The sequence below is a fragment of the Nomascus leucogenys genome, chromosome X (genome assembly GCF_006542625.1).
Source record: "Nomascus leucogenys isolate Asia chromosome X, Asia_NLE_v1, whole genome shotgun sequence".
In the NCBI taxonomy this organism is placed as follows: domain Eukaryota; kingdom Metazoa; phylum Chordata; class Mammalia; order Primates; family Hylobatidae; genus Nomascus; species Nomascus leucogenys.
Genome location: NC_044406.1, coordinates 139,315,584 through 139,587,879, shown reverse-complemented (window position 1 = coordinate 139,587,879; position 272,296 = coordinate 139,315,584). Strand labels below are relative to the sequence as shown.

Below are 272,296 nucleotides of genomic sequence, written 5' to 3'. Positions count from 1 at the left end.
TAGCACGCCACCGATCCAGAGAAGGAAGCGGCTCACACCCTCCGGGGCAGGCATGCGGAGGTGGCATTCGCCTGGCTTCCTGCTGGGACTTCCTCACAGCGTGCCCACGTCTCTTGGAAAAACTCCGCTGCTCTGAGACAGAACTGGCTTTGGCACGGACTGGATGTGCCAACCCCCCTCGCCTTCCTCAGTTGTGCAGTGATTTGTTCAGCCTTTCCGCAGCTGGTGGACATTTACATTCTAAAAACTATGTATGTGGTGGTGTCATTAAGATGCTGGTGGATTCTATCTCACTTGCAAATCCAGGAGTTTCTCAGATGGATTCCTCAAGGTGGGTGGAAGGGTATGCACATCTTTCCCTTAATAGAAAATGCCAAATACATGTCCAGATAGATGTTACTGCCACTCCTACTGACAGCGTATGAGTCCTCGTTTCCAACTACGGCCTTGCCAAGCATTGGAGATTATTGACTAATACTATTAATCTTACATTAAAATCTGCTATGTTCCCACTGAGCAAATTCTAAAACAAAACTCAAAGGGATCAAGTTGTCTCCAGGCAACTTAAGAGCATCCCAGAACACAGCTCAAGCATATGTCTGTTTTGCTTTGTCAAACAGCCCCTTTCCAACCTACCTCTGCCCAAGATGGTGCCAGCGTGACCTCCCCACAGACAAGGCACCTCAGCAAGTCACGTAGACCCCGCAGCTGCCTGCTCCCTCCCCTGCCTACTATTTATGCCAAGTCCCCTTTAAAAGGCCCTGCTTTCTGCCCCCAGTGGGAAGCAGTGCCCTTAAAGGCAGGAGCCTGTACGTCTTCCCCTAAACCAAGCATGGCAGAAAGTCCGTTTCTTTACAGCAAACCTTGCTCTTGTTCATTGGACTCTGCGAGCAGTAAGACAATCTGTGTTTTGTTAACATTACGTGTTTACAAACATTTTACGTCATTCACATTGTTACTATTATTATTACTTTAGAGTCAGGGTCTCGCTCTGTCGCCAAGGCTGGAGCTCAGGGATGCATTCATAGCTCACTGCAGCCTCGAGATCCTGGACTCAAGCCACCCTCCCATGTCAGCCTCCTGAGTAACTGGGACTACAGGTGCCTGCCCCCACTCCCTCCACCCCTAATTTTTAAATGATTCTTACAGAATCTTCCTACATTGCCCAGGGTGGCCTCCAACTGCAGGTCTCAAGCCATCCTCCCAGCTGAGCCTCCCAGAACGCTGGGAATACAGGTGCGCGCCACCATGCCCGGCCCGTATCACATGTTTAATGGTGAAATAATGCTGGTTTTATGCATCTATTCAAGTACATGTTTTTGAAGCATTTTTAGAAAGCACAAAAGCTTGTATGTTCAACGAAAACAATTTGGGAAAAAATTTAATGCTGACCTGGAAAAACATTATATATGCTACTGTCATGTATTTAACATATAAATGCAAGTGTATTGAGGAAAATATTCTAAAATGTCCACGGTAGTTAATGCTGAACGGCGGGACCCAGTGGCTTTTCATTTTCCCCCATTTCCCAAATTGTCTCCCGTTACCTTGTGCTACTTCAATCTGTGAAGCTCAGAGCCTCCCCTGCAACCCGAGGACAAGGGCATGCAAGTCCCAAGGTGCCTGCGCTCGCTGAAAAGAGACTCAGACACGGAATCGTAGCTCGGTTTTATTTTCTACAGAAACAAACATGTAAGCCGCCCTCCTCCAGCGACAAACAATCAGGCCCCCACAATGAAGTGGCCACTCGTGCAGGGACCATCCCCTAGGGGAGGAGGCATGACCTAGGAAGGGGCACCAGGCTGGGCTTAGCGCCTCTGTCCTGAGTGAAGCAGAGCCAAAAACATGGGCAGAAAGCACTGCATGACCCACATCAACAGGGAAAGCTGCTGGAGACAGGAGCCGATGGAGAGCTGGAGTTGGCGGTGGTCTGCAGCAGTCAGTCGGCTAAACGCGAGGGGCGAAGAACATCACGTTAAAGGCGACACCTCTGCACCCATCTCCCCAGGCTCCCTCGGGTGGCGGTGGGCCTGGTGCACCAGGTCTCTGTTCTGACACCTTGTGTTTGGGTGTTCCCAGGTCTCTAGCTTTCTGCCTCTCTGGGGAGGCGGATCCCAGCCCTCAACCCACCACCCTCATCCGCCCAGTGCCTTCCCTGTCCTGGTCCCGAACTGACATAAACAGTAGGTTGCCGGACACGGTGAAGTCCTTCAGAACCGCCTCTGGTCGGGGAAGCGGTGCGGCATCCAGGGACAGGATCCTGCGGACCAGCTCCGCTTCCATGGGCGACGAGAAAGGCATCGTGATGTGGCTGGTGGGGACCCGGTTAAGGAGCCATATCCTAGGATTTGGTCGGTGCCCACCTCATCCCCCCGACCCAGGCTGTCTCCCCACGCACTGGCCCAGGTCCTGCAGCAACCCCACCCAGCTGTCTTGATTCCCCACTTTCCTCTGTTGCACCTCAAGCTGACTCCTGCGTGCCCTTCCAAGGCCCTCCCCACCATGCCCCCTGCCACATCAGCTGGGACCTCTCCCCATCGCTTGACACCCCCCCATCCAGCCCACACCCAGCCACCGGCTCCCACCTTGCACGCTTCCCCCCAACTCCTGATCCCTTCAGACACCCAAGAACCCCTGTCTCCTGTCCCCTTGCCCCTCACCCCATCGCCCAGCAACCAACTGCACACATGGTCCACCTCCCATCCCCTACCTACTCCCTTCCTCTGAGCCACCCCTCGACCTCCAACTCCCAGCCCCCACCCCAACCCCACCCGGCCCCTTACCCCCATCTCCCAAACCCCACCTCCCGCACCTGGCCCTGCCCTCACCCACCTCCTGGCCCTGCCCCCCACCTCTTGACCCTGTTGTCCCCATCTCACGGCCCCCACCCCGCCACCAGAACGTCCTAGAACAGAACAGAACAGAACAGAACAGAACAGAACAGAACAGAACAGAACAGAACAGGATACAACTGAAGCACGCGGGTATCTGGCCTCCTGGCCCTGCAGGGGCAGCTTCCATCCTGCGCAGAAGTGGCAGCGCCATTCGGACTCCGCGGGGCGCCTCCTCCCGGCCCCGAGGCCCTTGCTGCTCCTGCGCCCTGGGGATCTCCGCTGTCCGCAGCACCCGCCTCTCCTGGGCCGCCAGCATCGCCCCCTGGGCCACCAGGAACGCCAGGGCCTCCTGGGCCATCAGCATCACCTGCCGCGCCCCCTGTGCCCTGGCCTGCGGCCTGCATGGCTCCTGGGCCTCTGTGCAGCGCTCAGAAAGTCAGGGACCACGAGGACGCGGAGGCAGGGAGGCTGCAGGAAGAAGTTCCACCCCCTGGAGTGAGATGGGCAGCCCGGGATCTTCAGGGCGCCTGCGCACAGGGGCCCTACTTCCGGCCCTGGGAGACCCCGGGTGAGCCCCGGAGCACGTGACTGGTTCTCACCAACCCCCCCCCCAAGAGAGCCCGGGCCGGAAGGTGGCCGCGATGCCAGTTTGGACCCCTCACCCCTGAGCAGCAGGCTGTCCGCCGGACCCCTGTCCTGGGAGCCCTGCAGGGAGTCAGGCACTGCGGGGCCCAGCCTGTCCCATCCCCCGGGTCTCCCTCACATCCAGGAGCAAGATGGGCCTGGGAACACGGGGCCGGGGGCTGTGCGGCCATCGTCCCGGACCCTGCCTGCCCTGTCTGTCCTTGGGGGAGCGCCCAGGACAGACCCCGGGGGCAGGCCTGTAACTGGGCTCAGCAGCCTCCGTCCCTGTCCTGGTCGCCCAGCTGGTGGGGTAGCTGGAATTGCATGTCGGGTGGGAGTGGCCTCCCGCCAGCCAAGGTCTCTCGGGTGCCAGGTCCAGCCAAGGTGGACGGGAGGGCCCAGCGGGACCCGGGGCCGGATCTCAGTCCTGGGTTCGACGGGTTCTGTCCCTGTCCTAGTCGCCCTGCCTGGTGAGGGAGCTGGAGTTGCGTGTGGGGTGGGTTGCGGGTGGCCTCCCACCAGCCAGGGGCTCCCGGGCTCTAGGCCTGGCCCAGGGGGACAGGAGGGACCTGCTGGACCTGAGGCTGGGTCGGGCCTGGCTCTTGGGTTCGACAGTATCAGTCCCTGCCCTGGTCGCTCTTGCCTGGTGGGGAGCTGGGAGGTGACCCTGTGTCTGCCGGGTGCTGGCCTACTTCTGTGTCTGGAAGGGGGTCAGATCCACAGGAAAGGTGCTGCGAGAGGCGGGCAGGGGTGGGGGTGGCATGGCCCTAGGAGCAGGGTGTCTGTCCCCACAGCCTGTTCACAAGTCTGTGGGGCGAGAGGCTGCAATACTCCATCCTGGGTGTCTGGGCTGCTCACCAGGCCGGCTCGGGCTTCCCACATCCTGCACCCTGGGCTGGGCATGAAACCGATCCAATCGTCCCATAGGCTGTTCTTTTTGATACACATAGAAACTGACCCTTCTGGTCTTCAAGCTTGAACCTTACAGTTGTTTTATCTGAATTCCTTCCTCAGGAAATGACCTTTGGGCCTCTTTCAAAGTATCAAAGAACTGAAACTCACCAGATCACCACATCCAGGCAATTAGATGCTGGACCCCCCTCATTCATCAGGATTGCTTTCTGGGCCCTCCCGAGTTCCTGTTTTCCTACACATTGGTGCATTTCTTCCTTGCTATATCTAAACCCCTAGTTTTAGTCAGGGGGATGGATTTGAGACTTAACTCCTATCTCGCCGGCTGCAGCACCCAATTAAAGCCGTCTTCCCTGGTAATTCTCTTTGTCTCAGTCATTGGCTTTCTGTGCGGCCAGCAGCAGGACCTAGACCAAACCCTTGGTATTTTGGTAACAGGCACACCCCCAGGAAAGGACCCCGTACACGGCTCCCACCTCTAGGCTTAAAGCGAATGCACTTCCCGCACCTCCAGTCTTCCATGTAGCAGCTTTAACCTACGTATGTCTGTGCCACATCCAGTCCTGAGACGGCTGAGTGACCCTGAGAAAGGCTTCCCCAACACCGGGACAGAGGCTGGAGGGCTGGGGCTGGCAGAGGGCGGCAGGACTGCGGGAACATTCCTACGGTGCTAAAAAGCCAATGCAGACGTAGCAATAAAAGCCATTTTCCAAAGCAGGCTCCTGCTTCTGCCTCTGCTGCTCTAAGAAGGGGTGGGGGTGCAGGAGGTTGGGGGATCTTCCTCCAGCTGGAGCTGATGCAGTGAGCAAGGCTGTGCTCTGGAGGCCTCTGTGGAGGGCACCCTCCTGGGGACTGGGAAGGGGGCAGGGAAGGCAGCAGCCCAGGGAAAGCCTCGTCCCCCTGGAGCCGAGGCAGTTGGGGAGAGCAGGACGAGAGTGAGCTGGGGAGCAGCCACACCGGCGGGGAAGGGTGGGTGAAGGGATTCCACAGGTGTCTAGAAAACTGGAAAGAGCTCCTTAGCAGGTCCAAGCCCCAGGTGTAGGGGAGGACCAGATGTGGAGGATGAAGACGGTTGTCCAGGGGATCTCCAGGTGTTGGCATTATTGGGTCCTACTGAGATGCCGTCAAGGAGAAAACACAGGCTGTGTGTGGCAGGGTGACAAATGAGTGCTGCTGCCAAGCTCTGTCCTGTTTTCTATGCACGTCTCAGAGCCCCTCCAGTGACCGTCGTCTCCGGCCTCCTCCTGCGCCCCTGTGTTCGTAGACATCTTCTCACATCTCAGATCCTGCTGCACCTCTGGGCCCCCTGCACGTGCCTTCTGACTCTCGGCTGCTGGGGTGGGCACCTCTGTGCCTTGTGCCAGCGCCTCTCCTGCAGCTCACGACACATCTGCTTTTTCTCCTGTGCCCTGCACAGGGTGGGCCTGGAAGCTCTGGGGAAGTTGTACCCTTGGACACTGCCCCCCAACGATGGGTCCAAGAGTCACTGGATAAAAGTGTTAGTCTCTCACCCTTCGAAGGACAACTCTGAGGTGCGGCTGACTGTGGAGCAAATGAAATGAAACGGATGCACGGGGATGGGTGTGGACAAAGGAACGCCGACTTCTCAGGCTGCTGATACATATCTCAGTAGAAGCACGGAGGGGGATGCTATATAGAGAAATATTTCTATAGCATCTGAAGTGTTTAGAATGTATTGACCTAATATATACACAGTAAAAGTAAAAACATTGAAAGAAAATTTAGATGAACTTTATTTGATTGTTGGAATGGAAAAGACTTTTCTCTCTTTATTTCTTTTTCTTTCCTTTTTTTTCATTATTATACCTTAAGTGCTGGGGTACATGTGCACAACGTGCAGGTTTGTTACATAGGTATACATGAGCCATGCTGGTTTGCTGCACCCATCAACTCGTTGACCCAGCCATCCCGTTACTGGGTATATACCCAAAGGATTATAAATCATTCTGCTATCAAGACACATGCACACGTATGTTTACGGCAGCACTGTTCACAATAGCAAAGACTTGGAACCAACCCAAACGCCCATCAATGTTAGACTGGATTAAGAAAATGTGGCACAAATACACCATGGAATATATGCAGCCATGAAAGAGAATGGGTGCATGTCGTTTGCAGAGACATGGATGAAGCTGGAAACCATCATTTTCAGCAAACTAACACAGGAGCAGAAAACCAAACAGCGCATGTTCTCACTCATAAGTGGGAGTTGAACAATGTGGACACAAGGAGGGGAACATCACACACCGGAGCGTGTCGGGGGTGGGGGGCTGGGGGAGGGATCGCATTGGAAAAGACTTTTCTAAGCCTACTAGCAATGAGAAGAATAATAACTAATAATATTTGTTGGGTGGTCACCACGTCCCAAGCCACTGTTGTAAGCACTAGACAAGAATTGGCTCATTTATCCAGAAAGACACCCCATTTTCATTGTCGTTATCCTTGGCGGTGAGATAATGGTTGGTTTTTTATTTTCTCTTCCAAACTTGCCCATATTTCCTCTCCTTTTCCAGTGAACATGTATTACATTTATAAGCAGAAAGCGATTAAGAAAGTTATTCATTACTTGCTGTTGAGGAAAATTTCTAATTAGCTCCGGAGTGAGCCAGTTTGCCAAAGTTTAAATTAGCCTGTTCAATTCATTGGAGGCCGTATTTTTCCTCTGAAACTTGTTCCAATTGGCACCTTTTGTTGATGCAATGAGGCGGACGGTGCCGTGATGAAGTCCCTGAAGTCACCGAGCCTCAGGGGCCCACGCTAGACAGCATGCGGCGGATGTCGCCCGGCTCTCCTGGTCGTCTCTGTGGCTTTTGGCGGCTTCCAAAAAACAATTGCTTCCAAATTCCACACACACAGTTCATCCTGCCTTGAAAGTTATTCCTCCAGAGGGCTGTTGATAGTTTGCTTCATCAGCATTTTGTCACTATTACACAGTGAGATATTTTTTTTCTTCTGCACCTTAGTGGTATTCCTCTCCAGAGGGCCGGTCCTGGTCCACACACTCTGGCAGTGACAGCCTTTATGTTTCTGAATCAAAGAAGACTTGCTTGGAATGGATGAAATGTATTTGAAATCACATTAGGCATCAGCTGGAACGGTGAAGCTTCAGAAGTGATATGGCCAGGATGTCTATATTCAAAGAGGGCCATCGAATGGCCATTTATCCATGTATGCACGTCCATTTGTGCATTTGCCGTCTCCTTAAATACCGCTTGACCAACGTTGTGCTCATTATTTGGTCCTGCTCCTTTTGGAGCCAATGCCATTTTCGACTTTGCCGTCTCCACGGGTGTCTGGCACATATGAGGGGCTCCCCGAATGTTGCATCCCTTCTCCGTCTTACTCTCCCTACGTCATCAGTCAACCAGCTCTGTTAATATGTTCATTTAATTGAATAGGCATTTACACACATATACTGTGGAGCGGGTGCTGGGAAGACTCTTCTTCTCTATTCGTAAGTTTTGGGGCACTCATTACCTCACTCCAAGTCTCACTATGAGCAACCTCCTGCAGAGAGTCCCTGCCCTCAGGGAGTTCACAGTCTGATGGGAGGGACAGAGAAGAACAGACAATTAATTCTTATGTGATATGTCATATGTCGGGGTAGGCTCAAGTTCCTACAGAGAGCACCCAAGAAGGGTGCCTAACCAGTTCTGATCAGGGACGAGGTGACATCTTTGCTGACACACAAAGAATGAGTAGGAACTAGCCAGTCAAGGAGTGGAGGGGAGGAGTGAGGAGACACAAAGGTGAATGCCTCAGTTTCTGCTCACCGTCTGTGGGGTAAGAATCTGACCATTCCAATATAGGATGAGAAGGGCGAGACAGAGGGAGGCACCAGACAGCAAAGGACTCACTCGGCTCATGAGTGGCTCATCAGTTACCACAGACAGATGCGTGTGATTAGACCAGGGGCTCTCCAAGTGGGCCTGTGGACCAGCGGCCTCAGCTTTCTCTGGGACTTGTTAAAGATATGTGATATGGTTTGGCTCTGTGTCCCCACCCAAATCTCACCTTGGATTGTAATCCCCATAATCCCCACGTGTCAAGGGCAGGACCAGGTGGAGGTAATTGAATCATGGGGGCAGTTTCCCCCATGCTGTTCTCGTGATAATGAGTGAGTCTCACCAGATCTGATGGTTTTCATAAGCGTCTGGCATTTCCCCTGCTTGCGCTCATTCTGTCTCCTGCTGGCCCTTTGAAGAGGTGACTTCCGCCATGATTGTCAGTTTGCTGAGGCCTCCCCAGCTGTGCAGAACTGTGAGTCAAATAAAGATCTTTTCTTTATAAATTACCCAACCTCAGGTATTTCTTCACAGCAGAGTGAGAACGGACAAATACAATATGGATGCTCAGGTCCCATCCCAGACCTACTGAGTCAGAGACTCTGAGAGTGCAGCTGATGCGGATGCCTCTAACATTTGAGAACCACTGGATGGAATAGAACTTAATTATTCCCTGGTGGTTTTCAATTTGCATCTGAAAGCAGGAAGGAGAAACACACACACACACACACACACACACCCCACATTTTAAACCTAGCTTCTGGAATTTTTCATAAGTTTCATCAGTTGCAAAGATATGATCTCTGGCTTACTACAAATATTCATCGTTGAAAACTATCCGTGCCTGGGTATTCTTTGGAGAGACCTTGTTTGCCCTCAGCAGTGTGCATACCTGGCTTTGAAGAGCAGGCACTGAGACCACACAACCTCACCAAGGCCGTTGACGGGGCTTGCCCCGGCGAGCTCCCGCTGAAAGGCTCCCGCCATGTTCTAGAACACGGGATGGGCTAGTCTTTCTGGAAAGTGGTCTCTTCCTATTGGCATCAGGGCCGACTCTGACCTCAGGCAGATGTGCCTGAGTGAGTGGACTGGGGACATCATGTGGATGATGCAGGCAGTGCAGTAGAAAGTGAGCATGTGGACAGAGCTGAGTATTTCTTCTTTCCCAGGGGTGTGAACTAAATGTCACTCTTTTTCCATAACTATCAAAATTTCCTAACTAACTAGTTGGCGCCCAGATTCTGAGGTCCAGCTGGGACAGGCACAAGGGACAGCTCTCTAGGCACAAGATTGCCAAAGATGCCAGAGGTCAGGGCTGTGCCAAGGAAGTCACCTGAATCCAAGTGACCCTGCAGCCCTCCACTGTCAACCCATGGCTGATGATCCGGGGCTGCAGCGAAGCCAGGATAGGTAACGTGAAAGTCTGGTCCTCTTGCTAGGGACAGACAGAGGCCAAGCCTCAGCTGGCAAATGTTCAGCTAGACTCACACTCTAGGAAGAGAGACCCACTTTCCAGAGTCACGTGGCTCACAGAGTGGCTCAGTAAAGCAATCCAGACTTTTCAGCCTGAAGTTGGGCTGAATTGGGGGTTAACTCTGCTGACCTGATTAAGCCGAGAGTCTTAGTAAATACAAAAGGGCCTTGGCTAGACAGCCTTGAGGGAATCACTTAGAGGTGTCTGCCAACCCTATTGCTGAAGTTGTGAGTGCCCTCCGCGGGCAGCCACGATTGTTAAGTGTGATCCCTGGTGGAGTAAACAGACTGACTCTTTGAGCCAACGAATGACGGCAAATGACAAGTCCATGCTGCAACCTCACAGCCCAATGCATGGGATTTCTGCACTCCTTGTCCAACACTGAAGACGACCGTAGGAGTTCATGGTTCCTTTTGGGAACCAGTGACTCTCATGTCAAAACATAAGAATTATGGGATGGACTGCCATCATTTTCCCAGGGTCGCTTCTGTGCCAGGTCTGTGCTGCTTCTATGCCAGGTCTGTGCTGGCTGCCGTGAGGAAGGCTAACACTTGGAGTGGACGTTAAGAATTCAGCATCAAAATTAAGTCAGCTTAGGATGCTTACATTTAGAATCAGTCTGCTTAGAAGGAAAACTGAGGGCAAGACTTGACTGAGAGATGGACTTAAGCTGGAGCCAGACAGATGGCCAGAGGTCAAGCTCAACTCCACCCCTTCCTGGATGTGTGATTTAGGGTGAGCTAGGATACTCAGCCTCTCTCTCTCAGCTTTAGATGTTTCCTCTTTCACGTGGAGCGAATAATAGCAGCTAGCTCACTTCATTGTTTGGAGGAATAACAGAGAGAACATGTGGATACCTAGTTCATAAGTGCAGGCATCCATTCAGAAAAGCACAACACTCCCCAACTCCCACTAGTGAGGCCTCGCCCTGTGGCTCTCGGAGCATATACACAGGAAAACAACTGTCCTGTATCAACACATACCGGGGTAGTCTGTGGTTAGCAACAACACACAGAGCATTAGCAGCCTAGGCCTGTCCGGCTACTTTGTCTCCCCTTCAGTGCAGAAGTGGACATGGGACTGAGACAGCCCTAGCACGTCTCCCAGGGACGTTGAATGTACTCAGGTGGAATAACTCCTGGGGAACAGGAATTACACAGCTAGGTGCACGGAACAAGAACAGTTTGGTGTTGAAGAAAAAACAGGAAGGCTGGTCAGTGAAACAGATTTAAGAGTCCAGACATAGATGGGTTTAATCCATGTGGGAATTTAGTAATATAATAAAGGATAAATTTAAATTTCAGAAATGATACAGGCAGCATTGAATAAATGGCGTTTCGGACAACTGGCTCTCCATTTTGAAAACACAGACACACACACACACACACACACAAAGGCGGATCCCTACCTGTAACTTGTTATGAATATTTTCTCATTTGTCTTTTGCTACCTATAGACTTTAATTTTATGCAGCCGCTTTATCGTTTTTATGGCTTTTCTTCTCTGTGGTTTCTTAGCTCAGAAGTGTTTTCAGGACTCTCAAATGAGAAAATATTCACAGCAATCTGATGAAGCTAATTTTGTTAACAGAGAATTTTAGGACAACGCAAACAACCCGATTTTAGAAATGGGCTAAAATATGAATAAGGAACTCACAAGAAAAGAAATACAAAAGCAAATAAGCACATGAAAAGATGCTCAGCTTCACTAATTTTTAAATAATTTTCATTTCCTTCTTTAGCTTTTTTTCTTCTTCTTCTTGAGACAGAGTCTCGCTCTGTCACCCAGGCCAGAGTGCACTGGTGCAACCTCGGCTCACTGCAACCTCTGCCTCCTAGGTTCAAGCGATTCTCCCATCTCAGCCTCTCGAGTAGCTGGGATTACAGGCATGCGCCACCACTCCCGGCTAAGTTTTGTATTTTTAGTGGAGACGGGGTTTCATCATGTTGGCCAGGCTGGTCTCAAACTCTTGACGTCAAATGATCCACCCGCCTTGGTCGCCCAAAATGCTGGGATTACAGTCGTGAGCCACCCTGCCCGGCCTCCTTCTTTAGTTTTTAAAGAAAAATTAAAACAATGATTTTTTTCCCATCTGATTGGCAAAAATTTAAATAATTCCCATCAGTTCGGCAAGGATGTGAGGCTACCGACACTGTCATAGGCTGTTGATGACGGTGTATATTGGAGGGCAAGTTGGCAGCAATGTAAGACAAGGGTAGGGAAGGGAGGGTCCAGATGGCCAGGGAATCTCCTCTGGCCAGAGCAGAAAGTACTGGAGGAAGAGAAAGGACAGGCAGGCATGCTGAGCACCTTGTCCTGTGTTTTAATTGTGGGGTTTCCTGGGGTCTCACCCTGTGCACTGCAGAGAGCAAGTCAGGACTGTGGAACAGCTGAGCTGCAGGGAACCTGAAGGAAGCTTTGGCAAAACTTGATGATATGGTTTGGCTGTGTCCCCACCCACATCTGATCCTTAAGTGTAGCTCCCACAATTCCCACTTGCCATGGGAGGTACCCAGTGGGAGGTAACTGAATCATGGGGGCAGATGTTTCCCGTGCTGTTCTCGTGATAGTGAATAAGTCTCACGAGATCTGACGGTTTCATGAAAGGGAGTTCCCCTGCACACGCTCTCTTGACTGCCGCCATGTAAGATGTGCCTTTGCTCATCCTTTGCCTTCCACCATGATTGCAAGACCTCCCAGCCATGTGGCACTGTGAGTCCATTAAACCTCCTTCCTTTGTAAATTACCCAGTCTTGGGTATGTCTTCATTAGCAGCATGAGAACAGACTAATACACTTGGCCTTTCTCCCAAACCCATGCTCAGTGTCTGTCCTGTTTGGAAAGCCTTTCCTGGAGATACACGCTCAGATCTGAAAGACACCGTCCTTCCACCCCACAGCCATATTAGCACATTGGCTTTCATATGTGTTCATTCAACCACCATTTATTCAGCATCTATGAAGCAGCAGACACTGGGGCCAGGCCATATCACATGGCTGTATAGTATTTGCAGCACACAGATGCCTCAGACGTGAATAACTGCAAGGGCATGGATATCGGTAAAATAATTAGAAAATAATCAGTTCTTGTATAAATCATCTTAGTTATTTTTTATTGTTTCTTAAAATAATCTTTTAGTTGAATTTTTGTGGGTACTTTAGTAGCTGTACATGTTTCTGGGGTACATGAGATGTTTTGATATAGGCATGCAATGGGTAACAATCACATTGAGGAAAACAGGGTATCCATCCCCTCAGACATTTATCCTTGGTGTTACAACGATGCAGTTACACACTTTCAGTTATAGATATATCACCTTAGAGATTCATACAATTTATTGAATTTTAAGTTTATGCAGCAAACAATGTGGAAACGGTACCAGTTGACAACTGGCTCCCACATTTCTGACAGCGCAACAGCCAGCTCTCAGGAGCCCATATGGGGCAACTCCAGCACTTCCACCGAGGAGAGGAGCACACCTCTTCCCTACTCACACCTCTCTAGACAGTCCTTTTATTAAATGCTCTTCAGTTAAATATGTTAGAGCGTGCCACCTGGTTCCTGCCGTGCCCCGACTAACACTCCAACGGTAGATGCAGGCATCTTATTATAGAACTACGGGGGCACATCTTCGTGTATCAGTTGGGGTGTGAGTGCAGATAACGGAAACTTCTCTGGCTAGTTTGGCACTGGGACCTTAACACACAGAGTCGGTTTCTTACAAAATCCTTCAAAGGCCTGTCAGAACGGGCTCCCAGAGCACCACAGAACTGACCTGCCCAGGAGCCAGTGCCTGTGCCACACATGGAAGGTAGAGAGTCAGGAGGCTGTTGGCTCCACCTTTGCTCCTGGGAACACAGCACCCTTGCTGTGGGTCAAGGATCAGGAAGTTTCCTCTCTAATATAGGTTCCAGACCCACTCTGCAGCCACTAGGTCTGAACAGGCCATGAAAAAGGATGCCTTGGACCCAGTGGTGTGCCAGTCCAGGTTGAACAGTGGGCTCTTGACAGGCAGGGAGGAGCTCTGACTGGTGGCATTTGCTGACTGCCATGGTGTATGTACTCCCACCGAGGCCGATTGTGGAGTCTCCGAAGTGGAGTTGTGAAGAGATGTTCCCCATGGGCTGTTACCACCAGCAAGTACAGGCTGGCTCCGGCACACCTCTGCATGCCTGCCTCGCACCACACGCAGAATCTCCGCTAACACTGACACGAAAACCAGAGTCTCTGTGACCTGCAGAGAGGACAGAGGCCGCTGATTCCACCTCAATTTGCCCTCCAAGTCACCTGCTAGTGCAACCAATTGTCCAGGTCTAGACTGCATACATACTGTGAGGCCGCACAGAATGCCACTTCAAAAGGGGCCAGGGACACGACGTTGTTATTTCTTTAACATCTGCTGTATGAGAAGGCTGAGGAGCCGAGCCACTGAATGCACCCTGGCTCTCCCTTGGGTTACTCCACATCTATAAGTATACTTGTATTTTATATATATATATATATATATATATATATATAATATATATATTATATATATATAAATGTATATGTATACTTGTTTCACTAAGTGTTTAGACAAAGCCTTGCTCTTTTAACCAACTACAAATTAAAGAATCTCTGAGTCCAACTGTGACCTGTAAGCCCTGCTTCAAGATATCCCAATGTTTTGGCTCAACCAATGTATAAACTCTATGTATTGATTTATGACTTTGCCTGTAACTTCTGCTTCCTTTGAAATGTATAAAACAGAGCTGCAGTCTGACTACCTCGGCCTTGCCAAGCATTGGAGATTGTTGGGTAATACTATTAGTCTTACATTAAAATATGCTCTGGTCCCACTGAATAAATCCTGAAACCAAGACTCAAAGGGATCTTGTTGTTTCCAAGCAACTTAAGAGCATCCCAGAACGCGGCTCAGGAATATGTCTCTTTTGCTTTGACAAACAACAGCCACTTTCCAAACTAGCTCTGCCCAAGATGGTGCCAGCATGACCACCCGGTAGACAAGGCACCTCAGCAAGTCACGTAGACCCCGCAGCTGCCTGCTCCCTCCCCTGCCTACTATTTATGCCAAGTCCCCCTTTAAAAGGCCCTGCTTTCTGCCCCCAATGGGAAGCAGTGCCCTTAAAGGCAGGAGCCTGTACGTCTTCCCCTAAACCAAGCATGGCAGAAAGCCCGTTTCTTTACAGCAAACCTTGCTCTTGTTCATTGGACTCTGCGAGCAGTAAGACAATCTGTGTTTTGTTAACATTACGTGTTTACAAACATTTTACGTCGTTCACATTGCTACTATTATTATTACTTTAGAGTCAGGGTCTCGCTCTGTCGCCAACGCTGGAGCTCAGGGATGCATTCATAGCTCACTGCAGCCTCGAGATCCTGGACTCAAGCCACCCTCCCATGTCAGCCTCCTGAGTAACTGGGACTACAGGTGCCTGCCCCCACTCCCTCCACCCCTAATTTTTAAATGATTCTTACAGAATCTTCCTACATTGCCCAGGGTGGCCTCCAACTGCAGGTCTCAAGCCATCCTCCCAGCTGAGCCTCCCAGAACGCTGGGAATACAGGTGTGCGCCACCATGCCCGGCCCGTATCACATGTTTAATGGTGAAATAATGCTGGTTTTATGCATCTATTCAAGTACATGTTTTTGAAGCATTTTTAGAAAGCACAAAAGCTCGTGTGTTCAATGAAAACAATTTGGGAAAAAATTTAATGCTGACCTGGAAAAACATTATATATGCTACTGTCATGTATTTAACATATAAATGCAAGTGTATTGAGGAAAATATTCTAAAATGTCCACGGTAGTTAATGCTGAACGGCGGGACCCAGTGGCTTTTCATTTTCCCCCATTTCCCAAATTGTCTCCCGTTACCTTGCGCTACTTCAATCTGTGAAGCTCAGAGCCTCCCCTGCAACCCGAGGACAAGCGCATGCAAGTCCCAAGGTGCCTGCGCTCGCTGAAAAGAGACTCAGACACGGAATCCTAGCTCGGTTTTATTTTCTACAGAAACAAACATGTAAGCCGCCCTCCTCCAGCGACAAACAATCAGGCCCCCACAATGAAGTGGCCACTCGTGCAGGGACCATCCCCTAGGGGAGGAGGCATGACCTAGGAAGGGGCACCAGGCTGGGCTTAGCGCCTCTGTCCTGAGGGAGGCTGAGCCAACAACATGGGCAGAAAGCACTGCATGACCCACATCAACAGGGAAAGCTGCTGAGACAGGAGCTGATGGAGAGCTGGAGTTGGCGGTGGTCTGCAGCAATCAGTCAGCTAAATGTGAGGGGCAAAGAACATTACATTAAAGGCAACACCTCTGCACCCATCTCTCCGGGCTCCCTCGGGTGGCGGCGGGCCTGGTGCACCAGGTCTCTGTTCTGAGACCCTGTGAAAGGGTGTTCCCAGGTTTCTAGCAGCCTGACCATGGGGTGTAGGCGGATCCCAGCCCCCACCCTGCCACACTGCGACCGCCACCCACCTAGGCCCCATCCCTGTTCAGGACCAGTATGTTGCCGGACACGGTGAACTCCTTCAGAAGCACCCCTGGCACGGGAAGCGGTGGGGCATCCCAGGCCAGGCTCCTGTGGGCCAGCTCTGCTTCCATGGGTGTCGCGAAAGGCATGGTGAGGTAGCTGGTGGGGGCCCAGTTAAGGCATCATCTCCTAGGACTTGGCCTGTGGCTCCGGCCTGCTGCTTACCCCAGGCCAGCTTCTCCCTCCCCCACTCCCCCACCCCTCCCCCCCCCCCCGATTGCCCAGCTCATCCCCCACAGGCTGTCTCCCCAGGCAATGGCCCAGTAGCACACCCCACCCAGCTGTCTTGGTTCCCCACTTTCCTTTGCTGCACCCCAAGCTGACTCCTCCATGCCCTTACAAGACCCCTCCCCACCCTGCCCCCTGTGGCATCACCCGGCCCCCTCCTCACCACCCGACCCTCCATCCCAACCACCTCCCGCCACCCGCTCCCATCTTGCCTCCTTCCCCCCACCTCCCGATCCCCTCCTACACCCGGGTCCCCCCATCTCCTGGCCCCTGACCCCTCCCCGCATGACCCGGTGCCCCTCACCCAATCACCCAGCCCCTGTCCCCCACCCCCACCCCCGCTACCTCCCAGCCCTTACCTGCTCCCCTCCTCGCAGCTGGCCTCCCATATCTCCACCTCCCAACCCCCACCCCCACCCAACCCCTTACTCACATCTCCCCCGCCTCCTCCCCAACCTGGCCCTGCCCTCCCCATCTCCCCGTCCCCACCTCGCCACCAGAACTGTCCAGAACAGAACACAACAGAACAGAACAGAACAGAACAGAACAGAACAGAACAGAAGAACAGAACAGAACAGAACAGAACAGAACAGAACAGAACAGAAGAACAGAACAGAACAGAATACAACTCAAGCAGGCTGCTCTCCGGCCCCCTGGCCCCGCATCTGGGGCATCCATTCAGCCCTGAAGCCGTGCCGCCATGCGGACCCCGTGGGGCGCCTCCTCCCGGCCCCGAGGCCCTTGCTGCTCCTGCGCCCTGGGGACCTCTGCCGCCCGTGGCACCCGCCTCTCCTGGGCCGCCAGCATCGCCCCCTGGGCCACCAGGAACGCCAGGGCCTCCTGGGCCATCAGCATCACCCGCCGCACCCCCTGTGCCCTGGCCTGCGGCCTGCATGGCTCCGGAGCCTCTGTGCAGCGCTCAGAAAGTCAGGGACCACGAGGACACAGAGGCAGTGAGGCTTCAGGAAGTCCCCCCTGCCCCGCCCGGTGTGAGATGGGCAGCCCGGGATCTTCAGGGCGCCTGCGCACAGGGGCCCTACTTCCGGCCCTGGGAGACCCCGGGTGAGCCCCGGAGCACGGGACTGGTTCTCACCAACCCCCCCCCCCCCAAGAGAGCCCGGGCCGGAAGGTGGCCGCGATGCCAGCTTGGACCCCTCACCCCTGAGCAGCAGGCTGTCCGCCGGACCCCTGTCCTGGGAGCCCTGCAGGGAGTCAGGCACTGCGGGGCCCAGCCTGTCCCATCCCCCGGGTCTCCCTCACATCCAGGAGCAAGATGGGCCTGGGAACACGGGGCCGGGGGCTGTGCGGCCATCGTCCCGGACCCTGCCTGCCCTGTCTGTCCTTGGGGGAGCGCCCAGGACAGACCCCGGGGGCAGGCCTGTAACTGGGCTCAGCAGCCTCCGTCCCTGTCCTGGTCGCCCAGCTGGTGGGGTAGCTGGAATTGCATGTCGGGTGGGAGTGGCCTCCCGCCAGCCAAGGTCTCTCGGGTGCCAGGTCCAGCCAAGGTGGACGGGAGGGCCCAGCGGGACCCGGGGCCGGATCTCAGTCCTGGGTTCGACGGGTTCTGTCCCTGTCCTAGTCGCCCCGCCTGGTGAGGGAGCTGCAGCTGCGTGTGGGGTGGGTTGCGGGTGGCCTCCCACCAGCCAGGGGCTACCGGGCTCTAGGCCTGGCCCAGGGGGACAGGCGGGACCTGCTGGACCTGAGGCTGGGTCGGGCCTGGCTCCTGGGTTCCGCAGTATCAGTCCCTGCCCTGGTCGCTCTTGCCTGATGGGGAGCTGGGAGGTGACCCTGTGTCTGCTCAGTGGTGATCTACTTGTGTGTCTGGAAGGGGGTCAAATCCACGGGACAGGTACCTCTAGAGTCATGCAGGGGTGAGGGCAGCACAGCCCTGGGAGCTGGATGTCTGTGCCAGGCACACCTGTGGCAACAGGAGGTGACCAGACAGGACCTAGCCCTGAGGAAGGGGGAGGTACTGAAATCCAAACCACTCTCCCCTACCTTCCAAATCCAGGAATCAGCAGCCTCTGCACCTGGGAAAAGCATATTGGCACTCATGTGGAAACTAAAAAAGTTGATCTTTTGGAGGTAGAGCAGAATGATGGTTACCAGACGCTGGGAAAGGTGGGGAGGGTGGGGAGGTTAATGGGGACAAACATATAGTTGCATAGAAGGATTAAGTTCTAGTGTTTGATAGCACCGTAGAGGGACTATAGGTAATTATTTGTTGTATATTTCAAAATAGCTAAAAGATAGGAAATGTTCCCCCAAAAAAGAAATGATAAATGCTTGAGATGGTGGATATCCTAAATACCCCGACTTGATCATTACATCGTGTGTGCATGTGCATGTATCAAAATATCACATGTATCCCATAAATATGTAGAGTTATCATACATCAGTTAAAAATGTTTTTACTTACAGAAAAGAAAAATTCACCCAAGCTCTTGCGTGTACCTCCAGTTCATTATTTTCACTGCTGTATTTCATTACATATATTTCATTAAATGATGAATTTTAAAAACCAGAGAACACAACTTGTTAACACAATTACACCTGGAATAGCTGAAAATCAGACATAACCCAGTTAGCGATTGCCATCCTTCCTGTCGTCCTCTGCTCAGTCTCCCCATTCTCAGACAGGCTAAATTTCTTACCTTCAACAGGTCAGGGAAGGGAGAGTAAAGTGCACGTGACCCTGTCTTAGGAAGCAGGAAGACAGAGGGAGGGTCTCCGGGTCCCCATTATTTTCCCGGCCTATTATCCCCAGATCAAGTCAAGAAAGGAAGTCCTAACTGATTGAGAGATTCCTGGAGATACTGCCACTGTCCTGAAGTCTCAGCCAGCCACTGGACTGGAAATCTCCGTCAATATTTCAGCCAGAGCAACATCTGCCACTACATGGCATCAAACTCCAGCCGGGAGCAGGACAGATTTGGATGGTCCAGCGGGCTTGCCTCGTTCATTTCATTAACCCCACAGTAACACAATTTCACATTGTATGTGATTGGATTTCTTGGAAACTACCTATTACATTAAGGCAGAGTTTTATAGTCCTCTAATTTATCCATTCTGCTGATGATGGGCAGGCATTTGGATAGTTTCCAGCCCTTGGCTATGAACATACTTGTACAGGTCTCTTGAAGCACATGTCAAAGTTTTTTTTGGAATTGCTATATCACAGTCAATACATACCTCAAAATTTACTAGATAATGCCATGTTTTCCCAAGTGGTTTGAGCCAATTTTCGCTTCCACCATAATGTGTGAGCGTACATACACATGGCTCAACATTCTCATCAATATTGATGGTACTAGTCCATTCTCACATTGCTATAAAGAACTACCTGAGACTGAGTAATTTATAAAGAAAAGAGGTTTAATTGACTCACAGTTCTGCAGGCTCTACAGGAAGCGTGGCTGGGGAGGCCTCAGGAAAGTTACAATCATAGCAGAAGGCAAAGAGGAAGGAGTCACATCTTATATGGCCAGAGAAGGAGAAAGAGAAAGTGAAGGGGGAGGTGCTACACACTTTTAAATAACCAGATCTTGTGAGAGCTCACTATCATGAGAATAGCAAGGGGGAAATCGACCCCCATGATCCAATCACCTCCCACCAGGCCCCTCCTCCAACACTAGGGATTACAATTCAATATGAGATTTGGGTGGGGACACAAATCCAAATCATATCATTCCACCCCTGCCCCCTCCCAAATCTCACGTACTTCTCACATCATTGCAAAATACAATCATCTCCCCTCAACATTCCACCAAGTCTTAACCCATTTCAGCATTAACTCAAAAATCCACAGTCCAAAGTCTCATCTGAGACAAGGCAAGTCCCTTCTGCCTATGAGCCTGTAAAATCAAAAACAAGTTAGTTACTTCCAAGATAAAATTGAGGTACAGGCATTGGGTAAATACTCCCTTTCCAAAAGGGGGACATCGGCCAAAACAAAGGGGCTACAGGCCCCATGCAAGTCCAAAACCCAACAGGACAGTCATTAATTCTTTTTTTTTTTCACTACAAAATAATCCATTCGAACACACAGCTACAGCGCGAGACTCCTATGTACGAGCACATTGACGGTCCTGACTACCCTCAACTAGAGGACCCTTTTCTTCCCCCTTGCCTTGCAGACCTCTTCTATCGAATCTTTCATGTACTGGATCTCCTCGGCCAGGGAATCCGCCCTCTCTTTCAGAGCCTCGTTCTTCTTTTCCAGCGCTTCAGACTCACCAGTGAGGACCTCCTGCTCCACCCTCTTCTTCTGGCGATACCTAGTTCCTGCTGTTTTGTTTTGCTCCATTTTTTTCAGCTTCTTATCCAGTTTCTCACCCTTTACTTGTGCTGCTACCATCTTCTCTCCAGGAGGGTCATCAGGTTTGGCAGGCAGAGCCACAGAGGACACCTGGAGACGGCGGGCTCCTACTCGGAGAGCCCCTGGAGGTAGAGGGAGAGCCCAGATAGGACTGTGGGCTCATACAGATGCCACTGTCATTATCTGAGGGGGCGTCTTCCTCCTTTATGCACTGAGGGATCATGGAAATGTAAGCAGTGGAGTCTGGCTTCCTAGCTCCTTCAGAGATGTCCACTTCACTGCCCAGCTCTAGACTAAAGGAATAATCTGGAGTGGAGGACCGGACCCCTGGGGAAAGGGGAAGAGGTTGCAAGAAGGTGAAGGGGGCAACTTGGTCGGGTTAAACTTTCTGGGAGATGGCAAATCGGGTTCACCATCTGGGGGGCTCCTTATTAGTCTCCTGGACTAGGGGAGCAAAGAGATCACACGAGTCATCCAACGTGGCCAGAAGCTCATCTGGCATGGTTTCCAGGTCATCTATACCCAACAGGGCATCAAAGTCAAACTCCTTCAGATCCGTTTTCTCCAACATCCAATCTGTCCCAAAGAAAGCATCCTCCTTGCCATCGTTGGAGGCACTGACCAACCCATCCACAGCCAGCCATTTGGAGGAGTCTGCCTTAGCCTTGTCGCTGGAGAACCCATGAGGTTTGAAGTGCTTGGCCACCTCCAGGTAGTCATCTAAGAGACCTAGGCTTTCTTCAGTCCCCAAATCTGACTGGTCAAAGGGGGACATCAAGCCCCCACCAACACCTCACTGCTCAGGAAGCTCATCTCTCTCATGGTGCAGTGCTTTGCTGGAATCAAGGAATGTGCTTAATTTTAGGTGTTTTTGTCGGTTACAGCAATGCTGCTGCTGAATGCTGTGAGAAGTGCCATGGCTTAAGCCGCCGGTGGGTGCCACTGCAGAGCTTGGTGCTGCTGCCACTGCTGCAAAGGCCAAGGCTGCCACAGGCACTGCTGCCCCTAAAACACCATGGTGGCCATGGACCCTGCAGGCGGGGAGGAGGGAAGGCGCGCACATGCGGAGGAAGCTACATCTGTGGGCGGGCAGAGCAGAAAATCGTCATTAATTCTTAAAGCTCCAAAATAATCTCCTTTGACTCCATGTCTTACATCCAGGCCACACTGATGCAAGGGGTGGGCACTTAAGGCCTTGGGCAGCTCTGCTCCTGTGGCTCTGCAGGGTACAGCCTCCTGGGCTGGTATTGAATGTCTGCAGCTTTTCCAGGAGTATAATGCAAGTTGTCAGTGGATCTACGATTCGGGGGTCTGGAGGATGGTGGCCCCCTTCTCACAGCTCCACTAGGCAGTGCCCCAGTGGGGACTCTGTGTGGGGACTCCAACCCCAGATTTCCCTTCTGCACTACCCTAGTAGTGGGTCCCCAGGAGGGCTCTGCCCCTGCAGCAGACTCTGCCTGGACATTCAGGCGTTTCCATACATCCTCTGAATCTAGGCAGAGGTTCCCAAGCCTCAACTTTTGCCCTCTGCATACCCGCAGGCTTAACACCACATGGAAGCCACCAAGGCTTACAGCTTGCACCCTCCAGAGCAGCAGCCGGAGGCATATCTGGGGCCCTTGTAGCCATGGCTGGAGCTGGAGCAGCTGGGGCGGAGACAGCAGTGTCCCGAGGGTGCGCAGGCCAGCAGGGCTCTGGGCTGGGTCCAAAAAACCATTCTTCCCTCTTCAGCCTCCAGGCCTGTGAATGTCCCTCAAAAAATTAAAATTAGAACTACCATATGATCCAGCTCTCCCACTTCTGGGTATAGCTCTGAAGGAAATGAAATCTATTTCTTCCTGAGTCAGTTTTCATAGTTTGTACATTTCTAGGAATTTGTCCACTTCATCTAGGTTATCTAATTTGTTGGCAAACAATTGTTCACAATCTTCTCATGTAATCCTTTTTGGGGGTAGAAGAATTCAGTAACAATCAACAAAATGAAAAGGCAACCTGCCGAATATTGAGGAATAATATATTGTTCACATCTTATCAATATAATAAAATACGTGCATTTTGTGGGGGCAATAACAAATACTCTCAGTTTTTTCCTCATCAGCTATAACAAGGTTGGAGTCTACAGTGATATCTTCTCAAGTCTCAGCATCTGTGTCACACTCAGGTAGCACCACACAGTCCCAAGTGAGCCCCTAACAGATACTCATCTCCCCTGGGACAGAAGCAGCACATAGACTTCCATCTCTGGTCATTAGGTCCCATGGCCTAGGGACCATGTCTCAAAATTAGCTTCGATGCCATAACATATTTGATCAGAATATAGGTAATGTGATAAGCTGAAATACAAGCATTCCAACTGAACTTCAGGCATAGTGACGGCAAATTGGAAAGAGATGCAAAGAGATTTCAAGGACCTTGGAAATTCACAATGTCATTTAAGAAGAAAACAGACGTCACTCCATTCCAGTAAAGAATCACAGACTCAGCCATGCATGTTGGCTCATGCCTGTAGTCCCAATATTTTGGGAGATCGAGGTGGGAGGATCGCTTGAGCCCAGGAGTTCAAGAATCACAGACTCTTCCAGCTCCCAGTCCAGTGCTCTTAACCACTACATGCTGCCAGTCATCAATATTCTCCCATATTTCCTTTAATGAAATAGGATCATTAAAGCTTAGGAGGAAACATTTGATAGGAAAAGATTTCACGTATTTTTCTAGGTTTTCATTTCCTCTTTTTGTTGTTGTTTTTTTGGAGACAAGGTCTCACTCTGTCACCCAGGTCAGAGTGCAGCGGTGCAATCACGGCTCACTGCAGCTTCAACTTCCCAAGCTCAATCCATCTTCCCACCTCAGCCTCCCAAGTAGCTGGGACTACAGGTGCACACCTCCACACCCAACTCATTTTTTAAAATTGTTTGTAGAGATGCCGTCTGACTATGTTGCCCAGGCTGGTCTCAAACTCCTGGACACAAGCAGTCCTCCCACCTCAGCTTCCCAAAGTGTAGGGATTACAGGCGTGAGCCACACTGCACCAGGCCGCCTTCATTTCCTCTTTTACATAGACTCCAGTTGAATTTTTAAAAAGTAGTTGGTCGCCCAGAGGCAGAGACTGTCTTACAGTTTTTCTGTTTCCCAGAGTGCCTTGCTAAATATCCAATTGTTGACGCAATCTTTAAACTCAGATGTACAAATTTACTGCACTGTAAAGACATAGACTCAACAGGTACAAAATCTTTGGTCTTTCAATCAACATAGGTCATGGAAACATCACTTCATTCCTAAATGCCAACGTAATGAATACAAGAGAATTGGTTTGAAACAAACATTTTGATCAGTGTTCACTTAAATTCCCAGGGGATTCCCACCTTACTCCACTCCCTCAGCTCAGCACACGTAGTATAAGCCACACTAGTCCACATCTGATGTTACAACTTTCTGTCCAATTTCAGAACACCCTCCTTTCACCAATTCATGACCTGCAACCCTTCCACCGCCATTTCCACAAGCAAACTTCAGGTCTTTTTTCAAGGTGAAGTGCCATAGTTACTGCAGCACTTAAGTATTTTTTAACCATTTAACATGCATAGAATTGTGCTACCATTTTCATTAAGTTCCTATCTTTGTTTTTTTATGTGTCACTGACAAAGATTTTGAGTATTGTGTCCCTAACCCCATTTTTCCTATAAGTTTTGCGATTTGTACTACACAATGATTTTGAGGTACACGTATGTCATGCTATAATCATAACTCATTGTATCACAGTTTGGGGAAAAAATTAACCAATAACCAATTTATTTTTTCAAAGATAACAGGTGTGCAAGCTTCCAGCAAATCTGCTTAAGCATAAGATCAAATCAGAGAACAGTTGTTTTTCCTCCAACGTCTATCCAGTGGCTAGCTAGCCCTCAAATCAGACACTAGATTTGGAACTGGAAGGACATCATTCACCTTGAAGTAGTGAACAAAAACATGGTTTTCTCAAGAAATAAAAGGGATAAAAGTCATTATAAAAACTGTCTTTTCCACCAGGCATGGTGGCTCATGCCTGTGGTCCCAGCTACTCGGGAGGCTGAGGTGGGAGGATCACTTGAGCCCAGGAGGTCGAGGCTGCAGCGAGCCGTGATCGCACTGCTGCACGCCTACCAGCCTGGGCGACAGAGCAAGACCCTGACTCTAAAAAAGGGAAATTATCTTTTCCATCCTCAGAGCAAGCATGCAGAATATTATTGTCATCCTATTCATAGATGTGGAAACTAAACCTAAGAGAGGCTGAGTGACTGGCCCAAAGTACCATGGCTGATAGGGGTTGTAATGAACTCAAGTGGTCTTTGTCTAGGATCAGAAATACCACCACTATATGTAATGGTGCTTGTAACTGTGACGTGTTATTTCCAATTGTCTGCAAAACACAAACATGAATAAATGAGATGAGTTGTTGGGGAAAAGTAAGAAAAAGGTGACACTGTTAGGGTTACCTATCTCTCCACGTACCTCCTAACATCAGACCCTGATTGGGGCAGAAAACCCTGGCCTGTACCACGATAAATGCCTCCTGTCCAATAATAGGATATTCAACAGCTCTTTGGTACCAACAATGAACAAATTTTTTGCAAAAGAATATTATTGCTGCAATTGGCCGGGCATGGTGGCTTACGCCTGTAATCCCAACACTCTGGGAGGCCGAGCTGGGCAGATCGCTTGAGCCCAAGAGTTTGAGAGCAGCCTGGGCAACATGGCTGTACCCACTCTCTACAAAAAATTGTAAAATTTGCCAGGCGTGGTGGCGCACGCCTGTGGTCCCAGCTACTCTGGAGGCTGAGGTGGGAAGATGGCATTGAGCCCAGGAAGTCAAGACTGCAATAAGCCATGTTCATGCCACTGCACTCCAGCTTGGGTGACAAAGTGAGACCTGGTCTCTCTCTATATATCTGTCTATCTCTATCTCCATATCTATATCTATATCTATATCTATCGTCTATATCTATATCTATAGCTTAGCTATATCTGCAACAGTGAATAGAAACCCCTTTAGCAAAGTGTTCCCAAACTCTTGCTTCTAATTCTTGACCAACTCAGAAGTAAAGGAGGAGAATGAAGTAAAGGAAGTCATACGTTTCCGTGCTCTCATGCATATTTTTATTTCTGTAAGGTCAGTAGTAATGTGCCTACTTTCATTTCTGATTTTAGTCCTCTCTCTCTCTCTGTTTTAGTCCAGCTAAATGTGTCTCCGTTGTTCTTTAAGCACTTCCTTATTTTTCTGGGACAACAAGATGATCCATTTAATCTTGGACTTTCTCTGCCCTAGCCCTGGAATCAGTCATTTCTCTAGTGAGCTCTGTTCTTTTTAATCAAGACTGTTGTTTAGAAATCGCGACCCAGGCGCTAAGTCAACTGATTGCTATTGAGATGTTCCCAGGCCTTCTAAGTGATGGAGCTGAGACATACTCATACGCACAGCCCTATTTTACGGCTATGTTTATTTCTATAACTATCTGTATATTGAAAGCCATCAGTGTATCAGGCCACTCTTGCACCGCTATAAAGAAATACCTGAGACTGGGTAATTTATACAGAAAAGAGGTTTAATGGGCTCTTGGTTCTGCAGGCTCTGCAGGACGCACAGTGCTGGCATCTGCCCAGCTTCTAGAGAGGCCTCGGGAAGCTTCTACTTGTGGTGGGAGGCAAAGCAAGAGCTTGTGTATCTCCTGGTGAAAGCAGGAGCAAGCGAGAGAGAGAGTGTGTGTGTGGAGGGGGGATGCCACCCACTTTAAAATGACAAGATCTCTCAAGAACTCACTATCACAAAGACAGCACCAAGCCATTCATGAGGGATCCACCCCCATGACCCCAACACCCTCTACCAGGCCCCATCTCCAGCCCTGGGGATTACAAGTTAATGTGAGATGTGGGTGGGGACAAACATCCAAACTAGATCAATGAGTTCACACCAACAACTCCAAATCGAATCCACATTCAAGCCTTCTCCCTTTTCATATCTGCAACTCCTTTCCCAAAGGGTGAGAAAGCCAGGTCCCTACATCATTCATATATTTACTGCAAAGCCAATCAATCATCTGAGCCCATCAGGTCACCACCCAACTTGGTACACGTTCCTCTCTTGGACCCCTGACCCCTCCCTAGGACACGGTCACCCTCGCCGACTCCCTTCCTTACTCCACAAAACTTCCTTGTGCAGGCCACTGCTGCGCTCAGCGGAGGATCATGTTTCATTCACACTGGTCCCCAGCTGCCCTCCACACTTTCCTTGAGTGGGCTCCCAATCCCAGGGGCTTTTGGAGGAAGAGAGGCAGGAAGGAAGACCAGCAGAGCAGCCGGCAGGAAGGGCCATTATTCCTTCTGATGCTCCATTCGTAGCCAATGGCAACTCAAACTGGTTGGCCGCGTGTCCTCCTGACAAACGCTGTGGTCATGTCTCAGATTTACCTCCAGAGGGAGCACTTCAGTCCACAGTCTTGGTGCCAGCTGCAATGGCATTAGCATCGCTTTGAAGGCTTTTCAGGGGACAGAGAAAGCAAATAGGTATTTTTTAGAAAGAGAAAAATAAATTGAGTTCATCACGCCTGTAATTCCAGCACTTTGGCAGGCCAAGGTGGGAGGATGGCTTGAGCCCAGGAGTTTGAGAGCAGCCTGGACAACACAGCGAAACCCCATCTCCACGAAAAAATAAAAAATTAGCTGGGCGTGATGGCACGCGCCTGTAGTCCTGGCTATTTGGCAGGCTGAGGCGGGAGGATCGCTTGAGCCCGGGAGGTTGAGGCTGCAATGAGCTGTGATCGTGCCACTACAATCCAGCCTGGGTGACAGAGTGAGACCCTGTCTCAAATAAACAAACAAACAAATAAATAAAAAGTTAGGCAGCTTTTACTTTTTGGATATATATATATATTCCCTATTCCCTGCGGATATTCTCAAGCCTTTTTTTTTTAAGTTTTTAAAGTTCAGTTGTTCTGTCATCTATGTGGTGCTCCAGCATCTGTTTTGAGTCTGGCTCTGTTGCCCAGGCTGGAGTGCAATGGCACCATCTCGGCTCACTGCAACCTCCACCTCCCGGGTTCAAGTGATTCTCCTGCCTCAGCCTCCCAAGTAGCTGGGAGTACAGGTGCCTGCCACCACGCCCGGCTCATTTTTGTATTTTTAGTAGAGACGGGGTTTCACCATATTGGCCAGGCTGGTCTAGAACTCCTGACCTTGTGATCTGCCCACCTCGGCCTCCCAAAGTGCTGGGATTACAGGTGTGAGCCACCGCACCCAGCCTCTAGCATCTGAACTCTTAGTCTCATGGTCTCTTTCCTGCCCCGGGTGTGCTTAGTTTTTATGCACTGCTCAGTGTCATTAAGAACTTTTTTTTTCCACAGTGCTCCTAAAGTTCTTATATTAATACATCGCTCTTTTTATTTTAAGAGCTCAGGTGCATATGTGCAGGTTTGTTATATGGGTAAGCGTGTGTCATGGGGGTTTGTTGTACAGATTATTTCATCACCCAGGTATGAAGCCTAGTACCCATGAGCTATTTTTCCTCATACTCTCCTTCCTCCAAACCTCCGCCCTGCAAAACGCCCCAGTGTATTTCATTCCCCTCTATGTATCCGTGTGTTCTCATCATTTAGCTCCCACTTATAAGTGAGAACATGTGGTATTTGGTTGTCTGTTCCTGTGTTAGTTTGCTAAGGATAATGGCCTCCAGCTCCATCCATCTCCTGCAAAGGACATGCTCTCGCTCAGGAACTTTTGTGGAGACTGCATTTCAACCCCAGGCTCCCACGAATCCACACATCCATTGGGGTAACCGTTGTGGGTTGAATTGTGTCCCCCAAAAAGGTATGTTCAAGTCCTAACACCTGGGTGCCCGGGAATGTGACCTGATTTGGAAATAGGGTCTTTGCCGATGTAATCAAGTTAAGGTCATACTAGATTGGGGTGGGCGCTAAGCAAATGTGACTAGTGTCCTCATAAGAGAGAGAGGCAGACACACTGGGAAGATGACCCCACGAAGAAGGAGGCAGAGATTGAAGCGGTGTCTCTACAAGACAGAGAGTGCCAAGGATTGCCAGAAACCACCTGGAGCTACGAGCGAGGCGTGGAACAGATATTCCCACAGACCTCCAGCAGGAACCAATCCTGCTGACAGCTGGATTCCAGACTTGTAGCTTCCAGAACCACGGGTGAATCCATTTCTGTTGTTTTCGGCCACCCAGTTTTTGGCCATTTCTTATGGCAGCCCTAGAAAACTAACATGGGTACTGTCGGCCCAGGACCACCTCGGACCAAATTTAGGACTCGAGGGCCACTGAACGGCCCCACCAGGAAAACCTAGACTGCACGTCTGCACAGAACCTGGCCCTTGGCCACAACTTTGCCCATGAGTGTTTTCCTTTTCCTTTCATCTCCTGCTTCCCCGCAGTTGCAGAGCTGGGGTGGGGTTTCCTTAATGTAGCGAGGGCTGCTATGCAGCTCCCCACACTTCACAAAGGCCTCCAGAACCAAAACCCAAGTTTGCCCAGGTCGGCCAGCATCCTCGGGGAATAAGCAGCTTCAGTGGCGTACTTCTTCTTGGATTCCCACTTCCTCTCAGGTTTTGCTCTCTTGTTGGTTCTCAGCTGTTTTGAACAGTCTCAAACTGTTTCATCTATCATTTGCAGTTATTTTCAGCAGAAATATCTGTCTCAATAATACCACCCAGCATCACCAGAAACAGATGGCAGGTCTTGCAGTGCTTTCGGGGATGGACAGACAGACCACCCTGACCACTGCCCGCTAGGTGCGGGAGAAGACTTATTTGTCGACTTTGGCTCTCCTAGACTGAGAAAGCAAATCCCACCGCTTCCCCTCAGGCCTGCGACACTCGGAAGCAATGCGACCGATGGAATCCCTGGATCTCCCCGCTTCCTGTGCCCGCTGAGTTCTGTCCCTCCAAGGGTACAATGATATCCATCAGCTGCCTGCCCCCTGCTGACACACTTTCTGTTTGAGGGTTTGCCTCTCAATGACTACAGAGAAGGCAACCTGGGCCGAGTAGAAGAGCAGCTGCTAGTCTCCTGATTGGTACCAACCCTGGGTCTCCGAGGAAAGGACAGAGTAGGGTCACCGTGCTTCACAACACAAAGTCAGTCGCCCATTCTCCCTGCCAGTTCTCAAGCCTATAATCCCAGCATTTGGGGAGGTCAAGGTGGGAGGATCACTTGATTTCCAGGAGTTCGAGTCCAGCCTGGGCAACACAGTGAGACCCTGTCTCTACTGTTAAAAAACGTAAGGAAGGAAGGAAGGAGGGAGAGAGGGAGGGAGGGAGGGATAAGGAAGAAGGAAGGAAGGGAGGGAGGGAGGGAAGGAGGGAGGAAAGGAAGGAATAAGGAAAAAGGAAGGAGGGAAGGAAGGAAGGGAGGAAGGAACGAAGAAAGGAATAAGGAAGAGGGAAAGAAGGAAGGAAGGAATAAGGAAGAGGGAGTGAAGTAAGGAAGGAAGGAATAAGGAAGAGGAAGGAAGGGAGGAAGAAAGGAAGGAAGGAAGGAAAAAAAGGTCACCTGTCAAACACAGCTTTAGGAGAGGATATAAATGTTCAATGTTGATCTTCTTCTGTGTCTTCATTTGCATTTTCATGGGAGCTTACAGGAGGCGCACAGGTGTCTTAGACAACATTTTAAAAATAACAACTTGAGGTTTAATTCACTAATGTGCTACACAATTCATATAAACTTGAGGTTTAATTCACCAGTGTGCTACACATGTGAAATGTGCTACACAATTCACATGTCTAAAGTGTACAATTCGATGGTTTTTAGTATATTCATAGATACGTGCAACCATCAGCATGACCAGCTTCAGGACATTCTCATCACCCCAAAAGGAAACCCTGTCTCCATCAGCAGTCACTACCCGTTTCCCCCAACTCCTCCAGCCCTGGGCAACAACTAATCGACTTTCCTTAGACAACATTTTCAGCCCTTATTGGGAGGAATTATAGTCGAATGGAAAATCCAGTTTGGGGCGTGGTGTAAACTGGAATTGCTTTCATGGTTTTTCCTTGTGCCTTCCTTGGGTCAGGCACTGCCGTAAGAGCATTGCATCCATCCTTTCATCAGTACTCTGCTGCACACGGATGGTATTTCTGCCCTTTTTACAGATGAGGAAACTAAGGCTCAGAGACATTAAGCAAGGGGCAGAGTGGGGCTTGTCCATGAGACCCCAGAGTCTGTGCTCTTGCACATACATTATCAGGCCAACATGATCTATCCATCTGAATTCCAAATAAATAAATAAAAATGCTTATAAGAAGTCCCCCCATGCTGGCGGGAGGTAGTGGCTCATGCCTGTAATCCCAACACTTAGGGAGGCACAGGCGGGAGGATTGCTTGAACCCAGGAGTTTGAGACCAGCCCAGGCAACATGACAATACCTGCATCTCTGCAAAAACGAAAAAAAAAAAAAAAAAAAAAAGACAAAAATTAGTCCCTCCAAGTTAGTCGCCATGATCTCTACCATGGCTTTTCAGTCATTTCTACCAAGCAGCATTTACGGTGACAGGGTATGGTCTCCAAAAATATTGACAGAGAAATCCTGATGGCGCTTCATCAGTTGCTCCCCATTGCTCTCGTGACCGCCTGAGCTCTGCCTCCTGTCAGATCAGCGGCGGCCTTAGATTCTCACAGGAGCGCAAACCCTATTGTGAACTGTGTGTGCGAGGGATCTAGGTTGTGTGCTCCTTATGAGCATCTAACTAATGCCTGATGATGTGAAGTGGAACAGTTTCATCCCCGAACCGTCATCCCACGCCCCATCCCCGTCTGTGGAAAACTTGTCTTCCACAAAACCAGTCCCTGGTGCCAAAAAGGTTGGGGACCGCTGTTCCGGGGGATGGTGCCTGACTGAGCTGGAGGAGGCCTCTGCTCTCCCTCTGGTGGAAGGAGAGAGAAAACAAAGCAGAATAAATGAGGCCGTTTGGACTGCCAAGCAAGGGAGTTAAAACAGTGCAGTGTGATTTAGGATGAGGACTTTAAGATGAAGAAGGTGATATACTTAGAACTGTTGAAAGTTTAAACTTAGGGCTGAATGACAAAAAGAAATCGGCCATGCAAAGATGAGGGGACAACAAGGACAAGCACCGTGTGTTCGAGGAAGGGCCAAAAGGCCAGCGTGTGTGTGGTGCGGCCGGCATGTGGTGTGGCTGGCATGTGGTGTGGCTGGGTGCAGCGCACCAGCAGGAGAGGGACATAACGTGATGTCCCAGTGGCATGAGGGCTCTGCAAGCCAGGCTGAGGATGAGTTCAGGTTCCCAGGGTAACTGAAGGGCATGGGAGGGTTTCAGCAAAGGTTTACCAGATGACACTGGCTGCCGTGTGGAGAGTAGATCACAGGGAGTCCTCACTCTCCAGTGTGAAAGCAGCAAGGAGGTCACTGTGACAGTCTAGGCAAAAGGTGAAGGGACTCAGGAGTTTGGATCATGAGAGGAAGAGGAATCCGTTTTGGCTTAAGCAACTGGGGATGAGGGAAAGGGCAGAGTTGGCAGGGGGTGGGGACTAAAAGTCCAGTTCTGGCTTGGACAGGCTACTGGGCCCATTTTCATGAAGGAACAGATCAGGACTGGAAGACAGAAATCTGTCATCAGCATCAAGACCTTGAAGATGGACAAGGTCACAAAGGGGGAGTGTCTCAGCAAGGAGAGGAAGAGAATTCGGGAGTCAGCTCGGAGACACAGGAACCAGCAAGGAGCCTGCAAGGCAGCTGCCGGGGCGTGGGAGGAGAACCAAGGGGTCTGAGGAGGAGAAAATGATGGTGCTAGGAATTGCAGAACCTCTTGGCAGGCACACTGCACTCAAACCCCTGCGCGAAGACACCCGGCCACCACCTCACGGGGGCCTCTGGGAGCCTAAGGCCACGCCCCTGGGGCGCCCCAGCCCCCTGTTGAGTGAGTTCCCGTCTGGAAACGCTCAGGGCTGTCCAAAGCATTTACTGTCTGTTCCGGCCAACACCTGACCTCCCTTTCTTACAGCATTTACTAGAGAGGGCTTACCCTGTCCCTTTGAGACATCTGTGTGGCACCCACAACCCAGGGTCTTTCCCGAGGGCCCCGCAGCCACTCCTTGGAAACGGAAACCTCAGGAGGCACGGGGCCCGGTCTCCCAGTCTCCAAGGGAGGGAAGAATCCCAACCTTGGTAAGCACCGGCAGCTCCCACACACGGCTGGGGTCGTGGCAAGGACGCTGGCTGCCCCGTCATCTTTCACTTGAGCCTGCACTCGCCCCCTCCCGACTCCCTCATTCTCCCTTCGCAAGGCCAGGCCGCCTCTGCTGGGGCGGGAACAGAGCCCAGCTCTCTCCCCCGCAAGCAGGGGTTTCTGAAGAAAATCTCTTTTCCCAGCTTGAACAAAGGCCCGCTTTTGTGTACCTTTGTGCATCTCCGGTGTTCTTGTCAAAAGAGGAGGACAGGCACAGAGGCCTGTGGGGACAAGGCCACAGGATGACGGAGATGGAGGCTGGAGAGGTGCAGCCGGCGGCCCCCAGCGCCGTGGAGAGGCCCGGAAGGCCGATCCCTCATGGCCCTGGCGGGGAGCCCGCCCTGCCAACACCACCGCTAGCTCAGCCTCCAGGCCTCCAGAACCAGGAGGCCACGCGTTTCTGTGGCTTCGGCCCCGCAGTCGGTGGTGCTTGGTCACAGCAGCCCCAGGAGACACAGTAAGCCCCTGCCCCGTGCCTTGCTGAGCGGCCGTGTCAACAGCGGGCTCTTCCCTGCCACTGGCACAGAAGAAAACCAAGCTGCGTTAACACCCGAGCGACTGTGTGGGAAGATGTATTCTCTGTGTATCAGAGGAATGTGTGCAAATTATAGGCATTTAGGAAATGTATTAACACGTAAGGAAAACTTCTCATTACTGGCCACCCAGCTACTCACGTCCGTCCAAGTGTTAGCAGGGTATGCACTCAGAGCTTTTACTTCTCTATTGGGGTCACGCTTTATCCATAAGTTTGTCACCTGGCCTGTTCACACCAACATGCTACAAGGCATGTTGCGTGTGAGATGTTCAAAATGCCAGCTGGGCCGGGCCATATCGTTACATACGCAGCCTCTTATCTCACCCCGACCTTTGGCAGCTACACATGATGAAGTGAAGCACCTTCCCAATGCCAGAGTCATCGTGAGTGCCCGACTCTCTCTTAGGGTTACACACCAGGGCTGAGGACGCTGCCTATGGGCTTGCTCCATCCCAGCAAATGGCCCCCTCGGAAGGGGCAGCATTGCAAGGGCCGCTGTCCTGCACCTTGCCAGCAGAGCACCCACCTAGGGCTTCATCGGTTGCCATTTTCAGATCACTTTTTGCTTGCTGTCGGACTTGGTGTTGTTTTAGTTACTGATGAGGGTGAAATGTTTTCTCACTGTGCTTACTGTTCGCCCGCACTGTTCTTGTGCATTGGTTGGCAGGAGGGGGAGCGCGCATGAACACCAGAGAACGCCAGAAGCTCCGGGAGGGATGGGCTTCTGGCTTGTGGATCAAGGGGCTGCAGCCAATAGGGCAGGCAGGCTGGTTCCCTCCCAAGAGTAATCCGACCAGTTGTTCTGGAAGCTCAACCTAAGTAAGGCCAAAAACGAAAACCCTGGAATGCCGTACTTCTGGGCAAATGGTATGGTTTTAAATCCTTGGTGTCTGGTGTACGGTCAACCCTACACTGTGCTACCGGGGGAGGAAGGAGGCAGCCCCACCTCCGGGCAGGGTGGTGGGTCTAGACCAAGATTCTGACTCAATTGGTCCAGGGGGCCCAAGCAGGGGTGTTTTTCCGGCTCCTAGGCACTGCTGCTGCGTTTCCCCTCATCTGTGTGCACTAAAGATGTCCCCATACTGGGTTGTGTGGTGGCCCTGAAGAGATACGTGCATATCTTATGGGTGTGACCTTCTTTGGGAAAAGGGTCTTTGCAGATGTAATGAATGCCAAGATGAGGAGATCATTCTGGATTATCCAGGTGGGCCCTACATCCAATGACTGGCGGCTTTTATGAGACAAAAGGGAAGACACAGACGAAGAGGAAGACACTGTGTGATGGCAGAGGCAGAGACTGGGGTTGATGGCTCTATAAGCAACCAGCAGAGGCTAAGACAGAGGCCTTTAAGTGATTCTCTTGGCGCCTGCAGAGGAAACCAGCCTTGCCGGACATAGTGGTGGGCACTTGGAATCCCAGCTACTCAGGAGGCTGAGGCACAAGAATTGCTTGAACCCTGGAGGTGGAAGTTGCAGTGAACTGAGATGGTGCCACTGCACTCCAGCCTGGGTGTCCGAGCAAGACTCTATCCAACAAGAAAGAAAGAGAGAAAGAAAAAGAGAGAGAGGGAAGGAAGGAAGGAAGGAAGGAAGGAAGGAAGGAAGGAAGGAAGGAAGGAAGGAAGGAAGAGAAAGAAAGAAGAAAGAAAGAAAGAAAGAAAGAAAGAAAGAAAGAAAGAAAGAAAGAAAGAAAGAAGAGAAAGAAAGAAGGAAGGAAGGAAGGAAGGAAGGAAGGAAGGAAGGAAAAGAAAGAAAGAAAGAAAGAAAGAAAGAAAGAAAGAAAGAAAGAAAGAAAGAAAGAAGAGAAAGAAGAAGGAAGGAAGGAAGGAAGGAAGGAAGGAAGGAAGGAAGGAAGGAAGGAAGGAAAAGAAACAAACCAGCCTTGCTGACAACTTGATTGCAGACTGTGGCTTCCAACACTGTGAAGGAGTTTCTGTTGTTTTAAGTCCCAAGTGTGCAGTACTTTGTTACAGCAGCCACAGTCTACTTATACACCCTCCCTCCAAAAAAAATGTAAAGTGCTCTTGTAGAAAAATTGCAAGATTAGGATTTAAGTGCAGCACCCGTGAGCAGAGAAAACTGTGCCTTTCACGTTTTCCCAAGTAGAATCTGAGGGGCACCTGGCTTGAAGGAGGAGAAAGGTCACTCACCCCCCATACCCCGCCCACAGATGCTGAGAAAGCCCTCAGGCCAGGTTAATTTTTAGGCCTCATATCCCAATTCTAGCCAGCCTCACACTGTCAAATAGCAGAAAGCCCTGTGAGGAAGCCTCAGGGTGGATTCACAATATCCCGTTCCCAACCAGGGCAGCTTGGAGGAGGGCAGGGAAGGAAGGCCCGGGTGCTGGGGAGTCAACTTCCAACTTTGTTTCCTTTGCTACAATTGCAGGGTTAATGCCCAGAGCTCTGACACCCCAGGAAATTTCCAGAATCTTGTAAAACAAGTAGTCGTCTGTTGTTCATAATTGGGGACAGTGTAGGAAATGGCATCACAAACTTCTGGAATATGATGAAACAGCCACCACCGGTCACACTAGGCAACAACACTCTTGAAGACAAGAGCATGCTTCGGTGTTAGAAAAAGAAAAGTGCTCATGTGTGAAGCATCCTTCCGACAGACCACAAGGTGGTCATGACGACTCCAAACTCAAGGCAGTAAAGGGGGGAAAAAATGGATAAATGTGACTACATAAAGAAAAAAAAAAACTTCGAGGCTGAGAAGCACCAGTAGTTTAGCAGGGTGTGGTGGCACACACCTGTGATCCCAGCTACTCGCAAGGCCAAGGCAGGAGGACTGCTGGAGCTCAGGAGGTCAAGGCTGCAGTGAGCTCTGATTGTGCCACTACACTCCCGCCCAGGTGACAGACAGAGACCTTGTCTCAAAACAAAAAACAAAGAAACACTAGTAGCAAGGTCAAAGCAGGAAAAGATATCTGCAATTTCTTTCACAGGCACAAACCTAATCCTGCTCATGGACAAAGAGTTTCTAAAAGCTGAGCAACAAAAGATAACAACCCAGTAGAAAAATGGATAAAAGATACAAGCAGCCCAGTGGGGTGCAGTGGCTCACGCCTGTAATCCTAGCACTTTGCGAGGCTGAGGCAGGCAGATCACTTGAGGTCAGGAGTTTGATACCAGCCTGGCCAACGTGGTGAAACCCCCATCTTCTACTAAAAATACAAAAATTGGCCGGGCACAGTGGCTCACCCCTGTAATCTCAGCACTTTGGGAGGCCAAGGCAGGTGGATCACGTGAGGTCAGGAGTTCGAGACCACCCTGACCAACATGGTGAAACCCCGTCTCTACTAAAAATACAAAAATTAGCCGAGCGTGGTGGCAGGTGCCTGTAGTCCCAGCTACTAGGGAGGCTGAGGCAGGAGAATCGCTTGAACCCAGGAGGCAGAGGTTGCAGTGAGCTGAGATCACACCACTGTACTCTAGTCTGGGCGAGAAGAGCAGAACTGTCTCCAAAAAAAAAAAAAAATATATATATATATATATACACACACACACACACACACACACATACATACATATACATATATACACCTATACATATACATATATATATGATATGAGCAGCCCATTCAGAAGCAGAACTAAAAAGGGTCCTTAAGCCTCAGGAAAGATGCTTAAGCTCACTCTTAACAGAGAATTGCATGGCCTAGCGAATGACAAAAACCCAAACGGGCTTTCCCACCTCCTCCTTGGCAAGGCTAGGGAAATAGGGGGTGGGGAGAGACGGGAAACCAAGCTCCAAGGAGGAAGGGGCTCAGGTACCATCTACCCCATCGCCCACGCTCAGTGGTGCCACTTCTCAGAATCTATGCCAAAGATACGCACTACTAATGCACAAGGATTTTTACTATGCCATTATTTATGGTAACAAAAAGATTGGAAACAACCCAAATGTCCATCAACAGTGACTGGTTAAATACACATCGGTCTGGCTGCAAAATGGAATAGCATGCAGCCCAAAAGGAGAGCACCCATGTGCATGGTAAGAAGGCAGCACTCCCAGGGCACAGCGGCAGGTGGGTTGGTGTCCGGTGGGAGGAAGAGCTGCCACCCAGCTGGGAAGCAGTTCTCCCTGAGAGCCCCAGGCCCCCATTCTTGACTTCCCCAGTGCGGGGTGGAGGAAAAGGGAGGGATTAGCCCAAGGCAAGTGGTTCGAGCAGACAGAAGGGAACAAAAAGAGCAGCGAGTCAGGCCTGATCGGGTCCGCATCTACCCTAAAAGAGGGGACCAGCAGATCAAGAGCTGAAGCATAAGGTGCCGCGGCCAGCTCCTGGGTGGGGCTCCAGGTGGCATCCCAGTTGTGGCCATCCAGCCCTTCATCCTGGGCTAGGCAGGCGGGAGAGGAAAGCGCAGACTGCACAGTCCCAGGCATGTCCTCGGCAGGCAGTGGCCTTGCACTGGCCGGCCCTACTCAATGCACTCCATGACATGTATCTGCAGGGTGTCCATATCAGGGGCCTGATACTGGCACTTGGGACAGCAGAAGTCAGGTGGCTCCTCGGGGGGGCTCCTCCTCTGGCTGGGCAGGGCCAGGGGAGAGGAGAGGTAGGCTGGGAAAAGAGAAGAGTCAGAGGGAAGGGGAGCATGGAGGGGGACTGAGGCTTGGCAGGACTGTCAATGGCAGACCTGGTCTCACAGGCCACTCATGTACGACCAGGAGCCGCCGCTACTACGGCATGCCTCCCTTAGCCTCGGGGAAGGGGCTGGGCTACCGATGGGGTGGCCTACACGAGCTCCCACCGTCAAGTCTCCAGAGAGCGACAGGAAGGTCGAACTGTGACCTCCCTCGGCGCAGCACCTGCCCTCCCCACCCACCTCCTCCCGCAGGCCCAGTGCTCGCTCACTCACCGGGGGCGGGGGGCAAGGGGGCCTGGGAGACCTCGACGTGCCGCTTCCTCATGTCCTCGATCCTTTGAAAACAGAAACCGTCCAGTCAAGGCACGCGTTTCTATAAAGCTCCTTGGCTGGACTAGTGTCAAAGAAGCTCTTGGAAGCTCAGGTGAGAGGAGAGGGACCACAGTGAGCCCTAACCCAGAACACCAGGAGCCATCCGTCTCCTGTGGTCACCACTGGCAACCCCCCAGTGTCGCACCCACTGCTCACATGGGCACGCTCTCAGAGGCCCACCTGGCTGACTCCTGACAGCTGGCCTTCAGTTTGCTGTACTCCCTCTGCAGCTGCTCCAGCTGCTCCTGCAGGAGCTCCTTCTTCTCGGCCAGCTTCTCCCGGGCCTGCCTCTCAGCCTGGAAGTCCGCCTTGTAGATATCCGCCTGGCAAATCCAACAGAAAGGGATGTGCCCGCCACAAGCCAGCCACCCACCAGGCACTGTGCTGGGCACCACAGGAACAAAGCAGAACCCACTGCTGTCCTCCCAGAGCCCCCAGCAGTGCAGAGGAAACAGATACGTCAGCGAGTAATGCCAAGCTCACCGAGAGGTCTAAGGAGCAGCACAAGTGGCTCAGAAGCTTATGAAAGGCCAATACAAAATGATGCCAAAGAGGCCGGGCGCGGTGGCTCACGCCTGTAATCCCAGAACTTTGAGAGACTGAGGTGGGCAGATTACCTGAGGCCAGAAGTTCGAGACCAGCCGGGCCAACATGGTGAAACCCTGTCTCTACTAAAAATACAAAAATTAGACGGGCGTGGTGGCAGGCGCCTGTAATCCCAGCTACTCTGGAGGCTGAGGCAAGAGAATAATTTGAACCCGGGAGGCAGAGGCTGCAGTGAGCCAAGATCGTGCCACTAGTGTGCCACTCCAGCCTGGGCAACAAGAGCAAAACTCAATCTCAAAAAGCAAAAGCAAAACAAAAAAAAAAAAAAAGAGACACCAAAGAGACACTCCAGGTCCCAGTGCCAGGGTGAGTCAGAGAGGAGGGCCCTCACCTGGGCCTTCAGCACCGGAACGGTCTCCATCACAATCTTGTGCTGCTCAGCCTCCTCCTTCAGCTTATCGATCACCTCCTGTTTGGCCACCAGGGCCTCCTCGGCCTGCTGGAGCTGCTGTTTGAGATCTTCCAGCTGCATTCCCTAAAGATGGGCAAGGGGAGCTGACGGAGCCTCGTCGGCCCAGGGCGAGGCTGGCTGAGAAGAACTGAGAAGGACAAAAGAGTGGCCCTGGCTGACCAGGCTGGGTGATGCCAGCCCCTGATTTGAGGGCCCATTGCAGGATCTCAGCGTGCACAGGGAGATGGCTGCGTCCTGTCACGGCCCAAAACAACAGAGGAGATGCTGAGGTTTTTTTCAGGACTGAAGAGGCCGCTGAGGTCATCTGGCACGACCTCCCAGCTGGGCCGACATTCCCTTCCCAGAATCCCCAGTTCCACAGCCCTCCTCCCACCCTTCATAGGGCACAGGCCACACCCACTCACAGCGAGCCGGTCCTGTGCCCGCCACGTACACAGCTCAGCTGACAGCCCTCAGTCCTTCCACTCTGCCACCTGGTCAGAGGTGCACTCCTCCCACGCAGGCATCTCCAGCCCCGTGAGACACAGACAGACACACCCCACCAACGCTCCCCTCCAAAGATTAAGTGGCCAGTTTTGTAGCTAACTCTTCCCCATGTGACCTGGCTTCAGGCTTTGTCCTTATAAATCTCCTCTGGGTACACTTACGATTGACGGTGTCTTGCTAAAATGTGATCACTAGCAAACTGCACCCAGCTTAGGTCTGATGAGGACAAACGAGGAAAAGGCTCCCAGCCAACACTGGGGTGGAAATGCTGTCGGGCTTACCTTGGCTTGGGGGAAGCTGAGCCAGGTGCCCAGATGGCGATGGCTGGCAAGAGGGAATGTCCATGGAGACAAGATGTCCCCAGCCCCACAGAGGGAGCATCCCAAGGCTCTGGCCCAGCCCCCCATTAAGATGGCCTGCTGACACTCCTGAGAGCAACATCCTGGGGTTGCCATCTCCCCACAGCTTCCCTGAGCTGTCGCAGCTGCAGCCTGATACAGGTCTAAGGCAAGTCTAAGGCAGGTCTACCCATTCTCAAGGTTCAGGGCCACGGGGAGAGGAAGAGGCAAGGCCAGCCCTAGAGCCCCGGTAGCCGCACTCACTCGCTTCCGCTCGCTGCCCACCACGCTGCTCTTGATGTGGTTGTCATATTCTTGGAAGAGCTGGTGATAGGCCACCTGCAACTGGGCCAGCTTCCTCCTGAGGAAAGGGAGCTTTTGCTGGAGAAACCACCTCATCCCAGTCCAGCCACGGTTCTGCCTGCTTCCAACTCTACCCCCTTCCTTCCCTCCCTCGCATCACAGGCCTGGAATGGGGTCTTCCAAGGCTGTGTGAGGACTCCTGAGGCCGTCAACTGTAAAGCAGGTTTTGGTGGACTGGTCACCAGGCAGTTAATATCGTTTTCCTAAAAGCTAATATTTTTAATGTTTATAATAAAATCGCGGCCAGACGCGGTGGCTCACACCCATAATCCCAACACTTTGAGAAGCCAAGGCAGGAGGATGGCTTGAGCTCAGGAGTTCAAGACCAGCCTGGGCAACATGGGAAAACGCCACCTCTACCAAAAATACAAAAATTAGCCAGGAGTGCTGGCCTGCGCCTATAGTTCCAGCTACCTGGGAGGATCGCTTGAGCCCAAGAGGCGGAAGGTACAGTAAGCCGAGACACTGCCACTGCACTCCAGCCTGGACGATAGAGCAAGACCCTGTCTTGAAAATAATAATAATAATACAATGGAACTACCCTGCACTTTTCAAAACTGTGAACTTCACAAACAGCTCAGAAAGGCAGGGGAACTGTTCTAGATTAAAGGAGACTCAAAAGGCACGCCAAGGACAGGAACCTGAGGTCCCAGATTGGATGCTGGTAGAAGGGAGGGTTTGGGGGTATTTTTGTTGTCTTTCTGTTGCCCAGGCTGGTCTTGAACTCCCGGGCTTAAGCCATCCACCCACCTTGGCCTCCCAAAGTGTTGGGATTACAGGCGTGAGCCACAGCACCCGGCCTAGAAGGGGTTTCAAAGGACAAGTCCCCTGATGACCTAGTGGCTAGGAAAAAAAACTACAAAAAAGGCCACGTGTGGACACGCAGTGAAACATGGTCTGGAGAGCAGATGGCATGACTATATCAAAGACAAACTGGGTGTCATCATGGTCACCTCTACCATTAGCAAGGCTAAGGGACAGAATGGGCCCACAGCCACAGGCAGAATCTGAAGGAGTCCTCAGAAGGCAGAAAGAACCATGGACCCAACACTTCTCAGCCTTTTGGCTAAGATCAAGTGTAGAACCACAGACCCTGTGGTGCGGCCCCGCCCCCGGTGACTCACTTCTCCTCCGAGGCGGCCTGGCGCTCCATGCGGAGTGCGGCCTCCACGCTCTGGCCCTGCATGCGCAGCTGGTCCACCTGCACGCTGTGCTGCTGCTGCAGCGCCTCACGCTCACTCTCCAGCTGCCGCGCCTGCTCGCTGGCCGCCCGGGCCCTGGCACAGAGAAAGAGCAGACTCAGGGAGGACGAACGGGGGGACAGGAGGGGCTATGCGCAGGGTGTGGGCGGGGGATGGGGGTCGGCTCTGAACACCCCGTGACTGCGAGCCGATGCCAAGTGGCAGGGTGGAGGCACCATCCACAGACACGAGGACAACTGCAGGGGGCCAGGTGGGAGCAGCAGGTGAGGAGCTTTGCTTGAGATGTGTTTGCTTCAATGCAGGAGCCCAGCAGGTGACCAAGTACAGATGGCAAGGAGACCTGGAAGCCAGCGGAAGGGGGTGGTCCGAGAAAAGGATGGGGTCGTCTGCATCCCGCAGTGCTGGGGCCAGGTGAGAGGAGCCCTCGGAACTGCCCGTGGAGTTCCAATGGGGGCTGCTGGGGGCCCCAGCAAAAGCAGTCTCAGTGGAGGGGGTCAGGAGAGACTGCTGTTCCAAAAGTGAGAGACTGCCCACCTGGGCGTGCAAGCACTGAGCTCAATGCAGACCGGGCCTCGGCCCCATCCCTGCTGCCACCCAGAGCTCTGCTGGAGTCCCAGACGACCTGCTCGGATGCTCAGTTCCCACACCTGCCCCCCTACAGCTCCCTTAACCTCCAGTTTCCAGGGTCTGGCCTCATCCCACCACACCAAGCCCTTCCACAGCCTCACTGCGGGGACGATGGTGGGTGCGTCTGTGCAGGTCCTGGGTGGCCTCTGGCCACAGGCAGACACAGCCCTTCTCCAGTCACCCCAACTCTGCCTGGCAGGCCTGCCTGCATACTGCCCCCACACCCTGCACGGGCTCCCTCTGCCCATCAGAGCCTGGGTCAAGCTCCTCTCCCGTCTGCCCTGCCAGCTGCCCCAAGTGCACCCTGACCGCCTACTGTGCTGGGATGGCTGGGGCCCCCCTGGCAGCTGATCCATCTGTCTGGAGGGCAGAAGCAGGGCCAAATGAGAACCACAGAAACCTCCCTGCCCTTTGACCCAATGGTCCCACTCACAAGAACCAAGACCCCTTTGCAAAAGAGAGTAACCAGCAGGCCTGAGGCCACCGGCTGGCAAGGTTGGCCCTTGGCTGGTGAAGTTCCCTTGCCACAGTGACACTTTCCCTAGTGGTCAGGGCGGTCCCATTTGTAGGAACAATGTGGTTGACGCGAGCACCCGCTCTGCTGCTGGGAGTCGGGGATTTAGGTACCTGCCTAGCAGAGGACGCTGACAGGACCTGCCCCCAGTAAACACCCAGGGCGCTGAGTCTCTAGCGGGCATCCCTGGGCAGCAACATGGCCCGTGTGGGAGGCGCTTCTCACTGTGCCACTCGCAGGGCGGCGGGAGGCTGGGACAGGGCTTCTCCAACTCCCCCCGCGGCTCCTGCCCTGTGCCTTTTTCCCTGTCATCAACCTCAGCCACGAGGGCGACCGTGCACCAGTCCCAGAAGTCCTTCCAGAGAACTAGACACCGTGGGTGTGGGCTCGGGGCCCCCAAAACGCCTCCTAAGGAAATAATCCAAACTCCATCTAAGGGTCACAGAGTGCGGAGAGCCGGCTGGAACCCAGGTCCCGGATGCCTGGCCCAGACCTCTCCCGACGCCTGCCCCGACGTGTTTACGCAGCCTGCCCCAGTCTATTGTCATCAAGGAGCACCCTGGCGGCCCCTAAACCCACCTCATGCTTTTGGAAACCCTGGAAGGGGTCTCCGGAGCCGGCTCCCCCGACTCACCGACCCTCCAGAGCCTGGCATTCCTTAGTGGCAGCCTCCAAGCGACTCTGACTCTCCTGCAGCTCCCCGAGCAAGGACGTCACCTGGGCTTTCACAGAGGCCTTGTCCTCAGCCATCTGCTGCAGGAGAAAAAGCCACTTCCTGTCAGCACTGCTTTCTCCCCAGCGGCCCACTCCTGCCATCCGCAAGCCCGGGGCAATCCGCAAGCAGCTGAGGCCTGCGCACCATGAGGCCTTTTTTCCTGCCCTCGGCACCCCCAAACCTGGGTGCCCTGGGGCCTCATGAGCCCAAGGGCCACCCAACCCTCCCCAGCTGCCCACCTTAACCCTCTGCCACAGGGTAACACACAGATGGGGCAAAAAGAGATCCCCAAAGAGACGAAGGAGCACAAAGCTGCCTTGGGGTTGTCAACAGCTTAGTCACTGCCCCGGCAAGCAGGCCTTGAGGGCTGAACCCGGTGGCCTTGCAGCTGCAGCCCCAGCAGGGGATCTCTCTCCGCCTCTGAGACTTGGGACAAAAGGAGGCCAGGCACGAATAGGGCAAAGTAAACACAGGCCCCAGTCCACACCCGGGGCTGCCAGGATGGGAGAGTTTGAGCAAATCAAGAGTGGACACTGAATTTTGTTGAACACTGGGAACTGCAGAACCTCTCGGCAGGCACACTGCACTCAAACCCCTGCGCGAAGACACCCGGCCACCACCTCACGGGGCCTCTGGGAGCCTAAGGCCACGCCCCTGGGGCGCCCCAGCCCCCTGTTGAGTGAGTTCCCGTCTGGAAATGCTCAGGGCTGTCCAAAGCATTTACTGTCTGTTCCGGCCAACACCTGACCTCCCTTTCTTACAGCATTTACTAGAAAGGGCTTACCCTGTCCCTTTGAGACATCTGTGTGGCACCCACAACCCAGGGTCTTTCCCGAGGGCCCCGCAGCCACTCCTTGGAAACGGAAACCTCAGGAGGCACGGGGCCCGGTCTCCCAGTCTCCAAGGGAGGGAAGAATCCCAACCTTGGTAAGCACCGGCAGCTCCCACACACGGCTGGGGTCGTGGCAAGGACGCTGGCTGTCCCGTCATCTTTCACTTGAGCCTGCACTCGCCCCCTCCCGACTCCCTCATTCTCCCTTCGCAAGGCCAGGCCGCCTCTGCTGGGGCGGGAACGGAGCCCAGCTCTCTCCCCCGCAAGCAGGGGTTTCTGAAGAAAATCTCTTTTCCCAGCTTGAACAAAGGCCCGCTTTTGTGTACCTTTGTGCATCTCCAGTGTTCTTGTCAAAAGAGGAGGACAGGCACAGAGGCCTGTGGGGACAAGGCCACAGGATGACGGAGATGGAGGCTGGAGAGGTGCAGCCGGCGGCCCCCAGCGCCGTGGAGAGGCCCGGAAGGCCGATCCCTCATGGCCCTGGCGGGGAGCCCGCCCTGCCGACACCACCGTTAGCTCAGCCTCCAGGCCTCCAGAACCAGGAGGCCACGCGTTTCTGTGGCTTCGGCCCCACGGTCTGTGGTGCTTGCTCACGGCAGCTGTAGAAAACTCATCCACTTCCCATACAGGAAATCAACGCCTTAAGCCAGGCGCTCCAAGCCCTGAGTGCAGCAGCGTGCACAGCCCACCATCCACGCCTTTCCCCAGGGGAGCGGAGCCCGGCTGTGGCAAGTGCCAGGTACCCGCCAGCAAGTTTCCTCTCCACCACTTCTCCCCCTCTTGCCCCCTCAAAGGCAGCACAGCCCCTTCCTGACTACCATTGCCAGGATCCTGCGATCAGCCAGGCCCACACACAAAGACCCTGAAACCAGGCGGGGTCTGTGCTAATGACACGATTTATGGGGGGAGCCTTGGGCCACACAGCTGGATCTCTGGTGGCTATAGCCCGAGTGACCAGGGTTGGCCACGCAGGCGCTCCATGCCTACGCGGCCCACCCCCCGCGGAAACCCTGGCCGCCACTGCTGGGGTGAGCTTCCCGGTTGTGACTCCGCGCACGCTGTCCCACACTGTTGCCGAAAGAAACAGGTGCTGTCTGCACAGCTCCCCCGGGCGAGGAGCCGCTGAAGCTCACGCCTGGTCTCTCCTGGAGCCCGCCCTGTGCGCCCTGAGCCTTCGCTCACCATAACCTGTGTCCTTTCCTTGTAATAAACCGGAACTGGGAGTGTGACAGCTTTTCTGAGTTCGGAGCCCTCCCAGCACAGCACTGAGCCCCAGGGCGCTTTGGGGGACCCCGACCACGGGTTCCCTTGTGGAACACTGGCGTCACTGTGGGTTTTCAGAACCTGGCCCTGCCCCGACTACCTGCTGGCATCTCTTCAGGTGCTCCACCTCCCGCAGAGCCTGCTCCTTCTGCCTCTTCAGGTCGAGCTTCTCCAGGCCGAGTCTCTCCACCAGTTTCCTGGCCTCCTGGAATTTGCACATGAGGAACTCCTTCTCCTCCCTCTGGCTGGCTTGGAAATGCAGAAGCTCCTCGCAGCGCTCCCGCAGCATCTGGTTGCTCTGCCGGATGGCATCTGGTGGCAGAGGGGACAGTGGAGGGGAGCTGTGCAGCCTGGCCCGCCGGGCCCTGCCTGGGCCCACATGGGCCTGAGGCTCAGGAAGTCAAAGGCCAGAAGTGGGGCCACCCATCCTGGTGCCCCCCCCATAATACCATGCAGCTTCTCTCAGGGGTGGATGGCATCTCAACACTCCCTTTTGTTTCTTTAAACACTTCCAAAATCCATTACACTAATGCCCCTCACTTTCTACAAGAAAATAATACCAAACACATCAGCTTCACTTAATAGTATGTGTCAGCCAGGCACAGTGGCTCATGCCTGTAATCCCAGCACTTTGGGAGGCCGAGGTGGGTGGATCACCTGAGGTCAGGAGCTCCAGACCAGCTTGGCCAACATGGTGAAACCCCATCTCTAATAAAAATACAAAAATTAATCTGGCGTGGTGGCACACGCCTGTAATCCCAGCTACTTGGGAGGCTAAGGCAGGAGAAGCACTTGAACCTGGGAGGTGGAAGTTGCAGTGAGCCAAGATCACGCCATTGCACTCCAGCCTGGGGGACAGAGCAAAACTCTGTCTCAAAAAAAAAAAAAAAAAAAAAAAAAAGTATGTGTCAAATGCCACTTTTTTGAATTTTTACTTTTGTAGAGACAGGGTCTTGCTATGTTGCCCAGGCTGGTCTCAAATTGTTGGCCTTAAGCAATCCTCCCACCTCGGCCTCCCAGCGTGCTGGGATTATAGGCATGAGCCACTGTGCCTGGCCTTATGCCACTTTGTTTGTAAGTGACTCGAATTCATTTGTATTCTGGTCAGTCTGAGGTGTGCCTGTCCTCAAATGGTCGGTATTGGTCCTCCCTGGCCTACATCTCTGTTATCTTTTAGATCGGGGGTCCTAACACGCCTGCAGACTCCTAGGGTCAGCCTCCCAGGCAAACTTCACTGCAGCAAAAGGCTTGGACCAGGCAAGTTAGTGGCATCTCTGAGCCTCAAAGTCCTCATCTGCATAGTGAACAGAGACAAGAACATTCATCTTACAAGACGAGGAGGGTTAAACGAGGAAGCAGAAAACAAACGGGAAAAACCGCTGGTCCTCCCCTCACCAGAGCATGTGCCAGTGCCAGGCAGTCAGCAGAGGCCACAGGAAGGAGAGCCCCACGCCCAGGAGACACCCCAAGTAGTGAAGGAGCCATCTGAGGTGACAAAACTGACAAGTGATGTGCCAAGGTTCTAGCAACTTTATAGCAGCTACAGAGCTGGATAAAATGGGGCAGGCAGTAGCTACCCTGTGATCAAAACCCTCAACCAACTAACTATTGCCTGCTGACGAGCACAACATCCACCCCCCATCAGAATCCCGCTGGCTCTGCCCAAGGCTCAGCTCATCTGCAACTTGTCTTTTTTTTTTGAGACAGACTCTCGCTCTTGTTTCCCAGGCTGGAGTGCAATGGCGCGATCTCGGCTCACTGCAACCTCCACCTCCCGGGTTCAAGCAATTCTCCCTGCCTCAGCCTCCCGAGTAGCTGGGATTACAGGTGCCCGCCATCACGTCTGGCTAATTTTTGTAGTAGAGATGGGGTTTCACCATGTTGGCCAAGCTGGCCTCAAACTCCTGACCTCAGGTGATCCCCCCACCTCGGCCTCTGAAAGTGCTGGGATTACAGGCATGAGCCACTGCACCTGGCTGGCAACTTGTCTTGTTAAAAATGTTCTGAACTGAGGTAAAATTCACATGACATCAAATTCACTGTTTTAACTAATTCAGCACTTTTCGGTGTATCCATCAGGTTGTGCAACCATCCGCACTATCTAATACCAGAACAGTTCCGGGACCCCATAAGCAGTCACTCCCCCAGCACCCTCCTCATCTGCATCTGCCTCTGCAGATTGGCCTCTTCTGGACATGTCTCACACTAGTGGAGTCACACACTAGAGACATGCAACTTCTTCTGTGAATCTCTCCCTAAACATTCTAAGTACAGCCTCCTCCATGGACATAAGCATGTACATCTTGAGGGACAGACATCTTCTGGGCCCTTAGGGGCTTGGCCCAGGGCCTGACACATGGAGCTACCAAGTTTCACTTGCCATCCACAAAGCTCAGGTCAGGCGGAGCAGGGGGAGTCAACACAGCCTTGAGGCCTCCTTGTGTCCCTGGAGCCTGAGGGAAGCTGCTGCACTGAACACACAGCCTGGAAGGGAAGCAAGGGCGCCATACACTGTGCCAGGGTCCCTGCACGGCTGGCCTGCAACACTCACCCTCAAGTCCCCCTCAATAGAGCACTCTCCCGGGGATGAGCAGAGGCCCCCAGTCTAGCTGTCACCTCTCTGTGCACCAGTGCCCTGAAGATCCCAATACAGTGGGTCTCACCAGGGACAACTGTATCCCCCAGGGGTCATTTGGCAATAAATATCTGGGGATATTGTTAGTTGTCACAACAGGACGGGTGCTACTGGCATCTAGCAGGTACAGGCCAAGGACCCTGCTCCACACCCTACAACGCACAAGAGAATTCTCCAGCCCCAGGTGCCGATGGCACTGAGGTGGGGGACCCTGTCCTGGAACAGGCAGGTCATGTTGGGTCTCCATGCTCCAGCAGGGCCTCTCCAATTCAGCCTCGCCGTCGAGGAGACCAAGCAGCCCCTTGACAGCAAGCTGACTGCACTGACCCCTTCCTCCATAGAAGGAAAGGTGATTTGCCTTGACAGTAAGAGGAAACACATCGCAGGCATGGGTCTTGTCCCTGCCCACGGGGTGTCAGCCAGAGCCACTCTCTGAAGCCTACAGAGTATGTGACTTGTCAGCACAGAGCCCCACATAACATCTTGGACCACAGTCCAGCAAAGAAGGCAGGGGAGTGGGCCCATGACAGCGGTCTCTAGTAGTCACAGCACATGCCACCTCGCCCAGGAGCTGCCAGCCAGCCAGGACCCAACTGAGGTGCCAGCTCAGGGATGACTCCTGCAAGGAAGGGGTGTTGTCCTCCACGATGGGGTGGACACTTAGGCCTGAGTCCCCAGCAGGAACCAAAGGATGAAACAAAAGGGGCTACAAGCCCCACCACACCCAGTGAGCCACGTGGGGAGTCTGTGCCGCCCCTCCCTGCAGCTCTGGGACCCGCGGTTTAGAAGGCCCCTGCAGCAGAAAGGCAAGAGTATACAGCGGGTGCCACCTGGCCCCACCAGGCTAACCCAGGGCAATGCAGAGCAGTGGCAGGGAGAGGGGGTGAGGGGGAAGAATGGCAGGGGCTGGGGGTGCCATCACGCCCAGGGCGCGGGCAGGAGCGTGCAGCTGAGCCCTGAACCCACGACGACCTGAAGCTGAGCAGCACGAGGGTGAGGGGCGCCCGGACTGCAGTCTAGGAAAGAACTCCCCAGTCCCAGCCGCTGGGTGTGGGAAGTCAGCCTTCACCTCCGCTGAGGTGTGTGCCGCTGAGGTGTGCGCCAGGACTGCCCCAGAGGAATGTTGCCTGGGGGGCCACGCACCTTCCTTCCCAAGACAGACCACGCCCCTCTACCAGGACAGGCCCCACCCCCTCTCTGGGCAGGCCACGCCTCTTCCCAGGGCTGACTCTGCCCTGTCCCGGGATGGACAGCACTTCATGAGTGCTCAATGCAGGGACACAGAGGCCTGGACATGTTGGTCCAACCTGGAAGGTTCATTCCAGCTCCAGAGCTCCCTGTAAGGTCCAGCAAGGCTGTCCTGGAGCCTACCCGGCAGCGCGCTTCTCCCTCTGCCTACCCGGGCTTCTTCCGCTGTCCCTCCTTTCCCTTCCCAGTACTGGTCCTGAGAGCACGCTAAACTTCCTCCCCGCCAATCTGCACCTCAGAGTCTACTTCCTGAAACCAAGAGGGAGGGCAGCACATCCCCACCCCAGGCCCAGGAAATGCAGAGGTGCAGGTGGGGAGAAGACGCCTTCCCCTCAGCAGGGCCAGATCCCCTGACTCTCCTCACCTCGGAGCTCTTGATTCTCCTCCAGGCAGCGCTGGAGGGTCTCAGGAGCACCGTGTTCTGAAGGCAGGTGCAGCATGGCTGGCTTCCCCAGAGGAGACTCTTCGCCCAGCACGTCCTGATCTGCTGCCGGGCCACCACTGGGCTGCACCATCTCACACAGTTGGCTCTTCCAGAGGTGCCTGCTCATCCAACAGGGCAAGGGCTGAAAGAGAAAGGCAGCAGGGGAGTCACAGGAGACCCACATCCTTACCCAGCAGAAAAAGCCTATGAGTTCTGGGGCTACATTTTAAACAGAATGCTGATAATTCGCCTAGTGTATCAGGATGCTAAAGTGGGTTTTCAGTCTAAAGGGTAGCAGATATTCCCATTCCAAAGGGAGGTGCTGGACCACCCATGTGGGACTTGGAAAGGCCTATCTCCAGGCTGGAAATGGAAGAATTTCACCAGAGGTAGGAGAGTCGGGACAGGACTGTTTGTGGAGGGAGATGTCACTATGCTGGGAATCCTGATCCCCTACACACCTCCAAGCAGGAGAAGTGGAGGGTACTGGCCCCTCATCGAGTGTAGTGGGCTGAATGGTAGCCCCCCGAAAAGATATGCCCATGTTCTAACCCCTGAAACATATGTGATTTGGGAAAAGGGTCTTTGCAGATGTAGGATCTCAAGATGAGATCATTCGGGGTGACGTGAGTGGACCCTAAATCCAACAACGTGTCTTTATGAGAGACAGAAGAGAGAAGCCAGAGGGAGATGCAAGGGGAGGAGGCCATGTCGGGACTGCCTCGGAGACTGGAGTGAGGCAGCCACAAGCCCAGGAATAAATGGGGCAGAAGCTTGGGAGAGGCAAGGGAGGATCGCCCTCTTAGAGCCTTTGAGGGTGTGGGCTTGCTACCCCTTTGGTTTTGGACTTCTAGTCTCCAGAACTGTGAGATTAAAATGTCTGGCAGGGCGCGGTGGCTCATGCCTGTAATCCCAGCACTTTGGGAGGCCGAGGCGGGTGGATCACGAGGTCAGGAGATCGAGACTATCCTGGCTAACACGGTGAAACCCTGTCTCTACTAAAAATACAAAAAATTAGCCAGGCATGGTAGCAGGCGCCTGTAGCCCCAGCTACCCAGGAGGCTGAGGCAGAAGAATGGCGTGAACCCGGGAGGCAGAGAATGGCGTGAACCCGGGATCGCGCCACTGCACTCCAGCCTGGGCAACAGAGCGAGACTCCGTCTCAAAAAAAAAAAATACAAAAAATTAGCAGAGTGTGGTGACACGCGCCTGTAGTCCCAGCTACTCGGGAGGCCGAAGCAGGAGAATTGCTTGAACCCAGGAGGCAGACGTTGCAGTGAGCTGAGATTGCACCACTGCACTCCACCCTTGGCTTTCCGAACAGCCCCTTCTCCTGGTTTCCTCCCTATCTTGCTGGCTACTCCTGCCCAGGCACTCTTACTGGGTTCCGACCTTTCATGTTGGGGTGCCCCAGGGCTCTGTCCTAGGACATCTTCTTCTCTGTAACTTCATTCACTCCCACAGGAATCCTATCCAGTCTCATGCCTTGAACTCCAATCTTGATGCTTAATTAGACCTCTTTTCTAAACTCTACATTCATTCATCAAACTCAACATTTCTACTTGGTTATCTAGTAGCCCTCTCAAAACGAACCTCTCTAAGACCTCCCACAGTCCCCAAAACCCAGATCTACCCAAGGCCTTCTTTGTTATCAGCTGCTGGCAAATCCATCCTCCAGCTGTCAAAAGTCTTTTTTGATTCTCTCTCTCTCTCTCTCTCACACACACACACACATACACAAGAGCACATCTAATCCATCAAGAAATCCTGTTAAAATGTATCCCCCAACCGATCTGATCACACTGAGCAATTAACATTAACTATTTTAGGTGTCATAATATTGTTGTTTTTCAGAGTCCTGTCTTAGAGAGAGGCACACTTAAATGTTTAAAGATGATGTCTGAATTTACCTCCAAATGGGAAAACTCCTAGGTATATACCCGAGAGAAATGAAAACACATGTCTCCACATGAATGCTTGTAGCAGCATTACTTACAGCAGCCAGAGTGGAAACGACCCAAATGTCCATCAACTATGAATAAACAAAATCTAGTACATCCACATGCTATAACATGAACAAATTTTCCAAATATGCTAAGAGAAATAAACAAGTCACAAAAGATTAAACATTGTATGATTCTATTTATATGAGATGTCTACAACGGGCAAATCCACAGAGACATAAAGTGGATTAATGGTTGTTGGGGAGAGCCACTTAGGGCTGGGGGGAAGATAAGCTGAGCTAAAGGGTATGGGGTTTCTTTGAGGGGTGATGAAAATGTTCTGTGAATATACATATAACAAACCATTGAATTGTACACTTTAAATGGATGAACTGCTAAAGATATCTCAAGCTGTTATTGAAAATAATAATGGGGGCCAGACATGGTGGTTCACACCTGTAATCCCAGCACTTTGGGAGGTCATGGCGGTTGCATCACTTGAGGTCAGGAGTTCGAGACCAGCCTGGCCAACATGGCAAAACCCTGTATTTACTAAAAATACAAAAAAAAAAAAAATAGCTGGGAGTGATGGTGCATGCCTGTAATCCCAGCTACTTGGGAAGCTGAGGCAGGAGAATCGCTTGAACCTGGGAGACGGAGGTTGCAGTGAGCCAAGATCGTGCCACTGCACTCCAGCCTGGGCGACAGAGTGAGACTGGGTCTCAAAAAAAAAAAAGAGGCCAGGCACGGTGGCTCATGCCTGTAATCCTAGCACTTTGGGAGGCCAAGGCAGGTAGATGACAAGGTCAAGAGATCAAGACCATCCTGGCCAACATGATGAAACCCCATCTCTACTAAAAATACAAAAATTAGCTGGGTGTGGTGGTGCACACCTGTAGTCCCAGCTACGCGGGAGGCTGAGGCAGGAGAATCGCTTGAACCCAAGAGTCGGAAGTTGCAGTGGGTGGAGATCACACCACTGCACTCCGGCCTGGTGACAGAGGGAGATTCTGTCTCAAAAAAAAAAAAAAAAAAAAAGAAAAAGAAAGAAAGAAAAAGGAAGAAAATAATAATGGGAGAGGATTGCGAGGATTATAAACAAAATTAGTCACAAGTTGATATCTTCAATTGTTGAAGTTGGTAGCTGTGAATGTAAGATTTACTATACTGGCCGAGCGCAGTGGCTCACACCTGTAATCCCAGCACTTTGGGAGGCTGAGGCAGGCAGATCACCTGAGGTCAGGAGTTCAAGACCAGACTGGCCAACATATAGTGAAACCCCGTCTCTACCAAAAATACAAAAATTAGCTGGGCGTAGTGGCGCATGCCTGCAGTCCCAGCTACTTGGGAAGCTGAGGCAGGAGAATCACTTGAACCCAGGAGGAGGAGGTTAGAGTGAGCTGAGATCGTGCCACTGCACTCCAGCCTGGGCGACAGAGCGAGACTCCATCTCTCAAAAACAAACTAAAAAGATTTACTATACTAATTTTTCTACTTTTGTACATTTTTGAAATTTCCAATAATAAAATGCTCAAAGCACTGTCTCTGAGCTGTATTACTGCAATTACCTCTTAACAGGTCGCTCTTCTTCTACCCTTACCCACTATGGTCTGTTCTCCCCACCACTGCTAGAACGATCAGTGTAAGACGTAATTCCGATCACATTCCTCCTCTATTGAGAACCCTACCATGGCTCCCCGTTGCCTTCTGCGTAAAAGCCAATCTCCCTACAACGGCCTACAAGGCCCTGTACCATCGGGTTCCCCATCCCTTCATCTCCAACTGTACTCCCCTCCCTCACTCTGCTATAGCTATAGTGACCTCCGTGCTATTCCTCTAATGTGCCAGGACAGCCCATTCATTCTCAGATCACAGAAACTGTATGAGGATAGGCAGATGTTGTCTTGCAAAACAAGCAAACAGGCATATGAGATCAGAAACCTAGCTGCCAAACTGTATGTGAGGCATTTTCGAAGAATTTAACGACCTCGATAGAGCGCAGTCAAGTTTGGTGAACAGAAAATGTCTCTGAACTAGAGGAGTCCTCGCACAAGGAGTAGGGTCAGACCCCGCACTGGAGGAGGAAGGAGGAGTAGAAACAGTCCAGCTCGCCGCCCAAGTAACCTGGGTCCTGAATCAGCCCGCCTTGGCCAGTGCTCCAGAAGCGCGCAGCAGGAACGGGCTGGGGCCCAAAAAAGAGGGGGGAGCCTGAACGTCCGGGGGAGTCTCGGAGGCGGCGGAACGCCCACCGATGGAACCCTGTCTTTGGGGAAAAGGACCACACCTGTCAGCAGAGTCTGTCAGACGTGAGAAGGGTGGGAGCGGCGGACTGTGAACGCTGGTAGGGCCCCGGCGCTCCGACAAAGTCCCAGTTTCGCGGTCGCCCTTCCCTACTCCGCTGTCGAAATCCCCGCTTCCGGCTTCCGGTGTCATAGCTGTGGGATCCGGAAGTAAAAACACACAAGCCCCGCCCCGGGAACACAGGAAGCCGGCGAGAAGTGCGAGGCCGCGGTAGGGCCGCATGCCGCTCCGGAGAGAAGTCTGAGCCCGCCAGGCTCTGCAGGCCCGTGGAAGCTCGGTAATGATAAGCACGCCGGCCATTTTGCAGGGCGTCACGGCCTACACGCCCCCTCGTCTCTCGGACGGCAGCGTCTAGCCTCCGGGCGCTCGGCCGCCCCGCCCTCTCCGGGGGAGGAGTCAAGAAGAGACTGCCCAATAGGGCCGGCTTGACCCGCGAACGGGCGAGGGTTCCCGGCGGAGCGGCGCGGCAGAAGGCCCCGCCCAGGAGCCGAGGGACAGCCCAGAGGAGGCGTGGCCACGCTGCCGGCGGAAGTGGAGCCCTCCGCGAGGCCGCCGGGGCAGGCGGGGAAACCAGACAGTAGGGGCGGGGCCGGGCTGGCGATGGGGATGCGGGAGCACTACGCGGAGCTGTACCCGTGCCCGCCGGAATTGGGGATGCGGAGCAGCGGCGGCGGGTATGGCAGGCAGCCGGCGGGCCGGCCTCCAGCGCAGGTGCCCGAGAGGCGGGGGCTGGCCTGGGATGCGCGCGCACCTGCACTCGCCACGCCACGCCCGCACGAGGGGTGGGGGCCGAGGCCCCGCCCCGCACGCCTCGCTTGAGGCGGGTCAGCTCAGCCCAGGCGCCCGCCCCCGCCCCGGCCGATTAAATGGGCCGGCGGGGCTCAGCCCCCGGAAACGGCCGTACACTTCGGGGCTGCGAGCGCGGAGGGCGACGACGACGAAGCGCAGGTAACCGGGCAGGCGGGCGCCGCGCAGGCAGAGGAGCGTACTGCCCCCCCCCCCCGCGCCGCGCGGCGGTAAAATACACGCTGTTTTGTTGTGCTTGAGAACCGAGCAGAATCGAGAGGGTGTTAACCAATCCCTTTATACCCCGCACCTCCTCTCTTGAGCCCCTGAGACCCCGAGAGCGAAGGGGACTTGCCGACCGGGGTCACCCAGCCTGGCAAGGGGAGGGCTGGAGCTGAACTCCAGCATCTGCACCATCTCCCATGCTCCAGGTCATTGTGGAGTTCCCACTACAGTCGGGAATAAGATGGTCCTGGGCACGCAGTTCCATGCCCCACAAGGATTTTACTCGGTTGTCCAGAATTGATGCTCTAGCCGGAATCCACCAATGCTTTGGGTAATTTTGTAATGTACACCCTGAATGAAGGCTGCCTAGGAGAGAGTGGCTGGAGCCCAGAGCCAGCAGTTTCTAACCCATCAACCACTCCCCAACGCCCAGCCGTTCACAAGGAGTGATTTGGGTAATCAGGTGTCATCCCCGTGTGAGACCCCAGAGGAACTCTCAAGAAAGGGGCTAACTTCTCAATGCTCTCCTGTTCTTCTGCCTTGTTAACGAGCCTTTCTTCCACCAGACAGCGTCATGGCAGAGCAGGTGGCCCTGAGCCGGACCCAGGTGTGCGGGATCCTGCGGGAAGAGCTGTTCCAGGGCGATGCTTTCCATCAGTCGGATACACACATATTCATCATCATGGGTGCATCGGTGAGTCTCTCCCAGGCCCCAATCTTAAAAGCCAGGAAGTGCCTGCTCCATGCCTCAGCTTTTCCAACTAATTGTTGCAGGGCCACACAGGCTCTGCTAAGTTGAGCTCCTCCTCCCACTCCTGCTAGTGTGCCAGGATCATCCCGGCTCTACCTGATGTGTATATGCACATTTCTTTTTTTTTTTTTTTGGAGACGGAGTTTTGCTCTGGTCGCCCAGGATGGGGTGCAGTGGCGCGATCTTGGCTCACTGCAACCTCGGCCTCCTGGGTTCAAGCGATTCTCCTGCCTCAGCCCCCCAAGTAGCTGAGATTACAGGCATGCACCACCACACCCGGCTAATTTTTGTATTGTTAGTAGAGACGGGGTTTCACCATGTTGGCCAGGCTGGTCTCAAACTCCTGATCTCAAGTGATCTGCCTGCCTCGGCCTCCCAAAGTGCTGGGTTGACAGGCATGAGCCACCATGCCCAGCCGCAGGACATTCCTGAACCCTGTGCCTAGCCGCTGAATGTAGCCCTTAGTCCTGGAGTTGCAGGCTCTTTAGGGACTGTCTAGATGGGGAAATTTTCTAGATGGACTTCTTGGGGAAAACAGGGAATGCTATTCGTTCTGTGGTTTTTTCAAACCTGTTCATGCCTTAACAAATGAGTTCCAAAGGCAGGATCTGAGGCCTGATCTCTGCCTCTTCACTAACACTTCAAGTTCCGTCGATACAAACGCTTAGCTTTTCTTTGAACACTGTCTCTTTGCCTCAATTTCAAAAGCCTACCAAGGAGCTCTGCCTCACCCAATTGTCCAGCTTGTAGAACCGCCATTTTGCACTCATAGGAAAGACCAAAGAATAGTATAGCATGAGGATTTCCATGGGAGGAGAGGGAGGGGTGGTCCTAGGACAGCCATCGCCCCAGACTAGAGCACCCTCCCCTGTGTCCCATGGGGCAGTGAGACTGCGCAGGGGCTGGTGGAACAAGGGCTTCATCTCAAATTACATGTGGTCTCAGTTTTCACTTTTAACCCTGGATGCACTCAAGAATCTCTCTGCTCACTACTATATGACCATCTTTGCCATTAACTTACCTTGTAACCTTGAGCAGGAGCTCTATCAAAATTAGTTAGCTCTGCCACATCACATAGAACAACATGCTGTCACTTTGCCAAACCTACTCCTTGACACCTTTGTACTTCTGATCAGAACTTAGAAAAGGAGAGCCAAAAAGGAATGAGGAGGCAGCCGAGGGAGAAGGGCTCTGCCAGTGGCAGAGTAAGGAGGGGCCGTTGTCCTCTGACTCCCCATAAGCCTGAGACCCAGGAGAGGTACCAGGTGGAGCCCACAGTAGATTGGGCTTGGCCTCAGCCCCAGCCTGGTCCCCTCAGAAGAGCCATACCTGGCCGGGCGCGGTAGCTCACGCCTGTAATCCCAGCACTTCGGGAGGCCGAGGCAGGTGGATCACCTGAGGTCAGGAGTTTGAGACCAGCCTGGCCAACATGGCGAAACCCAGTCTCTACTTAAAATACAAAAATTGGCTGGGCGCGGTGGCTCACGTCTGTAATCCCAGCACTTTGGGGGGCCAAGGCGGGTGGATCACAAGGTCAAGAGATCCAGACCATCCTGGCCAACATGGTGAAACCCCGTCTCTACTAAAAATACAAAAATTAGCTGGGCGTGGTGGTGCGTGCCTGTAGTCCCAGCTACTCAGTAGGCTGAGGCAGTAGAATCGCTTGAATCAGGGAGTCAGAGGTTGTAATGAGCTGAGATCACGCCACTGCACTCCAGCCTGGCGACAGCGAGACTCTGTCTCAAAACAAAAAGGCCGGGCGCAGTGGCTCACGCCTGTAATCCCAGCACTTTGGGAGGCTGAAGCGGGTGGATCACGAGGTCAGGAGATTGAGACCAGCCTGGCCAACATGGTGAAACCCCGTCTCTACTAAATATACAAAAAATTAACCAGGCCTGGTGGTGGGCGCCTGTAGTCCAGCTACTCAGGTGGCTGAGGCAGGAGAAAGGCGTGAACTCAGGAGGTGGAGCTTGCAGTGAGCAGAGATCGCAACACTGCATTCCAGACTGGGTGACAGAGTGAGACTCCATCTCAAAAAAAAAAGAAAAAAAGAAAAATAACAAAAATTAGCTAGGTGTGGTGGCACCCATCTGTAATCCCAGCTACTTGGGAGGCTGAGGCAGGAAAGTCGCTTGAACCCAGGAGGTGGAGGTTGCAGTGAGCCGAGATGGCACCACTGCACTCCATCCTGGGCGACAGAGTGAGTGAGACTTCATCTCAAAAAAGTAAAAAGAGCCGTACCTGCATCGGCCACAAACCTTAACAGCTAGGACTCTGACCGTTAAGCCCTTAGTCCAAGAAGCAGACTGGAGGAGAAGGTAACTGAGGTTGCTTTCTCCATCGCCACCGCATGCTGTCACAAGGACACTGCAACAGAGCAACCCAGGCCACAATGATGGCTTATGACTCCTGGCCTTCAGCTCTTATTAGACACCTCATTGAGAGCATCCAAGCTCGTTGTGTGACTTGGAGCAAGTGTTTTCCTTTTCTTGAACCTCAGCATTTCGTGTAGCAAATGACAGCTTTTGAAACGAGGGCCCAGGGTCCTTAGGCTTTTCCAAGCTGATTGTGTCATTTCATTGCCTTCGCCTGTGGCCAGCTTGGGGTTGGGCAACTTTGTTTTGTTGAAATCAGTAGGGTTCCCCTTTGCTCTCCTCTGTTCTGAGAGTGACAACGTGAGACTTTCAAAGCAGAAATAGGAAGTGCCAGCTCCAGCACTGTGGGTAGGGGACGAGGGGTCCTCTCTCTGAAGAGCCTTGTGGTTTGTTTCTTCCTCTTCCTGCTGGAGGGGGAGGTGGGAGGTGGCGTGCTCAGGCAGCACCTGGAACAGCTCCGGCTGCCAGGCTCCTTCCGCGCCTGATGCCTCACTCGGTGCGGGAGGTAGGCAGGGTGGCACTTGAGGGCACACGATCCTAGAATCTGCTGTTCCAGGAAAGCCGCCCATTCTCCATTCATTGAGCAGACAGCGATTGGGTACTTCTGGGCCACAGCAGCCAGTCCTTGCCCTCCTCATGGGACCTATGTGCTATTGTTGCCAGGGAACCACGGCAAGTAAGCAGACCAGCAAGAGCTCAGGCTGACATGTGTTTCAGAAGATACACATGGGCCCTGTGTCCCCAGCCCCCCAGAGCACATAGATCCCACAAGGAGGGCCTGGAGAGCACCAACACAGAAGGAAGAGCAAATGCCCAGAGCCCCGAGTTGGGAACAAGCTCAGCATGACCTAGAAACTGAAAGCAGGCAAGTGGCTGGCAGACCCACAGCCTGGGCAAGTGGGATACCCTGGGGCAGGCTGGACCCACGTGGCCTTCCTCTGTCCCTTCCTCCTCCCTGGCCAGCTTACCTCACACTTGCCCACACACCCAGCTTCCTTCCTGGGGACCCTGATGGCACCTCAGAGTTACCAAGTGGGCCACTTCCCGCCTTCTCAGGACTCCCACCCCTACCAGAAAGGGAGCCAAGGTACTTACTGCCCCCTTCCAGAAAGCTCTGGCCTTCTTTTCCCCACCTGGATCACAAGAGCCATGGGCTTGATGGGCATTCAGGATGCATCCCAATGATGGGCCTGTGCGAGGGATGACCCAGTGGCCCCCGTCCCCCCTTTCCTCGGAACATTTCTGGCCTGACTTCCCCATTGGTCTGATAAGATTCTTGCTGTGTCATGATGATGTTGGCACTCCCCCAAAGCCCCGGTGACTCATGAGCCCCCGGGTATAGCAGGGAGGCCCTTTTGTTGGTTTTTCAGCTGAACTAACTCAGCAGCCCCCAGGTTCTCTGGCCGCAGTGTCCAGGAACCAGCTGGGCCCCTGCCAAGGCCCAGGGCTCCACCCAGGGAGTCTGGGCAGGTCCTTGACCCCAGTGACCCCTGCTGTGGACCTCAGGAAAGAGGAGGGCGTGGGGAAGATGAGAAGCTCCCAACTGCTTTTCACTAAGGACCCCTTGAATTGCCCCCACCCACATGGCGCGAGTAGACTCTTGACCAAGCTGTCAGGTTTCCCGATGTCTTCCCATGTTTGTTCCTCCAGAAAGTCCCACTAGAGGGTCGCAGCCAGCTGGGAGGGCAGGGCTACCCCTGAGTCCTGAGGAGAGCAGCTCAGTCCGGCTCGGCTCAGCTCAGCTTAGCGTAGCTCCCTGTCACCATGGGAGAGAGCGGCCTGCCTTACCCCACCCCCACTGTCCTCCGTCTTACCTCACCTCGCCTCTCAGGTGACTTGGAGCCCAGGTTACAGGGGCTGAGCTGAAACAAGGTGAGCCGGTTCAATCTCTAGTTAATCCCAAAGGGAGCAGCAGGAACAAACGGCCTGGAGTGTGGGGCTGCTGTGACTCAGCAGACCAGTCCCCTGCTACCAGTACCTTTCTGGAGTCTGTCCCGATGCCTCCCAGTTTTCCGGAATTTGGTCATGAGCAAACATGACCTGCTTTGAGTGAGGCTTAGAGGTATTTGCAGGCTGTGGTTCTTCCGTTTATTTCAGGGTCCAGTTAGTTCCCAGCAAGCTGGCCCTTTCTGTGTGTGGGGCCAGCCGTGAGTTGATGTGACATGGGCAATGTTCCCCTCCCCAGCCCCACTGATGGCAGGGTGCTGTGAGGAGCTGAGTGGAGGAGCTCCTACCCCAGGGTGAGGGGTTGTCTGAAGAACTTTGAAGGATGCAGCAGTGAGAGGTCCGTGTGGCTGCAGTCCTGGCACTGAGCTCACCTGAGGAACGTCAGAAGTGGAGCAGGGCCCCTGAAGAGCGCAAGCACACAAGGCACCCACACCATAGCGATTTCCCTCCTGGAAGCCCTCTGGTGGCTTCCTAACTGCCTAGCTCTGGGTGGGGGCATTTGTCCTGGTGGCATGGCCCCCATTCTGTAATGGTTTGTAGAAATGGACCCATCCATGGTTGCAGTGCCTGATCACTTCGAAGAGCATGTGTTTTTGTTTTTGTTGTTTTTTTTTTCATGAGATGGAGTCTTGCTGTCACCCAGGCTGGAATTTGGTGGCACGATCTTGGCTCACTGCAACCTCCGTCTCCCGGATTCAAGCGATTCTCCTGCCTCAGCCTCCTGAGTAGCTGGGATTCCAGGTGCCTGCCACCACACCCGGCTAATTTTTGTTTTTTGGTTTTTTTTTTGAGATGGAGTCTTACTCTTTCACCAGGCTAGAGTGCAGTGGTGCGATCTTGGCTCACCGCAATCTCCACCTGCAGGGGTCAAGCAATTCCCCTGCCTCAGCCTCCCGAGTAGCTGGGACTACAGGCACCCGCCACCACATCTGGCTAATTTTTTGTATTTTAGTAGAAACGGGGTCTCACCATGTTGGCCAGGATGGTCTCAATCTCCTGACCTCGTGATACACCTGCCTCAGCCTCCCAAAGTGCTGGGATTACAGGCATGAGCCACTGTGCCTGGCCTGTATTTTTAGTACAGACGGGGTTCCACCATGTTTGCTAGGCTGGTCTCAAACTCCTGACCTCAGGTGATCCGCCCCCCTCAGCCTCCCAAAGTGCTGGGATTACAGGCGTGAGCCACCACGCCCAGACTATTAGTTTTTACCATGTTTTATTGAAATATATGTCATGGGCCAGGCACGGTGGCTCACGCCTGTAATCCCAACACTTTGGGAGGCCACGGCAGGTGGATCACAAGGTCAGGAGTTTGAGGCCAGCCTGGCCAACATGGCGAAACCCCATCTCTAGGAAAAATACAAAAATTAGCAGGGCGTGGTGGCAGGTGCTTGGAGTCCCAGCTACTCAGGAGGCCGAGGCAGGAGAATGGCTTGAACCCGGGAGGTGGAGATTTCAGTGAGCCAAGATCACGCCACTGCACTCCAGCCTGGCGGACAGAGTGAGACCCTGTCTTAAAAAAATAAAAAGAAAAAAAAGAAAAGAAAAGAAGTATATGTCATGAAGAACACTGATGGTGCAGGTCTAGCTTGTTGATGACTTTTCACAAACTGAGCACAGCCACAGAAACTGCTCCTAGATCAAGAAACAGAATATGCTCTGCACCCAGGAAGCCCCCTCACCTGGGGCCCTCACAGTCACTGGCCCCCAAAGGGTCATTTCTGACCCACTCCCCACCCTCCGCTCCATTGTTGGTTTACTCGCTGCCTTTTGTTGATTCGCAAATCTTAACTGTACAATTGGCTCTACACCCTCATCACAATAAAGGCCATTGTCATCTCCCCAGAAAGTTCCTGGGTACCCATTCCCAGCCAGTCTGCCCCTGCTCCAGGCAACCGCTGATCTGATTTCTGTCACAATGGGTTGCATCTCTGATGCTGAGATTTCCCAGTGTTGCTGAGTAGTATCCGTTGTATGAATGCACAGTTTGCCGGGTCACATGTTAATTCAAGTGTTTGACTTGTTTCCAGTTTGGGGCCGCTATGAACTAAGGCTGCTGTGACCATTCGTGTGCAGGTCTTTGTGTGGACTTGCGCTTTCATTTCTCTTGTGTCACGTGATAGGTGTGTGTTTCACTTGATCAGAGGCTTGCAGACTGTCGGGGAGCACCTGCAGCACCTCACAGCTCAACTTTAGCCGTTTTCATTTTCTTGCCTTACTGCACTTTTCTTGTTCCTGATTGCTTAAAGGAATTATTAATATTTCAACATTTCCTGTAAGTGTGATATTTGCAGTATTTGTAAGGATGATGGTTTGGGGGTTTTTTTGGTTTTTGGTTTTTGTTTTTTTTTTGAGACGAAGTCTAGCTTTGTTGCTCAGGCTACAGTGATACAATCTCGGCTCACTCCAGTCTCTGCCTCCTGGTTCAAGCGATTCTCCTGCCTCAGCCTCCTGAATAGCTGGGATTACAGGCGTACACCACCACACCCAGATAAGTTTTGTATTTTTAGTAGAAATGGGGTTTCACCATGTTGGTCAGGCTGGTCTCAAACTCCTGACCTCAAGCGATCCCCCGCCTCGGCCTCCCAAAGTGCTGGGATTACAGGCTTGAGCCACCATGCCCAGCCAGAATGGTGTTTTATAGATGCCCTTAATCAAGTTAATGAAGTTCCCTTCTATTCCTCCTCTGATAAGAGTTTTATCATGAATAGGTAATTTCTGAAACACCTTATCTACATCTGTTGGGTTGAGCAAGATTGCTAGATTTAAAAAATCAAAACATAGCAGTAGGCAGAGAGTTCTTAGAGTTTTTTTCTTTTTTTTTTTTTTTTTTTTTTTTTTTTTTTTTTTTTGAGACGGAGTCTTGCTCTGTCCCCCAGGCTGGAATGCAGTGGCGCGATCTCCGCTCACTGCAAGCTCCGCCTCCCGGGGTTCACGCCATTCTCCTGCCTCAGCCTCCCGAGTAGCTGGGACTACAGACGCCCGCCAACACGCCCGGCTAATTTTTTGTATTTTTAGTAGAGACGGGGTTTCACCGTGTTAGCCAGGATGGTCTCGATCTCCTGACCTCGTGATCCGCCCGTCTCGGCCTCCCAAAGTGCTGGGATTACAGGCTTGAGCCACCGCGCCCGGCGAGTTTTTTTCTTTAATCTCTTAATATGGTGAATTTCAATGATTGATTTTTTTTCTGTGTTAATATCAAACCAACTTTTTATTTACAGAATAAACCCAACTTGGTTCTGATGTGTTACTGTTTTTAACATTGCAGGATTTGGTTTGCTGATGTTTTCTTTCTTTTTTTAAAGAGACATGGTCAGTGGGTCACCGTGGCTCACGCCTGTAATCCCAACACTTTGGGAGGCTGAGGCGGGCAGATCACTTGAGCCCAAGAGTTCAAGACCAGCCTGGGCAACGTGGGGAAACCCTGTCTCTACAAAAAATACAAAAAAATTAGCTGGGTGTGTTGGCATGTACCTGTAGTCCCAGCTACTCCAGAGGCTGAGGTGGGAGGATTGCTTGAGCCCAGGAGGCAGAGGTTGCAGTGAACTGAGATCGTGCCACTGCACTCCAGCCTAGGTGACAGAGTGAGACCATGTCTTTAAAAAAAAAAAAAAAAAAAAAAAAAAAAACCTCCTGGTTTCAAGCAATCTTCCTCCCACCTTGGTCTCCCAAAGTGCTGGGGTGTGTGAGCTGTGCCCGGCCTGCTGATATTTCGTGTGGGATTTTTGCATCTGCGTGTGTGTGAATGAGGTGTATGGGTTTTCCCATGTGCCTTTCTCATCAGGTTTCCGTACCAAGGCTCTGTAGGCCCCATAAGGTGGCTTGGGAAGTGTTCCCCTTTCTTCCTTCTGCAGGAAGAGTTTGCTTCAGGCTGGAATTCTCTTGTGCTTGCATTTTGGTAGAACCCACTGGCAACACTCTCTATGCCAGGGGTTTGTTTCTGTAGGAAGATTTGTGGCCATTGTCCCCTCTCAGGTCCATTGCTCTGTTTTTTGTTTGTTTGAGATGGAGTTTCGTTCTTGTAGCCCAGGCTGGAGTGCAATGGCTTGATCTTGGCTCGCTGCAACCTCCGCCTCCCAGGTTCAAGCGATTCTCCTGCCTCAGCCTCCTGAGTAGCTGGGATTACAGGCATGGGCCACCATGCCCAGCCAATTTTGTATTTTTAGTAGAAACGGGGTTTCTCCATGTTGGTCAGGCTGGTCTTGAACTCCCAAACTCAGGTAATCCGTCCACTTCAGCCTTCCAAAGTGCGGGGATTATAGGCTTGAGCCACCGCGTCCAGCTGTTTAGTTGTTTTTCTGATTTTTGTTTTTTGAGACGGAGTTTCACTCTTGTCGCCCAGGCTGGGGTGCAATGGTGCAATCTTGGCTCACTGCAACCTCCACCTCCCGGGTTCAAGTGATTCTCCTACCTCAGCCTCCCGAGTAGCTGGGATTACAGGCAGGTGCCGGCATGCCCAGCTAACTTCTGTATTTTTACTAGAGATGCGGTTTCACCATGTTCGCCAGGATGGTCTCGATCTCTTGACCTCATGATCCGCCCGCTTCAGCCTCCTAAAGTGCTGGGATTACAGGTGTGAGCCACCGCGCCCAGCCTGTTTGTTTTTTTATGGAGTCTCGCTCTGTTGCCTAGGCTGGAGTGCGGTGGTGTGATCTCGGCTCACTGCAACCTCCACCTCTGGGTTTCAAGCAATTCTCCTGCCTCAGCCTCCCAAGTAGCTGGGATTACAGGCTTTATTTATTACAGGGATTATTAGCCACCACACTTGGCTAAGTTTTGTATTTTAGTAGAGACAGGGTTTTGTCAGTTGGCCAGGCTGGTCTCGAACTCCTGACCTCAGGTGATCTGCCTTGGCCTCCCAAAGTGCTGGTATTACAGGCGTGAGCCACCACGCCCAGCTCCATTGCTCTGTTTTAGTAGGTTGGATTTTTCTAGAAATTTGTCCATCTCATCTAGGTTGTCAGACATGGAATAAAGTTCAGAAAACCCCCTCTTGTTTCCTGTCTGGGGTTTTGTCCGATTGTTCCAGTTATTTATGCCCTTTTATTTATTTATTTTTCTTTTTTCTTTTTTTTTTTTTTTTTTTCTGGAGATGGAGTCTTGCTCTGTCACCCAGGCTGGAGCAGTGGTGCCGTCTCTGCTCACTGCAAGCTCCACCTCCCGGGTTCACGCCATTCTCCTGCCTCAGCCTCCCGAGTAGCTGGGACTACAGGCTCCCGCCATCACGCCTGGCTAATTTTTTGTATTTTTGGTAGAGACGGGGTTTCACCATGTCAGCCAGGATGGTCTCGATCTCCTTACCTCTTGATCCGCCTGCCTCGGCCTCCCAAAGTGCTGGGATTACAGGAGTGAGCCACCACGCCCAGCCTATGCCCTTTTAAAAAAGCAGCCATGCCAGAGGGTTGTTTGTTTCTATTCGTCTTTTTCAAACACCAACTTCTGGCTTTGTTCATCTTTTCTTTGGGTTAGCTTTTCATTTTATTAATTTTACTTGTCATTATTTCCTATTTCCTTCCTGGTAATTTGGCTTGCAATTCTATCCTTTTTCTCATTTTTTTTTTTTTTGGAGATGGAGTCTCACTCTTGTCACCCAGGCTAGAGTGCAGTGGCATGATCTCGGCTCACTGCAACCTTTGCCTCCCGGATTCAAGTGATTCTCCTGCCTCAGCCTCCGGAGTAACTGGAATTACAGGTGCCCGCCACCACACCTGGCTAATTTTTGTATTTTTAATAGAGATGGGGTTTTCCCACATTGGCTGGTCTTGAACTCCTGACTTCAGGTGATCTGCCCCCCCTCAGCCTCCCAAAGTGCTGGGATTATAGGTGGGAGCCACCGCACGTGGCCCTTTTTCTCACTTCTTAAGCGAAATGCTTAGCTCCTTATTTTTGAGCCACTCTTTTTTGCTGATGTAAGCACTTGAGGTCACATCTCACACATTTGGCTACATGGTCCTTCTATTGTCCCTTGGTTCTACTGAATTGAATTTTCAGGTTTTCTTCTGGAGCGCAGCGTTTATGTCTTCTGGGTCAGGGATGGAGGGCTGGCACAGGCTTGAATCTCGGGGCTCTTCTGTCTGTACATCAGGCAAGACAGACATGCTTGTGGCCCAGTAGTGATCCTGAGTAGTGCCCGGATCACCAAGGGTGGAGGATGATGTATATAGGTCGTGTCCCCAGCCACTTCTAACCACACACCTGTTCCCTCTGCTACAGGGTGACCTGGCCAAGAAAAAGATCTACCCCACCATCTGGTAAGTGTGTCCCCCCCCACTGCCCCTGTGACCTCCCGCCAGGGACAGGCCTGGTCCTGCCCTGCCCGCACTGGTTACGGCTGTGCCCTGCCCTCAGGTGGCTGTTCCGGGATGGCCTTTTGCCCGAAAACACCTTCATCGTGGGCTACGCCCGCTCCCGCCTCACAGTGGCTGACATCCGCAAACAGAGTGAGCCCTTCTTCAAGGTGGGTGGCGTCAGGGCCTCCCCCGGCCTGGTTCTGCCCTCTCTACCAGCCCCCAGCGTGGCCAGCTTCAGGGACCTCCCCCCATCCCATCCCATCCCAGGATGCTCTCCTCCCCTCCTGCCCCGCCCCTCGTGCTCTTGTACTTCCTTGAGGACCCCCATTACCAGCCCCCTGTGACCAGGACTCACGGGTCCCATCCTGCTGTGCCCTGTTGCGTTTTCTCTGCCAATCATAGTTGAGTGTCATGATTTTGGAGAGAGCTTTCTCCAGTGTGTTTCTCCCAGGTCAAAATATCCTGAAATCTGGCCTCTGTCCTAAGGCACAAGGGTCCCCACCTGGGGCAGTGTCTGTGCTGCCTTCTTTGACCTCCCTTCCTCTGGATGTGCAGAGCTGCTGAGATGGGGCTGAACCCAGTGTGGGACTGACTTCTGAGGGCATCCTCCCTGGGCCTCCAGGGAAGACCCTCCACTCCTCTGGGACAGAACACACACGGACTCCAAGAGAGGGGCCAACGTCTGTCTGTGTGTCTGTCCGTCCGTGTCTCCCAGGCCACCCCAGAGGAGAAGCTCAAGCTGGAGGAGTTCTTTGCCCGCAACTCCTATGTGGCTGGCCAGTACGATGATGCAGCCTCCTACCAGCGCCTCAACAGCCACATGAATGCCCTCCACCTGGGGTCACAGGCCAACCACCTCTTCTACCTGGCCTTGCCCCCCACCGTCTACGAGGCCGTCACCAAGAACATTCATGAGTCCTGCATGAGCCAGATGTAAGGCTTGCCGTTGCCCTCCCTTCCCGCCTGCCAGGCTGGCCCAGGCAGTGCTCCCACCGCTCTGATGAGCGTGTCCGGGGCCGGGGATCTGGGCAGCATCCATGGCGCCGGGGCCATCCCCAGCGGGACCACAAGGTGGCAGCATCGCTCCACGAAACACTCACCGCCTTTCTGCTCTGCTTCCCCAAAGGCCCGGCCAGGCCGCAGGGTGGCAGCCTTGCTCTGCGAATGCAGCATGGCCCGCGCTGGGTGGTTTCCCAACCCAGGCAGAGGCTCTTGTCCTCTGGCTGGTTTTCAATGCAGGGGTAGTAAAGCAAGGGTCCTCTTCTCATTTTCAAAACCAGTGAGGAAGCCATGCCTTGGACACCTCCTCCCTCTGCTCCCCTACAGGCCTTCAGGCCACTCCGACCCACTGGGGACCCAGCATGAGCCAGGAGGGGAACGGGCCCCCGGCAGCATGCCAGCAACGCCACCCTGGCACCCAGGGTGGGAAGGCTTCCCGGAAGGTGTTGAGCCAGAGGGTCACCTGGGAACGCAAGGCAGGGGAGGTGGCCATGGGGGCGAGGAGGTTCTGGCCCCTACTCCCCTCGGAGGGCGTCTGAATGATGCAGCTCTGACCCTCACTCCCCGAAGAGGGGTTCAAGGGGGTAACGCAGCTCCGGGCTCCCAGCAGAGGCTGGAACCGCATCATCGTGGAGAAGCCCTTCGGGAGGGACCTGCAGAGCTCCGACCGGCTGTCGAACCACATCTCCTCCCTGTTCCGCGAGGACCAGATCTACCGCATCGACCACTACCTGGGCAAGGAGATGGTGCAGAACCTCATGGTGCTGAGGTGGGGCCAAGCCCGGGCGGGGGGACTGGGGTGGGGTGGTGTTCAGGAGCCTCACCTGGCCCACTGCCTCCCCGAGGACGAGTTCCTCCACCTTGCCCCTCCCCGCAGATTTGCCAACAGGATCTTCGGCCCCATCTGGAACCGGGACAACATCGCCTGCGTGATCCTCACCTTCAAGGAGCCCTTTGGCACTGAGGGTCGCGGGGGCTATTTCGATGAATTTGGGATCATCCGGTGAGAGCTCTTCCTCTCTCCTGGGAGACTGGCACAGGGTGGCAGAGCCAGTCACCCTGCAGGGCTGCCCTTCCCTGTCTTGGGGGAGCTCCTCCTCACCCTGCAGTTCAAAACCTAAGTGTCTGAGACCCCTACACAGTCAAGCACCCCACAGTTTCGTGATTCAGTGATAGCATCACCATGCCCTTCCTTGATTTAAGGGGACCTGGAAGACAAGGGGACCAGGAAGTGAGTCTTGCAGCTTGTCACTAGGAAGCCTTGTTTGGGGCCCCCACGCCCTTGAACCAGGTGAACGGTGGGGAGCTAAGGCGAGCTCCGGCCTTTTCTGTCCCCAGGGACGTGATGCAGAACCACCTACTGCAGATGCTGTGTCTGGTGGCCATGGAGAAGCCCGCCTCCACCAACTCGGATGACGTCCGTGATGAGAAGGTGGGGGGTGCACCCCAGTCCCCAGGACCATGCCCCGTCGTGGGCCCATCTGTGATGAGGCACTGAGCTGGGGTGTGCATGCAGAGCAGGTGTCCTCAACCCTGGAGAAGTCACCAGCTCTGAGCACAGCGTGGCCTCCTGGAGGTGACCTGGACTGGCAGTCATGAAGCCCAAGTTGTCATGTCCCAGGCCTCTCTGGGCCTCAGCTTGTTGATCAGAATAGACTCAAGATGGACCAGGGTGGTCCTGGAGGGTCCTCAGGGAGGGGCCCTGAGCTGGGCCTCTGGCAGGGTGAGCAGATCCAAGCAGGGGCCTCCTCCTGCCCTGAGGGCTGTGCATCTGTGGCCACAGTCATCCCTGCACCCCAACTCAACACCCAAGGGGCCCATTCTCTCCCCTGGCTTTCTCTCAGGTCAAGGTGTTGAAATGTATCTCAGAGGTGCAGGCCAACAATGTGGTCCTGGGCCAGTACGTGGGGAACCCTGATGGAGAGGGCGAGGCCACCAAAGGGTACCTGGACGACCCCACGGTGCCCCACGGGTCCACCACCGCCACTTTTGCAGCCGTCGTCCTCTATGTGGAGAATGAGAGGTGGGATGGTAGGTGGCGCCTTCAAGGCCTAACAAGGCAGAACTGGGCATGCCCTGTGTGCGGGCACTGGAGCTCCCACTGAGACACCCACGCACTGGTCCACACCCCGAGAGAGCTGGTGCTGAGGCTGCCCTTCCCGCCACACAGGGGTGCCCTTCATCCTGCGCTGCGGCAAGGCCCTGAACGAGCGCAAGGCCGAGGTGAGGCTGCAGTTCCATGATGTGGCTGGCGACATCTTCCACCAGCAGTGCAAGCGCAATGAGCTGGTGATCCGCGTGCAGCCCAACGAGGCCGTATACACCAAGATGATGACCAAGAAGCCGGGCATGTTCTTCAACCCTGAGGAGTCGGAGCTGGACCTGACCTACGGCAACAGATACAAGGTGCCCCACAGAGAAGGAGCAGTGTGGAGGGTTAGGAGCCAGGGTTAGGAGCAGGCAGTGGCATCAGCAAGACACCCTCTCCCTCACAGAATGTGAAGCTCCCTGACGCCTATGAGCGCCTCATCCTGGACGTCTTCTGCGGGAGCCAGATGCACTTCGTGCGCAGGTGAGGCCCAGCTGCCGGCCCCTGCATACCTGTGGGCTATGGGGTGGCCTTTGCCCTCCCTCCCTGTGTGCCACCAGCCTCCCAAGCCACACCATGTCCCCTCAGCGATGAGCTCCGGGAGGCCTGGCGTATTTTCACCCCACTGCTGCACCAGATCGAGCTGGAGAAGCCCAAGCCCATCCCCTATATTTATGGCAGGTGAGGAAAGGGTGGGGGCTGGGGGCAGAGCCCAGCGGGCGGGGCCGGGTGAGGGCAGAGCTACCTCATGCCTCTCCTCCACCCGTCACTCTCCAGCCGAGGCCCCACGGAGGCAGACGAGCTGATGAAGAGAGTGGGTTTCCAGTATGAGGGCACCTACAAGTGGGTGAACCCCCACAAGCTCTGAGCCCTGGGCACCCACCTCCACCCCCGCCATGGCCACCCTCCTTCCCACCGCCCAACCCCGAGTCGGGAGGACTCTGGGACCATTGACCTCAGCTGCACATTCCTGGCCCTGGGCTCGGGCCACCCTGGCCTGCCCCTCGCTGCTGCTACTACCCGAGCCCAGCTACATTCCTCAGCTGCCAAGCACTCGAGACCATCCTGGCCCCTCCAGACCCTGCCTGAGCCCAGGAGCTGAGCCACCTCCTCCACTCACTCCAGCCCAACAGAAGGAAGGAGGAGGGCGTCCATTCGTCTGTCCCAGAGCTTCTTGGCCACTGGGTCTCCTGAGTGGGGCCTAGGGTGGGAGGGAGGGACGAGGGGGAGGAAAGGGGCGAGCACCAACGTGAGAGAATCTGCCTGTGGCCTTGCCCGGCAGCCTCAGTGCCACTTGACATTCCTCGTCACCAGCAACATCTCGAGCCCCCTGGATGTCCCCCGTCCCACCAACTCTGCACTCCATGGCCACCCTGTGCCACCTATAGGCAGCCTCCCTGCTATAAGAAAAGCAGAAGCAGCAGCTGGGACCCCTCCCAACCTCAATCCCCTGCCATTAAATCCGCAAACAGCCCCTCCTGTCCCCTTGTCATTTGCTTCCCTGAGGACCCATTTCCCCGTCCCACTCCCCCAAGTCACCCGGGTGCTTCCTCTGTGGCCTCCCCACCTTGGGCTCCTCACCTCTGGTTCTGACCCCATGTCCAGCCATAACCATGTTTGGTGTTAAGAGACACCTCCTGAGTCCCCCTCTGCTCCACGCATATTGTCATTGTGAGACCAGCTTGAGGTGCAAGGATGTGGGGTCACCTTCTGCTGTTACTGTCCTTGTCCCTGCCCCACCCAAGATGACTTCCAGCGATACTGCCAGTCCACAGATCCCAGAAGTATTTAGAAAGGAGAGGGGATGGGTTTTGTGACTGATGTCAGAGGCCAAGGGAGAGGGGACAGTCCACAGTGATGCACAGCCAGGCCCAGCCACCCCTTCCAGGCAGAAGGGCCAGAGTTTGGGGGCTGCCATAACCAAGTGCCACACACCAGGCAGCTCTCAACAGTTCTGGAGGCCAGAGTCCAAGATCCAGCACTCCCGCCAGAGGCCCAAGAGGAGGGTCCTTCCTGCCCTCTCCAGCTCCTGGGGAACCAGGCATCTTGGGCTGGTGGTCACCTCACTCCACTCACTCTGCCTGTCTTCTCATGGTCTCCCCATGGTGTGGCTTCTCTTCTATGTCCTTCTAACTCAGCGACATCTGCAGACCTCCTATTTCCAAATAAAGTCACATCAGGAACTCCCAGGAGACATGCATTTGGGGGCCACTGTTCAGCCCCTACACTGCTCCCCACACAGCCCCTGGGTGTCTCAGTGCAACGTGTGTCCTGCCAGGGAGATGGCAAGACCAGACACTATGGTCCCTGCACTCATGGCCTGGGTTCTAGGAGGTGAGGCCGGCAGGGAACAAAATGACCAGGTGGTGCTGGGCTTTGTCCTTTGCGGAGAGCAAACCAGTAGCCTAGAAAGTGGCCAGGGAGGAGTGTTCCACCCGTAGCACAGGTGAGGACGCGCACCCTGGGCGCTGCAGGTAGCAGGGCCCGATGTCCTAGAACGAAGGAGGCATCTGGTGAGACCTGTGGCAACAGGGACACACACTGCATCCTGGTGTTCAATTCCTGCTCTTCCTGTCCCCTGCATGGGAAGTGGCACCTTTTGGGTTTTCAGACGGAGGAAGTATACCAAGTTCACCTGTACCCTAGACAGGGAGAGGAGCTTGATGGGGGCCAGGGACAGGTCACAGGCTCTTACGGGCTCTGTGTGCACAGGATTGGGGGCCAGGCTTTGGCCACCGGGGCAGTGGTTTTAGTCCTCTTGTCTTGGTTCCTGTGGCCTCCAGAAGGGGCTGTGGCAAGGCTGAGAGCCGGGTTGGGCTGGGGGCTGATGGGGTGTGGCAAGGCTAAGCAGGGTAGGTTCCAGGGCAGGGCACAACACCCAAGTAAGGCCAGGCACAGTGGCTCAAGCGTGTAATCTCAGCACTTTAGGAAGCCAAGGTGGGCAGATCACTTGAGGCCAGAAGTTCAAGACCAGCCTGACCAACATGACAAAAATATGTCCCTACCAAAAAAAATACAAAAATTTGCCGGGCATGGTGGCGGGCACCTGTGGTCCCAGCTACTCAGGAGGCTGAGGCAGGACAATCGCTTGAACCCGGGCAGTGGAGGACCATCCACTGGCACCTGAACCCATCAGGCAAGTGTCCCTTCAGCTCTGGGCGCCTACTCGGGTGGAGGCAGGAGGTCCCAGGTGAGGACAGTGCTGGGTCCACAATGGGAGAGAATGAGAGATCAGGTCAGGGCATTCCGCTGTCACCTCAGTTGCGGGTGCCTACACTGAGACATGGACATAAGCCCGAGGAAACACATAACACGAACTGTACCCTGAACAAGAAGACCAGTTCAAGGCTGGAGCCCTGTTTTCACCGCTTCTCTGCCTGCAATGCCAAATAATTCAGTTACAATTTGCTTTTTTTTTTGTCTTTTTTTTTTCTTTTTTTTTTTTTTTTTTGAGACTGGATCTCACCCTATTGCCCAGGTTGGAGTGCAGTGACGCAATCCCAACTCACTGCAGCCTCCACCTGCCAGGCTCAAGCATCCTCCTACCTCAGCCTCCTGAGTAGCTGGGTCTACAGGCGTGAGCCATCACGCCTGGCCTGCAATGTACTCTTTTTTTTTTTTTTTTTTTTTTTTTTTGAGATGGAGTCTTGCTCTGTCGCCCAGTCTGGACTACACTGGCGTGATCTGGGCTCACTGCAACCTCCACCTCCTGAGTTCAAGTGATTCTCCTGCCTCAGCCTCTCAAGTAGCTGAGGCTACAGGTGTACGCCACCACACCCAGCTAATTTTTGTATTTTTAGTGGAGACGAGGTTTCATCATGTTGAGCAGGCTGGTCTCGAACTCCTGACCTTAGGTGATCCACCAGCCTTGGCCGCCCAAAGTGCTGGGATTACAGGCGTGAGCCACTGCACTCGGCTCTGCAATTTATCGGGTTTGTTCGTTTTTGTTTTTGTTTTTTGTGACGGAGTGTGGCTCTGGCACCCAGGCTGGAGTGCAGTGGCACGATCTCTGCTCACTGCAACCTCTACCTCCCAGGTTCAAGCAATTCTGTCGCAGCATCCTGAGTAGCTGGGATTACAGGCGCCCGCTACCATGCCCAGCTAATTTTTATTTTTAGTAGAGATGGGGTTTCCCCATGCTGGCCAGGCTGATTTCAAACTCCCGTGATCCGCCCGCCTCAGCTTCCCAAAGTGCTGGGATTACAGGCATGCGCCACCGCACCTGGCCACAATTTACTCTTTTTTTTTTTTTTTTTTTTTTTTTTTTTTTTTTTTTTTGAGACAGACTCTTGCGCTTTCGCCAGGCTGGAGTGCAGGAGTGCAGTGGCGCCATCTCGGCTCACTGCAACCTCCACCACCTGGGGTCAAGTGATTCTCCTGCCTCAGCCTCCCAAGTAGCTGGGACTACAGGCACCCGCCACCACACACAGCTAATTTTTGTATTTTTAGTAGAGACGGGGTTTCACCATGTTGGCCAGGATGGTCTTGATCTCTTGACCCCGTGATCTACCCGCCTAGGCTTCCCAAAGTGCTGGGATTACAGGCATGAGCCACTGCACCCAGCCTGCAATTTACTCTACCTCGTGGGTCTTCAGAGGCCCTGGATTGGTTTCAAGGTTTCACCCCACGCGGGAGTGGGCAGGAGCTAGAAAGAGCCCCCCTGCCGGACCCCTGACACTCGCAGTGTACTCAGAGCTTCACCTCCCAGCCCAGACCTGCAAATTATTAAGCCAGAAGAGAATTTCAAACCTAGCCTGACCCCTTCACACTGAGTCCCAGGTGCCACAGCAGCACAGACCCAAATGCCTTTGCTCCAGCAACCACTGAAGCCAGCAATGTGAGAAGCCCAGAGAGTACTTAAAACTCTCTCCAGCTCCTCTCCCTCCCTCCAGCCGAGCCTGGCCCACTGCGGGGTGGCTGAGCCAGAAAGGGATGGGAGTGGAGAAGGGGTCTTCAGGCTGAGCCGGGCGGGGGCGACTGTTGCATTGTCTGCTCTGAGGAGCAGAAAAGGAGAGGAGGGAGAGGCACAAATGGGGCGGGGCTGGCCTCAGGACTTTATTTTCTAGGCTCACCACTGCTCTCTCCCTGTGAGAAGCAGTCGGAAGGGATTGTCCTTCCTGTACTGCAGGAGGAGAAGCTGAGAAACTCAGCTGTGAGATGTGATCAGACTAGTCCAGGACCACACCCAGACATACAGGCCAAAGCTGGGGTCCCTGAGAAGGCCTCTTGCCTCCTAGAGCTTCACTGCTTGCCTCTGCTAGAACACTTTGAGGAAGCTTTGAGGGAACAAGAAGCAGACTGAATTCTGGCTTTCTGTAAGGACAATGAGACTCTATAGCTGGACACAGTGTGTCACTCCTGTAATCCCAGCACTTTGGGCATGTTGCTTGAGCCCAAGAGTTCGAGACCAGCAGAGCAACATGGTGAAACCCTGTCTCTACAATAATACAGAAATTAGCCGGGCATGTTGGCACACACCCGTAGTCCTAGCTATTCAGGAGACTGAGGTGGGAGGATCACTTGAGCCATGATCACACCGTTGCACTCCAGCCTGGGCCACACAGCAAGACCCTGTCTCAAATCACACACACACACATACACACACATATTTGCAAGGCCAAATTTTCAGAGAAAACTAGGACCCTATGATATAAATTAACCCCCAGGTTGCCTTTGCCCACCCAGGAACTTTTCCTTGACAGCCTTATAAAGCGAAGGGGACAGAAATCAAATCTTGAGGCCACCAACTTGCTGCCCCATCATACTGAGAGTAAACCCAGAATTGCAATTGAGCCAGGGTTCAAATTCCCCGGGGTTGACCATGGAACCTTAAGCCTTTCACTTGGCTTAAGGGGTCCTGGATGGGCAGTTCCCCAACGCAGATGGTTCTGCCTGTCTGGCAGAACCCAGAGCAAACCCTCTCAGGAGAGACTCCTTCCTCCTACAGGTACTTTTTAAAGCATGAGGGCAAGCACATTATCAGAGATAACCAGGCGCACCAGGAAACAACACTGCAAGAGAAACAATGAGCAATAGCGACAGATCGTGCAGTCTTCAGGCGCTGGAATTGTTAGCCAGACATCATAAAATAACCATACTTACCAGATGTAATGAAATAATAAGTCATGGTGGGACAGCTGCAAAGAACAGGAAACTGTATCAAGTGATGTTGCCAAGTTACTCTATCTGCTAAACCCAGTGGAGTATCTGAAAATTAAAAATACAAAAGCATCTAGGCTGCATGCAGTGGCTCATGCCTGTAATCCCAGCACTTTGGGAGGGATCAAGCAGACAGATTGCTTGAGCCCAGGGGTTCTAGGCCAGCCTGGGCAACATGGTGAGACCCCATGTCTACAAAAAATACAAAAACTAGCCAGGTATGGTGGCGAGTGCCTGTAGTCCTATCTACTCAGGAAGCTGAGATGGGAGGGTCACTTGAGGCCAGAAGGTGGAGGTTGCAGTGAGCCAAGATCAAGCCACTGCACTCCAGCCTGGGCGACATAGTGAGACCCTGTCTCAAAAAAGGTAAAATATGAGCTTATAAGTTTAAAAGTAGATGGACTGGTTTAGTGGCAAATTACGCAACATCAAAGAGAGAATGAGGGAACCAAAAACTCGCTCAGAAGAATGTATTCAGAACACAACCTAGAAAGACAAGTTCAGGGAAGACACCGAAGACAGAGGAGAAGCCGCAAGGAGAATGAGAAGGTGTTGCGTACATTTAACTGATTTCACAGAAACCAAAGAGAGCAAGTGGGGCAGAAGCAAAACTTGAAGATATAATGATGGCTGGCTGGGTGTGATGGTTGCTGGCCAGGTGTGCTGGCTCACACCTGTGATCCCAGCACTTTGGGAGGCTGAGGTGGCCAGATCACCAGAGGTCAGGAGTTCCAGACCAGCCTAGACAACATGGTGAAACCCCGTGTCTAGTAAAAATACAAATATTAGCCAGGCATGGTGGCACTTGCCTGTAATCCCAGCTGCGTGGGAGGCTGAGGAAGAATCACTTGAACCCGGGAGGCAGAGGTTGTAGTGAGGCTAGATTGTGCCACTGCACTCCCGCCTGGGCAAAAGAGCGAGACTCCATCTTAAAAAAAAAAAATCTTTCAAATATGATGGTGAAGTGCAAACAAAAGCAGAGAATTTGCCACCAACATTTTCTCACCAAACAGTGTGCCTCAAGCAGAAGAAACCCAGTACTAGATGGAACAATCTGAGATGCAAGAAGGAATAACGAGCTAAAGAGGTCAATGTGCAGCTCACCTAAGTAGACATTGGCTGTTTGTAAATACAGTTTTATGGGAACCCAGCCACACCCATTTCCTTACATACTGTCTGTAGTGGCAGAGTTGAGTGGAGTCTTCCCTTGGTATCCACAGGGATTGGTTCCAGGACCCCCAGGGGTACCAAAATCCAGAGATGCTCAAGTCCCTGATATGAAATGGCACAGCATATAACCTACGCACATCCTCCTGTATACCTTTTTTTTTTTTTTTGAGACGGAGTCTTTTCTGTCACCCAGGCTGGAGTGCAGTGGCACAATCTTGGCTCACTGCAACCTTCGTCTCCCAGATTCAAGTGATTCTCCTCCCTCAGCCTCCCAAGTCACTGGGATTACAGGTGTATGCCACCATGCCCAGCTAATTTTTTTATTTTTAGTAGAGATGGGTTTTCACTATATTGGCCAGTCTGGTCTCGAACTCCTGACCTCGTGATCCGCCCACCTCAGCCTCCCAAAGTGCTTATAGGTGTGAGCCACCATGCCCGGCCCCTCCCGTATACTTTTTAAATTTGTTTTTTTTTTTTTTAATAGAGATGGGATCTTGCCATGTTGCCAAGGCTGGTCTTGAACTCCTGGGCTGAAGCAATCTTCCTCCCTCAGCCTCCCAAAGTGCAGAATTCCCCAGCCCTCCCATATACTTGAAATCATCAAATCACCTCTAGATAACTTATAGTACCTAATACAATATAAGTACTACATAAATAGTTGTTTCACTGTCTTCTTGCTGCCTTTTTTTTTTTTTTTTTTTTTTTTTTGAGAGACAGTCCAACTCTGTAGCCCAGGCTGGGGTGCAGTTGCCAAAATCTCGGCTCACTGCAACCTTCACCTCACTGGTTCAAGCAATTCTTGTGACTCAGCCACCTGAATAGCTGGAATTACAGGCACGTACTACCACCTGGCTAATTTTTGTATTTTTAGTAGGGACAGAATTTTGCCATGTTGACCAAGCTGGTCTTGAACTCCTGACCTCAGGTGATCTGCCCTCATTGGTCTTTCAAAGTGCTGGGATTACAAGCATGAGCCCCCACACCCACCCAGTGTTGTTATTTTTTTTTTTTACAAATATTTTCTATCTGAGGTTGATTGAATCTGAGGATGTGAAACCTGCAAATACAAAGGGCTGACTGTGGTCATGACAGAGACTTGTGCAGCCTACAGAGCTGAGGGTATTTACTACCTGGCCTTTATGGGAAATATCTGCTTAAACAATATGATCCTGAATGACCAGTCAGTCAGTGAAGAAATTAAGAAGGAAATTGAAAATTTTCTTCAAATAATTCTGAGTAGCGCTGTACACAGCAAATATCTGGGGTCTTCTTTCTGATTTGGGTTCTTTTTTCAGATGTTCAGCCTCAGGGAGCTTTCTGGCAGGAGAATGAGACAAGATCTACCTTTTGGCCAGGCGCAGTGGCTCACACCTGTAATCCCAGGACTTTGGGAGGATGAGGCAGGCAGATCACTTGAGGTCAGGAATTCAAGACCAGCCTGGCCAACATGGTGAAACCCCGTCTCTACTAAAAATACAAAAATTAGCCAGGTGTGGTGGCGGGTGCCTGTAATCCCAGCTACTCAGGAGGCTGAGGCAGGAGAAGCACTTCAACCCAGGAGGCTAAAATTGCAGTGAGCCAAGATCGTGCCGCTGCACTCCAGCCTGGGTGACAGAGGAGGCTCTGTCTCAAAAAAAAAAACAAAAACAAAAACAAAAAACCGGCTGGGCACGGTGGCTCACGCCTATAATCCTGACACTTTGGGAGGCTAAGATCACCTGAGGTCAGGCTTTGAGACCAGCCTGACCAACATGGAGAAACCCCATCTGTACTAAAAATACAAAAGTTGCCAGGCATGGTGGCACATGCCTATAATCCCAGCTATTCGGGAGGCTGAGGCAGGAGAATCGCTTGGACCCGGGAGGCGGAGGTTGCAGTGAGCCGAGGTCACACCATTGCACTCCAGCCTGGGCAACAGAGTGAAACTCCCATCTCAAAAAAAAAAAAAAAAAAAAAAAAAAATCCATCTTTCTCCAAAGCCGGCAATACAGCGATATTCCACGATATTCCAGCATCTCATGACGCAATGACCCATCACATAGGGTTTGACTGCCTCCCAGGGTGAATGCAGGCAGTCCTGAGGCTGACAGTACATTTATCCAGCTGACCAAGCAGCTCATTCCCGTATACCATTGAAAAGCCGGCCGGGTGCCGTGGCTCACCCCTATATATCTCAGCACTTTGGGAGGCTGAAGCAGGCAGATCACCTGAGGTCAGGAGTTCAAGACCAGCCTGGCCAACATAGTGAAACCTCGTCTCTACTAAAAATACAAAAATTAGCCAGGTGTGGTGGCGGGCGCCTGTAATTTCAGCTACTGGGGAGGCTGAGGCAGGAGAATTGCTTGAACCCGGGAGGCAGACGTTGCCAGTGCTCATTTATTTTTACATAAACACACTCTTTGAGGCTGAAGCAAATCTGACTGATTTTCAGTGTAAAAATAATATATAAGGCCGGGCGCAGTGGCTCACGCCTGTAATCCCAGCACTTTGGGAGGCCGAGGCGGGCGGATCACGAGGTCAGGAGATCAAGACCATCCTGGCTAACACAGTGAAAGCCCGTCTCTACTAAAAAAAAAAAAAACAAAAAATTAGCCGGGCAAGGTGGCGGGTGCCTGTAGTCCCAGCTACTCGGAGGCCGAGGCAGGAGAATGGCATTAACCCTGGGGGGGTGGAGCCTGCAGTGAGCCGAGATCGCGCCACTGCACTCCAGCCTGGGTGACAGCGAGACTCTGTCTAAAAAAAAAAAATAAAAATATATATATATATATATATATATATATATATATATATACTGTACTTGGAGTTATTTCTAAACAGAACTAACATCAGAATCATCTATTTTGGAAAAATCTGATTCATCAGATGAATCTTCGGCTAACAACTGTTGGAGAACAGTGTTAACATCATGCGTAGGAATGCTACATTTTCTACGATTTGACATTTTCAGCAATTGAGAATTACTATTTTTTTTGTCAATGGAAATACCACTACTAAAAACGGAATGCTCTAAATAGAGTGATGTCTTTTGTTTCCAAAGTCGATATACTAGAGCGATGCAAAAATAATAAAAGGGAGATATTTCATGGCAAAGTTATCTCGGGGTAAACGCTGCAGCCAGAAGCACCACCAGCATATTCTTAGGGCAAAGGTACCAGTAACCTGCTTGTTGGTTCAAAGGTCCAGCACCTTCTCTCTGAAGCCCAAGAAAGACTTGAGGGCAAGGAAGCCATGTTTCTGCTCAACTCCAGCCTGAAGTTACAGGTCTGAGGGAAGAACAAGGTGCATATAAATGGAACCCATATCTTGGAGGACATCAGAAAGGGAACTTTCAAGTCCTTTCTTGAACAACCTAGCTGTTCAAGTTAGCACACCATCATTTTGGAATTTTAGTCTTCCTAGTAGAGCTGTTTTTTTTTCTTTTGGTGAGATGAAGTCTCGCCCTTATTGCCCAGGCTACTGGAGTACAATGGCATGATCTCTGCTCGCCACAACCTCCACCTCCTGGGTTCAAGCAATTCTCCTGCCTCAGCCTCCCCAGTAGCTGAAATTACAGGCGCCCGCCACCATGCCTGGCTAATTTTTGTATTTTTAGTAGAGACGGGGTTTCGCCATGTTGGCCAGGCTGGTCTTGAACTCCTGACCTCAGGTGATCCACCCGCCTTGGCCTCCCAACGTGCTGGGATTACAGGCGTGAGCCACCATGCCCGGTTGGAGCTGCTTTTTTTTAACCTTTACTATGATTCCTGCCTTTGGGTGGGTCTAGCTGGGCACAAGGAAATAAGCCCTGAGAATTTGCTGTTATAACTAGGTTTTGCCCAACTTGGTATGGCAGTTTGCCTAGTGCTGGATTTCCTAGCCCAAGGAAGCATCGTTCAAAGAGTCAAATTTATCAGCATACTTGATACTTGAGGGAATTTTCTTGCCAGACACACCCCACTGAGGGAACCTTGAATGAATAGCTTGCTGGGGTTGGATTTTATTTATTTATTTATTTATTTATTTATTTATTTATTTATTTAATTTGAGTTGGAGTCTCGCTCTGTCGCCCAGGCTGGAGTGCAATGGCGTGATCTTCAGCTCACTGCAACCTCCACCTCTTAGGTTCAAGCAATTCTCCTGCCTCAGCCTCCTGAGTAGCTGTGATTACAGGTGCCCGTCACTGTGCCCAGCTAATTTTTGTATTTTTATTAGAGATAGGGGTTTCACCATATTGGCCAGGCTAGTCTCTTGGCCAGGCTGGTCTCGAACTCCTGACCTCATGATCTGCCTGCCTTGGTCCCTTGGCCCCTTGGCCTCCCAAAGTGCTGGGATTACAGGCGTGAGCCACTGCACCCAGCATTATTTATTTATTTATTTATTTTATTTATTTAGAGACGGAGTCTCAATCTGTCACCCAGGCTGCAGTGCAATGGCGTAATCTCGGCTCACGGCAACCTCCACCTTCCAGGTTAAAGCGATTCTCCTGCCTCAGCCTCCCGAGTATCTGGTATTACAGGCGCATACCACCATGCCCAGCTAATTTTTGTATTTTTAGTAGAGACGAGGTTTCACCATGTCGGCCAGGCTGGTCCTGAACTCCTGCCCTCAGGTGATTCACCTGCCTCAGCCTCCCAAAGTGCTGAGATTACAGGCGTGAGCCACCGCGCCCGGCCCCTATTTTATTTTTTTGAGACAGGGCCTTGCTCTGCTGCCCAGGCTGGAGTGCAGTGGTGTAATCATAGCTCACTGCAGCCTTGACCTCCTGGGCTCAAGTGATCCTCCCACCTCAGCCTCCCAAGTATCTGGGACCACAGGTGTGCATCACTACATGCTGCTAATTTTTGTATTTTTGGTAGAGATAAGGTCTTCCTGTGTTGTCCAGGCTGGTCTTGAACTCCTGGGCTCAAGTGATACTCCCGCCTGGGCCTTCCAAAGTACTGGGATTACAGGTGTGAGCCACCGAGCCCAGCCTGGGTGATCTTTTAGCTGTACCTTAAACAACTTTAGCAGATGTGGATTAAGACACTAGGAGTCAATGAGACTTGGCAATTAATGGCTGGGCGTAGTGACTCATGCGTGTAATCCCAGCACTTTAGGAGGCCGAGGCAGGTGGATCATTTGAGGCCAGGAGTTCAAGACCAGCCTGGCCAACATGGTGAAACCCCGTCTCTACTAAAAATACAGAAATTAGCCGGCCAGTAGTGACACATGCCTGTAATCCCAGCTGCTGAGGAGGCTGAGGCAGGAGAATTGCTTGAGCCTGGGAGGCAGAGGTTGCAGTGAGCTGTGACTACGCCACTGCACTCCAGCCTGGGCAACACAATGAGACCCTCTCTCCAAAAAGAAAGAAAAAAATCGTGAAAAATGAGGCAATGCAGTTATGTGTTGGCTGTGTCAGGTCAGGTTTCTGCATTTGATCACCCCCTTCCTGCACAGGAATCTTCAACATGGTTTCTGTGGAGTCTAGCTGCCCTTTATTTATTTGTGTGTGTGTATGTATGTGTATATATATATAGGCAGGGTCTCACTTTGCTTCAAGCAATCCTCCTGCGTCAGCCTCCCAAAGTTCTAGGATTACAGGCGTGATTCACTGTGCCCACCTTAGCTGCCCTTTCTCGGACAGTCAGGCCCAGAGCTGAACCTCAGAGGCACTGCGCATCAGTCCGCAGTTGAGTAGCCTGTAGCTGCCTCGCTTTTTGCCAGTTGTTGAGCATGAACTCCCTGCCACTGCTGATAAGTCCCCTTCATCTGCGTTCCTCTCTATACACAGCCACCTTTTGTTCCCATAACAAGCCTTCAGGTCTCCACATTTGCACATCTCAAATTGTTCCACGTAGGTGGATCATTCAGGGCCCTTCTCAAGCCACTGCCTAAAAGTGTCAACCAGTCACTGTTAACTGATGCTTCTGTATTGGTGGAAATGAAATATCCATTGATTTCCGGGCATGGTGGCACATGCATGTAATCCTAGCACTTTGGGAGGCCAAGGCAGGCGGATCACCTGAGGTCAGGAGTTCGAGACCAGCCTAGCCAACATAGTGAAACCCCATCTCTACTAAAAATACAAAAAAAATTAGCCGGGTATGGTGACAGGCGCCTGTAGTTCTAGCTACTCGGGAGGCTGAGGCAGGAGAATCACTTGAACCCGGGAGGCAGGAGTTGCAGTGAGCCGAGATCACACCACTGCACTCCAGCCTGGGTGACAGAGCGAGATTCTGACTCTAAAAGAAAAGAAAAGAAAAGAAAAGAAAGGAAAAGAAAAGAAAGAAGAAAGGAAGGAAAGAAAGAACGAGAAAAGAAAAGAAAATTAAAGAAAAGAAAAAGAAATATCTATTGATAGAATTTTTAAAACATATATATGAGCCCATAAAAGTAATACATGGCCGGGTGCGGTGGCTCACACCTGTAATCCCAGCACTTTGGGAGGCCAAGGCGGGCAGCTCACGAGCTCAGGAGTTTGAAACGAGCCTGGCTAGCATGTTGAAACCCCGTCTCTACTAAAAATATAAAAATTAGCTGGGTATGATGGCAGGCGCCTGTAATCCCAGCTACTTGGGAGGCTGAGGCAGGAGAATTGCTTGAACCTGGGAGGCAGAGGTTGCAGTGAGCCAAGATTGAGCCACTGCACTCCAGCCTGGAGACAGAGCAAGACTCTGTCTTGGAAAAAAAAAAAAAAGTAATATACACACACACAAAAAGATCGTAGTGATGGTTGTACAACATTGTGAATGTAACTGATGCCACAGGATCGTATACTTAAAATGATTTGGATGGCAAATGTTATGTTATATATGTCTTACCCCAATACAAAAGTACATCTATAAATATACAGTATTATTTTGGGTGTGCTCCTTTCTGTATAGAGGTTATCCCATGGTGTGTGTCTGTAACTTGATTTTTTCCAATTCTGCCCTCAGTTTCCTGCTCTTCCCGGACCTCAGGAGGCTTGACATCCCTTTGACCACAGCACTGAAATGTGTTCTGTTTGCTGAGAACTCAGTCTCTTCTCTCTGGCGGAGGCTTGGGCCCTCTGTTTTTGTTTCTCCCCAGCAGGTGCCCCTCCCAGCTTTAAGTGTATGTATACTCTGGATTTTTCCACTATATGCACTGTCTTCAGAACAGTGCTCAAAAATACCTGGGGTGTCCTTCTAACAGAAAGTGCAGAGATGTCTGCTGCAGGATTGCCCACCCCCATTTTGTAACATCTGCTACTTGAGAACTGCTGAAGCTGCCCTGATCTATGAGGGCTGACCTGGAAGAACAGATGACGGTGAGTGTGCCCCAGGACGTTGGTCTGGATGATGACAGACCATGTGCTGTAGTCACCGTGCTGGCCAGACCCCCACAGGAATCCAAACCATCCCAGAGAAAATAAGGGACTTTTGCAAGGCTGCCCCAGGAAGCACGGAAGACCCGGAACTGAATCCCAGGCCTCTGGCCCATCACCCACGTGGTGTCCCCAAGGAAGGCAGAGTTGTCTCGGAACGCTCGGGAGGACTCATTAAAGCAACCTTTCATAAATGCCTGCTCTGAGCAACATGTAAATATTGTCCTTGAAGAAACACCGGCTGGCAGCTCAAGGGTGTGAGTAACCTGGAGCTTCTTCGACTGGGCCCCCCTGAGGAGGGCATGGAGCCCAAGATTCGTTACCATAATTACTTGAGAGGCTGTCAGCCCTGGCTCCAGCAGCAGGCAGCTGAAAGGGACCTTGACCCTGTTGCGTACTCCAGTATAGAAACTGCTGGATTCTAACCAGGGCTCTCCATGCCCGGCTCTATAAACTTTCTCTGTATTTTGCATTGTTTCCCTAAGGTTAGGAGATTCCCGTAAGTTGGGTCAAAGGGCAGGGAGGTTTCCGTGGTTCTCATTCGGCCCTGCTGCTGCCCTCCAGACAGATGATGGATCAGCTATCAGGGTGGCCCCGGCCATGCCAGCGCAGTAGGTGGTCAGGGCGCACTTGGGGCAGCCGGCAGGGCAGAAGGGACGGGAGTTTGACCCGTGTTCTCATGGGAAGAGGGAGCCCGGGCAGGGGTGGGGGCAGCGTGCGGGCAGGCGCGGAGGGGAGAGAGCCAGGCAGGGAGAATTGGGATGACTGGAGAAAGACCGAAGGGCCGCGTCTGCCTGCGGCCGGAGACCACCCCAGGTCCACACAGCCAGCTGGGTGCCGGGCACCGCTTGGAGCAGCTGGGAAAGCCAAGCACCGCTCTTTCTAGAGCCTTCTTTTCTCCTATTGTTAGGGAATTCACGACGTCACAGTTGTTTTCAAGTGAAAATAAGAGTTGTGTAGGACGCGAAAGTCACGTGACTTGAAAGCTGAACCTAAGAGGCCTCAAAATAAATTCTGGTTTGCTGTGAAACCCTCGGGTTATAGCGCTAAACTCCCCCCTCCACTGCCCCCGAAAGTTTTATTCTCCTCTGCTTTTAGGGTGGGGTGTGGCGTAAACAACACAGCTTGAGCAGCTCTGAGGAGGAGGGTGTTAGAGATCAGGCAGGCGGAGCAGGCAAGAGTTTTCAAGGATGTCGAAATAGTTTGAGACGCCCCGTCCCATTATAAAAGTGATAACGAGAGACAGCAGGAACGCGCTTCTGGACAGAAAACAGACCCTAAGGAAAGGCAGCCAGAGGCTCACGCTGGATCCTGCGGTCTTCCCTATCTGCGCCTCTGTACCTCCCTTGCCTTTACAAAGCGCATGGATCAACTTTGGAACAGGTTCTAATTCTGCCCCAGATCCATCTGCGTCTTCCCACGACTCAGAAATCTAACCTCAGGGCGCAAGCGCAGCCCCAGCCCTCCAAGCCTAGGTAGGCAGGGCTCTCCCACTCGAGAAAGGGCCGAGGAGAGACTTCCGGGGCGGGACCGACGTGGGCCCCTCTCACCCGGCGGCCGGCGGGTTCAGCCTGAACGCACTGCGGGGGCGGGGCCGACGAGGGATCCAGGGGCGGGACAGATTCAGGCCCCGCCCACCCGGCGGCCAGCGCGAGCGGTAGAGGCGGGTCTGGAGGCGGGGCCTGCGTGGAGCCAGATGGCGCAGCTGCTGCCGGGGGCGGGGCCGACGGGCTGTGGCCCCGCCCTTAGCCGCCATTGCCGGGCCTGCCTGGCCACCCTGCGCAGCGACCTTGCATCCTGTCCCCGGGCGGAGCGGGTCGGCGGGCCTGACAGGGAACCTCCCTGACCGAGCCCACGTCTCCCCACGGCCAGAGAAGTCTGCGGCCCGGCCCGCGTCGCCAGCCCCCAGGCCCGGAGGAACGGCCCGAGCCCAAGAGAACCACATCTTCTTGCCAGCCCCGGAGGCTCCTGTGGGCAAGATCGTGAGCCAACGGGTTCCTGAGGCCTCTCCTGGCCAGGCAGGGTTTCCCCGCGCGTTTCCGAGGAGCCCTGCCTGGCCGGGCGGCTGGACAAACAGGTCGTAGCACCGATTGCGCCCGCCCCCAGCAGGGGTCCCGCACAGGCTTGCCCCTGACCCCCACCCAAACCTGTCCTTCCGCTTTCCCCCCAAACAGTGCATTTGCCGGCGATCCCAACCCAGCAGGAGAAGTGGACATGAGGTTGGCAGGTGGGTGGCTTCCACAGCGAACGGGAGGGAGTTGAAAAGGGCACCTGGCTGGAGGCCCAGCGTCGCGACATCTGTGTCTGGAGAGGCCCGGGTGAACCACTGGGTTTGGTTTTGGAAATGGAAGACTCTGCACACTCATTCCTTGACCTTAACCAAATCCTTTCACCTCTGAGGACGTCAGCTCCCCGAGCTATGACATGAGGATCGGTATAGTCAGTATCTCCCAACGCAGGTAGCGCACCCGCTGCTTTCTGGAAAATGAGTGGCGAGAGAGAGGAGGTGGGCAGTCCAGGTGGAGAGGCGTGGTCTTAGAGGGGAAATGACAGAAGTGGCTGTGGGCTTCGACATGAACCCGATGGCAGCCCTACTGTCACCTGGACAACTAAGATGAAGATCCTTGGGGAGGGATAGGTTGGGGCGGGGTGGAGAGTAGAAAGAACTCAGGAATTGGACTTCAGACTTGCTAAGGTGGTAACTTTGTGGACATATCCAAGTGGAGCTGGCCAGTGAGGAAGCAGCTGGCAGGGAGTGGTTTCAAGAGAGGCCACGGCTGGAACTAGAAAATAGGAAGTCATTGACACATGGTGGTTAATTAAAGAGCTGGGAGTAGATGACATCATCTAAAAAGACACTACAGGCCGGGTGCAGTGGCTCACGCCTGTAATCCTAGCACTTTGGGAGGCCGAGGTGGGAGGATCACTTGAAGTCAGGAGTTTGAGACCAGCCTGGCCAACATGGTGAATCCCCATCTCTACTTAAAAAATACAAAAAAATTAGCCGGGCACGGTGGCAGGTGCCTGTAATCCCAGCTACCCGGGAGGCTGAGGTTGCAGTGAGCCGAGATCGTGCCACAGCGTAACTCCAGCCTGGGCGACAGAGCAGACTCCGTCTCAAAAAAATAAAGACAGCTGGGCGCAGTGACTCACACCTGTAATCTCAACACTTTGGGAGGCCAAGGCGGGTGGATCATCTGAGGTAAAGAGTTCGAGACCAGTCTGGCCAAGATGGTGAAACCCCGTCTCTACTAAAAATACAAAAATTAGCCAGGCATGGCCGGGTGCGTGGCTCACACCTGTAATCCCAGCACTTTGGGAGGCTGAGGCGGGCGGATCACGAGGTCAGGAGATTAAGACCATCCTGGCTAACATGGTGAAACCCCGTCTCTACTAAAAATACAAAAAAATTAGCCGGGCGTGGTGGCGGGCGCCTGTAGTCCCAGGTACTAGGGAGGCTGAGGCAGGAGAATGGCGTGTACCCGGGAGGCAGAGCTTGCAGTGAGCTGAGATCGCGCCACTGCACTCCAGCCTGGGCAACAGAGCAAGACTCCGTCTCAAAAAAATAAAATTGGCCAGGCACAGTGGTGCGCGCCCGTAATCCCAGCTACTCGGGAGGCTGAGGCAGGAGAATCGCTTGAACCCAGGAGGTGGAGGTTGCAATGAGCCGAGATCGCGCCATTGCACTCCAGCCTGGGGGACAAGAGCAAGACTCCGTCTCAAAAATAAAAAAATAAAAAGACACTACAGGTAGGGACCAGAAGGCAGCCTGAGATGGAAGCCTGGGAAAGTCCAGCTTTTAAGGGGAGGGTAGAGGAGACGATCTAACTAAGGAGAATGAGGAGTGTCCAGAGAGATTGGGTCAGGAGAGTGTGCTGTCCGGAAAGCCAGCAGAGAAGTGAGTGCTTCTGTCAGGAGGACATGGGCAGCCCACTGAGAGGTCAAGGAAGATCAGGGCTGACAGGTGACCAGGGATGGTGACACCACAAAGGTCATCAGCGGCCTTGGCAACAAGCTGATGTGGTGAGGTGGTGGAAGCCAGGCCAGACTGGAGTAGGGTGAGAGGGAGTAGGAGGTGAGATGATGGAATGAGTATAGATGACTTTTGAGGGGGTTGACAGGGAAAAGAAAGGTTAGGGGAAAGAGGATGGGGATGTGGTTTTGGAGAAGAGTGTTTTCTTTGCTTCCTTAACATTGAAGATGTTGAAAATACAGGAGAAAGAGCGAGCTAGCGAGAGTGATCACTATTACAAGAAATCAGAGAAGGCTGGGGAGCTTGCAGTCCAGGTCCCAGCAGATGATGAGACTGTTGTTATTTTTGTTTTGTTTTGTTTTTGTTTTTGTTTTGAGACAGAGTCTCACTCTGTCGCTAGGCTGGAGTGCAGTGGCATGGTCTTGGCTAACTGCAACCTCTGCCACCCAGGTTCAAGTGATTTTCCTGCCTCAGCCTCCTGAGTAGCTGGGATTACAGGCGCACGCCACCATGCCCGGCTAATTTTTGTATTTTCTGTAGAGGCCGGGTTTCACCATCTTTGTCAGGCTGGTCTCGAACACCTGACCTCATGATCTACCCGCCTCCGCCTCCTAAAGTGCTGGGATTACAGGCGTGAGCCACTGCACCCGGCCGGGACTGGTCTTAAAAGGGAGTAGGGACCCTTCTCCCTCAGAACAGGAGGAAAGGAGGGGCAGGTGGATGCCCAAATATATTGGGCAGGAAGTTGAGGGGGTTCTTGGGAAGAGGGCTGGAGCCCTTCTCGAGCAGAGAGTTCTGGAAGGCCCCCTCCCAGACCCGCCAGGGAGAACCAAACCCAGAAGCCTTGGGATTTGAACTCAATTTCCTCCTTCCACCTGCCAGGGAGCTCAAGTCTCCCTCTCAGGCCTGGTGGAAGGCAACAGGTCTCCACCTCCTTGTCCTCTAGCCACTTCTTCCCAAGTGGCAGGGGAGATTCAGTCATGCAAGGCTATGGGGTCATTCTGGGGTTCGCTGGTATCTGAGGTGACCCCACCCTGTGTCTGTGCTGCCTCCAGGCCCTCTCCGCATTGTGGCCCTCATCGTCAGTGTGGGTGTCACATGGATCGTGGTCAGCATCCTCCTGGGTGGGCCTGGCAGTGGCTTTCCTCGCATCCAGCAACTCTTCACCAGTGAGTGTGGGACCCCGCCTTATCCTTCTCTGGAGGCCACCAAGGTGGCCACCTGGGCCTGTGGTTGAGGCTCTGGGTTGGGGGTTGACTTGGGTTTTCTATCTCCTCCCTGGCAGGCTACCTTTGGCTGTCCCCAGTCTGTCTCCTGGCATCACGCACAGCCTCCCCCAACACCCGGTTGCTTCATCTAGGAAAGCCAATACCTGATCACTAGAATTCTATGCCCAACTGGAGTCAGTAGGGCCAGAGTAAGGGGCAGGGAGCTTCCACTGAACACGGGGAGCGATGCCCCGGTTGCTCCCTGCAGGCTCTGAGATGGAGAGGGGACTCTACACCTTGTTGACTGGTAATAGGTCACCTAAGTACTTTTTTGTTTGTTTGTTTGTTTGAGACAGTGTCTCACTTTGTCTCCCAGGCTGGAGTGCAGTGGTGCGATCTCGGTTCACTGTAACCTCTACCTCCTGGGTTCAAGCGATTCTAGTGCCTCAGCCTCCCGAGTAGCTGAGACTACAGGTGCGCACCACCAAACCCGGCTAATTATTATTATTATTATTATTGTTATTATTATTATTATTATTTTTGTATTTTTAGTAGAGATGGGGTTTCACCATGTTGCCCAGGCTGGTCTCAAACTCCTGGGCTCAAGCAATCTACCCGCCTCAGCCTCCCAAAGTGCTACAGGCATGAGCCGCTATGCCCGGCCAGGTCATCTAAGTAGTTTTTCTAATTCTATTTCCCCTTGTTCCTGGAGTAGGGAGTTTTTCATCTGAACATGACTTACACTTGAGCAGGAAGCATGCCAAGGTGGGCCTGGCTTAGCCCCCGGCCCCTGAGCCTGACTGCCTGTGTCTACACTTCGCGGTGTAAGGAGGGCCAGGCTGCCCTGCCACAGGCCCTGGGAGGCTCCACACTAACAGAAACCACTCTGTATCCACAGGTCCAGAGAGCTCAGTGACTGCAGGTAAGGCCCCTGTCACCTTCCTGCTCCTCCCTTTTGTGACATCCTTGCCTGCCCCCATTCCTGTAGGGCTTCGGTTTTCCATTTATTCCTCCCCAAACCAGCTGTCGTGGTCCACGGGGGCTGCTCGCCACTGTAAACCTAGAAAACAAGTTACTTCCTGCCAGAATATGATGGTGGGGCAGGCCTAGGATAGATACTCCCACTGCAAAAGGGAAACTTGGAAGGAAGAAAGACGGCACCAGTCCCAAGCAAGTCCAAAGCCCAGCAGGGCAAAATTCATTTGGTTTCAAGGCCTGAGGGGAATCCTCTGTGGCCTGAGATTCTTTCTTCTGGGCCTGCTGGAATGACCCCATGCTCTGAAACAGGAGACAGCCCCACCCTCGGGGCCACCCTTCCTTCCCTTCATCTCATCTCTGCCCCCTTCACTCCAGGTCGGCAGTGTTTCTGCTGGTGTAAGATTCTCAAGAGCCTTGTTGGTCTCTTGTGCAAGTTATAGAGGCCCAAGCTATAAAATCAGAGAGCTTTCCCACAGACGCTTCCCAGATAACCCCATCTTCACTGTAGATTTCTGCTGAAAGGGTTGAGTGGACGCGCAAGTCACATACCTCAGCTCTGGGGCAAACACTTGAACAGCCTTGCTGTTCTCTCCAGGGGACACTTCTGCAGTTTTCGTAATATGATTAGGATTTTCCACATCTTCGCTTTCTGGCTCCTTTGTGCTCAGCAGTTTCTTCCTTATGTCTCTCGCATTTTACTATAAGCAGCAAGGAGAAGTCAGGCTACGCTCTCAACACTGCTTAGAAATCTCCTCAGCTGAATATCCAAGTTCAGCACTCAGCACTTACACATTCTCCTTTCGACAAAACACTAGAACACAATTCAACCAAGTTTTTTTTTTTTTTTTTTTTTTTTTTTTTGAGACGGAGTCTTGCTCTGTCACCCAGGCTGGAGTGCAGTGGAACGATCTTGGCTCACTGCAACCTCCGCCTCCCGGGTTCAAGCGATTCTCCCACCTCAGCCTCCTGATTAGCTGTGATTACAGGTACCCGCCACCACACCCAACTAATTTTCATATTTAGTAGAGATGGGGTTTCACCATGTTGGTCAGGCTGGTCTCGAATTCCTGACCTCAAGTGATCCTCCCGCCTTGGCCTCCCAAAGTGCTGGGATTATAGGCGTGAGCCACCACACCTGGGCCAAGTTCCTTTATAACAAGGATCAGCTTTCCTCCAGCACCCAATAACTCAATAACATGTCCCATGTCCCTCATTTTCCTCTGAGGCTTAACCAAAAGCACTTTTTTTTTTTTTTTTTTTTTTTTTTTTGGTAGAGACAGAGGTCTCACTCTGTTGCTCAGGCTGGAGTTCAGTGGTATCATCCCAGTGCACTGTAACCTCAAACTCCTGGGCTCAAGCGATCCTCTCACCTCAGTCTCCCAAGTAGCTGCGAATACAGGCATGTGCCACCACACCCAGCTAATGTTTTATTTTTTATTATTTATGTTTTGAATGTATTGAGACAGGGTCTTGCTCTCTCACCCAGGCTGGAGGGCAGTGGCGCAATCATAGCTCAAGTGATTCTCCTGCCTCAGCCTCCTGAGTAGCTGGGATTACAGGCATGCACCACCACACCCAGCTTATTTTGTATTTTTTGTAGAGACAAGGTCTCACTACGTTGCCCAGGCTGGTCTTGATCACCTGGCCTCAAGTGATGCTCCTGCCTTGGCCTCCCAAGGTGCTGGGATCACATGCGTGAATCACCACACCCAACCCAAAAGCACCTTTAACATTCATGTTTCTAGCAACGTTCTGTTCATGATGATATTTGTATTCTCTAAGACCACAAAGGCTGTCTCTATTGTTCTCCCCTCCTCTCACCAGAATTACCTTTAACATCCATACTCCTGCCAACAGTCTCTTAAAGGCAATCCAGACCTTTTCTAACATGTACCTCAAACTTCTATAGCCTTGATATGGTTTAAACATCGTCTCCAAAACTCATGTTGAAATTTGTCAATGTATTGGTATTGAGAGGAGGGCCTTTTTGAGGTAGTTAGTCATGAGGGCTCTGCCCTCGTGAATGGATGAATGCCATTATTATGGGTGAGTTAGTTACCTTGAAGTTCAGCCCCCTATTTTCCTGTGTCTCATACACTTGCTTCCACCTTCCACCTTTCTGCCACGGGATGACCCTCACCAGATGCCGGCGCCATGCTTTTGGACTTCCCAGCCTCCAGAACCATGAGCCAAATGAATCTGCTGTCTTTATAAATTAGCCAGTCTGTGGTATTCTGTTATGGCAGCAGCAAATGGACTAAGACAAGCCTCTACTGACTACCCAGTTCCAAAGCCATTTCCACATTTTTAGGTATTTGTTACCTAAGCACCACACTTCCTGGTGCCAAAACCTGTATCCATTTCCTGGAACTGCCATTTCAACTGGGTGGCTTAAACAACAGAAATGGATTCTCTCCCCATTCTGAAAGCCAGAAGTCTGAAATCAAGGTGTCAGCAGGGCAGCACTCACCCTGAAAGTTCTACAGGAGGGTCCTTCCTGACCTCCCCAGGTTCCAGTGGCCCCAGGCATACCTTGGCCTCTGGCTGTGTCACTCCTGTCTCTTCCTCCACTGTACCATGGCTGTCTTCCCTCTGTGTGTCTTTGTCACTTCTGTTCTTATAAGGACATCAGTCATGTTGCATTAAGGACCCAACCTACTCCAGTATGACCCCATCTGAACTGCAAAGGCCCTATTTGCAAACGTCACATTCTGAAGTACCGGAGATTAGAACTTCAACATACCTTGAGGGGACAGAATTCAACCCATAATAGAAGCCATCCTGCTCCAGTCCTCCCAACCAACCCCCATCAAAATCAGGAGACAGGCTGCACCCCCTGCGACACTACCCCCGCCACACTGCCTTTGCTCTGGTTGGCCTCATCCATGCAGCGAGGCCCCCGGCCTGACTGACTTCACCCCTGCTTTGTTCCTGGCTGTGCAGTGGCCCAGGCCAGCCCTCAGCATCCTTTCTTTTCTCCCACCAGTAACAGAAAATCCTTCTGTCTTGGGTCCCTGTGGCCTCACCAGTAGGACACAGAGTATGGAAGTGTCCCCAGCCTTGGCCTGAGCCACATCCCCCTACTTGTGTCCTGCTCTGCGGTCACTTGTTCTACCATGTGTGCTGGTCCTGACCTCCCCTTCAGATCTCAGGTGACCTCAGGGCCAGGCCCATGGATAACACCTGCTATCCCTGCCCAGTGCCACGGGCCAGGAAGTACAAGTGTGGCCTGCCCCAGCCGTGTCCTGAGGAGCACCTGGCCTTCCGCATGGTCAGCGGTGCCGCCAACGTCATTGGGCCCAAGATCTGCCTTGAGGACAAGATGTGAGCTCCTTGGGGTGAATGGGGATCAGGGAGGGAGTGGGGGATCCAGGGCCAGGTCTGCAAGGGAGAGTGGAGCAGATGTGCCCATGTGGGATCTCCCCATCCCCCCTACCCCACCCAACTAGGCTGATGAGCAGCGTCAAGGACAACGTGGGCCGCGGGCTGAACATCGCCCTGGTGAACGGTGAGGCCCCTGGCTGAGCGTAGCCTGCCGCCCTCCTTCCCTGCTCCCTCCCCAGGAGGCCTCTGGGTGTTTGCCCTCCCTTCCCCTCCCGTTCAGGATCTCCCAGGGAGGCCTGGGAAGGAGTCTGTGCAAGCCCAAGGCTCCACAGAGGAGTGACCCAATGAACAAAAAAGCATGATGGCAATAAAGAACTAGGGAAGGTTCTGGGAGGTTGAGGGTGCTTCATGGAGAGCCCCTGGAGGGCCTCAAATGCCAGACAGAGGCACCACGGCTTGGGGTGGGATGCAGCTGCCTGAACAAATGGATGAGTATTGGGGGACTGTTTGAAAGCTTCCAGAAGGGCTGCCCCCCGGTGCTACCCGCCTGCCGTGCCCTGAGGCTGGCCTGGCTCACCCAGCAGGGCCCCTCCCTCCTGACACAGGGGTCAGCGGCGAGCTCATCGAGGCCCGGGCCTTTGACATGTGGGCCGGAGGTGAGTTGCAGCGCAGCATCTTGCATTTTGACTGCAGCAAAATGACCTGAGCAGCTTCCCGAGACACTGCTCTGTCTGTCTGTACTTGGGGCTTCTCAGTCACCTCCTTGGGTTCAGAAAGGACAGGGGCGTCACCAGCTTGGTCTAGAGGCTGTGGGAGGTCACGGGGATGCCTCAGCTTCCTACACCAGTCTGTCCCTTGGCAGGGCATGTCCCAGGCCCAATCCCTACTTCTGTTTCCTTGTTTGGAGAACGGGCTGGTGGGAGGGTGCTCAGTGGTGCCTGATGACCCCTGTTCTGTGGCACCTGCCCCCCCAGATGTCAACGACCTGTTGAAGTTTATTCGGCCACTGCACGAAGGCACCCTGGTGTTCGTGGCATCCTACGACGACCCAGCCACCAAGTAGGTGCTTGGGGAGGCCAGCCTCAGCCTTGCCCTTCTGCAGCGACAGCTGACACCTCTTCCTCCCATGCTGCAGGATGAATGAAGAGACCAGAAAGCTCTTCAGTGAGCTGGGCAGCAGGAACGCCAAGGAGCTGGCCTTCCGGGACAGCTGGGTGTTTGTCGGGGCCAAGGGTGTGCAGAACAAGAGCCCCTTTGAGCAGGTATGGTGGGTGCCTGGCATCACCCCCACCAGGGCAGCCCGTCGCCCCTTCTGCCTGCATGCCACAAGGCTCCCCAGCTGCTCACGCCCCAGCAGGGGACCGTCCCCAGTCCAGCTATGAGGGGTGGGGGCCAGCGCCGCTGATGCCATGTTTCCCTGGGATGGGTGGAGGGGCCATGTGCCCTGAGAGTGCACCGTTGGCCAACACAGCACAGTTGACTGACAGCCTAGGTCCTGGTCCACTCCTGTCCCCTGTCCCTGAGGGCCAACGTCATGACTTTCTGCTCCCCTCCCCGCAGCACGTGAAGAACAGTAAGCACACCAACAAGTACGAAGGCTGGCCCGAGGCGCTGGAGATGGAAGGCTGCATCCCGCGGAGAAGCACGGCCAGCTAGCACGGCCAGCGCCAGGACCAGGCCGAGGGAGGCCAGGCCAAGGGAGGCACGCGCGCTGCCGGGCGGACAGAGGCCAAGGCCCACACCCCACACCCGGGCAGGAGCGCTCCCTGGCCCCAACACATCGGGGCTCCAAGGCAGTGACCAGAACATGGTCTCAAGGTGGTGGGGGCTATGGGGGCTGCAGGGGCTAGCCCTGCCGCACCTTGTCACGGGAGCCCAGGGTACCCGCCTCCTTTTCGTAACACTGTTCCCCCCGGTCAGCCCATCTAGCCCTGTCCTCCTCCATTCCTCATGCCACCTCCGTCCCCATCCTGAGTCCTGGAGCGGCCCTGGGTGCCTGCCCCTCACTGTGCAACTCTGGGAGCAGCCCGGCAGGTTGGGGCGTCTTCCAGAACCTCTCCCTTCTGGAGCGACTCTGCACTGCGGGCTAAACATGTTTCCAATGTGATTCCTTCCAGTGAGCCAAACCCGGTGGCTGCTTCATGAGCCTGACTGCGTCTCGCCTGCTCTCAGCAGGAAGGGACCCCTGGAGCAGGCTGGCCCGGGGTGGTGAAGTAGCTGGAGCCCAATCACAGTCCCGCGGTTTGTCAGGGGGCCCACCTTTTAGATGACCCCTTAATAAAGTGATGGCCCCACGGAAGAAATGCCTTCAGACGCTGTTGTCAGTGCGGACTCAGGGGTGGCGGTGTCCTCTGGGGTGCGGGAGGACAGATTCCAGAGTCTTAACCAAGCTGCTCCCACAGCCCTAGCAGACGGCCTTTTGTCTCCAGGGCTCCTGCCACCAACAGGCCCCGCTGCGACTGAGATGTGACTCAAGCAGTGAACAGAGCGGCCCCAGGTGGTGCCACCATGGCTTTGTCTGGCAGAGAAGATTCCACATTCAGGGGCTGCAGGAAACTCAACAACTCCCTCTGACCCAGTGCAGGCCTGTACGGACAGGGACAGGGATTAACACCAGCCCAGCCCCCCCCCCCCCACCACACCCCATCATCATCCAAGAGCGCGTGTCGCCCACAGACTTCGGCTGCCTTTGAAGTCAGGGTTGTGAGGGGTTGAGTCACTTGGACTTTTTGCGTCTCTCCCAGGTTACGGTTAATACCTCCCTTTGCTAAGCGAGAGCCAGCAAATTAGAAGCAATTTTGCTGGAATATCAAATCCAGAGGCCCAGAAGCAGTCTGAGTTCAGCGAAAGGAGAGAAGGCAGTTCCTAGATGGGAGGCACTGTGGTGTCCTTCACGGGGCCACGTTAGGGGCGATGGACTTAAGAGCCAATCCCAGGAAGAGTGCAGAGCGCAGACAGAGCTTCAGAAGACAAAAGTGCTTCTGGAGCAGGCACATGTGGGGTTGGAGGCACAGGGGTGCCCTGGAGGAGCGGCTCACTAGGAAGGAAACGATGGTGATGCCAGGACTGAAAAGGTCACACAGCAAATACCCAGTCCTACCTCTGCACCAGGAACTTTCTACGTGTATTCCTTTTTTTTTTTTTTTTTTTTTTTTTTTTTGTAAACTAACTTTCTTAGAGCCATTTTAGGTCCACAGCAAAACTTGAGTGAAAAGGTCAGAGTTCCTTTGTGCCCCCTGCCAGCCCCCAGCTTCCCATCTGTTGCTGTCAATGAACCAGCATCGGTGCTCACATGAGGCTTCACTTTGCTGTTGGACGTTCGATGGTTTTGGACAAAAATGTGTAATGATGGATCCACTGCAGGATCATACACACTTCACTCTTTAGACTTGCTATGGAAAATTGCAAACATCTCCAGGAGACAGACTAGCATACAATCGGCCCTTCATATCCATGGGGGCTCCATGTCCACATATTCAACCAAACACAGATTGGAAATATTTGGAAAAAATAAAAATCCAAGAATAAAATGTCCACAGATTAAACCAACCACAGATTGGAAATATTTGGAAAAAATAAAAATACAAGAATAAAAAATAGTACAAGTAAAAAACAATACAGTGGCCGGGCATGGTGGCTCACACCTGTAATCCCAGCACTTTGGGAGGCCGAGGCGGGTGGATCACGAGGTCACGAGTTCGAGACCAGCCTGGCCAACATGGTGAAACCCCATCTCTACTAAGAAATACAAAAAAAGGTGGGCATGGTGGCGGGCGCCTGTAGTCCCAGCTACTCGGGAGGCTGAGGCAGGAGAATGGCGTGAACCCGGGAGGCAGAGCTTGCAGTGAGCTGAGATCTCACCACTGCACTCCAGCCTAGGTGACAGAGCGCGACTCCCGTCTCAAAAAAAAAAAAAAAAAAAAAAAAAAATTAGCCGGGCGTGGTGGCAGGCGCCTATAATCCCAGCTACTTGGGAGGCTGAGGCAGGAGAATCACTTGAACTCGGGAGGCAGAAGTTGCAGTGAGCCAAGATTGTGCCATTGCACTCCAGCCTGGGCAACAAAAGCAAAACTTCGTCTCAAAAAAAAAAAAAAAAAAATACAGTGTAAGTTGACACAGGGGCTCATGCCCTATAACCCAGCACTTTGGGAGGCCAAAGTGGGCAGATCACTTGAGCCCAAGCATTCAAGACCAGCCTAGGCAAAATAGCGAGACCCTATCTCTACAAAAAAATAAAATAAGCCAGTCATGGTGACATGCATCTGTAGTCCCAGCTGCTTGAGAGGCTGAGACGAGGATTACTTGAGCCCAGGAGATCAAGGATGTAGTGAGCCAAGATCACACCACTGCACTTCAGCCTGGGCAACAGAGTGAGATCCTATCAAAAAAAAAAACCACACACACAATACAGTGTAATAGTTATTTGCATAGCATTTACATTGTATTAAGCATGATAAATAATCTAGAGATGGTTTAGATTCTATGGGACCAGGCTTGGTGGCTCATGTCTGTAATCCCAGCACTTACGGAGGTTGAAGCAGGCAGATTGCTGCAGTCCAGGAGGTTGAGGCTGCAGTGAGCCGTGATTGTGCCACTGCACTCCAGCCAGGGTGACAGAGTGAGACTTTGTCTCAAAAAAAAAAAAAAAAAATCAGGCCGTGCACGGTGGCTCACACCTGTAATCCCAGCACTTTGGGAGACTGAGGTGGGCAGATAATCTGAAGTCGGGAGTTTCAGACCAGCCTGGCCAACGTGGTAAAACCCTGTCTCTACTAAAAACATAAAAATTAGCCGGGCGTGGTGGCGCATGCCTGTGATCCCAGCTACTTGGGAGGCTGAGGCAGAATCGCTTGAACCTGGGAGGTGGAGGTTGCAGTGAGCCGAGATCACGCCACTGCACTCCAGCCTGGACGACAGAGTGACACACCGTCTCAAAAAAAACAAAAAAGGGCGGGGCGCACGGTGGCTCACGCCTGTAATCCCAGCACTTTGAGAGGCCAAGGCGGGTGGATCACAAGGTCAGGAGATCAAGAGGTCAGGAGATCAAGACCATCCTGGCTAACATGGTGAAACCCCGTCTCTACTAAAAATACAAAAAATTAGCTGAGCGTGGTGGCACACGCCTGTAGTCCCAGTTACTCGGGAGGCTGAAGCAGGAGAATCGCTTGAACCCGGGAGGCGGAGCTTACAGTGAGCTGAGATTGCACCACTGTACTCCAGCCTGGATGACAGAGCGAGACTCCATCTCAAAAGAAAAAAAAATCTACGAGAATAAAAATGTATAACTATAATGTATCCATTTTATATCAGGGACTTGAGCATCCCTGGACTTTGGCAGCTACAGGGTGCCCTGGAACAAATACCTATCAGATACCAACAGATGACCATCATCAACTCCAGTGATCGACATGTGACCAGTGCTGTCTCATCTGTACCCACATGGTCCCATATGTTGACACAAATCTCAACTTCCTTTTTGCATCAATACCTCAGTTATACCATAGGTAACACCTCACCACAACCCTAGCCAGTAAGTGTGGCCATCGTCCCCACTGTACAAAAAAGTAAAGGTCCCTAGTGGGGAGAGGAGAGTTGCGGTGCAGCAAGACTACAAGCCAGATAAGTACAATTCCACAAGGTTACCAGCTTGCCCCTAAATGAAACAGAAGCTCATGGAGTGTCTATACTGCCAGGCTGGGAGGGGCTTGGGCTCCCTGACACTTCTCCAACAACTGCTGTGATTGCCCAGCCTTCCTCCATTTGTTCCTTCAGCTCATTTGTTCACTAAACATTTACCAAGTGCCTGAACTGGTCCAGGAACACCATAGTGAGCCACAGTGACAGCCTCTACCTCTTCATGGGGCTGCACCCTCACTGGGGTCACCAGTGTCACAGCCCAACACAGGCTAGGAAGCTGATGGCATGGATCACAGCCTGCCTGACTTCCCAAAGAGGAGGTAAGTTTGATATATCCCACCGTCCTGTTTTGCCAGGGTATCGCCCCCTGGGCCTGCCCTTTAGGAGTTAGGACGTCCTCACTTACAATGCCAGAATTCAAACTCAAACTGGCATAAGCAAAAAAAAAAAAAAAAAAAAAAAAAAGGGAGGATGGCAGAATGCATTGTTCCTGTAATGGACCCCAAAGCCCAAGGGACTTGGGCTCTCTCCACCTCTTGGCTTTGTTTTTCTCTCTGTATTGGCTTCATTTTCCAACATGCTGTCTTCCTGGGTAGGGAGGCAATAACAGAAGTCCCAGTTTGGCAACCCCAGCAGAAAAGTGTTCCCACATTCCTTGCCATGACAGTTGTCAGAATCAAAATGGAGTCACTTGTGTTAAAAAAAAACAAAACAGAGCTGGGGAAGGCTGTAAAGGGAGGGTTCTTGTGCACAAATGCTTGGTAACAAAAACTGCAGAAACCACAGCCTTACACAGAAAAAAAATACTGCGAGGACATCTGCCCAGCAACTTTTTGAGATGGAGTTTCACTCTTGTTACCCAGGCTGAAGTACAGTGGGGCGATCTCGGCTCACTGCAACCTCCACCTCCTGGGTTCAAGCAATTCTGCCTCAGCCTCCCAAGTAGCTGGGATTGCAGGTGTGCACCACCACACCCAGCTAATTTTTGTATTTTCAGTAGAGACACGGTTTCACCATGTTGGCCAGGCTGGTCTTGAACTCCTGACCTCAAGTGATCCACCTGCCTCAGCCTCCCAAAGTGCTGGGATTAAAGGCGTGAGCTACCGTGCCCCGCTGACTTTATTTTTTTTTTTTTTCTGAGACGGAGTCTTGATCTGTCACCCAGGCTGGAGTATAGTGGCACGATTTTGGCTCACCACAACCTCCGCCTCCTAGGTTCAAGCGATTCTCCTGCCTCAGCCTCCTGAGTAGCTGGGATCACAGGCATGCGCCACCACGCCTGGCTAACTTTTGTGTTTTTAGTAGAGACAGGGTTTTACCTTGTTGGCCAGGCTGCTCTTGAACTCCTGACCCCAGGTGATCCACCCGCCTCAGCCTCCCAAAGTGCTGGGATTACAGGCGTGAGCCACCGCACCCGGCTGAGCAACTTAACCCTAACCCTGTCCAACCTCAGACTGAGGTCACCCTTGTTATCGATCCTTGTAGCCAAGGAGAATTATCTCAAAACAATTAGGTGATGATCCTCTTCACTTTTCCTTGAAAAACCTTTGCCTTCTTTTGCCTCCCTGTATACGCACACAGTTTACCATACGGTTTACCATGGCACACGCATTCCCACGGCAACGCATTCCAGAATAAATATCATTTTCTCTTAGAGATCCTCTCTGTTATTTAGGATGACATCACTAGAGTCAGAAGTGGGACCTACAGCTGGGCACGGTGGCTCACACCTGTCATCCCAGCACTTGAGAGTCCAAGGCAGGAGGATCACTTGAGCCCAGGAATTTGACACCATCCTGGGCAACACAGCAAGACCCTGTCTCTACAAAAAAAAAAAAAATTAATTAGCCAGGTGTGGTGGTGCACACCTGTAGTCCCAGCTACTAGGGAGGCTGAGGTGGGAGGATGGCTGGAGCCCAGGAGGTCAAGGCTGTCTCAGAAAAAAAAAAAAAGAAAGAAAGAAAAAAGAAAAGAAAAAAAGAAGTGAGACCTGAAACAAAATCACCTTTAAAAGGAATTGGGGCTGGGCACAGTGGCTCATGCCTGTTATCCCAGCACTTTTGGAGGCCAAGACAGGAGGATTATTTGAGCCCAGGAATTCAAGGCCAGCCTGGGAAACAGAGTGAGACCCTGTTTCAAAAAAATAAAATAAAAATAAAAAATAAAATTAAATAAATAAAACTAAAACACTGGTATGTAGAGGCGCCTAACTTCTCTATCTGCTTTGCTTTTCTTCCTCCTCTCTGCTGACTCTGAATCTGTTGGCTTTTTCTTCTTCTTCTTTTTTTTTTTTTTTTTTGAGATGGAGTCTTGCTCTGTCACCAGGCTGGCGCGATCTCGGCAACCTCTGCCTCCCAGGTTCAAGCAATTCCACTGCCTTAGCATCCCGAGTAGCTGGGACTACAGGCATGCACCACCACGCCTGGCTAATTTTTTGTATTTTATCATGTTGGCCAGGATGGTCTCGATCTCCTGACCTCGTGATCTGCCTGCCTCGGCCTCCCAAAGTGCTAGGATTACAGGTGTGAGCCACCGCACCTGGCCTTTTTCTTCTTCTTTTTTTTCTTTTTTTTTTTTTTTTTTTGAGACAGGGTCTCACTCTGCCACCCAGGCTGGAGTGCAGTGGTGCAGTCTCAGCTCACTGCAGCCTCAACCTCCTGGACTCAAGCGATCCTCCCACCTCAGCCTCTCAAGGAGTTGGGAACACAGGCACCTGCCACCACACCTGGCTAATTTTTGTAGAGATGGGGTTTCATCATGTTGTTCAGGCTGGTCTCTATCTCCTGAGCTCACATGATGCACTCATCTTGGCCTCTCGAAGTGCTAGAATTACAGGCATGGCCACCAAGCCCAGCCAGCTTCTTCACTTGTATTAAGATAATTTCACCCTGGGCGACCTGATAAGACCCCAACCCTACATTAAAAATACAAAATGGTGGCTAGCGTGGAGGCACACGCCTGTGGTCCCAGCTATTTAGGAGGCTGAGGTGGGAGGATCACACCACCGCACTCTAGCCTGGGTGATGGAGTGAGATCTTGTCTCAAAAAAATAAAAATAAAAAAAGATAATCTACTACTGGTAATTTCAAAAGCTGTTTATAACTTTTCCTTAGGGCATTTCAGCCAAGAAAAAGAAAAACAAAAAGGGGGTGCTTTCAAATTACAACAGCTCCATGGCAACCAACAACCTAGCCTTGTACACTTAGGAGTCATTCCTTTCAGAAACGTGTATGGAGGTTTGCCTGGCTGACAATTGCTTAGGGTGACGGAACAGTTAATCAAAAGATTGATAGTCTAAAAAGGAAAAAACTAGATCAACGTTTGTGAAAGTTAGGTTCTCAGATCAAACAGGTCAAACTCTTGAGCACACAGCAATCACATAAGGTATCTCTGTCCAGCATAAAAATTTTGCTTTGTCTGTCATGTACAATCCAGAAAACGCTGAGGAAAAAAACAACTGTAAATATCTTTTTGAAAAGTGCTTCTCCACCTGTGCTGACTAATCAAGCAAACCAGGTTGGCAAATTAAAAGATGAATTGGTTGCTGAAATTCAAGGCCACTGGAAATTCTGTTTTTCTCATACGATTCAGCCAGTCCTAACTGAAATGTGAACATTTGAATATTTAACCTCTAAACTCATTTGATACAGAAAAAAAAGGATTTTAAAAAGATATTTTTAAAGCAAACTGCTGTAGACGCTGCTTTACCCAAACTTTTGATCTTCAGCCTTCATAAGATTACCTACCGGGTCAAATAATGCTCAGCCACACGAACAGGTCTCATTTTGTCAGAAATTGGATGCAACAGTCCTTTTATAAACTGGCAAGTGTATATTACTATATTGTACTGTCTCATGACAAAAATTTCAAAATGAAAGCCAGGGAATCTGTTTCTATGTAATCATGTTGTCCGTATGTTTTCACATTCTGTGTAATATTTTCTACCAAAATATATGAAAAATATCCAATTAATTAAAGGGAAAAATTCAGGGCATTAATTACTTTATCAAAAATATAGTAATTAGGTGGGCATGGTGACTCATGCCTGTAATCTCAGCACTTTAGAAGGCTGAGACAGGTGATGACTTAAGCCCAGGAGTTCTAAAACTAGCCTGGGCAAGCCGGGTGCGGTGCTTCACGCCTGTAATCCCAGCACTTTGGGAGGCCGAGGCGGGCGGATCACGAGGTCAGGAGTTTGAGACCAGCCTGCCCAACATGATGAAACCCCATCTCTACTAAAAATACAAAAATTAGTCTCTACTAAAAATACAAAAGGTACAAAAGTTAGAAAAAAAAAAAAAACTAGCCTGGGCAACATAAGGAGACCCCCATCTCTACAAAAAAAAAAAAAAATAGCCAGTGTGGTAGTGCGCACCTGCAGGCCCAGCTACTCAGCGAGCTCAGGTAAGAGAAGAGGATTGCTTGAGCCCAGGAGGTTGAGACTGTAGTGAGCCATGATGGCACCACTGCACTCCAGCCTGGGCAACAGAGTGAGGCTCTGTCTCAAAAAAAATCTGTAGCTGGGACTACAGGTGCGCACCACCATGCCTGGCTATTTTGTTTGTTTGTTTGTTTGTTTTTTTAGTAGAGACGGGGTTTCACCGTGTTAGCCGGGATGGTCTCGATCTCCTGACCTTGTGATCGGCCCGTCTTGGCCTCCCAGAAAAAGTTGTTTCTAAAGGAAAAACACTAAAATATGCCTGTTATTAGGTTGCGGCCCTTTGCATTGTTTCTTATCTACCTGAAGACGGGACTAGACCCCAAATCCTCCTAATTTCCTCTAATATTTGGCTAAAACTCTCCAACTAAGAAAAAAAACTGTTATGTTGCTAAAGGCCTTGAAGCTGAAGCTAGAAAACTTAGTATAAATATCAAGGGACAAGTCTCATGCTTGATGTATGGGTCACACAGGAAGTTCTCCAAACCACCTGATGCCATAACCAGAGACATTCAAACTGCAAACCAGAACAAGAAGTTGAGAGCTTCGGCTGGGCACGGTGGCTTCACGCCTGTAATCCCAGCACTTTGGGAGGCCAAGGTGGGCGGATCACTTGGGGTCAGGAGTTCAAGACCAGTCTGGCCAACATGGTGAAACCCCATCTCTACCAAAAATATTTTTTAAAAATTAGCCGGGTGTGGTGGCACGCACCTGTAATCCCAGCTACTCGGGAGGCTGAGGCAGGAGAATTGCTTGAACCTGGGAGGCGGAGGCTGCAGTAAGCCAAGATCATGCTGCTGCACTCCAGCCTGGGCGACAGAGTGAGACTCCATCTCAAAACAAAAAGAAGTTGAGAGCTTCACCCATCAAAATGAAAATCTTGTCACTCTTAATTTTTCCTTTCTTATGTCTGTCTTTTCGTTGACAGGATAATGGTGTAATTGAAATTGCACAATCAATAGCTTCTGTCAGTAACCTCACAGAACCTGACCTAAGAGATCCTTCAGTATCTGTTGGTTAAATCAGGAAATATCTGTTCTATTGCTAATAGCACATGCTGAACCTGGATAAATTCCCCTGGGGAACTTGAGGCCCCCATATACACGAAATTACAAAACATAGGTTATAACAGGTCACATAGGTTATAATGGGTCTCACCTAATTCCCCATGGTCATTTGATTTATTCACTTGATTGCCTTTAAGCCTAGGTTCATAGCTCAAAACCATTATGAAAACTGGGGGTATCATATTACTACTAATATTAATTTGTATTTTCCTTTTGACAATTTGTACTTGTTACTTGTGAAACTTCTGCGGAAGTACAGCTGTTAACAGAATATGCTGGCACGGGGCTTCCAGATGATGGCCAAAAGACCACGGAACAGAAAAAATTGAACTTGATGGACTTCAGGTACACTTAGTCTGAGTGCAACTCTCTCCAAATTTCCATTGTTGCTCAGATGTGCCTAAAGGGGTTTTGACACTGACTCTTAGTTGTCAATCACTCCCTCTTATCTGGTCCATCCCAGCACTAAGGGACAATCCAAACCTACTGCTTTTGAAGAAAGATCCCGATCAAAAAGGGGAAATGTGAAAGTTGCCAGAAGCAAAATGGAGTCACTTGTATTAAAAACAAAACAGGTGCGGTGGCTCGCGCCTGTAATCCCAGCACTTTGGGAGGCTGAGGTGGGTGGATCACTTGAGGTCAGGAGTTTGAGACCATCCTGGCCAACATGGTAAAACCCTGTCTCTAGTAAAAGTACAAAAATTAGCCAGGCATGGTGACACAGGCCTGTAGTCCCAGCTACTCAGGAGGTTGAGGTGGGAGAATTGCTGGAACCTGGGAGACGGAGGTTGCAGTGAGCCAAGATCGCACCACTGCACTCCAGCCTGGGTGACAAAGTGAGAGTCTGTCTCATAAAAAAAAAAAAAAAAAAAAAAAACCCTGCCAGGTGTGGTGGCACATGCCTGTAGTCCTAGCTACTTAGGAGGCTGCAGCAGGAGAATTGCTTGAGCCCGGGAGTTCTGGGCTGTAGTATGCCATGCCGATCAGGTGTCCACAAAAAGCTCAGCATCAGTATCCTGGGAATGGAGGACCACTAGGTTGTCTAGGGAGGAATGAACCAGCCCAGGCTGGAAAAGGAGCAGGTTAAAACTTCCATGCTAGGCCAGGTGCGGTGGCTCACCCCCGTAATCTAGCACTTTGGGAGGCTGTCGTGGGAGGATCCCTTGAGCCTAGGAGTTCGAGGTAAGCCTGAGCAACATAGGGAGACCCTGTCTCTACGAAAAATTTTTAAAAATTAGCCAGGCATGGTAGTACACACCTGTATTCCTAGCTACTGGGGAGGCTGAGGCAGGAGGATCACTTGAGTCCAGGATTTCCGGGCTGTGGTATGCTATTCTGATCGGGTGTCTTCACTAAACTCAGCATCAATATGGTAACCTCCTGGGAGCAGGAGACCACCAGGTTTCCTAAGGAAGGGTGAACCGGCCCAGCTCAGAAACAGAGCAAGTAAAAACTCCCACGCTGATCAGTAGTGGGACCGCTCCACGAAAAGCCACTGCACTTCCAGCCAGGGTCACATAGCAAGACCCCACCTTAAAAAAAAAAAAAAAAAACTGAAAACCACAGCTGGGGAAGGCCATGAAGGGAAGGTTCTCATGTGTGATGCCTGAAAGCAAAACCCATCATGAGACTCTGCAAAACACTTCTGTGAAGACATCTACCCAGCAACTGCCTGTCCAAACTTGGACTGATGCCACCTTTGTTATTAATCCTTGTAGCCAAGGATAATTACCTGAAAATAATTATGTAATTCTCATTTTTTCTTTAAAAACTTTTCTCGGCCGGGCACAGTGGCTCACACCTGTAATCCCAGCACTTTGGGAGGCTGAGGAGGGCGGATCACCTGAGGTCGGGAGTTCAAGACCAGTCTGACCAACATAGTGAAACCCCGTCTCTACTAAAAATACAAAATCAGCCAGGCATGGTGGCGGATGCCTGTAATCCCAGCTACTCGGGAGGCTGAGGCAGGAGAATCGCTTGAACCCAGGAGGCGGAGGTTGCAGTGAGCTGAGATCACGCCATTGCACTCCAGCCTGGGCAACAAGAGCCAAACTCCATCTCAAAAACAAACAAACAAACAACAAACAAAAAAACCCCTTTGTGAGCCTGCTGCAATGGCTCATGTTTGTAATCCCAGCCCTTTGGAAGGCCGAGATAGGAGAATTGCTTAAGCCCAGGAGTTCAGGACCAGCGTAAGGCAACATGGTTAAACCCCATCTCTACAAAAAATACAAAAAGATTAGCCAGGCATGGTGGCACATGCCTGTAGTCCCAGCTACTCGAGGGGGCTGAAATGGAAGGGTCACCTGAGTCCAGGAGGTGAAGGCTGCAGTTAGCCAGTATCACACCACTGCACTCCACCCTGGGCAACAGAGTGAGACCCTGCCTTAAAACAAACAAACAAACAAAAACAACAACAAAACCCTTTTTCTCCCTTCACCTCCCTGAATATACACAGTTTACTATGGCACACACATTCCCATTGCAGTACCCATTCCAAATAAATACGATTTTCTTTTAGTCTCCCTCTCTGTGACTTGGGATGGCATTCCCAATACTTCAGTACAAGTCCCTGGGGACTAACACTCATTGGTCCAGATTGGATTATGGCATTATGTTTTCATCACTCTGAGTGGCTGGCTGGTTACACCTGGTTATGTGCCCACTCCAGGGCCCAGCGTTGGGGATCATCCAAATGCAAACCATGTGTACTGAGAGTGGAGGAGGGATGGTTCCCCCAAAGAAAACTAAGGTGCTGCAACCTGATGCTGGGCAGGCAAAAGTGACAGGCGTCATTACACTTCCCTGTGGATACTCAATGTACCTCATACTTACACTAGCATATGCCTTCCATGCCTTTTTAATTTTTTTTTAAATCTGTTTATGTAGAAATAGGGTCTTCCCATGATGCCCGGGCTGGTCTCAAACTCCTGGGCTCAAGCAATCTTTCCTCCTCAGCCTCCCAAAATGCTGGGATTACAGGTATGAGCCACCTCACCTGGCCTCCTTATTTATCACATACTCTTTCTGGGCCAGGCATGGTGGCTCATGCCTGTAATCCCAGCACTTTGGGAGGCCGAGGTGGGTGGATCACCTGAGGTCAGGAGTTTGAGACCAGCCTGGCCAACATGGTGAAACCCCATCTCTACTAAAAATACAAAAATTAGCTGGGTGTGGTGGTACATACCTGTAATCCCAGCTACTTGGGAGGCTGAGGTAGGAGAATCACTTGAACCCGGGAGGCAGAGGTTGCAGTGAGCCAAGATCGTGCCACTGCACTCCAGCCCAGGCGATAGAGTGAGACTCTGTCTCAAAAAAAAAAAAAAAAAAAATACTGTTTCTGGAGGTCCCTGCCTCAAGAGCAGAGGTAGGCACACCTCTCAGGGTCACCACTGTGACCTTATTACACAGTACCTAGCAGGCCTCCCATCTGAAATGTGTTGATGTTGTTTCAGCTGTTGCTATCATTTGTTCCATCTGTTTTTTCGGTCCAGATGACTTCTCTTTGGGCACTAGATCCTCACCTCTTCCTCCTTCTCTTCTAAGGTAAATTATTATTATTATTATTATTATTATTATTACTATTTTGAGACAAGGTCTCACTTGGTTGCCCAGGCTGGAGTGCAGTGGTGCGATCTCAGCTCACTGCAGCCTCCATCTCCCCGGGTTCAAGCGACCCTCCCACATCAGCCTCCCGAGTAGCTGGGATTACAGGCGCATGCCACCACACCAGGCTAATTTTTGTATTTTTTGTAGAGACAGGGTTTTGCCATGTTGCCCAGGCTGGTCTTGAACTCCTGAGCTCAAGTGATCCACCCACCTCGGTCTCCCAAAGTGCTGAGATAACAGGCGTGAGCCACCCGCACCATGGGGTAAATTACTAATTCCCTAAACCAACTAGGAACATTCTCTTGCCTTTAATTTAGCTATTCCCTTTTCCTGCAGACAAAGCCACCAAATTCTTCATGTCAGATATCCCACCTGCCCACTTGGGCTTTTCAGGGAAGGCTGAAGTGATTGACTGCATTTGCTCTCCTTGACACCTAGCAAAAACAAGAATTGGTGGCTGCCAAGTGGCTAGTTCCAGGTGAGTTTCACTGACAGTGTCAGGCAGGCCCAAGAGCACAGGCAAGTGGGATACAAAAATTCACTTTTCCTTCAAGAAGGACACAACTTTTTGGTTTTCCTTCTTTGGCTTTTCCAGCTGACTCCTTTCTCCCTCTGGCCAATTTTACCCCATCCTCAGACAATCCCTACCCTTACTGCCATTTTCCAAATTGCAATCTTCAGCCCCAGCATGTGCCTAGTCCAGCCCTCTCACCTGTCCTAGTCTAAATACTGTCTACTTCCATCAGGACCCTTCAACCCCATTTGAAAGGGACAGAACAACCTTTCCAGAACACCAAGTACAAACACACAAATCGCTTCTGCCTTACTGATCCCTGGAGGCTAAAGAATGGCTGAGAACTATGGCTGCAAATGTTTTTGATCATCCACACATCAAACCCTTATAACAACCCTCAGCATATGTCTATTTGCTCATATTATGCGCACATACTAACTTTAACTCTGTAAAACACACACAGAAATCAACATTTTTTTTTTTTGAGATGGAGTCTCGCTCTGTCGCCCAGGCTGGAGAAGAGTGGCGCAATCTCGGCTCACTGCAACCTCCCCCCACCCGGGGTTCAAGAGATTGTCCTGCCTCAGCCTCCCAAGTAGCTGGGACTACAGGCACCCACCACCACGCCCGGCTAATTTGTTTGTATTTTTAGTAGAGACGCGGTCTCACCGTGTTAGCCAGGATGGTCTCAATCTCCTGACCTCGCGATCTGCCCGCCTCGGCCTCCCAAAGTGCTGGGATTACAGGCGTGAGCCACCGCACCCGGCCAAAAATAAACTTTTTAAGCTGGGCATGGTGGCATGCTCCTGTAGTCCCAGCTACTTGGGATACTGAGGCGGGAAGATCGCTTGAGCCCAGGGGTTCGAGGCTGCAGTGATTATGATGGCACTACTGCATTCCAGCCTGGGTAACAGAGTGAGACCCTGTCTCTAAATAAATAAATAAAGTTTTAAAATAAATTTAAATGTCAATAAATTTATTAAAAGTATATTATTTGGCTGGGTGTGGTGGCTCACACCTGTAATCCCAGCACTTAGGGAGGCTGAGGCAGGTGGATCGTTTGAGGTCAGGAATTTGAGACCAGCCTGGCCAACATGGCAAACCCCGTCTCTACTAAAAAATATAAAAATCAGCCCGGTGGTAGTGGCGCACGCCTGTAATCCCAGCTACTCAGGAGGCTGAGGCAGGAGAATCGCTTGAATCCGGGAGGCAGAGGTTGCAGTGAGCCGAGCTTGTGCCACTGCACTCCAGCCTAGGCGACAGAGCGAGACCCTGTCTCAAAAATAAATAAATAAATAAATAATAAAAACAAATGTATATTATTCATTTGAAACATTAGAGACACGGGTGGTTTTGTTCTGTTTTGTTTTCACATCTGCAACCATGTGTCTTGTGCACCTACCCGGGGCAAATACCTCCGACTCCATCACAGTCTTGACAAGAGGTTGAAGCGTGCAGATTGATTCCAGTGGCACCAATAAGCTTTGGGAACACATGATCCCCCTCCACTCTGCACTTCTGTACTGTCTTCCGACCTTCTTTCTACACATTCCCATCATATTTTTCCCCAACTTTCTGCCTTCTTTCTCTTCGTTTACCACGAAGCCTCTGCACCTTGCTAGTGGCGCCAAAGTCTGGAAAAGCAGACGAGTCCACTTAATGTTCCACGGTATAGAAATTGGCCTACGCTGGGCGCAGTGGCTCACGCCTGTAATCACAGAACTTTGCGAGGCCGAGGCGGGCGGCAGACGAGGTCAGGAGTTCGAGACCAACCTGGCCAACATGGTGAAACCCCGTCTCTACTAAAAATACAAAAATTAGCCAGGCGCGGGGGCGGGCGCCTGTAATCTTAGCTACGCGGGAGGCTTAGAGAGGAGAATGGATTGAACCTGGGAGGCGGAGGTTGCAGTGAGCCGAGATCGTGCCACTGCACTCCAGGCTGGGTGACAGAGCAAGACTCAGTCTCAGAAAATAAATACATAAAATAGAAATAGGCGCTCGGTCAATACTTGAACGAAAGGAGGAACTCCGCACAGAGCCTGGCGTCCAGGTCGGTCAAACTCAGCCCTGGGGCCCCAGGGCTGGGCACCCTGAGCGGCAACGTGGCCAAAACCCTAACCCCGGGCTCCCAGCCCTAGCAGCAGCCCAAGGGCGTCCCAGCCCTGCTAACGTCTAACCCTCTGTCCCACTGCCTTTAGAGGTCGCAGCGTCATCGGGAATGCCTGGGGCTCCCTCCCAGGGCGGGTCGCCCCAGCGATCACAGCAGGTTCAGATGCGCTGCCAAGCGATTGGTCCAGGCAGCGCCGAGCGCCGACCAGCTCACCCGCACCGCGCCCGCGCCGCCGCGTCACTCCCAGAGACGTCACAACCGGTCGGAACCCAGTGAGCAGCCGGAGTTGAGCGGGACGCTGAAAGAGGGGCGGGGCCCTGACGCGCGGGGCGGGGAAGGGCGGGGCTTCGGTGGGGCGGGGCCCTGACAGGCCGAGCTCGCGGGCGTCTGCCGGCCAGGCAGACGCTGCAGCTGAGCTGCGCGGTGGCTGTGGCAGGTGAGAGCCTCCGGAAGGGAGGCGGCCTCTGGCCCCGACCCCGCTCCTCGATCGCCCACTCGGGCGCCCGGCCGGGCCTGGCAGGGAAGGGCCGCCGCCGCCACCGCGCGTTTGCGAGGCCTGGCGGGGCCGCGGGGCCCAGGAATGGCGTAAGGAGCCCCCCCAGACCCTGCGACGGCCCGAGCGGGTCGCCGGCTGTGGGACGGCGGCGTGCCCTTCCTTTCCTCCCTCCCAGGTTCGCGCCCGAGCTCTGCTAGCGACCCGTCCGACAACTTCCGGACTCTCAGGTAGGGAGGAGCCCCTGTTAGCACTGCCAGTTACCCCGAACACCTGGCCGTTTTGGAAGGGCCGGGACTCCCTCCCCTGCCTTGTGGGTGCATCTGCTCAAACTCTGTCGGGCCCTCAAGCAGAAATGGTGTGGGATCTGGGCCAAACCCCTCTTGGAGTGACTCAGAGCCGCCAGCCCTACTGGAGGGATGGGGCATGGGGTGGATGGCCCCTAACCTCTCCCTTCTGAACTGGTTCGTATCACCCTGGTGGCTTCAGTCCTGGTGCCTTCATCTTAGCTCCTCTACTTTGCTTCTCTCACCCCACTGGTTTTCCTGCCTCCCTCTTCAGAGGTAAGACACATGGCTGGACCAAGGCCTCCAGGGTAAGTGACCCGAACTTCAAGCCAGCAGAGGCCATGTCATCCTAAGCTAGGGATAGGGGAGGCTCGCCGGGATGAACCTTTGGCTTAACCTAACCTCTGCTCCCTACTTCTGCCTCACCTCAGTCTCAGATGATGGGAGGCCAGGGCCAAAGATGGATAGGATCTACAGAGGCAGTCCTCTTCTAGGACTGGGACACAACAGTGCATGAGGCAACTGACAGGGGTGACGTAAAGCTGTTGTGTCTCCATCCTGGTTGCCCCAGTTCTAGCAGGTGATGTGACACTACGGTGGTCGCTGCCCAAATTGAGAAGTGGAAGGGGGTGTTGCTGGCCGCTAGAAACACTCATAATTCCACTGGGAGTTTGAGGCTCTGATAGGGGCGCATGTGGGCATGCGGAGGGGCCCTGCACTCTGAGCACAGCCTCTCAGATGTAACGCAGTGGCTCTGGGAGCTCAAAGTCTCGGACCAGTGGGAGCTCTGACAAAAGGAGGAGAAACCCCCCCAGTAGACATGTGGCTCTGTCTGATCCACTCCTGCTGCCCCTTCTGGCAACTTCCCTGTGGAGGGAGGACCTGTTTCGCAGCAGGACCCTCATTGAGTCACTGTAGGGGCAGGTAGAGTGCGCCAGGGAGCCACAGCTGAATGGCACTCAAGGGCCAGCACTAGGCATTGCCTCTCCATTCCTGAGTGTGGGGCAAGGGTCCCTGCTGAGTTTTACTCTTAGCAGTGGGCTTCCAGATCCCCATGCTCCTGGGTTCTTGACTGCGCGCCCTCACCAGCTGCCTCTCTGTGTCCCTTACCTCCTCAGGGAGAGCCCTGCCATCAAGGAAGACAGCGCAGGACTGGGACCCACCCATGAACCCTTCTCAGGACAACCCAACAGCACCAGTGGGGATGTTCTCCTAAGCCGCAGAGGGCCTGGGCACGCCATCCGTCCTCCAGGAAGAGCCATGGTGTTAATGCAGGGCAAGGGCAGCTCTCAGCAGTGGCCTGGTCTGGGAGGCGAGGGTGGTGGCACAGGTCCGTTAGGCATGCTCAGAGCTGCCCTGCTGCTCATCAGCCTGCCGTGGGGGGCCCGAGGGACAGCCAGCACCAGCCTCAGCACTGCTGGGGGTCACACTGTGCCACCGACTGGGGGCCGCTACTTGAGCATTGGAGATGGCTCTGTGATGGAGTTTGAGTTTCCTGAGGAGAGTGAAGGCATCATTGTGATCTCCAGCCAGTACCCAGGCCAGGCCAACAGGACGGTGCCCGGCCCCATGCTCAGGGTCACATCCCTGGACACAGAGGTGCTGACCATCAAGAACGTGAGTGCCATAACCTGGGGAGGCGGGGGTGGCTTTGTGGTGAGCATCCGCTCAGGCCTGGCTGGGCTGGCCCCACTCCACATCCAGCTCGTGGACGCCCATGAGACCCCGCCCACACTGATTGAGGAGCGGAGAGACTTCTGCATCAAGGTCTCACCTGCTGAAGACACCCCTGCCACCCTCGGCGCCGACCTGGCCCACTTCTCGGAAAACCCAATACTCTACCTGCTCTTGCCTCTTATCTTTGTCAACAAGTGTTCGTTTGGGTGCAAAGTGGAACTCGAGGTTCTGAAGGGGCTCATGCAGAGCCCCCAGCCCATGCTGCTGGGCCTCCTGGGCCAGTTTCTGGTCATGCCCTTGTACGCTTTCCTCATGGCCAAGGTCTTCATGCTGCCCAAGGCCCTGGCTCTGGGCCTTATCATCACCTGCTCGTCGCCTGGCGGCGGTGGGAGCTACCTCTTCAGCCTCCTTCTTGGAGGGGACGTCACCCTGGCCATCTCCATGACTTTCATCTCTACGGTGGCTGCCACTGGTTTCTTGCCTCTGTCTTCGGCCATCTACAGCCGCCTGCTCAGCATCCATGAAACACTCCACGTGCCCATCTCCAAGATCCTGGGGACCCTGCTGTTCATCGCCATCCCCATAGCAGTGGGCGTGCTGATCAAGTCCAAGCTCCCCAAGTTCTCCCAGCTGCTGCTGCAGGTCATCAAGCCCTTCAGCTTTGTGCTCCTCCTGGGCGGCCTCTTCCTGGCCTATCGCATGGGGGTCTTCATCCTGGCAGGCGTCCGGCTACCCATCGTACTGGTGGGTATCACGGTGCCCCTGGTTGGCCTGTTGGTGGGCTACTGCCTAGCCACGTGTCTGAAGCTGCCAGTGGCCCAGCGGCGGACGGTCAGCATTGAGGTAGGGGTGCAGAACAGCCTGCTGGCCTTGGCCATGCTGCAGCTATCCCTCCGCCGCCTTCAAGCTGACTATGCCTCCCAGGCCCCCTTCATTGTGGCGTTGAGCGGCACCTCCGAGATGCTGGCCTTGGTCATCGGTCACTTCATCTACAGCAGCCTGTTCCCAGTTCCCTGAGGGCTCTGGGTCAAGCTTTCATCAGCCCCAGCCCCCACACTCCACCAAAGTTCTCATGCACTATGCACTCAGAAAAATCCAGGCTTATTTTTTTTACTGATTTTTTATTCTCCAGCTTTCAGTGCCAAAGAGGCCAATGCTGAGTTAGGGAGGTGGGCACTGCCCAGAAAATATATTTCAATAAAAGAGAGAAGCAAGCTTGGGTCCCTTCTACTCTTTGCCCTTTGGGGCCTGGGCGTGGGGGTAGAAAGAGTGTGCTTGCTGGGTAAGTGTGGACCAGGGTGGAGGGCCAGCTTGGGTGACACGGTGACCCCTGCATAGGCTTTCTCTATCAGCCCTCCCCGGGCGTGTCCCCACTCTGGGAGAGGTGGGAGGATGAGGGCAGAGGCGTGGCCCCCCTGCCCCCTCTCAAGCCCAGTGGGGTGTTTCGCAGCCAGACCAGAAAGGAGGAGGCAGAAAAAGCCACCAGACAGGGAGCGGGGGCGGGCCGTCTGTGGGTATGCAGGGCCAGGCGCCGCCAGCAGTCCTGGCGCGTGGGGTGGTCCAGGCAGTCCGCGGGGGCGAGCGTACCTTCTGGCCCTTCCTTCTCCATGCCCCAGCTCCCAGATGACGCCAACCTGGCCCCACTGGTTCCTGCTCCCAACTCCCCCGCGCTGTTGCTTTGGGAGGGGTCCGCCGGCCTGGGCGGTCGCTGCGCGTGTGCTAGGCGGGACCCCGGGGGGACTCCTCCCGGGGCGCAGTTGGGCCGGGGGGCGGGGCCGGGGCGTGGACGGGGCAGAAGGGCGGGGCCGGGAAGTACGGGCGGCGGGCGCGCCCCTCTCGCTGCTTCCGGCGGTGGCGGGCGGTTCCAGCGCGCGCCCGGGGCGGCGGCGCGCGGCGGGGGGTGGTTGGGGTGCGCGCCGGCCCGAGTGGACGCTGTCGCGACCGCCATGCAGCTGACGGTGAAGGCGCTGCAGGGCCGCGAGTGCAGCCTGCAGGTAGGGTCCCCGGGCCGGGCCGCCGGGTCCGGCGCGCTCTCTCGCCCGCTCCTGGCAGGGGGACCGGCAGGGCCGAGGGCGGGCACGGGGCGGCCGGGCCGAGGGCTGGGAGCCGGGAGAGCTGCCCTCGGGAGCGGATGCGTGGGCTTCGCCGCCTGGGGGCCGCGGGCTCAACCCTTGCCTCCCACCCTCCGCGCGGCCAGGTGCCAGAGGACGAGCTGGTGTCCACGCTGAAGCAGCTGGTCTCCGAGAAGCTGAACGTCCCCGTGCGCCAGCAGCGGCTGCTGTTCAAGGGCAAGGCCCTGGCAGGTACCCAGGGAGAGGAGACGCCCAGGGAGCCCCGCAGGAAGCGGGACCGGGGTGCGCGGGCCGAGGCCGGCAGCCGTGTGTCGGGTCGGGGTGCCGGCGCCAAGCGCCACATGACCCCAAGGGAGGCGGCCGCATGCCTCACAGCCGGATGCCGCAGCGCTCCGCTCCCGCCGCCGAGGCGGCCTCGCGTCCCGGGCCACCCCCACGGCGGCGGAGGATGAGGAACCCATCGATCTGTCTTTGGCAGATGGGAAACGACTCTCGGATTATAGCATCGGGCCCAACTCCAAGCTCAACCTAGTGGTCAAACCCCTGGAGAAGGTGCTACTAGAAGAAGGCGAGGCCCAGAGGCTGGCCGACTCCCCACCCCCGCAGGTCTGGCAGCTGATCTCCAAAGTCTTGGCCCGCCACTTCAGTGCGGCAGATGCCAACAGGGTCCTGGAACAGCTACAGAGGGTGAGAAGGGTAACCCTGGGCATCCTCTCCAGGCCCAGTTGCTCCCAGCGCCTACCTCTGTTGCAGTGTCTGGCCCCCACTGGCAGCCCCTGAATCTTCCTGCCCTTCTCTCCCCAGGATTACGAGAGGTCCCTGGGCCGCCTGACGCTGGACGACATCGAACGGTTGGCCAGCCGCTTCCTGCACCCTGAAGTGACTGAGACAACGGAGAAAGGCTTCTCCAAATAGAATTCTCAGAGCATGGGGAGGTGCCCAACGCCAGGCTGCAGGGGCATGTCGCACTAAGTGTGTTCTCCTGTTGCAGTTGGGCTCATCATAATAATAGCTGGCATGTACCTGGCTCTGGCCAGGTGCTAGGCACTCCTCACAGCTTGACCTGGGTTTGCTTCCACACCCTCAGAAGAGGTGAGCCAGCACAGCAGAGGCACCGGCGATGAAGTGGCAGAGCCCCAGTCGGAATCCAGCGGCTTCTGAAAGTGCCTTGGTGTGAGAAGGAGGAAGGGGCCGCTTGGAGAGCTGGGCTCTCGCATGTCATGTTTAGCCCACTGAGAATATACCCTCAGGTGACTCCCTCCCGATCCTGAAAGGGAAAGCAGCTGTCACCTGACTTCTGGCGGGTCCAACATAGCCCTCAGCTTACCTCTGCAGGAGGCCAAGTGACAGCCAGCCCTGGAACCCCCCCACCCCCGCAGCTGCTGCAGCCAGTGTGCCAGTGTGCGTTCGACAAATGGAAAAGCAGGTTGGGGCCAGGGAGTCAGCAAGGCACCCCAGCTCTGTGATGTGACTTTGGGCGAGTCTCAGTGCCACTTGGTCCCCAGCCACGGACTCTATACAGTGAGGGCCACTCCCCGACCTGAGTCAGTGTCCTCTGTCTCACAGGGCCCCTCTCCCTTCTGTTCGGTAAACAAACTGAAGCCAAAAGTGAAGCCGTGGCCAAGTGTGACCCAGAGATGGGGTGTCCTGGCCCTTAGTGACACAGCTCCTCTCTGGGGCACCCTATCTGCTTGTCTCCTCCAGGAAGCGTTAGGGCTGATGGGTGACTCAGCAAGGCAGTGTCAGAGCTGGGACTGGGCGTAGGCCTTTGTCCTCGTCCCCAGCACTCGCCTCCCTGTGGAAGATGAACACATCCCAGCCACCTGTGTACAGGGGCTCACTTCGTGTGCTCCTTCTTGCCTGAGAGGAAACCTTGGGGTGCCAGGGTGGGAGCAGAAGCATGGGCTGGCTTCTGGTTCCTCCTCCTCCACCCTGCCCTGTGTGCGGGCACAAGAGGACATCTAACCACCTGCTCCTTGGAGGAGGCCCCCAGGGGTGGTAGAGGCTGGAAGGAAGCCACAGCAGGAGGACGCCACTCTGGCCCTTCACCCTTGCCAAGTGAGCTGCTCAGAGTGTGGTCGGGGCTGCGCGTGCTGGAGGCCCTCCTGCCTGGGCCTTGTGGGGCAAATATTGGATCCCCAGGCTGGAAAGATGGACAGAGGCCCAATGGGTGAAGGCTTTGAAGAGCACACAGAAGCCCCTGGCCCCCCACGAGAGCTAGAGAGCCATGTATATGACTTCAAAGCCACCTATGGCAGGGACACACTTGTGAGCATGTGTGGCCTGCAGCTCAGGTGATACATTTACCAGTGTTCTTGTTTGTGTGGTGCCAGGAAATTGATTTTGGAAAGTGAAATAACATTAACGGTGAATGTGAGACTTCTACTTTTATCCAAAAGGAGCTATATTAGCTAGGCTGTTTCTGATATCCAATCATTGGTTTAACAATAAAGGCAATTTGTTTAATCAGTTAACGGAAATTTCTTGGTTTATGAAAGTGAAAAGTCCAGTGGTATTGGCATTGGCAGCAGGTGAGCAATTTCATCCAGTGTCTTCCTGCCTGCCTCTGCGTTTGTATCTGCTACATCCCAGGCCACCACCTCCGAGGATGAAAAGATGGCTGCCTGCAGCTTCCACGGACTCCCTCCCTCACTGCCAGAGCAGCATCTTCTCTGTGTAGCACCTCTGCTGTCTCAGATGCCCCCAGCAAATAAACACTCTTCTCGTTGGTCAGAACTGGATTGTGCGTCCAATCATTTTGGCTGGGGTAGGGGGTAATTCTCCGTCAGGGCTGGCTCCCTGGCGCTAGGCATGGGGCCACTTCCCTGGACACACATGGGCTGTGCAAGGGACAGAAGGCTCTGGGAGAGGGCTGGATGAATGGATATCCTCAATGGTAGCCGCAAATGGCAGCTGTCCACTACGGGGGCCATGCATGTGTCAGATCAGGGCCACCTTGCAGGTAGTGGAGGAGAGGGCTGGAGGCATCAAGACCACACAGGGAAAGCGTTTTCTGAGGCTTGGGTTAGGGAAAGCACCAGAGAGAGGAAACACTGCCAGGATGGGAGACAGGAAGTGGGGGATCATTAGAGGACACTGGGGATTCTGCAAGAAGATGGAGCAGCCACAGGCTGCAGCCCCCCCGCAATGCTGAGATCCTTTTACGGGGGTCAGAATGTTTACTGCAGGTGCTGCACCCCTCTGAGCCAATTGTCCACCCTGAGAGTTAGCGCCGAGTCATCCACTGCCACCTGCCCGGTGAAGGGCCCTGAGACCCACCACCTGCCCCTCAGGGAGGGGCCTCGGGACGGTATCTGAGTCCTGCGGCCATGGTGTGACTACAATGACATCAGGAGATGGCAGCATGAGTGAAGGGCCCAGCTGGGATGAGATGCTTTTGGTGTTGTTTCCCAAGGGCCCACGGGAGGAAGAGCGGCCTCAGAGGACAGCAGCACTTGCCTTGAGGGGGGAGGTTCCCTGGCAATGGATTAGCTGTGCCCACACTTCGCTGGCACTTTGCAGGTGTCCCATGTGAGCCTCACCAGCTCCAATAGATCTGCCCGGGCCTGGTCCTCCCAGGAGTAGATGCAGCAGAGGTGGCCAGCCTTGAGCCTCCCAGCCCTGAAAAGCCTTCAGGAGAGATGAGAGACACACAGCAACTGCCCTGTCCTCCTCCAGCCTGCATACACCTTCGGGGCCCCACTGAATGGCTGGCAGTCCTCGTTCCTCACCCTCTTCTGCCCTCGCTCTCCTGCTGTTTCCACCTCTTGCTCCTTAGGCTCTCTTGCTGGTTCTTCACACACACCCCACCCCTCAATGTTGGCGCCCCAGGGCTCTGTCCCTGAGCCCCTTCTCTTCTCTCTGTATCACTCCTTGGGGAGCTCATCCAGCTCGCTTGCTATTTCTGTGCCTCACTGCCATGTCTATGTCTCATCCTGGGATGTCTTCCAGACAGCGCCTGACTTTGCTGCAGACACCCTGCTCATCACTGAGTGCCCCCCTGTGTCCCAAGTGCTGGCAACCCTGAGACTGGAAGACACAGTCCCTTCCCTCTTGGCATGCACATCCAGCACTGGCCAGCTCCTCAGGACACACATTTTCTCCATGGCCCAACGGGATGAACGGCAGTGCCACTCAGCCAGGCTTCTGAGGGAGCAGGAGGCCATCTTTGCCTCTCCCAACTAGCCATTCTCCACAGACAATCAGGTAAGAATATTTTTGGAAGCACCCAGGGCAGGGCAGCTGATACTGTATCCTTTCCTCCTCTGACCACACTCACCCCCAGCCCCCTCATCAGGCAGCTGGCAGGGTCAGGCTGCCCCACTGTTGAAGAGGCTTAGTTTGATCACGTGGTCCAGGTGGCTGCTGCCAGATCTCTCCCCTGTAAAGATGCAGTTTCCCTTCCTGATTCACAAGTAATTTGGGGTAATATTTGGGGGCTTTGTGAATATCCTGTCCCCAACAACCTTTCAGCTAACGCTTTTGCCATCCGGTGACAATCCTTGCCTGAATCATTTTTTTTTTTTTTTCGTGAGATGGAGCCTCACTCTGTCACCCAGGCTGGAGTGCAATGGCGTGGTCTCGGCTCACTGCAATCTCTGCCTCCTGGGTTCAAGAGATTCTCCTGTCTCAGCCTCCTGAGTAGCTGAGACTACAGGTGCGTGCCACCACACCCGACTAATTTTTTTTGTACTTTTAGTAGAGATGGGATTTCACTGTGTTGGCCAGGCTGGTCTCGAACTCCTGACCTCGCAATCCACTCGCCTCAGCCTCCCAAAGTGCTGGAATTACAGGCGTGAGCCACTGCACCTGGCCATCCTGAATCAATTATTAAGTTAATAACAATTAATTATTACATTAGTGGTTGCAAAAATGGTAATTTTCTGATAGTTTTTTCTACAGCTATTACTTGCCATTTCTCTATAAAAACCTTTCCTTTATCTCTGCTTTCTTTCCTGCATATCATGGACTTTTTTCTTTGTTTGTTTGATTGAGACAGAGTCTCACTCTGTTACTTGTGCAGAGTGCAGTGGCTAGATCATAGCCCACTGTAGCCTTGACTTCCTGGGCTCAAGCAATCCTGCCTCAGCCTCTCTAGTAGCTGGGACCGCAGGCACACACTGTCACAGCCGGCTAAATTTTTTTTTTTTTTTTTTTTTTGAGACAGAGTTTTGCTCTTGTTGCCCAGGCTGGAGTGCAATGGCGCGATCTGGGCTCACCGCAACCTCCGCCTCCCGGGTTCAAGCCATTCTCCTGTCTCAGCCTCCCGAATAGCTGGGACTACAAGCTCCTGCCACCACAAACGACTAATTTTTGTATTTTTAGTAAAGATGGGGTTTCACCATGTTGGCCAGGCTGGTCTCAAACTCTTGACCTCAGGTGATCCATCCATCTCGGCCTCCCAAAGTGCTGGGATTATAGGAGTGAGCCACCATGCCAGGCCTGGCTAAAATATAATAATTTTTTTTTTTTTTTTTTTTGTAGAGACAGTGTCTCACCATGTTGCTCAGGCTAATCTCGAACTCCTGGCCTCAAGTGATCCTCCTACCTCAGCATCCAAAAGTTCTGGGATGACAGGCTTGAGTCAAGACACCTGGCCAAGCCAACTCATTTTTTTGGGGAGGTGGGGGTAGAAATACTATATGGCCGGGCACAGTAGCTCACGCCTTAATCTCAGCGCTTTGGGAGGCTGAGGCGGTGAATCACTTGAGCCCAGGAGGTGGAGAACAGCACAGGCAACATAGTGAAACCCCACCTCTACCAAAAAATACAAAAATTAGGGGTGGGGGGACAAAAAAAATTACAAAAATTAGCCGAGCGTGGTGGCACACAGCTGTACCACACCTGTAGTCCCAGCTACTCAGGAGGCTGAGGTGGGAGAATCGCTTGAGTTCAGGAGGTGGAGGTTGCAGTGAGCTGAGGTTGTGCCACTGCACTCCAGCCTGGGCAACAGAGCAAGTCTCTGTCTCAAAGAAAAGAGAAAGAAAAAGAAAGAGAGAGAGAGAGAGAGAGAAGGAGAAAAGAAAAGTAAGAAAGAGAGAAAGAAAAAGGAAAGAAAGAAAGAGAGAGAAAGAGAGAAAGAAAAAGGAAAGAAAGAAAGAGAGAGAAAGAGAGAAAGAAAAAGGAAAGAAAGAGAGAGAAAGAGAGAAAGAAAAAGGAAAGAAAGAAAGAGAGAGAAAGAGAGAAAGAAAAGAAAGAGAGCGAGCTGGGCACGGTGGCTCACGCCTGTAATCTCAGCACTTTGGGAGGCCGAGGTGGGCAGATCACCCAAGGCCACGAGTTCGAGACCATCCTGGCTAACATGGTGAAACCCCGTTTCTACTAAAAATACAAAAAATTAGTTGGGCATAGTGGCACACACCTGTAATTCCAGCTACACGGGAGGCTGAGGCAGGAGAATCGCTTGAACCCAGGAGGTGGAGGTTGTAGTGAGCTGAGATCATGCCATTGCACTCCAGCTTGGGAAACAAGAGCTAAACTCTGTCTCAGAAAAAGGAAGAAAGGAAGGAAAGGAGAGAGGGAGGGAGGGAGGGAAGAGAGGGAGGGAAGGGAGGGAGGAGGGAAAGAAAGAAAAAAGAGAAAGAAAGAATGAAAGAGAAAAGAAGAAAGAAAGAAAGAAAGAAAGAAAGAAAGAAAGAAAGAAAGAAAGACAGAAAGACTATACAGTAAATTGAAATGGGCAAATGTAATGAAGAATGTCTGCGGATACTGAGTTACACTGGTGATCCTGAAGGCCTCTTGGAGGTGACATTGGAGCCAAGGTCCTAATGACGAGGAGGAGCTAGCCATGAGAAAGTTTGGGGACCATCTTACAAATAGAAGAATAAGTGCAAAGGGCTGGGGTCAGGCTGCCCTTGGTCGGAAGCAGAGAGAAGGTCCCAGAGGCCACAAAGAATGAGGGAGCAGGCAGGCAGGGTAAGAAGCAAGAGAAGGAGCTGGGAGTTAGGTCACATTGGACTTTTATAAGATAGAGCAAGGAGTTTGGACTTTAGTCCAAGTGCAAAGGGAAATCATTTTAGGGTTTTAAGCAGGGATGTGATCCCATGCAATTTTTTTTTTTTTTCGAGACAGAGTCTCACTGTGTCGCCTAGGCTGGAGTGCAGTGACACAATCTCAGCTCACTGCAACCTCCCCCTCCTGGGTTCAAGCGATTCTCCTGCCTCAGCCTCCTGAGTAGCTGGGATTACAGGCGTGCACCACCACACTCAGCTAATTTTTGTATTTTTAGTAGAGATGGGGTTTCACCATGTTGGTCAGGCTGGTCTGGAACTCCTGACCCCAAGTGATCTCCTGCCTTGGCCTCCCTAAGTGCTGGGATTACAGGCATGAGCCACTGCGCCCAGCCCCATGCAATTTAAATTAGAAATTAGAAAGTCATTCTGCGGTGTGGTGAATAGGTCATAGAGGGGAAAGTGTAAAAGAGAATCAGCCAGGAAGCTGTTGAGGGAGGTCAAGGAAAGATGCTGGCTTCCACGGCAGACTAGCAGTGGAGAGTGAGAAGTGGGCTGATGTGGAACCTATTTCAGAGGGAAACCCAACAGGATTTGCTGATATAGTTCAGTGTTTAATCCTTCCTTATGACTGCAAAGGAGGAAAATAGGTTGTCCAAACATGACAAACACTGTTGGAAATTTTATGTCACTTTATTATTCATTTTTTTATTTTTATTATTTTTCTTTTTGAGACAGAATCTCTGTCACCCAGGCTGGAGTGCAGTGGCATGATGTCGGCTCACCACAACCTCCACCTCCCGGGTTCAAGTGATTCTCCTGTCCCAGCCTCCCAAATAGCTGGGACTACAGGCGCACACCACGACACGCAGCTAATTTTTGTATTTTTAGTAGAGACGGGGGTTTCACCATGTTGGCCAGGATGGTCTTGAACTCCTGACTTCAAGTGATCCACCCGCCTCAGCCTCCCAAAGTGCTGGGATTACAGGCGTGAGCCACCGCGCCTGGACTGATGTCACTTTAAATACTTTTTTTTAATTGTAAATGTCATAAAAGACCACTTCGGAAAAAATTGGAGGGAAAACACAAAAAGGAAATTAAAATCACCCACCATACTATTAGCAGAGATCACGAGGATTTACCTGTTGCTGTATTGTTCTAGGATTTCTCTACATATGTACAGTAAGAGACTAAGTTGGCCTTTTGTTTTTTGAGGCAGGGTCTGGCTCTATCAACCAGGCTGGAGTGCAGTGGGGCGATCACGGCTAACTGCAGCCTCCGCCTCCTGGGCTCAAGCTGTCCTCCCATCTCAGCCTCCCTAGTAGCTGGGACCACAGGTGTGCACCATCACACCCAGCTAATTTTTGTATTTTTTGTAGAGGCAGGGTTTCACTATGTTGCCCAGGCTGGTGTCGAACTCCTGGGCTCAAGCAATCAACCCTCCTCAGCCTCCAAGAAGCTAGGACTACAGGCACGCTTCACCACACCCAGCTAATTTTTAAAATTTATTTTTGTATTTTTTGTAGAGACGGTGTCTCGCTATGTAGCCCATGTTGGTCTTGAACTCCTGGGCCCAAGTGATCCTCCTCCCTTGGCTTCCAAAGGAGGAGGATCACTTCGCCTGGCCTAAACTGGCATTTTCATACTCATAGTTGTGCAATCTGATTTTTCACGTTATATTAGACCTAGACCCACCGCCAGTACTTTTCGTTCAAGGCCCTGTCATTTTTTGCCTCCGTGCAGGCCTTCTGCTGACAGGCTCCCGCTCTGCACAGCCCACCCACTCTAAAATGCTTCCTCTAAAATGCAAATCCGATGCTTCACAGTCCATGGTGAAGCCCCCTTGGTTGGGCATTAGGGTCGAGGGCGAGAGCAGTATCCTTGGGGGTTACCCGACCCTGCCACCCTCCCTCTGCGAATCGCAGCATGGACGTTGTGCCACATCTCCTGGGGATCTTGGGTCCAAGTAAGAAACAGGGCGGGAAGCCGTCCAGGCACCCCAGGGCCTCACTGGGGTCTCCAGGGACGAGGCGGCAGGTCCCGCCAGCGCAGGCGCGCTAAGGTAACAAGGCGCGCTTAGGGGCGGAGCCTCGCGGGGTGCGCCTCTGGGATAGGCGACCACCGTGTCTTCAAAAGCCCCGTCAGGGCTGGCTTCCTGGGGCCGGACCAACTGTGGGTCAGTTTGCACCAGCGCCCTGGAATCGAGTTACGCGCGAAGGGGCAGAGTTTCTGGAGGAAACCGCAGCCTCTCAACCGCTGACCGGGTCTCAGAAGGCCCCCGGCAGGGCCGCTTGGCGGGAACTGACCACGCGCCAGGCAGACTCTCCAGCGACCTGCGCAGGCGCGTGTGGGCGGAGTCGTGCGCAGGGGGCGGGGCTTCGGGAAGGCGCCACAGAGGGGGCGGGGCGTAGGACCTGCGCTTCGGGGGTGGAGTCGGAGCGGCGCGGCGGCGGTCATGCGGGACGCGGATGCAGACGCAGGCGGAGGCGCCGACGGCGGGGATGGCCAGGGTGGCCACAGCTGCCCCGGGGGCGCGGACACAGCCGCAGCTCCGGCCGGTGGAGCTCCCCCAGCGCACGCGCCAGGTCCCGGCAGAGACGCCGCGTCTGCGGCCAGGGGGTCAGGAGTGCGGCCGCACATATTGTATCCTTTCCGAGCTGGGGGCTGCTTGCGGCGGGGCGAGAGCTGGACTCAGGGAGAAAGAAAGGAGGGCGGGCGGGGGCCGACGGAAAGGGGCGCAGGGGGGACCGGGGCTGGGGTATACGGTCAGAGGTGGTCGGAGGAGGGGAAGAAATTGAAATGGAGGGAGAAGCTCTGCTAACAGTGGCCTGGGCGAGGTAGGGAGTGAAGGGGGTGACGCTAGGCAGGGTGACCTGAGAGGGGGCTTCAGAGGAGCAAGAAGGCCTGAGACATAGGCAAAATCGTATCAGATGGCACCTTAACCGGATGACCCCCAGCACCCTCAGCGTGCCTTTCCCGACCCTCTTGGAGGCGGAAATCGCCCATGGGTCCCTGGCACCAGATGCCGAGCCCCACCAAAGGGTGGTTGGGAAGGATCTCACAGTGAGTGGCAGGATCCTGGTCGTGTAAGTTCTGAAAGGGACCGGGGTTGGGGGAGGCGGCCGATGGAGACATGGGGGACACCCAAGGATGAGCCCTAAGGAGCGCCAGGTGCGCTGGGCCGGTCTCTGCCTGAGAGGCTGTGTAATGGCAGGGCTCCCAAGGGTTTGCTGTATTGGGTGCCTGAGGAGCAGAGCGAGGGACCAGGAGTTGCCACCTCCAATTTGATTTTCTTTTCCCCTCACTTTTAGCCGCTGGAAAGCTGAAGACTGTCGCCTGCTCCGAATTTCTGTCATCAACTTTCTTGACCAGCTTTCCCTGGTGCTGCGGACCATGCAGCGCTTTGGGCCCCCCGTTTCCCGCTAAGCCTGGCCTGGGAAAATGGAGCGAGGTCCCACTTTGCGTCTCCTCCTAGGCAGTGCGTCCATCCTTCCCTAGGGCAGGAATTCCCACAGTTGCTACTTTCCTGGGAGGGCCTCATGTTTTATCTGGTTCTTAAATGTTTGTTACTACGGAAAATAAAACTGAGCTACTATTCCAAGTCTGAGTTTATTTTCAGCTGCAGCACCCTCCCAATACTCTTGTTGTGCTTGGGTTGCTGGGGAGGTTCTAGAATTCAGATATTGAAGGAGTACAAGGAAATTGAAGACAATTTAGGAAATGGAAGAAAATGAAAATCAATTGGGATCTGTCATTCAGGATTAACTACTGTCAACATTTTGGAATACTTCCTCAGTTTTACAGTTGCATTTACATAGTAAATGTGTAACTGTAACATACACCACATAATATTTGCAAGTTTAGTGTTAAATTTTTTTCCTGATTTTTAAGTCTAACGTGAGCTTTTTTCCTCTAACGATCGGTGAAGAAAGTGCTGGGGCAATTGACTAGTGTCTGGGGCAACGAGTCGGCTCCCTGGAAAATACAGTGTCTCCAGCCTTAGGGCGCTTTTGTAGAGTCTGTCAGATTTTCTGAGAGTGGAAAGGAAGAGGTACCACTGCTTTTATTCTCAGAAAACAAGGAAATGGTTTGATCCTTTTGAGTCTTGCTTTGAAGATGTGCTGTGTGGGAGCAGAGCAGCTCTTAACTGTAGGCTTGTTTCCCTCTATGGAAGCAACTAACACCATTCTGGGCACCCTGGCCAGTGCTGCCTAGGCGAACATGAGCTTCTCTATCCTGGTGGGTGGGGACAGCTGCTAGTCCCTGTCCTGCTTGCACACTGGAGTTCCTGTTCATCCTCTCCTGCTGGGGTGATGGCCCTCCCTGGTCTTGGGTAGCTTCCTCACACGCCTGTGCTCACCAGTAGTCATAGTCCGCTGAACACTGGAGCAGGAGCCTCTGTGGATATCCAGGGTTCTTTCCCTGTGCAGCTCTCTTCTCTCTGGTTCTCCGCCCTGCAAACTCCAGCTGCTGGGCCGCTCTGAATCAGAGTTTCAACTCCTAAAGTCCGGCTGTCTGCCAGGCTCCACCAGGAAACTCCACACAGGACACCGGGCCAGTCGCATGGCTTACCTTGTTTCCCAGCTCCCACACGTCACTGTCCCTCACTAGCCCACAGCCAGTTTTTTTATACTCTGCATTCCATATATTTTGTCTGGTTTGGGGTGTTCTTTCATGTGGCGCGACATATCCAGTCCCTATTACTCCATGTGGAGGAACAGTTTCCCTTTGTAGAATCTGGGGAGCTCTGCCAGTGGTGACGGTGGCACTCGCCTTCAGCTTATGAAGATGACACTTTCCTCTCTCCCTCTCTTTTGCTCTCATTCCTTTCTTAATATTTTTTAGACATTAATTATTGATGAGTAGTTGACAATTTAGATCTTTCACTTTTTTTTTTTTTTTTTTTTTTTTGAGACGGAGTTTCGCTCTTGTTGCCCAGGCTGGAGTGCAATGGTGCAATCTCGGCTCACCGCAACCTCCGCTTCCCGGGTTCAAGCAATTCTCCTGCCTCAGCCTCCCAAGTAGCTAGAATTACAGGCATGCACCACCATGCCCAGCTAATTTTGTATTTTTAGTAGAGACGGGGTTTCTCCATGTTGGTCAGGCTGGTCTCCAACTCCCGACCTCAGGTGGTCCACCCGCCTTGGCCTCCCAAAGTGCTGGGATTACAGGCATGAGCCACCGCGCCCAGCCGATCTTTTATTTTTTAATTATTATTATTTTTTTTTGATACAGGGTCTGGCTCTGTCACCTAGGCTGGCACAATCACAGCTCACTGCAGCCTTGGTCCCCAGGCTCAAGCAATCCTCCCACCTCAGCCTCCTGAGTAACTGGGACCACAGGCATGCACCACCATGCCTGGCTAATGTTTTATTTTTTGTAGAGAGGGGATCTTGCTTTGTTGCCCAGGCTAGTCCTGAACTCCTGGGCTCAAGTGATCTTCCCGCCTGGGCCTCCAAAAGTGCTGGGATGACAAGTGCGAGCCACCACACCTGGCCCCAGTTTAGCTCTGTTTCCCTTCCTCTTCCTCTCATGATGCTTCTGTTAGATTCCATCCATTTCTGAGAGATTTCCCCTGAGGTTAAAAACTGCCTTGTTTTCCTGTGGCTTAGTTGTCATTATCATATGATGGTAATATTTTCAGCCATCTCCCTTATCCTCTGTCCTCTGTCCACATGGTTCTGTCTGGGCCGATGGCACAGCTGTCATCCCGCAACTTCTCTTTATCCTGGGCTACAATCCAGTCCTGCCTCACACGTCCTTCTCTTTATTATTTTATTCCTTATTTGTGCAGTTGGTTGTTACGTGGACATGTCTAGTTTTGGTAAACACCTACGGTCCTACAACCACCACCACTGTCTGGCACCGTGGCCCCACAGCTGGACGGCTGGAGCTGGCAGCTTTTAAACCCAACTCAGGTGGCTGTCCAAGCCACCCTATTTAAAATTGCATCTCAAAAAAAAACAAAAACAAAAAAAGAAGAAAGGCCAGGCACGGTGGCTCATGCCTGTAATCCCAGCACTTTGGGAGGCTGAGGCAGGCGGATCACCTGAGGTCAGGAGTTCGAGACCAGCCTGACCAACATGGAGAAACCCTGTCTCTACTAAAAATACAAAATTAGCCGGGCGTGGTGACACATGCCTGTAATGCCAGCTACTCGGGAGGCTGAGGCAGGAGAATCACTTGAACCCGGGAGGCGGAGGTTGCAGTGAGCCAAGATTGCACCATTGCACTCCAGCCTGGGCAACAAGAGTGAAACTCTGTCTCAAAAAAAAAAAAAAGAAAGAAAAAGAAAAATTGCATCTCACTTGGCTGGGCACAGAGGCTTACAGCTGTAATCCCAGCATTTTGGGAGGCCAAAGCAGGAGGATCACTTGAGCGCAGGAGGTTCAAAACCAGCAAGACTCCATCTCTACTAAAGAAAAAAAATAATAAAAGCTGGGTATGGTGGCAAGCACTTGTAATCCTAGCTACTCAGAAGGCTGAGGCAGGAGGATCACTTGAGCCCAGGACATCAAGGCTGCAGTGAGTTGATTTTGCCACTGCACTCCAGCATGGGCAACAGGGCAAGATCCTGTCTCAAAAAAAAAAAAAAAGGCCAGGCATGGTGGCTCACGCCTGTAATCCCAGCACTTTGGGAGGCTGAGGCGGGTGGATCACGAGGTCAGGAGATCGAGACCATCCTGGCTAACATGGTAAAACCCCGTCTCTACTGAAAATACAAAAAATTAGCCGGGCGTGGTGGTGGGCGCCTGTAGTTCCAGCTACTCGGGAGGCTGAGGCAGGAGAATGGTGTGAACCCGGGAGGCGGAGCTTGCAGTAAGCCGAGATCATGCCACTGCACTCCAGCCTGGGTGACAGAGCAACACTCCGTCAAAGAAAAAAAAAAAAAACATAAAAAGTAAAAATAAGATTCCATCTCACCTGGCCGGGCACAGTGGCTCACGCCTGTAATCCCAATACTTTGGGAGGCTGAGGGGTGAGGATCACTGAGGCCAGGAATTCAAGACCAGCCTGAACAACATAGTGGCAATGTATCTCTACACACACACACACACAAAAAAAAGCCTGGCATAATAGAGTGCACTTACACACCCAGCTATTCAGGAGGCTGAGGTTGGGAGGATCACTTGAGCCCAGGAGTTTGAGACTGCACTGAGCTGTGATCTTGCCACTGCACTCCAGCCTGGGCAACACAGCTACACTGTCTCCAAAAACAAAATAATAAATTGCATGTCACCTTCTCCCCACCTGCATTACTTAACAGGCCTGGGAGTAAGACTTTGGTAGGCGCACCATGATGGGTGCCACGACCTCGACAGTACACAACTGTCAGGTTTTGAAGGAGTTGGCTGCAGCTGAAACCACCGGAGGGTTCTAAACAGTGAGGCAACATGATCCACCTTATATCATAACAGGATCTCTCTGCCTCCCACGCTGAGAATAGGCTGAAGAGAGCGAGGGCAGAAGCAGGGAGACTGGCATCCAGGCAGAGATAGACGATGGCACGGGAGAGCTGGGTGGGGGTGGTGGAAGGGAGGAGAATCTATCTATCTATCTTGAATCTGTCTTGAAGGTAGAGCCACCGGGGTTTGCTGATGGGTCGGGCATGGCCCTGGACCTCCCCAAACCCTCTGGGACCCTGCAAGGAGTGGTCCTTTCTCCCATAATGGGCTCCAGCTCATGCAGCGTCCACAGGTCTACTGACCTGCCCCAAGGACAGAGCCCCACGTGGACGGCATTTCCCCAACATTTAATCAGGAAAAAACATTCCATGAACAAAGAAAAACTCATGCAACTAAAGAGGAGAGAACGGGGGGTCTGGGACTGTGAGACAGGGCCAGATTCCTCAGAGGAGGCAGAAGACACAGAGTAGTAAGGCACGGCTGCCTTGGCCCCACAGGGCGGGCGCTGGACGGAGCGGGCGCTGAATGGGGTGGCTGAAGGAGTCGGAGCAGGTGCAGACAACACTGAGGACGTCTGGCAGTAGGCTCAGGAGGAGGAGCGTTCTAGGGCCCCCAGGCCCAAGTCAGGCCCTGGCACAAGCCTGAGTCCAGCCCTCTAGGTACTCAGAGAGAATAGGGCCCCGAGATGCTTGAGGGGGACCCTGTGGCCCAGCGTGGCATAGCCAGAATTCTGAGGAAGCTTTGGAGGCCTCACCCCAAGTGCTGCTGGTACCGTGACCCTGCCTTGGCATGGGTGGGGTCAGCCATGGCAAGGGTGAGGTGCCAGAGGCCAGACCGAGGCTGATAATGCTACAGAAAGGAGCCCAGACGGGTGGCAGGGCCCAGGACAGCTCAAGGAAAGGCAGGTGAGTGAGGCTGGCGACATCCCGTGGGGGACACATATTTACAGATGGAGACGGAGGCGAAGTTCGATTCAATAAATAGGCAGAGGGATATAAATAGCAGGGAGGGTGGGGCTGTCCCAACACCTGGGCACAGGGCAGGAGGGTGGGGGTATTGCTGCTGCTGGCGTGGGGGCTCGCCCTGTCACCCCTCCCCCTACAGGGCCCAAAGCAAGGCACTAATGAAGGGGGCCGGGGTGTGCTGGGGGCATCATGGCCAGGGTGACCTGCCGCACGATACCCAATCCAGGGCTCAGCCCCGGGACCCAGGCTTGAGCCAGCCACTCCCCTGGATGGGAGGACGGCACAGGACTGAGAAGCCCCCTCCTCACCGATTCCACCACCTTAGCTGTCACTGGACACGAGGCTGATGATCTGTTCCAGTTTCTGCCGCAACTTATGCTTCCGACAAGAGGCATCTCGGTCCAGAGCCGTGAGAATCTGGGGGAGAGGGGTCCCCTGGAGCTAGGCTCTGTAGGGGGCGCAGCTCCTGCCATGCAAAGTCCCCACTTCCCAGCTGGGCTCCTCCCTCCCACACGTTTCACCCCTCCGTCCTCCCCCGCAGCCCCTGTACAAACCCACCAGCTCTCCCCAGCCCCAAATGCCCCTCGACGACAGCACCTTCTCCTCCTCCTCTCCACGGCTAGGGTGCAGCCTCTCCCTAGAGTGACCTGGACTCTGGACTCGCCGTGCTGGATTCCCCCTCCCATTACCTCCTAGCCCAAGCCTCCCTCGCCAGGACCCCGTGACCCTCGCCAGACCCAGTGAGTGTTCTGCAGGTCACCATCCTTCACCAGCAGCAGCACTGGAAGACGGAACTGTGAGGGGTCCTCACTGGCTCAGGTTGCCAGACCCCACCAGGCGCTCTCGGGCATCCTCCCTGCTAGCTGCTGCGCCTCCCCTCCCCTCCCCTCCCCTCTTCGTGTCCGGGGGCCCTGGGCTCAGTGCTTGGACCGCTTCTCCCTCCACACCCACTCGAGGCTTCCCTGTGAGCTCATCCAGGCTCAGGGCTTTAAATGCCATCCACAGGCTCGCAAATGTGTCCAGCCCAGACTCCATCCTGAAGTCCACACCTCTGTGTCCTCCTGCCTCCGGCCATTTCTCATCACAAATCCTGACCCATCCCTTCCAGTGCTCAGGCCCTTTAACTTTTGCCCAGTGGCCACTTTGTACCCAGCCAGTGGCTTATCTCCTGGGTCCCTCAAATTCCAGCATCTACCTGTGATCCCAGAGAGCATCACCTGTGCCGGCCCCGGGCCCTGGTCAGGGGAGAGACCGTGAACAATCTAAGAAATAGGCTCTGTGTCCCTTCTGTCCCCAACCCCCACCAACCCTCCTGCCTTTGTCACTGGCTGAACCTTCAGGACCAAGTAACTGGGAGTCTGTGGGGATAAAACACACCTCCTGGCGGTACTTGGTGACATAGAAATAGAGCTCGCTGAGTGCGCTCAGGACATTGAAGTCGCTGGCGTGGAGGCGGGACTGCTCCACCAGGTAGGCATCCATGTCCTGGTCGCTGATGGATGCCATCTTTGCAATGTCTCGATAATACCTGTTGGGACCCTGAGTATGTCACTTGGGCAATGTCACAAAAACTAGAACCCCTGCCCTCACTGCCCGGCCAGCCCCCGGGCTTCCTGCCTGTAGCTGGCTGGCCTCACACAGGCAGCCCAGGGAGGGGCAGGTCCTGCCCTCTGCCACCCACAGCAGGGCGGAGCCCACCTCTCCACCCAGCTCTTGTAGTTGGGGATGTCCTTGGCATAGAGCAGTTTGTTGGAGGGGGAGTCCTTCCCCAGGCGGTGCTCGGATGTAGAGCAGGAGTCCATGAAGGTCTGGGCTACCACCGACAGGCAGGCGTCCGTGATGCTGTTCTTGTGGATGTCGAACACGAACTGTGGGTTCTTGATCACATTCACCCAGAAGCGCAGCGGCAGGCTGTGGACAAGAGGGACATGCGCCTGAGGCTCCCTAGTTAGCCCCAAGGGGCCCCTCCCATGTGCACGTCTCTTTCCTGTCGGGCCGGCTCACATCTTGTCCGGGGTGGTGAGAGCAACACATTTAGGGTGAACGGCCTTTCCTCTAAGTCTCTGCTGACCTTCTGTTCTCAATAGGCCTCAACCCCCTCCGCAGCTTCTCCTGTCACCGCTCTCACCACCTGCGACCGACCGCCAGCATCTCTATCTGGTGCAAGACCCCAGAGGGCAAAGGCCTTACCACCACCATCCCACCCACCCAGGCAGTCCAGCTCCAGAACCGGACGCAACAGGCCCCTTGGCTTGATGGCACTGTCAGTGTCAACCCCAAGCCAGGCCTCGTTCGCTCCTGCCTGGATGCTACTCCAGGCCCTGGGTCCCAGCAGAGCCACCAGCATCTTCCGCCCACCAATCTCCAGACAGGCTGCTGGCAGCCCAGCACGGGGCGATACCAGTTGCTCTTCCAGGTGTGGCGCACGTCGGGGTCGCTGATCTGGCGCTGGTCCGCCTGCTCATCCAGGAAGTCAAACATGTACTTGATGGCCAGGGGCAGGGCCGAGCCCCGGTGGGCTGTGCTGAACACCGTCTCAAAGAGGTCATCCACGAACTTCTGCAGTGTGCCCTGTGTGGGGCAGAGAGGTCACAGGCTATGAGGGAGCCAGGTCGGGATGTCCCCAGAGCAGGACAGATGGAGGCAGAAAGGCTTGGCTTCCCTACAGGGCCAGTGGCCTCTCAGATAGACACAGCCTTTATCTAAGGCTCAGAGTTCCCAAAGCAAAGACCCTAAGAAAGGCCCACTGGAAGCAAATGATCCATGGCCCCCTCCCCTGTAAGGCCGGGACAACCTCTGGGCTGAGGCCAAGGCGGCGAGAGGCAGGCCCACACCTTGGTGGCCAGCAGCCGTGTCAGGTAGATCTCGGAGACCATCTTGCTGCCACGGTCCCCCTCGCGATGGTCGGCATGGTCGTGGTTTTTCACCAGGTGCCACAGTTTGGTGCCCGTCTCCTGGTCAGGCGTGATCATGGGTGCCCGTGAGCGGAGGCTGTCGGGGCTGCTGGCTGTGCGGAGCAAGCTCTCTGGAGCAGAGAACGCATGTGACCCTTAGGCCACCACCTGGCCCCTGCCCCACTCTCCCGGGAGCTCAGCAGCGTGTGGGGACCCATCTGCCCTCACTGGCCGACCCTCTGTCTACACTCCACAGAATCGACGGCACTTGGAAGTGGGGGTTCCCCGGGACGGCTTAAGCAGCCTCGAAGGGCACACGGCCACCACACTGAGGACACCTACCGTAGCGGCTGAGGGAGCGGGTGAAGGTGAAGGAGTCGGCCATGTTATAGGCAGACACTTGTTTGGGCACCAGTGCCACCAAGGAACCATCTGTCACCTGGAGGCCCCAGAGACAGAGGGGGACAGTGCAGGAAGCTGAGAAACCAAGGAGCCCCCACCCACCCCCACCCAGGAGGGGAGCCCACGAGTCCAGGGAGAAGGGCGAGGGGAGCCAGGGCCACTGCTCCTGTGTCCTGCTGCAGCTCAAGGCAGGGTCCTGGCTCCCAGGTGGCCCTAGCGGGGAATGGGCCCCAACCCCTCACCTGGTAGTGGGCCAGTGAGTTGAGCCTCTTCCAGTCACACTCCATCTTGGTGGTGACATCCTCATCCTGGAGGATGATGCGAGTCATGCGGCCCTGGCGCCACTCTGTGGGCCACAGACAGCCCTTAAGATTACGCTGGCAGCCCCCAAGTCCCTGGCCCACTCCTCTTAGGGAACAGGGTTCAGGTGGGAGCGGGAGAGCCCAAGGAGGTCACACGGCACAGGAGGGTATGAGTGGGAGCCAGGAGGAGAGGGCGGGGACCTCACCCAGGTCCATGTCCTCAGCTTTGGGGCGCTGGGAGTACGGAATGCCCTTGTACACAGTGTCCAGCAGCTTATCTTTGGCCTGGGTGATGCTGTCACAGTTGAGAACCTTCACTGGGACCTGGGCACTGCCCTCGTTCTCCGGACACATGCAGTGAAGGGTCTGAGGGGAAAGTGGACTCCAGTGTCAGTCTGGGGCGAGGCCTCTCTCTGTGCCCACACCTCTGGCCCTCCCGGCCCTGCGCTCACCAGGGTCTTGTAGTCGATCTGCTGCCGGATGAGCTTGTCCTCGCTCAGGGAGTATCGTGCCTCGCCCGTGATGGCATCAATGGGGCCCTTCTCCATCTGCTGCTTGATGGCACAGTAAAGCAGGAAGAGAGGCTCCCCAGCACACTCCTGCAGCCAGGGACAGGTGCACAGCTGGCTGCCTGCCTGATCACTGGCCGGTCCTCTGCCACCACCTCCCTGCCACCCGCCCACCTGGCGCACCTTCAGAAACTTATGCAGCAGGAACGTGAACCAGTTGGTAAGCATCTTCTCAGCCACTGACTCTGTCCTAGGGCAAGAGAAGGGGGCTCGGGCCTGGCAGGGGTGGGGCTTGGGCAGGGGGGAGGGCCAGGCAGGACAAAGGCGTGGCCTGGATAGAGCGAGGCAGGTACCTGCGTAGCAGCAGCTTGGGGTGGTTCTTGCTCTGGAGGTTTTTCTCAATGAGGTCGGCCAGCAGTTGCTTGAGCAGCCCCGTGGCATAGTCGAGCCGGCTCTGCAGGGCCACCATGGTGAGCGAGGCCACGGTGCCGCGGTCGCGCATGGAGAAGCTGCTCTGGGCCTCCAGCGTGTGGATGAAGGTAAGCACGAAGGCGCGGCTGTGCAGCAGCTGCCCAAAGAGGCGCAGGGCCTTCTCCACGTTGGGTGGCGTCTGTGGGGAGCAGGAGGTCTCAGAGGGTGGGGGCAGCCCTGAAGGGAATGGGGGGGCAGGCCGGGCAGAGGCTCACATCCAGCTCCTTGAGCACCGGGTGGGCCTCGATGCCCGGGAACAGCACGCGCACAGCATAAGTCCGGTAGTCCAGGAAGGGGATCTGCACCTCGTCCATGTGGTTAGTCAGCTCATTGATGTCTGTCTGCAGCTCTGCAAAAGCTGGGGGGTGGAGAGAGAGAATGAGTGGGCAGGAGGGAGGTCCCTAGCTTCCACACCACATCCCGCCCCGCCTCAGGCACCTTCCTTGCACTCCAGGGCCACGCGGGACTCCAGGTTGTCCATCTGCAGCTGCAGACGCTTGAGGGTACGGTCCGCATCCTGAGTCTTGCGCTTGTAGGCCACCAGCACAGCCGTGATGGCCAGCAGCAGGAGCCCGCCCCCCACCGCCAGCCCCATCATGGCCGGTAGGGTCAGCGCCCGCTCTGCCGAGATGTGCAGGGTGCCCAGCCAGAACTCCAGGCCACCCACCAGCACCTGTGGGGACAGACCTGAGGTGAGCTGACCACCACGCCCACCCTGGGCTGCCCAGGGGGTCTCCTCATCCCCACCTACCATGACAGGCTGCCGGCCAGTCTGGCTGGGTGAGTCGCACAGGAGTTGTGTGTCCGAGACAGTGAGCGAACACGGCTGGCCTCCTATCAGCACAGTGTAGTTGAGGCGGGAGCTGCCGGCTGCCGCGGGAATCAGGTTCTTGCCCTGGGGGTGGAGGACAACGTCAGCCCAGGACGCTCCACTTTCCCGCCCCTCCCCGCCCTCCCCCCACCCCCCCCCCCCGCACCTTCAGCACCACATGGGAGCCCGGTTTGATGTCCAGCACGCCAGAGGGCCCCAGCGGCTCAAAGCTGGGGTCAGGGTAGTAGGTAAAGGAGGAGCGGTTGAGGGAGCGGGCCGTTTGCACGTGGTCCAGCAGGAAGCCAAACTCATCAGGGTGCTCGCCTTGCGCCCGAGGCTGGGGCCGCCCAAGAAAGATGCCAGGGGCCTTACACAGCATGGCAGTGTCGTTGATCACCTGGCATGTCTGTGGGGACAAAGGTGGACAGCCAGGCACGTGAAGCCACAGGCTGCAGGGTCGGGGTGGGGCAGGGCAGCTGGTACTCACATTGGTGGTCTCGATGCCGCGGTACTTGGCACGGACCCGGGGCTCCTGGACCGTCAGCAGGTGGGTCCCACTCACAGTGATGGCAGTGCTTCCACTAGGGACACGGCAGGGGCCTCAGGCTCCCTCCTCCAGTGCACCCACCCAGCCCTGGAGAGTGATCGAGGCTGCCATGGCAGCCCAGGCCTTCCCTGACCCTGGATCACCTAGTGGGTGCCGGGTACTGTGTAGCCAGGACAGCTCTACCCCCTCTACCAATGAGGGCCTAGGCTCCGGGAGGAGCCCCACCGGAGCTCAGAGACCACCCAGTCCCTGAGCCCTCTGGACACTACCAGGCTCCCCAGTCCTCCAGGGTCTTACTTGATGATGCTCCAGGTGGGCTCAAGGCGGGTGACGGTGGGGTCCTGAGTGTAGGTGTAGATGACCCCGGAGCTGGAGATGTTAGCCCGGTCAATGGCGAGTGTGATGGGGGCCTGGCTGGGGCCCAGGGTGGAGACAGGTGAGATGCACACGATCGCCTTGGCATCTCTCCTACATTGGCAAGCAGGGTGCTTGGAGCGGGTGGCCCAGGGCCCTCACCCACCCGTCCCCATGGCCCCCCACACAATGCCCAACCCAAAGCTGGCAGGGCCCCGGCCCACCTTACAAACTGGCACTCGCTGTCCCTCACAGTCACTGTGACCCTGCTGCCAGCATCCAGAGAGCTGCCTGAGATGGTGAGCCGTGTGCCCCCTGACGCCGGGCCACGGCTGGGACTCACTTGGTCAAACGTTGGGGTCTGCGGGAGAAGCTGCCCTGAGGGGAGGAGCCGGGCCGGGCTGCTCCACACTCCCCTTGCGGGAGAGAGAAGGGACAGGAAGGGGGAGGGCCAGCAGCCACGCACCACAAAGCTGTAGAGCTGCTCCGACTGCGTGCGGAAGTCAGCTGAACAGTCACCCACACACAGCTCCACGGGCCCCGGCAGCGGGCTGGGCACCAGCGACTCCTCCATCTCACACACGATCCTAGGGCTCAGAGAGCGTCAGGGCCAGCCAGGCCACATACGGCCCGGGCACCCACACAGCCGCACTCACCTCTCAGCACTGATGTACTCGGCCGGGATAGAGTTGCAACGCACGCCAGCCACCCGCAGGCCCACCTCTCGGGACAAGAGGCCCAGGTTCTCACCCACGATGGTGACCCGGGTGCCTCCTTCCTTGGGCCCCACGAGAGGGTGGATCTGTGGAGCAGGATGGGCAGTGAGAGAGCTGGCTCAGACTCCCAGGTGCCCTGGGAGTTGGCAGTGGGCAGGGGCGGTGAGGAAGGCTGACCTGCGTGATGCGGGGGTGGCTGCACCGGGTGCCCTTCTGGCTCAGGTGCATCCAGTTGGTCTTCGGGGCCGGGCAGTGGGTCCGCAGCTGGCACCTGTGCTCTGAGATGCACCAGCCACAGTTGAAGCGGGGATCAGCCTTGAGGCAGAGGCCACAGCTGGGCCGCTGCGCCCAGCACTTGTACAGGAGGGCTGCAGGCACAGAAGGCACTGCTGACGGAGCAGGCAGTGGCAGAAAAGTGGAAAGTGGGGAGCACTAGGGCCCCCAGACCCGACCCCAGCAGTGCCGACTGCCTTAGGAGAGAAGCTCCCTGGCCCGTGCCTTCACCTCGGAAGCTGGGAGGCTTGTCTATGGGGAAGTCTCCATCCCAGACCACGGAGAAGTCCAGCTCGGTGTCACCATGCTCATCACCTTCATAGGAGTACTAGAAGAAAGGAACCCACGGGACCCCAGATAAGATGTACAGAACCCCTACCCAAGATTTTTGCCAGCTGCCCCCCCTCCTCCAGGTACAGGAATCCCTAGCAGGAGACTCAAGAGAGTTCCCTGCCAGGGAGCTGGGCATAGACAAGAACGATCCACACCACGCCACAGCCCAGACCCCGAAGGGAGGCAGCGGGCGGGACCTCACCGAGGCGTTCTGGCACTGCACACTGCTGCTGTTGAAGCGCACGGCAGGCACCCGCTGCTGCCGCCCCTGTACCCGCACCACGCACTCATAGTTCTTCTGGCCCGACTGCGGCTGAGGTAGGTTCTTAGCCCGCAAGGTAAGAGGCTGCATGACCCCAACGGGGATCAGGAGGTCCCCACTGGGCAGGATCTCAGGGCAGCCCTGGGGGGAAAGCGCCTGTCAGCTGCACACAGGGCCACCCTTGTCCAGGCCCAGCCCGGAGAAGGCTCAAAGAAACCGAGAACACATAGAAGCAGGTGGCCCTGCCCGCACCGCAGAGCCCAGCCCCTCGCACGCGGCGCCCGCCTCACCTCAGGGCTGTGGACCCTGCCCTCCTGGAAGGAGCACTCGTGGGGGCGGCTGGTACACACGTGGCGGTACTTACACCAGTGGCAGGGGTAAGGGCTGCCAACACAGGACATGCACCTGGGGGGGAAGTGGCTTCAGAAATAACAGAGGAGGCTGCACTGCCCCTCACTGCTCCCCAATAGGACACATCGGGAACTGAAGGAAGAAGGCAGCCATATCAGGGGACAGAGAGATGTGGGGATGTCAGGGGCTATCAGGACCTGACAGTTAGCCCCTGATGCCCCAGAAACAGCTGCCCTGAAGGCGTCGCCTGTCCCGGAGGTCCCCTCTATCCCCAGGGGTAGGGACGGGTGCTGTGCCAGGTACTCACGACTGCAGGACGCTGCAGTTGTAGAAGACAAAGTCAGCACTGGCAAACCTCACACCTGTCTCCCTGGAAAGAAGCTGCAGCCGCACGGTGCGGGTGGCCCCTGCAGCAGTCCCGGGGTGGCCGTGAACTCTCTGGGGGTAGGGAGAGGCCGCACCATGCCCCACCCTGGGCAGCCCCAACCCACTGACCGTGCCCCCTGGTAAGAGCTCGGAGCTCCTGGAGGGAGGGTGAGGGGCAGAGCAGTTCACCGGAGGGCAGCAGGACCGCCTCGCTCTCCGCCGCCTCCTCGAAGGCGCAGCTCACGCCCGCGCTGAGGTCTGGCGCGTTGTGCAGGGTGACGGTCAGCTGGGGGAAGCAGAGGGCTCAGGGCAGGGCGGACTCCCAGCACTCATGTGCACACCCAGCTGAGCACCCCCAAGCTGCTCACCTGTACCCCAGGCGATGTCACTGATACATTGTTGGGCCGGACCCGCACCTGGACACACTTGCTCAGCTCCTCAGCAAAGCCATGTGGGGCAGAGGCGCCCAGACAGGCCCCTTCGCGGCAGCACCTGCACGGGGTCGGGCCAGAGCCAGTCCTGCCACTGCCCCGGGAGGGCCCAGGCCTGTCCAGCTCACAGTGCCAGGCAACAGCGAGCCTTGGCCTCGTCCCCTGGGGCCCAAGGGACGTCACTCGGGGTGGAGGTTCCACTCATTAGCTGGAGAAAGTGGAGGAGGGCGGGGGAGGCCGCAAGGGCACGGCTGGGTGTGGCTGGCTCCCCCTGGCCAGTGGGGCCCTCCAACTCCCCGAGCAGGGGCCCCTGCCCTCACCTGTGCTGCAGCACACACCAACCACAGTGTGGGTCCCCGGAGCCCAGGCAGGCTGCGCAGCTCTGGTACTGCTCACAGGTCTCCACCGGGAGCTGGCTCACCTGGGGACAGCCACGTCAGCACCCAGCCCGCCCCCACCCCACCACCCGCCGCCACCCACCACAGGCCCACCTGCTTCTCACTCAGGAGATAGATGTGCCGGTGGTCCGGGCTGAAGAGCAGGTCTCGGAGGATGGGGCTGCCATCCACCACGGGGACTGTCTCATACAGGTGGGCATCCTGGGAGCCATCGACCCGCACCTGAGCCACAAGACCAGCCTGATGCCACCACAGCCTCCTGCACCTGGGACATTGTCTTCTCCAGCCAGAGACTTTGGAGGTTGTGGCTCCGCTGAAGTCAGGGCCTGGTGGGGTTCAGCACTCACACCCACAGCCCTGAGGCCAGAAAAAGGAGGGTGCTGACGCCACAACATGCCCTCAGCAAACAGAAGGACAGAGTGATTCGTGTTGCCCAGGGTCAGGATGCAGGGGAGGGGAAGAGCTAGAAGATGGCATTGATTAGGGGAATGAGGTAGTGGCGATGGTTGTGCCACTCTGCAGATCCACAGAAACCCACTGAACTGTGCACTTTAAAATGGGTGAATTGGATGGTACGTGTTCAACAAAGCTGCTACAAAGGAAAAGAGGGTCCCAGGAACAGAGCAAGTGGGCCAGGAGAGTTCATCATCCTTCTCCACAAACCCTTCCCTGCACCCCCAGACCAACTCCTTGCCCTCCTGGGGGATGGCACTGCATCTATGAGGCAAGCAGGATGACAGCACTGCAGTCCCCCGACTCCTACCTATTCAGAACGTACCTGAGTGCCCAGGAGTTCATCTCCCCCTTCATGCCAAGCTACCCCCAGATCCCCAGTGGAAGCAGCTGCAGCCCCAGGGCCCATGCGGGAGCATGGATCTGGAAAGCCCTCTCTGGGAAAGTGACATTTTGGGTAGGAGGGGAAAGATGGGAAGTACTGAGCCAAGGAGAGGGCAGGGGCGAGTGGGTCCATCCCAGGGATAGGGAGGCTCGAGGGGCAAGGCATTTGCTCCCTTATTCATTCAACAGAGGACCCAGCAATGCCGGCTCAGCCCCAGCCCTGCTCTCGTGGCAGGGAGACCCCACAATAGGTCTGTTCTCTGTCCCCAGAGCCATACGAAGCTGGCAATTCAGTCCACAGTGGGAACTGGCAATGGTGAGGGTGGGCGGCCGAGGGGCTACCTGAGGAGCAGGGCCAAGCGCCTGGGACCCAGGCACGGAAATCTCCCTCCCTGCACCAGCCGTGTCCTCTCCTGTCCTGTCCTGTTGTCAGGGCTCTCCCGTGTGTTCCTACCACCAGCCTTGTCCCATATCTGAGACTGTCCCCACCCCCACATGCCCAGGGCTCTGGCCACCTTCTTCAGGCTGCCGCTGCGCGTGCCAACGAAGACCACAGAGTGCTGGCGGTAGGTGTAGGCGGCCACGCTGGCCATGCCATCGGTGCTGTCGGCCAGCAGGGGCAGCCCCTCAATCACATGCAGGCCTCCCAGAGGCTGGTTCAACACCAGCCCGCAGAAGTTGCCGTTGATCTGCATGGGCTGGTGAAACAGACGAGGAACCCGTGAGAGTCAAAACTCCCAGGCGCAAGCACACAGCAGCCAGATGGAGGCCGGCAGTTCCTGTGTCCCAGAAGAGAGCGGGATCTAGAACCCGGACCCCTCCAGCGAGGCCTGACTGCTCGCCCTAGGGTGCTCCAGGAAATTGGTGGCTGCGGAGGGAGACAGAGGAGGGACAGCAGGGAGGGAGGAGGGACAGCAGGGAGGGAGGAGTGAAGCCTGGGCCCACAAGACTCTTGTTGACTCAAGACAAGGGGCAACCAGGAGACAGAGCAAGGAGGAACGAGCTGGGAATGGAAGCAGAAGTGGGGCACTGGGCAGGCCAGAGAGAGGGAAGGAGAGGGCAGAGATCCCTGGAAGGGAGAAACAGGTGGGAGGGCAATGGTGCCACTCCCAGCGCCATGGCAAAGCCTGGGACAGGATGACTGGCCATGAGCCCACGCCGGGCATGGCAGACCTGGGACAGGGCAGAGGACCAGTGTGGGGTGATGAGGGGCTCACGGTGTTGATGCAGGGCAGCTCCTTGTTCAGCAGCCAGGGCAGGGCCAGAGTGCCCTCCCCACGATAGCAGGACTGGATGCGGCGCCGGATGTGGGCATTGATGTTGCTGAGGGTGAAGAGGCAGAGGATGGTCTGCCGGGGTGGGCTGGCCCGGTTCTTCTGGCCCTGAGAGAAGATGGTGAAGAGGACGTCCTCGTCAGCTGGCACACCCAGGGCCTGGGCCAGCAGCAGGCCAGGTTTGGCCAGGTGGGCGCTCTGCACCAAGCGGTACTCCACGCCGCGCCAGGAGCAGCCGATGGGGAATTCCACGTATGAGTAGAACTCTGAGTCCCCCGCGCACATGCGCACGATCTTGGATGTGAAGAATTTCTCGCCCGCTGTGTCCAGCAGCGTCTGCTGGGTGTCCAGCTGCAGCGTCAGGAAGTACACGAAGGAGGCGCTGACGAAGCCGTAGATGTAGTAGATGTCAAAGGCAGGGTATAAGGACAGCGTGTCTGAGGGGATCTTGATCTGGGAGGAGACAAACTCATCCTGGTACACCTGGGGAGCAGGAGGAGGAAACAGCATCAGGTGAGGCCCTGTGCCAACATCGCGGGCCACCGCCAGCTTCCCTCTGCATCCCCCTCCCGCCCGGATGACCACAGAGGCCCAGGCCAGAAAGGCTGCAGAGGGCAGGGTGACCAGCCTCCCTGCACACAGGGGACCCCCGCAACCTGGGTTCAGGCTGTCATCCCACCCTCCGCAACCTGTCTGCACCCCAGACACTGAGGAGCCGAAAAGTCCCCTCTCAGAGCAGGGCTCTTCTGGGACGCAGAGCCAGGACTGGGTGGAGGAAGGAGGGAAGGAAGGGCTCACGCACGAGACTGAACATGTCCGCGCTGTCTTCATCACTGATGAGCTTGCGGGAGCTCAAGGTGGGGAAGTACTCCGACTTGCCGTCGACAGCAGTGCCCACGAACAGCTTGCTGGGCCCCTGGCCCTGCTCCACAATGACACCAGCCATGGAGTCGGGCTCCTGGGCCCCCGACAGGTAGTGCTCCTTGCGGTGGTGCGGCTCACCCAGCTTGAAGAGGTCGTCCAGGCGCAGGAACTGGCAGATGCCCTGCCAGATGCTGCCGCAGGCCACCAGGCGGCGGGCCGCATAGTCTATGAGCAGCAGCTTGTTGATGTTGTCCACGGGGGCCAGGCGGTGGGCACACACACGCATGCTAGGGGGCGGGTAGCAGCGAGCGTTGTCCTCGACGGGCCCCGTGACATGGGCCCGCAGCTCAGTCAGGTTGGGGGCCAGCTTAAAGACTCGGTTCACTGCGCCCACGAACACCTCCCCAGTCACCCGGTGCACAGCCAGGTGGGTAAGCGTGGTGTCTGTCACCACGAAGGCACGGAAGGGCCTGTTGCCCAGGGCCCCCCCCACGGCAAGGAAGAGCAGCAGGAGGAGGCAGACAGAGGGCATGGCCGGCAGCCGCGCCTGGGGACAGGCCTAGGGAGAGACGGTGTGTGGGAGTCAGAGGCCTCGAGCCACAGAGGGCTGGGCCATTCACCCACCACCCCACCAAAGCCCCAGATGGCCACCGCGACAGGGAGAGAGGAGGGGCCTCTGCCAGGGCGCATGAGTGAGCAGCCAGCGAGGGCAGGCTTGGGGGCCATCAATCGTCCCTCAGCCCCTGTGCTGGAAAGGAGCCAGGAGGCCTCGCCTCAGCTGGGCCACACCCAAAGGGGTAGCAGAGCAGATGCTGGGAAAGGCCAGGCAGGAGGCCCTCCGGAACTGAGACCCCAGATGCCACATCTCAGAGCCCGGGGCAACCAACAGCAAAGAACAGCAAGCCCCAGGCCTCTGGGCTGCCCCCAACGCCTGAGCTGAGGCGAGAGGGAGGCAGGGGCAGAACAATCGCAAGCTGGGGGAGAGGGGCAGGGCAAGGAACACCACCTGGAGTGGCACTGCCACCAGGGGCCCTGGGACAGAGGTCTGGGGAATGGAGGCCTGATGCAGGATCCAGCACCACCACGTCCCCTGCAGGGGCCCCAGCTGCCTCCCCGACAAGGGCCTCACAAAGCCAAGTCGCGCCTGCCCCTCAGCCACGCACCCAGACACACATCAGTCAAGCTCTGCTCAGCCACAGCCTGCACGGCTCCCCCTCCAGACCCAGAGGTTCACTGGGGAAGGGAATGTACAGGGGGCCCAGGAGCCTTACAAAAGGAGGAGCAATGTCCCCAAATACAGTCAAGGCCTTGGAGAGACAGGGCAGGAGCCACAGGGACAGTGCCGGGACTGGCACTTAGTCCCCAGGCCACACCCAGTCAGCCCCAGGCTGCTAAGACAGCAGAGCAGTGTCGTGGCAGCCAACAGGGCAGGGCTCAGCGCTACCCTCTCAGTGCCAGCTTGAGGACGGGAGGCCGGGAGGCTGGGGGGGGGGGGGGGCGGGGGCGGTGCAGGGAACCAAACCAAGGAGGCACAGGAGAGAGAAAGGAAAAATAATGCATTTGCCAGGAACAAGGAGCAGGCCCAGCTTGAAACTGCAAAGTTTCAGCTCAGATTGATCACCTCTCCAGGGCTCTTTTGTCAGCTGGACCCCTCATGCAACAGCCGGAGAAGAAAGGAAGGCCAAAGAAAAGAGAGGCCACATCCTGTCTTCACCTCCTCTACATCCCGGGAGCACAAGCCTAGGGACAGGCTGAGGACAGGTCGGGAGTGAGACCTGGGGAGGCAGAATTTCAGGCCCAGCCCCCACCTGTAAGTGGCAACCTCGGGCATCACAGGTACAGCTGGGCCAGCAGAGAGCCTGAGGAAGGGGCAGCCCCACGCAGAGACTGGGGTCCAGCGGCCGCCCCCCACACCCCCCACACCCCCCACCGTGCTGCTGGTCCAGTATGCCCGGGCCCCATCAGGGCACCCGTCGGCGGACTCGCGGAGCCCTTAGCGGGAGGGAAGTACAGCGTTGATCCTCCGAGGGGCCGCTCTCCTGCGACAAAGGGTCCTCTTTGGGCAGGGGGCTGGTCTTGGGTTGGCGTCCCCACCACGCGGGGCACAAGGGGCCGGGCAGGCCGGCGCCAACGGGCAGGGATAGGGCCTGACCCCCACAGGCCGAGCCGGACCCCCGGGCTGCCGGACCCCCGGGCTGCTGGAGCCCCGGGCCCCGAGCTGGCTGGCCCCGCACGGACGGCGAAGATGACGGCCACCTACCTGTCCCTCCGCTGGCTCCGGGAGGCCGCCCTCTGGCCACGTGGACGCGCCTCCGAGCCCCACCGCGGCCCCGCTCGCGCGCCCCCACGGCCTCGCCCCGCGCCCCGGGCCCCACGCGCGCAGCCGCCGCCGCCGCCCACACACTGGGCTGGCCCGGGGGCCGCCGGAGCCTTTTAAACCCGGACCGTACCACCGCGCGGGGCGGGGGCGCCTGGGGACGCCCGGCCGAGCGGGACGCAGCGGCAGGGGACGCAGGCGGGGCCGCTGCTCCCCGGGGCCAGGGACCTCGCGCGCAGTCCCGGCCCCGCGACCTGAAGGGGGACCCGCCCTGCCAGCGGACCCCCTTCGCTCGATGGCCGCGTCCGCGGCGCGCGCCTCCCCCGCGCCCCGGCTCGCCGCCCGCCGCCTCCGGCGACCCCGGAACCCGCGCGCGCCCGCGCCACACCCCCTCGGGCCTGGGGCGCGCGCCCGCCTCGCCCCACCCTGGCTCTCGGAGACGCGCCCGGGGGGTCACCTGCCACCGAGGCGCGGCCTCGCTGGTCCCGGCCTCCCAGGTGCACTCCCGCCGAGGAGCCGCGCCCCCAGCTCAAGACACGCCCCCGACGGTCTCTAACCCGGAGGGCGGGCGGCGACAGCCGTCCAAACCAGCCCCTTCCCCGGCGACCCTGAACCGAGGGCTTTCTTCCTTCCTTTGCTTTCTTTTTCCTTTTCTTTTTTTGTTTTGTTTTGATACAGGGTCTCGCTCTGTCACCTGGGCTGGAGTGCAGTGGTGAGATCATAGCTCACTGCAGCCTCGACCGCCCCAGGCTCAAACGATGCTCCCGCCTCAGCCTCCCAAAGTGCTGGGACTACAGGTGTGAGCCACCGCGCCGCGCTAAGGTTTTCCTTTTCATTTCTCTGGTGAGTAATGATGTTTAGCATCTTTTCATGTGCTTGTTGGCCTTTTGTATATGATCTCTGAAGAAATGTCTATTCAAGTCATTTGCCCATTTTTATTAAACATATATATGGATAAATAGACAGATTTTTTCCCCCCAAGTTGAGGTCTCGCTCTATCACCCAGGCTGCAGTGTAGCGGCATTGGATCAGGGCTCACTGCAGCCTCGACTTCCTGGGCTCAAGGGATCCTCCTCCCTCAGCCTCCCAGGTAGCTGGAACCACAGGCAAGCACCACCACGCCTGGCTAACTTTTCCTATTTTTGTAGAGAGAGACAGGGTCTTGCTACATTGCCCAGGCTAGTCTTGAACTCCTGGGCTTAAGCAATCCTCCTGCCTCAGCCTTCCAAAGTACTGGGATATGCTGGGTGCAGTGACTCAAGCCTGTAATCCCAGCATTTTGGAAGGCTGAAGTGAGCAGATCACCTGAGGTCAGGAGTTCAAGACCAGCCTGGCCAACATGGCGAAACCCCATCTCTACAAAAAATACAAAAATTAGCCGGACATGGTGTCATGTGCCTGTAGTCCCAGCTACTCAGGAGGCTGAGGCAGGAGAATCTCTTGAACCTGGGAGGGGGAGGTTGCAGTGAGCCAAGATCATGCCATTGCACTCCAGCCTGGGAGATAGAGCAAGACTCTGTCTAAAAAAAAAAAAAGTACTGAGATTATAGGCATGAGCCACCATGCCCGGCCCTCAACTGAATTTAAGTAAAAGAGATCACCCTTGATAATGTGTGTGGGCCTCATCCATTTAGTTGGATGGCTTTAAGAGCAAAACCCGAGGTTTCCTGGAGAAGCAGAAATTCTGCCTCAAGACTGTAACACAGGCCAGGCGCGGTGGCTCATGTCTGTCATCCCAGCACTTTGGGAGGCCAAGGCAGGCAGATTACCTGAGGTCAGGAGTTTGAGACCGGCCTGGCCAACATGATGAAACCCCATCTCTACTAAAAATACAAAAATTAGCTGGGCATGGTGGCGGGCATCTGTAATCCCAGCTACTCAGGAGGCTGAGGCAGGAGAATCGCTTGAACCCAGGAGGCAGAGGTTGCAGTGAGCTGAGATCGTGCCATTGCACTCCAGCCTGGGCAACAAGAGTGAGACTCCATTTCAACAACAACAACAACAACAAAAAGACTGGAACACAGAAATTCTCCGAGTTTCCAGCCTGTCAGCCTGTCCTACAAATTTCACACCAACTTGTCAACCCCGACAATTGTGTGAACCAAATCCTTAAAATAAAGTGTGTGTGTGTGTCCTGTTGGTTCTGTTTCTCTGGAGAACCATGACTAATACAGATGTCTTTCCATTTATTTAGGTCTTGAATTTCTTTCAATGATGTTTTGTAGTTTTCAGTTTACAAATCTCATGCTTCTTTAAAAAAAATCTATTAATAAGTATTTTATTCTTTTTTGACACTGTTATAAATGGAATTTTTTTTTTTTTTTTTTTGAGACAGAGTCTTGCGCTGTCGCCCAGGCTGCGGTGCAGTGGCACAATCTTGGCTCACTGCAAGCTCTGCCTCCCAGGTTCACGCGATTCTCTTACCTCAGCCTCCCGAGTAGCTGGGACTACAGGCGCCCGCCACCACGCCTGGCTAATTTTTTGTATTTTTAGTAGAGACAGGGTTTCACCATGTTAGCCAGGATGGTCTCGATCTCCTGACCTTGTGATCCACCCGCCTCGGCCTCCCAAAGTGCTGGGATTACAGGCGTGAGCCACCGCGCCCGGCCTGGAATTATTTTCTTAATTTCATTTTGGATTGTGTATAGAAATACAATTGATTGGCCAGGTGTGGAGGCTCATGCCTGCAATCCAAGCACTTCGGGAGGCAGAGGTGGGTGGATCACTTGAGATCAGAAATTTGAGACTAGCCTGGCCAAGATGACGAAACCCCATCTCTACTAAAAATACAAAAATTAGCCAGGCATGGTGGTGGGCACCTGTAATCCCAGTTACTCGGGAGGCTGGGGAGGGGGGCAATCACTTGAACCCAAGAGGCAGAGGTTGCAGTGAGCCGAGATCATGCCATTGCACTCCAGCCTAGGCAAGTGAGAGCAAGACTCTATCTCAAAAAAATTTTAAAAATTGATTTTCGTATAATGATCTTTTTGGAGACAATGTCTCACTTTGTCACCCAGGCTGGAGTGCAGTGGCGTGAACACCACTCACTGCAGCCTCGCCTTCCCAGGCTCAAGCAATCTTCCCACCTCAGCCTCCCAAGTAGCTGGGACTACAGGTGTGTGCCACCACACCCAGCTAATCTTTGTATTTCCTATACACACAGAGTCTCACTGTGTTGCCCAGCTGGTCTCGAACTCCTGGGCTCAAACGATCCACCTGCCTAGGCCTCCCAAAGTGCTGGGATTACAGGCGTGAGCCACTGCGCCTGGCTTTAGTCCCATCTTTGTCATCTCATCCATTGGCTTGACCAGATGAGCAGGTGTTACCCTTTGATTCCCTTGGCGATCTTTCTAGTTTCAGAGCATCAGCCATGTCTGTCTTGACAGCTCTGCAATTTCTCACTCCATCCTCTCAAGCTGTCCTGTGAACTCCAGGCTCCAGGTTCATAGATCCAAAGCTCTGCTTGGATCTAATAGGCATCTCAACATACCATTTTCCACAAGCGAAGCCTTCATTGTTCACCCTAGACTTGCTTCTCTTCGCACGCCCTGCATCTTAGTAAAGGTTCTTCCTCTTGTTCAGGCCAAAGTGTTGGAGTTCTTGACTCCTCTCTTTCTCTCAAACTCCATGTCCTATTCATCAGCAAATCTTGTTGGCTTTCCCCCCAAAATCTATCCAGAAGCTGATCTTCTGTCCCCACCCTGGTCCAAGCCACCAGCCTCTCATCAGGATTGCTGTGGTGGCCTCCTCACTGGCCTCCCATGCTTGCCCTCCCCCAGTCCCTTTGCCACACTGCTACAAGAGTGACTGGAAAACTTAAGTCAAGATTATGTCTTGCTCCTGGTAAAAGCCTCCAATCACTTCCTTTATAACACTGACTTCCAGAAGACCTTCTAACTATGACCTCAAACCCAGAAGGCATAGAAGACAAGAGTCCAACTAGCTAAAAATAAACTTCTCGTGTCTAAAAAACACCATCAAATCAATGAAAAACGAGGAAAAGTATTTGCACTATATAACACAAAGGGGTACTCTCTCTCATACATGGAAGGTACCTAGGATTCTACATATTATTTATTTATTTATTTATTTGAGACAGAGTTTCGCTCTGTCACCCAGGCTGGAGTGCAGTGGTGCGATCTCGGCTCACTGCAACCTCCGCCTCCTGGGTTCAAGCAATTCTCCTGCCTCAGCTTCCTGAGCAGCTGAGATTACAGGTGCCCGCCACCACGCCCGGCTAATTTTTGTATTTTTAGTAGAGACGGTGTTTCACCATGTTGGCCAGGCTGGTCTCGAACTCCTGACCTCAGGTGATCTGCCCACCTCGGCCTCCCAAAGTGCTGGGATTACAGGCGTGAGCCACTGCACCCGACTGATTTCTAGATAAAAAAGACCAACAAGAGGCCAAGGCAGGAGGATCGCTTGAGCCCAAGATTTCAAGACCAGCCTGGGCAACATAGTGAGATCCTGTCTCTATTTAAAAAAAAAAAAAAAAAACCAAGAAGACCAACAATACAATTAATGGGCAAATGTCAGGAATAGACAGTTTGCAGGAGAAATAAAATGCACATAGTTTTTAAACATGTGAAAAGAGAAACACAAATTAAAAACCACACTAAGGTCAAACAAAAACTTGTACGCGAATGTTCATAGCAGCATTATTTACAATAGCCAAAAGGTAGGAACACCTGAAATGCCCATCCATGGAAGAATGGATAAACAAGATGTGGTGTACACAGATAATGGACTACGACTCAGTTAGTTATAAAAAGTAAGCCATGAACCTCAAAAACATGATGCTAAGAAAAACAAGCCAGATACAAAAGGTCATGTATTGCATGATTCCATTGATGTGAAGCTTCCAGAACAGTCCAATCCATTGAGACGGTAGATTAGCAGCTGCCAGGGCCTGGGGAGTGGGGGAGAGGGGGAATGGGGAGAGACTGCTGAATAACCACCGGATCTCCTTTTGGGGATGAAAATGTTCCAGTAGAGAGAGGCAATGGCCACACAACAATGCGAACGCACCAAATGCCACCAAATTGTAAATTTTAAAGTGGTTAATGGCTACTTTTCTGTTCTGTGAATTTTTCCTCAGTTGAAAAAATTAAAAACACAAAGAAGAAACAAAACCCCATGCTGAGAAACCATGTCTCCATCTCAGCTTGGCATGCATCTCCTGGCGGCGAGTGAGAGCACTGTGTGGGCAAGGCTGGGGGAGCCGGCCCTCATCCTGCCCGTGGGGCTGCCAAGTGGGCAGGCCCTAAGGGGTGGAGTTGGCCAATATCTGCCATCCCGGCTCTGCAGCTGAAGAGAGAATGAGGGTCTCTATGCACCCATGTGGAAAGATGCCGAGTATTGGGATATATCGCTAATGGACACTGTATCACATGGTGTCGAACAGTATATGCAAGTGCAGTACCTTTCGTGCGAGAAAGGTGAGGGCCAGGAGGGGCAGCCATAGGCGCTTGTCTTTGTCTAGAGAGAGAGGACAGGTAAGCAGGCAGTGAAGAAAAGCACATCTCTGCTGGGGACATTGCAGGAACTGGCTTCCATGCTGACATGGGAACCGCCTGAATACACGGCTTCTGCTGGACAGCGAACGTGAGGGAAAAAGGTAGCTTCCCCTTGTTCCAGCCCAGCTCATTTTTTTTTTTTTTTTTTTTTTTTTTGAGATGGAGTTTCACTCTTGTCATCCAGGCTGGAATGCCGTGGTTTGATTTCGGCTCACTGCAACATCCGCCTCCCAGGTTCAAGCGATTCTCCTGCTTCAGCCTCCTGAGTAGCTGAGATAACAGGCACCTGCCACCACGTCCAGCTAATTTTTGTATTCTTAGTAGAGACGGGGTTACACCATGTTGGTCAGGCTGGTCTCGAACTCCCGACCTCAAGTGATCCACCTGCCTCAGCCTCCCAAAGTGCTGGGATTACAGGCGTGAGCCACCTCACCCGGCCTCCAGCTCACCTTTGACCCAGACTGAGTGTTCCCTCTGCCTGGAACCCAGGTAAGGTCACCAAGGCTGTGTGTGTAGAAAACAGAGAGGAAAACAAACAAAACAAAATGTTTTCTACACACACAACCCCCAGGAACGAGGCCTGGGTGAGCAAAGTAGGTGACCACCCCTGGCACAAACTGATCCTTGGTGACCTTATCTGGTTCCAGAGCATCAAAGAGCCTACTCAGCAAAACACAGTGGCTCACACCTGCAATCCCAGCAATTTAGGAGGCTGAGGTGGCAGGATCACTTGAGCCCAGCAGTTCGAGACCAGCCTGGGCAACAGAGCAAGACCCTATCTCTACAAAAAAAAATTTTTTTTTAATTCTGTTCCAATTTTCATGTACATAAAAATAAAATAAAAATAGCTGGGCGTTGTGGTGCACACCTGTAGTCCCAGCTACTCAGGAAGCTAAGGCAGGAGGATCACTTGAGCCCAGGAGGTGGGGGCTGCAGCGAGCTGAGATTGCACCACTGCACTCCAGCCTGGGAGACAGAGTGAGACCCAGTCTCAAAAAAAAGAAAAAAGGAAAGGAAGGAAAGGAGGGAGGGAGGGAGGGAGGGAAGGAAGGGAGGGAGGGAGGGAGGGAGGGAAGGGAGGGAAGGGAGGGAGGGACGGAGGGAAGGGAGGGAGGGAAGGGAGGGAGGGAGGGAGGGAGGGAAGGAAGGGAGGGAGGGAGGGAGGGAGGGAGGGAGGGAAGGAAAAGAAAAGAAAGGAAACACTCTCATCTCTATTCCTAGTGATGTCAGGTGGCTACTTCCCGGCCAGGCTGAATGAGACACTGGGCCTCTGCATTGTCGGGCACCATCAGATCTCCACATTTGCCAGGAAGGGGAGGCTAGACCCAGGGCTGGGGTGCTCCTGGCCAGTGAGGGGCTATCCCGTCCTTTCTTCTTGGCTTCAGGCCAGGGGAGGAAACAGGGAGCTGTCAGCTGGCCTTCCTCAGCCTCCTGGAGCCAGGCCTGCCTGCCTCAGCTTAGCCAAGTGGAACTTGGGGAACCAGCTGCTGAGGTGGCAGAGTAGGGGTCCTGGACCTACCCCCGATCTGGATCCTGCCCCGAGGGCTGTCTGAGCAGGGCTAGCTAGGGCAGGGCAGGCAAGTGTTGAGCGCAGGGTACCACAGCAGACCGACTGTGCTGGGACGGCCCAGAGCAAGGAAGGCAGGGTGGGTTTTCGTGGCCACAGGACGGCCACGTCCCCTACGGGAAACTCAACAGGAGCCCAAGGGCCTGGGAGAGAGGCCTGGGGAGGAACCCCCTTCCCACCCACCAGAGCCACCACCGCCCAAGGACAGGTGCCCACAGTCAAGAAGCACAGTGCCACAAAGACACCTCAGGGATGGTGGGGCTGCCACGGTGACAGACTCCCCAGGCACGTATGACACGTCCAGAACAGGCCAATCCATGGAGACAGAAAGCACATGAGAGCCTGGTGGGCGGAGGTGAGGGGAGGGATGAGAATGTCCTGGAAGCAGACCAACATGGCAAATGTGCTAAATGCCACCAAATCGTACAGTTTTGAATGGTCAAAATGACAAATGAATTTGGTCCGAACACAAATGGTTTCTCACACTGCAGGCGCTCCAGCTCTGACATGCGCACTTCTTTATTGGAAAAGAATAAAGCAGTCACTGACGGGCCAGGGGCAGGACACGAGCAGCTGCCATCCTCCTCCCAGTGTGCCTGGCATGGTCGCAGGGGAGCGGGTGCCTGGAGTCCCGGGAGCTAAGGAGCTGGGGCCGCGTAGCCTCCTGGACGCTCAGCGGATCTGGCGTGAGGACGAGGCGGGCAGAGGAGGAGACAAGGAAGGTGAGGGGTGAGCAGGGGCTGGCTGCCATCCCCAACTTGGAGGGGTCCCTGCCAGCCCCTCCTCACCGTGTACTTGTCCCACTTCTTTTCAGGGTCGTAGGGTTCCCAGCGGCTGGCGGGGAAAATGTGCTTGTTCTTCTCGTACCAGCTCCTCAGCACCACCTTGCCTGCGTGTGACTAAGGGAGGAAGAGGGCACAGGGCCGCCTGCCGACCTCCCCTTCCCTTGGCTTCTCCTCCACAGCCCAGGGACACCCGTTCCCCCTCACACGGCCCCCTACGCTGTACCTCATCCTTCTCCACGGTGGCGTCACTGAGCAACCGCACATCGTCATGAACATCAAAGTTGAAGAGCGGCCCTGCAGGGGAGAAGCAGACAGCCCAATGTCCCGCTGCTGCCCCAGTGACAATATCGGGGGCAAGGTGCTACGGGGGCGGCTGGGCCGGGGGCACTCACCACTCTTCCCCCGTGCCTTGGTGACGATGAAGTCGTAGAAGCTGTGATGCTGGGAGCCAAGGGCAGGAAAGTGGCGCCTTGATGGCCCATCTCGGCCCCTCCCCACACCCCCCGCCTGCGCACACTGCCCCCACCAGCCTGAGCCAAAGCCCAGGGCACAGCACCCACTGCGGGTCCTGGGGCTGAAGGGACTCACGTGCGGGATGATCAAGTCCTCCTTGATGTACATGAGCTGCTCCACCCCCGCGGACCTGAGGGAGGAAGGCAGGAGGGCGTGGGCAAGACGACAGCACCCCTGCCAAGGGAGGGAGGAGGCAGCCAGCCCAGGAGAGCCCGTGCTGGGGCTGGGAGGCAGCAGCCAGTTGGCTCTGAGGGAAGCTCCATGGTTTAGTGAGCCCAGGACTGGCGCCCAGCACCCTCCACCTTTGGGCTAAGGAACCAAGGCAGGGCGCTCTCAGCAAAGCTCTCTCTGGTGGGAGGGAAGGGAAGAGGAGCCTGACCCCCTCTTTTGGGAGTAGAGTGTCCAGCACACTGCTTGCTTGCCCAGGCAACGCCCACATCACACTGGGTGTCTGGCACCTGGGCTGGAGCCACAGGTGCCACACACACCACCATGCACACACGCACACCTCACACCTCAGCTCACTGAAGTCTTTCCGAAGGATCTCGAGCGCCTTCTGCAGGAACTGCTGCATGGTGTTGCCCTTTCTCATCTGCATCCGGGAATCCAGGAGTTGGGGAAGGGAAGGCGGAAGCCTGCAGAAGGGCTCTCAACAAGGCAGAGGCCCAGAGGGCCCTGCCAGAGACTGCAGAGCCTCGGCCAGGCCTGGCCTCACTCCCCAGACAGGGGGCCAGGCCCTGGAGCCTGTTATCCTCAGGGTCCCTGGGGCTTCCCAAGTCAGGAAGGTCAGTTCCTTCCCACGGAACCTAAGGGAGGCTGGGCCCATGGTGAGCAGGAAGCAGGCTGCACACTGCCTACCTTGACTGTCCGCCGGTGCCCAGAGCCATCCCAGTAGCTGAAGGTGATCTCGATCTCCTCGCCTACAAGGCAGAGCTGCCTCTTGGTCTCCAGACCCGGGCACCCCCGCCCCACCGAGAGCAGCCTTGGGGCTCAGCGCACCACCCAGGAGACTGTGGACAGGGAAGCTGGCTTGGGCCCAGGCCCCTCGTGTCTGACTACGCAAGCACTCACTCTTGATCTTCTCCTGCTTGGCTTCCCACTCCTGCCGCAGCTCTTCCCGAAGCCGATTCTCCTCCTCCTGGGAGAGGGAGCAGGCAGACGGGTGAGGCCCAGGGCTGCTCAGGGTGCACGCAGAGCCTGGCTCCCTGAGCAAGGGTCTCCACCAGGGCTGGAGTCGAGGCCGGGGTCAGGGCCAGACAGCCTTTACCTCACGGTCTCGATCAGGCAAGAAGCTTGTGTCAACGTCTGGGTTCTTCCCCAGTTTTCTCTTCTTCGTGGTGATCTCTGGAACAAAAGGAAGCCGAGTATCATAGCATTATTATAAAAGCGATTTTGATATGGCCAACGCCCAGGGTCCCCCAAGCATACCTTGAGAACAGCTGATCTAGAAGACAAGCCTAGGGTGGGCACAGAGCCTCATGCTTGTCAACCCAACACTTGGGGAGGATGAGGCAGAAGGATCGCTTGAGCCCAGGAGGTGGAGACCAGCATGGGCAACATAGCAAGACCTCGTCTCTACTAAAACTCAAAAAAATCATCCGGGTGTGGTGGCGCACCTGTAGTCTCAGCTACTTGGGAGGCTGAGGTGGGAGGATTGCTTGAGCCTGGGAGATCGGGGCTGCAGTGAGCCGTGATCAAACCACTGCACTCTAGCCTGGGCAACAGAGTGAGACCTCATCTCAAAAAAAAAAAAAAAAAAAAAAAAAAAAGAACAGAACAAATCTAAACTCTTTAGCCTGATGCTCAAGGGCAGGGATTCTAAAGCCTGGTTGCAGATTAGAATCACGTGGAGAGCTTTAAAAAAAACGGACGTCAGGGTCTTGTGGCTAGGCCCCCTAAACGGAACCTGTGGAGGGAGGGAAGAGCCCACCAAGCAGTGTTTTGTAAAAGCCCAGTGACACACAGTGAGGGTGACAACCTTTCCCCCAGGCCTGCACTGTCCACACCAGTAGCTCCCAAGTTCGAGACGAGCTTGGGCAACATGGCGAGATTCCGTCTTTACAAAAAATGCAAAGCGCCTGTAGTCCCAGCTACTCAAGTGGCTGAGGTGGGAGGGTCCCTTGAGTTCAGGAGGTCAAGGCTGAAGTGAGCTGTGATCGCGCCTCTGCACTCCAGCCTGGGCCACGGGGAGACAGTCTCAAAAACAACAACAACAACAACCAAAACAAAAACACAAACAAACCAGTAGCTCCCGCTGCACCCAGCACCCCAGCATCGCAGCTAGTGCGCCTGCCGCGACGGTGATATTTCGGATACGCTGGGTTAAATACAATGTCATACTAAAATCCTGCTTGTTTCTTTTTCTATGTTTTACTGTGGCTGCTGGAACACGGAACCCAAATGGCAGGTGGCTGGCAGGTTCTTCCTCCCCACAATCCCGCACTCCCCTCAAAGCCATGGCACCCAGCCTGTTACCACAGCCACACAGCACCATCCCCTGCCTCGCTTCTCTCCCTCCGCCATTCCCTGGGCGACACAATTTCTAGAACTGCCACCACACCCTCCAGGGGCCCGTGACACAACTTGCTCCCAATCTTCAAACGTTTTGAAAAGCTCTTTCCTGCTGGGTTTCTGGCATGTACTTTCTCGTCGCCCCTCCTGCCTCTCTGGCGAATGCAACTGCCCTCATCCTTGGGCCTTAACTCAACCCTCCCCTCCTTCCTTGACCCCTGGGTTAGCCCGGTGGGCCCCGAGCAGAGCAGCAACCCTGAGTAGTGTCTTCAGTGCATGGTGACCCGTGACTTCCACCAGGACAGGGACAGCACCCTATGTGCCCTGGCCAGGCACAGCACAGGTGTGTGGCACACGTGGAGGCCAGGCTGGCTTTACCCTCACTCCCCAGCCATCCTGAGCTTTCCCTGACAGCCCCTTGTTCTCACAGCTGAGATCTGCAGTGTCTGACTAGTAGCCACGGAATTTCTGTGGCTGTATACATTTACGCTGAAACAAATCAAACAATTAACCATTTAGTGCCCAAGTCATATGAGCCACCTGCGGCAAGTGGCCACCATATTGGGTGGCACAGACTCTAACATTTCCACCATCACAGAAAATGTGCCCAGCCAGCCTGGTCTAGACCAGCTTCTCCCCTCCCCGGTCTACTGTGCGTGGTGCCTCCGGAGGGCAGCTTTTGGAGCCATCCTGATAGGGCATCAGCTTTGCTGACAGCCTCTCACATTGGGGACCCCTCACCTTCCCTTTCCATCTCCTCCTCATACATGGCCGCCTCCTCTTCCTCCTCGCCGCCCTCTTCTTCCTCCTCCAGGGTGAAGGACAGGCTGGAGATCTTCCGCTTGGCTTCCTTCTTACGCTCCTTCTCTCGAAGCTTCTCCAGCTTCCTAGCGAGGTGCAGGTGGCACCATCACACACCATGTCCTTCCTGACCCTGACCCAGCCCCTTCCTTGACCCAGAGCCACCTGTGTGCCCTATGTGGGGCCTGCCCAGCCCAGGCTGGGTCCCCATTGCCCCAGATGGGTCATGCTGTCCTGGATCACTTTGAGCTCATAGGGCCACAGGGGCTGCAGGACAGAGAGGAATGGGGAGAATGCAGGCTGTTCAGGCACTGGATGCTGGGAAAGGGCCCACTGCATTTAGAGAGTCAGAAAGACAAGCCGCCACGGTGAGAAGACGTGAGTGTGGACCCGAGGAGGCGGGAGAGAGAAATGCAAATCGCAAGCTAGATGCTACCCCTGTCCCGAAGCAGGAGACAGGGTCCCCCCCCCAGGGTGCAAAAAGAGCCCGACCGGCCACGGGACCCGGTAAGCACTAGCTCCATGTTGAGGGCTGCGGCGAGAGGACCCACATCTGCAGCTCCTTGGACTGCTCCTTCTTGGCCAGCTGCTTCTCCCGCTCCTTCACCAGAGCCTCCTGCTTGGCCTTCATGTCATTCAGGGTCACGAGACCTTTGAAGCAAGGAGGCACAAGGGGCAAGGTAGTCACAGGGCCAGCGGAAGAGTGGCCCGGGGTGCGGGTGAGGGGCACTCACCCACGGTGCTGGACTTGAGCTCTGCCTCCACCGCATCATAGTGCGCAGAGAACTTCTTGTCAATGTTGGATTTCATAATGTTCTCCTGCAGGGAGTGACAGCCACCATGAGAGCCACCCCTCGCTGTGGAAATGGCAGGCTGGCCATCAGGGACCTGGGTTATAGTCCAAATCTGCCCCTGTGCCCTTGTCGATGGAAGGTTCCATGAGGCTGGGTGGGGCTCTTCAAATGCTAAGAGTGCCAAATGGGGCCGTTTCCATCCCTGAGCTGCTCTGGCTCTTCAGGTCTCCTGCTGGGGATCACAGGTCTCTCAGTAGCCTGAAGCCACCAACCCTACTGACCTTTGGCCTTTTCATCTCCAGCCTTTAAGCTGAAGCTTCGGAGACCCAAGCCAAGGGGTATGAGGAGAGGGCAAACAAGAACAGAGTGGCTGAGGGGCCTGGCCCCTCCCTGAGTGATTTTCCTCCCTCCAGGCCCCAGAATGTCATCAACAGCTTCCCAGGAGGCCTCTCTTTGGCCCCAGCTCCAACCCACTTGGTACCATGCCAAGCCCTCGCTGACCAGTGGCCTCCCAAGAAGGTGGCTGGCAGAGAAATACACCTTCTGCTTGCTGGGCACCCAGGCTCAGACAGTGGGGCCAGGGCATGAGGATTTGGTGTTTCAAGGCTCCTCTGGCCAGGCTTCCCCAGTTCCCCAGGCAGGAGCCTGCTCTCTCCCCTGGAGCCCCGAGTCCTGATGAGTGAGTCTCCCCAAAAGGATCAAGCTCCTCCACGCTCCTTCCCTGACCACCACCATCACGGGCCACTCACGGAAGCAGCGAGTGAACCGCTGGCGCCCGGGAGGTTCGTGCCTGCCTCACAGGTGCAAGGGGTTCTGGAAGGAGCCTCCTGGCCAGTGGACTGGCCAGGTCTGGCTCACGCCTCCCCGCGCCTCTCCAGGGGAAGGGGAACCGCCCTGCCCAGTGTCCATAGGACCAGGGCAGTGGCCTGGCTCTGAGGGCCGAGGGGCCAGAGCCAGGACGCTGGGTGCCCAGGCGAGGCGACGAGAGGCTCGTCCCCGCCGTGCCTCCCAACAGAAACACTGGCTCGGCTCCCTCCTGCCGGAGGCCGGTCACCAGCTAGTGGCCTCAGCCTCGGAGAACGCCCGGCTCTGGGCCCATTTTACAGATGAGACTGTCGCCGGCTTGCTTCTGTGCCCTGCTGGAAGTCAGCGAGCCAGGGGCCCGCCCCGGCACGCCGCCCGCGCTCCGTGGCCACCGCCCCAGGGCTTCCAGGGCCGGATCCGGCGTGGCGCGGGGCCGCCAGGGGACCTGGACAGCGCGCATGCTCCGAGGCTCCCCGGCTCGCACCTCCGCGATGCGCTGTTTCATCTGCTCCATCTGCTCGCGCTGCTTCTCCCGCTTCTTCATCAGGTGCATGGCGCGGCCGGCCTCGCTTGCGGCGCCCTTGTATTGAGCCATGGCAGCGGCGGCGGCGGCGGCGACAGCGGCGACAGCGACAGCGGCCCAGCCGGGTCTCGGCGTCAGCGGCAGCGGCGGCGGCGGCGGCGGCGGCGGCAGCGGCAGCGGCAGCGGCAGTGGCGGCCGAACAGTCAGCTGACGCCCGCGCCGTGACGTCAGCCACCAGGAGACGCACGGATGCCCCGCCCCGCCGCGCGCCAGCTGGCCCGGAGCGTGACCGCCGCCCGCCCCGCCGGAGACCGCCCCTGGTCCTGCGTGGACTCCCGCCCCAGCCCCCACCGCCGGCTCCTGTGGACCCCGGAGGCTGAATTCCCCAGCCCCTCGCGCTGCCTCGACGTTTAACCCGAGCCAAGGCTGGGCCCCTGGTCCCTCTAATTCCTCCTGCTGGCCCCAACGCTGGTCCCCTTGCTGCCCTAGTTCCCCCGCATTAAGCCGAAAATTGGCACCCGTCTCCCTGCTTCACTTAGAATCCCATCCAAGGGTGGCCCCTGGTCCCCTCTGCCCTCTCCTTTCAAGCCAGAGGCCAGGACCCCAGCTCCCTCTGCTTCCTCCACGTTGACACCCGCCCCTCACCACACTCCCCCTGCATTGAGCACTGAGGGCTGCAGTCTTGGTGCCAGCATTAACTCACTGGGTAGCCTTAAGCTTTAAGTCAATTTGGCCCCAGTGTGCTCTGGGTGAGGAATTCCCTGGTGAAGAATGCCACCTTTTACAGTCCAGTGAAGCTAAGCCAGAGCCCCAACCCAGGCAGCCAAAGCCCTGCCAGGTACCCAGCTTTTGGGAGATAACGGTCAAGATCCAGAGATTCAGGTTTCAACCGTTTTATTGGGAGGTTTTGTTTTCTGTGAAATACACTAGAGGGTGGGGAAGGGGACACATTCACTTTGCAAGATAAGGGTTTCCCACCACTAAAGGAAAGGCATGGGGCACGGCACACTGGGGTTTGGGTCCATTTTCCCACCTCCTTCTGCTTTGCTCACATTTCTTTACTCTCAGCAAGTACCACATAACATAAACACAAAGACAAGAAACAAAACAGCAACGCAAATCAACCTCCAACGGGGCCACGCCCAAGCCTTCCCCACTCCCCCAGGCTGGGCAAGGGCTGGGAGGGGCTGGGGCAGCTCACTCTACAGCCCTCAGGCCACACGGGAAGGCTGCAGGCTCAGAAAGGGTGGGTCAAAGTTAATAAATTAGAATAAATTAGGGGGGAGGAATGCAACTTTGTGCTGGGAGGGCCCCTCCTCTCCAACACGCAAGAGTTGGTGGGGGAAGGTGGGGGCATCTCCAAAGGCCACTACAGTCGGGGTAAGAGCGGTGGGGGCAGAAGTCACCTTTTCCTCCACGTCTTCCCAAACAGAGCAGAAGAATTAGGGGTGGGGGGAAGAGACACACACAAGGATTGAGGAACCCTCTTTTCCTAGGATAAGGAAGGGCCAAGAAAGAGGATGCTATCCAACCCCCCATCTCCCAAACCATCGCTAGGGTTAAGGATTTGGTCAGTGGATCAATGAGGTGGGTGATGGGAACGTGGTGGGGGAAGCAGAGGATGCTGGAGCCCTCGAGGAGAACAGACATAGGCTGGGGCAGCAGGGGCTGGGGGCGGCCACAATCACTGCTCAGCTTCTCCAAAGACGTCGTTCTGTTTGCGCTTCATGTTCTCAAAGTCAAAGGCCGTGCCAGCCATGCGTTTGTAGATGTCTTTGATGTCGTTGCAGGTTGTCTCAAAGTGTGTGGTGGCATCGTAGGAGCAGGAACAGAACACCTGGAAACAGCCAGAGCCCAGCGCCCAGGGTGAGTCAGGCAGGTGCCCTGGGCAGGCAGCCAGGAGCCAGGGCTGGGACAAGCTGCTTACCTGGCTCTCACAACCATCATCGATGGGCTCATACAAGTCACTGATAGCCACAAACCTGAGGGGCAGACAGAGGGGAGGGGACAGGCCTCAAAACGGGCCATGCCTTTCCTGGTCCCCAAGCCCAGCTGCTGGGCTCCCTCCCTCTCCCGCTTGGGCTCAGCCCAGTCCCTCACTTCTGGTCAATGGGCTCCAACAGCTCCAGAGCTGGCTCCACCTCCTTTTCGGGGTCCGTGGTCTCCACAGTAGTGCTGGCAATAGCTATGTACTTGCCCTGGGCCGCCACGTTGTGTGCATACGAGATCATGCACACGTAGATGTCTGGCCACAGGAAGAGCTCTGTCAACTCAGGCCAGAGGCGCTGGCCACGCGCAGAGAGGGGTTCCAGTGGCTGGACACAAGTCTGGCCCAAATGCCCCTTCCCAGCCCCGCAGAGCAAGTAGCATCCAAGCCGCCACCCTCCCAGAGGGGAAGAGTCCAGGCCACCCAAACCCTAGGGGTCCAAGTTGTGGTGGCTACAATGTGGGTCAAATTTTTTCCACAGAGAGGTAAGGCAGGGAGCTCCGACACTGATGGGGAGAAGAAGAGTAACCCCAAAGAGAACACCCTGAAGGAAGCTGTGCCGGCGCCCGGCCCACCTGACTTCCTGTTGACCTGGTTCTGGGGGATGATGATCTGGCAGGAGTTGGCGTCGTTGGTGCTCTTGATGGGGTGGCTGAGGATGCAGATGATGCGGATAACCTGGCCAGCCTTCCGCACACGGTCCGGGATGTAGCTGGGGTCACAGATCAGCTGCTTGCAGCGGGCCACCTGAGAAGGCACCAGAAGTCCTCGCCCCTGTCACATCCCTCCCTTAGGTAGACGTGGGGCTGCGCTCACAGCAAGGGCAGGCAGCTCTGGCAGACAACGCACTCCTCGGAGCCATCACTACTGCCCCTTCTGAATGCATGGCCCTACCCTGCAGCTCAGAGAGGTGGGCCTTGACGCACGGGCTGGGTGCCCGCCCCCGCCCCACCCCCCAGAGGCACTGTGAACAAGAACACTTTCTGCACCACAGACATGGCATGTGGCCTCTGAAAGAGACCTCTCACCCACAGTCATGACTCTGAAGACTTCTGGACCCCCAGTTCCCAGCTCCAAGACCCTCGAGGCTATGCAGCAGGAGACTCGGCAGCACAGAGGAGGTGACCAAGCCCCGCCTCAACCATGGGACTGCACTGCATGCGAAAGGCTCACCTCTCCCTCAGACTTCACGCCCACCACCTTGCCGTTCTCCATGATGATGTCATCCACAGGTTTGTTCAGCATATATGTCCCCCCATAGATGGCACTCAATCTGTGGTGAGAGCAGCTCCAGTGAAGGCCCCTCCCAGGAGAAACGGGGACCAATTCCACTGCACCGTTCCTCCACCAAGGTGCAAAGAAGGCTGCCCCAGGCAGGCAGCAGGCAGGAGACGCCGGGATTCATCCCAGCTCTGTCACTGCCGTGAACTCTGGCCCCATCTCAGCGGGCTCTTTCCTCTCTGGAGCTTCTACCCAGAATACACTGCCAAGGACCAGTGGGAGGGGGCATGAGGGAGCAGTGCTCCGCACCAAGACAGCCTAGGGGACCAGAATGGACTCTCTGGAGATAGGTCAGCTCCCAGCTAAGCCCTGACTCAAGGTTCCGGGACCCTGGGCCCAGTCCTGGTGCTGCTGGGAACTGAGCAAGTCGCATTTGTGGAGACTTGGTTTTTCAAGTGTGGAGACTTCTGTACTTCAGTGCACTGGGGTTGTGCCCCCATCACCCAAGCATGGAGTGAAGTAAATGAAGACCACGAATTGGAAAGGAGGAAATACTACCAGGGAAATGCTCAAGGGGCCCTAGTCCTACTCTAGTCCTGGCCCTAGTCCTACTCAGCTATGCCAACTGAAAAAACCCACGTCCTCACCTTGCAAAACCCTGGGGCAGCTCGCCCAAGCCGTAGAGTGGGTATAAATATGGGCTCTTGCCATACCGGGCCAGGGACTCACTGTACAACTTGATGCGGTTGATGGTCTCAAGACAGGGCTGGTCCAGGTAGCTGGGGGACAGGGGTTGGGGAAGATGCTCCAATAGCAGCACCCCTGACTTATTACCCCCACCCAGGTACCAGGCCAGTCTTCCCACCACCCCGAATGGCCTGGGGAAGATGAGGATCAAATGCAAGGGGGAAATGGAAAGGGTGATAGGTGAGCCTGTGGCTGAATACAAGAGACATGCAGGGCAGGGGGACAGCAGGCAGGTGTGGGAAAGGCGGGGGCGGGCCGGGCGAGGGGGCTGCCACCACCCAGCTTCCCCTCACTCATCAGTGCGGTAGAGCGCCAGGGCATGGCCAGTGAAATCGATGACATCCTGGCCCAGATCAAACTTCCGGTAGACGTCACGCATGCTGGTAGTCTGAGGGTCAACGCCCTCAAAGGTCTTGGGGTCATTCTCATCGAAGTTTGCCACAAACACCAGGAACTTGCGGAAGCGCCGTTTCTCAAACATGCCCATCAGATCTAAGGAAGGCGGCAGGAGGAGGTTCTGCACCAACACAGCACAAAACTCTCCATCCCAGCAGGGCAGGCACCCCCACTCCCAGCCCAGCTGTCCTGTGACCTTAGGTTAACCTCTCTACCCTTTTTAGCCTCAGTTTCCCCACCTGGATGAAGAGGGGATTGGCCTGGATGGGCTCTAAGGGCCTTCCTGGCTCAGACACTTGGCGATGTCTCGAGGATTCAGTGGAGGCCCTGCCAAAGGCTCAAGTTTTGTTTTTTTTTTTTTGAGATGGAGTCTCGCTCTATCGCCTAGGCTGGAGTGCAGTGGTGTGATCTCGGCTCACCACAACCTCCGCCTCCCGGGTTCAAACCATTCTCTTGCCTCAGCCTCCCGAGTAGCTGAGATTACAGGTGCGTGCCACCACACCCAGCTAATTTTTCGTATTTTGAGATGAGACAGGGTTTCACCATGTTGGCCAGGCTGGTCTTGAACTCCTGACCTCAAGTGATCCACCCGCCTCAGCCTCCCAAAGTGCTGGGATTACAGGCGTGAGCCACCGCGCCTGGCCAGGCTCAAGTCTTTCAAAAGGAGCCCCGTTCCCCTCCAAGTCACATCCCTGCTGTGTGAGGACCTCCCTCCTGGCAGCCAGCCATGCGGCATGACACGGGGCAGAGGGAATACAGAGTGAAGGGCCTCTCTGGTCCTTCATGGGGAATGTGACTTTGAACAAGGGGGTGCCTCATTCTGGACAACCACCCATCCCAAAGACAGCTGGCTTCCCTGCCACCCCATGATTTCTCTGGCTCAGGGGGCCCACACTCACTGGAAGCCAAGGCCTCAGTCTCAGTGGATGGCACTTTGTAGATCTTGCCCCCCTTGTAGACAAAGCTGCCCTCCACCACCTTGAAGTCCAGGTAGCGAGTCACCTCTGTATACAGTAGCATCTTTACCAGCTGCCCTGTGGGGGTGCACAGGGACAACATCAGCACGGCTCTCTCCAGAGGCTCTAGCTGGTCTGGCTGTGCCTCCTCTGGAGCCTGACCGTCCTCGGGTCTTCCCTATCACCCCCGACCTACAATACCTCCTTCCTGTCCCTCACCGTTAGCCATGAGGAATTTGGGAATCAGGTCAACGTTCCAGTCTCGGCCTCGGCCCATCGACTCAGGGGGCCCCTCCAGCAACTGAAAACGCTTATACAGCTGTAAGCAGAAGGGAGAGAGAGAGAGACACCTCAGGGACCACCTCCTCCTGCTCCAGGCACCTGGGGAGCTACTTCCACCCTGTGCCGCTATGTGAAAGGTTAACAGGGATGGGCTTGGGCCTGGGCAGCCTCACCTCCTCCAGGGGTGTGATAGAGGAGCTCTCGCCCCCGTAGTAGGGGTTCCGGTCCATGTGCAGCACCTTCTTCCCGTTCACAGACATGATGCCCGACAGGATGCATTCCTGGGGGAGGGTGACACCATCCACTGCACTCCCACCTGCCTCCGCTCCTACCAGCAGACCTGATTTGTTCCCCACCCAAACCTGCCTCAGTGGACAGCTCCTTCCACCCACCATCTCCACTGGCTAGTTGCCTCGCCTAAAATTGGGGTGATGGCTTCATCCGACCACACTCTCCATTGCAACCTTGCTGGGCAAAGGAGTCCTGTCCCCCTCACAAGGCGGACAGTGAAATAACGGAGGCTTTGAGGGAGGCAGGGCATCCAGCAGACACAGGATGGCCTTCCAGTACCAACACGCCAAGAGGCATCTACCTACGCAGAGCCGCACAAAAAGGCCGATAAAACACAATGAGGCACAGAGGGGACCCAGCTGGACTGCGAAGGACACTCGAAAGGGAGGCAAAGAAAGGCTTAGCACAGTCCTTGAAATTGTAGGCCCCACCCTGGACTACTCTTTCTTCAAATAGCAGGAGACCCTACCGCTGAGGAGGGGCATCTGGGCCTGGACCGAGAGAGAAGAGTCTCTGAGGGGAGTGGGCCAACGGGGTTTTCGGGGAAAGGGGGAAGATAAACACCGTCACCAGTCACTGTCACTAGCCCAAGGACAAAGGCTGCAGATGCTACTCAGCCTGAGGTCTCCATGGGCAACCGAGGTGGGGTTGCGGGAATGTGCTTACTGCCCCCACTGCTGTTCCTTCTGGAACATTCCCTGGATCCCCTGGCCCCAGAAGACGATGAGGAGGCGGGCTGAGGGCCAACTCTGGCGAGGCCTCCTGACCCCAGGTCCTTGTACTTCATCCCCACCGGGATTAGCGCAAGATGGGAAGGGACGCTTAGAGGCAACGCTAGGCGGGCGATGGGTGCGGGCGACGGGTGGATGCCGTGATGGGTGGGGGCGATGGGTGGGCGGGGTCGGGGGCATCGGGCCGAGTGGGGGTGCGTTTTCCGGTCCAGCGGGCAGGGGTAGGGAAGATGGGAGGGCGCCGGGGGTTGGACCCGGGTAGCCCAGGAGGCGGCCAGGAAGGGGGCCTCTTCGGGGAGATGGGGTCATGGCAACGAGCAGAGGCGACGTCGCGGGGGGAGCAGCAGGGTGGGCACAGCGCCGGCTTTTCGGGGAGCGGAGCGCAGAAGATGGCAGTGACCGGAGGATGGGCCGGCGGCCGCATCATCGCGGGGGATGGCGAGGGCACGACGCAGGGCCAAGGGCGCCCGGGGCCGCACTTACGGTGAGGCCGGTCCCCAGCACGATCACATCGTATTCCTCGTCCATGGTCAGGCCTCGGTGCCAGCGCCCGCTCGGCTCCTCCTCCTCCTTCACCGCAGCAGTCGCCGCCGCCACCGCCGCCGCCACCGCACTGGACCAAAGATGGCGGCGCGTCGGCCGCCGCCCGACCCCTCCGCCGCGTCAAAGAGTCCCGCCTCTTCCCGCGCACCGCCGCACCCGGCAGGGGCCACCGCCTCCCCGGCTCGCCTCCCGGGAGGGCTGCCAGGGCCGGGGCCACAGCACCAGCGCGGCTCCGCGGGCGACGCTGCTCGCCGAGAGTCTAGAGAGGCGCGGGGCGGGGCGGGCGGGCGGGGAGGGCCGGCGGCCGGTGATGCGGCCCGGGAAGGATCCGTGCGCGGGAGCCGCGCGCGCCCCGCCCCACCCGCCGCGCCCCGCCCCTCCCCGCCCCGCGCGCGCCCGCCCGCCTCCCCTCCCCCCCCCGCCCCCCGGGAGTCTCGGCGCGGCCCCGCGGCCGGACGCGCGCCGCTGCGGCAGCCGGGGGCGGCCCCCTCACGACGCGAAGGCTGCCATTGTCACGACGGCCGCCTGAGACGCCGAAGCGCACCGGGACTCGGCCCGACCGCCCCTCCCTACCCTAAGCGGTCAGGGTCCAGCTTGCTAAAGCCCCTCCCGGTCTCCGCGGGCTCCATCCTCCCGCATCCCTCCGGCGAGCACGCGCCTAAAGCCCAGCGCAGAAATGAGCGACAAGAGGCCCAACGCATGGCGATCCGCGTTTATTTTATTAGGAAGGAAGCAACCGAGCACCCCATGCTCCTGCCAGGCACTCCCAGTGGGAACATGCCAGACAGCCGGCGATCGCACCCAGCCCACCTGTCGTGGAGGTCCCTTCCTTCTCAGGCCACAAAAGTAAACCCCCGTGTACTGCTTATTGTTAGCACAACATCACCAGAAAACGATAACGACAGCCAAGCAGGACAGACAGTTAAGTAGTACTTCCACACCCCCAAACTCAGGGAGCTTTATAACCTTGAGGGAGCATTTGCTACACAAAAGCACTATCCACAGCCAGGGATGATGTAGACACAAGAATAAATAAGGAGAAAGGAGACCCTAGAATTCATGTCCCTTATGCCTCACAGCGACGAAGCCTGGGAAGCTGATTGGTCTAGCATCTACGCAGAATATGTACACCTTGTTGGGAGAGATGGGGGCAGCCCAAGAAAGCTCCTCAGCGGGCTGAAGAGGGAGCAAGATGGGCTGAGGGGAGCTTGGGGTTCATGCTGCGGTAGGAAGAGGGAAGCTCTTCAGTCCGGTGTGCTGCAGGGTGGGAAAGCAACAACACGGACACCGTCCCACCCTCAACCCCCGACTGGCACAGGGTCACACAATCTGGGTCAAAGAAATAGTGGGGCCCTTGTGGTCATCAAAGCGATCCATGGTCTTGAGGCTGAGGATCATGTGCAGGCCGTAGGTGAAGATGAAGAGCATGAACAGGGAGGTGAGCAGCCCCATCCAGATGCCGGGGGAGAAGAAGCTGGCACAGTCGCTGGCGTAGGAGAACCGCTCCCCCATTACGTTGAAAGCCTGGATCTGGCAGACACACAGACACGGGTCAGAAAGGACCATTGGGAGGCCCAGCAAGAACTGGGACAGGGGCAGCGCAGGGACAGGACTCTTAACTACATGCCCAAGCCCAAGCCTCTCTTCGTCTCTCAACCACTAGCCTGGGCTCCCCCACCTGAAGCTGGGCCACCCCCACTCCATACCTGGAAGTCCTGAAGCATCATCTGCCAGGGGGAGGGCTGCGTGCGGGCCACGAGGAGACTGCCCTTCTTGCTCAGGCTGCTGACATACTCGCAGTGGAAGGAGTAGATGCTGGGCCCTGTGACCTGGGAAGCATTAAAGTAGGCAACGGAGCCATTGCTGTGGAGTTCGAGGCGCTCCATGGTAAACCAGTGCCGGGCAGACACTGGGTAGAGGCGGTTGGCCAGAATGAACCTGGGGAAGGTGGCAGGGATGTCAGGTGAGCTGGGGAGGCTGGGGCCACACCAGCCCACCCATACCTCGACCACCCCCAGGACTCACTTGAATGTCACTGTGGTGCCAAAGAGTCGTTCATAGGTCAGTGAGAGCCTGTGGGGCCAGAGAAAGAGGCGCACTGTGAGGCTCTAGGAGGGCCTTTGGCATCTTGGAGGAACAAGTTCCCCAGCTCTGCTCCTACCTAAGCTGCCTTGGGTCCTTGCAGCCACCTGAAGAAGCAGTGCCCCCACTTGACAGATAGGAAAACTGAGGATCCAGTCACATTGCAAGCCCAGAACAGAGCTGGAAGCCAGGACCCTGGTCCCCCGTGCCACCAGCATGGGGGTCCTTCCTCTGGTTCCCCTGAGCTCACTGCCCCTCCTTTTACTCCCTCTTAGGGTCACTAAGGTGCCTGGGCTGGGCTTTGGGGGCGAGAACAAACAGAAGGGCATGGTTGCCCCATAAATGGCTCAGGTATTTGCCCACACAAAGTCCCAGAGGTTTTGCTCAAGGGGGAGGTGACAGGTTCCCAGGTAACCTTGAGGTGTTAACAACCAAGGTCCCAACCAAAGACTTGCAAGCATGGGGAGGCAGAAGTCTGAGCAACTCCCCCTCCAACAGCACCCCACGCCATGACACCTCCTACATCCTCACGCTGCCCAGACCCCAACCAGACCATGGCCATCCCCACCCCTGACCTGACCCTGGCTCCCGGCCCCACCTGTGACCCACAGTGATGGGAAGGTCACCTGTGGTGGCACAGTCCTTCCCAGCCTAGTGCCCTTGCCTGGCAAAGGAGTCATTCCAGAAGGAGCCAGTCAGGTTGAGCTCCTGCACCCCAAAGGTGAGGGGAGTCAGGTCCTCCCACTGGTCCTTGTAGGCCACAGAGAAGTTCTGGGCCCAGAACAGGATCCGGGGAGCGGTGTCATTGTAACTCACAGGAGGATGGATCACAGGTGATACTGGCTGTTTTTGTAGCAGCTGGCGACCTAGCCCTCCAGCCACCACGGCTACATCACGGGCCACCTGCAGAAACACCCAACCAGCCTTCTTTCAGCAGCCCTGGGAGAGTGTCACGCTCCAACCCAACTGTCGTGCCCTCCTTCCTCTCCCAACAGGACACACTGTCCACTATCTCAAAGTCCCACCAGCCAGAGGAGGCCTTTCCTCCAGGAAGCCTTCCGTGATGCCCCCTAAACCCTGATGACATTCCTAGTCCCTCAAACTTAGGGTCATTTAGACTTAGTGTCCAAGTCTGCCACCCACAAGCCTCATAGGACGAGATGGAAAGCTGCCCCTGGAATGGGGAAGCAGGACTTGAGTGCTCATCCTAGCCCTCCCCCCAGAGTCAGCCCAGGGACAAGCCACTCCAAATAGTCACACCACAGGGGTTCTGTGCCTGATGCTTCCCCTATGCTGGACCTCCTGGGCAGCCTGCCTGTGGCATACACTCCCCACCTCCAAGCAGACTCACCACACTGCCTCTCCCTGCACGCCCCAGAGCCCCTGCTGGAAGGGCACATACCCTGGAAGGGCGGACCGCTGTGAGGGCCGCTGTGTATGGGACATCTTCGGACTTGAGTGTGCTCAGGACCTGCCCGATGACCTCATCTGAGGGTCAACAAGGAGAGCAGAGACTCAGGTCACCAGGCATCCTGCATAAAGAAACACTCCCCACCGTCTGCTTTAGAAACCTTCTAGACCAGCTGAAAGCGGTGTTTTGACTTTCCACTGAGGATCCTTAGGAGCAGCTATTTCTCTTCCCACCCCTGTTCCCAGCCTCCCCCGGAGACAACTGTGGCTTCAGTCATCGATTCCGTAATGCCAAGCCCTACCTGTGTGACACAAGAAAATACATATCAATACAGAAAACTCCACATCCACCCACGAGAGGTTCGCGACTGCCTTTCCATGGGGAGTCACTGTCCTTTGTTGCAAATCGATAAGTCCCCAGAATTGTTTTTCCAAATGTCTGCAGTCTTATTAAACCCATAACTCTAGGATTCACGCGGCCTGCACAGAAACTGGTTCCACAGCCTCCAGCACAGAGGGCCCCCCCTCTGCCACGTGGGGTCTGGCTGGACAGGGTCTTCTGCCAGGTGATCCCTGGCTGGTCCTGGGAGCCAGCATTTCCCTGCTCCACTGCCAGCTGCCCCGAGAAGCAGACGGGCCACCCTGGGAGTGAGGAGGCCGAGGAACTGCAGGCCAGCTCTCTCTGTGGTCCCCACCCAAGGGCTAGATGAGGACGTGCATCCTCCCTGATTCTACTCACCGTTGCCTGTGAGGACTTCCCTGGGTGCCATTAGACCAGAGCTATGGAAGACAAACAGAGCACCAGAGTCCTCAGGCGGCCTGGACCTGCACTGCCCACTACCCTTTCCCCACCCCAGCTGCTCCTCCCTACTAGCCCCACGCACCAAGCCTGCACACTCTTACCTCAGTGCCCCCTCCTGGAAGCCCATCCCACCCCGAGGCTTCTCAGTCACACTCAAGTCCAAGCCACCTGCTCTGTGACAAGGGCCTGGCTAGGTGAGAAAGCTCCCCACCCGCAGGGCTCACATCTGCCTCATCTCTGGAGACCCAGCTCAGTGCTAGGCACCAACTCTTCTGGCCAAACAGGGCACCTTCTGGAAGGGCTGTGAGGGGGTGGGGAGTACTGGCATCTTTAGCCAAACGGTGCCACCACATGCCATAGCCCAGGGCCTTGCTGCTTTCTGGGCCCCGAGGCTGGTGGCTGGGCCATGTGGGCAGTACCTGGCTGTGTAGGGCAGGCGAATGAGCAGCAGAGCGGGGAGGCTGGCGTTGAGCTTCAGCTCCCGCAGGGTGGCCAGGTCCACATGCAAGGGGCTGGCCCCGAGCTTCTCCTGCAGGTAGGTGGTCAGAGTGCTGACTGCATACCAGTCGACGGCAGGAAGCACCAGTGAGGAGGGGGCCAGGTCCAGGGCATTCTGGGGACAGGGGAGAGGCAAAAGGTGAGTTAGCCAGGGGCCAGTGGGCCTGGGCCAGCCCCCCACGCCTCTCTGGCAGCTCTCCTCTGGCAAGCCATACCCACAAAGGCTCACCAAGAAAGTGGCCCACACCCCAGCCCCTGACATTCAGGCCCCAGGCCTTTCTACCCCAAAGCCAGCGTCTCTGCTCCCTAAGAGTATGAGGTGGCCTTTGTTGTTGTTGTTGTTGTTTTTTGGGGGGGTGGTTGACTCAGAAGAGACTCAGACCCAAGTAACCCTGATATGAGGTAAGAGTACAGTTCTTATGCTGGGAGAAGGAGCACAGAATGTCCCCCATGGCCCCTGGCTGGGAGAGGACTCTTACCTCTAGGTTAGAAAAGGCGCTGTCCTGCTTGTTTCCAAACACACCGCCATATGCTGTGAAATCCTCAATGCTCAGCTAATAGGGAAATAGGGGGGACATCTGAGGAGGTTTGGCAAGGAATGGGGGCCAAGGCAGGGGACAGCCACCTTCCCTGTGCATTCTCAGGGCCAGCAAAGTCTCACTGAGAGTCAGGTTCAGTATGGCGGAGCGCAACTGTGTGTTGGTGGGGGTGGAGTGGGAGACTCACCTCTTCCCTCCAGCACTCTCAGGGCAGGGTGAGAAGACATGGAAGGCAGTCATGGGGTGGGGAGATCTGCAGGCAGCTGACTTGTGGTAACTCAGGAGTAGAAGTCAGCTGCCTTGCCCGCCCTACAGACAAGAGGAACTGGGGAGGGAACAGGGAAGCTGTGGGGAGGGGGTGGGGCAGCCAAGAGCATTTGCGGCAGGCCTCCTAGCCAGAGAAAAGGAGAGTCGGCTATGTCCAGTCTGGACAGGACCCTCACCCCACCTGCTTTTGGTGGAAGGGGAGAGAGGTGAGGATCTCAGAACACGCTGGAGGAAGCATTGAAGTCTTTTGAGCTCTTAGGACCACAGTGGCCCCGACCCCATCCCTTTTCCTCTACAACCTACAGATGTCCTTTGTTCTTTCGCTCCTACCCTCTACTCCAATCCCCAGCTTCCTCTGGCCCTTCCCAGGTAGGCCCTGAGGAGATTTTAATCAGCTTCCCTAACCTGTTTGGTATACACACTCGCCCAGCCTCCCCTCCCTTGTGGGCAGGACCTTGATGCTGTTTGGCTGCCTGGCCTCTCAGTCGGAAAGCCCAGGAACTGCTGGTGGGTCCTGTGGGCTTTCTTTAATTGAGAAATCACACCACTCCCTGCTCCACCTTACCCAAAGCTGTCTTACACACTTAGACCTTCCCTCATGGCCTACGAGGTCCTACTTCATCGCCTGAAAACCATCTCCTACATCTCTACCCCTTTCTCTCACTCACTGTGCTCCAGCCACACCAGCTCTTCCTTGAGCTGGCCAAGAGCACACCTCGCCCAGGACCCTCGCATTTGCTGTTCCAGGAATGTCCTTCCCCAAACGGCTCCCTCCCTCCATTAAGATCTCTGCTCAGATATCACCTCCTTAGTGAGGCCTGGCCTGATCACCCTGATCTAAAACAGCATCCCAGTCACTCTGTCCCCTTAGTCTGCTTCCTTCCCTAAAGACTGTAACACTGACATCGTATCCTCTACCAACTTAGTATTTACTGGCCACCCTCACAAGAGTGTCAGCTTCCTGAGGGTGGGGGCTTGGGTTCTTCTGCTCACCGCCATATCCGCAACACTTCACAACACCTGGCACATAGTAGGCTTTCCATATTGGGCCAATGAATGAATGGGTGAATGCCCTAAGACTGGGGGACCCTGGCTAGATGTTTTATGTGGATTATAAGAATTCCCCCTTGCAGGCTGGGTGCGGTGGCTCATGTCTGTAATCCCAGCAGTTTGGGAGGCTGAGGCAGGTGGATCACGAGGTCAGGAGTTCAAGACCAGCCTGGCCAACATGGTGAAACCCCATCTCTACTAAAAATACAAAAAAATACAAAAATTAGCTGGGTGTAGTGGCGGGCGCCCTGTAATCCTAGCTACTCGGGAGGCTGAGGCAGAGAACTGCTTGAACCTGGGAGGCGGAGGGTGCAGTGAGCTGAGCTGACATTGCGCCACTGCATTCCAGCCTGGGCAACAGAGCGAGACTCCATCTCAAAAAAAAAAAGAATTCCCCCTCACAGCCCTCTGATGTAGGTGGTGTCTTCATTTTACAGATGTAGAAATTGTCATTCACGAAGATTATTTCATGCCTCCAATGGCTGGTTACATGGTAGAACTAGGACTCAGTTCCTATCTGACTATATTATTTACCACCTCCTGAAAAGACTTCAGGCCACCACCATCTGCCCACACAGCAACCAAGGGAGACTACAAGGGCAATGAGCCATACAGACCACCAACAAGGGAGGGCCTAGCAGAGACATGGTCTCCACGCCTGTTTTGGGGGCAAAGATCCTGGATGGGAAGGAAAACAGCATGCAGGTTATGAGCTCCAATTGGGAAGGAGGATTGGCAGACTCAGGCTGGAACCAAAGCGGCGTCTATCAACTGTAGTGAAACATTGTATCTCGACAAACCTTACTTTCCTTGGCAGTGAAGCCAAGATAATGACATCAGTGTAGCAAGTGCCTACAAAGCACTAAACAGGTGATCATTTTCCAATTATCATTATGATCATCACAGCTAGAATTACAACTCTGCCACCCATTAGCTGTATGAGCTTGGGCAAGTCACTTAACCTCCAGCCTCAGTCTTCTCATCTATAAACAAACAGGGACGATAATCCCCACCCACCATATTGGACTAAGTCAGATATCCAAAGTGCTTGGTACTCAGTAGGTACCTGGCCTCTGACCCGTCGCTTCCTCCAATCAAGTCGGTGCCATTTCCGAGGCTGTCGCCATGCCCACTGAAGCGTTTACTACAGCCCTTCCCATGAGAGGACCCACACCTCCCTACGGTTGGGACAAGGTCACTGAAGCTTCCCTTGGGGAATGGGCGTCAGTGTCATGGGGGGAGGGGCCTGGCTGCCTCCGGATGACCTGGGAGAGTGGGCTGGGGCGGGCGCACCTTGTCCTGCAGGAACAGCAGCACATTCCGGGGACCCAGCTCCAGGGCGGGATCTAAGTAGGTAGAGAGCTGCAAGTCGCTGGTGATGTGGCCTTCATGAGTGTCGGCCGCAGGAGCCCACAAGTCTCTGGCAGGGGACAGAAGAGGTGCTGTCAGACGGGGGCGCATGTGTACTGGAGCTCTGTCGCCCGCAGATTCGCTGCGAGCCCCCGAGCAAGGAACAGTCCACCTCCGGGCCTCACCACCCCTCGCCTAGGACAGCGCCGGAGTCGGGCGAGGGCGCCTCAGCCGCCACAGCGCATCCCACCCCGGCCCGCTCACCGGTCACTCGACCACAGCACCAGCGGGACCTGCTGCTCCGCCGCTGCCGCCGCCGCCGCCAACGACAAAAACACTGGCAGCCACGGCATCCGCCAGAGCTCCTGGGCGCACCGCGGCCCCATCCGCACTCGAGCCGTTGCCGTGGCCGCCATCATAGCCTCAGCCTCCACTGCCTCAGCGGCCTCGACAGCCGCGGATCAGGTGACCGTTGCCCCCGCCCGAGCCCCGCCTCGCACCTCCATTGGCCCAAGCGCGGGCCAGCCGGCAGGGCCGCAGGTAATTGGACCAAGTGCATGCCACTCGCGGCCACTCCTTCTCACTGGTTGGCTGTACGTGTCTCCAGGCACTCACGCTCCGAATGGGAGAGGGGATGGGGCCCAGCTAGACCGACTAGGACGGGACAAGAGGGACAGGGAGGCTTCGCGGAACCCTACGCCCACCCGACGCGTTCGCCCGTCCGTTTTTATTTCTATTTTTGTTGTTGTTGTTGTTGTTGTTGTTCTCTTCTTTTGTCTTTTTTTTTTTCTTTAGAGACGGAGTCTCGCTATGTTGCCCAGGCTGGTCTCGAGCCCCCGGGCTCAAGCGATCCTCCCGCCTCAGCCTCCGGAAAAGTGGGACTACAGGCGCACATCGCCGCACCCGGCCAATCCCTGTTTTAATCCTTTTCCTTAAAATTGCAAAAGTGGTGTCTTTTTCCTGCAGATGGACCCTCCCTGATACCGGTGAGAGGAGACTAATCCCTTAGAATGAGGAGTAAAGCGGGCTCAGGATAGCATCTAGGGGAACACCCAGCACTTACATTGGGCAGGAGGAGAAGGGTCCAGAAAAGAGATCAGACAAGGAGCAATCAAAGAGGAAGGAGAAAACTCAGAGTGAAACGTGGCTTCAAAGACACCCTAACGGGCCGGGCGCTGTGGCTCACGCCTGTAATCCCAGCACTTTGGGAGCCCAAGGCGGGCGAATCATGAGGTCAAGAGATCGAGACCATCCTGGACAACATGGTGAAACCCCGTCAATACTAAAAATACAAAAATTAGCTGGGCATGGTGGCACACGCCTGTAGTCCCAGTTACACGGGAGGCTGAGGCAGGAGAATCACTTGAACCCGGGAGGCGGAGGTTGCAGTGAGCCGAGATCGCGCCACTGCACTCCATCCTGGGCGACAGAGTGAGAGTCCATCTCAAAAAAAAAAAAAAAATTGTAGTCACGATTGTCACATGTGATTCAGACTAGGACTAGGATAGTGGCAGTTGAGCTGGAGAGAGGAAGTGGGTCTGAGGATACAGTCAAAGAAGATTGTAGCTCTTGGGTCTCTCTGAATTGGGGACTGGGAGATGAGGTCACTTGAGGGCTCATTGACTTTCGGGTGCTTAGGGAAACCCCCAAGTGGCCATTTCCAGGCCTTAACTAGCTGAGGAGAGAGGTTTCCACTGGAGCTTCACTGTATCCCAGGAGAATCCAGCAAACTTAAAAAGGAAAGCATGTCTATTATGTTTCTGTTACTTTTGTTACATAGTTTCAAGGCAAAGACTTCCTCTGGAATGCGGAAGGCAATCTTGCCTCCGCCAGGACCCTGTTGCTGAGCTGCTTCCATCCTTAGGGAAGAAACTCACCTGTGGCTGCTTTTATTCTTCCCTGCATTGCCAGGGGTCCCTGGAGTGATGGCCCTTGAGGCTTCCTGAAGCACCTGCTATGGGCCAGGCACCTGGACTCTGCCCCGGAAGTTGACAGTCTAGTCTAGAGGACATTCAGGACAGCAGGTCATGATACAGGGTCATGAATGTTCCAAAGGTTGAGACATAGGACTGGGAGGGATGTAAGGAGAGGGGCACCGATGAAGCTGCTCCCACCGGGAGGTGATATCTAAACTCAACCAATCACCAAATGTTGACAGCACCAATGAGCACCTTCTGTCTGGGGACTTCATCCTTAGGGTAAAAGCATTTTCTTCATTGAAATCCTGGCCGGGCATGGTGGCTCATGCCTGTAATCCCAACACTGGCAGGCCGAGGCGGGCAGATAACCTGAGGTCAAGAGTTCAAGACCAGCCTGGCAAACATGGCAAAACCCCATCTGTACTAAAAATACAAAAATTATCTGGGCGTGGTGGCAGGCGCCTGTAGTCCCAGCTACTCAGGAGGCTGAGACAGGACACTTGCTTGAACCTGGGAAGCGGAGGTTGCAGTGAGCTGAGATCGTGCCATTGCACTCCAGCCTGAGCAACAAGAGCGAAACTCCATCTCAAAAAAAAAAAAGGCCGGGCGCTTTGGCTCACGCCTGTAATCCCAGCACTTTGGGAGGCTGAGGCAGGCGGATCACAAGGTCAGGAGATCGAGACCATCCTGGCTAACACGGTGAAACCTTGTCTCTACTAAAAATACAAAAAATTAGCCGGGTGTGGTGGCGGGCGCCTGTAGTCCCAGCTACTTTGGAGGCTGAGGCAGGAGAATGGCATGAACCTGGGAGGCGGAGCTTGCAGTGAGCAAAGATCGCGCCACTGCACTCCAGCCTGGGCGACAGAGCGAGACTCCGTCTCAAAACAAAAAAAAAAAGAAAGAAAAAAAGAATCCCTTCAGGCCCTCATCTCCCTGTGGCTTTTAAAATTGTTTTAATGTACTATTGGACACATACCAAAATATGTGGAACATACATGTTACATATACATGTGTAAGGTATATTACATATATGTTACCTCTACATGCAGTATAAAAATAAAAGGAACGGCTGGGCTTGGAGGCTTATGCCTGTAATCCCAGCACTTTGGGAGGCTGAGGTGGGCAGATCACCTGAGGTCGGGAGTTCCACACCAGCCTGACCAACATGGAGAAACCCCGTGTCTCCTAAAGATACAAAAATTAGCCAGGCATGGTGGTGCATGCCTGTAATCCCAGCCACTCAGGAGGCTGAGGCAGGAGAATCGCTTGAACTCGGGAGGCAGGGGTTGCAGTGAGCCGAGATCGTGCCATTGCACGCCAGCCTGGGCAACGAGAGCGAAACTCCGTCTCAGCTGGGCACGGCGGCTCAAGCCTGTAATCCTAGCACTTTGGGAGGCCGGGGCGGGTGGATCACGAGGTCAGGCAATTGAGACCAGCCTGGCCAACATGGTGAAACACCGTCTCTACTAAAAAGACAAAAAATTAGCCAGGCGTGGTGGCGGGAGCCTGTGATCCCAGCTACTTGGGAGGCTGAGGCAGGAGAATCGCTTGAACCCAGGAGGCGGAGGTTGCAGTGAGCCAAGATCGCGCCACTGCACTCCACCCTGGGCGACAGAGCAAGACTCCGTCTCAAAATTAATAAATAAATAAAAGGAACCTCAGACCAACCCCCCCACCTGGGACTTCACAGTAAGTGAAGAGCACTGCCAGTTCCTTAGCAGGAACCTGGGTTCCCCAAACCCCATTTTCCTGCATCCCCTGAGAAGCAATTGCTATCCTGCCTTGGTACCAGATGGCATTGTTCTTTTTTTTTTTTTTTTTTTGAGATGGAGTTTCGTTCTGTCACCCAGGCTGGAGTGCAGTGGCACCTTCTCAGCTCAGTGCAACATCCACCCTCCGGGTTCAAGCGATTCTCCTGCCTCAAGCCTCCCGAGTAGCTGGGACTACAGGCACCCACCACCACGCTATTGTTCTTTTTTTTTTTTTTTGAGATGGAGTTTCGCTGTGTCACCCAGGGTGGAGTGCAGTGGCACAATCTCAGCTCAGTGCAACATCCACCCCCTGGGTTCAAGCGATTCTCCTGCCTTGGCCTCCCGAGTAGCTGGGACTACAGGCACCCACCACCACGCCCGGCTAATTTTTGTATTTTTAGTAGAGATGGGGATTCACCATGTTGGTCAGGCTGGTCTCAAACTCCTGACCTTGTGATCTGCCCACCTCAGCTTCCCAAAGTGCCGGGATTATGGCATGAGCCACTGCGCCCAGCCCAGATGGCATCGTTCTGCCTGTAGTCCTCTGCAGCCTGTTTGTTCACCAGCAGTTGATGGAGGTTGCTGTTCGCTTACCCACTGTACCATAGCTTCATGTTCCAGCGCATGTGCCCACTGCAGCTGCTAGGCTCATTCCCCTGTTGCTGGACACTGGGTGGTTCTCCTTGTTTGCCGTGGTGCAGAATGCAAGATGTCTCAGATACGGTGGTAGACTGCATCATTGTTCACAAGTACTCAATCGCCCCTTTCTCTTTAAGAGTAGTCCTAGTCCATAGCCAGCTGGAGACTGGAACTGGAAGTAGCTATGACTCAGGGATCAGGAGACCATCATGGCTGCTGTGGGGGGTCTTTCCACACTGCGAAGTGAGTGACTGAAACCCCCAAGCCCTTGCACCTCCCACTCCCCTGACCTTTTAAAAAAGCACTTCTGGCTGGGCGCGGTGGCTCACGCCTGTAATCCCAGCACTTTGGGAGGCCGAGGCAGGCGGATCATGAGGTCAGGAGATCAGGACCATCCTGGCTAACACGGTGAAACCCCGTCTCTACTAAAAATACGAAAAATTAGCCAGGCGTGGTGGCGTGCGCCTGTAGTCCCAGCTACTAGGGAGGCTGAGGCAGGAGAATGGCTTGAACCCAGGAGGCAGAGGTTGCAGTGAGCAGAGATCGTGCCATTGTACTCCAGCCTGGGTGACAGAGTGAAACTCTGTCTCAAAAAAAAAAAACAAAAAAAACCACAAAATAAAGATGTACAGTGTAATGCTTATCAAAGCAGACAGTCCCATGGCATCACCCAGGTCAAGAATTTGAATATCATTGCCCCGAAAGCCCCTCTCATACCCTTACTATCACTTCCCAATGTGACCATGAACTTGATTCTTGTGCTAATCACTTTGGTCTTTATAGTTTGACCAGTTAAGCATGCATTCCTAAAAATGATGGGATGTGTTTTGGCTGTTTTGAGGCTTTAAATAAAGGAAATTATTCAGTATAATATTTTTCCCTCCTGCACTCTTTTTTTTTTTTTTTTTTGGAGACAGAGTTTGGCTCTTGTTGCCCAGGCTGGAGTGCAATGGCGCCATCTCAGCTCACTGCAACCTTCGGATTCCAGCAATTCTCCTGCCTCAGCCTCCCGAGTAGCTGGGATTACAGGCATGTGCCACCACGCCCGGCTAATTTTTTGTATTTAGTAGAGACGGGATTTCACCATGTTGGTCAGGCTGGTCTTGAACTCCTAACCTCAGGTGACCCACCCACCTCGGCCTCCCAAAGTGCTGAGATTACAGGTGTGAGTCACCGCACTCAGCCCTCTCCTCCACTCTGAAGGGGAGTATTATTGTGTGTCTAGATTCTTTGCTCAACATTGGCAGATTAATTCAAGTGGCTGCATGTAACAATGTTGCTGCATAGTATTCCACTGGATAAATACGTCACCACTGATTGCGTCCTTTAACTGTTGACATTTGGTTGGTTTCCCATTTGGGCTGTTATGGCTAATGCTGCTGTGAACAATTATGTATATGTCTTTTTTTTTATTTTTTTATTATTATACTTTAGGTTTTAGGGTACATGTGCACAATGTGCAGGTTTGTTACATATGTATCCATGTGCCATGTTGTTTTGCTGCACCCATTAACTCGTTATTTAGCATTTATTTTTTTTTTTTTGAGACGGAGTCTCGCTCTGTCCCCCAGGCTGGAGTGCAGTGGCGCGATCTCAGCTCACTGCAAGCTCCGCCTTCCGGGTTCACGCCAGTCTCCTGCCTCAGCCTCCTGAGTAGCTGGAACTACAGGTGCCCACCCCCACGCCCGGCTAATTTTTTGTATTTTTAGTAGAGACGGGGTTTCACTGTGTTAGCCAGGATGGTCTCCATCTCCTGACCTCAAGATCTGCCTGCCTCGGCCTGAGTGCTTGGATTACAGGCGGAGCCACTGCGCCCAGCCAATGTATATGTCTTTTGTTAAACATAGATGTTCATTTCAATAGGTATATAACTAGGTGGGGAATTGCTAGGTCATAGAGTATATGCACTGGGTTGAGTAGTGTCCCCATAAAAGTCATTGCAGACAGAATCAAGTTAAGGTGAGGTTATACTGGATAAGGGTGACCCCTAGTTCAATGCGTGGTGTTTTTAAAGGAGGAGAAAAAGAGACAGACACAGGGAGGAGAGCGCCGCATGAAGCTGAAGGCAGAGATTGGAATGACACCTCCGCAAGCCAAAGAACACGGAGCATTGCTGGGAACCACCGGAAGAAGTCAGAAGAGAGGCCTGGAGCTGGCTCTCCCTCACAGCCCCAGAAGGAACCCACCCTGGTGCCACCTTGATTTCGGACTTCTGGCCTTCAGAACTGGGAGAGAATACATTTCTGTTGCTTTAAATAAATTTCTGTTGCCTCTTGGGTTCAAGTGATTCTCCTGTCTCAGCCTCCTGAGTAGCTGGGATTACAGGCGTGCACCATCACGCCGGCTAATTTTTTGGGGTTTTTTTGTTTGTTTTTGAGATGGAGTCTCACTCTGTCGACCAGGCTGGAGTGCAGTGGTGTGATCTTGGCTTACTGCTAGCTCTGCCTCCCGGGTTCATGCCATTCTCCTGCCTCAGCCTCCAGAGTAGCTGGGACTACAGGCACCCGCCACCATGCCTGGCTAATTTTTTTGTATTTTTAGTAGAGATAGGGTTTCGCCATGTTAGCCAGGATGGTCTCGATCTCCTGACCTCGTGATCCGCCTGCCTCGGCCTCCCAAAGTGCTTCGATTACAGGCGTGAGCCACCGTGCCCGGCCTTTTTGTTTGAGACAGAGTTTTGCTGTTGTTTCCCAGGCTGGAGTGCAATGGCGCGATCTCGGCTCACTGCAACCTCCGCCTCCCAGGTTCAAGCGACTCTCCTGCCTCAGCCTTCCCAAGTAGCTGGGACTACAGGCGTGCGCTACCACACCTGGCTAATTTTGTATATTTAGTAGAGACGGGGGTTTCTCCATGTTGGTCAGGCTGGTCTCAAACTCCCGACCTCAGGTGATCCGCCCGCCTCGGCCTCCCAAAGTGTTGGGATTACAGGCGTGAGCCACTGCGACTGGCCTAATTTTTGTATTTTAGTAGAGATGGGGTTTCACCATGTGGGCCAGGTTGGTCTCGAACTCCTGACTTCAAATGATCTGCCCACCTTAGCCTCCTAAAGTGTTGGGATTACAGGCATGAGCCATGGTGCCCAGCTGCTTTTATCTATATTTAATTACAAGTGTTTGGTTTCTCCCAGGTAATTTTTTTCCCTTTTTGGTCATTTTTTTAAAAAACCTTTTATTTTGAAATAATTAAGCACCAACACTGCTGAAAGACCTGGTTGTCTGAATCTTCTCTTGTTGCTGGATCATCTTTGGTGGTTCTATCTTTTCTTTCTTTCCACGTTTCTGTTATAGTATTTTTAATACTGTGTCTACGCCACCACCCTGGATTTGCCTTTGCTCCCACCCAAGACCCCCAGCTCCATCTGGGCAACGCCAGTCCCACCTCCTGATCGCAGTGTGCGCTGCTCACGGCTGGCTACTTGCCGGGCTATTCAGAGCTCCTCTCCCACCTATGATGCAGCCCAGGTAGGATCCAATTGATTCTCCACACTTGGGGCTCTCTGAAGTGTGGCCCCAATCTACCTGGCTAGCTTTGGGTTTTGAAGCAAGTTCATTAGCCTCACTCCACCTCCTTGGCAAAATGAGGAGATTAATCCCTATTTCTGCAATGTTGTTACAGGGATTACAGACAATAACTGAAGCCTTAAGTGACTGGTGCAGAAGAGGCTGATGCCCATCTGCTCAAGTGTGCTGCATGTGCCCAGGGCACTAAGGGTTCAGCCTTTCTGTCCAGCAGTCACTTCCCATTTCCACCCCTACAGAGAGGCCAGAGGCATTTTACAACAAGCCAACACATATGCTTTATGGTTCTGTCTCAAAAACATGAAAACCCAGGCCCTAGGACTCAAGTGATGTTGAGAGGCAGAAAGGATGGAGAAGTCGTTGGCCCCAGCATGGGGGCAAGCAGCCAGACCTCAGGCCCTCACTCTAGGCTCCACGTGGCTGGGCTTGACCTCTGGCCAAGGGCTGCTCTTCCCGCCTGCGGCCCACCTGAGGCCAGACCTTGCCCGAGGAAAGGGTCTGTGGCGGGGGGAAGCTCAGGCAGAAGGAAGACGTGGCCAATGGCCATCCCTGAGGAGGTCGTGAGCAGCTCCTGGTTTGGCAAGGGCGGTGGGTAGAAGCCAGGCCGAGGAGTCTTAGGGTCGCCTCTCCACAGCTCTGGTGGGCCCCCCGCTCCCCTAGCCAACTGGTTGCTCACCTGCCTTCTATGCTCCCTCCTGATGCCAGCCCCTGGGAGAGAACGTCTGAAGGCAAGAAGGAAAGAGGGCCCTGCCTAAGCTTCTTCCTCCCTGCTTGGCCAAGTGGGAGAGGCAGCTGAGGTCCTTCGTTTAACTGAGGAAGCACGGAGGAGCTGGAATGCCTACCGGCTCGGAGAGGGCACTTGAGAGGGTCTATGAACAAATCTGTCTAAAAGCCACATTTGAGCTAAAAGCATCAGTCCATCCCTCAGCCCCAGCTCTGTGCAGGCCAAGAATCCAGAAGGCAGCAAGCAAGGCCTATCTCCCAGGCTGGAGGTGGTTGTGGAGCTGCTCTGCCTGGGTCTTCAGACGCTGGAATTCCTCTTGAATGAAGTCCGTCAGGGCTTTCCGCATCTCCACCTGAGGGAAAGGACCAGGGATGGCCTGCACCCCTCGGGAAGCTTGGCCAAGGTGCCCTGGGAGGGTGACAGGACGGAGAGGGTGGAGGCACCCTGCTGGCAGCCAGCAGCAGGGGGTCCAGGGACAGCTACGGGGGACCCAGGAGGAAACTCACAGCTGACTTGTTCTCCGCCCGGAGCCGCTCGAGTACAGGCAGGGCACTGAAGGGCTTCCCGATCAGCACGGTGATTTTCTGTGGGGTGGCCGCCAAGAGTGATGACGAGCAGGAGGAGTGCCCACAGCCCCAGCCCAAGCAACCCGGGAGCCAGAAGCTAAGCCCCGGCTCTGCTGTGCCACACACTCCCCAGGGGCCACTCTTCCTCTAAAACGAGGTCCTGGTCCTGGGTCCTGTGCTGTAGATGACCTGTCCTGTCCCCACAGCCCACCTCTGCCCCAGCCTGACTTCCTCTGCTCTCATTTTAATGTCTCGGTGCCAGGAAGCCCCTCTATGTTCCACTCGGTCCCCTGCTGTAGCCTCACGCTGAGCTCCTCCTGCAGCTGGCCTCCATAGTGCTGAGTGGGAGACACGGGGCAGACGGCAGGCAGGCAGACAGACAGGCAGCCAAAGGTCAGCAGTCCCTACCCACCTGTCCAAAGCGGGGGAAGTAGGGCGGACTGTTAGGAAGGACGTCATTCATTCCTGCAACACAGTGGACAGAAGGCCAGACGTGGGGTGGAGCAGGGCAGCCTGGGACCAGAGGGAGTCCCAGGCCCCCCACCCCAGATGCCATCTCTCTGTCCCCGTCCCCAGGCTCACCGACATGCCACAGGGGCAGGATGATGGGGTTGAGATGACACTCAGCAATCAGGCGCCCGATTCCTGCCCGGTGGGGAGGTAGAAATGTTAGCATAAGCTGGGCCCTGAGCCAAGCTTCTGTGCCAGCCTCTGGCCAGTGCCACCCCCGACATCCTCCAGTTCAATTCAGCTCCCTTGGGCAAGCCCCTGCGAGAGGCAGGCCCTAGTCTCAGCACCTGTCCCCTTCCTGGCGCTACAACATGCCCATCTACCCCCATACAACCCAGCCCGAGGGGGCGGGAGCCAGGGGCCCACAGGGCCATCTCTGGGCCGGGAGGATGGCTGTGGCCAGAGACCAGCAGCCCTTACCCCACTTGAAACGCAGGAATTCGGAACTCATGTTCACTTTCCCTGGTGAGAGAGCACAGAGGCGAGGCTTGGGAGCCCATCCCGCTCATACTGGGGGGGCTCGACCCAGTCAGCCCTGCTGACCTTCTGGGAAGATATGCACCCAGTCCCCATGGTTGAGCTTCTCCAAAATGAAGTCCATCCCCTTCTGGTAGACGCCATCTCCTGCAAGGAAAAGGCCTCTCCCCATCAGTAACCATTCTCGGGGGCATGGGGTGACAGGTTAGCTTACCCTCAACACTCTCCAAACCTCAATGAAACAGGCCCTTCTCCCTGGGGCCCATGCATTGGGGACTATCCCCCTCAGTCCCTGCTTGCTGGGAAAGCCCCAGCAGATTAGGGACTTCCCATCCCCCACTGTGCCATCCACATAGACGCCCTCCAATGACCATCTCCAGGGCCTGCATGGCACTTGGGCACGCTGTGGGGCTTCCTTCCTAATATCTTCTAAACCCCTAAGTGCCAGGAAGCATCAGCTCAAGTCATCTCCTACCGAGATTCTGACCTGGCAATTCCTCCATCTACCTATGAACCCCGTCTTCAGTGGCTCACCAGCTGGGCTGCTTCATCCACATACTCCTGCACACTCTCAAAGATCCCCAGGTCAGCGCACCACCTGCCCTCCCTCCCCAGCCAGGCCCTGGCTGCCAGCCGACCGCTCTTGGAGCCTCATGCGTTCCTTTCTCTTTGAAGGTGCCACTCCTGGGGTGATCCTACCATATGCCAGCTGCTAGAGAAACCAAGTGCATTTGTGATTTCCAACCTTGCTTAGGCCCCAGATTCTGGGCAACAACCCTTTGCTGGGGTCTCAGCCGCTTGTCACAGCCGCTCCTCACAGGGCACCCGCCTGAGGCCTCAGCCTCCACCATTCCTCCCTCCTGCTGACCCCTTCTTCTCAGGGCACCCCAGGAAACTAGACCCTCCCTTATACGGAGGCCTCTTGGGAAAGGGAGAACATTCATTTGAACACACATCAAGAGCTTGGGAAAAACTCAAACTTGCTAGACTGAAAAACAGTGGAGTCAAACTGCTCCTGGTCTAGCAACTTTCCACATTGGAGATAACCCTGAGACCATGACACTGCACCCAAGAGAAGGAAATGCAAACCTCCTTCCTTCTGAAGCCAATGTTGGCTGTTGCGTGCTGGCTGGAAGCCTGGGGACGCTTGGAGACAGTAAGTACACAGTAAGGATCTCATCAACCTTGGTGATGGAAAAGTAATCATGTGGGAGACAAAACAGGAAAGAGGTGGACAGGTTGAAGGAATGGGGTATAGCAGATATCCTCATCTTATAAAGTGGAGAGTAAAGAAGCCCTATCACAGAGCGAGAGACAGACACTGGGAATACCTCTGGCAATGAACTTTGTCCTCTCCAAGGCCGATTCTTTGAAAGTTGCTAGTTAGGGATCCAGGAATCTCAACCCAACCCAAACAGTGCCCTGACCCAGCAGCCCACTCGGGCGAGAGGGAGGGGGCAATGACCCACTGGAGTTTTCTCAGGGCATGGGAAAAGCAGCAGTTTCCCTACTTGGGATGCAGCATGTGTAATAGTACAGGGGAGTCTTCATAGGTCCTGGCCCCTTCTCTACTAAAACCCACTGATACAACCTATCCATTGAGCTTGAAACTGGAATTTAAAAAATCATAATAATATGCTTTTGGAGCAAGACTTCATCATTTGTAGCTTTTGCAAATGCTCCTACTGCTCACTTGTGTCACTTGTGTCAAATCACTTCGATACTTAAATACCATATTAAAGTCTACGCTTGGGGAAAAAGGGAATTTTTTTGAACATAGAAGCCAAGTGTGCCAAATACTGCCTTTGTCTTAATGACATATTATTAGTTCTTTGCTGAAGGAACTGAGAGGCAGGGACGAGGGGTGAATGAGCAGAGTCCCCATCTTTCAGAGCAGGTTGGGATAAACGATGCCATGGTCATTTGCCAAGACACTGTGGCCTCTGCTTGTTTCTTTACAGAGACAGAAGTAGCCTCCAAAAGCAGCAGAAAGAGAAACCACTCCAGGGGGCTGCTTCTGAGGAGTGGGGCTAGGGAGGTGAGGGGCGGGCACTGCAGCTTTCCATTAAAAGCCCCTCTTTGTTATTTGTTGTTACTTTATTGGGTTTTACCACATTCTACTTTGACCAGCTAGAAATAACAAACCCCTCCTTGACCTCTAATATCCTTTGGTTACTCTTCCTTCTGTCTCTTTTTCCTCCCAACTGCACCCCTGGGAGGACTTGCCGCCCCTGCGGTCTCCATTCCCCGCCAACTGCAGCACCACCAGCCCTCGGGCCACAATAATCTGGCTCTGGCAGCTGTCACTCCATGGAAACGCTTCTCCAGCATCACCTGCTGCTTCCATGGTGCCACAGGCGCCTGGTTTGCTTTTCTCTCTGGCCATGGCTCCCTGCCATCTTGGTGGCTTCTCTCTCCCTCTGTGCCATCCTGGGCCTCTGCCCTCTCTCTGAAGACTCTCACTCTGCATTCGTGACTTTGTGGTTTTTGTGGTTGAATTCCCAGTATCTTTTTTTTTATTAATTTTTTTTGCACACAAAAACAATAAACATTTTCTAAAAATACATACAAACAAAAAGATGCATATCAAACATACCAGGAAGGCTGCACATGGGAAGACGGGGAATAGAAATGGGGAGTGGGAATCAAAATAAATGAGAGAGGGACTTTATATGGATCAGTGATAATAACTCAATCCTCTATTTGACGAAGAAGGAGAAGGAAGAGGAAGAAAAAGAAAGTGGGATAAAGGATCAGAAAGGGAGGAAAATAGAAAAAATTAGAGTATGACTCCAGGATAGACCTGCCCTGTTGTCACTGAGTTGGTTGGTTGGTTTGTCTGTTGCATTTTTCATATGCTTCGCCATGTTGGCCAGACTGGTCTCGAACTCCTAGCCCGAAGTGATCAACCCGCCTCGGCCCCCCAGAGTGCCGGGACCACAGGCGTGAGCCACCACGTCCAGCCCCCAGATTGCTTCTGGCCTCCGTGGTATACCTCCCAGACGGGGCGGTCAGGCAGAGGCGCTCCCCACATCCCAGACAGGGCGGCTGGGCAGAGGCGCTCCTCACTTCCCAGACCAGGCGGCCGGGCAGAGACGCTCCTCACTTCTTCCCAGATGGGGCAGCCAGGCAGAGGTGCTCCTCACTTCTTCCCAGACGGGGCGGCCGGGCAGAGGCACTCCTCACTTCCCAGACGGGGCGACCGGGCAGAGACGCTCCTCATTTCTTCCCAGACGGGCGGCCGGGCAGAGGCGCTCCTCACTTCCCAGACGGGGCGGCCGGGCAGAGGCGCTCCTCACTTCCCAGACGGGGCGGCCGGGCAGAGGCGCTCCCACTTCCAGACGGGGGCCGGGCAGAGGCGCTCCTCACTTCCCAGACGGGGGGCCGGGCAGAGGCGCTCCTCACTTCCCGGACGGGGCGGCCGGGCAGAGGCGCTCCTCACTTCTTCCCGGACGGGGCGGCGGGCAGAGGCGCTCCTCACTTCCCAGACGGGGCGGCCGGGCAGAGGGCTCCTCACTTCTTCCCGGACGGGGCGGCCGGGCAGAGGCGCTCCTCACTTCCCAGACGGGGCGGCCGGGCAGAGGCGCTCCTCACTTCCCAGACGATGGGTGGCCGGGCAGAGGCGCTCCTCACTTCCCAGACGATGGGTGGCCGGGCAGAGGTGCTCCTCACTTCCCAGACGGGGCGGCCGGGCAGAGGCGCTCCTCACTTCCCAGACGGGGCGGCCGGGCAGAGGTGCTCCTCACTTCTTCCCGGACGGGCGGCCGGGCAGAGGCGCTCCTCACTTCCCGGACGGGGCGGCCGGGCAGAGGCGCTCCTCACTTCTTCCCGGACGGGGCGGCCGGGCAGAGGCGCTCCTCACTTCTTCCCGGACGGGGCGGCCGGGCAGAGGCGCTCCTCACTTCCCGAGGGGGGCGGGCAGAGGGCTCCTCACTTCCCGGACGGGGCGGCCGGGCAGAGGCGCTCCCACTTCCCAGACGATGGGTGGCCGGGCAGAGGCGCTCCTCACTTCCCAGACGGGGCGGCCGGGCAGAGGCGCTCGTCACTTCCCAGACGGGGCGGCGGGCAGAGGCGCTCCTCACTTCCCAGACGATGGGTGGCCGGGCAGAGGCGCTCCTCACTTCCCAGACGGGGCGGCCGGGCAGAGGCGCTCCTCACTTCCCAGATGATGGGTGGCCAGGCAGAGGCGCTCCTCACTTCCCAGACGGGGCGGCCGGGCAGAGGCGCTCGTCACTTCCCAGACGGGGCGGCCGGGCAGAGGCGCTCCTCACTTCCCAGACGGGGCGGCCGGGCAGAGGCGCTCCTCACTTCCCAGATGGGGCGGCCGGGCAGAGGCGCTCCTCACTTCCCAGACGGGGCGGCCGGGCAGAGGCGCTCCTCACTTCCCAGACGGGGCGGCCGGGCAGAGGCGTTCCTCACTTCCCAGACGATGGGTGGCTGGGCAGAGGCGCCCCTCACTTCCCAGACGGGGCGGCCGGGCAGAGGCGCTCCTCACTTCCCAGACGATGGGTGGCCGGGCAGAGGCGCTCCTCACGTCCCAGACGATGGGCGGCCGGGCAGAGGCGCTCCTCACTTCCAGACGGGGCGGCCGGGCAGAGGCGCTCCTCACTTCCCAGACGATGGGTGGCCGGGCAGAGGCGCTCCTCACGTCCCAGACGATGGGCGGCCGGGCAGAGGCGCTCCTCACTTCCCAGACGGGGCCGCGGGCAGAGGCGCTCCTCACTTCCCAGACGGGGCCGCCGGGCAGAGGCGCTCCTCACTTCCCAGACGGGGTCGCCGGGCAGAGGCGCTCCTCACTTCTCAGACGGGGCGGCCGGGCAGAGGCGCTCCTCACTTCCCAGACGGGGTGGCCGGGCAGAGGCGCTCCTCACTTTCCAGACGGGGCGGCCGGGCAGAGGCGCTCCTCACTTCCCAGACGATGGTGGCCGGGCAGAGGCGCTCCTGACTTACCAGACGATGGGTGGCCGGGCAGAGGCGCTCCTCACGTCCCAGACGATGGGCGGCCGGGCAGAGGCGCTCCTCACTTCCCAGACGGGGCGGCCGGGCAGAGGCGCTCCTCACTTCCCAGACGGGGCCGCCGGGCAGAGGCGCTCCTCACTTCCCAGACGGGGTCGCCGGGCAGAGGCGCTCCTCACTTCCCAGACGGGGCGGCCGGGCAGAGGCGCTCCTCACTTCCCAGACGGGGTGGCCGGGCAGAGGCGCTCCTCACTTTCCAGACGGGGCGGCCGGGCAGGGCGCTCCTCACTTCCCAGACGATGGGTGGCCGGGCAGAGGTGCTCCTCACGTCCCAGACGATGGGGGCCGGGCAGAGGCGCTCCTCACTTCCCAGACGGGGCGGCCGGGCAGAGGCGCTCCTCACTTCTTCCCAGATGGGGCGGCCGGGCAGAGGCGCTCCTCACTTCCCAGACGGGGCGGCCGAATTCCCAGTATCTTTATTCCTGATAATTATTATTATTTTTTTTTTTTTGAGACAGAGTCTTGCTCTGTCGCCCAGGCTGGAGTGCAGTGGCGCATTCTCAGCTCACTGCAAGCTCCGTCTCCCAGGTTCTTGCCACTCTCCTGCCTCAGCCTCCCGAATAGCTGGGACTACAGGTGCCTGCCACCACGCCCAGCTAATTTTTTATATGTTTAGTAGAGACGGAGTTTCACCATGTTAGCCAGGATGGTCTCGATCTCCTGACCTCGTGATCTGCCTGCTTCGGCCTCCCAAAGTGTTGGGATGACAGGCGTGAGCCACCACGCCCAGCCCCCTGATCATTCTTCTAAGTTCCAGAACTGCACACCCCACTGCCTCTGGGACTGCTCTCCTTCCACAGGTGAGGGGCTCCTCAGATGCAGCACAAGCAAAACAGGACTCACCCTCTCCCCTCCCAGCCCCCTCACTGCTTTCCCTTTGCACCCTTCTCCCCGTGGCTCAGCTCCAACACCTGTTGTCATCTTTGAGTTCTCTTCCTCACCCCACCTACACTTAATCTATCAACAAGTCCAGAGTACATCCCAAAGAAGTCCCCTTCTCCGGTTCTCCACCGTGACACTTGGAGGCCCAGCCACAATCATCTGCTGCTGGAGCTACTGTCCCCACGTCCGGCTAATTTTTATATTTTTAGTAGAGACGGGGTTTCACCATGGTGGGCGTCCACCTGGCCGTGCTGCAGCCACATTGCAACTAGAATGGTATCTCTCTTTTGTTTTTGAGACGGAGTCTTGCTCTGTCGCCCAGGCTGGAGTGCAGTGGCGCGATCTCGGCTCACTGCAACCTCCGCCTCCCGAGTTCAAATGATTCTCCTGCCTCAGTCTCCTGAGTAGCTGTGATTATGGGCCTGTGTCACCACGCCCGGCTAATTTTTATATTTTTAGTAGAGACGGGGTTTCACCATGTTGGTCAGGCTGGTCTCAAACTCCTGACCTCAGGTGAACCACCCGCCTCGGCCCTGCAAAGTACTGGGATTACAGGCGTGAGCCACCATGCCCGGCAGATGCTATCTCTTAACCACAGACACAAGCATGTCACCACTTGGATGAGAGAGCACAGTCAAGTACAAAAATCTTTTTTTTTTTTTTTTTTTTGAGACCCGGTCTCACTCTGTGGCCCAGGCTGGAATGCAGTGGCAGGATCTCAGCTCACTGCAGCCTCCACCTCCTGGGTTCAAGTGATTCTCCCACCCCAGCCTCCCGAGTAGCTGAGATTACAGGCGTGCGCCACCACATCCAGCTAATTTTTGTATTTTTAGTACAGACAGGGTTTCACCACATTAGCCAAGCTGGTCTCAAACTCCTGACCTCAGGTGATCCACCCGCCTCAGCCTCCCAAAGCACTGAGATTACAGGCGTGAGCCACCCCACCTGGCTATCTAATCTATGTAATCAATCTATCTATCTAATCTATCTAATCTATCTATCTACCTATCATCTATCTATCTATCTATGTACCTACCTACCTATCTACCTACCTACCTATCTACCTACCTACCTATCTATCTATACCTGGGGTCTCACTATATTGCTCAGGCTGGCCTCAAATTCCTGGGCTGGGTTGGGCACAATGGCTCATGCCTGTAATCTCAGCACTTTGAGAGGCTGAGGTGGGAGGATCACTTGAGTCTAGGAGTTCAAGACCAGCCTTGGCAATGTAGTAAGACCCCAACTCTACAAAAAAAAAAAAAAAAAAAAAAAAAAAGAATTAGCTGGGCACACTCCTTAGTCCCAGCTGCTCAGGAGGCTGAGGTGAGAGGATCGTTTGAACCCAGGAAACAGAAGCTGCAGTTAGCCATCATCACGCCACGGCACTCCAGCCTGGACAACAGCAACAGACATTGTCTCAAGGAAAAAAAAAAATCAAGGGCTCAAGTGATCCTCCCACCTCAGCCTCCTGAGGAGCTGGGACTGCAGGCATGCATCAGTGCAGCCAGCTAGAATTCAAAATTCTTTATTTTTTTTTGAGACGGAGTCTCGCTCTGTCACCCAGGCTGGAGTGCAGTGGCACGATCTCGGCTCGCTGCAAGCTCCACCTCCTGGGTTCACGCCATTCTCCTGCCTCAGCCTCCCTAGTAGCTGGGACTACAGGCGCCCGCCACCACGCCCGGCTAATTTTTTTGTATTTTTAGTAGAGACGGGGTTTCACCCTGTTAGCCAGGATGGTCTCGATCTCCTGACCTCGTGATCCGCTGGCCTCAGCCTCCCAAAGTGCTGGGATTACAGGCGTGAGCCACCGTGCCCAGCCCAAATCCAAAATTCTTAATAGGATTATTCTAGAACCTTCATATTCTACATACAACTTATATTTTCTACCTTTCTTTTGTTTAAAACATTTTTTTTTTTTAAAGAGACAGGGTCTTACTATGTTGCCCAGGCTGGTCTCAAACTCCTGGGCTTGAGTGATCCTCCCACCTTGACCTCACAAAGTGCTGGGACGACAAGTGTGAACCGCTGTGCCTGGCCTACCTTTCTCTCTTCTTTTTCCAGCACCTGGCATGTGCCTGCCTGTGTCTAGAACACCTTTCCCCTCATTCTCTGCTTGGAAAAATTCTGCTCCTGCAGAGGAAGGAGCAATCTGGATTCGAATCCTGGCTTTGCCACCTCCTACCCCATGACCTTGGGCCAGCAGCTTAATCTCTGTGATCCTCCCTGTCTGTAGAATAGGGATCAAAATGGCCCCATCCCCTGGGGTTCTCACCCCACAAGCCTGTTTGTTCTCCTAGAAGCAAAACCCTCTGGCCTGCGGGTACATGCTACTGCCACCATGGACCAATGACAATGCACTGTTCTCAATGAGTCTCTTAGTGACATCCCTAAGAGAAGAGGGTGTGGATAATGCCTCCTTGAATTCTAATGCCAAGGCTCCAGGTCCACACGATCCCTGGGCAGTTGCAGGGAGTTGAGGGCTCTCCAAGGAGCCATCCCTCCTCCCGCAGCCTCTGCCCCCTCTGCTGGCATGTGATTGAGCTGGGCCTCCTGTTGGCTCCCGGGCTGCCTACCCCCATAGGTCCCTCCAAAACAGAGACACTGGCCACCAGCTTTCCTGCCCCAGAAGTCCCTCCCTGCACTCGCTGGAGGAGCAGCTCACCTCGGCACACAGGCACACACTTGCCCAAGCTGAAGAAGTGGGAGTGTAGCTCCTTGGTGAAGCAGATGTCTGCAGCTGCAGGGGTCCTGAGCAGGGACAGATGCAATTAGTCCTGCCCCCTGCACCCCGCTCCACCACCCTGCCCCCATCATCAGCATGCAGAAGGGAGGCACAGGGGAGGGCCTGCGGGGCCCCACCCCATGCCCTGCCTGGACTGCTGGACGCCACCTCCTGGGCAGAGCAGGAGGAGGGCAAATCTGGGCAGAGGCAGGTGGGGCCGGCCCGGCCCACTTCGAGGGACCCATTCCTCCTCACCAACGCATCAACTTCAGGTTCCAGATGTGGCGGAGTTTCAGGATCCCTAGAGGACAGGAAAGGTTTCATGCTCCAACTTCCCATATCCCCAGGGAGTGCCCTTCCTTCATCCCATTTCAGGGAATGAGGGACAGCAGCACTACCATTTCCCTACAGCCCAAAGTGGCATCTTTCAGACCCTTAGGCCAGACCGTTCCGTTCTCCCTGGCTCCTCCCTCTCCCCCACCCTCCACGTCTTACTCATCAGGGCGCCTGGACCGCCCACCTCCCCAATATACTTGCACAATGCCCATTCTTCTATACTTCTCCCTGTACTGTCACTGCAACCACCCCAGTCTAGGCTAGTGGATGGCTCCAAGGCCTCCTTCCTGGCCTCCCCAGATCCACCTGTGACATCTATAGGCCTTTCTCTACCCAGCAGCCAGGGTGAGCTCTGAAGGACTCCAGTGTGGCCAGGTGGCTCCCCATGAGCTCTAGGACAGTCTAACCCCTCTGTTCAGGAGTGGAAGCCCCGGGCACCCCTCCACCCAGCCATCTGGTTACCGGAGCCAAGCAACTTCCTGTGAAGTCAGCAGAGCAGGAACCTCTAGGTGTGGCAACCAGGCTCCCAAATAGGGCTGAAGGGTACCCGCCCAGCCAGCGGCAAACCTGAAGCCAGGACACTGGGCTTCCAGTCCCTGGCCCAGAACTTCCTCACAGGATATCCTATGTTCAACCCCCAAATTTTTCCCAACACTGTGGGGCCCTGGATGGTTTAGAGAACAGAGGGTTCTGGAGGCCTGACGTTAAAGGAGCTGTAAGATCTGCCCTGTGGCCGTTCCTTGGTCCTGCTCCATGCCCGAGGCCCTCTCCACAAATCAAAGTCTCGGCCCTGGGGCAGAACACCCGGAAACCGGAGTGCCAGAGCTCCATGAGAAGGCAGCGAGAAGGGGTTTGTTCTGACGAGGCTGGGCCCGTCCCGAATCCTCGCCTTTCCTCCCCCTGCCCAGCACACTGGCCCGGGTACCCCAGAGATGAGGGTCGTCCATGCAGGACTGGTGATTGGACACGGTGATGAGGGGCGTGGCCGGGCCTCGGTTCTCGATGAGCTCGTACAGCACCTCCTTGTTGTGCACGGTCAGGTGGTTCATGTACTCTGGCGGGGAGGGAGAGGTCAGGCGCTCAGGGCTCGCCCGCTAGGTCGGCGCCGCGGCGTCCCCCACCCTAAGTCCCACCTCCGGCCGGGCATGGGTACCCGGGGGGGCCTGCCTCGGCCTGGGCCCACTCACTGGTCCAGAAGCAGCTGTAGGTGCCCACCAAGCCCATGACGACGCTGCTGGCTAGGGTCCAGGTGAGCGGCGGCACCGCGGGGAACGGCCACTTCACGTGCAGGGGCATCCCCACCTGGCCCGCGGCCGGCGCTCCCAGCGCCCCGGGCCGGCCTGTGGGACGCCTCTAGGTCTGCGACCTCGACCGCTCGAGACACTGGCCCTTGACTGGCCCGCGCACGGACGAACGGGAGGCGCGGGGCAACAGGGGACTGGACCGAGGTCCCTTCGCAGGTCAGGCCGGAGCCGCGCCCGGCCCCGCTCTCTCGTCACTGAGGAGCGATCGCCGGGGTCACAGGCCGTGGGCGCGCTGCGGAACGGGAGGAAACGGGAAGGCGGGCGCTGGCGCCCCGGCCCGGCTCAACCGCCGGAAAGCGAGCCTGCGCCGGTGCCCGACCCCACCGACTGTCGCAAAGCGCGCCCGGGCCGCTTGACGGCAGCGAGGCCAGCCCCAGGGCGGCGGGAAGTGGCCGTCACCCCGTGGGGCTCCCGCTTCCCGGCAGCCTCCTGCGCTCACCTTTTGTCTCTCTAGTGTTCCTGTTTTTTGTTTGACGCAGGGTCCAGCCAGACCCAGGCTGGAGTGCAGTGCTGGGATCACGGCTCACTGCAGCCTCGATCTCCCAGACTCAAGCGATTCTCCTGCCTCAGCCTCCCAAGTAGCTGGGACCACAGGCGCCCGCCATCACACTCTGATCCACCCGCCTCGGCCTCCCAAAGTGTTGGGATTACAGCCGGGAGCCACCCCGCCCAGCCACATATACAATTTTACATAGTTACAGTACTACATGATACTATGTATATGTAGCAATATATAATCTACTGTATGGCAAAATATACAATATATACAGCAATATATACAAACATTGTGTATTATATGTAATACAAGAAACAGTATTTTATACCATCTGATACAGTCACAATGTCAGCTACTACCTCTAGTTCTGAAACATTCATGACCCGGAAAGAAAGCCCCCTATGCATTAAGCAGCCAGTTTTTTATTTTTATTTTATATTTATTTATTATTTGTTATTTTTTTAGGAGTCTCACTCTGTCGCCAGACTGGAGTGCAGTGGCACAATCTCGGCTTGCTGCAACCTCCGCCTCCCGAGTTCAAGCTATTCTCCTGCCTCAGCCTCCTGAGTAGCTGGGACTACAGGCGCAGGCCGCCATGCCCGGCTAATTTTTTTTTTTTTTTTGTATTTTAGTAGAGATGGGGTTTCACCATGTTGCCCAGGTTGGTCTCGAACTCCTGAGCTCAGGCAGTCCACCCACCTCAGCCTCCCAAAGTGCTAGGATTACAGGCATGGGCCACTGCACCTGGCAGTTTTTTAGTTTTATTTATTTTTATTTTTGAGACAGTCTTGCTCTGTTGCCCAGGCTGGAGTACAGTGGCGAGATCTCAGCTCACTGCAACCTCTGCCTCCCAGGTTCAAGCGATTCTTCTGTCTCAGCCTCCTGAGTAGCTGGGATTACAGGCGCAAGCCACCACACCTGGCTAATTTTTGTATTTTTAGTAGAAACTGGGTTTCTTCATGTTGGTCAGGCTGGTCTCGAACTCCCGGCCTCAGGTGATCCACCCGCCTCTCCTCCCAAAGTGTGAGTCACCCCGCCCGGCCTGTTTTTTATTTTTAAACCATAATTTATGGATTTTTTTTTTTTTTTTTTTTTTTTGAGATGGAGTCTCGCACTGTCGCCTGGGCTGGAGTGCGAGTGCAGTGGTGTGATCTTGGCTCACTGCAAGCTCCGCCTTCCAGGTTCAAGCAATTCTCCTGCCTCAGCCTCTTGAGTAGCTGGGATTACAGGCGCCCACCACCACGCCTGGCTAATTTTTTGTATTTTTAGTAGAAACGGGTTTCATTATGTTGGCCAGGCTAGTCTTGAACGCGGTCTCGAACGCCTGACCTCGTAGCCAACCGCCTCAGCCTCCCAAAGTGCTGGAATTACAGGCATGAGCCACCACGCCCAGCCTATAATTTATTGATTTTTAAAAATTTGTCCAGCCTTCTATCACCACGTCGAATCCATTAGCTGCAGCCATCCCACGAGAAGCTGAGTGGATTCAGCCCCACCTCCTGCTCACAGACCCTGTCCGAGCACCTCAGTTGTCCCAAAAGCGTCACTGCAGGACCCCCAGGACGTTGGACTGCCAGCTCGCGGGGTCTCCTCCTCTCTGGGGCAGATCCTCAGTCCTCCCTTGACTTAACGACTGCGGCCAGATCATGTGCGGACTGTCCCTCTCTTTCGGTCTCCAGAGCGCTTGCATCAAACACCCCTAACTCAGAAGTGTGCAGCCACACTGGGACTCAGAACCCGAGAACAGAGACAGAAGACTCATGCCCTTGGGGTGCCTGGTCTCGTGGCATCGGGCATGACTTCCAGCTCCTGCGCCTTCCCCAGCAGCTGCTGACTGGAGACCCAGACCGGGGGCTGAGCGACGGGCCCAGCGAGCGAAGCTCGGGGTCTCACTCAGGCACCAGCTCCTCCTTGCCCCAGGCCCTTGGCACAGGTAACTGCTCACTAAGGGACTGCTGCGGCCAGCTGGCCTGCCAGGCTTGAGTGACTCACAGGTCTGTCATGTCCCGCTGGCCCGGGAAGGCGGGGTCTGGGTGGGAAGGTGGGCGGGCAGGTCAGCAGTTCCCAGGCCCGGCGCTCTCCCTCCTTGTTGGCGGTGGGGCAGAGATGGGGCGGGCCTGCCTGGTGGCAAGGGTGGGGCGTCCGGCCCAGCCAGGCCCTTCCTGGCCGGGTGGCTCAGGAACACAGCCTCTTCCTCTTTTTTTTCCCCTCCTAGCCCTATTCAGTCAGGCAGGAGCTGCTCTTCTGGGGTATCGCGATCCACTTAAGGATGAGGCAGACTTGGTGACAAGCTGGTCTGAGCAGGTATGGGAGCGCCCTGGGGAGACGGAAGAAGGGAGGAAGTTGCCTTCTGCCTGGGGAGGGTTTGGGAGGGAGAAGGAAGCCTAGGGCTCCAACCAAGGCTGATGTTGACAGCCAGGGTTTGGGGCTGAAGCCAGGAACCGTCGCTCTGTCTGGTTCTTACTGGTAGCCTTCATGGGGGTCCCTGATGCCAGAGCCTCCAAGGCTGTCTTGCCAGCCCAGGGCTGCCCACATGCCCACGTATATCCCAGAATAGGCACCAGGGCAGGGAACCCAAACTAGCATGAGTGACAGAGCAGGTGGTCAGGGAGAAACAGGCATCAAACCCAGCCAGGAGAGAGACACCGCAACAGAGAGACAGAGAAGGGAAACCAGAGACAAGAGGGAAAGTGAGACAGAGACAGGCAGAGCCTCAGAGAGGCAGGAAGTGAGTCCAAAGGGAAGGTGACAGGTTGATAGAGAAAAGCAGGCAGACAGAGCAGAAGAACTCATGCCTCAGGATACGAAAGCCACATGGCCAGGGTGTGGAGCAAGGGGCTGAGCCCTGCAAGGTCAGGTGAGTGTGAGACAAAGATAAACTGAGAGAGGGGGGCTCCAGCTGGTGAGATGAACAAGAAGGGCTCCCCAGTGGTGGCAGGGGCATGGGAAAGAGTCCCCATCACAGGTTGCAATGGGGATGATTTGGCCATATCTGAGATCTTTTAAAATGCACACACCCTTCACTGCTGGGAGTTTATCTTAAAGAGAACATCTCACGAGTGGGGAGACAGAGATGAATGAAGGTGTTCCTGTAGTTGCTAATGGAGGCGAAAAGCACTGGGGCCTCTCGGAACAACATGGTGAAACCCCATCTCTCCAAACAAATTTAAAAAATTAGCTTGGTAGCTGGGCGTGGTGGCTCACACCTGTAATTCCAGCACTTTGGGAGGCTGAGGTGGGAGGATCACTTGAGGTCAGGAGTTCGAGACCAGCCTGGCCAATATGGTGAAACCCTGTCTCTACTAAAAAATATAAAAATTAGCTGGGCGTGGTGGCAGGTGCCTGTAATCCCAGCTACTCGGGAGGCTGAGGCAGGGAGTTGCTTGAACCCAGGAGGCTGAGGTTGCAGTAAGCCGAGATCACACCACTGCTCTCCAGTCTGGGTGACAGAGTGAGACTCTGTCTCAAAAAAAAAAAAAAAAAAAAATCCCAGCACTTTGGGAGGCTGAGGTAGGAAGATCACTTGAGTCCAGGAGTTTGAGACCAGCCTGGGAAACATAGAATTCAGGAGGCTACAGTGAGCTGTGATGGCACCATTGCACTCCAGTCTGGGCGACAGAGCAAGACTTTGTCTCAAATAAATAAACAATAAAAGAATAAGTTCGACCGCTTGCGCACTGTTGGCGAGAATGTAAAATGGTGCAGTCACCATGGAGACCAATATGACAGTTCCTCAGAAAATTAAAAATAGAACTACCATATGATCCAGCAATTCCACTTCTGGTTATATACCCAAAAGAACTGAAAGTAGGGCCTGGGCACTGTGGCTCACGCCTGTAATCTCAGCACTTTGAGAGGCCGAGGTGGACAGATCACGAGGTCAAGAGATGCATGAGGCTGGTGCACCAGGGCTCATTCCTGCGATCCCAGCACTTTAGGAGGCTGAGGCAGGAGAATCGCTTGAGCCCAGGAGTTCAAGACCAGCCTGGGCAACATAGTGAGACCTTGTCTCTATTTAAAAAAAAAAAAAAAAATAGGGCTTGGTGGCTCACGCCTGTAATCCCAGCACTTTGGGAGGCCAAGGTGGGCAGCTCACCTGAGGTCAGGAGTTCGAGACCAGCCTGACCAACATGGAGAAGCCCCGTCTCTACTAAAAATACAAAATTAGCTGGGCGTGGTGGAGCGTGCCTGTAGTCCAAGCTATTTGGGAGGCTGAGGCAAGAGAACCGCTTGAACCTGGGAGGCAGAGGTTGCAGTAAGCGGAGATCGCACCATTACACTCCAGCCTGGGCAGCAAGAGCAAAACTCCGTCGCAAAAAACAAAACAAAACAAAAAAAACGGATGGATGAATGAAATAATGAACAAAATGTGGTCTACCCAGACGCCCAGACAATGGAATATGATTCAGCCATGAAAAGGAAAGAAATTCTACAGTCGGGCGCAGTGGCTCACGTCTGTAATCCCAGCATTTTGGGAGGCCGAGGCGGGCAGATCACGAGGTCAGGAGATCGAGACCATCCTGGCTAACATGGTGAAACCCCATCTCTACTAAAAATACAAAAAATTAGCCGGGCGTGTGGCCGGCACCTGTAGTCCCAGCTACTTGGGAGGCTGAGGCAGGAGAATGGTGTGAACCCAGGAGGCGGAGCTTGCAGTGAGCCGCGTTTGCACCACTGCACTCCAGCCTGGGCAACAGAGTGAGACTCCGTCTCAAAACAAAACAAAACAAAAGAAATTCTGACATATGCTCCAACATGAATGACCCTTGAGGACATTTTGCTTAGTGAAATGAGCCAGTCACAAAAAGACAAATACTGTAGGATTTCACTTTTTTTTGAGATGGAGTCTCATTGTCGCCCAGGCTGGAGTGCAATGGTGCGATCTTGGCTTGATCTTGACAGAGCAAGACTCTGGCTCAAAAACAATTTTTTTTTTTGTTGAGACAGAGTCTCACTCTGTCACCCAGGCTGGAGTGCAGTGGTACGATCTCAGGAGGTCACTGGGAGGCTGGTGCTGGGCAGCAGCTAGTGCAACTTTCTCTGTTCCATATTTCAGCACTCCCAGAGCCAGAACTGAGCCCAGTGAGAGCGCACCCTGGGGCAGCCTGGATTCCTGGGGGGTCCCCGGCAGCCACACGCAGCCATGCACTACCCAACTGCACTCCTCTTCCTCATCCTGGCCAGTGGGGCCCAGGCCTTTCGCATCTGCGCCTTCAATGCCCAGCGGCTGACGCTGGCCAAGGTGGCCAGGGAGCAGGTGATGGACACCTTAGTTCGGGTAAGTTCATCACTTCAGGGAAGCTGTGCCCCTGACAACCATGACCCAAAACCCCCAGCCCTGCCTGACCAGGGGTATGTTCTAGAGAAGAGGGGACAGGAAGAGGTGTGGCACAGAGATGCAGTGCAGGCGCTTGCCTGCTGCTGGCCTCAGTCTCCTCCTCTGTGAAACAGGTGACATGTGGGTGGGATGAGTCTTCTCCTGGGTCCTTTCCAGTCCCACTGCTTTCTGTGGGCTGCAGTCAGCGAGCCTTAACACTCTTGGCCACAACAGTGCCAGTTCCCTGGGCCCACTGCCTCCTCTCAGGGCAGCTGGCACTGAGTCAGGCTGGCCTTCCTGGTGTCCCACAGATACTGGCTCGCTGTGACATCATGGTGCTGCAGGAGGTGGTGGACTCTTCTGGCAGCGCCATCCCCCTCCTGCTTCGAGAACTCAATCGGTGAGGAAGGCTCTGTGGGTCTAATCAGGGGCACACCCAGAGCCTTGAGGCCCTGACCCCGCCTCCCTTTTTCTTGGCAGATTTGATGGCTCTGGGCCCTACAGCACCCTGAGCAGCCCCCAGCTGGGGCGCAGCACCTACATGGAGACGTACGTGTACTTCTATCGGTGAGCATGGAGCTGGCAGCGCAGCAGGGTGGGGGGCGGTCCTGGCCCTACTGTGAGGTAGGCTCATTAGTCCCTGGGGCCACAGGCCCCCCATCCTGGGACAGCCTCACCTGCTTTGCATGCTTTCTCTTCTCAACACCTTTTATTCTGAGCTCTTCCCATCCTCGACCCCTGCCAGAGTGTCCATAGAGCAGGAGGCCTTCCTTCTGTAAGCACAAATGTGGGGTCCCTCCTCCTCTCTCCTGTGGGAGCTGCTGGGGCTCAGGGTGTGGCTGGCCCCCTCTGTGAAAGTGTCCAGCAAGGGCTGCAGCTCCTGGGAAGAGGCTCCGTGGGGACCACTTATGGGCCTTGGGTAGACCCGATCTTCTAAGTCCCTGGGAGGACAGGCTGGCAGGGAGCCCTTTGGAGTCAGGATCCAGAGGGCAAGGGAGGCTGCAGGGAAGAACTGATTCTCTATGTAAATAAAAGTATATGACATCTGGTATTTGCTCCAAAATTACTGGGTAGGCAGGGTACAGCGGCTCATGCCTGTAATCCCAACGCTTTGGGAGGCTGAAGCAGCAGGATCACTTGAACCCAGGAGTTCAAGGCTGCAGTGAGCTATGATTGTGCCACTGCACTCCAGCCTGGGCAACAGAGTGAGACCATGTCTCAAAAAAAAAAAAAAAAATGAATGACATCAAAGTGTCCAAATGTCAAAATGTACTATACCCAGTCCGTGGAATATTATTCAGCCAGAAAGAGGAATGAAGCACAGACGTGCCACAGCATACGGACGAACGTGGAAAACATTGATGAGCTGATTTCATTCATATGAAATATCCAGAATAGGCACATGTACAAGATAGAGAACAGATTAATGGTTGCAGGGGCTGGGGGGAGGGGAGAATGGAGAGTAACTGGTAATGGATATTATGTTTTTATTAGGGGTAATGGATACCAATGTTTTAAAATTGATTGTAGCAATAGTTGCACGGCCTTATGAATGTACAAAAAAACCATGTTGTATACTTGAAGCAGGTGAATTTTATGGCATATGAATTATGTCTGATTTTTTAAAGTTCTAGAGACAGGTTGGGAGGGCTGTGGGACATTGCCGCTGTTAGTGGAGGGCCCCTCCCTGAGCGCCGTTTGGCACTTGCAAGCCAAAATCAAAGACGTGGGGCCACTGCTGCCCATCCCTTGGTCCTCCCAGGTCACACAAAACACAGGTCCTGAGTTCCTACGTGTACAACGATGAGGATGATGTCTTTGCCCGGGAGCCATTTGTGGCCCAGTTCTCTTTGCCCAGCAATGGTAGGAAGGGAAGGGTGGGCTTGGTATGTGGGAGCAGAAGGGAAGTTCTGGCTGGCCCCACTGGGGGCTTCCTCACCCAGAGGGGCTAGGGGAAGAAGGTCCAGGAGTGGATGGCAGCCCTCAGTCCCTGGGCCTTGCAGTCCTTCCCAGCCTGGTGTTGGTGCCACTGCACACCACTCCTAAGGACGCAGAGAACGAGCTGAACGCCCTCCACGATGTGTTTCTGGAGGTCTCCCAGCACTGGCAGAGCAAGGTAGGCCTGGGCAGTTTGTACAGGAGGGACAAGGATAGGGCGGCCCAGTGGCCAGCCTGATGGCTGCTGTGTCTCTAGGATGTGATCCTGCTCGGGGACTTCAATGCTGACTGCGCTTCACTGACCAAAAAGCGCCTGGACAAGCTGGAGCTGCGGACTGAACCAGGCTTCCACTGGGTGATTGCCGACGGGGAGGACACCACAGTGCGGGCCAGCACCCACTGCACCTATGACCGCATCGTGCTGCACGGGGAGCGCTGCCGGAGTCTGCTGCACACTGCGGCCGCCTTTGACTTCCCCACGAGCTTCCAGCTCACCGAGGAGGAGGTGAAGGGATGGGGCTGACACGAGGAGGGAGGGCAGGAGCAGGGTCGCAGGGAAGCCCCTCAGCCCCAGGCACTGACGCTGCCCCACCACCCATTCCCAGGCCCTGAACATCAGTGACCACTACCCCGTGGAGGTGGAGCTGAAGCTGAGCCAGGCGCACAGCGTCCAGCCTCTCAGCCTCACTGTTCTGTTGCTGCTGTCACTCCTGTCCCCTCAGCTGTGCCCTGTCGCCTGAGCGCCCCCCGTACCCCCCCAGGGCCTGCTGCCTTTTGGGACTTAAACCCCAGCCTCCCCCGTCCATCCAGCCCTGGGGCTGGGGGGGCTTCAACTACAGTCGCCCTGTGACTGCAGTCCGCCTCCACCTGCCTTTTGTTTGATTTGGCTCTTGTTCTTTGGTTGGGCTTGTGCCTAGATTAGGAGAGGAAGCCAGGGGCCCCAAGGCTGGACTCATGCCACCTGCCAGGTAGTGTAGTATCAGGAGTGGAGACAAAGTGGGCTCTGGGTTGGGGTAAGGGAAGGGGGGGGGGGCTCAGAAAGAGGAATCAAGATGTTGGATGACAAGAAGGAAAGTTACTGAGAACAAAAACCCAGATTGGTGAGATACGACACTTGTGCAGCAGATATGCCAATGGGCCATCTTTATTGTGGATTGGTAAGAATCACCAGGAAACCATTAAGCCCCAATAGCTACAAGGAGGGTGGTGAAGCCGCTACATCAAACTCCTTCCCTGAAACCAGCAAACACCAGGAAATATTTCGGCTCATTGTAATCCGGTGAACAATGAGGTCAGGCCTGTTATAACCGCTGAGCAGCCACGCTCGCACCTCCTGGGTGCTGTTGTCTTGTGTTGGCACAGGCTTCTGCATGCCTGGTAAAGTCCAGCCAAGGCTGGTCAAGGCATCTCCACACAGAAAATCTGCACCAGTTATGTAACCTAAAAAGCTGTGTGAACCCAGGTGCCCCGGGAAAGGGGCTGTAGGACACAGCAAAATGCCAGCAGCGTGCCGGACCCCTCCCTTCCATCCTCCTCTCCAAAGAACAGAGGTCAGGAAAAACACTGGCTGGGATGCTAGAAGGGTCATGTGTTAACTATAATCACATTTATGGTTTGGAACCATCACCCCAAGGTAAAAAATAAATAAATAAAAGGTATTCCCAGGTATGTTTGGCAAAAGAAAATAAAGGTAATTAAAAACCTAAGAAATGGCTGTAAATTGGGATTACAAAAACCCAGAGGCCTTTTGGGAGCCACAGGCTGAGGGCTGGGGCCAACATACCCCAGCTCTGGGACCAAAAGCCTTTGGAGCCCTGTCCCTGGATACAGATGCTCAGGCCACCCACCTAGCACTCCTCTCATTTTCGCTGCTCCCCCAAAAGCCAGCGCTGTTCAATAGTTCAGGTCAGACATCTAAGATCCCCAGGCCAAACCATGCCACGCACGTCTCTATTCCGAGGTCTTTTTCTTACAAAGGACCAAAGGTTAGCCTAGACCTTTGGTCAGGTGGTGAGGGCCCTGGGAATGCAGGCTCTAGAAGGGGTGGAGGCATGGGGCCCAGGAGGTTGCTAGAGATAGGAAATGGGGCAAATCGCAGGTGACATCAGCAGTACCTGGATGATTCCCACCAAGGAGGAATGGCTAAACCAGATGGGTGAGACCAAGCCCAATATGATGCACACCTACCCTTGCTAAACAAACGCTGCTGCTGGTCAGCCTCTAGCCCACAAGCCCCTCTTGGTCCCCATGTGTTGTAATAAGCAACACAACTGTAGGCTGACCCCCAGCCTGGGATTGCAAGGCTTTGCTGCAGCTGTGCTTCATGAAAAGCACTTCAATGCTTTTCAACCTACTGCCTAGGACCTGGGGAGGTCCAAGTCAAGCTCCAGAGTAGACAACTGACAGAAGGCCACCAGTCCCAGCCCTTTGCAGGGTTTGCTGCCTCATGAGCAGGGCTGAGTTGTCGACCTGTTTCTGAAGTGAAAGGGCAATGACCCAAAGGTTCCCAGAGGAAGTTCCTTCCCCGTCAAGAATGCAGATACAAAGACATAGGTGGACAGGAAGTAGAATTTATTGGTGAGTATTAAGAGGGGGTCAGCACATAGGAAGCCCTCATGAGTGCAGGGCCCGCCACTTGTCCAGAGGGCCACGATTGGGGATGTACTTGACCCCACAGCCATCTGGAATGAGCCGCTTCTCAGCCACCATGTCTTCAAATTCATCAGCATTGAACTTGGTGAAGCCCCATTTCTTTGAGATATGGATCTAGGGAGCAATGGAAAGAACTAAGTCAGGAGGCCTGGGGCAAAGAAAGGTGGGAGAAGGGGGCTGCAGCACTACGTACCTTCTGGCGGCCAGGAAACTTGAACTTGGCCCTGCGCAGGGCCTCAATCACATGCTCTTTGTTCTGCAGCTTGGTGCGGATGGACATGATAACTTGGCCAATGTGAACCCTGGCCACAGTGCCCTGGGGCTTTCCAAAGGCACCTCGCATGCCTGTTTGGAGCCTACATTGGGGTAGTGCAAGGTCAGAAACATGAACATCCATCGGAAAGGCCTGTCTCCAAGGTCCCTTGGAGCAACCCATACAACCAACAGGCTGCGTACACTACCAAGGAAGCTGCTGTGTGCAGCCATTGCACACTGGGCCCCCATGAGGAAAGGAACTCAGTCGGCTTAATTGGCTGCAGAGCATCCCAAGAACCACTGAAAAGGCGCCACTGGGCTCCTCTGCCAGCTTCAACTACCTGCTTGCTGGCAAGATGGTTGTCATCAAGCTAAACGCAAAAACTACTCCCATCACAAGTGTTTCCCCTAACCCGTGGGGAAAAGCTTGCTAAGACTTACTCATGCTTTGTATCCGCAACAGTCCACAGGAAGGGGTCCTCAGTGACCACTGAAAGTCACTTGCCAGCCTGGCTTTTCTAGTAGCCATAATGGCTGAGTCACTGGGACCACCTCTATGCTCTGATGAAATAATGCAAGCCTAATAATGTAGAGACTCCAACTGCCTTAAAAGGCCCAGACCAAGCTCACCTGTCAGCCCCAGCACAAGACAACATCTTGTTGATGCGGATGACGTGGAAGGGGTGGAGCCGCACCCGGATATGGAAGCCATCCTTACCACAACTTTTTACCATGTACTTATTGGCACAAATTCGGGCAGCCTCCAGGGCTAGGTAGGGAAAAGAAAAGCAGCAAAGTGAGAGAAGATAATAGAGAAACATTCACCACGACTATCTCCAGCTCGGGGGAAATGTGTTGGCTCAGTTTTATCAACTCCCAATTCCAGTGCAATGTATGTGGGTAGGGTTGAGGGAGCACGGAGGAAGGACTAGGGGTGACAAAGAATCCTGCCTTACCTTCAGAGGACAGCTGCTCATATTCATCTGACACCATGTGGCCACAGAGCGGAAACTCATCCACTTTTGCCTTCTTCCGCCCCAGGTCAAAAATGCGAATCTTGGCATCTAAAAAAGGATTGGGTAAGTGTGCAGGGGGTGTCACAGACGGACGCTGAGTCAGTAGAGCCAACCAGTGCAGGGGCTCTTCCACTACTTACCAGGGACACCTCGGCAGAAGCGAGACTTTGGGTACGGCTTGTTCTTACAATACCGGTAACTGCAGGGGAGTGAAAAAACACAGGTTAGGTGAGGTTCACAGAAAGCCCAACAGGCACTTTGCCCCTCAAGGAACAACCCAAACGAGGGACGGGAAAAGGGTGGGGAATGCACGTCCACTTCTAAACCGTTTCATTCGGGGAAACAAACTACAAAGCAACAGTTGCCTGCTGCAACACAGAGAACACCCAAAACTAGAAACACAACAGCCACCATCTTCCGTTACTTTGTCTTACGCTTCCTATAAACACTTTGCAACAAACTTTCCTAGTTAAAAATTCTCTCTTCAAGACACTGCGTACTACAAAATCGCCGCATTATCATTGCACAGCTCAGGTCACCCAATTTAAGACTTTCGGGCACGTGGCACTAAATCCACCTCCGAGCCGAGTGGAAATGCGTCTGGCGCCCCCTGTAGGACACAGGAGGCGGCCGCACCCGTTTTTCCCGGACTGCCCTTCACGTCCGACAACGCACGCGGCACGTCGCCCGGAAATAAGACAGAGAACGCACACAAAGGCCCCAAGAACGTATCGAGCGCACGAAAATGCTGTGAGCTTGCAGGACAAAGGCAGAGATACGAGAGAACCGTCGCTTCCACACCGACACGGGAACGAAGGAACAGACAGTAATATTGCAAACTAAAAAATAGCCGGGAGGTGTAAAACATAGGGTCAGTTCCCAAGACAGGGCCGCCGTACAGGGGAGGCTCCACCCCACAATTGTTTTCAGCGGCCATAGGCACTTCTTTCCCCGCCCGTTTCCCAGCAGTGAAAGTACATGGATTCGAGACTCACCAACGGGCGGGGCGGCGGCCCATGGCGACACCAGGATCTTCAGTGGCTGCAACGAAAGAGAGAGAGTCGGAACGGAAGACGAGAACAGACCTAAAAGGTGTGAGAACCAGCAACGGCACTGCAAGAGACCACAACCGCGCTTACTCACCACACCGATGGGAAAGAGGCGCTCCTCCGCCTGCGCATGGCTTATATAGGCGGTCTGTCTGCGCGCGTAAGAACCATAGAGTCCTGGCGAAGACGGGTGGACGCTCTGTCAGACGTCATGACCATAGACGCAGCCGCTCTTGGCGCTTGCGTCCGGGCGTAGCCCAGCACATGCGCAGATCAGAGAGGTGACCGGGTACCAGGGCCGCGGGCGGCCAGCTGACGAATGGGGCTTCGCCACATGGTCGCGAGAAGCCCGCTTCCGGCTGGCCATCTTGGGCGTAGAACTCTTGCCCTAGGCTTTGCCGTTAACTGTGACAGACGTATATTTCTGAGAGTGGAAAAAAGGAAAGTACCCTAGGTGGGCCTCTCGGCGACCGCGAGAGTGTCCCCGAGCTTTCACGGGTCACGGACACGCGCTCCATGCCTCCTTCTAGGCTAGAGGCCCCGGCGGTGAAGCGCCATACAGGGACCTGGGCCCGCGTTCCTTTGTCAACCCGGGAGACCGGAGGGGGAGACCCATTCCCCTACTGGAGAGGCTGGACCAGGCCTTGCTGGGAGCCATGCCCCGTATCCCCGTTTCCTGGAGACCCAGGGTTCGCGCATTACCGCGGGGAAGAGGTCGAGGAGAAATCTCCACGGAGACTCACGGCCTGGGAAACCCGGGGGCATCACTGGCCCCGCTCCGCCCACCCTGTCCCGCACCGTCCCGACCAGCTGCGTCTCGGGCGCCGCCTCCCATGAGCCGCTCTCGCCTGGGCACCTCCCCGCCTCGCCCTTCCCACTCCACTGTGTTCAGGGTCCGTCGGGGTGCGTCTGGGGGTCGTGGGGAAGCAGGGCCGCCCCCACCCGCCCACGGGGCAGCATCCAGGGAGAGGTGCGCAGAGCGGGCGGGCGTCCTGGGGGAAGTGGCGTCTGGAGGTATCTGTCCACCATTCTGCAGGTGGGGCGCGATGGGGTAACAAAGTCTTCCCGTCCTTTGACAGGAAGGACGGGAGGAAATCCTGCTGGAGCGCACCTGTTTCCCAGGATGACATGTCGCTTTTATAAATGGCTGCAGGTCCCTTTGAGAAAAGCTTGGGACGATTTCTGGGGTGCACTTGCAGCAACGGTGCAAGGTCCTTCCCAGGGGAACCTAGCCTCCCTTTCCATCATGGGACTCTGGATCCCGGCGGCGACTTAGGTCTGGAAACTGGGTTCGAGGCTGTAACACCACTGGGGCAATACAAGTCAGGAATTGCGGGGGAGCGCGGTGGCTCACGCCTGTAATCTCAGCACTTTGAGGGGCGGAGGTGGGCGGATCACTTGAGCCCAGGAATTTGAGACCAGCCTGGACAACATGGCGAAAAATCGCCTCTACAAAAATTAAAAATTGGCCGGGCGCGGTGGCTCACGCCTGTAATTCCAGCACTTTGGGAGGCCGAGGCGGGCGGATCATGAGGTCAGCAGTTCGAGACCAGCCTGGCCAACATGGGGAAACCCGGTCTCTACTAAAAATACAAAAATTAGCCGGGCATGCTGGTGGGCGCCTGTAACCCCAGCTGCTCCAGAGGCTGAGGCAGGAGAATCGCTTGAACCTGGGAGGCGGAGGTTGCAGTGAGCCGAGACCACCACTGCACTCCAGCCTGGGCGACAGAGCCAGACTCCGTCTCAAAAAAAAAAATTAAAAATTAGCCAGGCATGGCGGCACACTCTAATCCCAGCTGAGGTGGGAGGATCGCTTGAGCTCAGGAGGCAGAGATTTCTGTGAGCTGAGATCACACCACTGTACTCCAGCCTGGGCAACAGAGCAAGACTGTCTCAAAAAAATTCGTGTATGGCCGGGCGCGGTGGCTCACGCCTGTAATCCCAGCACTTTGGGAGGCCGAGGCGAGTGGATTACCTGAGGTCAGGAGTTCGAGGCCAACCTAGTCAACATGGTGAAACCCAGTCTACTAAAAATACAAAAATGAGCCGGGTGTGGTGGCACACACCTGTAATTCCAGCTACTCGGGAGGCTGAGGCAGGAGAATTGCTTGAGCCCAGACGACAGGCTGCAGTGAGTCGAGATCATGCCACTGCACTCCAGCCTGGTCTACAGAGAGAAACTATCTCAGAAAAAAAAAAAATCTGCCTACAGGGCGGGTGCAGTGGCTCACGCCTATAATCCCAGCACCTTGGAAGGCTGAGGTGGGCGGATCAGTTGAGGTCAGGAGTTGGAGACCAGCCTGGCCAACATGGTGAAACCACATCTCTACTAAAAATACAAAAAATTAGCCGGGCATGGTGGCGCGTGCCTGTAATCCCAGCTAGCCGGGGGGCTGAGGCAGGAGAATCTGGCTTGAACCTGGGAGGTGGAGGTTGAGTGAGCCAAGATCACACCACTGCACTCCAGCCTGGGACCACAGAGCAAGACTCTTGTGTCTCAGAAAAAAAGAAAAACAAAAAAGAAATTCCAGCTACAGTCTCCTCACTCTCCAGTGGGTGTTAAAAAGAACTTTCTGTAGCCAGTTTGGGCAGAGGGAGGATACAGCCTAATCCTGGGTGCCCTAGAAGGTCGTGCAGGCTGTTCTCTGCACAAGGACACCTTCCTGGGGAGCGAGAGGGCTGAAATCCCTCCCGTGTCCTCGCCTCCAGCCGAGTACCTGCCCCAAGAGCAGAGTGCCTCTTGGTGATGTGCACATAAGCCTGCAGGGGTGGGTGGGGGCCGTGGAGCCCAGACAGGCACCAGGGAATCTTGCAGCCCTACAAGGTGAGGACAGGAGAACTGTCGGAGTTCCACCTGTTGGCTCCTCTCCCTCCTGACCTTCCCACGGGAATCCTTCCAATACATGAACCGTTGGCTCAAAGAAATTGAAGTGGGTTTCTCCATTGCTACCCTCGCCATCTAGGAGTCCATTGTCTTTTTTTTTTTTTCCTGAGATGGAGTTTCGCTCTTGTTGCCCAGGCTGGAGTGCAATGGCGCGATCTCAGCCCACCGCAACCTCTGCCTCCCAGGTTCAAGCGATTCTCCTGCCTCAGCCTCCCGAGTAGCTGGGATCACAGGCATGCGCCACCATGCCTGGCTTATTCTGTATTTTTAGTAGAGACAGGGTTTCTGCATGTGGGTCAGGCTGGTCTCAAACTCCTGACCTCAGGTGATCTGCCCGCCTCAGCCTCCCAATGTGCTGGAATTACAGGCGTGAGCCACCACGCCTGGCTTTTTTTTTTTTTTTTTTTTTAATTGAGACAGGGTCTTACTCTGTTGTCCAGACTGGAATGCAGTGGCACAATCAACACTCACTGCAGCCTCGAACTCCTGGGCTCCAGAGATGCTCCTGCCTCAGCCTCCCAATTAGCTGGGACTACAGGCACACGCCACCATGCCCGGATAACTTTTTTTTTTCTTTTGTAGAGATGGGGCCTTGTTAGGTTGCCCAGACTGGTCTTGAACTGCTGGAGCCAAGTGATCCTCCTGCCCTAACCCTAACCCAAAGTGCTGGGATTACAGGCAGGAGCCAACGTGCCTGGCCAGACTCCATGGTCTCTTACCTGGACCAGGGCGATGGCCCCACCCAGGCCCTCAGAACTGTGGGATGAGCTGTTTGCTTATGACTCACCCACGAGAAACTCCCGGAAGGAAGGGACCATGTCTGGAGCACTCCAACTCCAGGCCCCAGACTGCAGGTATCCCTTGCCAACAGAGCTGAGGCCGGAGGGGAAACCATTCCTGCCGCCTGGACTAAGAATGAGATCCTCTTGAAAAAAACAATGCTGAGAAGTGGGCTCTTCCCATCACGCCACCAGAGTCCCAGGAAGCCAGGGATGTGGGTGTCTAATGGTCCCGGACAAGATGATGGGAAACTTCACGTGGAGAAGAAAATGCCCAAGAATGACTGAAACTGTCTGCAAGGTCCTGCTAAGGGAGCTGGCAGGTGCACCAAGTATGGCAAGATGCAAAGCAAGGAGCCCACTGCATTGTTCCCTGGAAGGACGAGTGCAGAGGAGACCACAGATGCCTGCGCATTTAGCGGGAGTATGGCAGTGCCGTCATGGGGGAAAGGCTGTGTGTGACAAATGGCATGGAGGAGACTGACTGTCCCTTAGAAAATGGGAAAGGAGCCAGGCGCGGTGGCTCACGCCTGTCATCCCAGCACTTTGGGAGGCCGAGGCGGGGGGGATCACTTGAGGTCAGGAGTTCAGGACCAGCCTGGCCAACATGGTGAAACCCCGTCTCCACTCAAAATACAAAAATTAGCCGGGCATGGTGGCGTGTGCCTTTAGTCCCAGCTACTCGGTAGGCTGAGGTGGGAGAATTGCTTAAACCCAGGAGGTGAATGTTGCAGTGAGCCGAGATCGTGCCACTGCACTCCAGCCTGGGTGACAAAGCGAGGCCCTGTCTCAAAAAACTAAAATACAATTGAACAAACACATTCCAAATGACACCACATTTTAAATGACCCCTTTGGGAGGGAGGGGAACAGGACTAGGAAACAGGGAAGAAGGAAAAAGCGAAAAGATACAGTTCTCCCATCTAATTTTCAGACACCTAAAAAGCTGTTAGCCCAAAAGGTGCTGGTGAGGCTGTGGGTAAACACTGAGGGTACAATGTGAGGGACGCACAGTATCAAAGTTAGGGTCTTTTGGGGAGGCAATTCCCTAGTGTCTCCTACAATTGTAAATGCAGGCCACACAAGGTGGGACACATCTGTAAAACCAGCACTTTGAGAGGCCAAGGAGGGAGGACTTGAGCCCAGGGGTTCAAGACCAGCCTGAGCAACACAGTGAGACCCTGTCTGTACAAAAAGAAGTTTTCTAAAAAAGCCAGGGATGGTGGCACACACTTGTGGTCCCAGCAGCTCAGGAGGCTGAAATAGGAAGATCACTTGAGCCCAGGAGGTTGAGGCGGTGGTGAGCTGTGATCGAGCCACTCCACTCCAGCCTGAGCGACAGACTGAGATCCTGTCTCAAAAAAAAAAAATTAATGTACATCTATCTCGACCCAGCAATTCCACTTACAGGTAATTATCCTAGAGAGAGATGGATGCATGTTCGAGGCTGTGTTCATAGTAAATGCAAGGTAGAAATAATAATGCTTTAAAAGTACATCAAATGGAGGCCCGGTGCAGTGGCGCATGCCTGTAATCCCAGCTACTCGGGAGGCTGAGGCAGGAGAATCACTTGAGCCCAGGAGGTGGAGGTTGCGGTGAGCTGAGATCGTGCCATTGCACTCCAGCCTGGGCAATAAGAGTGAAACTCTGTCTCAAAAAAAAAAAAAAAAGTTTAAAGTACATCAGGCCAGGCGCGGTGGCTCATGCCTGTAATCCCAGCACTTTGGGAGGCCGAGGCAGGTGCATCACTGAGGTCAGAATTTGAGACCAGCCTGACCAACCCAGGTGAGAGGTGAGAGGATCCCTTCAGCCTGGGAGGCAAAGGTTGCAATGAGCCGAGATGGTGCCATTGCACTCAGCCTGGGCGACAGAGTGAGACTCTATCTCAAAAACAAAAAAGTTGAAATTATAAAAAAGCTAAAAAAAAAAAAAAAAACAAAACAGAAAATCACTACAAAATGTGTGGCATAACGGGTTTTTTTTTTTGTTTTTTTTGAGACGGAGTCTCACTGTGTCACCCAGGCTGGAGTGCGGTGGTACGATCTCGGCTTGCTGCAACCTCCACCTCCCGGGTTCAAGCGATTCTTCTGCCTCAGCTTCCCGAGTAGCTGGGACTACAGGCACACGCCACCACGCCCAGCTAAATTTTGTATTTTTAGTAGAAACGAGGTTTCACCATATTAGCCAGGCTGGTCTCGAACTCCTGACCTCGTGATCCACCCGCCTCAGCCTCCCAAAGTGCTGGGATTACAGGCGTGAGCCACCGCGCCCGGCCGCATAATGGGTCTTAACTTGTTTAATTATGTGGGTGATTGCACAGAAAAATAGTATAAATAACTTTATACTTTTTTATACATGGGATAACTTGCTTCAAGTTATTTCAAAAACTTTTTTTTTTTTTTTTTTGAGACAGAATCTTGCTCTATCACCCAGGCTGGAGTGCCGGTGGTGCGATCTCGGCTCAGTGCAACTTCTGCCTCCTGGGTTCAAGCGATTCTCCTGCCTCAGCCTCCTGAGTAGTTGGGATTATAGGCGAGGGCGCCACCACACCCGGCTAATTCTGTATTTGTATTAGAGACGGAGTTTCACTGTGTTCGTCAGGCTGGTCTCAAACTCCTGACCTCAAACGATCCACCCGCCTCGGCCTCCCAAAGTGCTGGGATCACAGACGTGAGCCACCGCGCCCAGCCTCAAACACCTCTCAGTGATTCGCTTGAGTATGTGTAAAGGGATGCACAGGCCACCCTGAAGACCTTGGTGGTTTCTATTGAAACTACACATCAAGCCGGGCGCGGCAGCCAGTGCTCGGTGCCCAGAATCCCAGCACTTTGTGAGGCTGGGGTGGATCACCTGAGCCCAGGAATCCCAGACCAACCTGGGCGAAAAAGCGAGACCCCATCTCTACAAAAAGTAAAAAATTAGCCGGACATGGTGGTGGCGTGCGCCTGTAGTCCCAGCTACATGGAAGGCTGAGGCTGGAGGTTGAAGCCCTCGCTGGGGTGGAGGGGTCAAGGTTGTAGTGAGCCCTCATCGCGCCACTGCACTCCAGACTGGGCACAGAGTGAGACCCTGACTCAAAAAGAAAGAAAAGGAAAGAGAGAAGGAAAGGAAGGAAGGAAGGAAGGAAGGAAGGAAGGAAGAAAGAAAGAAAGAAAGAAAGAAAGAGAAAAAGAGAATTACAAATAAAGCTACACATCCACTTCTACACTTCTGCGTGGACTCGAGCCTTCAAGATGGGCGTGGCAACCCGATGACAGGAAACCCTACACGTGCGTGCTCCCAGCAGGCTCCTCCGTGAGGGCCACCAGCCACGGGAAACCACGACCTTGTCCCTCACCAGGAAAAGCTCAGCCTGCGGCTCCGCGAGCGTGGACCGTTCCGTGGCCATGAGCGGGAAGAACCACGGGCTCCCCCGCCAAGGGCTGGGATGGATCTCGCGGGCGGGAGGCGGAGGGTACTCGGCCCACCCCAGCGGAGGACACCGCGTGGGTCCGCTGAGATAACGCTCCGCGGTGATGGACTCCGTGACTCCCGGAGCAGAGCCCTGGCTGCGCTGCACCGCGGGAGGGAGGGGCTGCGTCTACTGCGGGGCCACGAGAGGGAGGGGCCGGGGCCGGGGCGGGACAGGAACCCGCGCAAGCGCGGAAGTGCCCACGGCCGCGCCCTCCCGCGCGCACCGCGGCGACACCCGGGCCGCCCTCGGAGGGCACGGACGTCGCGCCGCGCTCCCGGGGCGCCTCAGTTGCGCCCACGGTCGACGCCCCGGCAGCGGCGGGCAGGTGCCACGACCTCCGGACGTTTCTCGCCCCTCCTCGGGAATGGAACGCTTAGAGAAGCGCAGGTCCACACCCAAAACACAAGGCGGCACTGTTGCGTGTGCACCGGCGACTCTGCGGCCAGCGCCCTGGGTCTCGCCCCGGGAACGCCTACGAGCCTGAGAGCGCCGGGCCACACCCGGCAGGGCCGCAGCGGCGCGCACGCGACGGGGTGTCGTCCATTGGGCAGCAGGAGCGTCAGTCAAGGGCGAGGGGCGGGAATTTCGTGCAATCTGAGCATGGTCATTGGCGAGGACAGGCGAAGAGGAGGACGGATAGGCGGGGCGGGGCGGGGCTTCCTGTGGGCGCCTGGAGCTTATGAGGAGCGACCAAAGCGGAGGCGGGGAGCGAGGCAGCTGTGGGCCCCGGCGGGTGGAGACGAGGGCTGTCCCTCCACGCCCCGCCCCACCACGCCCCCGCCCCCGCCCACGCCCACGCCCCGGCACCGCCTTCTGCGCCTGCGAGTCCTGGGCCGGCCTTGCGGGGCATGCGCCGAGTCCCCTTCCTCTGCAGACCGGTGGTCACTGTCCTCCCCCGGGGACGAGGCGGACAGGCGTCCCCTGAGATCAGGGCCCGGGAAGCCCCGTGAGCCGCTCTCGCCTCGGCGCCGTCGAGGGGCCGCCCCGCCCTTCCCACTCCACTGTGCTGCGAAAGTGCCTCGGGGCGCGTCTGGGGGGGTCGTGGGGAAGCAGGGCCACCCCACCCGCCCACCCGGCAGCGTCCAGGGAGAGGTGGGCAGAGCGGGGCGGGCGGCCGTCCTGGGGGAAGTGGCGTCTGGAGGTGTCTGTGCACCGTTCCGCGGTGGCGCGCGGTGGGGTAACAAAGTCTTCCCCGTCCCTTGACAGCGGTGGCCGCCGGGGAGGGAATCCTGCTCTGCTGCGGGCGGTCGTGGGCTGGGGCGCTTCCTGGCCTGTCTCCTGGGGCAGGTAGGAAAGGCGAGCCCCGCAGAGAAGGCGGTGGCTTCCCTCGACGTGGGTGCCAACAGGAGCCATCCCTCCAGCCGGTCTTCCCGTGAGAGGGTGCCTGGGAACACCCGCAGGGCTGGTTCCAGCACCCATGGGACCGCTGGGTCCAGCCCAGTGTTTCCGGGGAAGCCCCGCCTTACCCGCCAACCTTCCCGCACTGGGAGGGTTCCCGGCTGCTGGTGATGCTGCTCAGGCGGCTCCCCGCAGCGCCACCACCCGCCCCCGGGAGCCGGCCGCTGGGTTTGGCCCGTCCGCCCTGGTTCCTCTTTGCTGGGCTCCGAGGCCTGGCGGGACTTCTCCGCGGCGGCTCTGGCGACCCAGCATCTCTTTGCCCTGGGGTCAGACGGGCTCCCAAGGAATTGCATCCCGCTGGAGAAGACGCTTCCTTCCCTCTCCCTTCCTCTCCTCCGCCCCCTTTTGCTCTCTTGTCTTTGCACTTTGTCTTGTCCGTGTGTCCGGCTCTGTGTGTGTGTGACTGACGCGAGCCCTTAGTCACCTCTTGCTACTATTTTCTCCCCTCGTTATCACTTGTCTCTTGACTGTGTGGTTTGCGGGTTGTGCTCGGTCACAGAGGGGATTTTAGTTTTCGTGTCATCAGAATCTCCAGGCTTTCCTGATGGCTTCTGGGGGTTCTTGTCGGTTTGTTTCCTTCTGGCTCACGCCGTGTCTTGCCCCCTGGACGCTGGGCACCAGTTCCGACTGCTGGGTAACAGACGCCTTCACGTTTCGGTCCTTCCCCAGCTAGCGCTCGTCTCACCCCCCAGGGTTCTGAGGGACAGGCTCTGGGAGGGCTCTCGGGGAGCCAGGACTGTGGCTCAGGGTCCCTCTCAGGCTGTGGTCAGGTGTCCACTGGGGCCCAGCCATCCTATCTGACTGGGTGGGGAGCCCTCGTGATGACTCTCTCTCTGGAGGCTGTGGCAGGAGGCCTCAGTTCCTCCCCACCGGGCCGCCTCCCCAGGGCTGCTCGGCTTCCCCCGGACCTGCAATACAATCGAACCAGCAGGAGAGGGCGCCCCAGACCCGGCCACAGTCTCTTTATGGCCTGGTCTCCTAAGTGACTCGCCTCGCCTCCGCTGTGGTTTTTATTGGTCTCACAGGTCCACCCTGGAACGTGCTGGAGAGGGCGCCACGCTCAGGGTGGAGGCTGTTCCTGAGTGCTGCGAGTCAGAAGCACCCTTGCACGTGTAGACCTGCAACGTCGGCTGCTGGAGATCCCGAGCGGGCCGCCTCAGGAACATGTCCTTGGTATCAGCGGGAGCAGCAGGCCACCTCCTGGGGCTGACACTGGCCGGGGCCTGCATTTCTGAGGGCGGGGCGTGCTTTGACATCCTGAAAGGGTTGCAAAACCCATCACAGAGAACCCCAAGAAGGGAGACTCTGCCACCGAGACCCCGTGTGCCCCGCAGGGTCTGCGCCCTGTGCCCTCTGGCTCTTCGTGGAAGCCTTTCCCAGCCCTGGTCGGGGAGCCCCGGTCCAACATCCCCAGGAGCCGGCGGGAAGCCCGTTCTGGTCTCCGCAGCCCCCTTCTGCATGGCATGAGTGCCCCACGCCAGCCTGGGGGGCAGGATGTGCCCCCCACCTCCAATGCCCCCCTCCCAGGGGCTCATTCCTGCCCCTGTCCCCTCTCTGCCCCAGGTGGGGCGATCTCTCTCTGCAGACAGGGGAGGCCTCTCCTCCCCGCAGGCAGCCCCGAAGGGGAGGGGCCGGGGCAGGGAGGGGGTGTGCCGCGTCGTCACGGTGAAGGCAGAGCAGCTCCTTTTTTCCGTGATGTGTCAGGTTGCCGGATACTGGGCTCCAGTCCCTGGCCTGGGGGGTGGGATGTGGAGGGCCAGGTGGGTCCTGGAAGGAGCTTTCCACTGGGGCCCCAGGAGGACCTTGGCGTCTCGTTTCCCTGGAGACGTGCCCCATCCTTCCCACTGGGACTGGCAAGTGACTTCCCGATGACGCTCTCCGTGGCTCTGAATTTGTCACAGAGGTTCCGTGGGCGGTGAGTGCTTTTCCTATTGGCCCGCGCCGCCTCTGGGCAATGCGGGGGCCCTTGGTGACGGCTCCTGTCCCCTTCCAAAGCCGCCTGGCCCTTCTTGAACCCGACGAGAGCAGGTTGCCGGGCCTTCCCTGAGGAATGTGTTCCTGGCAGGTGGGGACAGCCCCTCCCCCAGGGTGTCGGGTACAGGGTCCTGGGGTGCTTCAGGACAGGGTCAGGCCCACCGACCCCCCACACTCCTGGGCCACCTGCCTGCTGGCTGTCCTCTGTGACCCTCTCTCCCCTGAGCTGAGGTGCCGGCCCGGTCCCGCGGGAAGAACAGTGAGGAGGGCCGGCTCTCCGTGCTATGGGGGCCTCAGGGACCTGGACGGGGACTGTGTCCTCCGTCCCCGGGCTGCCGGGCACCCTGGCTCAGGGAGTGCTCTCCTAGCGGCCTGTTCAGCAGATGGGCACAGTCACGACAGCAGCCAGCCCCTGTCCCGGCCCATGCACCCACCTGGACGGATCGGCGCCCTCCTGGACTTACTGGCTCCGTTGAGGGTCCCAAAGGAGCTGCCCCAGAGCACCCTAGGGGTCTCCGGACCCCTCGGCCCGCAGGAGCTACCAGCAGCCCAGGCAGGACCCAGGGGCTTCCGGGCACAGAGGCGCCGCTCCCTGGCTCGTGAGCCCAGGGCCTCTCCAGCCGTCCCCTGTTGGGGGCCTCCACTCCTGCTCTGGATCAAGGTCCTGCCCCCAGGGAGAGCTGGTGCCTTCGGGGGAGCGGGCCCTGGTTGCAGTTGGAGAGTGGGTCCAGGGATGGTGTTCTTCTTGGCTGCCGCCTTGCCTCCTGGGGGCCTCCCCAGACCCCCGGCTGCTGTCAGCTGGGGCTGAGGGGTCCTGTGGCCTAGGGGGCATCCCGGTTTGGGAGTATCCTGCCCTGGACACTGTGTCCAGGAAGGATACATGCTCACCCTTTGTTGGGGGCCAGGCACAGGGTGAGGGGGCACTCGGCCCCACCACCCCTGTCTCTGGGAGCCCTGGCTGGGTACGGCCCCTCTTCCCAGAGATCCTGCCCGGGACTGGTGCCTCCCGCCTCGGGCCTGCCCCCCACACAGCTGGGGACCCTGGCCGGGCACCTCCTGCCAGCCACCTGCTGCTGTCCTAGCCTCAGCCGGGCCCTGCAAGCTGTCCATGTGCCTGGGACACCCGGTCCCTCTGCGAATGTTTGCAAACACCCCTGCCCCCACAGGCATGTCTGGGGGCCTCTCTGGGCCTTTGTGTGCCCAGAGAGTTGGGCGTGGGTGGTGGTGGGGGGGTCTTTCCATAGTCACCTACTTCCTGTCCTCCCCGGCCCCAGGTCCAGGTGTGCCCTGTCTGCTCGGTTTCCAGCCTGAGCCCTTTCCTGAGCTGGCCCGGTCCCCTAAGCTTCTGCGGCACGTTCCCAGGTCCACCCCGAGGGACTCCTGGCCAGTGTTCCCAGCAGTGTCTGAGTGCTGGCCTCAGTCCCTGGCCATAGACTTTGGCGAACCCCGCTCTGAGGGGCCGTTGCTTCCCTTTCCTCTCCAGGTCCCCTCCCAGTTTCCTCGGAGAGCGGGGATGGGGCTGTTGGGAGGCAGAAGGGAGGGTTGGGGTGCAGAGGTGTGGCTTGGGGGAGGGAAGGTCAACTGAGCTACCGCCCCTCCCTGCCCTCCCTGGACTCAGTCCAGACACAACCTGCGGGTGGGAGACCTGTGCACCGTTTGTCTCCTCCTAGTAGCCTGGCGGGTCCTCCTGGGTCTTCCTCAGTGTGTCTGGGTCCCCAGGCCATAGGCCCCAGCAGGGTGGGGGCCCGTGCTCTGCTCTTGTTTTTGCTCCCACTTGCCCGCCCTTCCCGGGGAGGCCCCTGGCCAGGACCATGCCAGTGTCTTTCCCTGCTGCCTGCCTGCCTGCCTGCCTGGGTGGCCTCCAGCTCACCGCCCTGTGAGGCCTGTGGCCTCCCGCCAGGGCTGTCCTCAGGGGCCTGGATCCCCCTAGTTTATCTTCTGCCCTTGCCGCCCCACATGTGTGCCTGCAGCCTGGGGACGATCGGGAGGTTTGGGGGACCGGTGCTCGTGGTTCACCTAGCCCAGCCCTAGGGTGGTTCCCCCGGTGGCCCTGCCAGGCATGGGGCTTGAGAGAGGATGTGATGGAGCAGGCACAGGGAGGGGGCAGGTGACTCGGGGCAGGAGGGAGTGCCCCAGAGGTTCAGAACGCTGGGCACACAGTGGGCTGAGCGGATAAGTTGCAGCCTCTGGGGGACCTCCCGTCCTCCCCACTGGCACTGCATCTTTCTGGGCCTGGCTCTGCTGCCTCCCACCCCCGTTCAGCTGGTGGCTTCTAGAGGCTTCCAGAGTGTGCTTGGCCCCTTTGCCTCTATGCCATTGGGCCCAGGAGGAGCAGTAGAGTGGCTGGGCCTGGGGCTGGGACTTCCCCTTTCTGTCTTGCTTGCCCCGTGTCTCCCAGTGAGTGGCCGCCCTGAGCCTGGGGCCGGCAGCCCAGCCCCAGTGAGAAATAAAAGTAGCCATCCTGGCTGAACTGCCGCTGCCTTTTCTACTTTGCCCTCTCAGCAGGGGTCAAGGAGGGCACGCATGGTGTTGAGGTCTCAGAAGGCCTGGGTTTGATGTGTGCCATGGCTGCAGGCTACGGCCTGGTCGTGTCAGACACTGGAGCTGAGGGAGGATGTGGCGAGAAAGCTGAGCATTGCCCCCAAGAGCCTTGCTTCCTGGCGCTTTTCTGCAGATGTCTTGAGGTGGTGGTGTCCTTGTCAGGGGTTTGATCGAGGGCCAAAGCCCTTGGCCCAGGGAGCAGGCAGCTTTGTGTGCTGCAGTTGGGACGTCCCAATAGCATGCAGGCAGCACCAGGAGGCAGGGCGACTTGGGATGTTGTGTGTTTGGGGGCAATCTTTACAGTGGGAGACACATAGGTTGGTGTGGGAATCCATGGCAGGGGTACCAATAAGGGGATGTTCAGCAGGGGGCCCAGGGTACCTGGGATTGGCACCTTGAATGCATCCACCTCCTGCCACCTGTTAACCAAAGGGCCCTGAAACCCAGAGCCTGGGGGAGGGGGCCTCATCCCAGTCCCTTGTTCGGGGGAATGGTGGCATGGTGGCATGTTCAAGTTACCTGGCAGATGGCCAAGGCCTGCTGTGATTTTTTTTTTTTTTTTTTTTTTTTTTTGAGGCAGAGTCTCGCTCTGTCACCCAGGCTGGAGTGCAGTGGCGTGATCTCGGCTCACTGCAAGCTCTGCCTTCTGGGTTTGCGCCATTCTCCTGCCTCAGCCTCCCGAGTAGCTGGATCTACAGGTGCCCACCACCACACCTGGCTAACTTTTTGTATTTTTAGTAGAGACGGGGTTTCACCGTGTTAGCCAGGATGGTCTTGATCTCCTGACCTTGTGATCCGCCTGCCTCGGCCTCCCAAAGTGCTGGGATTACAGGCATGAGCCACCGCACCCAGCCGGGCCTGCTGTGATTTTGAGGGCTGCTTAGAGGGCCCTTGATTATCTGGCCACCTCCACCAGGGAGGCTTCCTGACACCACCCTACCCAGTAATGGGCTCTCCTGCCCAGCTCTTTGCCTCCTTGCTGCCTGGGCTCCATTCCAGGTAGCTTCATGTTCCTCTTCTTGCGTTGGCTTGAACTCAGGGAGGCAGAGGAAACAAGTATAGATGGAGCCTTCTGGAGTCAGGGTGAGGTGAAGCAGGAGCCCCGGAGGGAGGTGACCTGTGCTCAGCCCACGCTTTGATCTGCTCATTGGCACCCCTGTCAGGTTGGCCTTGACTGGTCCCCCAACCCCAACAAAGCTACAGCCACCCAAAGGAGAATGGAAGCAAAACTTTATTCCTCTTGGCTGGAGAAGAGAACTAGTGGGTGGTCGTGTACAGGACCCCCATCCCTCACCCCTCCCAGAACCAAAGAAGACAAGCAGCGCCACCAAATGGCTCCCTCTGCCCAAGTGAAAGCCGAGAGGTCAGCGGCTGGCTGGGGAGGCAGGTGAGCGCAGCACGGCACAGGGCAGGGGCGGCTGCAGTGACGGGCGGGCGGCCATGGCGGCCCAGGGGCCAGGGTTGAGGGGAGGAGGGCGGGGCTGCTTGGGTAGTGGGGCAGGCTTGGGGGCTGCCGGCTGGCACGGGCCCCAGACTCAGGGCACCACAACGCGGTAGGGGCTGCCTGGGATGTGCTCGTCGCCCCATTTGACCACCAGTGTGTACTCTCCCTTGTCCTTGAGCAGGTAGGACACGCTGTAGAGCCGGCTGCCCACGTGCTTCACCAGGATCTCCTCGCAGGGGGTCCTTGGGCCATGAACCCCCACCAGCAGCATGTTGTTGCCTGAGGCAAGAGGGGTCCTCAGTCACAGGTCCCAGCCCCCTTCCTCCCGCTGGTGTCCTGCTCTCCTCTCCTGTCCCTAAGCCAGTTCTGGGGTGACAGTTCTCTCTTCCTAAAGAGCTGCCAGCACCTCCCCAACCCAGGCCGGCTTAGCAGATTCCAGCTCTTCCCTGGCCTTTGTTTGAGGGGTCCAGGAGGTGGCAGGGAGGTGGCTCTAGAAGTGAAAGCCATGCCCCAAAGGCGGTCCCTGCTCTCCCAGACACTGGCCATCCTGTGATTTCTGGCCTCATTTTGGTGGGAAGGTGGGCCTGGGGCCCGGGTTGCCCACCTGCTTTGCTGCAGTCTACTGTGAAGCTGCTCTTCTGGCCTATGTAGGCCTTGCTCAGCCCCAGGCCCTTGGCCACCACCTTGCTGGCGTCAGCAGGCCCAGGACCCGGGGCCCCATGCTGGGGGGCACAGGTGGCCTTGGTCAGAGAGTCTACAAACACCGATGATGTCTCGTGGAGACTGTGGTTGCTGACGAGACGGGGGCCTGCAAGGCAGAGTGGGTGGGGCTAAGAGGTGGCTGTGGTGCCAGGCATTGGGCAGGTGCCAATAGCTTGGCCCCAGGCTCACCTGTGACTTTGGCCTTGAAGGGGCTGCCCCCAATGTGGTAGGGGCCGCCATACTTGATGGAGATGAGGTAGCTGCCAGGTGCCATGGGGGTATAGGTGACGCGGTAGCCCTCAGGGCACTCCTGACAATCCATCTTCACCTTGGAGGGGCCGTCAATGGTCACCGACAGGGCACCAGCTCCCGCATTGCTCGTGTTCACGATGAACTCAGCTGGGTTCCCTGGGAGCACAGGAGGTCAGGCAGAGCCAGACTGGCCTGCCTCCCTGTCCTCGGCCACCCAGCGCAGGCTTGTCACCTCCAGGTGCCTCCTGTTGTCACCAAGAGCTTGGAGGCAAGGGCCTAGCAGCTGTGTGCACACCTGCAGCCGCACCCACAGACTTACCTGTGACACCGCCTTCCAGACCTGCTCCGTAAGCAGACACCAAGCCTGGGTCCCCTCCATGCCCAGGCTCCCCAACTCGGATCTTGAAGGGGCTTCCAGGGATGTGGGTGCCATTGAACTTGACGTCAATCAGGTAAACGCCGTTCTCCCGAGGGATGAAGCGCACAGCATACTTATCTGAGGAGCAGGGAGTCATGCTGTGGGCCTGGGGCCCCTCCTCAAACCAGCAGATGGTGTCTGTGAGGAACAGCCTCAACCCTGGCCCTCCCCATTTTGCCGGTCCATCAGTGTGAGCCCAGCCATGCTGGGCACCTGCACCCCGCAGCAGACTTCCTGAGGGCCGAAGCTTTAGACACTCAAGCTGCCCACTGTCAGGGTGCATTGGGACGGAAATCTTTTACAAGCCAAACCCAGGCCTCGCTGCCTCCTAAGAAAGGTTACCGTGAACACCATATCCCCTGCATGGCTCAGAGACAGGCAGGAACTTGCTTCAGGTCACGCAGCTGGGAAGGGCAGGACTAGGCTGTGAAATGAAGCCCACTGGGCTCCTCCTACCCGCAAGGCTGCCCCAGGCCTGCGCACAAGTACCATGGCCGTGGCTGAAGGGTCGGGCAGCACTGAGGCTGGACTTTGAGTCTTTCCCTGTGGAGACGGCATGGGACTGCAGGGTAGAAGGCCTTCCTAATAGCCGTGGGTGGCAAGCCACATCCCCAACGGCTTGGGTCACCAATTGGGAAAGGGTTGCCTGGCTTAGGGGGCCCAGGAGTTGGGGCCCCGTCTTGGCTGCTTACAGAAGCGGCACCTTCCTTCTGTACTCTCAGCCTGCTTCCAGCCAGCAGGGCAGGGCGGCCGGGCAGGGACAGGGCCTCACCTTGGTCAATTTCTGTGACATAGCACTCCTCCAGGGCTCCTGAGGGGCTGTGCACCTTGGCATCGATCGCCCCCTTGGCCCCGTTCAGGCTGACTGCAAAAGAGGCTGGCTGGTTGACCTTTAGCCCTGACTCCTGGAAGCACAGCAGACATGGTTAGATGGGGGGGCTTGGGCCAGGGCAAGGGAGGAAGGAAAGGCCCCAGGAGCAGGAGGCCCTCGGGTTGCACTTACCCATCTGGCGTCCAACTTGGTTTAAAGAGGGAGAGCCACTGATTTGCAAGGGCCAGCAAGCCACAAGCACACATCCCCGCTCCTGCCCCCACACTCTGCCATCGCACACACCCAGGTGGCAGGAAGGGAAGGCCGCCCCACCCTGTGGGCAGCACCCGGCCTTGGCAGGCTGTCCCTCTTTAAACCGCAGCCCTGGTGCTCAAGGGGCACAGGCTTCTGTTCAAAGCCTTTAGACCTGAGACACGAGAAAAACTCCACGTGGTGGGCAGGATATTTCCTGCCGACCCCAAGCGTGGGCTGCACCCGGCCAGAGCAGAGGCCTGGAACCCAGAGCTGGGCCAGGGGGGCCACTGGAAACAGGGCCAAGGCCTGCTCTCTGCGGTGGCTCTGGTCTGTCCGGGCCCAGGAGCCCCAGGTGGGCGGTTTCTCTCGGTGCCTCACCTGAAGGCTAGAAACAGTGAGGCGGCGGGCGTCGCCAGACGGAGAAGCCACAGGCACCACGAAGGGGCTGTCGGGAATGTGTTCCTCGTTGAACTTGACTGAGACTTCGTAGTCACCTGGGCAGGGAAAGAGTGTAAGACCGGCTCATCAGCTTTTGGGCCTCCCACGAACAGCCTGGGTGGCCCTGTGACCTCAAAGTGAAGAGTGAGTGCCAGGCAGGGCTATCTGTGCAACCGCTGGGTCCAATACCCACACTCAGGCCCCACCTCCTCCAACCCCAGCCGGGTTCCCAGTACCTGGCTCCTGGACCACATAAGCCACACCACAGGAGCCATCCTTGCGGTCCTCGAAAGAGATCTCAGCCTTGCTGGGGCCCTCGACAGCAATGGCCAGGCCTCCGGCGCCAGCTTCCCGGGTCCAGATACTGAATTCGGCTATGGGAGAACAGTGTGTCCTCACTGAAGGCTGCTCCACCAGCCTTGGCCCCCTCCAGGCATAGCCAAGGTAGACATGGCTGCCAGCCCTTTCCTCCACCCCCAACCGCACCCTGGCCAATGCAGGACAGCGAGCGCTTGGGGTGTGAGCAGGCCTACCTGGCACTCCAGCTTCAGCTCTCTCCAGGCCAGGGCCCCCAGCTCGGACCTTGTGGGCTCCCCCTTCCCCTAGGGGCCCCACGGTGAACTGGAAGGGGCTCCCGGGCACATGCTGGCCCTTGTACTTGACGCTGACTGTGTGTGTGCCCATCTCAGCAGGAACAAAGCGGATACAGTAGGTGTGGTTCTCCCCTTCCACGATCTCGGCCTCATGGGTCTTGCCCGATGGGCTGGTCACCTGGGCTGTCATATCCTGGATGCTAATTTCTGCAGGGTGGGGATGGGCTAGTGAGCAGCAGCCCTGGGCTCCACCCCTCCTCCTCTTGGGGCTGCTTGAGCCCCAGGACCCCTCGGACCCCTCCCCAGGCTCTCCACAGCCCCTACCAGGGATCTTCAGGCTGAGGTCACAATGGCTCCCAATGTTGGCCACTGAAGGAGCCCGACGCCTGCGGGTGATGCTCTCTTTCACCCGGCCCTCGCCTGTCACCTTCACAGAGAAGGGGCTGCCTGCAGGAAGAAAGCACAGCCCACGCCCCTCCAGTCACACACTGCCTGTGGGCCCTGGTGTAGTGACGGGGGCTGCCGAGGCACTGCTGCACTCACCAGGCACGTGCTGGTCGGCAAACTTGATGTTGATGATGTAGTTGCCAGGCTCTGTGGGGCAGTAGGTGACCCTGCACGTCCCGTCCTCCAGGTCCTCTGTGTTGATATCCACCTTGCTGGGGCCCTCAATGGACAGGCTGAGCCCACCATAGCCTAGGGGATGGACACCCCTGAGCTTTGGTGCTATGCACAGTGCTCCCACCCCAGCTGGTGGGCAGCCACTGCCTACCTGCATCTCGGGTATCAATGATAAACTCTGCAGGCTCAAAGGTGTGGCCTTCGTGAAGGCCCTGACCAGAGACCCGAACGCGACTGGCATCCCCGATTTCCGACTGGCTGATCACCACTGGGATGGGGCTGCTGGCCACGTGCTGGCCGTTTTTCTTCACATGCACCAGGTGCTCCCCTGTCTCCTTGGGCACGAATGAAATCCCTGGACACAGGGCATGGCTGTCAGTCGGGGAAGGCATGGCTCCCCACAGACTGCCTCCTTTCTGAAACCCCTGGACCCTTCAGCCGCTTACCCACGTGGCCATTACGCAGTCGCTTCAGCAAACAGGGCTCCTCCCGGCCCGAGGGCGGGACCACAGTGGCCGTGAGCAGGCTGAGATCCGTCTCTGAGATGTTGATGGGGATGTCGGCAGCAGAGCCCACCTTTAGGTGGGACATACGCATGGAGTCGTCACCTGGTGGGGACAGGCCAGCCATCACTGTGCGTCCAGCCATGGGAGACCACGCTCACCCTGCCACCTGTTTCTGTCACTGCTCCCAGTGCCACCCACCTGTGACCCGGGCAGTGAAGGGGCTGCCTGGGATGTGCTGTTCATTGTACTTGACTAGAATGCTGTAGTCTCCCGGCAGCACAGGCAGGTAGGACACGCTGCATGTCCCATCCTGGTTGTCAGTGCAGCTGATTTCTGCTTTGGACGGACCCTCGATGGCCAGAGACAGGCCCCCTGGAGAGAGCCGTGGGTGAGCATGGGAACCATGCTGGGGACACTCCAGTTGGCCTGCACTGAGGAGCCCCGATGGCCAGGGCAGCAGGGCAGGGAGCCCCATTCAGGAGTATATCCTGAGTCCGGCCCTTAGCCCAGTGAGGGCATCCCGGGCACAGAGCAGGTCAAGACTGGAACTATTGCTCACCCTCTCCTGCATCCTTGGTGTTGACAGTGAAGGTGGCAGGCTTGTTCACTACTCCATGGGTGAGGCCGGGCCCATAGGCAGTGACGTGGCCACAGTTGACGTAATCCACATAGAACTGCAAGGGGCTTCCTGAGGCAGGAAGAAGGGCCTTGTGGAATGGCAGCCTCGTGTGTCCCCCAGCCCCATCTCTCTGTGAGGTGGTGGCGGTGGAGTGGGCAGAGGCAGGGCAGGCCCACCTGGGATGTGCATGTTGTCATAGCGGATGTCCATCTCGTGCAGGCCAGCCTCGCTGGGTGCATACCGCACGGTCACGGTGCCGTCTTTGTTGTCAGTGATGGCAGGCTGCGCCACCTTGCCTGAGGGCATCCGAACCTCCCCTGTGGGGCAGTGGGGCCGAGGTCAGGGCAGCTCATTGGCACAATCTGGCCTCCTTGGCTCCCGAGCTCCTTCCCAGTCCCCACTCACCTGTGATCTCGCCTTTCTTGATGGTGAAGGGGATGACAAGGTCAAAGGGCCTCAGGCTGGTCATATCCAGCCCATTGACACCCACCAGGGGCCTTTCCGGGGCCTGCAGTGGAGACACAGGGTATGGGTGAGGGACAGTGGGAGGATCTGGGGTCCCTCCTCACACATGGTAAACTAGGGGCTCACAGAACACCCAGCTGGCTAGCCCCAGTGTCCCTAGCTGGCCAGGCCGTACCCAAGTCTGCTGGCCGCCCTGGGCGTAGGTGTACTGTGGGGCCAGCTGCTGAGACCGTAGAGGGGGCTGCACCGAGGGCTGGTCCCCAGCCAGAGCCTGCAGGGCAAAGCAGAGAGCTGCTGGAGAGTCTGTTGTCACAGAGGGGCCCCAGGGGAACAGGCCTGGACCTGCCAGACACCCCTGCTGACCTACCCCCCGCCCCTCCTCACCGTCACTTGGAAGGGGCTGTTGGGCACGTGCTCGCCACCAAAGCGCACACAGATGACATATTTGCCTGGCTGGGGGGCCGTGTAGAAGATGTCGAAAGTGCCATCCTCATTCTCCACCACGTCCACATCCACCTCCGAGCCATCAGGCGTGCACACGGTGCACGTCACTTTGCCTTTGCCTGCTGCCTTAGTGTCCACAGTGATCACCGTCTCCTCCCCAATCTGAATGGTGGGGCCGATGCCAGCACCTGGTGGGGCAGGGTGGGTCCCCAAAGGGGGGCCAGCGTGTGAGCTCGGGCTCAGGTTGTTCCCGTCCACCTGCCGCCCACACAGGCCTCTCATTGCCACCACCAAGCACAGCCAGGCCGCCAGGCCTCCTGCCCCGCCCTGCCCCCTCCAAGCTGGGATGGCGAGTGGTTTCTCAGAAGGCAGGAAGGGTTCTCCTGACCACCTCAAGTGCCCATGTGGGAGAGGCCCGACGGTAGCACCCAGGTGCCTGGGAGGAAAAGGAAGGGCCCACTCCAGCCTAAGTGTTGACAGCCACTCCCTTGCCTACTCAGCCTCGTCCAGCACCATGGCCCACACTGCCGAACGCCAGCATCTGGCTGGGCACATGGCTGCCTGCGCCCTTGTGGCCTGGCCCCGGCCCCCATTGCTGTGTGTGGACGCGGTGAGGCAGAGTCCTGCTGCAGCGTGGGGGGACGTGACACTTGCCTCCCCACCCCCAGGCCTGATGGTGAAACCGGAGTTTCCTGACAACTGAGAAGGCTCACGGTGAAAAGCAGCCCAGTGCAGGCAGGAGTGGGAGCGGGGAAGCGGGAGGCAGCGGGGTTAGCACCCAAGTAGCGCAGTGCAGCAGGCTTGGCAGAGCGGGGACAGCACCCAGGGAGACAGGGAACAGGAGGCCCAAGCTACAGCCACCACTGCTGGGTTGCGAGGGCAGAGCAGCTGAGCAGGCTCCAGGACCCCAGAGTGCCCGAGGAAAGGGGAGAGACAGTGACGTTATGATCTGGGGCTCCGCCGTGGAGGCTTGGGGGGCTGTGGGCTGTGAGGCCTGGCAGTGAGAGTGCCCCCTGCAGCCTGGCCTCCTGCCAGGGAAGCAGCCAGGAGCACGAAACCTACTTGAAGGCCAAGCTCGAGGGGCCCTGCCACCAAGTCCCACTATCGGCGGAGGGCTCCCGCTGCACTAGGCTCCATGCTGGCCTGCCGCAGCCAGGCAGCTCTCCCAGGCTCCAGACCTGGCTGCCTGCTGCCCACGCTGCCCTGGGTGGCTTCACTCATGCGCACCCCATGCCATCTAGTTAGTGGCTTGGGCCCCAACCTCACAGGTACCCGACTCCCCCCAACTTTCCCTGCCCGGCTCCCAACCATCCGCAGGTCTCAGCCACTCCATCCTCAAAGTATGCCTCCCAAATTTGGCTCTCACTGAAGCCCCGTGGCCATCAAGCTTGCCCGAGAGCAACTTCAACCTCCCCCACCCGCCCCCACCCCCTGCCTCCGCCGGGCTCCCTGTCTCCATTCGGCAAACAATAGCCAGGGAAACTGAGGTTACTGAGTCTTGCTCCCGCCCGCAAAGCCCCCAAGGCCCTGCAGTCAGCACTCCCCAGCCACCCCTGCCCTGCGCACACACGCCTGTCACACACACATCAGATCCTACGGCCTCTATAAAGCCATCTCACTCCTGCCGCAAAACTCTAGCCACCCTCTAACCCTTTCCTTAGCCACCTCGCCCAAGTGCCAGGCCTGTAGCCTCTCATCAGCATCCCTGGGTGTCCCTGGCTGGGGCAGGTGACCCTCCATGCCTGTTGGGGAATGTCTGAATAACGTCACTGCTGGGGGATAGGGGAAGGGGGAAGGAGGGAGACAGGCCACAGAATGCACTTTGGGGCTCTGAGGCTGGGCCGGGCCCCGCCATGCTGGCCGCCCAAGCAGTCCACACTGGCGCTACTGCACTACCAGCCAGCCCCACCCACTCATGCACCTCCCCCGGCCCGGGACGCAGAGGCCCCTGGAAGGTGGGGATGGGGGTCTGTGGATCTGGCCAGGGCTGGGGCTCCCATTGAGTTGGGGAGACCCCTTGTTCCGTCAGCCCACGCAGGAGCCCTTGTGCTTCCCTGGGTGCCAAGATCCCGAGACCCCAAAGTCCCCAGTGGGGTGCCTCTCAGGATGCACCTCACCCCAAAGCTCTCAGCTGCAACCCGAGTTCTCAGATGGGGAAATAAAGGCCCAGAGAGGGGGAGAGCTGGAGCGGTCATGCTCAGCTCCGGAAGCCTCCCTGGGCCCTCGCCCTCCAGCCCACGGCCTCATCTTCTGCACCCCACCCAACTCTGTCCCTGCCTAGAGCTGCAGCTGGAACTGTCCTGGGAATCGGCCCCAAGAGGAAAGGAAACCGCCCCTCTGGGCGGGAGGGGCACTGGGAGTGGCCCCAGCAAGCAGCTTACCTAGCCCGTGACCTCCGATTGACACTGAGGTGAGAGGGCAGAGAGCAAGGAGAAAGGTCAGGTGAGTCACTCAAGGGGGCGGCCCCCACTCCCACACGCCGCCCCAAGCAGCGAGCCCTTGCACACAGGCACAACCCAAGCCCCGTGCCGAGCGCCGCAGCGGCCAACGGCGGGCTGGCTCACCTGTGACTGTGCACTTGCTGGCGTCCCCGGTGGGCACGGCACGCACGCGGTACGGGGAGAAGGGGATCTCGTCACCACCGTACTTGATGAGGATGGTGTAGCGACCCGTCACGTCTGGCACGTAGGCCACTGTATACGTGCCGTCATGGTTGTCTTGGATGTGTGTCTTCTTCGGCTTGCCTTCGGGATCCTGTGTGGCAGCGGCAGGGGAGGCAGTTGGCCCAAGCCCGAGTAGCTCCGGGCCTACCTCATGCGCTCCCAGGGTGCCCAGGGCTGCTGCTACAGGGACAGTCTCTGGGTCTCAGGCCTCTCAACTGCTATGGCCCAAAAGGGCTGCCTGCACCTGGCAGAGTCCAGAATGGAGACTAAAACATCCCACACTCCCCACATGACAAGAGGCGCAGCCAGGGAGCTTGGCACCCATCCTCAGCCCCAGGGCCTGGCCAGCACTAGGAGGAGCTCACCGGGGTGATCTCAAGCTTCTATCCTATACCTGCCCCATGAGAATATTACAGGTGGGGAAACTGAGGCACAAAAGGCTTTGGTGACGTGCTCAAAGTTAGCAGCAAGTGCATGTCTGGGGAAGCCCGTGCCTGTCACCACCATCCTAAGGTAGTCACAACCTTAGCGAACCAAAGACAGGGGCCCTGTCCTTCCCTGCCCTCCTTGGTGTAGCTCCCCAGGGAGATCAGACACCGGCCACCCGCAGCCCACACTCCAGCCGCCCAGGCCCAGGCCCCCTTGCCTCCCCTGCCTGTGCCTGGAGCTCACCGTGATCTGGACAGCCAGCAGGCCCTCCCCGGCGTCCTTTGCATCGATGGTGAACTCCACGGGCAAGCTGGCGGGCACACCAGTGGTGTTGAGCCCGGGGCCACTGGCCTTCACCTTGCTGGCATCATGAGTAGGCAGCACCTTGACCTTGAAGGGGCTGTGAGGGATGGGTGTTGTGAGCAGTCAGACAGGTTCTCAGCATCCAGCCTGGGCCACTCCCCACAGGCAGCAGGTCCTGCCTCTTACCTCCGGGGTACCTCTTCATCTCCATACAGTACTGAGATGCTGTAGGGCCCTTCTCGGCTGGGCACGTAATTGACGGTCTGGGTGCCATCAGCATTGTCTACCACGTCCACTGGCTCCACCAGGCCTGGCCCCAGCCCCAGGGACAGAGCCTCAGCTACTCTCCTGGGCCTCCATTCCTACCCCACCACACTGGACGCCCAGGACCCAGCCCCAGGCCTAGACCTCGCTTTATCCTCATCCGCCCGACCCTGGGAATGGCCTTGACCCCCTCTGGCACAAAAGACACACATCTGGGTGCCAGCTGGGACCCTTGCCTGCCTGCCTTCCTGCCACATCTGCTCAGCGACCAAGTCCCATCTGCTCTACCTCCTCCAAGTCCCCCTCCTGGCTTGCACTGTCAACTGAGGCTCTTCCAAAAACACCTACACACTTGCACCACCTCTGCACTCTGGGCCTCACGTTGGGCCTCCAGTCTCCTTTCCCGGCCCTCAAAGAGGACACTGCCCTCCCGACCCCCGGCTCCAGGCATGCAAACACTCACCTTTGGGCCCCTGCACTTTGACCTGCAATGGGGCCACACCAGCCTTGCTTGTGTCCACCTGGAAGGACTGAGGGAGGTTGGCACGAACCATGCCTGGGCTCAGGCCGGGCCCAGAGCACTTGACCTTGGACGCATCTGTCACATCATGCACAGGGACCTTGAAAGGACTGCCTGAGGGTTGGGGCAAAGGGATGGCGGCTGTATGAGACAGGGTGGGGACGAGCAGACAGTCCCAGCCCTGCCCAGGCCGCCACCTCCTCACCTGGCACTTGATGGCCACCATAGGTGACGTTGAGGCTGTAGGTGCCAGCCTCGTAAGGGATGTACTCGACCGAGCAGCTGCCGTCCTTGTTATCCATGCAGGACATCTTGGCCTCGGAGGGGCCCTCTACAGCCAGGCCCAGGCCGCCCGTGCCAGCTCCCCTGGTCCAAACAGACAGCCGGTCGTTCCTGGGGTTCCCAGGCCCACCAGCCACACGGGCTCCTGGGGGCTCCCTTACCTGGTCTCCACAGTGAACTTGTTGGGCTTGTTGGTGGTGCCACTTTGGATGCCTGGCCCGTGGACACGCACCCGGGAGGGGTCGCAGCCCTCCGTCACGGGCACCTGGAAGGGGCTGCTGGGCACGGGGCTGCCGTCGTAGGTCACATCCACAGAGTGCAGTCCTGGAGGAGTGCAGGCCAGGTAAGGAGGAGCCCGGGCCACCCCACCCACCCCCGTCTGCCAGCCTGTGGGAGTCGCAGCACGCACCCTCCTCGTAAGGCGTGTACTCCACTTGGTACGTGCCGTTGCCACGGTCCTGAACGTAGGTCTCTGTCAGGTTGCCTGAGGGGTTGGCCACACGGGCCTTGACGTGCGGCCCTCCGGTCTGTGTCAGAGCCCGGGCGTCTACACTGAACTCAGTGGTGGCCTCACGGAAGACACCTGCAAAGGGACAGAGAGGAGGCTTGGGGCTCTGGGGTTCTGGTCCTTGTCCCTGCTGCCACATACCCCACGGCAGGGCAACTCACCCTGGCCCTCAATCCCAGGCCCGTAGCACTGGACACCGGAAGTGTCCACCGCAGGTTCCACCTGCAGCTTGCTGGGGAAGTTGGGCACAGGCTGGCCGCCGTACTTGATGGTGACGGTGTAGGCCCCGGGGCAGAGGGGAATGTATGTAATGGTGTGCGTGCCGTCACCGTGGTCCTGGATGTACACCTCGGCCGGCAGCCCCGCCTCCGAGCAGATCTCAATGGTCAGCTCCGCGCTGCCCGCGCTCGAGCAGTCCACTTGGAATTGGCCCACCTCCCCAGCGGTGGCCCGCTCCAGCCCAGGGCCTGAGCACTTGACTTTGGATGCGTCAAAGCAGGGAACCACGTGGGCCTTGAATGGGGAGCCAGGGATGTGGGTGTCAGCGAAGAGGATGTTGATGTTGTAGTCCCCGGGCTCGGTGGGCACATAGGACACGGAACATGTGCCATCCCCGTTGTCCAAGCACTCGAGCTGTGCCTCGCAGGGGCCCTCCACTGTCAGGCCCAGGCCACCTGTGCCAGCACCCTTGGTGTCGATGGTGAAGCGGGCGGGGGAGCCTGCACTGCCTCCCTGCAGCCCCGGCCCAAACGCCTTCACCTGAGGGAAGAAGGGGTCAGGCGCCAAGGCCACGCTATGCCCCTGATCCCAGACCTCCTGCCTGACTCTCCACCTGCCTCCCCTTGCCCTGGCTTCCTGCCCTCACCAAACAGGGACATAGGCGGGCCCAGGCTGCCTGCCAAATGGGCCATCCATCAGTCATAAGGACAAAAAGGAGAGCAGGGCGCAGTCACTCACACCTGTAATCTCAGCCCTTTGGGAGGCCAAGGTGGGTGGATCACCTGAGGTCAGGAGTTTGAGAACAGCCTGGCCAACATGGTGAAACCCCGCCTCTAGTAAAAATATAAAAATTAGCTGCGCATGGTGGCGGGCACCTGTAATCCCAGCTACTTGGGAGGCTGAGGCAGGAGTATCGCTTGAAGCCAGGAGGCGGAGGGTGCCATGAGCCAAGATCGCGCCACTGCACTCCAGCCTGGGCGACAGAGTGAGACTCTTTCTCAAAAAAGAAAGAAAAAAAAAAAAGAAAAGAAATTCTTCAACCCTGATGACTTTTTGTGGGTTTCTATTTCCCTCCTCCCCTTTAGTCTCACTTAAACAGGGTCAAGGTTGACAGTCTGTCTCAGAAAAAAAAAAAAAAAAAAGAGGAGGATTGAGGGCAGGTCTGGAGAAGATGGGGTACCTTTGGGGCCCTCAGAGAGCACAGTGGGTTCTACCCTTAGGGCCTCCCATACCCCAATTACCTTGCTAGGCTTGGTGGGGGCCACAGCTTCCAGAGGAAAGGGACTGCCGGGCACAGGCACGCCGTCATAGGTCACCTCCACCTCGTAGGGCCCTTCCTCACGGGGCACGAAGCGCACCACACTGCTGTCAGCCCCCAGGCCTGGCTCCACCTTGCAGGGCACCGCTGCACCCGAGGGGCCCACAATCTTGGATGCCACTTTGCCTTGACCACCAGCACCCTTTGATTTGACTGTGAACTCCTGGTCTTTGCCAACGTCCACCTCTGTGGAAATGATGAAAGGAAGGAGAGAGACATGACACCCAGCTCGGCCAATCCCTGGTATGACACTCGGGCTGGGAGTGCCTATGTGACAAAGGCTTTTGCAACAAGGGCCCCAACTACTTACTCTCTCCCAGGCCAGACACCTTGATCTTGCTGAGGTCCAGGCTTGGAGATGCTGCCACCGAGAAAGGGCTCTTAGGGATGGGATCCCCTCCATAAGTGACATTGACGCCTACTGGACCCTGGGAAGGGTGCAGAAGGGAAGGGGGCATTTAGAGACACCAGAATTGCTCCCCAACCCCCTCCTGGACCTCCATGCCTGCCCTCTCCCAGGTGAGGAATGAGAGTGGGCAGAAAGTCCCTCGGAGCTGTCCCCTAGGCTGCTGTGTGAGGAGGCTGGGGACTCGGTGACTGTGGGGGAGGGCGCGGCTACCTGCTGCACGGGCGTGTACTTGACTGTGTAGGTGTTGTCGTGGTGGTCGATGATGTCCACGTCTCGCACTGCATCCCCCTTGGTGAGTCCTGAGAACTGGACGTCCAGCTTGCCTTTGCCAGCGGCCTTGGCATTGACTGTGAAGTGGGTGGGCTTGCCAAGCTCAACACCTGACGAACACACAGGGACCGTGTAGGGGCACCCTGCCCCAAGCCCTCCTACCCTTGATGCCCCGCAACCTGCCATGGGGTACCTGTCCTCACCAGTGCGACTGAGGCCAGGGCCCTCGGCCTTCACCTTACTGGCGTCATGAGAGGGCTCCACCTTGACTCGGATGGGGCTGGTGGGCGTGGCCTGCAGGCAGTGGGAGGAGAAGGCCTTAGAGGAGGGCAGACGTCATCCACAAAGACATCTTAGCGGCCAGGAGCGCAGCACCCACCTGGTCAGCAAAGAGGACCATAATGGTGTAGCTGCCAGCCCCCCGGGGCGTGTACTTGACTGTGAAGGTGTCATTGTCATTGCGAATGATGTCGAAGTCGATGTCAGCTTCGGCGGGGCCCACCACTCCAGGGGCACACTTGATGCCGATGCTGACGTCCCCTGCGGCGGGGAGAGGAGCGGAGGCTGAGACCTCGCAGGGACAACCCAGCCACCTGCCCTCCCACCCACAGCCAGGCCTTACCCTGGCCAGCCTCGGTGCAGTCCACAGTGAAGTAGGTGGGCTCGTGGGCCTTGAGCCCTGTCTTGGCTACTCCGGGGCCGTATACTTTGACCTTGTTGGGGTGGCTGCCAGCTCCCACATTCACCTGCAGGGCACAGGGGCAAGGGGAAGGGCATGAGCAGCTTGGAGGAGACTCAGAAGCTCCCTCAGCCACACTGGCAGGCACACAAAATGGTCAAGCTGCCTTGGGAAGAGTCTGGCAGTTCCTCAGTTGACCACAGAGGGACTGTGTGATGCTCCGGTTCACTCCAAGGCAGAAATGAAAGCAAATGTCCACGCAAACACCTGGACCCACTGTTAACAGCACAGTTAACAGCAAGCTCATCCTCAGTATCTGTTAGCAAGTGAACGAAAAAATGGAATGTGGTCTGGCCACACAATGGAGTATTATGCAGCCATAAAAAGGAATGAAGCAGCCGGGCGTGGTGGCTCATGCCTGTAATCCCAGCACTTTGGAAGGCCAAGGTGAGCGGACCACCTGGGGTCAGGCGGTTGAGACCAGTCTGACCAACATGGAGAAACCCTGTCTCTACTAAAAATACAAAATTAGCTGGGCATGGTGGTGTATGCCTGCAATCCCAGCTACTCAGGAGGCTGAGGCAGGAGAATTGCTTGAACCTGGCAGGCAGAGGTTGCAGTGAGCCGAGATCACGTCATTGCACTCCAGCCTGGCAACAAGAGCAAAACTCCGGCTCAAAAAAAAAAACAGACCAGGTGCAGTGGCTCACGCCTGTAATCCCAGCACTTTGGGAGGCCGAGGTGGGCGGATCACAAGGTCAGGAGATCGACACCATCCTGGCTAACGCGGTGAAACCCCGTCTCTACTAAAAATACAAAAAATTAGCCGGGTGGGTGGCAGGTGCCTGTAGTCCCAGCTACTCGGGAGGCTGAGGCAAGACAATGGCGTGAACCTGGGAGAAAGAGCTTGCAGTGAGCCGAGATCGCGCCACTGCACTCCAGCCTGGGTGACAGTGCGAGACTCCATGTCAAATAAATAAATAAATAAATAAACAAAATAATTATAAAGGAACAAAGCGCCAAGACATGCTAAACATGAACGAAAACACAGAAAGCTTCGTGGTGAGGGAAAGAAGCCAGACACAAAAGGCCATGTGGCACACGGTTCCATCTATAAAACACGTCTAGGATAGGCAAAGCCACAGCAGAAAGCAGGTTAGTGGTCACCAGGAGCTGCGGGACAGGGGAGTCAGGATGGCGTGGAGTTTCTGGGATGATGTGAACGTGCTACAACCACTTGAAATGGGCGAATCGTGTGCTATGTGAATGCTATCGAGATGGACTAAAGGCCGGTGGAGGTTGGCTCACCCTGAAGGGGCTGTTGGGGATGCTGACGCCTCCCCAGGACACCATGGCTGTGTGCTTCACCGGCTTCCTGGGCACGTAGGAGCAGCTGTAAGTGCCGTTGCCGTTGTCCTTGACCAACGCCTCCACAGGGCAGCCTTCATTGTCCTGTCAGGCAGGTAGGAGCAGGTGGCCTGCTGGTCAGTGCCCAGGCCTGGGTGCCCACACCTGCCCTGCCCCCAACACCCGTGGGTGCTCTACCTGGACTTGGACCCGAAGCGGGGCCTTGCCACCGTGCTTGGCATCCACTGTGAACTCTGCTGGCTTGTTGACGGCCACACCTGTCTTCTCCAATCCAGGCCCACGTGCCTTCACCTAGTGGGAGACCACCGAGCTGTCAGGGGAGCAGGTCCAGGCTGCCAGAGCTACAACCCAGGCAGGGTGGCCAGGGACACAGAGTGCCAGGAATACTGCTGGAGACACCAGCCCACGGCCTGGGCCCACCCCCAGCAGACCCCAAGCAGGGGCAGTAGGGCGAGACTTAGGCCATCTTTACCCTGTCTGGGTGGAAGTCCTGGGGCGCGTCACGGATGTCAGCCATGAAGGGGCTGAGGCGGATGTCTTCGCTGTTGCACAGCACGTGGACGGCATACTCGCCAGCCTCCTGCGGCCAGTAGCGCACATCACAGGAGCCATCACCCTTGTCGTCACATTCAATCTTAGCCTGCGATGGACCTTCCACCGAGAAGCCTGACAACAGCCACCAGTCCCCTCAGTGCCCTGGAGCCTCAGGGTGGGCTGTCCTTGCCATCGTCTGTCCCCAGGTGCCCACGTTGCAGCCTCCAACTTACCCAGGGTGCCCACGTCGTCCCCAATAGCCTCCACCACAAAGTCTGCTGACTTGCCAACGACGCCGCCCTCCAGCCCAGGGCCCCAGGCCCGTACCTTCTGATTGCCACACTCGGTGCCCACCTTCACCTCGAAGGGACTGCAAATGGGAGAGCCACACAGGGAACACCGAGGATCACTACACGAGCCAGCCTGGGCCCCACTGCGGCCGCCGGGCAGGAGGAAGAGGCAGAGTGTGCAGAGCTGGGAGAGGCATGCCTGGGGGCCTCACCTGCGCCCGATGTTCTGACCACCCCACGTGATGGTGACGATATAGGTTCCAGGGACCATGGGGTAATACTCGAAGCCATACACGCCATCCCCCAGGTCCTTCTGCTTCACGCGCTCCTCTCCCTCTGCCAAGACAAGGAGGGCCTCAGGCCTGCCCAGCAGTGAACCTGGGGGCTGCCGCCACCCATCCTGGCCTGGCTCCAGGCCAACTTACTGGGGCCCTTCACGGTGACCTTCAGCTCCCCACTGCCAGCGCCCTTTGTGTACACCTTGAAGTCAGCTGTCTCCTTCACCCGCACACCCTTGGGCTGGAGGCCCCGGCCAACCGCCCGGCAGGCACTCGGGTTACAGGCTGCAGGCAGAGGGGCCAGCTGAGCACCAGCAGCTCAGCTGGGCGACCCCTCCCTTGCCTCCCACAGGGTCCGGCTGTGAGGATTGGAGGGTCCCTCAGAGCTTGGTTGGACGGGGACATGCAAGAAAGAACTGGAAGGGACCGTGACCCCAGGAACTGTGGCCTGGGCCAGGACATGGCAGGCCTCCTCCCACCTGCTCCACCCCAGCCCAGAGCCCCCCGCCCTCCCTTCCAAGAAGAAGACAGATCCAAGTACCGTTGACCCTGTGGGCAGAGCAGAGAGCAGCAGGTTTCTAGACAGCTGGAGCGAGCTCTTCCGAAGGTGAAAGCGTGAGGAGAGAGATGGAGAGGGGCGAGGAGAGGAGAGGAGGAAGGGCCCCAGCAGGGGAGGAAAGACAGCATGTGCCCAGACAGTAGAAGCTCAAAGAGTAGGGGCCCTGGGGCGGGCTGCAGCGGGACTGGCCCAGGGGCTTCCCCCTCCTGTGGGAGGCCCAGACTGCAGTGCCACAGCAGAGGGCAGTCAGGGCCGGGCCTACCTTGGCCAACAGTGACAGTGTAGGGGCTGCGAGGGATGGGCACGCCGGCAAACGTGACGTGCACGGTGTGGACGCCCTCCATGGTGGGCTGGTAGCTGCAGCGGTATGTGCTGTCGCCCCGGGCCTCCAGCTGAGGCTCTACCGTGCCCTTCCGTCCCACAGGGTCCTGGATCACAACCTCGACCTCACCCGTGCCGGCTCCTGCCACGAGGCACCTGCTCAGCTCCCAGGCCCCAGTGCGGCTCCCCCCACCGACCAGCCGCGCCTTGGCAGCCTCCCCTCACCTGCCGTAAAGATCTCAAAGTAGGTGGTCTTGTTGGCGATGTTGCCACTGGGCTCCAGGCCGGGGCCTTGGGCCGTCACTTTGCTGGCGTCACCCTGTGACTTATCCACGTACACCTCGAAGGGGCTCTTGGCGATGTGCTGGCCAGCAAAGAGCACAGTAACCTGTCCCCAGAAGGGTGGGCCGTGAGGGTAGGGCTGGGGGCCTCCAGCCACCGCCTGAGGTCACAAGCCTCCCCACTGGCCAAGGGCTCACCTTATGAGTCCCCGTCACCTCGGGGACGTACCAGACAGAGAAGGTGCGGTTCTTGTCGTTATTGGCGGTCACTTTTGCCTGCGGTGGGAAGCAGCCTGTGAGCCTTTGCTAAGAGCAGCCCCACTGAAAGGGAGCGCTGCGGGGCCTCTGCTGCCAGCAGCTGGCCCTACCTCCTCCTGGTGTCCAGCTGGGTCCTCCACGTACACCAGCACCTCTCCCTGGCCGGCGCTTCTGGTCTCCACAGTGAACTCTGCCCGCTTCTTCACCATGTTGCCTGTGGGCTCGATGCCTGGCAGGGGAAGGCGAGCCAACCACGGGCCAGCTGTTAAGGCCACAGCCTCACCCCTCCACCCTTCAGCCCTGGACGCTAAGGGAGGCGGGCAAGAGTACCAGTGGCATGCCAGCCCCCAGGCCTCTGCAGGCTCAACGCCCCTCCCCGCTGGCCCCTAAGTCAGGCACATTCCAAACTGGGCAAGTTCATTCAGTGTGAGCCGCGGCACAGAGCCTGGCCTCGGGACCCAGCTGTGCTCTTGCTGCTGGGACAGGCCCGTGCCTGTTTTCTGGAACATTCATTCTCACCGCACTGGGCCCTTGTTCCTGTGTGAGCCTTGACTGGGTTTTAGGTCCCTGTTACTGAGACCTGGTTCATCTCCATTTATAATAAAGGCCGCTGGGTGCTACCTCCCCGAGGACCCCACGCTGCAGGCGTCTGTGACTGGAGGAACCTATTAGCATTCTCCTGTCTACTCAGTGGAGTGTTTTCACTAGTCCCAAAAACCCACTCCTGTCTGACTCTTGGGTGGCTTGATCACCTAGCCGCCATATAACCCAAGACCCCTCAGGACCACCACATTTAGATGGGACACTGTCTTATGGGGAAGACGTTGGCACACGGGTACACCCCTGGCTGGGCTCCCTCACCTGGCCCGTAGGCACGGGCTTTCTTCGGGTTCAGTTTGGGCCGCAAGGGAGCCCCTGGCTTCAGCTTGGCCTTGGGGAACTGGGACAGGTAGGTCATGACAGAGTGCTCGTCCACGTTGGGGTCCACAATCTCCTCAGGGGTGATCACCTGTCACGGGCAGAAAACAGGAGCCATCGGGCCTCCGAGTCCTCCCAACTGCTGATCCGGTCCCCTACAGCTGTAGCCAGGCTGGGCGGGTGTACCTGGGGGATGCCCAGCCAGTCATCCGCCTGTTGCATGGCCTCTCGCGCATTGGTCACGGGCTTGCTGGCGTCCCAAGAGTCCCAGTCAGGACACAGGCCTGTGGCGCAAGGGAGGCTGTGAGTCTGGGGGCCACAGAACCCCCTCAAGGGCCGCCCATGGGTGACCCCAGCCCAGTCTCTCCTGCCTCTGCGCCCCCTTACCCGGGGCACAGCTGTCCACCAGGGCGCCCAGGGCCCGGCCACTCTGCCAGTCCCGGCTGAAGTTGGTGATGGGCAGCTGCGGCAGCTTGTTCTGGATCCAGCCCAGGAGCCTCTGCTTGGGGGTCTGCTTCTTGGCCTCCTCATCCTCCTCCTCGTCCCACATGGGCATGGAGATGGAGTAGTGCAGGATCAGGGTCCAGATGAGGCCCAGGATCAGCTTCAGGTTCCCGTCCACGATGGCCTTGCTGTCTGTGAGTAGAAGAGTGGCCGCGCTGGGCACACAGCTGTGCGGGAGGGGCCGCTCCCAGGCTTTGGGGTCAGGGTCTGGCAGCACGGGGTAGCAGGGGCCAAGGAGGAGGGAGGATGTGGATGAGCCCTCTCTGCCCAGGGTCCCAGGGGGTGTTCAGAGGTGAAGGAGACTTTGGGGTGAGGGGAGATACACACAGACAAAGACAGGAGATGACAGCAGAGTGTGATTACTGCCAGAAGCCCCGGGCCCAGAGGAAGGGCAGAGGGCAGACCCAGCCCGCAGATGGGCAGCTCTGGAGAACAGCTGGACAGTGTCCACAGCTGCCAGAGCAGGGGTCCGCCACCCACCCCAGGGGCCTATGGGGAACCAGGAGGAGGAGGCTGACTCCAGCTGGCCCAGAATCCAGGGCCCATGACCTGGAGTGGGGCTGGGGCTGAGGAAGAGGAAGGCGGGTGGCCCCGGGGGGTTGGGAAATACAACTGCTGTTCCAGGGTGGGTGGGGTGAGGCAGGGGAAGTGGGGGAGTTGGGCAAACGCCCTTTGGGTGAAGGAGTGTGACCCCCGCCACCACCCCCACTTCCTCTACCACCTCGAAGACCCAAGCTTGGAGTTGGGAGGCCACACGCCTAGCCAGGGGAGGGGCCCAGAGCCCAAAGGAACCAGCAGTTGGGCCACATGGCCCTGACTCACTGGGGCCCGTCGGCAGATGCCAGGGTGGCAGCAGGAGACACTGGGAACCCCCTCGCCACCCACTGCCTGACCCACTTGCCACCTAACGGGCCTCGGCAGGCTCGCCACAGGGGAAGTGGTTAGGGCGGGTCCCTGACACCCCCCATCACCATGGCAACCCTGCTGGGCTCTGGGCCCCACCCAAGGCCACTTCTGGGTCTCAGGCTCAAGGCAGGATGGCTTTGGGCATTCTGAGAGCTCATCTTTAGAAGCCCTGTCAGCCTCCCCCATAATCAGACAAAACACTTCTCTGGTGAGTCAACTCGGGGGTGGGCCTATGAGGAGGGGCTGGGCTGTCCACGGCAGCTGCTTCCCAGCCCAGCAGGCAGCACCTGGAGGGCCAGGTGAGCCGCTCAGAGTGGCCTCCCCAGTTCCCAGGTTGGTCCTGGCCCCACGAGGCTGTCTTTCACTCTCCGCAAATGGCAGCAGGGAGGGGGGCTCAGAGAGGACCGAGGGTGCAGGGCCAGGGAACAAGGCCAGTCGGGGCTTCCCATCAGGCCCCCACCCCAGTCCAGCCTCAGACCCCTCAACGACCCCCACACGGGGAGCAACCAGGCCCACCAGGTCCATGTTAGGCCAGCCTACTCCGTCCCCATCCCCCTACCAAAAGAGAGTGGGAAGGACCAGGGCCTACGGCTGGGAGACTGCCTGGCTGGATGGCCCCGCCCCATCCCACCCCCTTTCCCCAGCCCCTGGGCCAGCCAACCCCTCCCTCCCCTAATCACTGCTGCTTTCCAACATTTTTTTGCCTTATATGGCAAAGCTCTGGGAACTAGGCCTGCTCCAGCCAGCTCACAAGGAGGAGGGGAGCTGGGAGGAGGGAGGAGACCCCCCCCAAAGAGCTGGGGTGTGGCCCGCCTCCCCACATCCGGTCGCCCCCCCTACCATCCAGGACTGAGATGACTCAGCTTGGCTAGACTGAGGCTGGGACTTGGCGGGGTGGGCCTGCCCCCCCCCGCCTCAACTGGCATTCCAAAGAAAGAACTTCGGTTCTTGGGATCTGCCCTCTGAGTGGCTGGGGGAACCCAAGTCTTGGTCCCTCACTTTCTTGGGTTCAGCAAGGGCCATTCCACGGCTGCAGGGTAACTGGAAGGCCTCTCAATTCTGAAGAAGAGAAGACTCATCATCCCTCTCCTCTCCCTGTTCCACATCACCCCCAAGTCACCCGTTGTGGTACCTGCCCTCCCATGCAGCCCCTATCTTGAGAACGAACTGGGATGCTGCAGCAGGCCCAGTCAATGCCAGCCTTTCCAGTCCAGTGACACAGACACTGGGCTGGCACAATGCACGCTGGAGCATCTACCAACCAACTCCTGCGTGCTACACGCAGAAAAGCAAGGCCTACATGGAAGCAAGAGTTTGGCCCAAGATGAACAGAAAAGTTGGCGTCCAAGTAGTCTACAAGCCATGTCCCTCAGTCAACCACGCCCAACTCATCCCGGGTGCAGTTTTGCTAACTATGCTTCTTTCTGGCCCCCGAGTTCCCTGTGTGTGTGTAGGGGGGTAGATCTAAACTGGTGGTTGCAGCCATCTCCGATGGGCGACCCATCCTCCAGCGACACAAAGAGCCCAGAGCCCTAGACAATGGGACGCAGGAGCTCCAACCCACATTTCAGAACCAACGGGCGTCTGAAGGCCAGAGGGCCCTCTCTAAACAGCTGTGGGGGGAGAGCCCGGGCCTCCTCCTCCTCGAGGATGGGGCGCAGGGCCAGGAGCCTGCCCAGCGCCCGACCCCCCAGGCCCACTCCCACCGCGAGCACAGCCGCGGAGGCGCGGCCTGCGGAGGATGGGAGTTCAGCCTGGGCGCCGGCCAGCCGGGGCGCAGCGGGCGGGGACGCGTAGCGGTTCGCACGCCCGGCCGGCCAGCCAGCTCGCGCGCCTTTGTTCTCCAGGCCCGCGTGGAGCAGAGCAGCCGGGGGCCTCGGGAGTTGCGCTGCGGCCCGGAAGGGGGTGGTTTGGAGGGGTCCGCCCAGGGGGATGGAAGGACGCACGGAGTCCCCGCCCCCGCCCGCCCGGCGCTTCGGGGCGTCCCTCACCGATGGACACCAGTTTGATGCTCTCGCGGTCCAGGAACTCGAGCGCCACCGACACATTCTCAAGCTGCATTTGGCGGAAAGTGGGCCGCTGGTTGTGCTTGCGGTGCATCTTCTTCTGGCTGAGCACCTCCAGCAGCGCTATGAGCCGCAGCCCGTCGCTCAGGTCCGTCTGCAGGTTGGCGATGCGCTTGCTCACGCACTTCAGGTGCTCGTTGCACCAGCGCGTGAAAGTGTTCTGCTGGATCTTCTTCCACGGCGCGTCCTCCGCCAGGTCCTTCTCGGTGGCCGGCATCTCGGCGTCCCGCGTGTCGACGCCACCGCCCGGAGCCGCGCCTGCTGCGCTCTGGCCCGCCCGAGAGTGGGAGCTACTCATTTTGAGGCGCGAGAAGCCGGGGGGGCGGTGCTGCAGCCTCGGCGAGGGGACGGCCCTTTAATTAAAGTCGCAGGCACGTAGGCGCGCGGGAGGCGAGGCAGGGAGCAGAGGTTGCGCTGCGGAGAGAACGAGCCCTTTAAATGCGGGCGGAGGGCGGGGCCGGGGGGCGGGCCTCCTGCGGGGAGGGGCCGTGGGGTGGGGCTTCGAGGGCGCGCCTGCCCCACCCCGCCCCGCCCGTTGGAATGCCCCCACTAGGCCCCCGGCTTCGGCTGATCAGACGCGAAACCCGGGCTCCAGGGTGGGTCGCTGGGCCGTGGGGTGGGCAAGGATGCTCCCAGCCCCGCGGCCTCGCGTTGGCGCTGCAGGAAACGCGCCCTAGAGCGAGGAAAGGCTGAGCAGTGTCTGGCGCGGGACTGCTTGGCCTGCGGCCGGCGCGCCTTACAAGGGACTTTCCTTCCCCAGGGCCCCTGCGGGGGGTGGGGTGGCTCTCGTCCCTAAGTCACTTGGGCTCTGCCCCGTCCCCGCACATCCCTACCCGCCGCCGTCATCCCCCTTCCCCGGGCCCCCAGGGCCTAGGGTTCCCCGGCGGCATCCCCGTCCGCCGCCCCGGCAGCGGCGGGAAGGGGCCAACCCTAAGAGCGAACCCCTGGAGAGCGGCGGCCCCGGACCAGGCACTGCCGAGGGCGCTTTGTGTGCTCATTACCTGGGAAGCGGCTGCAGGGCAAGGCCTGCGCCTACGCGGTCCCCGCAGACCCCCTGCCACGGGCCCGCCTTCCTAGTCTGTAGGGCCCTCGCCCGCGCACCTGTGTGTGCCCGCTGCTTCCCACCGCCTCCCTCTCTGCTTCCCTCCACCCGGGAGGATATGGGACACTGGGCCAGGAGGCCGCCGGCACTCCAGGAGCAAGCAGCCTTCGAAGGGGTCCGGGCATGCCAGTGGGCGCAGGCAGAGGGCGTCGTGCGATGCATGCAGAGACGTGTGCCCGCCTAACCCTTCATGCCAGTTCACCCGGGGCACTGGGGGGAGTTGAAGCGGGGGGGTCCTCTCCTGTCGGAAAGGCCCCTGAGCCCAGCGTGGCCAGGGCAGGGGGCAAACGGGAGTGGCATTCCAGACCCAGAGGGGCCTGCTCAGAGGTTCCCATAAGACTTGTCAGGCTCTGAGCACCTGGGTCTGGGTGGGCTTCAGGTGTGGTGGCAGGTGCAGAGGAGGCCTGAGGACAGGGATCAGGGGCCTGGGGGGGGATTGTGTCCCCAGAGCCGTGGGGGCTATTCACTCAAAATTTTCTGGTAGATAACTCTGGAGATGGTGCAGTGGCTGCTGTGCTGAGATGTAGACTGGGACCAGGGGACGGTTGGGGACGCTCACTGCTACTATCTTCAGTCAGAAGCCACCCTGCCTATGGCCTCCTCCCCAGCGTGCACTCCCTCCCTCTCAGTCCTCGGTACCTCCCCTCTCCGGAATGTTTCCTCCTCTGAGTGTTTTTTTTTTTCTAGGAAGGCAGGTATCTGTTCCTCCTGCTCAATTCTAGTAATAATTAATTTATCTGCTATAGACCAGTGAGAGCAGGAGGCCCCGGGTTGGCCAGCACGTCATGCCCAAATATGGTTGACTCTCCCGTAGCCCTGGGTGTCTACATGACATGTGGTGGGGCTGTGATCCGCCCAGCACATTCACTTCGGGGCTGCCTGTGGCCCCACTGGTTTTTCCCACTAGTAGTGGTGTTAGGGGGTGCAAATGGCATTTTCCAGTACTGAGGCCAACCCCTGTATATTGTCCCCTCTCCTGACCACTTTGAGACACACCTGCACCAAGTGCGCCTCGGCGTCTGGGAGCTGGGGTGGAGGTGGGAGGGAAGGCTGGGAAGGGGGGGCCCATACAGACCCCTCCCTGCACGGGCCCCATTCAAGACGGGCTTGAAGTTGTCCTTCTGGTCCCCCTGCCCCACTGGAAAGCAAGTTCCCAGGCACGGAATTCCATCAATAATTGACTCTCTCTCCACTAAGGGCCATTGAGCTGGGTTGTCTGGGTTCATTCCTTAATCTTCAGAGCTCAGGGAAACTGAGTCAGAGTGACCAGTAGTCAATTCCAGCAGAAAGGGTGTCAGGAGGTGGGTGCCCTGTCTTCCAGCCCTAGCTTTTCCCTATTTAGAGGAAACAAGGAATGGGCGTGTAGAGGGTTCTTGTCCCTAGAACATAGTATCACCGCCAGATGTCGCCCGATCCCAAAGCCCCCAGATCGGGCAGTCCTGGGAAGCCAAAATGCAGCTTTCATATTTTCCCTTATTTGGAGTAGATTCTTGGATGTTAGACACACCCCGCCCACCACACCACCCCTGGCCCTCAGACCCCAGGCCAGACCCTCCCACTGGGAGGTATAGCCCAAGCCCAGGGGCTGTTCAGCTGGGGTCCCTGAGGAGCCATTTCCAGGCCCGCGTAGCCAGGGGGCGCAGGAGGGAAGGAAGCAGCAGATTGGCAAGGTGAGAAGAGGCCTGTGCTGGCAGGTGCACTCGGAGCACTTACAAATGGGTCTGCCAGTGGATTTTAACGTACTTTGCCTGGCCCCAGGTGGCATGGGAATCTGGGGACATTGTTGGTTGCATCCTGGCTGGCAGTGCACATCCAACTCAGAGCCAACCTGGCATAGGGCCCAGGGCCCAACCAAGGAACCTGGCCTGGTCTCATCCTCACCATGGCCCCCATGGAGTAGAGCAGCCCCAGAACCAGCTCCCCTGTGCCCAAAGCAGCTGGTGCCCCGTGGACTCGAGCCAGCAAGGGACACGCTGTTCCCCTCCCAGTGGGCACACTGGCTGAGAAGTGTCCTTCCAGGTGGCCACTCACCCTGAGACCACATAAGTTCCTGGTGCCAGGGCCCTTCTCTCTCAGATAGGCATGCAGTGGTCCGTTCATGGGCACCCACGCAGGCACCAGTTTCCTGGCAAGGGCCCAGACACCCTCTCTCTCTCGGGGACCCCCCATGGCCTCAGGCTCCCACATTCGTGGGCACAGACACGGCTCATGGATCAACTAGGGAAGACATTCTCTGGACAGGCACTCCCAGATGCCAGGGGCGCCTCCATCGGCTCACGCATCCTAGCTGAACCCGGCCCGGACCTGGGCGCGAGCTGGCGCCTGCGTTCTCGGGCCTCTCTGCCCGCCTTCTCCAACTCCGCCCCCGGCCGACGAGGAGCGCGGCGACCCCACGGCGCGAAGCCGGGCCGCGGAGACCTCACCTGCTGTTCCTGAGAGCGACCGGTGACCGATGACCGCGGGGTGGCGCCCGGATCGCCTTCGCGCCCGCGCCAGGCGCCTCGGGGTTCTGTCGGCGTCCGCTGCGCGCGACGCGCCTCCACGCGAATGGGCCGCCGCCGCCCGCCTTCTTGTTGGCCGCACCCCCGCCCCGCGCCCGCCCCGCGCCCGGCCCGGCCCGGCGAGAAAGCCTTAATTGGTAAAATTGCCCAGGAGCCCGGGACGGGTGCGTGGGGGGCGGGGGGGCGGGGGGGCGGGGGCGCGCCATGAGCTCCAGCGACCCGCCGCCGGGCGACGCCGCCCCCCGAGATGAGCTCACCGCCGGCGAGGGCCGCCAGGCCCTGGGGGAGGGAGGGCTTCGTGGGGGAGTCGCCTCCAGCGCCCACAGGGACTGCAGGGCTCATGTCTAGGCCCAATCACAAGGATCCTGCGTGTCTGAGTCTGGGGGAGCCAAGCGCACCCCAGGTGGAAAGGCCCAGGCCCAAGGCCACCTTCTCCAAGGAGCCACCCACAGTCACGGCCCCCGGTGTCTGTCCCAAGCCGGGATTGTGTTTCCTGGGGTGGGGGCAACAGGTTGTTGCAGGTGTTTACTGGGCGCCTACTCAGGCAGAGCCCCAGGACGGGACTGCAGGGCTCTGAGCCCTGGGATGAACCTGACTGCCATGGATTGGGTGCTGCCAGGTGTGGCCTGGGGTGGGCAACAGAAACAGGATGGCTCAGGGGGACGCTCAGGGGCAGTCCCAGAGCCTGGGAGTGTGCAGCGGAGTGCAGCCAAAAAGCCAAGTGTCTGTGAACATGGCGGCCACAGCCACGCCCTGGCACTGCCAGGCTCTTTCTTCTTCTATGTGCCCATTTCCTGGTAGCTTCAGATTCAGCTCAAATGTCACTTCCTTGGGGAAAGCCGCATAAAGCAGTGCCGTTGTAACATCTTGCCCACAACCCCCAATAAGAATTACAGTTGACACTGTGAGCCAGCGCACACACACACACAGACACATAGACCTGAAACAAAGACTAGGCTGCTATTTTCTATTCTATTCCAAAGACGGAAGTGCGGAAAGGAGGGAGGGAGTCTGCTCGCACCTGCTAATTTAGTTCTTCAATCCCCAGTTTAACACTGTGGCAAGGCACTGGTTGCCCTCTAGGTATTGAGGTCTCTGCTGGCAATGACATTTCACACCCGATGCCCCGCGGAAACCTCCCAACAGTCAGGCCCAGGGGCTCGTCTCCAGCCACTGCATCCAGTGTGCGTGCCCCGCTGGGGAAGCCACTTGCTAGATGAGAAACCTGAGCTCAGGCCCGCAAGGTAGCTGTGCTGCGGTTCACAGCCAAGGCTATCCTTCGAGGAGGGAATCCCGCCCACCCACAGGCACCATAACAGGTGGAGGGAGCATGAAAGAGGTAGTGGCTGCTTGGCTGCATCTCAAGAGCCCCGCTGTATTTGAACCCTCTCTTTCCACTCCTGCACGGCTCCCTGACACACACCTTCTAAACACAAGCAGTTCTTTGTGTCTACTTTTTCCAGGTTGCACTGGGGACAAAGGTTTCTATAGCACCAGCCATTCCTCGTGAAGATCGTAAGAAAGTAAAGACATCTTCTTACGTTGAAGATGTCAGAGAACTGGAATTGGCTCCATTCCTGCTGCAAAGGCTGAACCTCCAAGCAGCTACACCAACAGTTAACAAGCTCACCGCCGGCGAGGGCCGCCAGGCCCTGGGGGAGGGAGGACTTCGAGGGGAGTCGCCTCCAGCGCCCACAGGGTCTGCAGGGCTCATGTCTAGGCCCAATCACAAGGATCCTGCGTGTCTGAGTCTGGGGGAGCCAAGCGCACCCCAGGTGGAAAGGCCCAGGCCCAAGGCCACCTTGTCCAAGGAGCCACCCACAGTCACGGCCCCCAGTGTCTGTCCCAAGCCAGGATTGTGTTTCCTGGGGTGGGGGCAACAGGTTGTTGCAGGTGTTTACTGGGCGCCTACCTCAGGCAGGGCCCCAGGACGGGACTGCAGGGCTCCGAGCCCTGGGATGAACCTGACTGCCATGGATTGGGTGCTGCCAGGTCTGGCCTGGGTTGGGCAGCAAAAACAGGACCACCCAGGGGAACATGAAAGTTAAGTTTGTTTAATATTAAGAAGATTCTGATCTTAAAGAAAACATTGGCCAGGCATGGTGGTTCATGCCTATAATTCTAGCACTGTGGGAAGCTGAGGCAGGCGGATTAATTGAGCCTAGGAGTTTGAGACCAACCTGGGCAACACAGCAAGACACTATCTCTACCAAAAATATAAAAATTAGCTGGGTGTGGTGACGTGCACCGGTAGTCTCAGCTGCTCAGGAGACAGGTGGGAGGATCGTTTAAGCCCGGGAGTTTGAGGCTGCAGTGAGCTATAATTTCACCACTACACTCCAGCCTGGGTCACACAGTGAAACCCTGTCACTAAACATTAAAAAAAAAAGGCCAGGTATGGTGGCTCATGCCTGTAATCCCAGCACTTCAGGAGGCCAAAGTCGGTGGATCACAAGGTCAGGAGTTCAAGACCAGCCTGGCCAAGATGGTGAAACCCCGTCTCTACTAAAAATATAAAAACTAGCTGGGCGCAGTGGTAGGCGCCTGTAATCCCAGCTACTCGGGAGGCTGAGGCAGGAGAATTGCGTGAACCCAGGCGGCAGAGGTTGCAGTGAGCTGAGATCACGTCACCACATCAATGCACTCCAACCTGGGTGATAGAGTGAGACTCTGTCTCAAAAAAAAAAAAAAAAAAAAGGCCAGGCGTGGTGGATCCCAGCACTTTGGGAGGCCGAGGCAGGTGGATCACGAGATCAGGAGTTTGAGACCAGCCTGGCCAACACAGTGAAACCTGGCCTCTACTTAAAATGCAAAAATTAGTTGGGCGTGGTGGCGGGGCGCCTGTAATCCCAGCTACTCGGGAGGCTGAGACAGGAGAATCACGTGAACCCGGGAGGCGGAGCGTGCAGTGAGCTGAGATTGCACCACTACACTCCAGCCTGGGCGATAGAGCTAGACTCTGTCTTGGAAAAAAATAATAAAGATAAAAATAAAAATACAAATAAAAAATAATGTTAACAGCTCAGTGAACAATCATCTACTTGTCATAGATACTGAGGAATGTTTCCATGTTGATATTTTTTCCTTGTAGCTCAATCACGTTGGGATTGTAAGTTACACAACATATGCTGCTTGCAAGCCATTCCATCCTTAAGGAGCAACTCAGTTTTCTTATTCTTGACTTAGAATTGGTTGCACCCCGATGTCTCCTCTGCCTGCACTTCCGAGGAAGAACCCCCGGAGGCCCTCAGATTTTCCTGTACGCGCCCTTCCCAGACCCTCTGGCGACTGCAAATCCCACCCTACCCTTGACGGGAAACTCTCTGAGGCTGTCCAGGTCATCACCCCCAGGGACCAGGTACTGGTGGGGGAATGTTCCGTGAATTAATTGCTGTACTCAGGGCTCTTGGACAAGTCTCCCCTGATCGCAGGGTCCTGACTCTCCCTGTATAAGATGGAGGCTCTGCTGCTCCTGCCTGGCTTCTACTCCTGCCTGGCTTCCAGTGGTCTGGAGTGGAGCTGCACTGCAATGGGGCTGGACTTAAGCGCCAGGTACCCACAGGGTGGGTGCAGGGGGACCATCACAGTTCAGCTTCCTGGTGCCATCTGTGGTGGGACCTGATTGTGGGGCAAAGGGGTGGGACATAAAAGGCAGAGTGCCGAGGCAGGTACAGAACGGGTTGGGGGGTGCTCCTTAGGGAGAAGGCAAATCTAGAATTCCTTGACCTCATAAGGAAACAGCTTGGATCCGTATGGGGAGGGGTGGCATGGGGGAGGATGGAGCAGCACTTAGTACACAGAGGCCTCTGGGAGAGGGGCCAGGATTGCAGAAGGCTTGCAGAGGTGCTGGGGAATCTGATTTTGTCAAAACTAAAAAATCCACGAGGCAGCCTCTGAGCAGCCCAAAGTCCAAACTGCCATCTGTCCCCTCAGCTCTGAAAGATGAGGTGCAAACCCCTGCCCTACCCAAGGCTCTTCTGCTGCACACTGTCAGGCACTGTCTTCATGGACCCACACTTCCTTCCATATTGCTGGGGACAGAGTGGGGCCTTGCCAACAGTGATTCCTCTTTGTTAGGATCTTTGTGTGTAGTCAAAACAGGGCCCCATCTCCTCATTACTCCCCCAGGTGTCCACCTCTTCCCACCCCGTGGGCAAACCTCCATGGATGACTGGTCTGTGACCCTCACCAGCCGGGCCAGCCATTCTGGACATGACCAGAGCCCTCCCCTCTTCTTCCCTTGTCACCAGCCCTCATCTGTGAAACCACAGATGGCATATCACCTCTTCACGCTCCCACTTTGGGGCCTACCCAGTGAGGGGCACACTAGTTGATTCCATACACCCTCAGCTGGCTTTGTTTAGAATGTGAATGTCACAGCCAGGTGCGGTGGCTCATGCCTGTAATCACAGCACTTTGGGAGGCCGAGCCGGGCTGATCACTTGAGGTCAGGAGTTCGAGACCAGCCTGGCCAACATGGTGAAATCCCGTTTCTACTAAAAATACAAATACTAAATACTAAAAATACAAATACTAAAAATACAAAGCCAGGCATGGTGGCATGTGACTGTACTCCCAGCTACTCGGGAGGCTGAGACAGAAGAATCATTTGAACCTGGGAGGTGGAGGCTACAGAGAGCCAAGATCGCGCCACTGCACTCCAGCCTGGGTGACAGAGCGAGATTCTGTCTCAAAAAAAAAAAAAAAAGAGAATATGAATGTCACCTCCTTTCTCTTCTCCATGAGACAGCTTATATCTGATCAAGGCCCTGGGAATCCTAGCCACAGTCCAGGCTCCTGAGCAGGCCTTGGCAGCCTTCCATAGCTCGCCACCCACGTCTGCCCCCTGCCTAGCCACGCTGCGCTCAGGGACCATTCCGACAGGAGAGGACGCCCCACTTCAGCTCCCCCCAGTGCCCTGGGTGAATGAACGGCATGAAGGGTTAGGGGGGCACACGTCGTCTCTGCACGCATCGCACGGCGCCCTCTGCCCGCGCCCCCTGGCGTGCCCGTCGGCATGCCCGGGCCCCTTCGAAGGCTGCTTGCTTCTGGAGTGCCAGCGGCCTCCTGGCCCAGTGCCCCACTTCCTCCCGGGTGGAGCGAGGGAGGAGGAAGGGAAGCAGAGAGGTAGGCGGTGGCAAGCAGCAGGCACATGTGCGCGGGCGAGAGCCCCGCAGACTGGGAAGGCGGGCCCATGGCAGGGGGTCTGCGGGGATCGCGTAGGCGCCGGCCTTGCCCTGCAGCCGCTTCCCGGGCGATGCGCACACAAAGCGCCCTCGGCAGCGCCTGGCCCAGGGCCCGCGCTCTCTTAGGGTCCGGGCCCTTCCCGTCGCTGCTGGGGCGGCCGACCAGGATGCGGCCGGGGAACCCTAGGCTCTGGGGCCCGGGGAAGGGGGACGACGGCGGGGAGTAAGGATGTGCAGGGATCGGGCGAAGCCCAAGTGACTTAGGGACCAGAGCCACCCCAAGCGCCGACTTCACCCGCTCGCACGTCCCGGGTCCCTCGCGCGCAGGCCCCGCCCCTCTCACCCCGCTGGCTCAAGCACGCCACAGGGTGACGTCTCGGCTCCCAGCCGCATCACCCTGACTCCCGCGCGGGCCCCGCCCCCTGCCGCTAGCCAATCTGTGCGTTTGTGACTTTTGGGCCCGCAGCCCCGCCTGCTCCCACTGCGATACCGGTTTGCATTGCCCTGACTCCCGTGAGGGCCCCGCCCCCTACGCCGCTAGCCAATGCGTGCGTTAGTGACTTATGGGCTCTCAGTGCCGCTCGCTCCCACCGCGAGACCTTCTGCTCCGCGCCCGCGCGGGCCCCGCCCCCTCCACCGCTAGCCAATCCCCGTTTTTGTGACGTATGGGCTCGCGGCCCCCGCTCGCTCACCGCGAGACCTTTTGCTCCGCGCCCGCGCGGGCCCCGCCCCCTCCATCACTAGCCAATCCCCGTGCTTGTGACATATGGGCTTGCGGCCCCGCCCGCTCCCACCGCGAGACCGGTTCCCACCGCCCTGACTCCCGGGCGGGCCCCGCCCTCTCTGCCGCTAGCCAATCCGTGCGTGGATGACGTTTGGGCTCGCGGCCCCAGCCTCCCAGCTCTCAGGGCACGGCCGGTCTGTGCCAGCTACTCCCGCGGTTAGGTCCCGCCCCGCGCAGCGCGCGCAGCCTGCGGATCCAGCGGCCGTGACGCGACAACGATTCGGCTGTGACGCGACAACGATTCGGCTGTGACGCGAGCGCGGCCGCTCCCGATGCGCTCCTGCCGCCCCCGCCGTGCTCCTCGGCAGCCGTTGCTCGGCCGGTTTTGGTAGGCCCGGGCCGCCGCCAGGCCTCCGCCGGAGCCCGCACCCGCCATGGACAACTACGCAGATCTTTCGGATACCGAGCTGACCACCTTGCTGCGCCGGTACAACATCCCGCACGGGCCTGTAGTAGGTACGCGGCGGCGGGCGGGACCCCTTCCGGGCCCCCTCCTCGTGCTCCGCCTCGCGACCTCCCCGCTGCCCTCCCCGCGCCCCTTCCCCGGCCCGCGGCCCTGACCGCCCGGTGTCCGGCCAGGATCAACTCGTAGGCTTTACGAGAAGAAGATCTTCGAGTACGAGACGCAGAGGCGGCGGCTCTCGCCCCCCAGCTCGTCCGCCGCCTCCTCTTATAGCTTCTCTGGTGAGAGCCTCGCCTGTGGGGACGGCCTGGGACGCGGGGAGGATGGGGTCGCGAGGGTGTGGCAGGGGCGCCGGTTGAGAGCGGCACTGGAGAAAGGGGAGGGAAGTCTGGGGGGGGCAAACAGTTCTGTCTCCTTCTTTCAATCCAGACTTGAATTCGACTAGAGGTGATACAGATATGTATGATCTTCCCAAGAAAGAAGACGCTTTACTCTACCAGAGCAAGGGTAAGGCAGGGGTTGGGTGGGCACGCTGGCACCTTCACCCGACTGCGTCAGGGACCCCGCTCACAGGGAGGACCTGAGACCTCAGTCCCAACCACTCCAGCAGCCTTAGGAGGGAGAAACTCTTACAGGTCCCGAAATGGGATTCAGATTAGGGCCATCAGGCCAGGCGGGGCACACCGATGCTCCCTCTGCTATCGCTGCCCCCCTTCCCAAGGCTACAATGACGACTACTATGAAGAGAGCTACTTCACTACCAGGACTTATGGGGAGCCCGAGTCTGCGGGCCCGTCCAGGGCCGTCCGCCAGTCAGTGACTTCATTCCCAGATGCTGACGCTTTCCACCACCAGGTGAGCTGGCTGGCAGGTGTCCTGTACTTGGGTACAACCTAGGGGATCGCGGCTGTGTTTGGATAAATCCAGGGGGGCACTGGGTACAAATGGTGGCTCTTGGGCCTCCGGGGAGACTCTGGCTCAGCGGACACCTGTTTGGTCAGGGTCCTACTTTGGGGAGCCATCAGAACTATGTGACTAGAGCACATAGAATGCGCCCTGCACCCTGGTCTGGGATCTAGGCTCAAACTCTTCCTGAGAGTCCTGGGAGCAATGAGCACAAGTGGCAAGGCCCCATGGATAAAAGGCTGAACACCCAGAGCCATTCAGGAGGGTGTGGGTCCCTGGTCTCTAACCAAACGTCATAGCGGACCGGCTGGGGAAGTCTGGACTGAGGGACATGACAGGGCCATGGTGGCCCTGCCAGCCAGTCCCCTCACCCTGACTCTCTTCTGCAGGTGCGTGATGACGATCTTTTGTCTTCTTCTGAAGAGGAGTGCAAGGATAGGTGCGTAGTGGGGAAGCCCAGGGACAGGGGCTGGTTCTGGGCCCAGGCTCCTGGCCCACTTGCTTCCCTCTTTTGCCTCAGGGAACGCCCGATGTACGGCCGTGACAGTGCCTACCAAAGCATCACGCACTACCGCCCTGTTTCAGCCTCCAGGAGCTCCCTGGACCTGTCCTATTATCCTGCCTCCTCCTCCACCTCTTTTATGTCCTCCTCATCACCTTCCTCTTCATGGCTCACCCGCCGTGCCATCCGGCCTGAAAACCATGCTCCTGGGGCTGGGCTGGGCCAGGATCGCCAGGTCCCGCTCTGGGGCCAGCTGCTGCTCTTCCTGATCTTTGTGATCGTCCTGTTCTTCATTTACCACTTCATGCAGGCTGAAGAAGGCAACCCCTTCTAGAGGGAGCCCTGAGGGTCTGGGCTTCAGAGCCAGGTCTTTTGGGGAAGTCCTGGCTGACTGCCTTAGCAGTGGGGGTGGGGGTGGGGGTGGGGGTGGGGGTGGGGGTGGGATGGGGTGGGGGAAGGCGCAGGGGCTTTTATGTGTTTTTGCTTGGGGGGCGCTGGGCCTAGCCCAGAGTAGTGCTTGCTCCCCCTGCCTTGTCCCACCAGGGAGGCAGCAGACTCAGGCCCTCCATGGTCCTCTTTGTCATCTTGTTAACATGCATTCCTCCTTTTGTCATCTTGTTGGGGGGGGGATTAACCAAAGGCCACCCTGACTTTGTTTTCGTGGACACACAATAAAAGCCCCGTTTATTTGTAATGCGTTGGCTCTTCCTGGAGGAGAGGGTTGGGCTCCCATGGCAAGGGCCTCTGCGTCTCGGGGCTTGAGGATTGCAATCTGGCTTTGTTGGGTCCGCATTTTTGCTTTGGTCTGGGGATAGGAATCAAATGCTACCCAGAGATGTTTGTGTTTTGTTTGGGAGTTTTATTCCCTAACTCATTCCCCAAAGCACGTGTAACTGCTTATACATATAATCGTGGTACAACAGGTGTATACAGAGAACCCACTTGGAAATTCAGGCAAAGCTGCATGCGTGCTACCAGCAGTCTGCGGGTGTTTTAACTGGGAAAAGCTGAAGTCCACCCCAGTGTCCAAGGGCATGGGGACGGAAAGAAAATGAGGCGTCTCTGGCACATCATTCTCAGCTCCTGGAACTGCTGCTTGTTTAACATGGGAGAAAAGCTCCAAAGGCTGAAATGCCCCATCATCCCTGGGTGATGGAATTCACCTGCCTATATTCTCACTTAGCTCCCAGGTTTTCTGCCCTGGGTATGTATTTCATAACCTTCAAAGTATATATATAATTTTTTTTTTTGAGACGGAGTCATGCTCTGTCACCCAGGCTGGAGTGCAAGGGCATGATCTTCGCTCACTGCCACCTCTGCCTCCGGGTTCAAGCAATTCTTCTGTCTCGGCCTCCCTAGTAGCTGGGACTACAGTCGCACGCCACCATACCCGGCTAATTTTTGTATTTTTAGTAGAGACGGGGTTTCACCATATTGGTCAGGCTGGTCTTGAACTCCTGACCTCAGGTGATCCACCCATCTTGACCTCCCAAAGTGCTGGGATTACAGGTATGAGCCACCACGCCCAGCCAAAGTTTGTGTGTGTGTGTGTGTGTGTATATATACACACATATATATATATATATATATATATGTATGTATGGTTTTATTTTATTTTTTTCGAGATGCAGTCTCACTGTCGCCAGGCTGGAGTGCAGTGGCGCATTCTCAGCTCACCACAACCTCTGCCTCCCGAGTCCAAGCGATTCCCCTCCCTCAGCCTCCTGAGTAGCTGGGACTACCGGTGTGCACCACCATGCACGGCTATTGCTTTGTATTTTAGTAGAGACAGGGTTTCACCATGTTGGCCAGGATGGTCTCGATCTCCTGACCTCGTGATCCACCCACTTTGGCCTCCCAAACTGCTGGGATTACATGTGTGAGCCACTGTGCCCAGTCTACATATGTTTTTTTAAGTGGAAAGTGGGTACTAAAACCCAAGACAATGCCACGTGTTGCTGTGCACGCCTGGCTCTATGCTGCTGGCAGAGGGCGGGGAAGCACAGAGGGGCTGCCCTCCACTGCACACGGGCAGGTGGGAAGCAGAGGCCCAGCAAGGGGTGGGGTGCTGGCATTAGTCACCCTCGCCTTTGGCTCCTTGCTGCAGGTAGTGGGACAGCCCAGCCTCCCACACTTGGCACAGCTCCCATGCAGTGCCTGCACATGCATTCATGGAGGCAGGGCTGGGGCTGGGGCTGGGGCTGGGGCTGGGACCCTCCCTGGCTACTCCTGACCATTTATCTTGGCTGCATCCTAGTCTCTCCTCACGTATATTTTTGGTCCTAAAATAGCGCATAGTCCAGTGTGTTGAAAACATGCAGAAAAGAGTGAATCACTTCTAATTTTCTTACCACTCACAGTTTCAGCCTTTCTTGTTTGATTGCTATAAGCTCCTCTTACCTGGCTCAGCCCCCAGAATCCAGCTGTGTGGATTCCCCACGCCCCTGCCCTCTGCCCCTCACCATCCCAAGTCCAGTGCAACGGACTGATGGCTGGCCCTGCACCAGGCGAGACCTGGATGGTCCATGGCGGGTGGTAGGCATGGGCAGGGGATGCCACCTCCTCACAGGTCCACCTTAGGGACCGAAATGTTCCCATTAATGAGCCTGTACGTGGGGGGGCAGAACAAACAGCTTGCTACTGCCAGGACCCTAGAAGGACGCAGTGACAGAGCCTCCTGTTTCAGCAGCTGATAAAAACCAAGTGCACTGACAGGAAGAACCAAACTCACCTCAGTCCAGTTACCCCAGGAAGCACTCACTACCCGGGATTGGGGCTGGACTGCAGCCCAGTGTGGCTGGACAGAGGCAGATGGGGCCTAGCAGGAACCTACATGGGACCTGGGGTGGTGGCAAGGTTGACATCCCAAAGCTCTAGAGTAATAGCTGGTGTCAGGGAGACGGGGGATGTGGAGCTGGGCTTGGGGCATCCCAAGGAGAGAAAAGAGATATCCACGTATCGGGACGAAATGGTGCTTTCTAGGCCTTAGGTCAGGTCCTGGATCTGTTCCAGGTGAGGAGTAAAGAGGAGGTAGCTGGGTGTACTTGGCAACCACTGTGGTGGCTGGCGTGAGGGAAGAGAAGGAAGGAAGGAACAGCGGCCACCCCTGACGTAGCTTGCCCTTTTTCATTCATTCCAAAAGAGCTCCCAAGATTGGATGGAAGAGGGCTCCCGGAGTCCCCACCCCAGTTCCCCAGGGAATTAAAAGGGCTGTGAGACTCCCTTTTCCTGCGAGAGCCCCCAGGGCTCGGAGACTCCCTGATCCTGAGGGCTCATGGCCTTCCCCAGGGCTCTGCTCCCACCACCTCCCTGAGCTCCCCCTGGATTCCTGAGGCCTCCCACTTGGGCTTGGTCACCAATCCCCAGGGCTCCGTGGGCCTTGGAGTACTCCCTCCCCGTTCCAGGGCTCCTCAGGGCTCTGCCAACCCCATCCTGTGATCTGTCCCACCCCCAGGGCTTCAAACCCCATGAAGGATCCTGACTATTCTGGACACACCCAAGTGTGCTGGGTGCCCCAACCAGAACCAGAAGGATTAGGAAGGTTCCATGGGCCTCAAGAGCCTCCAGGCCTCCACTTAAATGTTCTCCAGAGCTCTGAGAGACCACTGTGGCCCGACTTTCAAAAGTTCCCAAAGAATCTGGGGTCCCCCGCAGGGCTCCAGCCATGCTCAGACATACAGCAGGGGGCAGCAGCTGCCCAAGGTCCCAGCGAGAGGCCACTCTGGGCACTGTCCAAGAAGATACTGTATTTTTTCCTCCGCTCCCACCAGGCCCTGCCAGACCAGGGAGGAGAACCACCTGAGGGGGCTGGGAGGGTGTCCAGGCGGCCAGTGGAGAAGGGGACTGTGGAGAGGGACTGCAGGTCCAAAAGAGGTGACAGCGCCAAGGCCGGCCAAGAAGGACATTTGCCTTGACCCTCAGCTGGGGTGGAGGAACGAAGGGTGTCTGCTGGGCCACCACCACTTTCAAGAAGAGAGTTCCAGGGGTGTAGAACCTGTGGCTTCATGAACATGGCACACTCCTGACTCTGAGGGCATAAAGGAAAGGAAAACGGCAGAGGAACCCTGCCTGACTTCCACCTGGGGCTGGGCTGCTGGCCCCAGGCTCAGGGCGGCCACTCACTGGGAGACACGGGGCAAGCAAGACACAGAAAGGGGAAGTCCCAGCCCCAGCCCCAGCCACTCTACTGCTCCCCCTGGGCCCAATGGCATAGAGGCAAAGGGGCCAAGCACACTCTGGAAGCCTCTAGAAGCCACCAGCTGAACGGGGGTGGGAGGCAGCAGAGCCAGGCCCAGAAAGATGCAGTGCCAGTGGGGAGGACGGGAGGTCCCCCTGAGGCTGCAACTTATCCGCTCAGCCCACTGTGTGCCCAGCGTTCTGAACCTCTGGGGCACTCCCTCCTGCCCCGAGTCACCCAGAGTCTCCTGCCCCCTCCCTGTGCCTGCTCCATCACATCCTCTCTCAAGCCCCATGCCTGGCAGGGCCACCGGGGGAACCACCCTAGGGCTGGGCTAGGTGAACCACGAGCACCGGTTCCCCAAACCTCCCGATCGTCCCCAGGCTGCAGGCACACATGTGGGGCGGCAAGGGCAGAAGATAAACTAGGGGGATCCAGGCCCCTGAGGACAGCCCTGGCGGGAGGCCACAGGCCTCACAGGGCGGTGAGCTGGAGGCCACCCAGGCAGGCAGGCAGCAGGGAAAGACACTGGCATGGTCCTGACCAGGGGCCTCCCCGGGAAGGGCGGGCAAGTGGGAGCAAAAACAAGAGCAGAGCACGGGCCCCCACCCTGCTGGGGCCTATGGCCTGGGGACCCAGACACACTGAGGAAGACCCAGGAGGACCCGCCAGGCTACTAGGAGGAGACAAACGGTGCACAGGTCTCCCACCCGCAGGTTGTGTCTGGACTGAGTCCAGGGAGGGCAGGGAGGGGCGGTAGCTCAGTTGACCTTCCCTCCCCCAAGCCACACCTCTGCACCCCAACCCTCCCTTCTGCCTCCCAACAGCCCCATCCCCGCTCTCCGAGGAAACTGGGAGGGGACCTGGAGAGGAAAGGGAAGCAACGGCCCCTCAGAGCGGGGTTCGCCAAAGTCTATGGCCAGGGACTGAGGCCAGCACTCAGACACTGCTGGGAACACTGGCCAGGAGTCCCTCGGGGTGGACCTGGGAACGTGCCGCAGAAGCTTAGGGGACCGGGCCAGCTCAGGAAAGGGCTCAGGCTGGAAACCGAGCAGACAGGGCACACCTGGACCTGGGGCCGGGGAGGACAGGAAGTAGGTGACTATGGAAAGACCCCCCCCCACCACCCACGCCCAACTCTCTGGGCACACAAAGGCCCAGAGAGGCCCCCAGACATGCCTGTGGGGGCAGGGGTGTTTGCAAACATTCGCAGAGGGACCGGGTGTCCCAGGCACATGGACAGCTTGCAGGGCCCGGCTGAGGCTAGGACAGCAGCAGGTGGCTGGCAGGAGGTGCCCGGCCAGGGTCCCCAGCTGTGTGGGGGGCAGGCCCGAGGCGGGAGGCACCAGTCCCGGGCAGGATCTCTGGGAAGAGGGGCCGTACCCAGCCAGGGCTCCCAGAGACAGGGGTGGTGGGGCCGAGTGCCCCCTCACCCTGTGCCTGGCCCCCAACAAAGGGTGAGCATGTATCCTTCCTGGACACAGTGTCCAGGGCAGGATACTCCCAAACCGGGATGCCACCTAGGCCACAGGACCCCTCAGCCCCAGCTGACAGCAGCCGGGGGTCTGGGGAGGCCCCCAGGAGGCAAGGCGGCAGCCAAGAAGAACACCATCCCTGGACCCACTCTCCAACTGCAACCAGGGCCCGCTCCCCCGAAGGCACCAGCTCTCCCTGGGGGCAGGACCTTGATCCAGAGCAGGAGTGGAGGCCCCCAACAGGGGACGGCTGGAGAGGCCCTGGGCTCACGAGCCAGGGAGCGGCGCCTCTGTGCCCGGAAGCCCCTGGGTCCTGCCTGGGCTGCTAGTAGCTGCTGCGGGCCGAGGGGTCCGGAGACCCCTAGGGTGCTCTGGGGCAGCTCCTTTGGGACCCTCAACGGAGCCAGTAAGTCCAGGAGGGCGCCGATCCGTCCAGGTGGGTGCATGGGCCGGGACAGGGGCTGGCTGCTGTCGTGACTGTGCCCATCTGCCGAACAGGCCGCTAGGAGAGCACTCCCTGAGCCAGGGCGCCCGGCAGCCCGGGGACGGAGGACACAGTCCCCGTCCAGGTCCCCGAGGCCCCCATAGCAGGGAGAGCCGGCCCTCCTCACTGTTCTTCCCGCGGGACCGGGCCGGCACCTCGGCTCAGGGGAGAGAGGGTCACAGAGGACAGCCAGCAGGCAGGTGGCCCAGGAGTGTGGGGGGTCGGTGGGCCTGACCGTGTCCTGAAGCACCCCAGGACCCTGTACCCGACACCCTGGGGGAGGGGCTGTCCCCACCTGCCAGGAACACATTCCTCAGGGAAGGCCCGGCAACCTGCTCTCGTCGGGTTCAAGAAGGGCCAGGCGGCTTTGGAAGGGGACAGGAGCTGTCACCAAGGGCCCCCGCATTGCCCAGAGGCGGCGCGGGCCAACAGGAAAAGCACTCACCGCCCACGGAACCTCTGTGACAAATTCAGAGCCACGGAGAGCGTCATCGGGAAGTCACTTGCCAGTCCCAGTGGGAAGGATGGGGCACGTCTCCAGGGAAACGAGACGCCAAGGTCCTCCTGGGGCCCCAGTGGAAAGCTCCTTCCAGGACCCACCTGGCCCTCCACATCCCACCCCCCAGGCCAGGGACTGGAGCCCAGTATCCGGCAACCTGACACATCACGGAAAAAAGGAGCTGCTCTGCCTTCACCGTGACGACGCGGCACACCCCCTCCCTGCCCCGGCCCCTCCCCTTCGGGGCTGCCTGCGGGGAGGAGAGGCCTCCCCTGTCTGCAGAGAGAGATCGCCCCACCTGGGGCAGAGAGGGGACAGGGGCAGGAATGAGCCCCTGGGAGGGGGGCATTGGAGGTGGGGGGCACATCCTGCCCCCCAGGCTGGCGTGGGGCACTCATGCCATGCAGAAGGGGCTGCGGAGACCAGAACGGGCTTCCCGCCGGCTCCTGGGGATGTTGGACCGGGGCTCCCCGACCAGGGCTGGGAAAGGCTTCCACGAAGAGCCAGAGAGCACAGGGCGCAGACCCTGCGGGGCACACGGGGTCTCGGTGGCAGAGTCTCCCTTCTTGGGGTTCTCTGTGATGGGTTTTGCAACCCTTTCAGGATGTCAAAGCACGCCCCGCCCTCAGAAATGCAGGCCCCGGCCAGTGTCAGCCCCAGGAGGTGGCCTGCTGCTCCCGCTGATACCAAGGACATGTTCCTGAGGCGGCCCGCTCGGGATCTCCAGCAGCCGACGTTGCAGGTCTACACGTGCAAGGGTGCTTCTGACTCGCAGCACTCAGGAACAGCCTCCACCCTGAGCGTGGCGCCCTCTCCAGCACGTTCCAGGGTGGACCTGTGAGACCAATAAAAACCACAGCGGAGGCGAGGCGAGTCACTTAGGAGACCAGGCCATAAAGAGACTGTGGCCGGGTCTGGGGCGCCCTCTCCTGCTGGTTCGATTGTATTGCAGGTCCGGGGGAAGCCGAGCAGCCCTGGGGAGGCGGCCCGGTGGGGAGGAACTGAGGCCTCCTGCCACAGCCTCCAGAGAGAGAGTCATCACGAGGGCTCCCCACCCAGTCAGATAGGATGGCTGGGCCCCAGTGGACACCCGACCACAGCCTGAGAGGGACCCTGAGCCACAGTCCTGGCTCCCCGAGAGCCCTCCCAGAGCCTGTCCCTCAGAACCCTGGGGGGTGAGACGAGCGCTAGCTGGGGAAGGACCGAAACGTGAAGGCGTCTGTTACCCAGCAGTCGGAAATGGTGCCCAGCGTCCAGGGGGCAAGACACGGCGTGAGCCAGAAGGAAACAAACCGACAAGAACCCCCAGAAGCCATCAGGAAAGCCTGGAGATTCTGATGACACGAAAACTAAAATCCCCTCTGTGACCGAGCACAACCCGCAAACCACACAGTCAAGAGACAAGTGATAACGAGGGGAGAAAATAGTAGCAAGAGGTGACTAAGGGCTCGCGTCAGTCACACACACACAGAGCCGGACACACGGACAAGGCAAAGTGCAAAGACAAGAGAGCAAAAGGGGGCGGAGGAGAGGAAGGGAGAGGGAAGGAAGCGTCTTCTCCAGCGGGATGCAATTCCTTGGGAGCCCGTCTGACCCCAGGGCAAAGAGATGCTGAGTCGCCAGAGCCGCCGCGGAGAAGTCCCGCCAGGCCTCGGAGCCCAGCAAAGAGGAACCAGGGCGGACGGGCCAAACCCAGCGGCCGGCTCCCGGGGGCGGGTGGTGGCGCTGCGGGGAGCCGCCTGAGCAGCATCACCAGCAGCTGGGAACCCTCCCAGTGCGGGAAGGTTGGCGGGTAAGGCGGGGCTTCCCCGGAAACACTGGGCTGGACCCAGCGGTCCCATGGGTGCTGGAACCAGTCCTGCGGGTGTTCCCAGGCACCCTCCCGCGGGAAGACCGGCTGGAAGGATGGCTCCTGTTGACACCCACGTCGAGGGAAGCCACCGCCTTCTCTGCGGGGCTCGCCTTTCCTACCTGCCCCAGGAGACAGGCCAGGAAGCGCCCCAGCCCACGACCGCCCGCAGCAGAGCAGGATTCCCTCCCCGGCGGCCACCGCTGTCAAGGGACGGGGAAGACTTTGTTACCCCACCGCGCGCCACCGCGGAACGGTGCACAGACACCTCCAGACGCCACTTCCCCCAGGACGGCCGCCCGCCCCGCTCTGCCCACCTCTCCCTGGACGCTGCCGGGTGGGCGGGTGGGGGCGGCCCTGCTTCCCCACGACCCCCCAGACGCGCCCCGAGGCACTTTCGCAGCACAGTGGAGTGGGAAGGGCGGGGCGGCCCCTCGACGGCGCCGAGGCGAGAGCGGCTCACGGGGCTTCCCGGGCCCTGATCTCAGGGGACGCCTGTCCGCCTCGTCCCCGGGGGAGGACAGTGACCACCGGTCTGCAGAGGAAGGGGACTCGGCGCATGCCCCGCAAGGCCGGCCCAGGACTCGCAGGCGCAGAAGGCGGTGCCGGGGCGTGGGCGGGGGCGGGGGCGGGGGCGTGGTGGGGCGGGGCGTGGAGGGACAGCCCTCGTCTCCACCCGCCGGGGCCCACAGCTGCCTCGCTCCCCGCCTCCGCTTCGGTCGCTCCTCATAAGCTCCAGGCGCCCACAGGAAGCCCCGCCCCGCCCCGCCTATCCGTCCTCCTCTTTGCCTGTCCTCGCCAATGACCATGCTCAGATTGCACGAAATTTCCGCCCCTCGCCCTTGACTGACGCTCCTGCTGCCCAATGGACGACACCCCGTCGCGTGCGCGCCGCTGCGGCCCTGCCGGGTGTGGCGCGGCGCTCTCAGGCTCGTAGGCGTTCCCGGGGCGAGACCCAGGGCGCTGGCCGCAGAGTCGCCGGTGCACACGCAACAGTGCCGCCTTGTGTTTTGGGTGTGGACCTGCGCTTCTCTAAGCGTTCCATTCCCGAGGAGGGGCGAGAAACGTCCGGAGGTCGTGGCACCTGCCCGCCGCTGCCGGGGCGTCGACCGTGGGCGCAACTGAGGCGCCCCGGGAGCGCGGCGCGACGTCCGTGCCCTCCGAGGGCGGCCCGGGTGTCGCCGCGGTGCGCGCGGGAGGGCGCGGCCGTGGGCACTTCCGCGCTTGCGCGGGTTCCTGTCCCGCCCCGGCCCCGGCCCCTCCCTCTCGTGGCCCCGCAGTAGACGCAGCCCCTCCCTCCCGCGGTGCAGCGCAGCCAGGGCTCTGCTCCGGGAGTCACGGAGTCCATCACCGCGGAGCGTTATCTCAGCGGACCCACGCGGTGTCCTCCGCTGGGGTGGGCCGAGTACCCTCCGCCTCCCGCCCGCGAGATCCATCCCAGCCCTTGGCGGGAGCCCGTGGTTCTTCCCGCTCATGGCCACGGAACGGTCCACGCTCGCGGAGCCGCAGGCTGAGCTTTTCCTGGTGAGGGACAAGGTCGTGGTTTCCCGTGGCTGGTGGCCCTCACGGAGGAGCCTGCTGGGAGCACGCACGTGTAGGGTTTCCTGTCATCGGGTTGCCACGCCCATCTTGAAGGCTCGAGTCCACGCAGAAGTGTAGAAGTGGATGTGTAGCTTTATTTGTAATTCTCTTTTTCTTTCTTCCTTCCTTCCTTCCTTCCTTCCTTCCTTCCTTCCTTCCTTCCTTCCTTCCTTCCTTCCTTCTCTCTTTCCTTTTCTTTCTTTTTGAGTCAGGGTCTCACTCTGTGCCCAGTCTGGAGTGCAGTGGCGCGATGAGGGCTCACTACAACCTTGACCCCTCCACCCCAGCGAGGGCTTCAACCTCCAGCCTCAGCGTTCCATGTAGCTGGGACTACAGGCGCACGCCACCACCATGTCCGGCTAATTTTTTACTTTTTGTAGAGATGGGGTCTCGCTTTTTCGCCCAGGTTGGTCTGGGATTCCTGGGCTCCGGTGATCCACCCCAGCCTCACAAAGTGCTGGGATTCTGGGCACCGAGCACTGGCTGCCGCGCCCGGCTTGATGTGTAGTTTCAATAGAAACCACCAAGGTCTGTGGCCTGTGCATCCCTTTACACATACTCAAGCGAATCACTGAGAAGTGTTTGAGGCTGGGCGCGGTGGCTCACGTCTGTGATCCCAGCACTTTGGGAGGCCGAGGCGGGTGGATCGTTTGAGGTCAGGAGTTTGAGACCAGCCTGACGAACACAGTGAAACTCCGTCTCTAATACAAATACAGAATTAGCCGGGTGTGGTGGCGCCCTCGCCTATAATCCCAACTACTCAGGAGGCTGAGGCAGGAGAATCGCTTGAACCCAGGAGGCAGAAGTTGCACTGAGCCGAGATCGCACCACCGGCACTCCAGCCTGGGTGATAGAGCAAGATTCTGTCTCAAAAAAAAAAAAAAAAAGTTTTTGAAATAACTTGAAGCAAGTTATCCCATGTATAAAAAAGTATAAAGTTATTTATACTATTTTTCTGTGCAATCACCCACATAATTAAACAAGTTAAGACCCATTATGCGGCCGGGCGCGGTGGCTCACGCCTGTAATCCCAGCACTTTGGGAGGCTGAGGCGGGTGGATCACGAGGTCAGGAGTTCGAGACCAGCCTGGCTAATATGGTGAAACCTCGTTTCTACTAAAAATACAAAATTTAGCTGGGCGTGGTGGCGTGTGCCTGTAGTCCCAGCTACTCGGGAAGCTGAGGCAGAAGAATCGCTTGAACCCGGGAGGTGGAGGTTGCAGCAAGCCGAGATCGTACCACCGCACTCCAGCCTGGGTGACACAGTGAGACTCCGTCTCAAAAAAAACCCGTTATGCCACACATTTTGTAGTGATTTTCTATTTTTTTTTTTTTTTAGCTTTTTTATAATTTCAACTTTTTTGTTTTTGAGATAGAGTCTCACTCTGTCGCCCAGGCTGAGTGCAATGGCACCATCTCGGCTCATTGCAACCTTTGCCTCCCAGGCTGAAGGGATCCTCTCACCTCTCACCTGGGTTGGTCAGGCTGGTCTCAAATTCCTGACCTCAGTGATGCACCTGCCTCGGCCTCCCAAAGTGCTGGGATTACAGGCATGAGCCACCGCGCCTGGCCTGATGTACTTTAAACTTTTTTTTTTTTTTTTTTTGAGACAGAGTTTCACTCTTTTTGGCCAGGGTGGAGTGCAATGGCACGATCTCAGCTCACCGCAACCTCCACCTCCTGGGCTCAAGTGATTCTCCTGCCTCAGCCTCCCGAGTAGCTGGGATTACAGGCATGCGCCACTGCACCGGGCCTCCATTTGATGTACTTTTAAAGCATTATTATTTCTACCTTGCATTTACTATGAACACAGCCTCGAACATGCATCCATCTCTCTCTAGGATAATTACCTGTAAGTGGAATTGCTGGGTCGAGATAGATGTACATTAATTTTGTTTTTTTTTTTTTTTGAGACAGGATCTCAGTCTGTCGCTCAGGCTGGAGTGAAGTGGCTCGATCACAGCTCACCACCGCCTCAACCTCCTGGGCTCAAGTGATCTTCCTATTTCAGCCTCCTGAGCTGCTGGGACCACAAGTGTGTGCCACCATCCCTGGCTTTTTTAGAAAACTTCTTTTTGTACAGACAGGGTCTCACTGTGTTGCTCAGGCTGGTCTTGAACCCCTGGGCTCAAGTCCTCCCTCCTTGGCCTCTCAAAGTGCTGGTTTTACAGATGTGTCCCACCTTGTGTGGCCTGCATTTACAATTGTAGGAGACACTAGGGAATTGCCTCCCCAAAAGACCCTAACTTTGATACTGTGCGTCCCTCACATTGTACCCTCAGTGTTTACCCACAGTCTCACCAGCACCTTTTGGGCTAACAGCTTTTTAGGTGTCTGAAAATTAGATGGGAGAACTGTATCTTTTCGCTTTTTCCTTCTTCCCTGTTTCCTAGTCCTGTTCCCCTCCCTCCCAAAGGGGTCATTTAAAATGTGGTGTCATTTGGAATGTGTTTGTTCAATTGTATTTTAGTTTTTTGAGACAGGGCCTCGCTTTGTCACCCAGGCTGGAGTGCAGTGGCACGATCTCGGCTCACTGCAACGTTCACCTCCTGGGTTTAAGCAATTCTCCCACCTCAGCCTACCGAGTAGCTGGGACTAAAGGCACACGCCACCATGCCCGGCTAATTTTTGTATTTTGAGTGGAGACGGGGTTTCACCATGTTGGCCAGGCTGGTCCTGAACTCCTGACCTCAAGTGATCCCCCCCGCCTCGGCCTCCCAAAGTGCTGGGATGACAGGCGTGAGCCACCGCGCCTGGCTCCTTTCCCATTTTCTAAGGGACAGTCAGTCTCCTCCATGCCATTTGTCACACACAGCCTTTCCCCCATGACGGCACTGCCATACTCCCGCTAAATGCGCAGGCATCTGTGGTCTCCTCTGCACTCGTCCTTCCAGGGAACAATGCAGTGGGCTCCTTGCTTTGCATCTTGCCATACTTGGTGCACCTGCCAGCTCCCTTAGCAGGACCTTGCAGACAGTTTCAGTCATTCTTGGGCATTTTCTTCTCCACGTGAAGTTTCCCATCATCTTGTCCGGGACCATTAGACACCCACATCCCTGGCTTCCTGGGACTCTGGTGGCGTGATGGGAAGAGCCCACTTCTCAGCATTGTTTTTTTTCAAGAGGATCTCATTCTTAGTCCAGGCGGCAGGAATGGTTTCCCCTCCGGCCTCAGCTCTGTTGGCAAGGGATACCTGCAGTCTGGGGCCTGGAGTTGGAGTGCTCCAGACATGGTCCCTTCCTTCCGGGAGTTTCTCGTGGGTGAGTCATAAGCAAACAGCTCATCCCACAGTTCTGAGGGCCTGGGTGGGGCCATCGCCCTGGTCCAGGTAAGAGACCATGGAGTCTGGCCAGGCACGTTGGCTCCTGCCTGTAATCCCAGCACTTTGGGTTAGGGTTAGGGCAGGAGGATCACTTGGCTCCAGCAGTTCAAGACCAGTCTGGGCAACCTAACAAGGCCCCATCTCTACAAAAGAAAAAAAAAAGTTATCCGGGCATGGTGGCGTGTGCCTGTAGTCCCAGCTAATTGGGAGGCTGAGGCAGGAGCATCTCTGGAGCCCAGGAGTTCGAGGCTGCAGTGAGTGTTGATTGTGCCACTGCATTCCAGTCTGGACAACAGAGTAAGACCCTGTCTCAATTAAAAAAAAAAAAAAAAAAAAAGCCAGGCGTGGTGGCTCACGCCTGTAATTCCAGCACATTGGGAGGCTGAGGCGGGCAGATCACCTGAGGTCAGGAGTTTGAGACCAGCCTGACCCACATGCAGAAACCCTGTCTCTACTAAAAATACAGAATAAGCCAGGCATGGTGGCGCATGCCTGTGATCCCAGCTACTCGGGAGGCTGAGGCAGGAGAATCGCTTGAACCTGGGAGGCAGAGGTTGCGGTGGGCTGAGATCGCGCCATTGCACTCCAGCCTGGGCAACAAGAGCGAAACTCCATCTCAGGAAAAAAAAAAAAAGACAATGGACTCCTAGATGGCGAGGGTAGCAATGGAGAAACCCACTTCAATTTCTTTGAGCCAACGGTTCATGTATTGGAAGGATTCCCGTGGGAAGGTCAGGAGGGAGAGGAGCCAACAGGTGGAACTCCGACAGTTCTCCTGTCCTCACCTTGTAGGGCTGCAAGATTCCCTGGTGCCTGTCTGGGCTCCACGGCCCCCACCCACCCCTGCAGGCTTATGTGCACATCACCAAGAGGCACTCTGCTCTTGGGGCAGGTACTCGGCTGGAGGCGAGGACACGGGAGGGATTTCAGCCCTCTCGCTCCCCAGGAAGGTGTCCTTGTGCAGAGAACAGCCTGCACGACCTTCTAGGGCACCCAGGATTAGGCTGTATCCTCCCTCTGCCCAAACTGGCTACAGAAAGTTCTTTTTAACACCCACTGGAGAGTGAGGAGACTGTAGCTGGAATTTCTTTTTTGTTTTTCTTTTTTTCTGAGACACAAGAGTCTTGCTCTGCGGTCCCAGGCTGGAGTGCAGTGGTGTGATCTTGGCTCACTCAACCTCCACCTCCCAGGTTCAAGCCAGATTCTCCTGCCTCAGCCCCCCGGCTAGCTGGGATTACAGGCACGCGCCACCATGCCCGGCTAATTTTTTGTATTTTTAGTAGAGACGTGGTTTCACCATGTTGGCCAGGCTGGTCTCCAACTCCTGATCTCGTGATCTGCCCACCTTGGCCTCCCAAAGTCTTGGGATTACAGGCGTGAGCCATCTCACCCAGCTGTAGGTGGGATTTCTGAGTGCCCGTTACAAATTCCTGATTGACCCAAGCTGGGCAGGTCGCCCCGCCAGCCCTGTCCAGCTATGGCCTGTGGTCTAGGTTACATGAGCCAGTGCTAACTAGGCTGGGATGAGCATCGCACCCGTGAGACCCCATCGCCTGTCTTCCATGCATCCGTAGTGGAGTTTGGGAGAAGGCAAGGAAAGGAGCAATGATACAACTTGTAGTTGTGTCATTTCAAGCATACCTGGGCCACAGGTGAGGGCGGTCCCTGGGTGGAAATAAAGGGCAAATGAAAACACAGAGGGGTCGGGACTCGTGGATCACACCTGTAATCCCAGAATTTTTGGAGGCTGAGGCAGGAGGATGGCTGGAGACCAGCCTGGGCAACAAGGTGAGACCCCATCTCTAAATACAGAGAAAAAAATAAAAACCACCAAAAAAACAAGCCTAAGCAGGACCTGACACTAGGGCCATGCAGGAGCAGCTTGCTGCGCTTGGTCTTGATGGCCTCTGGGACAGGAGGCCTTGTGCCTTCAGGTGAGTGTGCCGAACGGAGCCCCTCAGCTCAATTCAGTGTTTTTGCAGGGTTACTTCCGGGATGAAGCAAAGATGGGGTAAGCCCTGCCTCAGCACAGGGAGCTCAGGGATAGCAGGTCCATGTCAGCCTGGGTCTGTGTGAGCAGGTGAGAAGGAATTTGCCTGCCTCCCAGCAGGTGCCCTGAGCACCCTCCAGCACGGCCTGCCTGCGCACAGGCGCAGCGAAAAGGCTCAGGTCTCTGTGAGCCCTGGCTGATAGATCACCTTGCCTCCTTAGTGCGGTCATACTGCTGGGATCCTGGCAGAGACAACCTACCTTCCCTAGAGGGGACACGTCACCCCAGGATTCTGCCACAGGACTTTTGGAGGTAAAGCTAGAGTGGGGCCCACAGCCTCACGATGACAGCACTGGCCACCATCATGGAGTAGTCAGTGGACAGGTCAAAGAGTAAGGCTGGACCTGTCGGGGTTCCAGGGTGGAATCCTCAAAGATCCCCAATCCCATCATTGTCAGCAATGGCTGGGAGCATCCACCCCCTCCTCACAGCAGCCCTAGGATGTCGGTGCCAGTGTTACCCCCATTTTCAGACAAGAACAGGAGGGAAATGTGACTCATGAAACTGGGCTCCAGAGCCTGAGCCCTTTCTCGGCTTTGCTGCACTCCCTCCCACTCCTGCCCTCTGAGATTCCCTGTGGTGTGTGGTGTGTGGAGTGTGGTGCATGTGGAAGGAAGGAGTCCGAGGCAAGTCTGGCTCAGTATCTCCCAGGCCTCGGGTCATCACGCGAAAAATAGAGGAGGCTAAAATGAGAACCACTGTTCTCTCGAGCCTAATCGGGTGAACTCTGCAAACACAGGCTGACCAGCTTAGAATTCTCAGCAGATCACAGAGCAGTTCTCATAGATGTT

The 272,296-nt window shown here is 56.0% G+C and overlaps 16 protein-coding genes, 1 non-coding gene and 2 pseudogenes across 37 annotated transcripts; 7 read left to right on the top strand and 12 right to left on the bottom strand.

Moving 5' to 3' along the window:
- Positions 1-1,656: 1,656 nt before the first annotated feature.
- On the bottom strand, positions 1,657-3,403 carry LOC100590834 (cancer/testis antigen 1-like). The gene is made up of 3 exons (XM_030806847.1): positions 2,970-3,403; positions 2,177-2,311; positions 1,657-1,947 (listed from the first exon to the last, which is right to left on the bottom strand). The coding sequence occupies exons 1-3, from the start codon at positions 3,236-3,238 to the stop codon at positions 1,809-1,811; spliced, it is 543 nt and encodes a 180-aa protein (XP_030662707.1). The 5' UTR covers positions 3,239-3,403; the 3' UTR covers positions 1,657-1,808.
- Positions 3,404-15,927: 12,524 nt separating this feature from the next.
- On the bottom strand, positions 15,928-17,310 carry LOC115833264 (annotated as a pseudogene).
- Positions 17,311-20,323: 3,013 nt separating this feature from the next.
- On the bottom strand, positions 20,324-21,555 carry LOC100604444 (annotated as a pseudogene).
- Positions 21,556-37,339: 15,784 nt separating this feature from the next.
- Positions 37,340-54,546, bottom strand: IKBKG (inhibitor of nuclear factor kappa B kinase regulatory subunit gamma). Of its 2 annotated transcripts, none has more exons than XM_030807649.1 (10): positions 54,351-54,546; positions 50,064-50,265; positions 45,917-46,128; positions 43,641-43,759; positions 41,788-41,940; positions 40,565-40,661; positions 39,396-39,539; positions 38,639-38,781; positions 38,360-38,421; positions 37,340-38,061 (listed from the first exon to the last, which is right to left on the bottom strand). In XM_030807649.1, exons 2-10 carry the CDS (start codon positions 50,248-50,250, stop codon positions 37,919-37,921), a joined length of 1,260 nt encoding a protein of 419 aa, XP_030663509.1. In that variant the 5' UTR covers positions 50,251-50,265; positions 54,351-54,546; the 3' UTR covers positions 37,340-37,918. The 2 variants fall into 2 exon arrangements, with proteins under 2 accessions (XP_030663509.1, XP_030663510.1); XM_030807650.1 differs by having other exon boundaries at positions 43,641-43,756.
- Positions 54,547-54,569: 23 nt separating this feature from the next.
- On the top strand, positions 54,570-71,303 carry G6PD (glucose-6-phosphate dehydrogenase). Of its 4 annotated transcripts, none has more exons than XM_030807646.1 (13): positions 54,570-54,644; positions 55,949-56,072; positions 66,665-66,702; positions 66,800-66,908; positions 67,457-67,674; positions 68,348-68,509; positions 68,618-68,743; positions 69,079-69,172; positions 69,585-69,771; positions 69,911-70,146; positions 70,236-70,312; positions 70,418-70,510; positions 70,607-71,303. In XM_030807646.1, exons 2-13 carry the CDS (start codon positions 55,953-55,955, stop codon positions 70,695-70,697), a joined length of 1,551 nt encoding a protein of 516 aa, XP_030663506.1. In that variant the 5' UTR covers positions 54,570-54,644; positions 55,949-55,952; the 3' UTR covers positions 70,698-71,303. The 4 variants fall into 4 exon arrangements, with proteins under 4 accessions (XP_030663506.1, XP_030663505.1, XP_030663504.1 ...); XM_030807645.1 differs by lacking the exon at positions 54,570-54,644 and adding an exon at positions 54,900-55,315 and having other exon boundaries at positions 68,351-68,509; XM_030807644.1 differs by lacking the exon at positions 54,570-54,644 and adding an exon at positions 54,900-55,315.
- Positions 71,304-86,202: 14,899 nt separating this feature from the next.
- FAM3A (family with sequence similarity 3 member A) lies at positions 86,203-96,250 on the top strand. 6 transcript variants are annotated; one of them, XM_030807639.1, is made up of 10 exons: positions 86,203-86,541; positions 86,639-86,691; positions 89,493-89,606; positions 90,544-90,567; positions 93,824-93,947; positions 94,073-94,131; positions 94,553-94,603; positions 94,922-95,006; positions 95,083-95,209; positions 95,508-96,250. In XM_030807639.1, exons 2-10 carry the CDS (start codon positions 86,679-86,681, stop codon positions 95,601-95,603), a joined length of 693 nt encoding a protein of 230 aa, XP_030663499.1. In that variant the 5' UTR covers positions 86,203-86,541; positions 86,639-86,678; the 3' UTR covers positions 95,604-96,250. The 6 variants fall into 6 exon arrangements, with proteins under 6 accessions (XP_030663499.1, XP_030663498.1, XP_030663501.1 ...); XM_030807638.1 differs by having other exon boundaries at positions 94,532-94,603; XM_030807641.1 differs by lacking the exon at positions 94,553-94,603.
- A 15,465-nt stretch (positions 96,251-111,715) lies between these two features.
- SLC10A3 (solute carrier family 10 member 3) lies at positions 111,716-114,998 on the top strand. Of its 2 annotated transcripts, XM_003279317.3 has the most exons (4): positions 111,716-111,758; positions 111,994-112,045; positions 113,221-113,719; positions 113,807-114,993. In XM_003279317.3, exons 3-4 carry the CDS (start codon positions 113,363-113,365, stop codon positions 114,794-114,796), a joined length of 1,347 nt encoding a protein of 448 aa, XP_003279365.2. In that variant the 5' UTR covers positions 111,716-111,758; positions 111,994-112,045; positions 113,221-113,362; the 3' UTR covers positions 114,797-114,993. The 2 variants fall into 2 exon arrangements, with proteins under 2 accessions (XP_003279365.2, XP_012354130.2); XM_012498676.2 differs by having other exon boundaries at positions 113,221-114,998.
- Positions 114,999-115,624: 626 nt separating this feature from the next.
- Positions 115,625-118,587, top strand: UBL4A (ubiquitin like 4A). The gene is made up of 4 exons (XM_030807143.1): positions 115,625-115,773; positions 115,977-116,082; positions 116,330-116,538; positions 116,656-118,587. The coding sequence occupies exons 1-4, from the start codon at positions 115,726-115,728 to the stop codon at positions 116,764-116,766; spliced, it is 474 nt and encodes a 157-aa protein (XP_030663003.1). The 5' UTR covers positions 115,625-115,725; the 3' UTR covers positions 116,767-118,587.
- A 6,332-nt stretch (positions 118,588-124,919) lies between these two features.
- LAGE3 (L antigen family member 3) lies at positions 124,920-126,402 on the top strand. The gene is made up of 3 exons (XM_004092959.3): positions 124,920-125,444; positions 125,759-125,887; positions 126,113-126,402. Exons 1-3 carry the CDS (start codon positions 125,257-125,259, stop codon positions 126,225-126,227), a joined length of 432 nt encoding a protein of 143 aa, XP_004093007.3. The 5' UTR covers positions 124,920-125,256; the 3' UTR covers positions 126,228-126,402.
- A 444-nt stretch (positions 126,403-126,846) lies between these two features.
- Positions 126,847-145,966, bottom strand: PLXNA3 (plexin A3). Its single transcript, XM_030807142.1, has 33 exons — positions 145,828-145,966; positions 143,506-144,126; positions 142,647-143,186; positions 141,945-142,127; positions 140,686-140,814; positions 140,515-140,615; positions 140,132-140,255; positions 139,893-140,049; positions 139,705-139,804; positions 139,337-139,451; positions 138,987-139,187; positions 138,683-138,779; positions 138,356-138,546; positions 138,119-138,264; positions 137,929-138,049; positions 137,687-137,823; positions 137,406-137,576; positions 137,049-137,142; positions 136,728-136,967; positions 136,502-136,645; positions 136,189-136,423; positions 135,966-136,108; positions 135,633-135,889; positions 135,463-135,529; positions 135,223-135,369; positions 134,977-135,136; positions 134,711-134,814; positions 134,409-134,505; positions 134,007-134,197; positions 133,574-133,743; positions 132,871-133,083; positions 132,550-132,700; positions 126,847-131,589 (listed from the first exon to the last, which is right to left on the bottom strand). The coding sequence occupies exons 2-33, from the start codon at positions 144,097-144,099 to the stop codon at positions 131,494-131,496; spliced, it is 5,616 nt and encodes a 1,871-aa protein (XP_030663002.1). The 5' UTR covers positions 144,100-144,126; positions 145,828-145,966; the 3' UTR covers positions 126,847-131,493.
- Positions 145,967-153,448: 7,482 nt separating this feature from the next.
- On the bottom strand, positions 153,449-159,860 carry FAM50A (family with sequence similarity 50 member A). The gene is made up of 13 exons (XM_030807141.1): positions 159,660-159,860; positions 158,312-158,396; positions 158,129-158,228; positions 157,518-157,663; positions 155,533-155,609; positions 155,337-155,403; positions 155,124-155,185; positions 154,781-154,857; positions 154,341-154,395; positions 154,145-154,193; positions 153,976-154,046; positions 153,756-153,866; positions 153,449-153,648 (listed from the first exon to the last, which is right to left on the bottom strand). The coding sequence occupies exons 1-13, from the start codon at positions 159,768-159,770 to the stop codon at positions 153,640-153,642; spliced, it is 1,020 nt and encodes a 339-aa protein (XP_030663001.1). The 5' UTR covers positions 159,771-159,860; the 3' UTR covers positions 153,449-153,639.
- A 715-nt stretch (positions 159,861-160,575) lies between these two features.
- GDI1 (GDP dissociation inhibitor 1) lies at positions 160,576-167,175 on the bottom strand. Its single transcript, XM_003279290.4, has 11 exons — positions 166,793-167,175; positions 165,461-165,568; positions 165,225-165,324; positions 164,949-165,083; positions 163,947-164,145; positions 163,554-163,685; positions 162,859-162,958; positions 162,261-162,432; positions 161,799-161,943; positions 161,626-161,680; positions 160,576-161,535 (listed from the first exon to the last, which is right to left on the bottom strand). The coding sequence occupies exons 1-11, from the start codon at positions 166,835-166,837 to the stop codon at positions 161,383-161,385; spliced, it is 1,344 nt and encodes a 447-aa protein (XP_003279338.1). The 5' UTR covers positions 166,838-167,175; the 3' UTR covers positions 160,576-161,382.
- A 377-nt stretch (positions 167,176-167,552) lies between these two features.
- On the bottom strand, positions 167,553-175,359 carry ATP6AP1 (ATPase H+ transporting accessory protein 1). The gene is made up of 10 exons (XM_003279293.3): positions 175,115-175,359; positions 174,794-174,920; positions 172,124-172,198; positions 171,566-171,759; positions 171,084-171,124; positions 170,337-170,422; positions 169,599-169,837; positions 168,878-168,925; positions 168,559-168,790; positions 167,553-168,382 (listed from the first exon to the last, which is right to left on the bottom strand). The coding sequence occupies exons 1-10, from the start codon at positions 175,267-175,269 to the stop codon at positions 168,173-168,175; spliced, it is 1,407 nt and encodes a 468-aa protein (XP_003279341.1). The 5' UTR covers positions 175,270-175,359; the 3' UTR covers positions 167,553-168,172.
- A 7,571-nt stretch (positions 175,360-182,930) lies between these two features.
- TAZ (tafazzin) lies at positions 182,931-195,533 on the bottom strand. Of its 6 annotated transcripts, XM_030807139.1 has the most exons (11): positions 195,101-195,522; positions 194,839-194,967; positions 193,833-193,878; positions 193,518-193,603; positions 192,896-192,985; positions 185,021-185,101; positions 184,898-184,939; positions 184,550-184,612; positions 184,380-184,432; positions 183,908-183,985; positions 182,931-183,753 (listed from the first exon to the last, which is right to left on the bottom strand). In XM_030807139.1, exons 1-11 carry the CDS (start codon positions 195,207-195,209, stop codon positions 183,652-183,654), a joined length of 879 nt encoding a protein of 292 aa, XP_030662999.1. In that variant the 5' UTR covers positions 195,210-195,522; the 3' UTR covers positions 182,931-183,651. The 6 variants fall into 6 exon arrangements, 5 of the variants coding, with proteins under 5 accessions (XP_030662999.1, XP_030663000.1, XP_030662997.1 ...); XM_030807140.1 differs by lacking the exon at positions 184,898-184,939; XM_030807137.1 differs by lacking the exon at positions 192,896-192,985.
- Positions 195,534-197,139: 1,606 nt separating this feature from the next.
- DNASE1L1 (deoxyribonuclease 1 like 1) lies at positions 197,140-205,199 on the top strand. 4 transcript variants are annotated; one of them, XM_030807131.1, is made up of 9 exons: positions 197,140-197,646; positions 197,929-198,017; positions 200,770-200,991; positions 201,342-201,430; positions 201,511-201,597; positions 202,793-202,893; positions 203,034-203,146; positions 203,225-203,473; positions 203,574-205,199. In XM_030807131.1, the coding sequence occupies exons 3-9, from the start codon at positions 200,857-200,859 to the stop codon at positions 203,706-203,708; spliced, it is 909 nt and encodes a 302-aa protein (XP_030662991.1). In that variant the 5' UTR covers positions 197,140-197,646; positions 197,929-198,017; positions 200,770-200,856; the 3' UTR covers positions 203,709-205,199. The 4 variants fall into 4 exon arrangements, with proteins under 4 accessions (XP_030662991.1, XP_030662992.1, XP_012354133.1 ...); XM_030807132.1 differs by lacking the exon at positions 197,929-198,017; XM_012498679.2 differs by lacking the exon at positions 197,140-197,646 and having other exon boundaries at positions 197,863-198,017.
- On the bottom strand, positions 204,097-208,902 carry RPL10 (ribosomal protein L10). Of its 2 annotated transcripts, XM_030807135.1 has the most exons (8): positions 208,565-208,675; positions 208,035-208,364; positions 207,887-207,932; positions 207,032-207,090; positions 206,832-206,939; positions 206,506-206,644; positions 205,814-205,976; positions 204,097-205,734 (listed from the first exon to the last, which is right to left on the bottom strand). In XM_030807135.1, exons 3-8 carry the CDS (start codon positions 207,907-207,909, stop codon positions 205,582-205,584), a joined length of 645 nt encoding a protein of 214 aa, XP_030662995.1. In that variant the 5' UTR covers positions 207,910-207,932; positions 208,035-208,364; positions 208,565-208,675; the 3' UTR covers positions 204,097-205,581. The 2 variants fall into 2 exon arrangements, with proteins under 2 accessions (XP_030662995.1, XP_030662994.1); XM_030807134.1 differs by having other exon boundaries at positions 208,035-208,902.
- Positions 206,025-206,159, bottom strand: LOC115833435. The gene has a single exon (XR_004028865.1). It is a non-coding gene; the product is annotated as a small nucleolar RNA SNORA70 (small nucleolar RNA).
- A 13,280-nt stretch (positions 208,903-222,182) lies between the features above and the next one.
- Positions 222,183-248,330, bottom strand: FLNA (filamin A). 2 transcript variants are annotated; one of them, XM_030807129.1, is made up of 48 exons: positions 248,210-248,330; positions 244,610-245,098; positions 241,596-241,844; positions 241,395-241,492; positions 241,152-241,299; positions 240,401-240,519; positions 240,231-240,308; positions 239,977-240,139; positions 239,693-239,893; positions 239,019-239,156; positions 238,806-238,929; positions 238,537-238,673; positions 238,242-238,435; positions 237,947-238,060; positions 237,710-237,853; positions 236,345-236,468; positions 236,102-236,262; positions 235,926-236,016; positions 235,663-235,832; positions 235,354-235,471; positions 234,967-235,229; positions 233,668-234,265; positions 233,408-233,581; positions 233,160-233,322; positions 232,922-233,082; positions 232,660-232,830; positions 232,119-232,242; positions 231,873-232,029; positions 231,102-231,291; positions 230,919-230,942; positions 228,478-228,725; positions 228,269-228,364; positions 228,034-228,136; positions 227,805-227,945; positions 227,569-227,697; positions 227,208-227,381; positions 226,950-227,111; positions 226,655-226,858; positions 226,426-226,578; positions 226,207-226,329; positions 225,823-226,089; positions 225,526-225,663; positions 225,230-225,345; positions 224,558-224,690; positions 223,687-223,863; positions 223,305-223,523; positions 223,018-223,221; positions 222,183-222,692 (listed from the first exon to the last, which is right to left on the bottom strand). In XM_030807129.1, the coding sequence occupies exons 2-48, from the start codon at positions 244,980-244,982 to the stop codon at positions 222,505-222,507; spliced, it is 7,944 nt and encodes a 2,647-aa protein (XP_030662989.1). In that variant the 5' UTR covers positions 244,983-245,098; positions 248,210-248,330; the 3' UTR covers positions 222,183-222,504. The 2 variants fall into 2 exon arrangements, with proteins under 2 accessions (XP_030662989.1, XP_030662990.1); XM_030807130.1 differs by lacking the exon at positions 230,919-230,942.
- A 6,013-nt stretch (positions 248,331-254,343) lies between these two features.
- On the top strand, positions 254,344-256,762 carry EMD (emerin). The gene is made up of 6 exons (XM_003279301.4): positions 254,344-254,713; positions 254,837-254,941; positions 255,090-255,167; positions 255,382-255,515; positions 255,956-256,005; positions 256,087-256,762. Exons 1-6 carry the CDS (start codon positions 254,632-254,634, stop codon positions 256,400-256,402), a joined length of 765 nt encoding a protein of 254 aa, XP_003279349.1. The 5' UTR covers positions 254,344-254,631; the 3' UTR covers positions 256,403-256,762.
- The last annotated feature ends 15,534 nt before the right edge of the window (positions 256,763-272,296 follow it).

Bases quoted from the DNA above. Each gene is read 5' to 3' on its own strand.
- LOC100590834 (XM_030806847.1), bottom strand. From the start codon at position 3,238: ATGCAGGCCGCAGGCCAGGGCACAGGGGGCGCGGCAGGTGATGCTGAT. The intron at 2,312-2,969 runs GTATCCTGTTCT...GGTCCCCACCAG, and splicing joins GATACCCGCGTGCTTCAGTT to CCACATCACGATGCCTTTCT. The intron at 1,948-2,176 runs GTCAGTTCGGGA...CCTCGCGTTTAG, and splicing joins TCCGGCAACCTACTGTTTAT to CCGACTGACTGCTGCAGACC.
- IKBKG (XM_030807649.1), bottom strand. From the start codon at position 50,250: ATGAGCAGGCACCTCTGGAAGAGCCAACTGTGTGAGATGGTGCAGCCC. The intron at 39,540-40,564 runs GTGAGTGCGGCT...GCCCATCTTTAG, and splicing joins TGGGCAGCGAGCGGAAGCGA to GGAATGCAGCTGGAAGATCT. The intron at 38,422-38,638 runs GTGGGCCTCTGA...CTGTTTTCAAAG, and splicing joins AGCTGTCAGGAGTCAGCCAG to GATCGAGGACATGAGGAAGC.
- G6PD (XM_030807644.1), top strand. From the start codon at position 55,044: ATGGCAGGCAGCCGGCGGGCCGGCCTCCAGCGCAGGTGCCCGAGAGGC. The intron at 55,316-55,948 runs GTAACCGGGCAG...TCCACCAGACAG, and splicing joins GCGACGACGACGAAGCGCAG to CGTCATGGCAGAGCAGGTGG. The intron at 69,772-69,910 runs GTAGGTGGCGCC...CCCGCCACACAG, and splicing joins GGAGAATGAGAGGTGGGATG to GGGTGCCCTTCATCCTGCGC.
- FAM3A (XM_030807643.1), top strand. From the start codon at position 89,536: ATGGATCGTGGTCAGCATCCTCCTGGGTGGGCCTGGCAGTGGCTTTCC. The intron at 89,607-90,021 runs GTGAGTGTGGGA...TTTGTCTCCCAG, and splicing joins CATCCAGCAACTCTTCACCA to GCTGGAGTGCAGTGGTGCGA. The intron at 94,604-94,921 runs GTGAGTTGCAGC...CTGCCCCCCCAG, and splicing joins CTTTGACATGTGGGCCGGAG to ATGTCAACGACCTGTTGAAG.
- SLC10A3 (XM_012498676.2), top strand. From the start codon at position 113,363: ATGGTGTTAATGCAGGGCAAGGGCAGCTCTCAGCAGTGGCCTGGTCTG.
- UBL4A (XM_030807143.1), top strand. From the start codon at position 115,726: ATGCAGCTGACGGTGAAGGCGCTGCAGGGCCGCGAGTGCAGCCTGCAG. The intron at 115,774-115,976 runs GTAGGGTCCCCG...CCGCGCGGCCAG, and splicing joins GCCGCGAGTGCAGCCTGCAG to GTGCCAGAGGACGAGCTGGT. The intron at 116,083-116,329 runs GTACCCAGGGAG...TGTCTTTGGCAG, and splicing joins CAAGGGCAAGGCCCTGGCAG to ATGGGAAACGACTCTCGGAT.
- LAGE3 (XM_004092959.3), top strand. From the start codon at position 125,257: ATGCGGGACGCGGATGCAGACGCAGGCGGAGGCGCCGACGGCGGGGAT. The intron at 125,445-125,758 runs GTATCCTTTCCG...GATGACCCCCAG, and splicing joins GGAGTGCGGCCGCACATATT to CACCCTCAGCGTGCCTTTCC. The intron at 125,888-126,112 runs GTAAGTTCTGAA...CCTCACTTTTAG, and splicing joins AGTGGCAGGATCCTGGTCGT to CCGCTGGAAAGCTGAAGACT.
- PLXNA3 (XM_030807142.1), bottom strand. From the start codon at position 144,099: ATGCCCTCTGTCTGCCTCCTCCTGCTGCTCTTCCTTGCCGTGGGGGGG. The intron at 139,805-139,892 runs GTCAGTGGGTTG...GGACTGCTGCAG, and splicing joins AGCTCTTACCAGGGGGCACG to GGGCCACCCGCACCGTGCGG. The intron at 139,188-139,336 runs GTGAGGCGGGCG...CTTTCCCCCCAG, and splicing joins GCAGGGTCCACAGCCCTGAG to GGCTGCCCTGAGATCCTGCC.
- FAM50A (XM_030807141.1), bottom strand. From the start codon at position 159,770: ATGGCTCAATACAAGGGCGCCGCAAGCGAGGCCGGCCGCGCCATGCAC. The intron at 155,404-155,532 runs GTAAAGGCTGTC...TCCCTCTCCCAG, and splicing joins TGCCTGATCGAGACCGTGAG to GAGGAGGAGAATCGGCTTCG. The intron at 155,186-155,336 runs GTGAGTGCTTGC...TCTGCCTTGTAG, and splicing joins CAAGCAGGAGAAGATCAAGA to GCGAGGAGATCGAGATCACC.
- GDI1 (XM_003279290.4), bottom strand. From the start codon at position 166,837: ATGGACGAGGAATACGATGTGATCGTGCTGGGGACCGGCCTCACC. The intron at 165,084-165,224 runs GTGAGGGACAGG...GCACCCCCACAG, and splicing joins CAAATTCCTCATGGCTAACG to GGCAGCTGGTAAAGATGCTA. The intron at 162,433-162,858 runs GTGAGCCTTTCG...GTGCCTTCTCAG, and splicing joins GCGTGAAGTCTGAGGGAGAG to GTGGCCCGCTGCAAGCAGCT.
- ATP6AP1 (XM_003279293.3), bottom strand. From the start codon at position 175,269: ATGATGGCGGCCACGGCAACGGCTCGAGTGCGGATGGGGCCGCGGTGC. The intron at 174,921-175,114 runs GTGAGCGGGCCG...GTCCCCTGCCAG, and splicing joins GTGCTGTGGTCGAGTGACCG to AGACTTGTGGGCTCCTGCGG. The intron at 171,125-171,565 runs GTACTGCCCACA...TGTCTTCCATAG, and splicing joins CGCCTGCCCTACACAGCCAG to CTCTGGTCTAATGGCACCCA.
- TAZ (XM_030807139.1), bottom strand. From the start codon at position 195,209: ATGCCCCTGCACGTGAAGTGGCCGTTCCCCGCGGTGCCGCCGCTCACC. The intron at 193,604-193,832 runs GTGAGGAGGAAT...GTCCCTGCTCAG, and splicing joins AACCTGAAGTTGATGCGTTG to GACCCCTGCAGCTGCAGACA. The intron at 192,986-193,517 runs GTGAGCTGCTCC...CTTCCTCTGCAG, and splicing joins GTGTGTGCCTGTGTGCCGAG to GAGCAGAATTTTTCCAAGCA.
- DNASE1L1 (XM_030807132.1), top strand. From the start codon at position 200,857: ATGCACTACCCAACTGCACTCCTCTTCCTCATCCTGGCCAGTGGGGCC. The intron at 201,431-201,510 runs GTGAGGAAGGCT...TTTTCTTGGCAG, and splicing joins CTGCTTCGAGAACTCAATCG to ATTTGATGGCTCTGGGCCCT. The intron at 202,894-203,033 runs GTAGGAAGGGAA...TGGGCCTTGCAG, and splicing joins GTTCTCTTTGCCCAGCAATG to TCCTTCCCAGCCTGGTGTTG.
- RPL10 (XM_030807134.1), bottom strand. From the start codon at position 207,909: ATGGGCCGCCGCCCCGCCCGTTG. The intron at 206,645-206,831 runs GTAAGGCAGGAT...TTCCCTACCTAG, and splicing joins TGAGCAGCTGTCCTCTGAAG to CCCTGGAGGCTGCCCGAATT. The intron at 205,977-206,505 runs GTGAGCTTGGTC...ACCCCAATGTAG, and splicing joins TCTTGTGCTGGGGCTGACAG to GCTCCAAACAGGCATGCGAG.
- FLNA (XM_030807129.1), bottom strand. From the start codon at position 244,982: ATGAGTAGCTCCCACTCTCGGGCGGGCCAGAGCGCAGCAGGCGCGGCT. The intron at 240,309-240,400 runs GTAGGGCCAGCT...TTCCCACCGCAG, and splicing joins CAGCTGGACACCAGGAGGAG to GCAAAAGTGACCGCCAATAA. The intron at 226,090-226,206 runs GTAGGGGCTGTG...CCCACCCTGCAG, and splicing joins CCTCAGCCTGAAGATCCCTG to AAATTAGCATCCAGGATATG.
- EMD (XM_003279301.4), top strand. From the start codon at position 254,632: ATGGACAACTACGCAGATCTTTCGGATACCGAGCTGACCACCTTGCTG. The intron at 254,942-255,089 runs GTGAGAGCCTCG...CTTTCAATCCAG, and splicing joins CTCCTCTTATAGCTTCTCTG to ACTTGAATTCGACTAGAGGT. The intron at 255,516-255,955 runs GTGAGCTGGCTG...TCTCTTCTGCAG, and splicing joins CTGACGCTTTCCACCACCAG to GTGCGTGATGACGATCTTTT.